Source organism: Bemisia tabaci, chromosome 1 (genome assembly GCF_918797505.1).
Source record: "Bemisia tabaci chromosome 1, PGI_BMITA_v3".
In the NCBI taxonomy this organism is placed as follows: Eukaryota; Metazoa; Arthropoda; class Insecta; order Hemiptera; family Aleyrodidae; genus Bemisia; species Bemisia tabaci.
The window spans coordinates 39,156,691-39,400,483 of record NC_092793.1 but is presented as its reverse complement, the minus strand read 5'-3'; the positions used below and the strand labels follow the sequence as shown (position 1 = coordinate 39,400,483).

The 243,793-nt window shown below is 38.9% G+C and overlaps 2 protein-coding genes and 1 long non-coding RNA gene across 17 annotated transcripts; 1 reads left to right on the top strand and 2 right to left on the bottom strand.

The window, feature by feature from the left end:
• Positions 1–285: 285 nt before the first annotated feature.
• Positions 286–220,300, top strand: sky (GTPase-activating protein skywalker). Of its 14 annotated transcripts, none has more exons than XM_019055402.2 (13): positions 286–488; positions 1,223–1,302; positions 41,211–41,822; positions 71,113–71,298; positions 85,476–85,600; positions 110,758–110,868; positions 114,503–114,676; positions 137,738–137,956; positions 138,753–138,815; positions 141,755–141,790; positions 176,911–177,069; positions 186,228–186,445; positions 199,683–220,300. In XM_019055402.2, the coding sequence occupies exons 3-13, from the start codon at positions 41,399–41,401 to the stop codon at positions 199,822–199,824; spliced, it is 1,857 nt and encodes a 618-aa protein (XP_018910947.1). In that variant the 5' UTR covers positions 286–488; positions 1,223–1,302; positions 41,211–41,398; the 3' UTR covers positions 199,825–220,300. The 14 variants fall into 14 exon arrangements, with proteins under 14 accessions (XP_018910947.1, XP_018910946.1, XP_018910943.1 ...); XM_019055401.2 differs by having other exon boundaries at positions 1,160–1,302; XM_019055398.2 differs by having other exon boundaries at positions 1,111–1,302.
• Positions 128,947–145,181, bottom strand: LOC109039762 (uncharacterized). 2 transcript variants are annotated; one of them, XM_019055410.2, is made up of 3 exons: positions 142,902–145,181; positions 137,093–137,258; positions 128,947–136,635 (listed from the first exon to the last, which is right to left on the bottom strand). In XM_019055410.2, exons 1-3 carry the CDS (start codon positions 143,060–143,062, stop codon positions 136,627–136,629), a joined length of 336 nt encoding a protein of 111 aa, XP_018910955.2. In that variant the 5' UTR covers positions 143,063–145,181; the 3' UTR covers positions 128,947–136,626. The 2 variants fall into 2 exon arrangements, with proteins under 2 accessions (XP_018910955.2, XP_072156926.1); XM_072300825.1 differs by lacking the exon at positions 128,947–136,635 and having other exon boundaries at positions 136,645–137,258.
• LOC140224671 (uncharacterized) lies at positions 181,339–182,462 on the bottom strand. The gene is made up of 2 exons (XR_011899921.1): positions 182,020–182,462; positions 181,339–181,790 (listed from the first exon to the last, which is right to left on the bottom strand). It is a non-coding gene; the product is annotated as an uncharacterized lncRNA (long non-coding RNA).
• Positions 220,301–243,793: the final 23,493 nt, after the last annotated feature.

The window sequence follows — 243,793 nt, the reverse complement described above, 5'->3', positions numbered from 1 at the left end:
GACGCTCGGTCCGGAAGACTCAATTTTCAATTGGTTTGCCAAAATTACGGTTCACGGAATTGTTTTTTCTTGTGCAGTTTTCTTTCCCACTTACGTAGCATTTCATAACCCTAGTTCCTAGCTCATTCTATGTTTCGTGCTTTCATGGTACCATCTACCATTCTCATGTCTCAAGCGTCCAGCCCATATACAAACCAGAGGCTTCAAAGAGACTCATCGATTGCCCCGACTTAAACCGCTGGCCAATGAGAGGGCCAGGAAAGGCATCGATGAGTCTCTTTGAAGCCTCTAGTTTGTATGTGGGCTGGACGCTTCACGGTTCTCTGAGCGCTTCTCTCGTGAATTTCAAGTTAACAGTGTATTTCATGCCGTGGACCGCGTATTGATTCGGAGGATATTGAGGATACCTACACGCATCAATTTCATTATTCAAATTTTACTTTCTTTTTTTGGAACCAGAAAACTTTTCTCTCTCGTTAGAGGCAAAGGTAGAATTCATAATTGGTTTATTAAAGCGTCTTTGTATTAAGGGAAGTACTTACGTACACCCAAGGAGACGATGCAGACGATTATCGTATATTTCCTCCCTCTTTCCCATCACCGTCATCCAATCCATCCAATCCCGTCACCCTGATCATCTACATCTAATACATCCATCCAATCCCGTCCCCTAGTCATCCCCAGTTTGCAACCTAAACCTACCTGGACGATCCGGCATTGAATTTGGTTTACTCCCATAAAATTTTTCGGGCAGTACTCGATCCATGCCAAGATTCTATCTCTTAAAAACAGCTCCAAAGTTTTAAATTTTCGTTGCTAAATTTTTCATTAGCCGTGGAATGAATTTTTATCATGATGAGCTATGTGAACAGATAACAGATAACCTAGATTTTCTATTTTCAAATATATTATAGTAAGTCATTACTAATCCATCTATGGCTTGTGTGTGCATTTCATGTTTGAATTTTCCCCTCCATTCACTCAAATTCTGCTCTACTACAGTTGTAATGATTCCAAGCTTTAGTCCGCTATGAGTATTACCTACCTACTCTGCCTAGTATTGGTTGTTTTTCTTGTTTCATAGTCAGTTTAATATTACTCTATTCTAAGGTTTCCTACGATATTCTCTCTGAATTCTCTCATTATTTACTGCGCGAAGTCAAGCGTACTATTGGATTGAGTATATTCTCTGGGCATTGATCAGTGTTATGTCTGTGGTCAGTGTGGAAACGCAATGGAACTATACATTCGTGGCCTCCAATTCCTGTCTGTGTTCCTCTCAGAATAATGCAAGTTTACCAGGTCAGTTTCTCTTATTTTTTGTTCTTTGTCAGCATTTCCCATACCTATTATTGAGTCGGCCTCCTATGGTGTAGTGGTTGTAGCGCTTGCTTTATGATCGGGAGGTCCCGGGTTCGATTCCCGGCCAGGGGCCCCGAGTTTGATGGTCTCAAACAATGGTTGCCTGGGACTGGTTCAGTAGGGACGGAGAAGGGATGGGACTTATAGCGTAGGAATAGCCCTTGAGGGCTATTTGAACAGAAAAAAAAAAAAAAAAAAAAAAAAAAAAAAAAAAAAAAAAATAGAAATTGTCCGTAATCCTAGCAGCCTGTGCTGTGAGGTTTGAAGGAAACTTAACTATTTCAACTCAAAATCTATTCATAAAGGTCAGTCATTTCCAACCATAAAATGAGAAGCTCCTGTGCATGGTTTCAGGTTTACTGCTGCCATAGAATAAATAGACTACGTCAATGTTGGCATTAGTCTCTTTATTCTATGCTGCATTGCTGCTGCAAAAGATCAAAAGTGCAAATAAAATGCTTTTCTTATGTGGATTGAACCATACAAAAGATCCTTCTGGGAGTGTGTGCCCTGTTCGATTTCATATTTTTTTATTGACCTAAACATTTCTATGGATGCTGATCGAAACGTATCATTGCTCCAACTTTTTCACCATTTTTGTACAACCAGCTGTGGAAGTTTCAATAATTACTTGAATAAATGGAGGTAAAGCTGCAATTTAACAAGGAAAACTCCTGCCTGTGATTGGTTAGGAAGAGAGTGGGAGGGAGAAGAGAGGAACTGATTTGGACGGTGAAATGAAAAGGCTTGCAGAATCAGAGATCTGACTACCTCTCAGCATTGTAGTGCTACCTATACATGCTGAGGTTTTCCTGTGTTTTCCTTATTTTCAGGCGGTGCTAAAAGATAGACAGATCTTTTCAACTCATAGTTGCCTTGCTGCCTTCATTGACATGACAATTGAAATTGAAAATGCGGGTTGAGCTAAAATGATGCCTTGGTGGAAGTTGGCGAAATGATGAATTTTGGTGAGCATTCACAGACAAGTTTAAAGGGGGCGGCAACCCTCAATTGGAAAATGAGATAGTACTAAAAATTGAAGTGGGAAGGTATAAGAAGCAAAATGGCTCCGTCCCAAATAAAAAATTCGCAAATTCGGCAGAGATATGAAAGATTGTAAGTCCGACTGGTGACATCATGCGCTCTTGGTGCGACTGCAGTTCACACTCACACAACTCCAAGTCTGGCACATTTGCTGTCTGGCGCCGCGAAATCAGCTTAATAGTCACACCTAAGCAAAGAAAAAAGGTGGCCAGGAACGAGGGAGATCAGGGCGAACTAATAACTTGTCGCAACCACTCGTCAGCCACTTTACACCGGAGACAGAATGCAGAGTGCAGACTGGGAAACGCAAGACGGAGCTCATGACGCTCAGCTCTTTTTTCGTGAAAGCAGCTCAATGAATACAGATATTTGCAGACAGATTTTGGCAATGTCCATCGCACACTTTTCTTTGTTGATTTAGCTGAACTTGGCTTTAAGGTTGCTGTCCCCTTTAACAAAAATTTAAAAGCGAATAGGGTACACACTTCCATATGGAGTGCGCTGGGTCCTTTCTCACTTTTGACAATTTGAAACTTCCCAAATGTCAGGAAAAAATTTTTTGGGCACCAGGGTTTAGGCTTCGATTATAATACTACCCCATTTTTAATATCTTCAAATGGTTTGTGAAGTTGACCATGTGTGCCATTTGGTGGCTTGTTTACAGTCGACCAGACCCTAGATTATGACAGAGTTGCCACATACTGGAGCACGATTGAAGTTACTCATTGAGGCTGTATTGTCCAGTACTGCAGAGATTCGTGACCCACCAAATGTTTGGGCTAAGTTCGAAAAAATCACATAAAAATTACTAGAAAATTTTGGAAAAGTGGACTGTACACATTTGGAAGGAAAACAACCAGGTCATGCGGGGCCGGCTGCAGAATGAATCAGGGTTCACTAATTTGAAATGAAAAAAGGCAGAAAAGAAACACAGAGATTTAAAATTTGAAATAAAAAGAGTTTTTAGATTGAACATTTTAATAACAGATTTCTTACACTTTAGAAGAATGATGAGAATGAGATGCAGAGCGACAGCTAGAAGAGCCTTAAGGGAAAAAGAGACTTGAACACTCTACTGGGTACTGGGTAACAGCAACAATACTTATATTACTTTTAAAAACAGAAAAAGGGTGTCATGGACTAGGGAGGAATGCAAAGTATATAAGATAGACAGCAGCAAGAGGCAAGGAAAAAACAAACAATGAAAAAAAGATAAAGTAGGGATTAAGCAGGGGGTAAGTACAGCGAGGGAGGAGATCAAAAGAATGTCAGTAAAAAAATTCGAAGGGAAAGGGAATAGGAGAAAGAACATAGGAGCAGCTCAGAGGGAGGAAAAAAGGGAAGCTGGTATAGATAAGGTGAACACTGTGCCAGGTGAGGTTAGAATCAAGTGTGTAAATGTGGCGGGATTGTACGAGAAGCTGGACGAAATTAAGAAAATAATAGAAGGTAAAAAGATAGATGTATTAGGCGTGGTAGAGACGCACATCACAGATAGGACTTAGGATAGGGAGTTAATAATGGAAGGTTATACTATGTACAGATGTGATTTCTCGCAGTTCACATACAGGGGGACTGATCTTGTATGTAAATAATAATATAGAAGTACTGAACGAGCAGGTGGTAAGAAATAGAGAATGGTGGGCAATCAATATTAAAGTCAAAATAGGAGGTGAAAATTTGAACATTGGGGAAATATATAAGTCGCCAGCATGGAGTGAGAAGAGGTTCATAGGAAAGTTTTAAAGGTGGGTAGGGAAGGAGATAGAAGCAGGGGGGAGAGGTATAACAATGGGGGACTTCAGGGTCATTCCATTGTAACGGGTGTGACAACAATTTAACTTTAAACAAGAATTTGAACTCTTTCTTGGGGTTTAATTAAAAAATTATCTGCAGTAGTAGAAAGAACTTTTTTTATAGATCATTTCAGTTTATCAGAAATTGTTTTTTACTTTGTTCCATTCCTCAAAAAAAATTAAAAGGCTGCGTAACGGGTGTGACCGATTTTGGAAGTGAGTTTTTCCTCAGTGAGTGTAAAGTGGAAACTCAGCGAATTTTATGAATGTAAAAATCTGATTAAATTATATGATGAAGCCAAGGGTTTTTGCTTCAACTGCCGATGATCCGTTTTCAATTATCTTTTTTTCTTTCCTTAAAAATGGGAAAGTTTGCGTAACGGGTGTGACAGATTGTGTCTCTGAGGTCCATCATTTCTGAGAGAGTTTAAAAGTTAAAAAACTTACTTTTTTTCTCATACTCTTATTGTAGGCAATCCTAAGCAGTAAATCAATCAGCAATTTGACGCATTTTAATGTAGAACATGCCAAAACTACATTTTTCTTCAAGGTGGCCCAGACCTACCGTTTGCGATACGGGTGTGACAGATTGTGTCTCTGAGGTTCATCATTTCTGAGAGAGTTTTAAAGTTAAAAAACTTACTTTTCTTCTCATACTCTTATTGTAGGCAATCCTAAGCAGTAAATCAATCAGCAATTTGACGCATTTTAATGTAGAACATGCCAAAACTACTTTTTTCTATAAGGTGGCCCAGACCTACCGTCCCAGGGCTTTTCTTCAGGTAACCCAGGTCGCACGAAGTCCAGGACCGCGGAATTGAACCCCAAAGGAATCGCGACCCTAAGGAACCAGAACTTCCCGGTCCCAGACTCCCTCCGGCTTCCCGTGGGGGGCAAAAGGGGGTCTGTACTTCAAAAGTCAAGGTTCAAGTCAACATTTTGAAGTTATTTAATTCGAATCAGGGAGCGCAGAAATTTCCAACCTAAATCAACACCAAGAAATCCAAAATCGGCCCATCCGTGCCCAAAATACTGACCCCCGAAGGTGGGGAACAGAGCCCATTTTCAAAAAATGCAAGTTCGCGAAATTGACGGGCAACAGACCCCAAAGATTCCGAAATTGAGGGTCCTGTTGTCCAGATAGTCTTCTCTGACGTCGCTCAGGAGGACTCTGAATTTGTAAATTTAATCAGTGGAGCCCCCCCCCCCCCCCACTGATTAAAGTTACAAATTCCTCCGACTCCCCCTGAGCCTCATCAGAGAAGATTTTTGGTACAATGGGACCCCTCAAATTCGGATTCCTTGGGGTCCAATACCCAAGAAATCCTCCTTTTTTCCGAGTTTCCACGTCCATTTCGCAAACTTTCATTTTTTGAAAGGGTGCCCCGTCCCCCACCCCGAGGGGGTCAGTATTCTGGACACGGATGGGCCGACCTTGGACTTCTTGGTGTCAATGTAAGTTAAAAAGCTCCGCACTTTCTGATTTTAATTAAATAATTACACAATTCTGACACAAACCTTGACTCTTGAAGTATGGACGGCCCCTATACCTCCCAAGGGGAGTCGGGGGACTCTGGGACCAAAAAATTCAGATTCCTTAGAGGCGATTCACCATTCCTCCCCGCGGTCCTGGACCTCGCATGACCCAAATTAACCAACAAAAACCCTGGTACAGTAGGTCTGGGCCTATAGTAAAGTATATATAGTAAATATTTCAATCAAATCGGAGAGAGTTCAACGAGTTCTATTTGAAGCCCTTTTGAGATAAGGTGTATTCACTTTAAATACTGAAATATGGCAAAAATGTTGGCTATCTCCCTCTTCTTAGATGTTATTACATAACCTCTAATTGTGCATATGAGTGTATTTCTTGTAATAACCATAGAAAAAATGGTGAGAAGTGAGGCAACATCTGCATAATTGAAGCCTCTTCTCATTGGTCACACCCGTAACGTGTCACACCCGTTACGCATTTTTGCCCATCAATCGTTGAAATAAAAATTTGGAAAAAATACTCCGAAGCTGTACTTGACTTGAATACATATGGAAAAAATTTGCATCTCAAAATGACATGAATTAAAAAAGTTACATTAAAAAACCCATGTTTTGCGTAACGGGTGTGACAGTCAGTACACTAAGTTTTAAAAGTTACATATAATATCCAGTAATTACTTTTAAAAATTGAAACTTTGCAGGAGCACATTGAATCAGTTTTTTGACAACTGCAAACGCAACCTGAAACTTGCTTTTAGCGGGAACACCAGAACACATTGCTACCAAACTGTCACTCTTTTTACAGTGGGATGAAGCTAAGCAACGGGGTTACAAAACACGTAAAAATTGCGAGAAAAAAAACAAAACGGAGGTAAACCCCATATATTTCCAAAAACTAGGAGTATTGAGGAGTCCAAAAATAAATATCGTTGTGTCATTTGGAGGGGGAAAAAAAAATACCCCCCGGACTACCTAGGCGTAGAATGACCCTTCAATAGAATGTGGGAAAACAGGAAAATTGGGACACAAAATTATTAAGACAGGTGGAAATGAATTTGGTTATGACCCAGAGGGTAAAGGAATTGGCCAGGCACCACAGCTCCATATGAGGGGTAATATTGAATTAAATGCTGGAAAGCTGGAAATTTTTTTAAAAGACGTATTATGAGGTCCTTAAATAAGGGTTAAATTTGCACCATTTCTGAGGTGGAGCTTCAGCCGCCATCTTGGATTTTTAGGCCTAAAATCGCTATTTTTTCGGTTTTTGGCGTATAAGTCAGTGAAAAAGTCATTTTTCCGTCAAAATACCTCAGTGCTATAATTAAGCTTATTAAATTTCCTTTTAAAAAGGTGGTATACGTTATTTCCATACGACCCACCGTTTTCGAGTTATAATTGTCGCAAAGTTGGGCTTTTAAACTCAAAATCGACCAAAACCCGACTTCCAAGTTTCCAGTGCGCTACAACTTAACAAAAACCGAGGAAAGAGAGGAAAACTCATTCCGAACCTAAAATCTGGGATTTCTCAAAAATTAATCCCAAAATCCAAGTCCGTGTGGGGGGGGGGGGGGGGGCGCACGGTGACCGAATCTGTGGGCCGCGCGCGCACTGTTTTTACACACCGTGTCGTATCGCGCTGTGTTATCAGCTACTAGGTGTCGAATGGCAATAATTTTTATTGGTTTGGAGACTCCCGGTCTGATCCAAAAATTAACTGTCATAAAACTGGTGAAGTTGGTATAGCGCAAATGAGAGCGCTAGAGGGCACTTATGGTGAAATCAAATTTATAAGGAGCAACCGTGTGCTATGTACCTATTTCTGCAACAAACTGCAGCGTTAAATTAAATAATAAAGTAATACCCATTAATCCTGCGTTTCTTTTTCAAAGGATATTTCTTTCCTTAAAAAATCATAGACAAGAAATTGGAGGATTATTTTCAATTCGAATTGATTCCTTATCCATTAGCTCTTTTTGACGAATCCGGAATGCGGAAAATGTCCAAATTAGTGATTTATGACTTTCTTTTCAACTTGTGAAACTGCAGTCAAATTGAAAGGTTCTGTCCGTGTGATTGATGGAGGATTTATGGTTCACAAAATTGTCTGGCATCGGCAAGGAATATTCTCCCAAATACTTGATAAACATGTTGAGTATGTACAGAAAAATTATTCCTCTAACACGTCAGTAGTGTTTGACGGATATCCGGAGGACAGCGCAGCCAGCAAAGAGCACCAAAACAGCGGAACGCTGTCGGAGATCAAAATTATTATTATCTCCAGAAATTATTATTGGAGAGAACATGTCAGTGACTGTCACACTAAGTAAATTCCTCGCGAACGAGAAAAATAAAAGTCGACTGATAGCTTTACTAAGAGAGAGGTTTGAGAGTGCAGGTATTAAAACTAAACAAGCAAAAGAGGATTCTGACGTGCTCATTGTAAATACAGCCATCGAGTACTCTGAAAATTCTCCATCAGTCATAATTGTAAGTGAAGACTCTGATCTCTTACTCATCCTTACAGCTTTGAACAATTCTAAGAAAACCATTTATTTTCTGAAGCCAGGTAAAGGTAAAGTTCCAAATAAAACTTACTCGCTGAACCAGAACCTAACTTTAGCAGATAATGTTTCATTTACACGCATTCACCGGTTGTGATACCACATCTGTGATTTTTAGGCAAGGAAAACATAAGCTCTTCAAATTGTTACAAAAAGATGAGAGCTTAAAAGTAGCGGCTCAAATTTTCAAAGAACCAAATGCTTCATCAGAGGCAGTAGCTGGTACAGGGGAAAAATTGTTTCTTTCCCTCTACGGTGATCAAGGTGATGTATCATCGAATCAATTTAGGTGCCAATGCTTCACACAAGCGATAAGCAAAAATGCACCGAATTTAGCTTCCTTGCCCCCTTCTTCAGATTTAGCATGTTTGCATTCATTTAGAGTCTATTTACAAATGCAGATGTGTTATATGGCCACGAAATATCTCCATTACAGTGAGGGGTGGAGACATTGTAAAACTGGATTATTCCCGATTCCGATACAGAAAGATCCGGCGCCTCAAGAGCTTTTAAAATTAATTTCATGCAAATGTGTGAAGGGCTGTCAAAATTCTTGTTCCTGCCGAAAAACAGGCTTACACTGCTCTTTACTTTGCAAAAACTGCGAAGGTAGATCATGCTCAAACGTAGCCGATATCATCGAAGATGAGGATAGCATGGATGAGGAAGAAAAGTAAGGATCTCATGTGTAGATTGCAAGGCAAAGATGAACCTCCGCCAGGTGTTAAACATGATTTTTTTTGTATTTCAGTGAATTTTTAAATAAATGTTCAACTGTCAATTGGAGAAACATACTGTTCTTTTTTTCTTTGTAAGTGACTCCTTTTTTCTGCTAAATGGGTACGTCGCTTTATTTCTATGACTTTAACAGCTGAAACTACGAACACTATTGCAGCAACTAACAGAAAGGAACCAGGTGATCTAAGGAAACTTAAGTTGCAGGTTGAGTTCTGTGACGCTTCACCGAAGAAAAGCAAAGAATCATTTTGCAATTTCATTTCAATCACCAAAAAAGCTAACGAACTGTGCGCTTGAGCAGCGGCGCGCTACGGCACTGGGACATCTTGCCCCCCCCCCCCCCCCCCCACGGACTTGGATTTTGGGATTAATTTTTGAGAAATCCCAGATTTTAGGTTCGGAATGAGTTTTCCTCTCTTTCCTCCGTTTTTGTTAAGTTATAGCGCACTGGAAACTTGGAAGTCGGGTTTTGGTCGATTTTGAGTTTAAAAGCCCAACTTTGCGACAATTATAACTCGAAAACGGTGGATCGTATGGAAATAACGTATACCACCTTTTTAAAAGGAAATTTAATAAGCTTAATTATAGCACTGAGGTATTTTGACGGAAAAATGACTTTTTCACTGACTTATACGCCAAAAACCGAAAAAATAGCGATTTTAGGCCTAAAAATCCAAGATGGCGGCTGAAGCTCCACTTCAGGAATGGTGCAAAACTAACCCTTGTTTAAGGACCTCATAATACGTCTTTTCAAAAAATTCCCAGCTTTCCAGCATTTAATTCAATATTCATTCCCTTGGTGCCTGGCCATCATTGATTTGGCATTTGAATGGGGGAAAGAAAGAATTGTGGAAAAATGTTGAGTTGAGCATACACCATAAATAAGGGATCATAGTTGGGTAAATGTTACGATTAAAGGTAAAGTAAAAGAGGTAAATAGAATAAGATACCAAATTATAATAAGAAGAATGGAGGACAAAAGGATAGAGAAAATAAAAGATATGAAAGATGAAGGTGAAACCTTGGATGAACTTAATAAAAAATTTAAGAATAAACTGAGGGAAATGGGGGCGGTGGAAAATAAAACTGTGGTAAAAAGAAGGGTTACATGGTGGAATGCAGAACTAGGGATGCTTAGGAAAGTGAGGGATGAAAAGTATAGAGAATATGTGAGCAAAAGAAGAGATGAGGACTGGGTGGAGTACAAGGGAGCTAGAAACAAAGAGGTGTGTGAAAAAACGGCCAAAAATGCCTCAAGGCATTTTCGAATTTTGATCACTTGGGGTGATACAGTAGCTTTCAAGACACCCAAAACCGGTCGCCGTTTTGCTTAGAAGCGCCGGGTTGCGACGTCGCCATTTTTTAAAGTGGAAACCTTTAAAAATTCATATCTCCGCCGCATCTCAACCGATTTCAATGAACTTTTTTTTAAAATGTTCCTCTTAAATAGAGCTTTCTAGTGATGTATAGTTTCTTGGGGTTTACTTGGCTTTAAGTGGCACTTACGCGGTTTTAGCAGTTTTGATAGACACAAAAATTTAGTTTTTATTTTGCCACGATCGTGGAATCGACGGAATCTAAACAAAAACCAGTCTAAATGGAAGTTCAGATTCTCACCTTTCTAACGATCACAAGATCATCCCGGGGAAACGTTTAGTTCCCAAGATATGACCGCTCAAAGTTGGTCACATGCGCTTTTGCGCAATGTGAATGCGTGTTATCACTAAGTCATTCGCGAACTAGGGGTCCCTTACGTTCAATTTACGTTGAAATAATTACACAGAGCAGTAAGGTGTACAACACGAGCCGTATTTTCACCTTCGGCTACCGATGTGCGACGTTGCCATTTTTTGAAGTGAAAACTCTTAAAGATGCATAATTCCGCTGCATTTTAACCGATTTCAATGAACTTTTTTTTAAAATGTTCCTCTTAAATAGAGCTATCTAATGGCATTTAAGTTTCTGGATTTTATTTACCTTAGGGAGGCACTTAGGTCGTTTATATGGTTCTTTGCAGAGATTTTTCATACAAAAAATAGTGTTTTGTTTTGTCCCCAAATTTTGTCCCCATCTAGTTTCAGATGTATATCTTTTGTTGCATTAAGCTGAATTTTTAATATGTTTTTATCTCCTTCTATTTTCCTTCTCTTTCATCAAAGGTAAAACTTTACCCTCGTCAGAACTGATTTAATAGTTTACTTCAGGCATTCAAGACCTTTTACGTTTAAAATATTTTTTTTTTCTATATATATTTTTAAAAAAAATTATACGTCGAATATTTTTTTTATAACGGCTCATTACAAATTTTCAAACGACTGGAATTATTTTGAGATTTTGAAATGGCAAAAATATCGCATACACTAATATGTTTTAGTGCGGAAATAGCATAAAATTACTCAGATTGGAGGCAAAATTTTACAAAATTTTCGGGGTGGCCCCCCGAACCCCCCTCCTGCTGGGAAGGGGGGCGGGCGTTCCCCCCAGACCCCCCTTAGATAGTTTACTAAAAGGGGGCCCGCAGACTGATCCGACCCCGGGGTCCACCAATGGATGTGGGGGGCCTGGTTTCTCCCCCCCCCCCTGTTTTCTTGCCGCCCATTAATTCATTAAAGATTTTCCAGGTTTTTTTCCCATCCCTTCTGCTTTCTCTTGATATTTTACAAATTCTTTCTTGAACCTTCCCGCTTCCCTTACAAAGAGGTGTGTGAAAAAACGGCCAAAAATGCCTCAAGGCATTTTCGAATTTTGATCACTTGGGGTGATACAGTAGCTTTCAAGACACCCAAAACCGGTCGCCGTTTTGCTTAGAAGCGCCGGGTTGCGACGTCGCCATTTTTTAAAGTGGAAACCTTTAAAAATTCATATCTCCGCCGCATCTCAACCGATTTCAATGAACTTTTTTTTAAAATGTTCCTCTTAAATAGAGCTTTCTAGTGATGTATAGTTTCTTGGGGTTTACTTGGCTTTAAGTGGCACTTACGCGGTTTTAGCAGTTTTTGATAGACACAAAAATTTAGTTTTTATTTTGCCACGATCGTGGAATCGACGGAATCTAAACAAAAACCAGTCTAAATGGAAGTTCAGATTCTCACCTTTCTAACGATCACAAGATCATTCCGGGGAAACGTTTAGTTCCCAAGATATGACCGCTCAAAGTTGGTCACATGCGCTTTTGCGCAATGTGAATGCGTGTTATCACTAAGTCATTCGCGAACTAGGGGTCCCTTACGTTCAATTTACGTTGAAATAATTACACAGAGCAGTAAGGTGTACAACACGAGCCGTATTTTCACCTTCGGCTACCGATGTGCGACGTTGCCATTTTTTGAAGTGAAAACTCTTAAAGATGCATAATTCCGCTGCATTTTAACCGATTTCAATGAACTTTTTTTTAAAATGTTCCTCTTAAATAGAGCTATCTAATGGCATTTAGGTTTCTGGATTTTATTTACCTTAGGGAGGCACTTAGGTCGTTTATATGGTTCTTTGCAGAGATTTTTCAAACAAAACACTATTTTTTGTATGAAAAATCTCTGCAAAGAACCATATAAACGACCTAAGTGCCTCCTTAAGGTAAATAAAATCCAGAAACTTAAATGCCATTAGATAGCTCTATTTAAGAGGAACAATTTAAAAAAAAGTTCATTGAAATCGGTTAAAATGCAGCGGAATTATGCATCTTTAAGAGTTTTCACTTCAAAAAATGGCAACGTCGCACATCGGTAGCCGAAGGTGAAAATACGGCTCGTGTTGTACACCTTACTGCTCTGTGTAATTATTTCAACGTAAATTGAACGTAAGGGACCCCTAGTTCGCGAATGACTTAGTGATAACACGCATTCACATTGCGCAAAAGCGCATGTGACCAACTTTGAGCGGTCATATCTTGGGAACTAAACGTTTCCCCGGAATGATCTTGTGATCGTTAGAAAGGTGAGAATCTGAACTTCCATTTAGACTGGTTTTTGTTTAGATTCCGTCGATTCCACGATCGTGGCAAAATAAAAACTAAATTTTTGTGTCTATCAAAAACTGCTAAAACCGCGTAAGTGCCACTTAAAGCCAAGTAAACCCCAAGAAACTATACATCACTAGAAAGCTCTATTTAAGAGGAACATTTTAAAAAAAGTTCATTGAAATCGGTTGAGATGCGGCGGAGATATGAATTTTTAAAGGTTTCCACTTTAAAAAATGGCGACGTCGCAACCCGGCGCTTCTAAGCAAAACGGCGACCGGTTTTGGGTGTCTTGAAAGCTACTGTATCACCCCAAGTGATCAAAATTCGAAAATGCCTTGAGGCATTTTTGGCCGTTTTTTCACACACCTCTTTGTAAGGGAAGCGGGAAGGTTCAAGAAAGAATTTGTAAAATATCAAGAGAAAGCAGAAGGGATGGGAAAAAAACCTGGAAAATCTTTAATGAATTAATGGGCGGCAAGAAAACAGAGGGGGGGGAGAAACCAGGCCCCCCACATCCATTGGTGGACCCCGGGGTCGGATCAGTCTGCGGGCCCCCTTTTAGTAAACTATCTAAGGGGGGTCTGGGGGAACGCCCGCCCCCCTTCCCAGCAGGAGGGGGGTTCGGGGGGCCACCCCCGAAAATTTTGTAAAATTTTGCCTCCAATCTGAGTAATTTTATGCTATTTCCGCACTAAAACATATTAGTGTATGCGATATTTTTGCCATTTCAAAATCTCAAAATAATTCCAGTCGTTTGAAAATTTGTAATGAGCCGTTATAAAAAAAATATTCGACGTATAATTTTTTTTAAAAATATATATAGAAAAAAAAATATTTTAAACGTAAAAGGTCTTGAATGCCTGAAGTAAACTATTAAATCAGTTCTGACGAGGGTAAAGTTTTACCTTTGATGAAAGAGAAGGAAAATAGAAGGAGATAAAAACATATTAAAAATTCAGCTTAATGCAACAAAAGATATACATCTGAAACTAGATGGGGACAAAATTTTGGCAAGGGTAGGCTATCCCAGGGGCCGATGCAAGCCTGTCTGGGCCTGGAGCAAAATTTCAATCAACAAAATTATTTTACTTTTGCCGACAGATTGATAATATAAATGGAAACTTGGCCCTAGGCCCTGGGGCTGGAGTTCCGGCAACCCCCCCACCCCCCGATGTGGGGGGGCCTGGAGAAACAATATGATAAAGGTAGGTGAAAAGAAATTTATGGGAATTGAGGGAGCGAATGAGATCAATAAATTTTTGGTAGAAAGTATAAATGAGATAAACAAAACAATTAAATGTAACAAAGAATTGGTGATGTATGGGGTGGAAAGGAAAAGGGAGACCTACAAAGAGTCAACAGAATTTGGGAAAGTAACAGTAAAAATGGTTGAAGAAACAATTGGAAAATCAAAAAACAGTCTCGGGGATTTTCCAGTTTGCTCCCCTATAGTAAAAAGACACAAGGAGAACATGGCGACGATAATAATGGAGATAGTAAATAGGTCGTTGAAGGGAGGGAATATTCCAGAGGTGTTAAAGAAAGTGATAGTAACGCCCATACCCAAAGTAGAAAATACTAGGAAAGTTGAGGAAATGCTTTCTATAAACTCGTTGCCAGTTGTAGAAAACATCATAGAAGGAATGGTGATTAAGGAAATAGTGGAACATATTGAAAATAACAATATCTTAATCGAGGAACAAAAAGGCTTTGGGAAGGGGAGGGGGGCAGAGGAAGTGAAACAAATGTTATTCAAGGAGTGGAGGGAGGGTGAAAACAAAGACAAAATCATAGTGGGTGTTTTCTGGATTTTAAGAGAGCATTTGAAACAGTGGATAGGGGAATACTGCTAAAAAAGCTGGAATTATATGGGGTTAAGGGTGAAGCTCTGCAGCCTGATTGTTGAAATTTTTTGTCCGTCCGGATGACATAGATGACATAGGTTAAAAGGCGGAGCGTGATTGGTCAGCTATGTCTTATCGCTGCTTTGTCGTGCCTTTGTCAGGTGGAATGGACGACACACTGTCAGAAACTTAAGAGGTGCCTTTAGCTTGTCGTGAGTTCCACCCGACATAGGCACGACAAAGCAGCATAAGACATAGCCGACCAATCACGCCTTTTAACTTATGTCATCTATGTCGTCCCGGCAAACACAAAATTTCAACAATCAGGCTGCTGGAATGGTTTAAGGGGTACCAACTGGATAGGAAACAGGTGGTCAGCTGGGGTGAGAAATTATTGGACGAAATCTGTGTCGAGTTAGGGGTGCCGCAAGGTAGTAGATTGGGGCCGGTGCTTTTTAGGTAAATTTCGAAGAAATATCCACCTATTGCAGACGGTACGCCCTCGTAATTTTCGGGAATTTTCGCTCAAAGAGCATCGATCCTGAAGCCCTGAGTTGAAAATGGAGGATGGGGATATATATATGTACGTATACCGACATGATCTTTATATGTCCTTTTTTATGTATGTATATTTATATATAAGAGGAAGAGGCTAGAAATGGTAGCCCGAAACATATACGACAAAAACACAAAAAGTCAGTGGGAAACAAGGCTAAAATCAATAACACAATCTGCAGGACGTTTCGGCTGGTCACCCGAGCCTTTATCAACCGCTAAAACATAAAATAAAACATTAAACCAACGCTTAAAAAACCACTACATCAAAACGCGTGTGATCAGCCCATACGGAAATTAGGACTGATAAGATGTAAACAAGAACAAGAAGCATAGTTGACTAAGAACAGCCAACCCTCCCAAAAAAAACAATGTTGACCAGGAATAGTCAACTCTCCGTAGTGCTGCATTCTGCCACCGATAGCAGCACCTACGTCCCGACTTGGAAAAACGAGTGATAGAGAAAACCGAGTTTGCTTACATCTGATCAAGCATTACACACCTTTCCCTCGTGTTTTTTTCAATCATTTCTTTAACCAAACGTGGAAAATCTCTTTTTTCATGGCATAAGATTTTAACTTCGTCGAAATTGAATTCATGACCCGTCTCCTGCTGGTGTTTATGCAGGGCAGTTACCTCTTTGCGGTCATATGTATGACCCCATAGATAAATTATTCTAAGTCTGGCCAATGTACGCCAAGTCACAGTCATTACAAGGCATATGATAAACTACTCCGGCTGCATCCAACTGAGGAGTTTTAGCTTTAAGCTTAGACAACAAGCACTGCAACGTGCTATACTTTTTATGAACCACCTGATAACCATAATTTTTGAGTAACCCTGAAAGATTCTCTGAAAGATAAGGCACATAAGGAATGCTCACAACTTTTTCAATCTTGAAGGTGTTGTTGAGGTCAGGCCCCGAGGTCTTACCTATATTGCTTAAAACTCTTTTAAAGATGTTGTTGACAAGATGTTGATGGGTAGCAATTTTCCATGAGTAATTTTTCCCCAACTCTGATCATTTCAAAGCGAAACTTCCTGTGCGACATACAAATTATGCGGCGCGCTAAGTTAAGGGCCACATTTTTTTTAAAGGAAAGTGGGCTGGACAGATAGAAAATTAACATAGCGACCCGAGGCCGTGGGGTTTTGGTACCATTTACACATCACCTTATTGTTTACATAATACAAGGTTATGTCTAAGAAATTTATCATGTTACTAGGGGGCTACGCCCCCTGGCCGCTACGCGGCCCAACCCCCTGAAGGCGCTTCGCGCCATCAATGGGCCGCGAAGCGGCCCCATTTTTCCCCTGAAAAATTACGATATGATGTGTACTTTACTTTTAGAATGAATTAATTTTTGGTTTTGATGAATAAAGAAAAAAAATTTTTTTTGAAGTCAAATGGACGCGTTTTGGAATGACTGCTTGATGAAATATTGCAGTAAAACAACGAACAATGATAATCAGGTAATAATTAGAGAGGCAGAGTCGGGGATCGAACCCACACTTTAACCCAGGGGAACGCATCCGACGTCCTAGACGACTCGGCCACCGCACGCATGGAGATAATAGGCGTGAATCTTGTGTAGATTAGTGTAGAGCTGATGCGCAGGCTACCCAGCTACTGCGCAACCTCCTCGACCACTGCGCATCCTCCCGCGCATAGCGGTAGCAGTCCCGGAGCATTCTGTAAATTCACTCAATTTTATAACGTGATTTTAAAAAAAAAATGGGTCCTATTTCCAAAATTTGATTAGAGCGGGCTCATCTAGGGCCTATTACTTGTCGAATACGCAAGAATCATAGAAATCGGCTCGGTAGAACGCTCAAACGAACTATGACAAAAAGTAAAAATTTACATTGTTTAAATGGGAGAATTCGCAACTTTACCACGTAATATAAAAGAACCTGGGCCATATTTTGAAAATCTGAAAAGAGTTGGCTTATCTAGAGACAATAGCCCGTCGATAGCCGTAAAAATCATAAAAATCGGCCCGGTAGAACGCTGGAACTAATCGTTACCAGTTACGCAAAAGTAGGAGGTCTTGGAGCTTATATATATGATTATTTTCTTCCTCCAGAGTAAACTGGATGGAGGGCTTAATGCTGTTAAATAATTCGAGTACAAAATTAATTTCCTCTTCCCGGACACACATTAATAGTCCGGGGGCATACGTGATCCCGTGTGCAGATTTGTGAAGGCATATTGTGTGATACGTCAATCTCTTCGTTTTGATGTCTAGAAAAAGAAAATCGATGATGGCCATCTCAAATTTCATACAAACCCCCCCCAAAATCAAGATGGCGGCCAAAATGGCGGTTTTGGGGTAAAAAAATTTAAAGTTTGCAAATACGTCGTGTCGGGTATCGATTCGTATGTATTTTTGATCGTAGAGTCCGAATTTTCAGTCAAAAGTTAGCTCAAAGGTCATTTTCAGGCCAAAATCCAAGATGGCGTCCAAAAATACCTCTTACGGGTGATAATTTGCCTATTCGGGTCTACATGCATTGTGAGGTATCAATTATTAGGTTTTCAGGGTCGTAGAGTCCGAAAATGAGGTCCATTTTCGACTGCGGCCCTCAAGAAGCCCTAAAATCAAAGATGGCGCCCAAAATGACCACCGGTCTTACGGATGAAACTCCCATTTAACGCAGCTGTAACAAAAAATACGTTCAAAATTATGTTTCTTGGGTCAAGAAGTTCGAATAGGAGATCAGATGTTTACTCCTACAAAAAATTAAGCCTCCGAATCGAAAATGGCTGCCGACATTGTTGCCAGTTAGAGGCGCAGACCGGTAAATGACTGATATTAAGGGATTTGCCAAAGGAGGGGTTTCGTTAAGGGTCGTTGTTGGGCCCATACCCTGAAATTCTTCAATTCTACGATTGTTTGCTCATTTAAAGTCTAAATTTTGCGGGATGGATCATGATTTGGTCATTTTTGGTCTATTTAGGGGTCTAATACTGGCCAAAACAAGAGACCACAGGCCGATTTTGGCAAAAAATGCCGGGTTTTTTGGCTTTCGACGCGCAGTTTCATAACGATCCCATCATTGGAAGAGCAAACTTTCCTTCAAGTACGTTCACTAAGGATGTAGGATAGTCACTTTTGCCAATTCTCGTTGACTGCAAACCTTGCGCTCACAGTCAAAACGATATTCTTAGAATTTTCTTGTTTTACATCATTATTTAAAATGGCATAAAAAGGGCGACTCATCTTAAACCAGAAATAGATTACTTGGCCGAAAATGTACGCAGCTGCTCAAAACCTTCCTCCAAAAAGTTTATGGATTGAAGCCTCCCCCCCCCCCCCCCCCAAAAAAAAAAGAAAAACCTGTATTGCCACATTTTATTGCTTAACATCACAGAAAACCGCGTAATTATTTCAGTATTTGGATTCTGTTCTTCGTCGAGCACATTCAGCAAAGTTCAAAACCCTCGATTTTTCATACGTTGCGATCACATGATTAGTGATTATATAAATGCAATTGTCCAACATTATTTTGTTTATTACATGTATGTATCGATAGAGACTCCCATCGTGGCGCGGCATTCCCACATATCATCGATATAAATCGAGAAAAATGCAACATTGAACGAAAATGAGACTTCTACTATCATCGCGCAGAGAATGTTGAGCTTATGCAAAACTAAAAATTCATTGCAAGAAAAAGTGTAATATTGGTTAAAAGGCAAAACGACATAGAACATGGTCATATCCGGGAGGTATTACGTGTGCAAAGTGGGCGATAGAGTCGTCGACTGCTGAGCTCATATTGCATCTCTCATTTGGTGCCTCACTCTGCCGTGATAGCGAAGAGAGCAGTAAGTGCAAAAATGAAGTTTTGAGAAAACAGGCTCAGAAGCTTCTTACCGGAAAATTTTATTGAAGGAAGCCTCCGTTCGTTTTCATACTGCCACTAAAAATGTCCGAAAGACTCCTAGAAATCGGTTGGATGATTAAAAATCGACTGATATTATTTCAATTTCATAAGAGAGGCATTTTTCATTTTCATGCTAGGTTATTGTTAAGCAATACAGCGGTAAGTGCTATCTTCTGCAGGCTTTCATGGTTGCGTTTTGGATACACAACAAACTCATTTTCAAGTTAGAAATTGTCAGAAGAGGGCGGCGCTTTACTTGAAAGCACTGTTTTCAATGGCTCTCTGGAGAAACAGTGTCACTTACTGCTGTCTTGCCTAAAACTACGTCATTTTTTGCGCACTTACGGCTTTTTCATATGTCTCGTTTTGATATAATTAAGATGAATTTCGCTGTTTTAGCAATTTCAGTGATTTCATATAAAAGAATTTGGACGAAATTTGAAGGAAACTCGATTTCGAAAATTTGACACTTACTGCTCTCGTCACTATCACGGCAGCACTCATTGCAGACATAAGTCTGAGCCAGAAAAACCAAGCGTTTGCTAGATTAGGTAATATGCGTCATTTCTCCAAAATTATGAAATGGCAGCTCCAAACAAGAGATCTGATGCAGGAGACAGGGAACCTGACGAAGAGGCAACTGATGAGGAAGCGGTGAGGAGGCTGGGCAGGAGTGAGGGAAACCAATGGTTTCAAATTATTTTTAGGAAGCAGAATTCTGATCAATCGCAGGCAATGAGAATGGTGGGGGCAGGGATTGTCAGGGTGGTGAAAAATCAGCATTAAGAACTCGTGATTCTGACACATGGTTTACTTTTTTTCGGATCTCAGATCACGGTCAATGACTCAAACTTGCATCTTCGTTCGCAAATATCGTGTACAGAATTCGTAAGATAATGGGTCACCTACAAGCCCAAAATTTTAAAACAATTATTACTAACACAGAATATAATCTACTGGCATCTCTGAATACTGTAATTCGAGTCCTACATCTTTATTTCAAAATGCGCATATTCTGAGAAAGTGGCTGAAATCCTTGGCCAACTCGGAATTTTCGGGAATGCCGCGCCACGATGGGAGTCTCTATAGATACTTACATGTAATAAACAAAATAATGTTGGACAATTGCATTTATATAATCACTAATCATGTGATCGCAACGTATGAAAAATCGAGGGTTTTGAACTTTGCTGAATGTGCTCGACGAAGAACAGAATCCAAATACTGAAATAATTACGCGGTTTTCTGTGATGTTAAGCAATAAAATGTGGCAATACAGGTTTTTCTTTTTTTTTTGGGGGGGGGGGGGAGGCTTCAATCCATAAACTTTTTGGAGGAAGGTTTTGAGCAGCTGCGTACATTTTCGGCCAAGTAATCTATTTCTGGTTTATTAAGATGAGTCGCCCTTTTTATGCCATTTTAAATAATGATGTAAAACAAGAAAATTCTAAGAATATCGTTTTGACTGTGAGCGCAAGGTTTGCAGTCAACGAGAATTGGCAAAAGTGACTATCCTACATCCTTAGTGAACGTACTTGAAGGAAAGTTTGCTCTTCCAATGATGGGATCGTTATGAAACTGCGCGTCGAAAGCCAAAAAACCCGGCATTTTTTGCCAAAATCGGCCTGTGGTCTCTTGTTTTGGCCAGTATTAGACCCCTAAATAGACCAAAAATGACCAAATCATGATCCATCCCGCAAAATTTAGACTTTAAATGAGCAAACAATCGTAGAATTGAAGAATTTCAGGGTATGGGCCCAACAACGACCCTTATCGAAACCCCTCCTTTGGCAAATCCTTAATATCAGTCATTTATCGGTCTGCGCCTCTAACTGGCAACAATGTCGGCAGCCATTTTCGATTCGGAGGCTTAATTTTTTGTAGGAGTAAACATCTGATCTCCTATTCGAACTTCTTGACCCAAGAAACATAATTTTGAACGTATTTTTTGTTACAGCTGCGTTAAATGGGAGTTTCATCCGTAAGACCGGTGGTCATTTTGGGCGCCATCTTTGATTTTAGGGCTTCTTGAGGGCCGCAGTCGAAAATGGACCTCATTTTCGGACTCTACGACCCTGAAAACCTAATAATTGATACCTCACAATGCATGTAGACCCGAATAGGCAAATTATCACCCGTAAGAGGTATTTTTGGACGCCATCTTGGATTTTGGCCTGAAAATGACCTTTGAGCTAACTTTTGACTGAAAATTCGGACTCTACGATCAAAAATACATACGAATCGATACCCGACACGACGTATTTGCAAACTTTAAATTTTTTTACCCCAAAACCGCCATTTTGGCCGCCATCTTGATTTTGGGGGGGTTTGTATGAAATTTGAGATGGCCATCATCGATTTTCTTTTTCTAGACATCAAAACGAAGAGATTGACGTATCACACAATATGCCTTCACAAACCTGCACACGGGACATATGTTTTGTTACGTATGCCCCCGGACTATAATATATCATCCACAAACCTTTTATAGAAATGAATTAGGTATGTTGTTCTTTCAAGCGCACAATCTTGGTATCCTAACTTTGGTACATCGTGGCCTCCAAAACATCTTATATTCACCTACCCTCTAAAATCACCCCTTATCCAGAAAATCTCAAGTCCAAGGGAGGATGATTTTTAGAACCCGTTCGATCTTAGTCGGTGATACCTCAAAAAACTTGTCTCGTCGTGGTCTTGGGGTGGGGGTTTAGGGAAAAAGTGCAAAGAACAAAACCTTCTTAGTTTTTGGCGTAGATTCCAAATCCAAAGTCAAAACATACCCTTCCGATTTGAAAATCGCGAGAAACGGGGGCGCCCCCCCAACCCCCCCCCCCCCCAGGGACCATTTTGGGGGGGGGGCTGAAAATATTTTCATTCGATTCTTTGGGGTCGATTTACCCAATGCAACTTTTTGTCCCGAAGCTCAATTTTCCGCAGTTTTCGAGACAAAAAGATAGTGGACGGGTGGTCTGGATCAACCTGTATCTCGGCGGAGAATATCATAAGACTCCCATTTTAGCTCATAAATTTTCCTTTTTTCTTGGAATTATCGTTCAAAAATTTTGATTGATGGTGGCCTACGAAAAAACGTGACACACTTGGAGCGATTGTTATTGTTCGATAGGCGGGCGCGGAGTGGAAATGACCGTTGGATATCTCCGTCATAACCTCAAATATATGAGATCTTACAAGAGCTTTTATAATGAATGATTTAGCGTTGAAATTTTCATTGTAAATTCAATTGATGAATGGCTAAGTTCCATGCATGGACACAGATTTTCAGTCAGTTGTTTCCAAAGGAGGGGTGTCGATAAAGGCCTTTTTTGACCCCCTCCTAGAACCTGGAAATTTATACGGCTTTTTCAAGTTGACTCAATGTAGTTTACGGAAATAATCATGATTTAGCCCCTAGACCACAGGATACGTGTTAAACGGTTGCCTAAACATAAGTCTGCAGGCGTATTTTAGCAAAAATTCGTGTTTTTCTATCACTCCGAGGCTTTTCTGACACCGAGCGCACCGTCTAACTAAAACGAGCTTTTGATATGTTATTAAGGTGGTTTTAAGACACATTTTAACCATGACTCGGTTTTAGTTAGATGATGCGCTCATAGTTAAAAAAAAACTTTTTACAAAAATCGACTTTTAAGAGACATCCGCAAAAATCTTAGGGAAACACGTCTCTCGAACTGTATGGACGCTACGTATATTATCGAGGGCAGTTATCAAGCCTTCTTAGACTCTTACAAGGAGATTTCATTCAATAGTGTCCAAAAAAAATTGAATTTTCCGTACGGTCAGCTGTGAAGATAACGGATTTTGGAGTAGTGGAGGCATATTTTCACTAGACGCATAACAACAACTTAAATCTGGAAATTTATGCGGGTTTTCCAAGTTACTCAATGTAGTTCACGGAAATAATCATGATTTAGCCCCTAGGCCACTGGATACGTGTTAAACGGTTTCCTAAACATAGGTCTGCGGGCGTATTTTAGCGAAAATTCGTGTTTTTCTATCACTCCGAGGCTTTTCTGACACCGAGCGCATCGTCTAACTAAAACGAGCTTTTGATATGTTATTAAGGTGGTTTTAAGACACATCTGAACCAGGGTTCGGTTTTAGTTAGATGATGCGCTCATAGTTAAAAAAAAACTTTTTCAAAAATCGACTAGGGACTAAGTCATGATTATTTCCGTGAACTACATTGAGTAACTTGGAAAACTCGCATAAATTTCCAGATTCTAGGAGGGGGCCAAAAAAGGCCCTTATCGATACCCCTCCTTTGATATAAGTCCGTATTCAGCATCAGTTCAGGTGTGTTATTAAATACACCTGTATAATGTATCGAATACGATCCATTCCTATCTTGTAGTTGCGTTTTAGTAACAATGTATTTACAAATAAATAACTTAAAAAAAAAAAAAAAAACCGCCCGTCCGAAGCAGAGGCGCTCCAGATTTTCACGTTTCCAAGAGGGTCGCCCGGCAACGGATGCACGAGTCGGAATTAACAAAAATCGTACGTATCAGCTTTAAAAAAAATCAAGCTGTCGTCAGCTGTAAATCAGCTGTTTTCCAGTGCGCGACGCCGAACTCATTCCATCTCACTCGCACTCTCTCTCTCTCTCACACCCGTTGTCCGTACGGAAAAAGCGGTGGCTTCCGGCCGAGATATCCCGCGAACCCGCAGGCGGATCGCGAGATCCTCCCTTATTCGGCTGCTGGGGTTCGAGAGGGATTCCCGCGCGGAATTCTAGGGTCATATTACCTACCGTTCCCGAGATCCGCGGATACATGAGTTAGTGAGTGAGTGAGTGAGTGAGTCAATCAATGTGAAGTCTCCTTTATTAGTATAGATTAGTATATATAATAGCTAGCTTTAAAGACCTACTACGAAAAGACAGGAAATATGCAAAAACATAGACTACTCAAAGAGACGCCTGAAGAATCTTGTCCGAGAATACAGGTTGCATTTTCAATGTGTACACTGTACAGTGAAATTTAAACACTACGCCCAGCCGAAAGGTATTGATGCAACCCACTGAAAACGAAAGTTCAGCTCAAACTGTGGGAGAGAGTGTACAATAAATAGAGCACGTCTTTGAGGTTAGGCCCGTTTCTGAAAACCACATGTAGCAACGTAGCAAGAAAAGTAATCCTCTCCATTTTATCAAGTGGTACCGATTGCAGTGCAGTACCGGTGTCGATTGCAGGAAAGAGCTTGGTGCAAATAGGGCTTTTTTCGACAACCCCCCCCCCCCCTCCCTGGAATTCCTTCAAACTTTGTCCATTGATTACTCATACTTGAGTGCTTCTTATCCCAAATTTTCAGACACCCCCCCCCCCCAATTCCGGGGGGGGGTGCTACCGGGGGGGGGGGGGTGTGGCGAGGAAAAGTGAGAGCTCGTACGATCCTGATCGTCAGAAAGCAAGCCTTCCGGAAAGGATCGGGCTTCATCAGATCAAGCCACAAAGAGCCTCGCCAAAAAGTGGTGTTTTTTAGCCCCTTTTTTTATATCCGAGTTGGTCAACGGGACAAGGCTCAAATGAAAGCCTATGGTAAGGCAAACTTCCATGCAAAGTTTCAACTTGAAGTGACCCCTCGTTTAGGCTGTACAGCGTTGCCAATTTTCCAGTTTCATGTGCTAAAATCAAGGATATTGGACTATTAGTCCGGTGCGAAGTAGACTAGTACACCCGAGTTGGTCAACGGGACAGCGCTCAAACGAAAGCTTATGGTAAGGCAAACTTCCAGGAAAAGTTTCAACTTGAAGTGAATCCTCGTTTAGGCTGCACAGCGTTGCCAATTTTTCATTTTTATGCGCTATACTCACGAAATACTGAATCATCATGGTTCAACAGACTAGTATACCCGAGTTGGTCAACGAGACAATGCTCAAACGAAAGCTTATGGTAAGGCAAACTTCCAGGAAAAGTTTCAACTTGAAGTGAATCCTCGTTTAGGCTGCACAGCGTTGCCAATTTTTCATTTTTATGTCCTAAAATCAAAGAATTCGGGACTAATAGTCCAGTGCATCATAATTAAACAGACTATAGTGCATCGGTCTACGAGCTGAATAATACTACTATCGAGTCGTAATGTTAAGCCCATACTCGTCAAAGTTATAGCCCATGAAGGTATACCCGAGTTGGTCAACGAGACAATGCTCAAACGAAAGCTTATGGTAAGGCAAACTTCCAGGAAAAGTTTCAACTTGAAGTGAAACCTCGTTTAGGCTGTACAGCGTTGCCAATTTTCCATTTTTATGTGCTAAAATCAAGGAATTCGGGACTAATAGTCCAGTGCATCATAATTAAACAGACTATAGTGCATCGGTCAACGAGCTGAATAATACTACTATCGAGTCGTAATGTTAAGCCCATACTCGTCAAAGTTATATCCCATGAAGGTACGTTTTCCGCCAAAAATCTCGAAAAAACCCTAATTTTTTGTTAAAAAAATTAATAATAGGTTGGCAACACTGCTTCGAAAAGTCCACGATGGCCTTTAGTTGCGCTTCTATTCGATCTCAGGGTAGTATTCAGCTCGTAGACCGATGTACTAGTCTGTTTAATTATGATGCACTGGACTATTAGTCCCGAATTCCTTGATTTTAGCACATAAAAATGGAAAATTGGCAACGCTGTACAGCCTAAACGAGGTTTCACTTCAAGTTGAAACTTTTCCTGGAAGTTTGCCTTACCATAAGCTTTCGTTTGAGCATTGTCTCGTTGACCAACTCGGGTATACTAGTCTGTTGAACCATGATGATTCAGTATTTCGTGAGTATAGCGCATAAAAATGAAAAATTGGCAACGCTGTGCAGCCTAAACGAGGATTCACTTCAAGTTGAAACTTTTCCTGGAAGTTTGCCTTACCATAAGCTTTCGTTTGAGCGCTGTCCCGTTGACCAACTCGGGTTTACTAGTCTACTTCGCACCGGACTAATAGTTTAATATCCTTGATTATAGCACATGAAACTGGAAAATTGGCAACGCTGTACAGCCTGAACGAGGGGTCACTTCAAGTTGAAACTTTGCATGGAAGTTTGCCTTACCATAAGCTTTCGTTTGAGCCTTGTCCCGTTGACCAACTCGGGTATAAAAAAAAGGGGCTAAAGAGCCTCGCCAAAAAGTGGTGTTTATTCGCCCCTTTTTTTTATACCCGAGTTGGTCAACCGGACAGTGCTCAAATGAAAGCCTATGGTAAGGCAAACTTCCATGCAAAGTTTCAACTTGAAGTGAAACCTCGTTTAGGCTGTACAGCGTTGCCAATTTTCCATTTTTATGCGCTAAACTCACGAAATACTGAATCGTCATGCTTCAACAGACTATTATACTCGAGTTGGTCAACGAGACAAGGCTCAAACGGAAGCTTATGGTAAGGCATATTTCTGGGAAAAGTTTCAACTTGAAGTGAAAACTCGTTTAGGCTGTACAGCGTTGCCAATTTTCCATTTTTATGCGCTAAACTCACGAAATACTGAATCGTCATGCTTCAACAGACTATTATACCCGAGTTGGTCAACGAGACAAGGCTCAAACGGAAGCTTATGGTAAGGCATATTTCTGGGAAAAGTTTCAACTTGAAGTGAAAACTCGTTTAGGCTGTACAGCGTCGCCAATTTTCCATTTTTATGCGCTAAACTCACGAAATACTGAATCGTCATGGTTCAATAGACTAGTATACCCGAGTTGGTCAACGAGACAAGGCTCAAACGAAAGCTTATGGTAAGGCAAACTTCCAGGAAAAGTTTCAACTTGAAGTGAAACCTCGTTTAGGCTGTACAGCGTTGCCAATTTTCCAGTTTCATGTGCTAAAATCAAGGATATTGGACTATTAGTCCGGTGCATAAGTAAACTAGTACACCCAAGTTGGTCAACGGGACAGGGCTCAAACGAAAGCTTATGGTAAGGCAAACTTCCAGGAAAAGTTTCAACTTGAAGTGAAACCTCGTTTAGGCTGTACAGCGTTGCCAATTTTCCATTTCTATGCGCTAAACTCACGAAATACTGAATCGTCATGCTTCAACAGACTATTATACCCGAGTTGGTCAACGAGACAAGGCTCAAACGGAAGCTTATGGTAAGGCATATTTCTGGGAAAAGTTTCAACTTGAAGTGAAAACTCGTTTAGGCTGTACAGCGTCGCCAATTTTCCATTTTTATGCGCTAAACTCACGAAATACTGAATCGTCATGGTTCAATAGACTAGTATACCCGAGTTGGTCAACGAGACAAGGCTCAAACGAAAGCTTATGGTAAGGCAAACTTCTGGGAAAAGTTTCAACTTGAAGTGAAACCTCGTTTAGGCTGTACAGCGTTGCCAATTTTCCATTTTAATGTGCCAAACTGAAGAAATTCGGGACTAATAGTCCAATGCATCATAATTAAACAGACTAGTACATCGGTCTACGAGCTGAATACTACCCTGAGATCGAATAGAAGCGCAACTAAAGGCCATCGTAAACTTTTCGAAGCAGTGTTGCCAATTTATTATTAATTTTTTTAACATAAAATTAGGGTTTTTCCGAGATTTTTGGGGGAAAACGTACCTTCATGGGCTATAACTTTGATGAGTATGGGCTAAACATTACGACTCGATAGTAAATGAACGCTACAGACGGAGAAAATTGAATTCCGAACGCAATGATTCAGTATTTCGTGAGTTTAGCGCATAAGAATGGAAAATTGGCGACGCTGTACAGCCTAAACGAGTTTTCACTTCAAGTTGAAACTTTTCCCAGAAGTTTGCCTTACCATAAGCTTTCGTTTGAGCCTTGTCTCGTTGACCAACTCGGGTATACTAGTCTGTTGAACCATGATGATTGAGTATTTCGTGAGTTTAGCGCATAAAAATGGAAAATTGGCAACGCTGTACAGCCTAAACGAGGTTTCACTTCAAGTTGAAACTTTTCCTAGAAGTTTGCCTTACCATAAGCTTTCGTTTGAGCCTTGTCTCGTTGACCAACTCGGGTATACTAGTCTGTTGAACCATGATGATTCAGTATTTCGTGAGTTTAGCGCATAAAAATGGAAAATTGGCGACGCTGTACAGCCTAAACGAGTTTTCACTTCAAGTTGAAACTTTTCCCAGAAGTTTGCCTTACCATAAGCTTCCGTTTGAGCCTTGTCTCGTTGACCAACTCGGGTATAATAGTCTGTTGAACCATGACGATTCAATATTTCGTGAGTTTAGCGCATAAAAATGGAAAATTGGCGACGCTGTACAGCCTAAACGAGTTTTCACTTCAAGTTGAAAATTTTCCTGGAAGTTTGCCTTACCATAAGCTTTCGTTTGAGCCTTGTCTCGTTGACCAACTCGGGTATAATAGTCTGTTGAACCATGATGATTCAGTATTTCGTGAGTTCAGCGCATAAAAATGGAAAATTGGCAACGCTGTACAGCCTAAACGAGTTTTCACTTCAAGTTGAAAATTTTCCCAGAAGTTTGCCTTACCATAAGCTTTAGTTTGAGCCTTGTCTCGTTGACCAACTCGGGTATAGTAGTCTGTTGAAGCATGACGATTCAGTATTTCGTGAGTTTAGCGCATAAAAATGGAAAATTGGCAACGCTGTACAGCCTAAACGAGGTTTCACTTCAAGTTGAAACTTTTCCTGGAAGTTTGCCTTACCATAAGCTTTCGTTTGAGCCCTGTCCCGTTGACCAACTTGGGTGTACTAGTTTACTTATGCACCGGACTAATAGTCCAATATCCTTGATTTTAGCACATGAAACTGGAAAATTGGCAACGCTGTACAGCCTAAACGAGGTTTCACTTCAAGTTGAAACTTTGCATGGAAGTTTGCCTTACCATAGGCTTTCATTTGAGCACTGTCCGGTTGACCAACTCGGGTATAAAAAGAGGGGGCAAAACTTGGCGAGGCTCCTTGGCGAGGCTCCTTGGCGAGGCTCTTTCGGGTGCCAGATGCTCGTCGGGACGCCTGGGTTCGGGCGCCAACACACTCGAAGTGCGTGATCAAAAATAAAATTTTCCTGAGGTGAGGACAGGTTTTGCAGGAAGGAATAATGAGAGCAAATTTTAAACGTACTAGAGTCAATTTTTATTGACGAGAAAAGAAAACCATTTGAACACAATTACAAACTTAAAGATTCTCAAAACAAAAAAATAAACTAAATACGAGATCAAAATTAGGATGATTGAAGACGAATGAGTTGATCGGATTGACTTTTTTAAAAAAATACTTTGAAAGGAACGGTAAAATGGACATAAATAATTTCGAACTTTCGAATAAAATTCTCTTCGATTATTTATTTGATCTGAAATCTCCCAAACAACCGGTACGACTCACCACGTGCACTCAATCTTGAATGGTAGATTTACGGTACAAAATAAATATTTTTAAAATAAATTCCAATAACAACCAAAATCCCAGGTGCTACTCAACACGTGCACACTTGGAAATTGATCAATTATGAGGTATTTATTTTCCATGATTTAATTAAATTAAATTTAGTCCGTTTCCGAATATAAATAAAATTCGTTTAAATACATTTCAAGAAGAGGATACCTAAGAACAAATCCCATGCTCATGCATTTATCTACCATAGGAGCTACCCAATAATGGATGCGTCACACAAGCAAATAAATACCATGAGAAATCAAACTTTCTCTTGCAAGCGTGCTACTCATCACGTGCACAGCTATGCAAACGAAAGGATCCGAAAATCGGACAGGTGGTGCGAGGTACCGGTCGGGACCCCATCAAATTCATTTCATCTACCTTCCGTACGCATCGACCAACTTCATTCGACTCCAATAAGTTAAATATACAATCAAATAAATTCATTCTTACATCAAATGATTTGCCTAAATTAGCTTCGCGACTTTCTTGAGTAAATTTGCTGAAAACGATTAACTAATAAAGCAAAAATAATAAAAAAACCGACTTTTTTCCAGGAGTCTGAACGACCGAGACACCGTGCACACGCTAAACAGCTGGGTAGTCGGGTCCGGGTCGCTCCGCGAGAGCGCTCGAGTGGCGCGCGGCGGCCGACCGGTGTACTACGGTATTCCGCTACTTCACCGTCCCTACAGAGTGCGCTACTGTCGCAATCACTTGCTACCGTTGTAGCCATCGAAATTTTTACATATGATTAAATACTTATTCGAAACTTAAGTGACGGGAAATATTACCGTCACAGGGGGGAGGGTGCAAGTCAAAACCTGTGAACCACGATATCTCTCGAACGAAGAAAGAAATCGAGGTCTGGTTTGGACGAAAAATCGTTGAAAATGGCATAATTTAAGACCCGAAGGCCAAACTCTTAAAATCACATTTTCAACTTAACTTGTGTGCTTTTTTTCACTTTTTGAGCAGAGAAAATTTCTTTTAAACAAAAGATACACAAAGTACTCAATCTTGTATTTGAAACAAAACCAGTTCTTTAAGTTGTTCGTCTTTTTCCGCATCTAACGAGTGGTCCATTAAGCCGGGAACCAAAGGAATCGAGAGCTATGGACGATTTAAGTTTCTGCTCTACGCGCGCCGACCGATTTTCGCGTGCCAAACTATGATGCTAAAACCGGATTTGTGTGCAAATAAATCAGATTAAATGCTCAAACCGTGCAAACAATATTTTTAGGGAGTCTTAAGGGTCGCTGAGTTCAGAAATTATAGACACTTCCAAAAAATTCTTTTTTTCCGTAGCGCAACTTTAAAAGCCCACTGAGCGGCCCGTCGCACAGTGCGTTGAATGGTGACAAAAATCCCCCCTGAACATGAAAGCCGAAATTTTCCAAAAATTATGTGGTGAACGTTAAGTGGTATATCTGGCAACACTATTGTCAGCGATAGTATCGATTTTTATCGATACCTAGTGCCCGCACAGGTGGTCGTTTTCAGCCAGTTCTGAGCTCCTGATTAGAAGCCGATTGCAGATGACAACAATAAGGAGCATCCTGATCAAGAGGCTTCAGTGCCATTCTATCCTTCCTGGCAGCTTCATTCATACTGGTAAGCACTATTTATTTTTGGTTTTTCCAATTTTTAAATCCTTTTTTTTTTTTGTGGCGCATATTGCATTTTGTAATACTGCTCATTTTTAACCCTTTTTGCCACTTTCATGGAGTGCCAAAAAATAAAAACCATCAAACACCGAACTTTTGTGCACGTGGATTTATTCAGTGGTATGTGTACTTTCAGTTAATCAACGGTTCATCTGCCCGATGTTGCCCGTTCGGACGGAAATCACGATTTTCTGGGAAAATTTGGCCATTTTTAAGGTGTTTTTGGGCTTTCATTCGACTTTGATTCAGGGTTCACAAATTCACCTCCAATTTTCAAGACATTGTGCACAGACACAAATAGATAATACGAAAAATGATGAAAAGAAATGGTAACATTCATTTTTAAGTATCACATGATGCTAGCTCGCTCTGAAAAATAGTACATTTCTTTAGTATTTGCATCCACGTATATGTACGTATATATATGAACTTATTCCGATTACTTCAACCTATTTTCCAAAAGATATTGATATGATTACATTTAATGGCATGTAAAATAGGGAAAATTTTTAACTGAAATAGCTCAGTGTTGCCAAATTCCATGAAAACATCCATTTTTGCAAGGCTCAAGAACCAAACGAGAGGCAAAAAACCCCGAATAGTGGTAAAATTCTCTCAAATAATCATGATTTCTGTCCAAACGGCAGGCTACGGGCAGCTGAACTTTTAATTTTTTGAAAGTGCACATACCACTGAATAAGTCCACATTGAAATATTTTGAATATATCTTTTGGAAATATATCTTTTGGAATATAGGTTGAAGTAATCGGAATAAGTTCATATATATATACGTGCATATACGTGGATGCAAATACTTAAGAAATGTACTAATTTTTAGAGCGAGCTGGCATCATGTGATACTTAAAAATGAATTTTACCATTTCTTTACACCATTTTTAGTATTGTCTATTTGTGTCTGTGCACAATGTCTTGAAAATTGGAGGTGAATTTGTGAACCCTGAATCAAAGTCAAATGAAAGCCCAAAAGCACCTGAAAAATGGCCAAATTTTCCCAAAAAATCGTGATTTCCGTCCGAATGGGCAACATCGGGCAGATGAACCGTTGATTTTCTGAAAGTACACATACCACTGAATAAATCCACGTGCACAAAAGTTCGGTGTTTGACGGTGCTTTCTTTTGGCACTCATTGAAAGTGGAAAAAAGGGTTAAAAATGAGCAGTATTTCAAAATGCAATATGCGCCACAAAAAAAAAAGGATTTAAAAATTGGAAAAACCAAAAATAAATAGTGCTTACCAGTAGGAATGAAGCTGCCAGGAAGTAAAACGTAGAAGTAATGAGAAATAAAATTAGAAAAATTAAATTAGCTTTCATTTAAAAAAAAAAAATTATATTTTATGTTCTTTAAGGTTTAAAACCCCGTTATGGAAAATAACGAAACATGGCAACACAGCAACGTTGAACTATTTTCTCTCTCGGTAAATTGATGTGTTTTGAAAATAAGTACTTGTTAAATTTTTTTCGGTGCAAACTTCAGCTTGATATCCTATTTTTTTCGGGGAGTTATCCAGCTGAAAGGGTTATATCCGATTTCCCCCCAAAACGGGGCCCAAAACCCCCCTCAAAAGTTTCTCCTCAAAAACTTCTGTTTGACGCAAGATAGTGCGTACCAAGAAGAGCAACTCTTCAAATTTTTATGGAATTTCAACAATTTTTAACGGAGATATCGATTTTTGACACTCGTCCCCTTGTAATCAACGCACTGTGGGTCGGTCGGCGCTCGGTGGGCCTTAAAGAAATGCTCCGAGGCTCGCAGTTCGGCCGCCGCGCGGCGCCGGCCGAACTGCGATATATTCTACACAATCAAATGGCAACCGGCGCCGCGCGACGGCTCCAAGCCAGTTTGGAGGAAAACACGGCTGTATCCTTGTTATTCTCTGGTCCAATTTTCTCTGCGACTTAAAATCAGGAAGAGCCTATACATTTTTTTTCTGTTACCTTACGCTCAAATGACTACGCATTCACTTCCTTTCCTCCGAATGAATGGACCACTAGACAAGGTACAATTTATAATGTCGCAAAATTTTACAGAGCTAATAAATTTTAGATAAAATGCAGTATGCAAGCTTATTAAGAACTGCAGATTCTCACAGTGTTGCAACATTTCACAATTACTGCGAATTTTTACGACGTTGCAAAATTTTACAGCCTTGGAAAATTTAAGCAATAATGCCATAATTTCGGCGATGTTGCAAGTATTCAGAAAAACTGTAAATTTTCACGTAGTAAGTACCTAACCAGGAATGACTGATGTTTTCCAGACGTAAGTTTTCTGAAGCACTCAAGGTTAACTTGTAAAAATCATAAGGAAATCATACAAACATGACAAAATGCAAATAATTGCAACACAAATTCATATGGATCTTTTAAGTCTAAAAGAATTGGGTTTGAAACCTGCTAACGTTAAAATAACATTTAAGATTTCACACTCAGTCCCTTCTCAAAAAAAAAAAAAAAAATCTAATACTTAGTCAGTTGACACATGCCAAATTATTAGTGCCAAATTTCATTCAAGTCGCTTCTTCAGCGCGCCCGGGCGCTCTGCGACACCTAATCGCCACTCTTGTCTATCGACCCAGTGGTCATCTGGTAAATTGCATCTTGTAATTTCATCTTGAATGCCACCTTTCCATGATTTTGCTGGAAGTCCCCTGTGTCTCCTCCCAGGAGGAACCCAATCTAATATCTTCTTAGGCAATCTATCATCGGCCATTCGTTGAACATGACCATATCAGACAAGCCGTTTGGTCATAATTTCATGAACGATGTTCTGCTCGGCGTTCATGATCTCACGCACTCTTTCGTTCCTTACACCTTACGTGATCCATCCTCGAGATTCCGGATGATCTCCGCCAGAAATCCATTTCAGTTGCCTTAAGAATCTTTTTGGTACGATCTTTCATGGGCCACACTTCATTGCTGTAGGTCAGAATGCTTTTGATCATGGTGTTACAAATCAATCTCTTTTTTTTCTTTGGGGATACTTTGATCCCAAAGAATCCTGTTTAACATAGCGATAGTTTTCCTTCCCTGCAGGTTCCGATCTTTTATGGCTTGGTTCATCTTTCCATCCTGGGATGCTCGAACTCCTAGATATTTGTAATGTTCGCAGCTTTTAATAATAAATACATTGTCCATCTTCTAGCTCTATGTCTTGCTGATCCCCTCCAATCGTCAACTTTTCTGTTTTCTTGACACTGACCTCTAGGCCCCACCTTCGACATTCCAGTACTAAATTTCCGAGTCATATATTCTGCGTCATCCGCACCCTGCGCGATCACCACCCGGTCATCAGCAAAACATAGAGTATACAGGGTGTTTCAGACCGCCCGTACCAGCCCTTTTTCTCGGTTGTTTTAGGTCGTACGAAGTCGGGGACCGCGAGGTTGAATAGAGAATCGACCTCAAGGAATCCGAATTTCTTGGTCTCGAAACCCCCCCCCCACTCCCCCTTGGGGGGGGGTAAAGGGGGGGTCACGATGGTAAAAGTCACGGCTCCCGACCGAACTGCGGATAAGTCGCATCAGAATTGAAAAGCTCGGACAATTTCACGTGAAATTGACCCCTAAAAATCCAAAATCGGCCCATCTAAGGCCCAAAAAAGATCCCCCAAAGAAGGGGACAGCACCCCCCTCCATAATTTCTCTCTGGTCTCAAAATTGACGTAGATTCTCCAGAAAAAGAAGGGTTCAGGTAATCGACCCCGAGAAATCCAAATTTCATGGTCCCGAAGCTCCTCTAGGCTCCCTTGGGGGGTAAACGGGGGGCCCAATTGTAAAAATCGGGGCTCCTTTCCGAATCGCAAATTGATTGTATCCAAATTGAGGAGCAGAACACATTTACATCTTAAGTGACCCCCAAGAGTTCTAATTGACCCCCCTGAACGGTAGAAAGTAACCCCCTGAGGAGGGGGGCTTCGCCTCCTCCAAAAATTTCGCAAGATTCCTCTTTGGTCGCAAAATTGACGTCGATTCTCCAGAAAAAGACGGTTTCCCAGGTAATCGACCCCGAGGACTCTGAATTTCATGGTCCCTGAGCTCCTTGGGGTCGCAAGGCGACAAGTGGTATTTAATTCTGGAACTATCTCACTTTATTTCTGTGTTTTAGTAAAAGGAATGTGATTTGCGAAGCAACGCAAAGTTAGTAGTCAAGGGCGCGTAAAGCGCTCCCGGAGCGGTTAGCATTACCAATACTTCCTCTTTTGTTTCTATTCTCTGATTTTAACTCTCTTGCAAAATCAAATAGAAGTAATCTTCGAATGAATAATTTATTGCTAAGCGATTACTCGTCGGGACGGTATAGTTGAAGATATCGTTATTTGTGGGTACTGCACTGATGAATAAAATCTTATTCTTTCGGACCGTACCGATGAATTTAACGTCATTCGTCGGCACCGTGCCACTTAATGAAATCTTAGCTTTCAGCAGCCTGATTTTTTAAACTTTATCTGGCTTTGTCAGCAAGATAAGACAAGACCAAGCCCCATCTGTGCCGTGTAATGTATCGATTTTCGATGTCTTTGCGTGCTGTTATAAATTTCAACAATCAAGCCGCCGACCTCCCAAATTTTCATCTCTGGTAAAAGTTCGTTTTAGCGTTCTGCTGAGCTAATTTTCATACTTGTTGTGACTATCGATAGGTTATGGACTCTAGGTACGTCCGCCCTATTCAGATTTTGGATATATGACCCACGTTTCTTATACAGGTTGCCCCTAAAGTCCGTAACCCCACTCCCCCCCCCCCCGGTAATTTTTGAACGATTGAAGATAGAAAAACGGAACTTTGGGAATGTTTCTATCTCAAAGGGGACCATCTTCTAACTTTGGGAATGTTTCTATCTTAAAGGGGACCATCTTTTAGAGGGGTCAAAATTTTTGCCCCTTCCTCGGGGGGGGGGGGGGAACTTTTTTTTTCAAAAGGTAACCCCTATCTTTTGATAAAGCATTGAAAAGAACATTAAAAACTAAGAATTTTGGCGCAAACCGCAGATCAATATCTTAATTATTAACCGAGTTCCGATAGGTCAAAGCTCAAATTTGACCTATTTTAAAAAAATCAGCACTCCGGCTCAAATTATCGTAAGGAAAAAAATGAAACGGGCAAATTCTCCGAATTGTAAGCACTTTTATGTAAAAATCACAGAAATCACTTCAAACTAATTTTAAGGGGGATTTCGGACCCCCGAAAACGTCAGTCTTAATGTCTTACGATTTTCCCGCGATTTGAGCCAATTTCCCTTGACTTTGCCTCAACTTTATCGTGATAAGTTCAAAATTAGTTCTACATTGCGTTTTCAAGTCCCCGAATTTCGGGCAAAGTTAAAAAAAAAGACGAAATTTAAACGGTTGAATTGAGTCACCTCAAGTTTAGTTTTTTTGAACTTTGTCCAAAATTTGGGGGCTTGAAAAGGCAATGTAGAACTAATTTTGAACTTACCACGATAATGTTGAGGCAAAGTCAAGGGAAATTGGCTCAAATCGCGGGAAAATCGTAAGACATTTAAACTGACGTTTTTGGGGGTCCGAAATCCCCCTTAAAATTAGTTTGAAGTGATTTCTGTGATTTTTACATAAAAGTGCTTACAATTCGGAGAATTTGCCCGTTTCATTTTTTTCCTTACGATAATTTGAGCCGGAGTGCTGATTTTTTGAAAATAGGTCAAATTTGAGCTTTGACCTATCGGAACTCGATCAATAATTAAGATATTGATCTGCGGTTTGCGCCAAAATTCTTAGTTTTTAATGTTCTTTTCAATGCTTTATCAAAAGATAGGGGTTACCTTTGGAAAAAAAAAGTTCCCCCCCCCCCCCCCCCGAGGGAGGGGCAAAAATGTTGACCCCTTCTAAAAGATGGTCCCCTTCAAGATAGAAACATTCCCAAAGTTTCGCTTTTCTATCTTTACCCGTTCTAATGTTAACAGGGGGAGGGGGGGGGGGGTACGGACTTTTGGGACACCCTGTATTAGGGTAAATCAGAGAACCAAGCAAAGTAAGGGGTAATAAGCATATTAAGGAATTCCCACCAAGCCGGCGTAGAAAATTGAACTAAACAAGATGTGTGTAATTTTGGTCTCTTAATAAAAGAACAACTTAATTTGGGGAAAAGGCTGCAAATAAAGAAAAAGGAATAAACAAAACCCGGAACGTTTCAAAATAATTACAATTTCATTATCAACCGGAAAATAAATTAAAAACAAAAACAAAAACGAGCCGTCGCTACGCTATTATTGCGAGACCGAGACTGATTACCAGGTAAACAGACTCGGCACAGTGCAGCAAAATCAAAGCACACAAGACAAAGATTACAAAAAAGGATGGAAATTTAATCACCAGCTCCCTCTGGGAGGAAAAACTGGTGATAAGAGGCACAGAGACCATCAACATCAGCGCGGTAATTACAAAGTTTGTTCCTGCGCTTTAAGATATTCATCATTTCGAGGAGAAGACGCGGAAAATAACGCTTTTCGGAGGCTAAAATTTTAGCCCCCCGAAGTCAAAGCGATGCACCTCTGCATCTTGGTGGTGCTGCAAGGCAGTCCTCTCTCCTTTCCCATATCGATGTTGAGAAAGCCTCTTTTTTAGTACCTGGGATGTCTGTCCTACGTACCCGACTTCACAATCCTGACACTGTACGTAGTAAACGACGCCAGCCACCAAGTCATTAGTTCTTTTTGATTTCAAATTGGACATTAAAAAACCGAGATCGTTATATTTGGTATGCACAACAGAAAATCCATACTTTTTTAAAACATTTGCTAAGCTTTCCAACAAAAGGGGCACATATGGCAAAGAAATCAGTTTGCTACATTTTATTTAACCCTTTTTACGTCCATAATTTTGGTGTTTTCCACTTCCTTTGCGAATTGTGCGTCTTACCGTCCATCAGTTTCTCTCAGAAACTATAAAGATAGGGAAGAGATTGTTGCTCGAAAATTGTTACCCTAGAACTCTTGTTGATCGGGAATTCTCAAAAGTGTTGAGGGAAAAAGGAAGTGGAAAACACCAAAATTATGGACGTAAAAAGGGTCAAATAAAATTTGACAAACTGATTTCTTTGCCATATGTGCCCCTTTTGTCGGAAAGCTTAGCAAATGTTTTAAAAAAGTATGGATTTTCTGTTGTGCATACCAAATATAACGATCTTGGTTTTTTAATGTCCAATTTGAAATCAAAAAGAACTAATGACTTGGTGGCTGGCGTCGTTTACTACGTACAGTGTCAGGATTGTGAAGTCGGGTACGTAGGACAGACATCCCAGGTACTAAAAAAGAGGCTTTCTCAACATCGATATGGGAAAGGAGAGAGGACTGCCTTGCAGCACCACCAAGATGCAGAGGTGCATCGCTTTGACTTCGGGGGGCTAAAATTTTAGCCTCCGAAAAGCGTTATTTTCCGCGTCTTCTCCTCGAAATGATGAATATCTTAAAGCGCAGGAACAAACTTTGTAATTACCGCGCTGATGTTGATGGTCTCTGTGCCTCTTATCACCAGTTTTTCCTCCCAGAGGGAGCTGGTGATTAAATTTCCATCCTTTTTTGTAATCTTTGTCTTGTGTGCTTTGATTTTGCTGCACTGTGCCGAGTCTGTTTACCTGGTAATCAGTCTCGGTCTCGCAATAATAGCGTAGCGACGCACTATGGTCCGAATAGCCGGTTTAAGCGGCAATAAATCGAAAAAGTGAAGTTTGGAAAAAGTTAGATTTTAAGAAGTAGATCGATAGTACATACTGTAGAGAAGACTCCTATAAAATTTCACTTCGATTAAAGAACTAATAAAGATGTGACAAGATTGGGAAGTGCGGCGCGCGGAGCACTTTATGAGTGCGATTCCAGTTACCGAGCGGCAGTGCTGTGTTTAAGGGCTTGTTTTCGTCGTTTCACCGTACCTGAAAGTGTTTGGGCACTTGATTCACAAAATATAAGATAAGTTTAAGATGTTTCATGCTGAAACTGTTATTTTTCATCATATCTAATGTTCTAGATTAACCCTTAGACATAGTCACTTTTTTCAATAAAATCGCAAAAGTAGGACCCAAAAAATATCCTTTGCACCTCTGAGCACCTCGTAATTTTACTCGGAAGTTATTGTCATGACTCTAGACTACCTTTTAGTCTGAGTGGCAGATCAATCACACACAATCGCCTCAAGTTATTTCTTATGAAAAATGACGTTTTCGCGTTTCTTATCACTTGCTACAATTAGCTATCATATGCCATTGACGATGACTTTTATCGTGTTCCATTGTCATATTCTAGCAAATCGAATGCATTAGAGCTTAAATCTGCCCAGGCAGAATAATACGAGTTGATGGGGTTGATGGGGACCAATTGACACTTGTGCTCAAGAACAGCAAAGAATCGCCTCGGGAGGCTACTTTGAGGCCCCGTAAAAGTTTTTTTTTTGACGTTTTAAGTGTTTCAAACATATAATCTATCAGTGTAGATATATGTCAGCATAAGTTTAGCTTGGCAGACGAAAACAAGTCTAAACGGTTGATCGGTGGGACTTGAAAGTAAGGCTCCCGAGCAATGAAATTGTCTTAGAAAGCTACTTTGAGGTCCCGTAAACGTTTTTTTTTTTACGTTTACCCATGTTTCAAACAAATAATCTATCAAAATGGATCTATTTAAGCTTAAGTTTAGCTTGGCAGACGAAAACAAGTTCAAACGGCTGATCGGAGGGACTTGAAAGTAGGCCTCTGGAGCCATGAAACGTAGAAGTATTATCCTGAGCTGTCTTTTTCAAGTTCCCTTGATAGTAGTGTTTGACGAGGCTCTACTTTTAGCTTCTTATAGTCCATCCAATGTAAAATTAATTTTTAAACTTGTAAAAAAAAAAAAATTATATCAAGAATCGAACCCGGGACATCAAGAAGATCAGTGAGACGCGATGTCCACTGCTCCACCGCGCCAGAGTGATCTATGTGCCTCAAGTTAAGGTTTCTGAACAAAATATTACCACAGTTATATAAAGTATAAAAATGTTAAAAATGGATTTTTCCTGAAGAATATTAGCATTTTTGCACTCAGCGACCCTAAAAATCCCTGAAAACTCATGTTGCGAGGTTTAACCATACATATCTGATTTAATGCCGCTTAAACCGGCTATTCGGACCAAAGTGCGACGGCTCGTTTTTGTTTTTGTTTTTAATTTATTTTCCGGTTGATAATGAAATTGTAATTATTTTGAAACGTTCCGGGTTTTGTTTATTCCTTTTTCTTAATTTGCAGCCTTTCCCCCAAATTAAGTTGTTCTTTTATCATGTGTATTTTGGCTGATTTAGTTGTTTCTCATTTTGGTCTCTTACTATGTACCCCTTTGTAGTTCGATTTCAGAACGGTCAGCCGGGATTGAAGTAGGGCAAGGTAAGTGAAACGAAGGTATGCTTCTTTGCAGCGGACAACCCAAAAATTTGAAATTGGCTTTTTCCTTCGCGCTAATTTGTTTGTCTTCGAGGTCTTCATCTTCGATGATGTCAGTTGTGATGAGCAGAGCTCGGTGCTCGATTATGGGCGGCACAGCACGGTAGGTAATTTCTACCTGTGTCAAACTAACTCTAACTCTCGTATTCCGAATCTTCTGCTCCGCGATGAAGCTAACTTGCTTGTCTACATTAAACAAGACAACACGAATCTGCAACAAATCTATGATGATCACACCTACATTGATTCCTCATTCGACGATTAGAAACGCGTTGAATACAGCTACCTAATCGTAGACGAAGATTTCAATAAGAGCAACGGCAGGTGTCAAAAAGGTTTTGGCACTCTCGTACAAGATGGATCGAACACCCCACACCCTTACCATCTCAAAATTTCATACCTTTATGTGTTGTGTGAGAGTACCTCGATTCTTATTAATAATAACGAGAGGATTGCCAAATCTCGACTTAATTTCATTGTTTGTTGTGTTGCAGAGTTGATTGTCTGGCAGGCTTAAAGGAAGTTGGCGAGATGGAGCTCATGTTTGAGGACGAAACGTAAGCGGAAGTGGGACGAGTTAGACTCGGACAGCACGGACGCAAAAGGACCCACTGTAACAGAACCAGGAGTCTTGGTCGATGAGGATTCGATTCAGAAAAATGGTGGTGAGCTCCCTCAATTCATGTCGGAGGAAAAGGCCTTTCCCATCCGCGTGAACATCACAAACAGCTTAAGCAGTATGAACAACAACTCAGCCAATGCCAATAACGCCAACGACGCTGCCGGTGACTGGGATCGAGAGCGGGAATTGGAAAAAGAGCCGGATCCATTCCCTCCCCATGTGGACGCCAGCACGATTCCGGTCCTGGCCGAGAGCCCTGAGAAAACGAAGAAGCTCCCATTGAAGAGCTATAGTGAAATCTGCGCCCTCCTCCAGGCTGGCCGCAAGCAAGAGGTCAAGAAGCTTCTGAGGGACAACTACTGGCCCACCAACTCCCCTATCAGATCACAGCTGTGGCCCAGTCTTTGCCTCTCCCACTCCACCGACAAGTCCATGCAAGAGGGATTTTACTGGGACCTCGTCAATCAGCTCTTCGGAACTACTGGTAAGTCACTTTCTCCCAGAAAATAACATTGGTAGGAAGCTTATCTGCAGCAATGAGACGCCAAGTTATTATTCCACTCGACATTCTACCGGGGGTGCAAAGTCTTCAAACTGTTGGCAGGCAGGCTTTTATTCCCAGAAACGCCTACTTACCCTTCCTCTTGAAATCATAGATGGAATATAGGTTTATCTATTCTCTCCATATTCTGTGCAACTGTTGGTAGACCGCCACCTGCGATGATACGTCACTTAATTTAAACAATGTAGACACCTCTCTGTAAGTTTCGTATTGCTCGTACTATCCTATTCTGTCTCATTCATTTTCCGTATTCATCATTAGGATGCAAATAAATGAATAGTCCTTCTTGTTGCCTGAGCCCATACCGTCACTTCTGAATGACTTATTCAACAAAAATACGAGAATCTGCGAACCTCTTTTGTCCTCTTTTTTAGTGTATACTGTTGCATTCTACAGTTGCATTCTAGGTTGGTAGGTACGTTTATGTATGTATGTATGTATGTATGTATGTATGTATGTATGTATGTATGTATGTATGTATGTATGTATGTATGGTTGGTTGGTAAATACATTTATTTGGTGCTATGTATGTATGTATGTGTGTATGTATGTATGTTTGTATGTATGTATAGTTGATTGGTAGATACGTTTATTTGGTGCCTTTAACATTTGAGCCATTAACACTTTAGAGGAGAGATCAAAATAGTGTAGTACAGAATTTAAAAATTTAAAAAGTAGGGGTCACATAAGGGTAGTACCCAAAGAGGTTGTCCCATTTTCCATAGGAAATGGCCGCAAGAGCTTTTCCATCCATACTTTCAGGAATCATAACGTATAATCGGAGAAGCCTAAATCCGGTGTCATTTCTCGTCTAGCCCCCCCAGGGGGAGGGGGGGAAAGGGGTCAAAGGTCAAACGATCCGACCGCCATAACTTTTGAACGAATCGTCTGATCAACTTGATCTTGGGCTCAAATGAAAGCTCTTAACGAGACCTTTCATTTGATGTATAGTAGTGTCTATTTTTGGTAATTTTTCAACGTAAAAAAAATCATTTTTTGATTTTTCAACAAAAAAAAAATTCAGTTCTTCGGGGTTTTCTCTAATTCGGAACGCATGAATCATTACAAAAACCAATTGAAATGAAAGTCCTTGATTCAAGCTTTAAAACGAGCTATCGTTGAACTTGGGGAAATGAATGGTTCAAAAGATATGACCGTTCAAAGTTGGCGTGGCGCGCTATTTTCGAAGCGCGCGGAGTGTATACTCGCGTGCCACCCCTCCCTACCTTTCTTCCTGTGGCCCGCTTCAGTTGATAACAGATACATAAAGGTTCTAAGCTCCTTCCACCTAAAGAATGACCAGTCATTAACATTAAATTACTTTTATTTCTAACGAAAAAAGGGAAATAAAAATAAATTAAATGCTAATAAACGATAAGACGCTGGCATACATTATTTTTTCGCCCCCCCCCCCCCCTAAATGATTTAATATTTAATAGCCAAATCAAGCCTCTCATCATTACGGTATCCGATTATTCCTGTGCAGGTAAAACTTGATGAGAGGGAAATAGATCGGAGAGAGGTGAGGGAGAGATATTCAGTAGTAAATGCGCGTTCAAGTGCTGGTCGGCTAGTTGCGTACCACACCCTATGAATATTATCTACAGCTTTTGAGTGTATTTTGTGGTAACAGAAGCTTGATTTGGCTATTAAATATTAAATCATTTAGGGGGGGGGGGGGCGAAAAAATAATGTATGCCAGCGTCTTATCGTTTGTTAGCATTTAATTTATTTTTATTTCCATTTTTTCGTTAGAAATAAAAGTAATTTAACATTAATGACTGGTCATTCTTTAGGTGGAAGGAGCTTTGAACCTTTCTGTGTCTGTTATCAACTGAAGCGGGCCCCAGGGGGAAAGGTAGGGAGGGGTGGCACGCGAGTATACACTCCGCGCGCTTCGAAAATAGCGCGCCACGCCAACTTTGAACGGTCATATCTTTTGAACCATTCATTTCCCCAAGTTCAACGATAGCTCGTTTTAAAGCTTGAATCAAGGACTTTCATTTCAATTGGTTTTTGTAATGATTCATGCGTTCCGAATTAGAGAAAACCCCAAAGAACTGAATTTTTTTTCTTGAAAAATCAAAAAATGATTTTTTTTACGTTGAAAAATTACCAAAAGTAGACATTACTATACATCAAATGAAAGGTCTTGTTAAGAGCTTTCATTTGAGCTCAAGATCAAGTTGATCCGACGATTCGTTCAAAAGTTATGGCGGTCGGAGCGTTTGACCTTTGACCCCTTTCCCCCCCTCCTTCTGGGGGGCTAGACAAGATATGACACCGGATTTAGGCTTCCCCGATGATACGTTATGATTCCTGAAAGTATGGATGGAAAAGCTCTTGCGGCCATTACCTATGGAAAATGGGACAACCTCATTAAAAGTTAGGACAAGGAAAGAATACATTAAATTTGGAGATTAATTTGTTTGAAAAAGAGAGGGATTTCATGAAAAAACTTTGAAAGGATGGTATGGAGATCAGAAAGTGAAGGGAACATTTTGGATCTTAATTGTTGATATGTAGGGCAAGTTATTAAAACATGTTTAACTGAGAGGGGGACATTACAAGGGATGCAGGTTGGGGATTGGACTTTCTTGATTATGTATTGGTGGGTGAAAAACGTGTGCCCAATGCACAGCCTGGTTAATTTTACTTGATCTGCTCGTGGTAGACCAGAAAGTTGAGGGAATATGGACATTGGAGGATTTTTAAGTTGGCAATACACTGTCCACTCTTGTTGCCAATTTGCGAAGATTTCTCTTTTGATGTACTTGTTGAGGTCCTCGGCTGTGACAGTAAGGGGGAGGAAGGGGCCAGCACATGAAGCGGCTTCTTTCGCCAGTGTATCAGCTTCCGTGTTCCCAGCAACGCCTCATGTCCCAGGCACCAGCAGAAGGTAATTGAGAAATTTAGGGAGAGAGGATGATGTAAGGAATTTTGGATTTGGATAATGAGTGGATTGGAACCACGGACAGTTTGGAGGGCAGACAGAACACTCAGTGAGTCAGAGCATATAATGGCTTTTTTACCTTCTGTCTCTTGAAGAAAATTTAATGCTTGGAGTACAGCAAAGGCTTCGGCAGTAAAAATGCAGGCAATAGGAGACTGCTTGAAGGATCTGGACTCATTTTGTGTGATAAAAGCACAATCTGTTTGGCTGTTCTCAAGCTTGGAGCCGTCAGTGTAGATTTGTTCATAATCTTGATAATTTTCCAATGTCGAGATAAAGTTACTCCGTAATTCGGCATGGGATGTGTCGCACTTGGGTGAAGAGCAGGAGTTGAGGTGAATTTCGATTTCAGGAGGGGTCCAAGGAGGAAAATTGAGATTCGTAGCTTGAACAATGTCAAAAAAATTGAACTTAGATAAGAAGGTATCGTAGAATGGGATTTCAGCCCTCGCCCCAAAGCAATCTTCATTAGCAGGATTACTCAGATGGCTCACTAGTTAAGTGACGTAGCCTGACAGTAATTAAAATCTTCTGCGTTTAAGTGAGGGTTCTTGTGCTTCAACTTCAATACTAATGACAAGACTTGTCCGATAAGCACCAGTAGCTAGTCTGATGCAAGAGTTATGAATACTGTCTAACTTTTTAAGTAAAAAGCGATTTGCAGAGCCATAGAGAATAGAACCATAATCAAGTTTTAATCGTATAAACGATCTGTAAATTTGAAGCAACGTTGGTTTATCAGCTCCCCACGAAGTGTGAGCGACATATTTTATAATATTCATTCTTTGTTTGCATTTGGATTCTAGTGCCATTATATGTTCTTTCCTTGTTAATTTTCTGTCAATAATTAAACCAAGAAAGTGAATCAATTCGACGAATTCAAGTTTTTTCCCTCCCATACGCAGAGCAATACGAGGGACTCTGTGTTTCTTTGAAAAGATGATACACTTACTTTTGGATGGGGAGAAGGTGAATCCTGATTTCTCCGACCAATCTTTTAGATTTTGAATAACCTTTTAGAGGAGCAGTTTGGCATACTTGACATTTTTAGTTGTGAAATAGATGCAAAAGTCGTCCACAAATAGAGATTTGTGTACATTCTGCGGTAGGCATAGAGTTGTATCATTGATAGCTATGAGAAAAAGCAGCACACTCAAGACACTGCCTTGAGGGATCCCATTTTCTTGAGAGGTAGGTTTTAAGAGAACAGAATTGACTTTGACTTGAAATTTCCGATCATGCAGGAGTATGAAAAAAGGTAAATTACCACAAAGGCCCCTTTTATGTAAAGTTTTAAAAACTTTATGCTTCCATGTAGTGTCGTATGCTTTTTGAATGTCAAAAATGAGGGCGACAGTGTATGCTTTTTTGGAAAAGCCTTTCAGAATTTGTGACTGTAATCAAACCAGGTCATCCAAAGTTGAGGGCTTTTTTCGAGCACCGCTTTGAATATTAGAGAAGAGAGAATGTTTTTCAATAAACCAAGTGAGACGTTTAGCAACAAGTTGCTCGTAGATTTTACACAGAGTAGAAGTCAGTGAGATCGGTCGAAGTTTTGAAGCATCCAATCTGTTAGTACTATCTTTTGGTATAGGAATAACTGTAGCCATGTGCCATTCTTCTGGGAAATATTGAGACGTCCAATATGGGTTGTACATATCCAGAAGGAAGTGTATCATATTATAAAGAAGATTTTTAATCATCAAATTGTGTACTTGATCTGGACCCGGAGCGGATTTTTTAAGTTTTGCAGTAACTTGTTTTAGTTCTTTAAAGGTGAAAACTTTATTATATAGTTCATAATTAGTTTGAGAGGTGAAACCCAGAACGGAAGTTTCTTCTCGAGACTTAGAATCTAAGAAGCGTTTTGAGTCATTTTCATTGCTTGAATTTTTTTGGAATTCAAGGCAATAATATCAGCAATATCTTTGGGATCCGACAAAATTTTCCGATCATGTATGATGTTCGGAAAATCTAAAGATTGATGATTTCCTGCAATTTTACGAATGATTTTCCACACCTCTGAGACAGGAGTGTTGGATGTGAGTTAAGATACGAAAAACCATGATTTACGTTTAGCTTCTCTGATTGTTCTTTTGGCAATTGCTCGATTTTTTTTTAAGTTAATCCAATTTCAATCAGTAGGATCACGTTTAAATAATCTGAAAAGCTTATTTCTTTGAAAAATTACAAGTTGACAATCATTGTTCCACCAAGGAACTAAGATTCTTTTATTTTTTCCTGCTTTGAAATGGGAGTAGAAAGCATTGCAGCATGAAAAATTACCTCTGTGAATTTCAAAAGTTTTTCATCTGGATTCTCAGGGAGTTCAGTCACAGAACTGCATATTGAACGAAATTTAGACCAGTCAGCTTGATCTAATTTCCATTTCGTAAAAGGGCCACGTGGAGCTGATTGCTTAGGATTTAAGAAGGTAGTGATAATTGGAAAGTGATCACTTGAACACAAATCTCCATGGACAAACCATTGTAATTTGGGCAAAAGATCAAGGGAGCATTTCGTCAGATCAATGCTACTAAATGTTTTGGAGGAGTAAGAAAAGAAGGTAGGAATTTGAGAATTTAAGAGCGCCAGTTGACTATTGAAAATAAAATTTTCACAAGCTTTATCATTAGTGTATAATTTATTTCCTCCCCATATGGGGTTATGAGCATTAAAATCCCCACAAATCATGAATGGAGATGGAAGCTGTGTTCTAATTGAGACGAGTTCGTCTTCAGTTATCTTTTGACAGTTTATGTTGCAAATAGAAATATTCATGTTACTTATGGTTAACTGAATAGCAACTACCCGGTGATTGGACTGGACTGGAATTGGTCGTAGAGAGTGGGAATTTTTGGCAAAAAGAGCAACACCGCCACAAGTTGATAGGCCTTCTGTATAGTCCTTCTTGAATAACACATAATTTTTGATTGGTGGTTTATGGGAGGGCTTAAATTTGGTTTCCTGAAGTGCAATGACAGATGGATGGATTCGATTTATAAGGAGGTTTAATTCAGCAGTTTAGGCATAATACCCATCCGCATTCCATTGCAAAAGGGCCATAATGTTTAATTTTCACGGGGGAGGAGAGGCACAGCTGAAGGAAAAATCAGAAAGCATCTCATCATCAGCAACCTCTAGCTGGCTTTCTTCGGGAGAATCTAAGTTCATCTCAATAGCCTCAATGAGGCGCGAGATCCTTCCCTTTGAATTTCGATTCAATTTCTCAGATTTTATTGTAATCAATACATCATGAAGTTTTTCGAAATCATCGGTGTATACTGAAACAATCTCTAAAGGATCTCTAGAATTTTTAGTTAGCTAGCCAGCTACGTCCCCTTATTGTCTTGTAATCAGGGTCATCACAGTTTCAGCAAAACTTTTCTTCAAATTTGATGAAGTAAATTTGACCTCTGAGTTATCTTGCAGTACATTTTTAATGGCAGTGTAGAGAAGTTTATTTTCTTTGTCCAGAAGTTTTTGTTTATTTGAGGAGGGTGGTTTGAAAGGGTAGGTGATCGAGTTCTTTGACATTGTTTCATCTTGAGGTTTAAAATTTGGGGGAGAGGAAGAATTTTCCTCAGTATTTTGCAAAGGGCTGTGCACCGAGGAAGTAGTATTTGTCTCTGGAATCATCTATGAGGGTTTTATATTTGTATTAATGGTGTCCCTAAGTTCAGTATCTAAATTCTCAGTCTCAACATCCATGCGTTTCCCTGCTGATGTCTCTTCCTGCACTAGCTGTTCAGGAGCCATTTGGTGCTTTTGGAGTCGATCAGCAAGAGATCCGACGTATGAAGGACTTCCATTTTCAGTTGAATGTGATAATTTTTTCGCATATTAAGCAGTTTTGTGACTGGTTTGGTAATTGCAATGAAATCATGATGCACTCATTACAGATGCATCGCACTGATTCTGCTAATCAATGCAATATCATCGGGTTGCAGTGATTGTCAACGCGTTGCACCGGTCACACGTGAATTTTTGTAATTATTAATGATTCAATTTTTAATGGTTTCTTGTGAGTCTGAATTTTTCGAGTTTTCCACGTATTTCGCTGTCCTTTTCATTAATAATGACCGAAGATGATCCACATGCCTGTTTGCGATCGAAATTATTATTTTCTAATTTATCTGTATTATTTATTTTTGTTCAGAAACTCGTTAAAGTCTCGAAAATTCCGCTTTAAAAGCAAAAACCTATGACCACCGGTCCATTTCCGGAAAAAAGGCACACAACGGAATATTTTAAAAAATTCGTTCCACACTACTGAAAGAAGTGTAAGTTTTACCAATGGTCGTTATTCACTCTAGGCTCTAGGGTGTATAAACGTTGATCCGAGTGCCCCAGTTCCGATGTATGTCATCATTAGTGCTCAGAAAGTAAGAATGAAAACTTCAAACGCGTTTTTTCGGTATATGCCCTCTTTCCGGAAAGCTCCTCAATTATGATAGCATGTTTCTTGGAATTATATTCACCTGTAATCGCTGTCATTGAGTTCTGTACGCTCTTACACGCAGTATAATGGGTAGTAGATGGAGCAGTAAGAGAGGGGGGCATGGTCTTATCAGTAACCACGGACTGCATAGTAGGAGTAATAGGCTGCAAGCTGATTATTTTCCGCGTCGATATTGAAATCGTTACGTTGACGCCGTCGTTAGCGGCAAAAGTATAATCGAGCGATTATTTTACTCCGCGCCGATCATTAAACCGTGGCGGGATATTTGAGTCCGTCAATAAGTTAAAGGTTGCTCTACGGCAACCTCTAAGCTAACGATTCGCGGCAAGCTAACCTAACCTAAAAACATACCTGCGTGACGTCAAGAAAAGAGATGTGTTGTTTTCAACTTACGCCGCCGCGCAGCTGGAGCGCTGCTTGTATCATAAACGCTCTCTGATTGGTTGATTATTATCTCTCACGTCGGCAACGTTGGGATCCAGATCGCTAACTTAACGACGGTAAGTTATCTAACGATGAGTAACGATCAGCGGAATTCGATGTAAATAATCACTCGGCTCAAGGACGTCGTTAGAATTCAGTCGTTATCCGTGAGTCGCTAACTTATCGACTCGGATATCGACGTGGAAAATAATCAGCCTGCTGGATTGGGTGATGTCATCCTGGGGCATCATGGAGGCGGCCGTAGGATGAGGATCAGTGGGGAGTGAGGGAGGAGGGTGTCAGCTGTTTGCTAATTTTTGAAGAGGATGATTCGTCTGAAGAGCAGTCCATTTTCGAAGAGCGCTTCTATTTTCTGCCTCGTTTCATCGTGAATAGGAGGGAGAGGAGAGTAGACAAGACTGGAGGCGTAACCTTTGGTTTTTCCGCCCCTCATATCCATGGAAACACAGCACAATCTCACTCGCGATTATAGTTTTGTGATCACATAGAAATTAGTTTTAAGGAAAGCAATGGCAATTTCGCATAAGTCGCCCGTTAGGCATTATCTGACTATAAAATTTTCGAAAATTTGAAAATTTTGGAAAAATATCACGTTGAAGTCGGAATTGTTCGAAGAGCTGATTTTTCATGAATATATCTGCTTTTGAAAAAAAATTGATTAAAATCGATCGCACAGCAACCGAGATACAGCGCATTGAAGGGTCGCATCGGCCGTCCAGGGCGCCGAAACGGGTCCCGCGGCGCGGAGCGCTCACCACTTACATTGCTCTCACAAGTTTATTTTTTATCGCACGAAAATTGTTTTGGCATCAAATTAAAGGTCAGACAATTTTACGGCTCCGTCAGCGGAGGTAAAATATCCATTTTCTCTGCTGTCAAAAAGTTATTTTACCTTGAAATTGCCAAAAATTTGAAAATTTTTAGTTTTTCCTAGAGTACCTGTATAGTTAGAGTATATGTATACGGATGTGAAACTCCGAAAATCCATCAGGCCTTCACCGATGCCTCCGCGAATAAAGTTGGGGCCCAGAAATGCAGCCAACCTACAAATTTCAATAATCCAGAGCGATTTACTAGTACAATTATTACGAACCATCGTTCATAAAACACGTATTTGACTTAGTTTTTGCATAAATTTACTCATTTTTGCGGAAGAACGCTCATTTATGTACACTCATAGCCATCTTGGTTAGAGTTGGAATCTGCAGACCGGCAGTGAAATTTTGTGCGTTAGAAGTTGGTTAGAAGGGTGGCTGCACTTTTTGGCCCTAATAAGCCCTCCATGAAGCGATCTGTCCATACTCTCGCTATATATGTACTCTAGTTTTTCTCATTTTAGAAAAAAATTTCAGTCCAACAAATTGACAAGGAATAAAATTGTTCTCCTGGAAATTACTTTTCATTTAAAAAAAAAGTTGATCAAAATCTGACGAATAGCAACCGAAGGACAGCGCTTTGAAAAGAACCAAAATGGCGGACTTTAACGGCCGCCATCTTGCTCCAGTCGCGGGTCTCAGAGTGTTGCCCCTTCCAGAATTACTCCTGAGGGTACCAACAATGAGCCCTGAAAGCAGCATATTCCAATCAAAAAGTGCAGGGTTTTTTGGCGTACTAACGGACTGTAACTCCCGCTGCCGAGCGAGATCCGGCGACACCGCCCGCTCGAGTCGTATGCAGTCACATGAGCATCTATATTATACAGCTACAAGCAAAATCTCGGAAGCACTATTTCTGACGAACTGCCGGACCGATAAGGATGATCTTTACATGTATGTCATCTGTAGTACATGTAGATGTGCAAAAAATTATGAAACCCCGAACTTTTAATGTTGTAGAGCTTTTAAAGCTCATGTCACTTAAGTCCAATGTTAATAGCGTGAGAGATATGTCGTTTCCGCTAGAAACGTCAAGGTGTGGGATTCTACCTGAGTGACTCGAATAAACAATAGAACAATGGAAAAGCTCGTGAAGGGCTCCTCATTCGAAGAGTTGAGGAACGGTGCATCGCTCAGGGTTCAAGGTTCAAGGTCCAAGGTATAAGGTTTAACTCAATTTTTCCTGCATTCTTCCGGCTTCGATTTGTGGCATTGGTCAATTTACTTGATTGCTGAATTTCTATTAATATTTACAGCAGATAAACAGCAGATACAAAGTGAGAAGGCAGGCGCTGCGTCGCGTCGGGACGGACCAAATATTATTAACTCATTACGGGCGAAATCCGTTTTTTTTTTTTTTTTTTTTTTTTTTTTTTTTTTTTTTTTTAATTAAGTATTTAAAAATAACATAATAAATGGAAATTTCTCCAGTAAGAATACTGTGAAATTATGTACATCCAGCTATTCCTCATCATTTACAAATCAGGAGTGTTACGTCAAAAATTTTGAAATCGATGCAGCTCGAACACAAAATGGTGTATTAAAATGGAAGAACATTTTTGCCGATACATATGCGTATAAGGCCCGCGAAGCGGGCCTGAGGGCGCGAGGCGCCCTCCCGGGGGTTGGACCGCGTAGCGGTCAGGGGCAGGGCCCCCTAGTAAATTAATATAGCAACATTAATCAGGCCTCTTGTCTCCAAAATCCGTGTGACCTACTGAAATATTGGGTCGGCCCCGGTATCCTCGGAGGGCGCTTGCACCGCCCAACGCGGGACGAAAGGAAGAACCTCCGATCACAACGAGGCCCCGGTCGGTCCATAGGGAAGGGAGTCAGGATGATTTTTCCGAAAACAGAAACACCCCCCCCCCCCCCCCGACGGCGGGTCCCCAAACCCGCCCTTATCGGACATCTATTATCCAGGGCCGACCCGCCGACGGAGCCGGGAGCTTAGAGGACGAACGAGAAGGTACGAAGTCCGCCTGGCAGGGGAGGGGTCGAACAAACGGCATTTCGGAGCGCAGCGCCTCTCCGCGGAGGCCGAGGTCGGAAATTCCCGGAACTTAAGTTCCGGCCGCCCGGAAGAGTCCGGGTGCCGAATCCCGTGCCGAAAAGACGACGGAAGCGGGAGCGGCGGCGGTTTTTCCGAAAAAACAGTTAAGGGCTGTAGCAACCTCCCGAAGGGTCGGACCGGAAAGTCCCGCGGAGAGACGGGAAAGCCGGCCGCCAGGATCCAGCCGACCAATTTTCAAGAGCGTTGGACACGGGAGGACCGAGGAACGGGGCCGGGAGTCTCAAGGTCAGGCAATCGGTCCAATCCTTTTATTATATAGAGAACTTGAACACGATTCGCCTTTAAATTCAAGGGCCTAATGCTCGAAAGTTTCCTAAAATCGTCGGTCTAAGTTGCCTCACACTGAAAAACGCTTTCTCTGGATGATACTCAACTTCAAAAATTCAAAAAGTCGGAAAATAAAAATCATCCTCGTGTGAAATGCGCCAATGTCGGTAGGTTGAACTTTCGATTATCCTCTATAATCCAGCCTCTTTGAAGGTAGAAGATGCGCACATCGCATAGTGCATAGCGATCTCTGCGGTTGTTGATCCTTACTCTGACGCGAAGGCAGCATTGAGCGTGAAGTTGACGAGGCGATAAAACGATGAAGCGCTCCAGTTCAAGGATGAGAAGTTAATATGCGATCCACACACCACCACTTCCTTATTAGCACGCTTCCCGCGGTCTCCTATTCCCTGGGCACTGAGTCCTCTGGCTCGCGGTGTAATCCCTTTGCTCCAGCAAACCCCCGCTTTGTCCTAATTCCTGTCATCTATTCGGCTCTTGTCTTGAGAGCGGGGTAGGTTCATCGTGTACTAGAGATGGGAAATAAATTTCATAGAGTTATAGAGCCGTATGCAGAAACGAGATGCGTCGCCTCCCCGAACTTCGTCTCTTGATCACTCATTTTTGAGCGTTTCTTATTTCAAGTTTTCAGATCTCCACAAAAACTGGATGTCGAAAATTGAATACTTAGGAATAAAATCTTGAAATCATATTTTTAAGTTGACATACGTGCGTTTGTTTTAATCTAAGAATTCACGAAAATCTCAATTTATTTCCGAACCGAAACCAGTTTTGAAAATCGTTCGTCCTTTTTCCGCATTCAACGAGTGTGGTCCAAGGGCGCAAAAACTTCTCGAACACGCAACCACTTGGTCGCGATCGGTCGCGCGTGAAAATGTGAAGGCCCCAAAAATGATCTTTTTAAATGGGAAAGCTTTGCACAATTGCAAAATCTCGATAGCCGCAAGGAAGTCATCTTTTTGTAATTTTTGAGAAAAAAGGTGTTTTAAAATGGTAAGCGTGTAGCAGACAGGAACCAAGCCACATTAGGTATTGTCAAAATTAGCTGGGCGCTTTATTTTTTACAAGAGAACGTTTGAGAGGATTCCTCTGAAAAATTTAGGAAAATTTGCTCCTCACTGAGTAGAAAACTCAATGAAATTTTCATAAAAATCCGCACAGCCGTTTTCATGTAAAAAATTAAATTGCCAAATTCAGTTTGGCAATGGCTGATGTGGCATGGTTCCTTTCTGCTTAATGCGGTCCAACTGTATCTACACCGACAGATTATGGGGTAAAAGTACGGTTGAACATCAAGAAATAAATCTTACGGCCGATCGGCAGGACTCGTATGTAGCGCTCCGGAGCTGTAAAATGTTCAGTAATCCACAAATGGCGGCCTCTTTGAAGTCCCGTAAATATTTTTCTAAATGTTTCACCGTGGGGGGTCATAAGGGGTTCTACCCCTTACTCTATTAGTAAAGATATGTATGCGCTCAAATCTAGCTTGGCAAAGAAATACGCACACCTGCGACCGATTGGAAGGACTCGAATGGAGCGTTCCGGAGCTCCCTCATGCTAAATAATCGTCCCGGGAGGCCACATTAAAGTCCTGTAAAAATCTATACTGTAAGGTCCGAGACCTCCTACATTTGCATATCTGGTAACGCTTAGTTTCAGCGTTACCTCTTACTCTATCAGTAAAGATACGTATGCGCTCAAATCTAGCTTGGCAAAGAAATACGCACACCTGCGACCGATTGGAAGGACTCGAATGGAGCGTTCCGGAGCTCCTTCATGCTAAATAATCGTCCCGGGAGGCCACATTAAAGTCCTGTAAAAATCTATTCTGTAAGGTCCGAGACCTCCTACATTTGCATATCTGGTAACGCTTAGTTTCAGCGTTCTACCGGGCCGATTTTCTTGATTTTTGCGGCTATCGACAGGCAATTGTCCCTAGATGAGCCCGCTCTTTTCAGATTTTGAAAATATAACCCTGGGTTTCTTAGGTAAATTACGTGATGGAGTGGCGAATTCTCCCATTTAAACAATCTAAAGAGGCAAAAGGCCAAAAAGTGACCCCGCGGGGATTGTACGAAACTATGTGGGATGATTGTATAGGTCATTTTGGGCCTACATCGGGCTGTTTTTAGGCGAAAACCGCAGGGAAACAGCGTTTCCATTTTTTAAAGTCGTAACCTTCAAACATCCATAACTTTCGCAAAAATGCAGTCACAGAGCTTGTATTTATACCAAAAAACGTAGACAATTTTGCTTTATCGACTCATGCAGAAGAAAATTTTATTTGAGTCCACTGTTGCCACGTTTTGGCCATTTTTTAAATTTTCATAATAAATAAAAATCCCCGTTATCGCCTAAAAGCGTGTTTGCAGTTGGTGGGGATTGAATAAAAACCTGTCGGAATTATTGTTCGTTCGATTCCGCATCCATCGATATGTTGCACTTTTCTGAGAGGCTTAGGGAATCCGAGTTACAGCGATTTAAAAATTCGGCAACACGCCCGACGCCCGATTTTGACACTCGTTGAAGTACGTTTCGCGACTCCGTGTTGAAGCAAAACGCCTAGACAAAACAAAAATCGAAGAGCCAGTTCATGTTATGCGCTTTTTTGAAACTTTTACGTCATTTTTAGAAATTCAAGTAGCGGCGGTGTTGCCGGTTTTCAATGAAAACCACCGCTGCGATCACAATTGAAAGTAGTACTCATTTAATCAAATCTAGCTACATTGCTTACCCTAAACTGACCAAACATAAAATCTCCCATTTCAGCATGAACATATTTTTTTAACTCATATGTACATACCGTCTTTCTTTTAACACGTGCCTTCAACCCCCACCTGGACACCAATGTCTTTTAAGAATACGTAGGATTATTTGGATAATAATGAGTAAATGACTACGGTATGGTCTACAAGTGGACATATGTATGCTAAAAGGAACTATGTTACATACAAACCCTATGCAAAGAGTTCCTTTTAGCAAATATACGTCCAAGTATCAGTTTATTAATAAGATTTTAACAAAATGTAATCATGACACTGTATAGTAAAATAAACTCCATGCCCCTTGTTGTAAATGCCTCCCCTTAATATCCTGCCCTCGTTCTAATTCATTGGAAAATGGTTTTAAGTGTATCTAATCTTATACAGGGTTATCCAAAAGTCACCTACCACCCCTGTAACTTTTTTCCTAACTGAGATAGAAGTTTGAAACTTTGGGAATGTTCCTCGGTTTATGATAGCAACTTTTCGGTCCCCCCAAAATTTTGGGGGGCGCCCCCCCTAAGGGGGGCGGGGGCTAACTTTTTTTTTCAAATGGCAACCCCCCTCTTGTGATACCTCATTCGAAAGATAATAATAAAAGAAAATTTTTGGCGCAAACCGCAGGTCAAAATGTTGATTTTTGACAAAATGGCGGCCGGTCAAAGTTCAAAATGGCGGAAATTTGGCATCTCCGTTTTTTATCGGCGGATTGGTCTGAAACTCTGAATCCTAGGGTTTATCCGGACGAGAAAAACGATTATGGCATTAGTTTTCCAGAAATGTCAGTCCTTTTCAAAATGGCGGCGGTTAAAATGGCGGCTTAAGGGGAGACGGACTTCCTATGCTAGCCCATGTTAATTTATCCAACTTCAACTTTCTTTTTCTCAGAGTCTACTGGGTCTTTTTTCATCCGGTTTGTTTTGTTAGATTTCTTACACCTTCAGGATGAATTTAACACGGGGGTTTCCCAAAATTTTGAAATTGAAAATTCGACTTTTTATGAATTTTTTCAATTTCGTAATATTTTTTTTCAAAAATATTGACTTTAAAGTGTCCTCTTTTGAAAAATCAATTTATCAAGAAAAGCCTTTGTTAAAGTGTGCAGAAGAGTACAAGGAATCAAACAAAAAAGAAAACGTGAAAAAAAACCCATTAGATCCTAAGGAAAAGAAAAATATGCGTAAAAAATTGTGATTATCGGGAATCAAGGGTTAAAGATTCAGTAAGACTTTTGGGGTAGGTATAGTAAGGCTGGGACAACGCATGACCTCGACGCATTCAAATATTCTTTCTGCCTCAACTAATGGTCAGAAAGATTTCATCATTGTCTCATCTTAATCCTGAGAGTATGCAAAAAATAGTTACACAAAAAACTGATAATCATAAATTTTTCGATTTTTCAAAGTCCGACTCCCCTTAGAGCGGGAAGTAGATATTCAGGCTGCTTATCGTCGGATTTGTATGAGACTTGGTATCCGGGGGTATTTTGGCACGAGAAGAACGAATCTTTCATTGGATTTTTGAAATTTTTAAAAACTTTAAAATGGCAGCAAAAATGCGAATGGCGATGGTCGATGCGGATTTTCCGTTATTTTTCCGCCGCCATTTCGAAAATATTCAGTGTCTCAAAAATGTAATGAAAGATTAATTTTTTCCGAGCCAAAAACCACCCGAGTATTGACTTTTGTGCAAATCCATTGGTAAACAGCCGTAATATGGATTTTGCGTCAATACCCCCGGATGCCAAGTCTCATACAAATCCGACGATAAGCAGCCTGAATCTCCACTTCCCGCTCTAAGATGCCATTTTAACCTCCGCCACTTTGAAAAGGACTGACATTTCTGTAAAACTAATGCCAGAATCGTTTTTTTCGTCCCGAAAAACCCTAGGATTCTGAGTTTCAGAACAATCCGCCGATGAAAAACGGAGATGCCAAATTTCCGCCATTTTGAACTTTGACCGTCCGCTATTTTGTCAAAAATCAACATTTTGACCTGCGGTTTGCGCCAAAAATTTTCTTTTTTTATTATCTTTCGAATGAGATATCACAAAAGGGGGGTTGCCATTTGAAAAAAAGTTAGCCCCCGCCCCCCAAAATTTTGGGGTGACCGAAAAGTTGCTACCTTAAACCGAGGAACATTCCCAAAGTTTCAAACTTCTATCTCAATTAGGAAAAAAGTTACAGGGGTGGTAGGTGACTTTTGGATAACCCTGTTTATAAAGCAAATGTCGGTTTTGACGGTTTTTACGAAATGGGGGTCAAACCGTCCGTCCGAGCTTCCCTAAAATTTTTATACCAGTCCTCCCCGGTTCGGTGAGTGACACTGGCTATTGCAATTTGCTCCCTGTCGTAATTTCGGGAATTTATGGTCAAAAAATGGTAAAATTGGGGAGAGGAACGGGCCCACGGTTGCTAAGCATGCGTTGCCAGGCACCTTTGTTTGCGATGTACATCGCCATACATGCGATAATCGATCCTAACTCACTATACAGGGTGGCCCAGACCTACCGTACCAGGCCTTTTTTTCGGTTAATTTGGGTCATACGAAGTCCAGGATCGCGGGGATGAATAGAGAATCGACCCCGAGGAATCCGAATTTCATGGTCCCAGACCCCCCTGGCGGCCCTTGGGGGGTAAAAGGGGGGTCCGTACTTCAAAAGTCAGAGTTAATGTCAAAACTTTGAAATTATTTCATCGGAATCAGAGCGTACGGAAAATTCTAGCTTAAATCGACACCAAGAAATCCAAAATCGGCCCACCCGTGTCCAAAATACCGACCCCTGAAGGCGGGGGACAGAGCCCCCTTTCAAAAAAATTCAAGTTCGTTTAATTGACGTGGAGACTCGGAAAAAATGTGTATTCATGGGTAATAGACCCCAAGGAATCCGAATTTGAGGGTCCCGTTGTCCACAGAGACATTTCTGATGGGGCACAGGGGGACTCTGAACTTTTAAATTTAACCGGTGTGGAGGTTACCCCTGTGCCCCATCAGAAAAGTCTCTGTGGACAACGGGACCCTCAAATTCGGATTCCTTGGGGTCGATTACCCGTGAAAACACATTTTTTCCGAATCGCCACGTCAATTTGACGAACTTGAATTTTTTTGAAAGGGGGCTCTGTCCCCCGTCTTTAGGGGTCGGTATTTTGGACACGGATGTACCGATTTTGGATTTCTTGGTGTCGATTTAAGTTAAAAATTTTCGTACGTTCTGATTCCGATGAAATAATTTCAAAATTTTGACATACACTCTGATTTTTGAAGTACGGACCCCCCTTTTATTCCCCAAGGGGCGCCAGGGGGGCTCTGGGACCATGAAATTCGGATTCCTTGGGGTCAATTCCCTATTCATCCCCGCGATCCTGGACTTCGTGCGACCAAAATTAACCGAAAAAAAGGCCGGGTACGGTAGGTCTGGGCCACCCTGTATATCGATATATAGATATCGATTTGCCTTATGTATTTGTTGTGTTTGATGTGTTTGTCGTGTTTGATTGTGTTTCGTATGTTCGATGTGCTTTTTGTGTTTGTTGTGTGTCACATCAAACACACCAAACGCATCACAAAACACAATCAAACACTGCAAACACACCAAACACATCAAACTCATCAAACACATCCTGAAACACAATCAAACACATCAAAGGGCAAGAGCTGATCCATATTGATGAATATCGATACATATATACACGATATATACTATAGGTTTTACTATAGGTTAAGTCCAGATATAAGAACAGGATCAATTTGACCCCCTCACAAAATTATTCAAATGAGACTCACAGACATCCCCCTACTAAATACCCTAATCTTATTACATATATACCTCGACACATATATCTTCATCGATAAATCAAAAGCAATTACATGCTGAAAGTTATATTCATTTGAAAGATGCAGTATCTGGAAACGAAGATCGAACAAATATTGGTCAAATGTTGATTTTTCCCTCAAGTTTTACCGGCTGTCCAAGGTATATGAACGAGAGAAAACAAGACGGAATCTCATACGTTAGAAAGTACTGAAGATGCGATCATTTTATAACAATGACAACAAATCCTAATTGGCAAGAAATTCATGAAAACATAAATAAAAGTCAAAGTCCCCAAGATAGACCAGATATAATTTCAAGAGTATTCCGTTTGAAATTAAAAACACTAAAGCAATTATTGACAAAAGACCATATTTTTGGAGAAGTTCGCTGTTTCATGTACTCAATAGAATATCAAAAGAGAGGCTTACCAAATGCGCACATTTTTATTTGGTCATTTGGTTTAAAGAATGTATTCAACCTAATGCCATAGATAACATAATTTCAGCAGAAATTCCCAGTGCTTCTGATGACCTTTTACTTCACGAAATCATAAAGTCTCATGATACATGGACATGGGCCTTGCGGTTTTTTTTTTTAACAAAAACTCTCCCTGCATGAAGGATAACAAATGCATTGAGAAATTTCCAAATAAATCCGTAATGGAAACTCAATCGAATGACGAAGGTTACCCAATGTACAAAAGAAGAGATCCAGAACATGGTGGGAATACCTATAACAGTTATCAAAAAAAATGGTCAAAATATTGAAGTAAACAATCAGTGGGTAGTTCCGTACTCACCATTATTGTCCGAAGCATTTAAAACACATATTAATGTGGAGTATTGTCACAGTGTCAAATCAATAAAACATATAAATAAATATGTACGTAAGGGCACTGATCAAGCAAAAACAGGAATAAAAAAAGAAAATAATGAAATAGACAACTATGTAAATGGAAGATATATATGCAGTGCTGGAGCAACATGGAGAACTTTCGGATTTCCCAATCATGAACATCCTGCTGTAATGCACTTAGACATTCATCTCGAAAATGGTCAAAGAATTTATTTCACTCCTGATAACGCCAAAGAAAAAATTGAACACCCAATGAACACTACATTACTTGCCTTTTTCGAACTTTGTCAAAGTGATGATTTCGCAAAGACTCTATTTTACCATGAAGTAAGTTCATATTATACTTTTAACAAGAAAAACGGAAAATTCAACAGGCGGAAAATTGGAGAAACAGTCAAAAACCATCCAAACGTAAAAAAAAATGAAACTATCGGACGTATATATACCATTCGTCCAAAAAATTAATAATGCTATTTTCTCAGAATGTTACTCCACCATGTTAAAGGACCAACTTCGTACAAATATTTATAAACAGTGAATCGAATCGAGTATGAGACATTTCAAGATGCATGTGAAGCTCATGAACTATTAGAAAATGATAAAATCTGGGAACAAACATTAGAAGAAGCTTCCTCTAGCGACATCCCACGGAAATTAAGGAGTCTCTTCGTAGTAATTTTAATATTTCGCATTGCTAACAAACCTATAGAATTGTGGGAAAAGTTAAAAATTGACCTTTCAGAAGATTTTTTAAAAAAAGCAAAGGAAATAGATGAATCTGTCTCATTCGAAAACTCACCCCAACTCTATGACGATTGTTTATCAGAATTACAAAAGTTAATTGAAAATGCAGGAGGCCAGTTATTGAAGGACTATAGATTACCAACTCCTTTAAAATCAAGTAAATTGCAAAATAACGAATATTTAAAGGAAACGACATATAACCGTGAGAAGATGCTGGAGTATTTAAAAAGTATTGAATACAAACTAACAGACAAACAAAGGAATATTTATGACGAAATTTTTAAAAATGTAAAAGAGGAAAAAAAGAAAATGTATTTTTTGGATTCAGCAGGAGGGACGGGGAAAACTTTCGTTATAAAAAATGTTTTCGCAAAATTGAGGAGTGAAAGTTATATTGTATTAGCTGTGGCATCGTCAGGAATTGCAGCTACTTTAATGCCCGGAGAAAGAACTGCTCATTCAACTTTCAAAATTCCATTAGATGTAAATGAAATAGAAAATCCAGTTTGTTCTATAACCAAAAAAAGTAACATGTACGAAGTCCTGAAAGAAACATCATTGATAGTATGGGATGAATGTACCATGATTAACAAATAATGCATAGAAGCTCTTAATCAATCACTGATGGACATTTTTCAAAATAAAGAGTTAATGGGTAACAAAACAATACTTTTTTCAGGTGACTTTCACCAAACTTTGCCAATTATAGTTGTAGGAACAAAAGCAGATGAAATTAATGCTTCCTTGAAAAATTCAATCCTATGGAATGATATGGTAAAATTTAAGTTAACGAAAAATATGAGAGTACATATAAATCAAGCGAATGAAAGTGACTCTAATTTCTCCGAAATATTGTTAAAAATAGGAAATGATGAGATATATAACAACAAAAAAGGTTTAATTGAAATTAACCTATCTATTGGCACCACTCTGGAATCCAAAGAACTCATAGCCAAAATTTACCCGGATGTTAAAAAGCTTGAATATATTGAAAATAGTTGGTTATGCGACAGAGCAATCCTCACTCCGAAAAATGAGTAAGCAACAGAAATTAACTCCAAAATAATTAATCCTATAAAATCAGAAGAAAAAAAATATTTTACAATTAATGCAGGTCTGAACGTTGATGACAAATTAAATTACCCAACAGAATTCTTGAATAGTTTGGATGGACCAGGATTACCCCAACATGAATTAAAATTAAAAGTTGGTGCTCCAATAATTTTACTAAGAAACCTAAACCCACCTACATTGTGTAATGGTACAAGACTTCACATAAAAAGAATGTACAATAACTAAATAGAAGCAGAAATTTTTAACAGGAAATGGTTCAGGTGAAACAGTATATTTGCCAAGAATAGTGCTCACACCTACCAATTATCCTTTCCAATTTAAAAGAATACAATTTCCAATTAAATTATGCTATGCAATGACAATGAATAAAGCGCAAGGACAAACATTCAAGATAGCTGGTATTGATCTCTCGTGTAAATGTTTTTCGCATGGTCAATTATATGTTGCATGCTCCCGTGTAAGTTCCCCAAAAAACTTATTTATTGTTTGCCCTAATGAGGAGACTGAAAACATAGTATACAAAGAAGTAATAATTTGAATACATATTTTCCATCCCTCCATTAGAGCAAATAAAAAACCCTCTTTATACCCTTCATGTATATGAAATAACATCGGACAAGTTTTCATCATCTTAGAGTGTTTTGAATGATATTTGGAAAAACAAAGAAGGGTGGGTTCTCTAAATAAAATTTCCAACTTAGGCATATACAGGGTGTCCGGAAGTTAACGTACTTAACTTTCAGGATCGCTTTTTAGGCTCAAAATAAGACTTTTTTTCCCTATACACATATGCCCGAAAACGCTTCATACGTGAGCTATGCGCTTCCAAAGTTGCCATTTTTTTTCGTTCAAATTAATATAGCTCCTCGTCATTTTTTCATAGGTGGCTGAAACTTTGTTTAGGGGGGTATTTTTTAGCGCTCTGTTCATGTTTTGTGTTTTCAAGGACGTACGTCTTCGAAAAATGCGTTCCTGAATTTGAAAGTTCCGATAACTTTTTTGGTAGATGATATTTCGAAAAACGGATTGCGGCACGTGAAAGAGCGTAAAAAATCAAGGGGTCGGGGTACTGCACAAAATTTTCCAGAAACGCGTCATTTCGACGCAAAAGAACTTTGAAAAATTTTAAGATTTTCGAAGCTCCTTGCTGTGTAGGCAATTTTTACTGCAAGGATTGAAAAATTGCCTACAGAGGAAGGTGCTTCAAAAATCTCGAAGCAATTGAGACGGCTCTTGACCTTTCCCTCACACTTTTTCTAGGCTTGGGACTGGCCCGAGCATCATCTTACGAAAATCGCGGTTAGGCGGAGATATTTTTGATATCAAATATCCACCGAAAAATCATGTTCATGAACATGAAATGAGAAATTCGGTGAATAAGTGCAGAGCAGATATCACGAATCTCTGCCTTGAGAGGAGCGGCGTTGAACAGCCCCGAGCATTCACAAGTAATTATTAAGCATGACTTGTTAAACTTATGCTAAGAAACTACCACACTTTGAAACCATGTTTTCGACAAGCCTCGGCAAAAAACTCGAGGAAAGCGACGACAACGTCTCTCTTGAAAAGATACAGCGCATGCGTTGCTGTGAACGGCTCCCATTATGAACAAAACCTGTGATTGAACTGTTTCATTCAATTTTACTGTTGATATTGTCCATTTGTTATGCAAAAAACAAAGCAAAAAAAAACAAAACAAAAAAAAGGAAAAAAAAATCCTTTTAAACCGCCCCGAGCATTCACAAGTAATTATTAAGCATGACTTGTTAAACTTATGCTACGAAACTACCACACTTTGAAACGATGTTTTCGATAAGCCTCCAAGTATGATTTTTCGGTGGATATTTGATATCAAAAATATCTCCGCCTAACCGCGATTTTCGTTAGATGATGCTCGGGCCAGTCCCAAGCCTGGAAAAAGTATGAGGGAAAGGTCAAGAGCCGTCTCAATAGCTTCGAGATTTTTGAAGCACCTTCCTCTGTAGGCAATTTTTCAATCCTTGCAGTAAAAATTGCCTACACAGCAAGGAGCTTCGAAAATCTTAAAATTTTTCAAAGTTCTTTTGCGTCGAAATGACGCGTTTCTGGAAAATTTTGTGCTGTACCCCGACCCCTTGATTTTTTACGCTCTTTCACGTGCCGCAATCCGTTTTTCGAAATATCATCTACCAAAAAAGTTATCGGAATTTTCAAATTCGGGAACGCTTGTGACGTCATTTTTCGAAGACGCACGTCCTTGAAAACACAAAAAATGAACAGAGCGCTAAAGAATACCCCTCTATACAACGTTTCAGCCACCCATGAAAAAATGACGAGGAGCTATATTAATTTGAACGAAAAAAAATGGCAACTTTAGAAGCGCATAGCTCACGTATGAAGCGTTTTCGGGCATATGTGTATAGGGAAAAAAAGTCTTATTTTGAGCCTAAAAAGCGATCCTGAAAGTTAAGTACGTTAACTTCCGGACACCCTGTATAGTAATAAACAGAATTGGCTAAATGATTTTGAAAATATGGCACATTAATTATCAATTTTGTTTTGGATCATTCTGTAATATCGAAAATAAAATTAATACTATGAATTATTATTGTTACTTTTTTCCCTTCATTGGCTTATACAGGGTGATCCAAAAGCCCCTTCCACCCCCTCTAACAAGATAGAAAATCAAAAGTTAGGGTCCTTTCAGTTGAAATATGGAAATGCCGTAAGAGCAAAAATTAATACGTCTCATATCAGCTGAGCTCTTTTTAGATTTTTCATAACCTCTGGTGCACCCTTATTAAAATGAATGTGCACTGCAAGTGAATTGTTCTCATTCCAAATATCCCTTTATCCCAACGGGTTATGGGCCCAGTGTATTTCTTATAATACTTACTAATACTTACTAGTGTAAAGTATTTCGCCCGTACTCTTAAAATGGACCTAAAATCCGTAAAATATTATAGAGGCCTTTGACGGGGAAAAACGCAGTGTCTGGAAGGTTAGAATTCAGAAATTCTGTTAATCAAGAAAATGTGATGGATGTGAATGTTTAGATGATTGAAAGGTAAATCATCGCCACATGAATTCCTGCAATAAGCGATTGAGAAAACAGTCGATGCTTGGCGATACAGAAAGTGAAAAGTTCAACTTGTGCTGGGATTGAAGAGCATTCTAGTAATATTAGTAACAGAAAATTAGATGAGCGACGTTTTTTTTTTTTGAGTTTGCTGATCCCGGATAGTGAATGCAAAAATATAAGACGGAGAATGACGACAACAACTGAGAAGACATAAATGGCTGGATAAACATCTGTCATGGAGTCTGGTCTCAAAACTATTTTGAAAGACGTTTGGTTCTGCTCTGAATTACCATAAAATTGGTTATCAATACCAAAAGTTAGAAAGCTGATAATGAAAGATATTCTCGTCAAAATAGAAGACAACATTTTTAAGGGAAGTATCGTTGTCTTTTGTGGTAAGCCTTTTCAGATTTATAACATTGATGAGAAATTACTTGTCATTATTCCGACAAGGAAAAGACTTGAGAGTGAGAGCCATACACAGAGTGAGATAACAAAATTTACAATCGAGTTGAAAGATCGTCGAATATGTGTGCACTTTAAAACGTATCCCACGAAATGATAATTTATGTGAGTTGCAAAAATAGTAAAATTTGCCTATCCTTGACGATTTAAAGTTGGAAATCATGACAAATTAGCACTTTAGCCTTTTAAAATGCACTTTAGTTTGCAAATTTTGCTGAATTTTTAGGAATTGGAGTTGAGAGAAGCAACGGGATTTTAACTTTGAAGTTTAATATAGCTGACTGTAGTGTCCACTTCCAAGTAAATTAGATTTTGTAGAACTTAATTCAGTTGAAGGGAACGACGCACCCTCTCAGAACCTCATTGGGTGTTTGATGTACATAATGATATGCACAAGACCAGATTGGTGCGCTGCAATAAGTATTTTATGCAGATGTACAAGCAAGAACAATAAGATCTTGTGGCAATACTTAAATAAGGGTGTTAAGATACCTAAAAGGCTCAAGGAATTTGAAATTGACCTGTACAAAGAAACTTATATTTATTGATATCTTGAGTGGTCTTTTCGTGACGACGTGTGACGTCCAAATCTGGTCGCGAAAATTACATTGCGAGAATCTCAGCATTTTTTTTTTGTTTGAATTGGGCATGTTTTCTTCTATACTGTGTTTCTGATAGAAATGAAATTTAAAACAAAACTGAACAGTTTGTGTCCAGGAAGGTATCACGCTTTGTTTGAGTCACCAAAAATCCACGAACCCAGCAGTAAAATGGCATCACTAAGCGAATGGTGAAAGCCATAATAGATAAAGCTTGTGTAATGTTCATTGCAGTAAAATTATATGAGGCATTCCACAAATGTATATAAAGTGTGGGATGTGGAGGAGAAAATGTTTGTCTCAGAGTATAGTAATTGTCGATGAGACAAAGAACCTAGACCTGTGTTGAAGTGCTCTGTGGAAGTAGAGAATGAGATGAAAAACTGATGCATCTGATTGTGAGTCAAAATCAGATCTCATGCAAGAAAAACTGATGTATCTGACTGTGAGTCAAAATCAGAACTTCATGAGAAACCACGAGCGCCAACTGAGATAAGTTAAAGCTCAGAGAATGGATGTCTAGCTCTCTAGTGAAGAAAACAGGGTGTTGTCGAGATCCATGTGGAGATGGATGAATATAGGATGGAATCTCTGTTCTTGTTTAGTTAACTCTGGAAAAGGAACCGAGTTAAGGAAATTAAAAGTCTTGTAAGGGACTCAAAAGCAAACGATTGGTGTATAGTCCACAAAACTTACTCAAACTCTCGACGTGACGCGTGCTTGAAACTGAAGAGAATGTGAAAGTAAAATGGAGGAAAACTCTATGATAATCTTGACTTCTGAGCACTTAAATTAAAAACTATCATAAGCACAGTAATGCCATCGACAAGACAAAGTTAAAATGGAAATACTGAAATAATTTTGAAGTGAGAGACGGATCACTAAGATTGCAATAGTATTGCGAGGAATTAAAAAAGCCACAAAAGATCAAAACACATTGATGATAAATATCATATTATAGGGAGCAGATTGTTAAAAGAGTAATTGATGCAAAATATGTTTCCTACAGGTAATCAACTGGATGATTTGTTAACAAAACCTGTGTCCGTTTGCAAATTCAAGAAACTGATTGTGAGACCGGGACTCAGACTTCAGCGATATCAAAATTTGAAGTTCAAGTCAAAATTCGTCGGGAAAATTCTATTTGTGATGTTTGTATTAGAATGAGGTCTGGTGAGGTTTTTCTGGGTTTCCCTCATCCGTTGCAACAAATGTTGGACCTGTATGTTGTTCCCAGTTAGTGTTGTCCATTCATAATGGAATTAATTTTTGAGGAGGCGAGTTGAAATATGGCAATGCCGTAAGTGCAAAAATTAATACGTCTCATATCAGCTGAGCTCTTTTTAGATTTTTCATAACCTCTGGTGCACCCTTATTAAAATGAATGTGCACTGCAAGTGAATTTTTCTCATTCCAAATATCCCTTTATCCCAACGCTCCCCCCCCCCCTCAAGGGGGTCCCTCTGAAAATTTTAGGGGGGCCAAAAAGTAGCTCCCTTTGACGTAGGAACTTCCCCCATGTTTCAAATCTTTTCCTCAATCAGGTAAAAAGTTAGAGGGGGTGGAAGGGACTTTTGGATCACCCTGTAATGAATTGTGGCATAGTAATATTAATCTCTACGTAAGAGGATTATATATTAGGAGGGGAGGGGCAAAAAAGAAACCAAAGGAGTTATATATTCAAGCCCAAGAACGAAGGACGCGATGAACAGGAGTGCATAATGACGTTGGGTAGCAGGGTTGCCACATTCCTAGTGACGCACTATGGTCTGGGGGCGCCGAATTGTGGCCAAAAATCCGATTTTTGAAAGTATGAAAATCTGGCAATCGAGCATATAATCCTTATCTACATCCTTTAGTAGGTGTGAAATGACCTATCAAATCTTATGTAATTGTTTTTACGATCAGATATATGGTGGCGAACTTCACATCCTCCGAGGTAAGTAAAGAAACGTGAGAATTTAAAGTGCACGTCATCGTGTATTGCCTTGTGTCGCTTTGTGATAAGTTGGCGTAGATCCCCGATCAAATATGGAAAAGAAAGGTGAAAGTAAGTACTTTGTGATGGTTTAATCGTTTTTAGTATTAAGATTGATTTTATGACCACCATGAGACTCCAAAGTTTTGTCCTGATTTAGGCAAAAAATTGCCTTCATCTTAAGTTTTAGTTATCACTAACACGAGCTAACACGTTCTTATCAGTGCAAGAATGTAGCTCATATGTTCCTCTAACAGGATATCATCGGTTTTTTTGCCGCTTTTTGCCGCTTTTCGCCTCTGAGGCCTTTTTTGGTCATTTTAGTGAAGGACTTATACGATTTTCTGCGCAATCTCATTTCATTGCAGAAGGAGATAAGAGAGATGAGACAAGGTCAACGTTTGATATAGGGTGATTCATAGGTATTTTTGGCTGCTGAATCCGAAAATGATATCATTTTTTTCCAGCACTTGCCAGATTTCCGGAAAATAAAGTTTTTTTGCAAAAAACTTCATTTTTAAGCAAAATAATATTTTCTCCGGAAAAACGACAAATGGTGGATAAAACTTAGGTATTTTTTTTTTATTCTTCAGCCTGTATACATAATACAAGTTTATTAACTCGGCCCGCTGTGGTGCGTAGTGGTTGGAGTGCTGGCTTTAAGATCAAGAGGTTCCGATTTCAATTCCTGGCTAGGCAACCCGAGAATGGTGATCCGCAAGGTTTTAGGGTCTGATCTGGGTCTGGGTCTGAAGGCCCCAGAGGCAAAAAGATGCAAAAAAACCTATGATATCCTGTTAGAGGAACATATGAGCTACATTCTTGCACTGATAAGAACGTGTTAGCTCGTGTTAGTGATAACTAAAACTTAAGGTGAAGGCAATTTTTTGCCTAAATCAGGACAAAACTTTGGAGTCTCATGGTGGTCATAAAATCAATCTTAATACTAAAAACGATTAAACCATCACAAAGTACTTACTTTCACCTTTCTTGTCCATATTTGATCGGGGATCTACGCCAACTTATCACAAAACGACACAAGGCACTACACGATAACGTGCACTTTAAATTCTCACGTTTCTTTACTTACCTCGGAGGATGTGAAGTTCGCCACCATATATCTGATCGTAAAAACAATTACATAAGATTTGATAGGTCATTTCACACCTACTAAAGGATGTAGATAAGGATTATATGCTCGATTGCCAGATTTTCATACTTTCAAAAATCGGATTTTTGGCCACGATTCATTAGGCCTAGAATCTTTATAATAATTCTAACCATGAAAATCAGCGCAGAATGGTTGACAGCCTCCAATGAGTATAAGAATGTTAAAGCTATTTAGGTCTAAGTAGTATTGAGTATATCTAGAAAATTTTGCTAGCAGGGTTTGATGATCAAAGAGTAAATTATTTTTAAAATATCACTAGAAATGAAAATTTTTAGGGACAATTTTTGGTTCGGGGAGGGGGCGCCCTAAAGGGCTAATGCCATATGTCTTGCTAACACGAATATCACCATATTGAATGTGCAATTTTTTTAACTCACGCTCCAGTCAGAATCAATAGACCGAAAAACATAGTACTGACTTGATTCAATTTCAATCATTTCTTCTCCTCTTATTTTTCTGGATTAAATACGTATTTTTGGGGCTTCTGCCCTGATAACCTCTTGATCATTGAAAAATAGATTTCATATTATATTGAGACAACCTTCAAGACATTAAACTGACATTCAATTTGGTATTCTAATCATATTTTGGCTTTTCTTCTAATTTTTTGGTTTCAAGAGCCTGCCGCCATCTTGGATTTAAGAATTTTGTAAAACTAAGGTCAAATTTGAATTCAGCGACCCAAAAAACATAAGTACACCAAATTTCATGATATTCTGATCATTTCCTGATTTATGGCCACAATTCGGCGCCCCCAGACCATAGTGTGACGGTTGGTTAACCAAGAGAGCAAAGGCTCAGCATTTGACTCATGATAATATTTTTCTCTCCAAAATTCCAAAAATAAGATTTTACGGTCTGTATGCATTTCTTAGCACACTGCGCATACTGAGTTCATCGCAGAAGTATTGAAAAAATTAATGTTTCATTCTGAATTTTCATATAATGAACTTTAACCTCATTAAGTTTCATGAAATTATGCAAGTGTGTTTGGTAGATCGGCCCTTTGCCAAATCGGGCCTGGCTGGAAGCTTATCGATTAGAAATTTTCAAAAAAAAATGAAGAACTCGAGTTTTGCTCAGACTTTTCAAGGATAAAATAGCAGGCCAAAAATATAAGTTTCACATGTTTGACTTGGGCCAGATTGTCTACTCACTTCTAGAATTGCAATTTTGAAACGGAAATCATAAATTGACGTAGAAATGGTCAAGTTATTGTCATATATGTTATTGTCTGCAGCCTTGCCTGTGAGCAAGAGTACAAGAGCGAGTGCTGAATCTTCCTCCTCACAGTGTGCCACATGCGCCAGCATAGACAAGCCTAATGTTAATGCCCTAATGTTCTTGATAAGGAAGACGCAGCGGTGCCAAGCATGCGCGTTCTGCTTTGCGTTTTGCTTTTACTTTCTTGGAATACCCTTGAGATAGAAACTTAAAAATGGGAAAAGTTTTCCTGTTACACTAACAGCAAAAAAAAAAAAAAAAAAAAAAAAAAAAAAAAAAAAAAAAAAAAAAAAAAAAAAAAAACCAGTGCTGATTGCTTTCTATTACTATTCTCATGCATTTCACATTTTTGACTTTGGTATGTTTCAGAGCTGCCTGATAAGCCTCCTTTGCCACCTTTTGTGGACTCAGCTCATAGGCTCTCGTACCACCTCACACGAAAAGGACGATCTGTCACGGATCGAGTAGTTTGCGTCTTAGGATATTCTTGCCCCGATATCACGTACAGTCCTGCCATTTATCCGATCACAGCTCTTCTCCTTCACTTCATGCCAGGTAACATTTTATCACCATTATCTTGGTAGTTGCTGAAGTAAACCAGAAATCCCGTGTATATCTCGGTGTGCAACACTGCAGACTTTCCATCATAATTGGATAACCAGTTAACCTAGTTCATGAAGAATTCTCCTGATTCCTCTTCTGTAATTGAAAAATATTCATGAAACGTTTCGAACAACACAGATGGCTAGTTTTCCTTCAATTAGTTAATCTAAAAGCGAAAATATTAAAAAATTGAAAAAAAAAGTAATTGCATTGCTTGGTGAATGAATAGGGGTAGTTTCAAAGGTATCCGCCCCAAGCCTGAAATGGCCTGTTTTGCACGCACCCCTTTTTACACTGTTCCTAGGATGGAAGGAACTGCTTTTGGGCGTATCTAAAATGTCGAGGGCGACGCTATCTTCAGCGACTTTTTTAGGTTTTTTTAAGTTCACATGTTTTGAAGTTCACAATAGTCACAATATATGACATGAGCGACTATGCATTGGCATAAACGTATTTTCTGAGGTGGATGACATTAACATCACCTTGATGTCAATGCACAGTCGCTCATGTCATATATGGTGACTATGGTGAACTTCAAAACATGTGAACTTAAAAAAACCTGAAAAAGTCATTATTTTCAATTATTTCTAAGAAACCAAAATCTGAAGAACGATCAATGCCGATGAAAGTAGAGGGGGGGGGGGGATAGAATCAGCAAAATTATAAATCACCTTGTAAACGTTATGATTCTAATTATTTTTTATGTATTTTTTAATATTTTTTTTTTTATGATTTCTTGAGAAAAAAGGGGGAAAAAAATGTTATTCACATCCTAGCTTTTACAAAGTGACTTACAATTTGTTGTGATGAAGCGATTAAAAAACAAAATAATCAATCGTAAAAATTAATTTTCGGATCAAGAATCGAACTCCGGACCCCTTGCGCCGTGAGCGAGCACGCTACCGCTTGGCCGGTGGACGTATTTGACGTTCGTATATCTCGGATCACATTAAAAGGTGCGCGCACAGTAGACTCAACTTGAGCGCGTCGCTGACACGCAAAAACGGCAACTTCAAAAATTCATAACTCGAAAACGGCTGGGCATTGGCACCTAAAAAAAAATACGGTTTCTTATATTAACCTATTCTACCTCTCTGCCAAATTTGAACCCGATCTGAGGGGGACAATCGGTAGCCTCCCCTTGTCAAACAACGGAGCATACCCTCAAACGAATTAGAATGTAAGTAGATAAAGCTAGAAATGAGAAAACTCCCTTCAATTTCACTTTTCATTGCCATTTTATAACCAAAAGAATAATATATCTAACACAAGAAACCCGTTCCCTCAGATTACTCAATTGGCTTTTAGAGCTATGTTTACATATTGAACCAACGGATACCGATACAGTCTCACCTCTTTGATGTATCAAATACGATCCACTTCTCAGCTTGTAGCTGCGTTTTCGTAAAAATCTAAGGGAGGATTCCACGATCCGCCCTCCGGTTCGCGGGATATCGCGGTCCGCGTGGGTCGATTTTTCCGTAAGGACAACGGGTGTGAGAGAGAGTGCGAGTGAGATGGAGCGAGTGCCACGTCTCGTGCTGGAAGACAGATGATTAATTTTACCTAAGATTTTTGCGAGTGCCGACTCGTGCATCCGTTGCCGGGCGACCCTATTAGACACGCAAAAATCTGGAGTGTCTCTGCTTCGGACGGGCGGAGCCTTTTTTTTTGGGGGGGGGGGGGGGTTAAATATATTGCCACGAAAACGCAGCTGCGATCTAAGGAATGGATCGTTTTCGATACATCAAATAGGTGAGATTGTATCAATATCGATTAGTTCAACATGTAGACATAGCCTCAAAAGTCCGACGCGTCCACGCGTGTCATCTATAAAAGGGCAGCCGCCGGGCGTAAGTTCATCATTCGATCATCGTTGCTCGATCAGTTAAGTTTTCTGCTTTTGCTCCTGATCAAGATCCTCTCTCTACGCTGTATAGACTCTCATTCCCCTCGATCCGGCTGAGTACCTCGGCTGGCGGGAATACATAGAGCCTCTCTTTTACCTTTTCTCTCTCTCTCCCCCTCCCCCCTCTCCCCCCTCTCTCCCCCCTCTCCCCCCTCTCCCCCCCTCTCCCCCCCTCTCCCCCCCCTCTCCCCCTCTCACCCTTTCTCCCCCTCTCCCCCTCTCCACCTCCCTCACCCGGCTGAGTATCTCGGCTGGAACCTCTCTCTTTCTCTTTAGACCCGACTGAGCTTCTCGGTTGGGAAGATTTTTCTCTCTCTTCTCTTTTTCTTCCCATCGCGGCTGAGTAACTCGGCTGGTAGCTCTTCTGAGTATCTCGGTGGGATTTTCTCTCTTCCTCTCTTTTCATCTCGGCTGAGATTTCTCTCTCCCTCTCTTTTCATCTCGGCTAAGCATCTCGGCTGAGATTTTCTCTCTCTTTCATCTCGGCTGAGGATTTCTCTCTTCCTCTCTTCTCATCTCAGCTGAGTTTCCCGGCTGAGAAGTCTCTTTTCTCCTTCAGACCCGACTGAGTTTCTTGGTTGGGAGGATTTCTCTCTCTCTCCCTTCCCTCTCATTGCGGCTGAGTATCTCGGCTGGTAGGCCTTCTGAGTATCTCAGTGGGACCTTCCTCCCTCTCCTCTTTTCCATCCTCTAAGGGCCATCGCTATGGGCGTTGGGATCATTCGCCATCGCTAATCGTCTCCACCAGCTCTCCTCTTTTGAGAGCGCTCTCGGGCAGACTCTGGCCCCTCCGCTCTCCTCACAGGGGCGCAACCAGTGAGTGAGCGTCTATCAATATAAAGTCTCTTTTATTAGTATAGATTTGATTTATGTAGATCCTGGTTTGTCTTGCAAGAAATTCAAATTATTTGTGACCAATTCTTTGTTTTCATTTTGTACAGACATACATACACCCAAACATATATTTCTGAAATTCATACCTTGTCTAGTAGGGTATCCCAAAAAAAGTTCGAATTTCGAAAAGTTACGATTCATGGTTATAAATGTGGTCCATTTGGTTAGAAAACTTTTTTAACCAAGTTCCAGATTTTTAGGTAAAGTTTAAGTGCTGCCGCATCGCACATTATCGTGAAATTTGCGATTCCGATGATTGAGGTTTTTGGCGATTTGATTATTTTTTTTAATTGACGAAGCAGTCACGCTAGGGCCCGAAACTTTGGGATAGTAGCCTCCTAACACACTAATTTTGATATAAATTAAAATTTTGAGCGTGCGAGACAGTGAAGTATGTTTTAAAAATTCGGAAACTTGGCCAAAAACGCTTCTCAGGCGCAGATGGGATACAAATCGGCGAGTTGATTAATTTTTTTAAGTTTGAAGGAATATTGCTATCGTCGTAAAAATTTAAGATAGTTGACTTCTAATAGACTACTTTTGATATAAATTACACATTTAAGCGTGGAGACCACGGAAGTATTTTTTAAAAATTCGGAAACTTGACCGAAAACGCTGTTTCAGCGCAAATATGCATTTCGGCGAAAATTGGTTCCTTTTTTAATTTTCGGAGAAATGTTGCTGGCGTTGTATGAACTGAAAGAAGTCGACTTCTAACAACATACACGGAAAAAAAAATTGCTGATTCAGCAATTCAATTGCTGATTCAGCAATTCAATTGCTAAAAACAGTGAGTGCAATGTATCAACGCAGATTTTACAACAAAAAAATGCTACTTTAACTACCCCCGTGGTTAAATTAGTTTACAATGTGGTTAAATTAGTTTACAATGTGGTTAAAGTAGCATTTTTTTGTTGTAAAATCTGCGTTGAAACATTGCACTCACTGTTTTCAGCAATTAAATTGTTGAATCAGCAATTTTTTTTTTCCGTGTAGTTTTGAGGAAAAATAACAGTTTTGGTCCAAGAGACAGATAGTTTAGATTTCGACATTATGGCTTGCAGTGTGTTACGCACTGACTCTCTTAAGGTGATATCACTTATTACCCCGTTATTTTCCTTCGGTTTTCGATCCTGGTAAACTTCATTAACTGTATCAAATATAGTGGTGAGGATTTTCGCGTTCGCTTCATCTTCACTTTTCCATTCCTCATCATGCTGTTTATAATTATTAAGTTCACTATCTGACTAAAAAAACACCATACTTAGATGAATCTGAGCCAATATAACGCTGACAAAATATGAACTACCTTGAGGTTTTTTTGGAATATTTCTAATGTCGTAAGAACTCAAGGTAATTGACTTCTAATAGACTACTTTTGATGTAAATGACACATTCTTCTAAGCGTGAAGACCGCGGAAGTATTTTTTAAAAATTCGAAAACTTGACCCAAAACGCTGTGTTGGCGCAAATTCTAGGTGGCGGTAGCCACCCCGGCCCAATCCTAAAAAACTCCCTCTAAAAAATGACGACCCAAAAAAAAAAAAAAAAAAAAAAAAAAAAAAAAAAAAAAAAAAAAAAAAAAAAAAAAGACGGGTGGCTGCTGCCTAACTAGTTTTACACGAAACAACGCGACCGGGCTTTTCTGCACGGTTTGCGGTCCATTAAGCTCTCCTACTAATTAAGTCGGAGAGTAAACCCCAAAAACCCTATAATATTTGGGTAGAGTATGCTCAGCTCTACTCGTAATGCCCACCCTTTTTAAGTTTAGTTAAATATTAAAAAAGTTATTAAGCTTTAACGACAAATTTTGGACCCCAAAACATGACGATGATGGATTGACCAATCGCTGAGCAGATGAGCAGATTCGGGGCAGATTCGAGGCCCGCGAAACGCCCGGCCGCGGAATGGCGGGCGTGATTTTGGCCAACAAATTACAGCTAAACCGTAGAAAAAAACCATATAAAAGTATACATATTTCAAATCTGTGGTATATAATGCCGGACCGTTTTTTTCAAAAATTGAAATTAACGACGTATAAGGGAGAACGATTGATAATTGAGTCGTTTTTGACGTTTTTGAAAGTCGAGCAGTAAGTAGACCTACAGCAATAATTGTAGCATAAAGCCATTTAAACTAGGTAAAATTTAAATCTGTAGACTTCAAGGATTGTACTTCCGCAAAGTTTTCAGACTTATATGGACGCCAAAATGAGAAAATTAATCAAAGAAGGAGCGGGTCCTTCAATTCTTCAAGCACATTTGAATTTGAAAATAACTTGTAGAACCGCGCGATGGATGGTGAGCGCCGACTCCAGAGGTTAAATTTCAGGTTATGCTACTGTTATTATGGCTTTAAATATTTAATTAATACGAAGAAGATAGATTAATTGAAATAATAAGATGAAGATAGATTAATTGATGCGTGTTTCCATTTTATCGTAGCCGAAGATAACTGGATCCATTTCTATATAATCCTTTTATGATTCCCGCACCCTTGATAAATTTAGTTGCCACAGTGAGTACTCGGATCAACCTGCCATTTCTTCCCAGCGGCCCTGATCTAGTGATCTTTTCAAGTAATTGTTCATGAATGATTGATGATATCCCACTATAGTGAGTCCGAGATACTATTTCTCGTTAATAAGATTCAGCAACTTTTCACCAGAAAATCATCCTTTCCCTCAATACGATGATGTGTGTCTGGGATCTCAATCGGTGGGAATGAATCTGCGTTTCCACTTTCTACTAAAATTTTGCTAGCAGCCAGGCAGCCTACCTCCTCCGGAGTTGATGTGTGTTTTCTCAGTGTATCATGTTATATCGGTGCATAAAGCCTCAATGTTTTCATAGACTTGTAATGCTCTATATTGGAAACGCGGTTTACGCATTCACCCATCAGTCGTGCGTATGTGTCTTCTTAAAGAAGCTACGCAGCACTCTGTTAATGAAATCAACTCAATGTCACAACATCCAAGATACTTGACTTCAAACATTACTGTTAATTTGATTATCAGCAAGTCTCCTTGATTCTGTGTCAGAAGTTGATTGAATCGTCTAATTTGCCTGTATTTGGATAAAATTCTTCAAATCAAGGTCTTTCATATTGACCTCTGCAGAAGGTATGTATCTATATGCTACTATTTCATTGGTTTGATAAAATTGAAATGCTATAACTAATGCAGGATATCCTTGATGATAACCTCTCTATACATCGGCTAAAATTTGCAGTACCTGGAGACGTAAACTTGCCGTCACTGCTTACCACATATAGGAGATAATACAGAGCAGCTGTTCGATATAATACATCAGTGCCGCCTGACCTCTAGATTATCTGAGTCCTCGCCTGACAAATTTACCCACTATGAGAGTGCGACAGAAAATTAGCTGGTTCATTTAGCACGGAAAATGGATACAGGAATTAATTCTCTGGCACACCCTGAAAGTGAGTTAAAACTCATTAGATGTGGACTTTGGGTAGCCAGAACTGGCAGAATAATGAAAGCTATCGATTGAGACTGAGGCGACTAAAAATATTAGTTATATAATATTTTGGGCTGCAACAGTATATCAACAGAGCATCTGTTTTGACAGAAAGTGGGCATTGAATGCCCGAGTTGAGAAATCTCTCATAAATACCTGCTTACTTTACCTGCCACTGTATTGATGTGAGAGTTACCTTAATCGGATGGTTGCAGAATCTCCCTGGCAATTCCCAGCATAGATATGATGGTGCTCCACATAATTAACTTACCGGCAGAAACATTCGCTCGATAGAATCGTATGAGAGGGATCACATAGCATAGGATATAAAATTAAGCCTTGAATTTAGGTGATGTTTATACTTTAACCTCTGGTTCTCGGTCTACGGTACGAAAGGGACGGACTAATACAGAAGAACCATACATGACAAGTGGCTCCTAAGTTGTCATTTATTTGAGTCCTTAGCTGAAAAGTTCATGCCTGAAGGTGTGACAGAAAATGGACTGTTTTTTCCATCCTTGAAAGTAAAACAAAGAATCAAAATTGTACTCTCCGTTTTACCCTTATAGTGCGTTGAAACTCAATTGCAGCCGACTCTGCATGACCAGAATTGGCAGATACAGACTCATAAAAATGAAATGTTATTGAAAGGAAAACCAAAAATTAAAGTGGTATTCTCTGTTGTACCCTGATAACGCACTGAAACTCAATCGCTGTTGACTCTGTATGACCAGCATTGGCAGATAAAGGCTCCTGAAAATGAAATGTTATAAAACTGTTTCATTACCGTTCAGAAGATTCATGCTATTGAGATCGAAATTTCAGTTGTGGTAACTGTAATTTTTGCTTGCGGAAGCATCAACTCTTACTGTTTATCTTTTCCAATGACGAGTTAACTGGTCACATTTCTCAAGATACAGAATGCCATAGCTTTAGAGACATCTCTCATAAAACTAAAAATATTGATAAATACTTACTTTGCTTACTGTCTTTATGAGACGGTATCACGCGTTTGCAATGTTATTTCTGATGATGAAATTGGAGCTCGGAGAAATTGCGATTCGAATGGTCAAAGGACCTGGCAGGCATAACTAGGTATAAGCAGCGTAAATGATACAGGTCCTGCACTGAGCTGCAGAATTTAGCTTGCATTCTATCATTAGTTCCAAGAATCCAAAAAAAAAATGTTGGATAATGTAAGACATAAAAGGTATCCCTTAACACAGGTGATGCCTCTAATGTAAATCCTGGTTTTGTGCCTACTGTACACAGGAGATGGAACATTACATAGAAGTCCTATATTAAGAGCAGCTCTGAAGTTGTTGATTATCAGGGTTCTTGCCTGACCCATTCACCCACTTTGAAGGTGTGACAGTAAATAGACTGGTTAATTTTATAATTGAAAATAAACCCATTATTAGTTAAACTGGCACTCTCCCTTTCACCCTGTTGCACGTTTAAAGTCAATGTGTCTTTGTGGACTCTAGTTGACCAGAATGGCCAAATGGAGAATCATAATGATGAAAGCTATAAAAGGATTTCATTGCAGCAGGCCGATTATTGAAAGTTTGAAGCAGTCTGATAAGAGATCGAAATGCGATATATTGCACGGTTAAGATAGGGCTGTCTTGCCTTGTCGTACTGACATAGTTTCAATAATCAGCATGCAGTTGAGAAAATTTATGTCATCACAACTAAAGTTTATTGTATACCATCTCCTTATGAACGGAAAGATTTAACGCAAGTACCAAGATGATTTCGTATGATGTCTGGATAGGAATGCACATAGTAAACAAGTAAGTAGCAACTTTTCGTTTCAGGCACATTGTGCCCAAGCATTGTGCCCTCAGTAATCAGAGAATCATAAAAGAAAACTCACTCACAACGAAAAAGGTACCTAGAGAGAGAAGGAATCATGGAAAATCAAGAATGGTCACATTTGGAAGTATTATTCCTCGGGGCAGCATAAAATTGAAAATGTTTCGTGCGTACAATGAGAAAACCATTCAAGAAGTTATATTGTTATTAATTTCAGAAATAATATGACATAGAAAAAGAGACAGGAGCCAGGAGAAATTGAAATTGCAATGCTATTTTGCTCAAACCCGATTCAAAATTTCCAAACGAAACTATAACATAATTATCATAAACCTCTCTAAGCACTATCTATGGCTTAGACTGCGCATTAGGAAATTTCGGCGAGACTGGAGTCCCTTCAGGCGGGACGATAGGCAACTCAGCAACACCCAGCAAGTCCGAGACCGAGACAATGGAAATGCCTGTCATGCCAGTGCCGTTGCCTGATACGGGTACTTTTCGTTCGTATATCCGGATGTATCCACTAAGCGGAAGGCGCGTCTTTACCCTGATTTACCCCGCTAGCTGTCTTACCTACCGCGCGACTTAGATTGCGTTATAAGTCAATGCGCTTTACTGTAGTTTCTATCGTTCGTAGCCAATGAGAATTAGGCATTACGTCAAGTGACCCAACTTTGTCACGATTTCAATACTGACCTGCGGTTTTTTTTTCTGTGACGTACAGGGTGTGCCAAAAATATGGATCCTTCCTTACTGATGTCTCGAGAACGATTACAGATTATTGACATGCGGTTTGAACGAAATTCCTTAAAAAAAGGTGGGCCGCTTTCGAGGGGGGGGGGGGGGGGTCGTTTCCTCTCTGCCTCGCGCCCGCGGGAACAACTTTTAAATTTAAAATGGGAACTCTCTTTGCCTGATACTTCGTAGAAGTCATACCAAAAATACGTGATATCCTTCCAAAAAAACAAAAATATGATTTTTGTACAAAATTTCGGCCCAATCCAAAAAATGTCACTAATTACCAAAAACAAAAAAATATGATGGCAGTACCGTTTGGATTCATCATATAAAAGGAAATGATATCAAAACGGCCCAATTTTCTCTTTCATGCCCATGCAATATACCAAACACCCCAACTTTTTTCACAAAAAAAAAATAAATAAATAAATAAATACCTATAAGGCATGATGACCTGAACACGTTTATTGGATCCATCGCTTTAAAGGAGTATGATATCAAATCGGCCCAACTTCTCTGAAATATGCCCATCTCGGATCAATAATTTTTTTGAGACCTTCCGACTCATCGCTGAGGAGACACTGATCATTACTTGACCCTTAGTATATGTCCTTGTTTAGATGTCAAAGAGTTCCTTATGAGAACTGTAATGAATTTTTTTTCTTTGAAGAGATAAAATCAAAAAATCGTCATAAAATTGAAAAAAAAATTCGAAGAAAAAAAAAGGAATGGGCCGGCCGGCACGTACAAAAAAAAGGGGGAAATGTAGATACATTGGTATGCCCCAACATTTTGGCATGGGTGACCGACCCGGTCTTGCCAACATCCATGAAGTTGCTAAGAAAGAAGCATTGTAAGTAGGAGGCACATAATATTCGCAATAATACGCCAAGGTTCAGTAGTTTGTAAGGCCTTCTATCAGAAACAAACAAAGAATATGGCATTGCTTGAAAGTTGTTAAGTTGTTCACCCATGTGTGAATATCTTTCAGTCTATCTTTCAATGACGATTTCAAGAAGGACTGATCCTCCTTTTGACGATGATACTTGTTAATGTATATGTGAAAGAGAGACGATAATCACCCTATATTATCTACCACTTGTATGTACGGCCGGCCGGCCCATTCCTTTTTTTTTCTTCGAATTTTTTTTTCAATTTTATGACGATTTTTTGATTTTATCTCTTCAAAGAAAAAAAATTCATTACAGTTCTCATAAGGAACTCTTTGACATCTAAACAAGGACATATACTAAGGGTCAAGTAATGATCAGTGTCTCCTCAGCGATGAGTCGGAAGGTCTCAAAAAAATTATTGATCCGAGATGGGCATATTTCAGAGAAGTTGGGCCGATTTGATATCATACTCCTTTAAAGCGATGGATCCAATAAACGTGTTCAGGTCATCATGCCTTATAGGTATTTATTTATTTATTTATTTTTTTTTTGTGAAAAAAGTTGGGGTGTTTGGTATATTGCATGGGCATGAAAGAGAAAATTGGGCCGTTTTGATATCATTTCCTTTTATATGATGAATCCAAACGGTACTGCCATCATATTTTTTGTTTTTGGTAATTAGTGACATTTTTTGGATTGGGCCGAAATTTTGTACAAAAATCATATTTTTGTTTTTATGTATTTCGGAAAAATTGATTACTTTTTTAATTTTCGGAGAAATATTGCTGGCGTTGTATGAACTGAAAGTAGTCGACTTCTGACAACATAGTTTTGACAAGAAATAATAGTTTTGGTCCTAGAGACAGATAGTTTACATTTCGACATTATAGCTTGCAGTGCGCGTTACGCAATAACTCTCTTCGGGTAATGTCCCTTAACAACGCGTAAATTTTTTTGTCTCTGGGACCAAGCTCTTACTTTTTCTCAAAACTATGTTGTTAGAAGTAGACTACTTCAGTTTATACAACGCCAGCAATATTTCTCCGAAAATGAAAAAAGGAACCAATTTTCACCGAAATGCATATTTGCGCCAAAACAGCGTTTTCGGTCAAGTTTCTGAATTTTTAAAAAATACTTCCGCGGTCTTTGCGCTTAAATGTGTAATTTATATCAAAAGTAGTCTATGCTAGAAGTCAACTACCTTAAATTTTTACGACGATAGCAATATTCTTTCAAACTTTAAAAAAAAATTGGGCCCCGGACAATTTATGCGCGGCGCAAGCGCCGCGTACCGGCGCCTCGCGCCGGCATGTGGGGGGCTTCGCCCCCATCATGGTGCGAGAATCGCACAACACTTTCTCGCTTTTGCCGGCGCTCCGCGCCTGCATAGACACTTTTACTGGAATATTTAGAAAAATACTGCCAATTTTACAAAATCATAAAGTTTGATTGGAATTTTGATCGCAGGATGATAGTTATGAAATTTTTATTCAATCCACTGAACTTTATTGTAAATGTCTTCGCGATATGTGATGAATTCATGTATTCGGACTCGACTTGTTGATTTTATGAGGCATCTTCAATTAAATATGTAATTGATTAACAAAGTCTCCTGTCAAAGACGGCAATCCGCAAAAATCTTAGCTTTTCTACGATTCATTAGGATCCATTAGATTCATTGACATCATACTTCAGATACGATTTTATATTATAATCTCTCCTTAAGCACGGTCAAAAGCCATCAAATATCTACTTTAATGGGTAGAATGACTATTCGATGTTTAAATAGTCTTAAAACTAAACGGTTTTCGCTTAGCATCTCCCAAATTTTAAATTTGGCGGCGAATCTACCTGCTGGAAGGTTCACCACACGCCCGCCAAGAGCGCCATCTCCTTACCGCGTATCCCCGTAATTCAAAGCGAAAACAATAGAGAGCGCCATCCCCTTGCTGCTGTCGACAAACGTCAACAAACCTCAGGTTAAGGTGATTCGATGGACGCCATATTTTGTGTCAGAATGGCATGCGATATATCGCATCAATTGGTTCCATATTTTCAGCTACTCGTCATTTTTCTCCTATTTTGAGATCGCAATTTTGTTGTCAGGAGTCTAAAGCACTCGCTTACCAATTTTAACAAAGAAATTCAACGTAATAAAGGCGTGGTTTTTTCAGAGAGAAAATATCGCATTCGAGTGCAGTTTCGATATCAGTATCGAATGTGATGTTTTCTCTCTGAAAAAACCACGCCTTTATTACGTTGAATTTCTTTGTTAAAATTGGTAAGTGAGTGCTTTAGACTTCTGACAACAGAAGTGCGATCTCAAAATAGGAGAAAAATGACGAGTAGCTGAAAATATGGAACCAATTGATGCGATATATCGCATGCCGTTCTGACACAAAATATGGCGTCCATTGAATCACCTTAATTATAACAATTATAACCTCCTTCCTTTAGTAACAAGCATTAAATCAGTCATATTTGTGCCGAATTATTATATTATATTTGTGCTTAGTACCTCGTAAAAAGGAACCGCAAAAGATGGAATCTGCCGGGATTCTAAATTCATTAACAACAAACATATTAGTTTTTAATAAAGATCTAAGTGTCAGTTCTTGGCGTTAGCTTGATGATTCATAGTACCTATGTAATGTGAGTACCTAATTAGTTGTCTAATTTTGCTTGGTGTATACCTACGGAGTAATTTTGGAAATAGTATATGATGCATTATATAATGCATTTGAATTCCTGGGTTTCACCTGACTCAAAGCGTTTGCTGCTATTATCTAGAAGCGTTCCGACTCATTTATCAGAGAATTGAGCGTTTCCTATCGGCCCTTCTGCAATTATGAGATTAGTCCAAGAATCCTTTAGGAACTTAAATTAATGACTCAGATGGTGCTTTTGAGCCAACTTTCAAAGAATTAAAGGCATTTTTTTCAAAATCTACAGTCCATGAGCTCTCCGTGTGACCGAAGTGCTCTCCTCACTATATGACACGTAACCCTTCAATTTTTAGTTCAGTCCAAAGACCTTATAGGAACTTACATTATTGAATCAGGTGGTGCTCTTATGCCAACTTTCGAAGAAATGAAAGGCATTTTTTTTTCAAATTTACATTCTTTGAAAACGAGTTGTTTGTGTGATGTCGCGGAGCAAAGTGCCCTACTTTTGGGCCTCGTAATCCCTTGAATTTTGAGTTTAGTCCAAAGATCTTTTAGGAACTTAAATTAATGACCCAGGTGATGTGCTTGTTGCCCACTTTTAAATAATTAAAGGCATTTTTCAAAATTTACAGTCCCTCAAAATGAGCTTTCCGTGTGATTATGCTGAAAATGGACCTTTAACCCAATTTGACCCTAGCCCCCCCAAATTTTAGCGTACCCCAAAATCGTTCGACGTGCATAATAAGACCATAGACATGGTGTCCTGTGCCAATTTTGAATGAAATCGAACAGATAGATTCTGAGATATCGCTGTAGACAGATTTGGGGGACGTCAGCCGGACGGACACACATTTTTTCAAGTATGGTTATTTTGACTCCTGGGACCTTAAAACGTCTAGAAATGATGAAATTTCAACTTTTTTTTTTTCCTTGGAGGATGACAATACTTCCTCTCTACCCTAGGGGAGCGAGAAAGTAAAAATTAGTCAACTCGCCGATTTGTATCCCATCTGCGCCTGAGAAGCGTTTTTGGCCAAGTTTCCGAATTTTTAAAACATACTTCACTGTCTCGCACGCCCAAAATTTTAATTTATATCGAAATTAGTGTGTTAGGAGGCTACTATATCTCAAATTATCGGGGCTTTAACGTGACTGCTTCGTCAATAATTAAAATCAAAAGTGTCTGTCAGTCAAAAGTGCTTTCTAACCAAATGGAACACTTTTATAACCATAAATCGTAACTTTTCGAGGGTCGAACTTTTTCTGGGACACCCTATTGTCTAGTGATCCATAACTTTTCCTCTTTTCAAATAAAATTCTGCGTTAAGAATAACGGAAGAATACACTTCATGAAGTTGTGCAAAGCAAGGTTGGATCTTTCTAGTTCGTGCATTTATCAAACATAGGTGATTGGTTTGGTATGGAGGTATGGATAGGATAACCGTTGGTGTTTGGAATGGTGGATCATATGATCTGTTGCCCAAACAGGTGTTTGATTGTATTTCTCCCAGAAGGGGGTGACGTGGACTTCCAGTAGGAGGTTAGCTGCAAAATAGACCAGCAGGAGTTGTTTGCGTTTTGAGCTATGGGAATAGCTCTTGATGTTGACCAAAGATTGCAGAGCCCCCTTAGTGCGTTGATTCAGCTGCTTGAATATGAAATATGTATAATGTATAAGTGTAATAAATTAAAACACCTTATCAGATGAGTATTTTTCTCTCGGTTTCAGAGGAAGAATGTTACAACAGTCTCACCAGTTTAGTAGCTTCCAAACATAAAGTATTTGTTACTCAAACGAAACTCCTCTACGAAGTAACATGGAAAACTGTAATGCATATCACCAGAAAACATGTGGTAAGTATCCATCAAGGTCACCCCTCGTCAACTCAATCAGATCTGGAGCCCGACCTCCTCCAATTTGGCCCTAAATTTGTTCACATCATTCTAAAAAACCGCTTTGAAGGGTTTTCTCTCCGACTCTCTGTCCGCAAAATATTGTCCGAAGATGGGGTGAATTTCAGTGATATTTGAAAAAGCTCGCTCTAGCGATTTTCATTTTCTCAGGTCCCTTCTTTGACTTTCCATGGCGGCAGTCTGTAATGATCCATCTAATTTAAAAAAAAATGTTTTGTTCTAGATCAATTTTTCATGTGAATTCGAATCATGCCTTCAGAATTGAGCAAATGGTTATTTAAATGGCTGTAATTTGGGATTTTTTGGAACTTGCTATTTTTGTTCAAACTGACTCAGCTGAATTTCTCTCAGATTTTCGAGATGTTATTTTTCAGTTCAACCTTCAGGTATGAACTTTTGAGTGTTGCACTTTTTGTAATAGGTATTGAGTGGCTAATCGTCGACAAATCAGGATTCTTTGTCAAATTTTTAGAAATGGAAGTAAAATTGTCGGTCTGCTGCAGTTTTTATGGCTAACAATGTTCGTATCGGTCATCAATGCATGAAATTGTGTTCAGCTTCCCAAATTTACATCGCACAGTGGTCAAAAATGGGGGAATTAGTGGACAAATTAAGATCCTCTGTCAAACTTTTTAAAAATGAAGTGAAACTGTTGTTCCCCAGTAGAGTTTAGATCCCGGAAAAATTCATGTTTTTGATTTTTTTAATTATTACTACATGTCAGACCGTATTGTTTATAGAACTTTGTTATGGAATAGACTTTGTAGCATCTCTCAATAAAATATGCAAACTTTCAGAAATTTTAAAAAAAAGAAGAAAAATGGAGAGAAAAAATTAAAAAAAGATTTAAATAGTCAAAAAAATAATTTAAATAATTTTTCCGGGATCTAAACTCTACTGAGGACCAACAGTTTCACTTCATTTTTAAAAAGTTTGACAGAGGATCTTAATTTGTCCACTAATTCCCCCATTTTTGACCACTGTGCGATGTAAATTTGGGAAGCTGAACACAATTTCATGCATTGATGACCGATACAAGCATTGTTAGCCATGAAAACTGCAGCAGACCGACAATTTTACTTCCATTTCTAAAAATTTGACAAAGAATCCTGATTTGTCGACGATTTCCCCCCATTTTGGACCACTGTGCGACCAAAATTTTTGAAACTGAACACAGTTAAATGCTTGGGGGCCCAATGAGAACATTTACAGCCGAAACCCATCAAAGGTGTAACTTTTTCGTCCATTTTTCCCGTCTTTTTGCTGTAGAAATGCTGTCCAGAATGATGGCGATTTGGCAACTTTGCCCCCTCATTTCTCAAAAACCGTGCGTATACTCAAGCTAAAATTTTTACCAGAGTTTTAGGGTATCATAAGGTATCGTTTGGGCTCGGTTTCAGAAAAATCCCTTCTGGCCCAAATTGTGCCAAAAAACGGTCGTTTTTGGCGTCGCTCTTTGTAAAGAAAGTTGATTTTTTATTTTTTAACCATAGTATCTAAAAAATGATCACTTTTTTTTGGAAGCTTTTTTTCTAGTTCATTCTCTATATGTATGAGATCGAATAATTAACCCTTGTGTACACTCATTGATTAGGTAAGGCCCATTTCGAGTTAGGTTCGCCCTTATCGCTGCTTTATCGTGCCTTTGTCTGATGGAATGGACGACATACCGTCAGAAGCTTAAGAGATGCCTTTAGCTTGTTGAGGGTTCCACCCGACAGAGGCATGACAAAACAGCAACAAGAAATAGCCGACCAATCACGTCCCGCTTTTTGACCCATGTCATCTGTGTCTACCTAACAAACACAAAATTTCGACAATCAGGCTACAGGTTCTGACAATCAATACCTATTAAAAGAATTTCTCACCGACTTTATTAAGTATGAGCCATTGCAAAAAAATATCTGTGCATGCAAAGAAATAGTGTGCCTTTCTCTTGGATCAATTTTGAATAATATCGCTTCACTATAAAATTTGTCAAAGCACATACTTTCCCACACAGTGCCCAAAGAGGGTTATTCATATAGGCGAAAAATGTACCCAGCCCGGAATGTACGAAACTTTGTAGGCTGATAGTACTAGTTGAGAGAGGCTTATCCCTAGCTCCGTTTTTGCAGGAACCCCAGGGAAACAGCGTTGCCATTTTTTAAAGTCGTAACCTTCAAACATCCATAACTTTCGCAAAAATGCAGTTACAGAGCTCGTATTTATACCAAAAAACGCAAAAAATTACGTTCTATCGACCTATGCAAAAGAAATGTTAATTTGACTCCACTGTTGCCACGTTTTGGTCATTTTTTTAATTTTCGTAATTATTTAAAATCACGTTACCGCCTAAAAAAGTGTTTGCGGTTGGTGGGGATTGAATAAAAACCTGTCGGAATTATTGTTCGTTTCGATTCCGCATCCATTGATATATTATTCTTTTCTGAGAGACTTAGGGAACACGAGTTATAGCGATTTGAAAATTCGGCAACACGCCCGACGCCCGATATTGACGCTCGTTTCGGTACGTTTCGCGACTCCGTGTTAAAGCAAAACGCCTAGACCAAGCAAAATTCGAAAAGTCAGCCCATGATTTGCACTTTTTTGAAACTTTTACACGATTTTTAAGAATTCAAGTAGCGGCAGTGTTGCCGGTTTTCAATGAAAACCACCGCTGCGATCACAATTTAAAGTAGTACTCATTTAATCACGTTCAGCTAACCTAAACTGACCATTTGCGACATGGTGTTCACAACATTGCCTAATTTCCGTCGGAATTCGCGTAGAGGCGGGGTTGCCAGTTTTCATGGAAACCGCCACCGCAATCACAAAAAAAAATGTATTACTTATTTAATCACGTTCAGCGTTATTCTGTAGTTGGAATTGTTTATTTATCGAATCGATGGTTTCTGCTATCTCTCTGCAACGGCGGTGGTGCCCGACAGTAACGAGATATCGAAATTTAAGCCCACAAATCACTCAATCGGTCCGATGAGTAGTTTTGGCAGGGGACCTAGATCCATTGCTCTTGATCTCTATACAATATCGATATCTCGTTACTGTCGGGCACCACCGCCGTTGCAGAGAGATAGCAGAAACCATCGATTCGATAAATAAACAATTCCAACTACAGAATAACGCTGAACGTGATTAAATAAGTAATACATTTTTTTTTGTGATTGCGGTGGCGGTTTCCATGAAAACTGGCAACCCCGCCTCTACGCGAATTCCGACGGAAATTAGGCAATGTTGTGAACACCATGTCGCAAATGGTCAGTTTAGGTTAGCTGAACGTGATTAAATGAGTACTACTTTAAATTGTGATCGCAGCGGTGGTTTTCATTGAAAACCGGCAACACTGCCGCTACTTGAATTCTTAAAAATCGTGTAAAAGTTTCAAAAAAGTGCAAATCATGGGCTGACTTTTCGAATTTTGCTTGGTCTAGGCGTTTTGCTTTAACACGGAGTCGCGAAACGTACCGAAACGAGCGTCAATATCGGGCGTCGGGCGTGTTGCCGAATTTTCAAATCGCTATAACTCGTGTTCCCTAAGTCTCTCAGAAAAGAATAATATATCAATGGATGCGGAATCGAACGAACAATAATTCCGACAGGTTTTTATTCAATCCCCACCAACCGCAAACACTTTTTTAGGCGGTAACGTGATTTTAAATAATTACGAAAATTAAAAAAATGACCAAAACGTGGCAACAGTGGAGTCAAATTAACATTTCTTTTGCATAGGTCGATAGAACGTAATTTTTTGCGTTTTTTGGTATAAATACGAGCTCTGTAACTGCATTTTTGCGAAAGTTATGGATGTTTGAAGGTTACGACTTTAAAAAATGGCAACGCTGTTTCCCTGGGGTTCCTGCAAAAACGGAGCTAGGGATAAGCCTCTCTCAACTAGTACTATCAGCCTACAAAGTTTCGTACATTCCGGGCTGGGTACATTTTTCACCTATATGAATAACCCTCTTTATTTTCAAAAATGCAATAGCCATGGAGTAAGTATTTGGTCGTAATACAGGCATTTTAAGGATACAATTTTGCAAAATTTACCTCTTAGTTTCCCAGAGTTTTTATGGTCCACAGACAGACATAAACCGAAATGGCAATCTCTTGATAGGAGCATTTAGTTAATGTATGGAAGTTGATATTAATGTGCAAGCTTTACATTTCTTCTTATAAATAATACCTAGTGATCTAATCACATTCAGCCTTGGACGATCAGCAGTGTAGAAATTAGGTAGGTAAAAACTGAACTCCGAACACCTGATATTTTACGAGTACTGTTTCACTGGAGTAATTACATGCTGGGAGCTGAGCTTAGAAAGCACTCGCTAGGTCAAGATGGAATACTTCAGTAACACAACATCACTACAAACTTTTGAAAAATTGTTTAGCAATAAGTAGCAATAAGTGGGTGCAAGCATAACCTTATGACTTGATGTAAACAAACACTCAATACATGAATAACACAGAGGTTCCCCGGTTCCCTCTGGCAAACTGGTCCTTATTTAAAACAGAGAACTGAGATAAAATATTCATTAACAGGGTGGAGATTATCCTCTGACATAAGCACCAAGAAAGAGGGACGGCGATTTAAACGAAGCTTTCCATTCCAATATAGGTGGGATGGGTATATCCTCTCACTCACTGGGGCTGATACGATAAGGCGAGGCTCCGAAGGAAAGTGTTCAGTGTAGATCATGAAGACATACTTCTGGCTGGATGAAAAGATAATTGTTGAAGTAATGATAATTGACATGTAAGTAAGAGGGTTTCAATCAATCTGCAAGGGATACCATAATTCTGTGGGCCGATTATTGAAAGCTTAAAGCAGCCCGATACGACATCGAATTGCGATATATTGCAAGGTTAAGATAGGACTATGTCTTATCGTATCGTATTGACATAATTTCAATGATCAGGCGGCTGGGCCACCCAAGGAGATGGGTGATACATTTTGTTTGGATTCTAGACAGAGAAGGAATGGATGCTCCTGTTTCACACAGGAATAGGTGCAGCAAAATGAAACTCATTTTAAGTTAATTGTCAAGTTAAGAAAATAGAATGAGTACATACCCTTCAGGAAAGATCCTCTTAGACATTCACTGGCAAAATGGTGTTTCTAACAACTACTGACACAAAATCAAAGAGACTCGGAGAAAACCAAAGAGCTAATGCTCATCGTCAAAGATCTCTGATTTAGTGACATTAACTTGACCTATGATTGAACTCTACTGAAAAGAAATAAAACTGTACCTCGCTTTCTCTGGAAGCTATAGTCACAAACCAGCAAACGCGTAGGATGAATTGCAGAATTGGACACCTAACCGCATTTCTCGCCACCAACTGATAAAGCGTTCTAATCATGCAGAAAACATGGCCTTCATGCCAATGACAATTATAACATGCACTTGAGAAAAACACAATCACTTCAGAGCGCATAGGCTGACAGCAAAATTTAAAGCGAATAAACTTTGGTCAGAGCACAGAGGACAGTAGCATGTCGTAGGAAGGGTTGAGGCTCACATCCAGTAACTTTTAGAAGTTAACTTATATCTAATACGGTCCACTGCTGAAAAACACTTCTCTTCAAGATATGAAGACCAGTATTCGTGACATGAGGAAAATAACAATGTAATTAAAACTGTGGCACTTTTCTCCGATCCACAGTTGCGCTTTCCGCTTGTCTACAAATGCACAAAATGGTATAGAAATTTTTGGGTGCTGTTTGTTATAAGAATGCAAACAGGGATGGAAATGCTTCTTCCGTTCGATTCTTTGGCACAATTTCGTAATTTCATCATCGTAAATTACATTTACCGCTTGGATCAGGCACAGCCAGTTAGACATAACCTAACCTCACTCATAAATTTGTTACTCATCGTTCAATATGAAGAAATCACTTGAACATTTTAAGAGAAACCAATGAAGTAATGTATTGGGCTCTAACAGAAAAAGAAATAGTAGTTAAGATCTAAAATGAATTGAACTTTTAAATTAAACATTCACATCACATCATTCACAACTTTACGATAGCTGGAGGTTAAAGGTTGGGTAACGATGAAGGAAATTTCGTTCCCAAAACTGGGACGGACCTGATCAGAATCAACCAATGGCATTGAACCACCACTGGTTTTTTTCTAAATTCAAAAATCATAGCTACAATTTTGAACCATGTAAGCCGATGCTGGATTATCCATGCAATAAAGTCCTATTTTATGCGGCAGTATGAAATCCTTATATCTTCAAGCAGTGCCCTTTATATAGGTTCCATTACAATCAGCGGCCAAGTAAGTGAGATATCTGTCGCCGAAGATTGTCATGATGAGCACGTTTCAGTCGGTTCAGCCGTATTTTCCGTAATTTCTCGTCTAGAACACTAGGGATATTAAAAAACGGTAAAAAACCCGGGACACGGTGTTATGATGATTCTTTAGGTACCCTTTTTTATGGGTCTAAGGTTTACCGTTATCGCGGAGTTTGTGTGACTTTCGCAGGACCCTGGATTCTTGAAATTCAAATTTCCCGCCAAAGTAAAACGTAAAATTTTCCTCGTTTTGGGTCATTAAGTGATTATAACTTTTTGAAAACTCAATGGATCTTAATGAAACTCTTCCACTTTGTAGTCCTAATTGAGATGCATCCGTAGACACCAAGATTGTAGGAATCCGTTTTGTCGTTTGGGCTGCAGTCGAATGGAAACCGAATCAATTTTCAGATTAAGGGAGTTACATGTGTCTAAGAGTGTCGCCACCACTTTGCAATCGAGACTTTAGTACGACGTCATTTTTCTCGACCAGGGGTGGCTACCGCCACTCTTGATCCATAGCGCTAAAATGGCATTCCACTGAAAATGCCCAGAGTAAACAATTTTACCTCTATCATCGACACAATGGACCACTAAACAAGGTACGAATTTCAGCATTCTGATACATGTTTCTTCACCAAAATTTTACGTAAAACACGATGTGCACAACGAAATTACCGAAATCAACTCCTTCCGAAGATATTTAATGATTCTTGGTGCGTGAATTGAAACCACCCGCTCATGAAAATTCAATGCTTTACGTGATTCACATCGCGGGCTAAACGTTATCATGAACGTCTCTGTAATAAAAAAATCTGTCAACCTCAATCTTGACGCTTTAGCTCAGCTATAGCAAATTACGTATAGTTTGAAAAACACATGGTGGGAAATTAACATTGCTCGATTGAGAAGCTTGCTAAAACCGTTGTAGTGCGCGATTTGACTCACGTAGAGCTTTTGAGTTTCTTGTGAGCGGGCAGTTCAAATTCTTTGTAACCAATGCGAAATAAAAATGTTAATATCTACGTTAGAAGTTGGTTTCAGTAATTTTCGTTGCGCGAATCATGTTCTACGTGAAATTCTGATCATGAAACATTAATCAGAATGCTTAAGTTTGTACCTTGTCTAGTGGTCCATTAGGGGTTTTCCTCCTCACCAGTAAGTTCCACAGCAGGCTTCTTTAACATATTTGCCAATGCTCTCAAATAATTGTCAGTGGTGTCGTCTTCTTTATAAATTTCATAGTTTTGAACCATGTTTTCCGCTCTTTGCTGACTTGTGATGTATTTGCGGCTAATCAGGTGCTTTATCTGATCATGACCACCTCTTATTTGTACGTGGAGTTGTTCAATATCGTGCTCTTGGGCTTTGAGGTGGTCAAACCAAACGTTCACAAGGTGTGCCTAAACAATGCTTTGAATTCTTTTGAATCATTCTTTTGAAATACTGTGGACATTTGCAGGTAAATGCCATTTTAATACTTTGGACATTACAACACCTAGATTTGGATTTTTGCAGTTACATGCCTTTTTAGCACTCTGGATATTAGATAACATGGGTATTTTTGCTCAGTGGACATTTTATGTAATGGACATAAAGAAAAGGCCATTACAACAGTGGGTATTATTTATTGGACATTTTAGACTGAACATTTTCACTGATTACCTTTTTGTTTAACCAATTAATAATTTATTTTGGTCTATTTTTATTTCTTAGGCCCTTAACCATCTGGTACCTATTACGAAAAGCATATGATTCGAAAGTTTATATCTGGAGGCTGTGTTTTGGATAATTCAGTTTGAACATTGAATGGTGAAAAAATAGCTACTTCAAAAAAAAATCCCAAATTACGGCCATTTAAATAACTTATAGCTCAAATTTGATAGCATCTTCAAAATTCACAAGAAAGATTGGTCAAGGTTGGTCGGGAAGATTTTCGGAAGAATTATAGATTGATACGGTGTTGCCATAAAAAGTCAAAGAGATGAAAGTTGAGAAATGAAAATCTCTAGAAATAAAATTCATCCCATCTTTGAGAGTTGATATTTCACGGACAGAGCGTCGTGTGAGAAAACCTTTCAAACTGGTCTCTTAGACTTACCCCCCAAAAAAGGAACAACGAGGAACATTTATGCGATCCTATGTTTAAAAACCTTGAAAAGACATAGTATTTTGAAATCCAAGAAAAATACTTACCCTGTTAAATGACTTTCACCATGCCTTATACTTAAATACGCTAAGTACATTATCATAACAATCAACCAATGTACTTTTTATAGCTTTTTTATCTATATTCTTCCATTCTTTCTCTAAAAGATGTTCTCAATAGTTTAACCTATTAACTCGATGATGTCTAATTCTTAGCTTTTTGTTCGTCCATGTACCACAGTCTTGGGTTTCACACCAAAGAATTACCGCTCCTTTTTAATCCATTAGTGGCTGTAGTCACAAATTCTTTTCAAGTTGTTTGTATTCAGAAAATTAACTTCTAAAAATGCTTAAAAGTTTGTGCCATTTTAACACTTCTTCCTAAACCTCTTTGATTTGCACAATTTTGTTGTGGTGTCTTCGGTGCTGTTCACCTTTGTTTGGAGCCCTGTCTATTTCGAACTGTTTGCCATTATCGCTGTGAAACCCTACAATTTGATAAACCATTTCTTGCTCAAATTTTTTCTTCTAAAACTGATTTTGGGGCTGATTTTTCTTTATAACAGCAACCAAAATAGGTTGTCTTTAATAAAAATCAATGCATAAGTAGGGTGAAAATGCCGACTTTGCCAGGTAAAAAATCCAACAGCGCTGCATGATGGTGCAGAAAAATACGAATGAAATTACAGTGTTGTATGGTGATTATTATTCAATATGGCAACGCTGTAAAAGTAAAAGTATTGCATGTTGCCCCTTCAATATGCGGGTTATGCAATAGTGTAATGTAGCCCCTTCAATCTGCGGGTTATGCAATGGTGTATTCTTAAAGATGGCGGTTACAACGTTGCCGGACGGTGCACTTGAATAAATGATTTAATTATGGGTGAAATTTTGCAACATCGCATTTTACAGTGTTGCCAGATGGTTCGAGAAATTAGTTAATTTTTCGATAGTACAATGTTGTCAGATTGTGCAAAAAATTCGGATTTTCGGACTTGTAAAAATTTTCGGTTTCGAAAGACCGTCTCCTACAGTATGGGTCTGATATCGGATACTGGAGAGTAGGGTCTGATTCGGGAACTTAAAAAATTTTCGGAAAATTACCCTCCTCCGATCCGCCGCGGATGGATGCAATTCTTTTCCATTATCGAAGATCGGAAAACTGTACGGACCGAATTTTAATACGACTTTTTGATTTAGAGATTTCGGACTTGTAAAATTTTCCCATCGATAGACCATATCTCACAGTATGGGACTGGTATCGGAGACTGGAGAGTAGGGTCTGATTCGGGAAATTAAAAAATTTTCTAAGTCCCGCGCTGGAATATATTTTTCGGATAATTACCCTCCTCCGACCCACCTCGGACCGATGCGATTATTTTACACTATCGAAGATCGGAAAACTGTACAGACCGAATTTTGATACGAGTTTTAGTTTTCGAGAAAATCCAACTTTTACCTAAGTCGCATGCGTATCTTATGTGCATATACGAGTTTTTATGCTCGCTTGAATACATGGGATTCTTGACTTTACTAATGACATGTCTGATGTATGTCTGATGGTAAAAACACATCTATGACACATACCTATCTTATGTGTATACGCGGTTTTATTCCTTACATTGTTTTCAGATTGTGCAAAATATTCGGATTTTCGGACTTGTAAAATTTTCGGGATCAATAGACCATATCCTCCAGTATGGGCCTGGTATCGGAGACTGGAGAGTAGGGTCTGATTCGGGAAATTAAAAAATTTTCGGAAAATTACCCTCCTCCGATCCGTAGCGGACCGATACGATTCTTTTACACTATCGAAGATCGGAAAACTGTACAGACCGAATTTTGATACGACTTTTAGTTTTCGAGAAAATCTAACTTTTACCTAAGTCGCATAGACCATATCCTCCAGGATGGGACTGGTATCAGTGACTGCAGAGTAGCGTCTGATCCGGGAATTTCAATTTTTAGTGGTGTGCGCTTGGAGATGTGGATCCGAACCTTGTGTTTTGGAATAAGCAACTGGGATTGTGTATTGCAATTTCAGTTTGATGAATCGAAAACTTGTAAAATTTTCGGGATCAATAGACCATAGCCTCCAGGATGGGGCTGGTATCGGTGACTGGAGAGGAGGGTCTGATTCGGGAAATTAAAAAATTTTCTAAGTCCCGCGCTGGAATATATTTTTCGGATAATTACCCTCCTCCGACCCACCTCGGACCGATGCGATTATTTTACACTATCGAAGATCGGAAAACTGTACAGACCGAATTTTGATACGAGTTTTAGTTTTCGAGAAAATCCAACTTTTACCTAAGTCGCATGCGTATCTTATGTGCATATACGAGTTTTTATGCTCGCTTGAATACATGGGATTCTTGACTTTACTAATGACATGTCTGATGTATGTCTGATGGTAAAAACACATCTATGACACATACCTATCTTATGTGTATACGCGGTTTTATTCCTTACATTGTTTTCAGATTGTGCAAAATATTCGGATTTTCGGACTTGTAAAATTTTCGGGATCAATAGACCATAGCCTCCAGGATGGGGCTGGTATCGGTGACTGGAGAGGAGGGTCTGATTCGGGATATTAAAAAATTTTCTAAGTCCTACGCTGGAAAATATTTTCGGAAAATTACCCTCCTCCAATCCACCCCAGCCCGATACGATTCTTTTACACTATCGCAGATCGGAAAACTGTTCAGACCGAATTTTGATACGACTTTTCGTTTTCGAGAAAATCCAACTTTGACCTAAGTCGCATGCGTATCCTATATGTATATACGAGTTTTATGCTTGTTTGAATAAATGGATTCTTGACCTTTACTATTAACCGGTTGTACGTCTGATGTTATAAACACGTCTATGACACATACCTATCTTATGTGTATACGCGGCCTTCTTCGTGGCCTTCGTAAATTGCGGTCCTCGCTCCGTCCAGAGTTCAAAATTCATCGTGAACTAGCTGTCTGTTCGTGGATCGCACAACAATGTGATGTCTGGTTTTAGTTTCTACAGATCAAGGGAATCAGAAAAACGTTAAATTTCATTGCGGATAGCCCGGGGTCATAGAAAATGCTCCTTTGAAGTGATGATTTTTTTTTTACATAGAAAAAAAACGAATTAAATTACAATGGTGTATGGCGGGTGTTGTACAATAAGGCAATGTTGTAAAAATTGTTCAACGAAATGGCAGGGTAATGTTACTCCTTCAATATGCGGGTTATACAATTCTAATAATACGAGGTATTGCATGTAGCCCCTTCAATCTGCGGGTTATGCAATGGTTTATTTTACCCTTCAACTTGTAGGTTATGCAACATAATTGCTACTGATTGAATTACCGGTGATACTTGACAATATGATATTGGTTTGTGTAACGAAAGTTGATGATTTCGATTATTTACCACAACTTTATATGAGAATATTGTTGGTTGATGATTTTGATGCTTTACCATAGATTTAAATAGAAAATCAATAAATAATCGATGGTTTTTGCTCGATATCTCGAAAACGGTGCGTCTTTGACGAATTTGGACGGCACCAAATGCACCGAAGGCGTATTTGCCATCCGCTACTAATCAATTATGAATGCATTGAGACCACAGGGAAGCCTTCATAACAATTGGACGTATTTCTATCAAACGGACCTTAGCGTTATAGGGTGAGGAAGGTACAGGGGCTTGGATTGGCGGCGGAATCCGGCGTCCGGCTTATTCCGTCCTGTACTCGCAATGCTTTTCCATAGCGTTTAGGTCCGTTTGACAGAACGCGCTATCCCGGATTCTAAATTCCTCAAAAGGAACTCAAATTAGCGCTTAGTTCCGTTTGATAGGAATACATCCAATTAGGAAGTCTAAAATCAATTAATCCACTATGGACAATTGATTTTCGCTCGATATTTGGTACTGTGCAAGTGAAATTTGTATTGGTTATGCGGTAGTGTTTGTAATAACAAAACATGAATGGTCTCTCCTACAACGCACTCTGACGCTCTGCGACACCCAAACACCGCATGGAATAGCGTGTTGAACAGGAGTGTTAATTATTTTTGCTTGATATCTCGAGAACGGTGCGTCCTAGACGATTTTTTGACGAGACCAATCCGTTACATTTCGATTATAAATTCAATGAGACCAATGGGAAGCCTCCAAAACAGTTAGGAAGCATAAAATCAATCAATCAATAATAATCTTATGGGATCCACCGTATTGCTTTCAGGGACGTGTTGTAACCCGCGATGGACCGTTCGATCTAACATTTAAGGTAGGGTAAAAGATCGATATTCGGGTCCAAATTACATCACACTCGATAATTTACCATCGTTTTAAATAGAGTACCTGTATATAGCGAGAGTATAGACAGATGTGAAACTCCGAAAATCCATCAGGCCTTCACCGATGCCTCCGCGAATGAAGTTATTGCCCAAAAATGCAGCCAACCTACGAATTTCAATCATCCAGAGCGTTTTACTAATACAATTGTTACGAATCATCGTTTATAAAGCATATATTTGACTTAGTTTTTGCATAAATTTACTCATTTTTTGCGGAAGAACGCTCGTTTATGTACATTCTTAGCCGTATTGGTTAGAATTGGAATCTACAGACTGGCAGTGAAATTTCGGGCGTTAGAAGTTGGTTAGAAGGGTGGCTGCACTTTTGGGCCCAAAACCCTCCATGAAGCGATCTGTCCATACTCTCGCTATAAAGGTACTCTAGTTTTAAATAGGAATACATCAGTATTCAATTATTTCGATTCATTACCATAGTTTTTAATAGGAGTACATCGATGGTCAATTATTTCGATTCTTCACCGTAACATTAAATGGAAAATCTAGTCAGTTGATGATTGCGAATATTTACCGTAATGGACCACCAGACGAGTTTCTCAGCCAAAATTTTACGTAAACCATGATGCGCACACCGAAAATTACCGAAATATGATTCTTGCTGTGTAAATTTAAACTACCCGCTCATGAAAGCTCAATGCTCCGCGTGATTCACATCACACGCTAAACGTTATCACGACAGTTTTTGCAATATAAAAATCTTGACACTTTGGATCATAGCTATAGCAAATTGTTTACAATTTGAACAACACATGATGGGAAATGAATACTGATTGCTCGATTGAGAAGCTTGCTGAAAGCGTTGTAGTGCTCGATTTGATTGTCGTAGAGCTTTGAGTTTCGAGCAGTTCAAATTCCTCGTAACCAATGTGAAATGAAAACGTTAATATCTTCGTTAGGAGTTGGTTTCAGTAATTAAGTTGCATGAATCGTGTTCTCTGTGAAGTTATGGTTAAGAAACACGTATCAGAATGTTTAAATTCGCACCTTGTCTAGTGGTCCATTTTAAATGGGAATGCATTTTGGTTATGTTTTAAGTGGTCCATTTTAAATGGAAACAATACTCGATGATTTCGATTACTTACCACAACTTCATATGAGAATGTTGATGGTCGATGATTTCGATACTTTACGTCAGATATAAAGGTAAAATATCAATAATCGATGGTTTTTGCTCGATATCTGGAAAACGATGCGTCCTACACGATTTTTGACGGCAACACACCCGCTACTTTTCAAATATGAATGCAATGAGACCACCGGAAGCCTCAAAAAATTTTATCAAGCCTAAAAGACGATGAATTTCATTGCAGGAACCCCCCAGTTACGAAGAACGGTATTGATTAGCTCCAGTAGGTACATTGCTTTACGGTCCCCGTCAAAATCAGAACTGAGAACTCAAGAGGGAACTGATGCATTTGATTGTGAGTCAAAATCAGAACTTCATACATCGAGGAGGAACGTCCGTTAAGGTGCCATTTTCAACGAAACATGCTGTCAATGTAAATAACGGTGAATTAAACGATTGTTTCCTGTACGCAAGGCAATACTTGAAAAGGGTGTTACGATACCTAAAAGGCTCAAGGAATTTGAAATTGACCTATACAAAGAAACTTATTTTTACTGATATCTTGAGTGGTCACTATGTGATTCTGATTGGGTAACAGATGAAAACGATAGAAAGAGCACGACAGGCTTCCTATTTCAATTATTTGAAAACTGTACCATTTGTAGGAATACCAAAAGCAAAACTCTATGACTGCCTCATCCACTGAATCAGAGTATATGGCGCTTTTTGAAGCTGTCAGGGAAGCTCTATGGTTGAAATCGTTTCTGAGTAGTATTAATATGACTGCAATAACTCCCATTTTAATTTATGAAGACAACACCGGTTGTATAAGTATTGCAAAGAATCCAAGTAGCCACAAAAGATCAAAACACATGCATGTAGAGTATCATTTTTCTAGAGAACAGGTAGAAAAAGGGCTAATAAATGTGAAATATGTTCCAACAGGTGATCAGCTAGCCGATTTACTGACCAAACCGTTGTCCACCACAAAATTCTAGAATTTAAGACCTGTTGGAACATATTTATTTACACAGCAAGAATCATATTTCGGTAATTTTCGGTGTGCGCATCATGGTTTACGTAAAATTTTGGCTGAGAAACTCGTCTGGTGGTCCATTACGGTAAATATTCGCAATCATCAACTGACTAGATTTTCCATTTAATGTTACGGTGAAGAATCGAAATAATTGACCATCGATGTACTCCTATTAAAAACTATGGTAATGAATCGAAATAATTGAATACTGATGTATTCCTATTTAAAACTAGAGTACCTTTATAGCGAGAGTATGGACAGATCGCTTCATGGAGGGTTTTGGGCCCAAAAGTGCAGCCACCCTTCTAACCAACTTCTAACGCCCGAAATTTCACTGCCAGTCTGTAGATTCCAATTCTAACCAATACGGCTAAGAATGTACATAAACGAGCGTTCTTCCGCAAAAAATGAGTAAATTTATGCAAAAACTAAGTCAAATATATGCTTTATAAACGATGATTCGTAACAATTGTATTAGTAAAACGCTCTGGATGATTGAAATTCGTAGGTTGGCTGCATTTTTGGGCAATAACTTCATTCGCGGAGGCATCGGTGAAGGCCTGATGGATTTTCGGAGTTTCACATCTGTCTATACTCTCGCTATATACAGGTACTCTATTTAAAACGATGGTAAATTATCGAGTGTGATGTAATTTGGACCCGAATATCGATCTTTTACCCTACCTTAAATGTTAGATCGAACGGTCCATCGCGGGTTACAACACGTCCCTGAAAGCAATACGGTGGATCCCATAAGATTATTATTGATTGATTGATTTTATGCTTCCTAACTGTTTTGGAGGCTTCCCATTGGTCTCATTGAATTTATAATCGAAATGTAACGGATTGGTCTCGTCAAAAAATCGTCTAGGACGCACCGTTCTCGAGATATCAAGCAAAAATAATTAACACTCCTGTTCAACACGCTATTCCATGCGGTGTTTGGGTGTCGCAGAGCGTCAGAGTGCGTTGTAGGAGAGACCATTCATGTTTTGTTATTACAAACACTACCGCATAACCAATACAAATTTCACTTGCACAGTACCAAATATCGAGCGAAAATCAATTGTCCATAGTGGATTAATTGATTTTAGACTTCCTAATTGGATGTATTCCTATCAAACGGAACTAAGCGCTAATTTGAGTTCCTTTTGAGGAATTTAGAATCCGGGATAGCGCGTTCTGTCAAACGGACCTAAACGCTATGGAAAAGCATTGCGAGTACAGGACGGAATAAGCCGGACGCCGGATTCCGCCGCCAATCCAAGCCCCTGTACCTTCCTCACCCTATAACGCTAAGGTCCGTTTGATAGAAATACGTCCAATTGTTATGAAGGCTTCCCTGTGGTCTCAATGCATTCATAATTGATTAGTAGCGGATGGCAAATACGCCTTCGGTGCATTTGGTGCCGTCCAAATTCGTCAAAGACGCACCGTTTTCGAGATATCGAGCAAAAACCATCGATTATTTATTGATTTTCTATTTAAATCTATGGTAAAGCATCAAAATCATCAACCAACAATATTCTCATATAAAGTTGTGGTAAATAATCGAAATCATCAACTTTCGTTACACAAACCAATATCATATTGTCAAGTATCACCGGTAATTCAATCAGTAGCAATTATGTTGCATAACCTACAAGTTGAAGGGTAAAATAAACCATTGCATAACCCGCAGATTGAAGGGGCTACATGCAATACCTCGTATTATTAGAATTGTATAACCCGCATATTGAAGGAGTAACATTACCCTGCCATTTCGTTGAACAATTTTTACAACATTGCCTTATTGTACAACACCCGCCATACACCATTGTAATTTAATTCGTTTTTTTTCTATGTAAAAAAAAAATCATCACTTCAAAGGAGCATTTTCTATGACCCCGGGCTATCCGCAATGAAATTTAACGTTTTTCTGATTCCCTTGATCTGTAGAAACTAAAACCAGACATCACATTGTTGTGCGATCCACGAACAGACAGCTAGTTCACGATGAATTTTGAACTCTGGACGGAGCGAGGACCGCAATTTACGAAGGCCACGAAGAAGGCCGCGTATACACATAAGATAGGTATGTGTCATAGACGTGTTTATAACATCAGACGTACAACCGGTTAATAGTAAAGGTCAAGAATCCATTTATTCAAACAAGCATAAAACTCGTATATACATATAGGATACGCATGCGACTTAGGTCAAAGTTGGATTTTCTCGAAAACGAAAAGTCGTATCAAAATTCGGTCTGAACAGTTTTCCGATCTGCGATAGTGTAAAAGAATCGTATCGGGCTGGGGTGGATTGGAGGAGGGTAATTTTCCGAAAATATTTTCCAGCGTAGGACTTAGAAAATTTTTTAATATCCCGAATCAGACCCTCCTCTCCAGTCACCGATACCAGCCCCATCCTGGAGGCTATGGTCTATTGATCCCGAAAATTTTACAAGTCCGAAAATCCGAATATTTTGCACAATCTGAAAACAATGTAAGGAATAAAACCGCGTATACACATAAGATAGGTATGTGTCATAGATGTGTTTTTACCATCAGACATACATCAGACATGTCATTAGTAAAGTCAAGAATCCCATGTATTCAAGCGAGCATAAAAACTCGTATATGCACATAAGATACGCATGCGACTTAGGTAAAAGTTGGATTTTCTCGAAAACTAAAACTCGTATCAAAATTCGGTCTGTACAGTTTTCCGATCTTCGATAGTGTAAAATAATCGCATCGGTCCGAGGTGGGTCGGAGGAGGGTAATTATCCGAAAAATATATTCCAGCGCGGGACTTAGAAAATTTTTTAATTTCCCGAATCAGACCCTCCTCTCCAGTCACCGATACCAGCCCCATCCTGGAGGCTATGGTCTATTGATCCCGAAAATTTTACAAGTTTTCGATTCATCAAACTGAAATTGCAATACACAATCCCAGTTGCTTATTCCAAAACACAAGGTTCGGATCCACATCTCCAAGCGCACACCACTAAAAATTGAAATTCCCGGATCAGACGCTACTCTGCAGTCACTGATACCAGTCCCATCCTGGAGGATATGGTCTATGCGACTTAGGTAAAAGTTAGATTTTCTCGAAAACTAAAAGTCGTATCAAAATTCGGTCTGTACAGTTTTCCGATCTTCGATAGTGTAAAAGAATCGTATCGGTCCGCTACGGATCGGAGGAGGGTAATTTTCCGAAAATTTTTTAATTTCCCGAATCAGACCCTACTCTCCAGTCTCCGATACCAGGCCCATACTGGAGGATATGGTCTATTGATCCCGAAAATTTTACAAGTCCGAAAATCCGAATATTTTGCACAATCTGAAAACAATGTAAGGAATAAAACCGCGTATACACATAAGATAGGTATGTGTCATAGATGTGTTTTTACCATCAGACATACATCAGACATGTCATTAGTAAAGTCAAGAATCCCATGTATTCAAGCGAGCATAAAAACTCGTATATGCACATAAGATACGCATGCGACTTAGGTAAAAGTTGGATTTTCTCGAAAACTAAAACTCGTATCAAAATTCGGTCTGTACAGTTTTCCGATCTTCGATAGTGTAAAATAATCGCATCGGTCCGAGGTGGGTCGGAGGAGGGTAATTATTAGGGTGGAGCGTTTTTGGGTTTTTTTTTTATTTTGAAAATGGACATAGCACAGTAGTTGTGAAATGGTCTAAAAACAACGCCTGAATTTTCCTGAATTTTTTCGTCAACGTTTAGGCCTCCCGGATTGACGTTGACGTCAAAATTAGCGGAAAATCCGGGGTTTTTGACGATAACTTGGCAACAATGGCAAATACGACAAAAATGCATAGAATCAGAGTTGTTGGAAATTAAATTTCCAACAAATCACTTTCTTATCGTTTTTTCTGTAAGTGCAACCGTTTTAGTGTAAAATTCGAAAACCCGTAATTTTCCGGAAATTTGACGCGAATTCTCGTTCAGTCCGGGAGAATACGGGAGAAATACGGGAGAAAGAGGGCTAACTCGAAACTAATTGCGTGATAGACTTTTCCTACAAGAATACCATCTTCGGGTTGGCCTGAATAACACAAAACATACAAATTATTTTCCACGGCTCCACCGCGGAACACCCTTTAAAATGCCTAAAATTCAAAAAGACGGCCGTGTTTAGATTATCAAGCATCAAGGTAATTTTAAATGTGCATCTCGTGTGGTATGAGGTGTCGATTCCTATGTACTTTTAGTCGTAAATTTCAAATATACTGTCAAAAAAAGCCCCTGGTCAAACGGGGCGCATCAAATCCAGGATGGCGACCAACTTTGAATGGCAGGAGGGTAACTTTTAAAGTTTGATTAGTGTATTACATTTTAAATTGAAAGTATGGTAACAATCTCTGGATAATATTGGTTTAGCATTTTGATTAGAGGTCCAAAATTAATTTGTCTTTTATAAGACCTTATCTATGATCCGATGAATGACACCTGGTTAGGAGGCGTTAAACTGACAATCCAGGCCGAATCCGCAGGTTACCAGAATGTTTTTGTGAATTTAGATAATTTTGGTCGTTAATTTTAAATTTACAGCAGAAAATGCCCCTTAATCGTGCAGGGCCTCCCGATTATGGGATAAGTATATGACTTCTAAACTTAAAGGACAGAACAGAAAATTTCAAAGTGTGATAGTAGAAAATCTTTGAAATAAATCTAACAGTTTTCTTAAATGTTCGCAATTAATATTACTCCTCAATGAGAGCTGAAATGGAGGATGGTGTCTATCTCCATATGAGGAACCAATAAAACGACATACATATACAAATTGACTACATTTTGCAATTTAGAATTATAAATCCTAACCCGGTTCTAAAACAACGTATGTGCCATTAGTATCCCTATGAACATAAGTGTTTTTCCAGACGAGGCAGAATTTATAGTTCCAAATCGCATAATACAGTCCAAATAAATGTACAATTCAAAGAAAAACTGATATTTACAACGGAATTACCTATTACTAAAAGAAGATAATGAAAAAATGAAAACATTGATGATTCATACCACCAGATGATGTTCCTCAGTATATTTTTTGAACAATGGTGTCGTCAACTTTTGATTTTAGAGATCGATTTTTTTTTTTTTTTTTTTTTTTTTTTTTATTTCGCCATGATTCTCACGTGACCTGATTTGCTTTATTCCTATTTCGAATAAAAAGAGTCTTGATTCTCGGGGGAATAACAGGATTTTAAACGCGGATATTACTTACACGGAAATCGGTACCTTATTTTCGAAGATGTATAATAAAAGCATATTTTAAAATAAGACGCAATGCTGAAAGGAACCATGTTGCACGCAAACACCGTTCAGATAATGTCTTTCAGCATAATACCTACACCTCCGGTAAACACTACTGCCCTTTACAGGCAGTCATCGTGGATTTGAGACGCCCTGTTTGACCATTCATTTTCCACTTAATTTTTTACTTCACATTTTACCAAAATTACACAGGGAATAATACTTCACTTCACTCATTGCGTCTTTATTTAACTTGCTTCAATCCTCCTACCCTTCAAACTTATCCGTCTTTTTTTAGTTTTGGGCAGCCCGATTAACCAGATGGTATTCATCACGTCATAATGGAAAACTACGACCAAAATTACGATGAAACAACCATAGCATACGAAAACGGTTTGCGATGTTGCAGAATTCTTGGAATTTTCAAATATTGCAAACGAGATACCTGGTTTGGGAATTTCGCCGTCGATATTCTTTGAGGTACTAATACCTCACTTGCCTTATCACGCGAATAAGGGGTACTAGGACAAACTATCAGGGGGGAATGTGAGGGAATATGGGACAAACATACCCTCCTGCCATTCAAAGTTGGTCGCCATCCTGGATTTGATGCGCCCCGTTTGACCAGGGGCTTTTTTTGACAGTATATTTGAAATTTACGACTAAAAGTACATAGGAATCGACACCTCATACCACACGAGATGCACATTTAAAATTACCTTGATGCTTGATAATCTAAACACGGCCGTCTTTTTGAATTTTAGGCATTTTAAAGGGTGTTCCGCGGTGGAGCCGTGGAAAATAATTTGTATGTTTTGTGTTATTCAGGCCAACCCGAAGATGGTATTCTTGTAGGAAAAGTCTATCACGCAATTAGTTTCGAGTTAGCCCTCTTTCTCCCGTATTTCTCCCGTATTTCTCCCGGACTGAACGAGAATTCGCGTCAAATTTCCGGAAAATTACGGGTTTTCGAATTTTACACTAAAACGGTTGCACTTACAGAAAAAACGATAAGAAAGTGATTTGTTGGAAATTTAATTTCCAACAACTCTGATTCTATGCATTTTTGTCGTATTTGCCATTGTTGCCAAGTTATCGTCAAAAACCCCGGATTTTCCGCTAATTTTGACGTCAACGTCAATCCGGGAGGCCTAAACGTTGACGAAAAAATTCAGGAAAATTCAGGCGTTGTTTTTAGACCATTTCACAACTACTGTGCTATGTCCATTTTCAAAATAAAAAAAAAACCCAAAAACGCTCCACCCTAGTAATTATCCGAAAAATATATTCCAGCGCGGGACTTAGAAAATTTTTTAATTTCCCGAATCAGACCCTACTCTCCAGTCTCCGATACCAGTCCCATACTGTGAGATATGGTCTATCGATGGGAAAATTTTACAAGTCCGAAATCTCTAAAACAAAAAGTCGTATTAAAATTCGGTCCGTACAGTTTTCCGATCTTCGATAATGGAAAAGAATTGCATCCATCCGCGGCGGATCGGAGGAGGGTAATTTTCCGAAAATTTTTTAAGTTCCCGAATCAGACCCTACTCTCCAGTATCCGATATCAGACCCATACTGTAGGAGACGGTCTTTCGAAACCGAAAATTTTTACAAGTCCGAAAATCCGAATTTTTTGCACAATCTGACAACATTGTACTATCGAAAAATTAACTAATTTCTCGAACCATCTGGCAACACTGTAAAATGCGATGTTGCAAAATTTCACCCATAATTAAATCATTTATTCAAGTGCACCGTCCGGCAACGTTGTAACCGCCATCTTTAAGAATACACCATTGCATAACCCGCAGATTGAAGGGGCTACATTACACTATTGCATAACCCGCATATTGAAGGGGCAACATGCAATACTTTTACTTTTACAGCGTTGCCGTATTGAATAATAATCACCATACAACACTGTAATTTAATGCGTATTTTTCTGCACCATCATGCAACGCTGTTGGATTTTTTACCTGGCAAAGTCGGCATTTTCACCCTACTTGCATATCCTTTTGTTTGAGTGATTTAGGAAATAGTTCGCTTAAATCAGATTTGACCCACTTGTTGGTTTTAATAGTTTTCCAAAAAGCAACAGCCATTAGGTATGCATGAATTTAGGAATTATTTCATTGATGTACTGAAGAGATGAAAGAGCTTGTCAGAAAAGAAGCCCCTTCTTGGGGCCACTTAGGCATTTTATCAAAATGTGCCTTATCAAAACCTCATAATGAGAAAATCCTTTGATGAAAGTTTTAGCATGTGCGCAAAGCTCGTTCTGGCATTACAGCACTGCAAAGTTTGAAAAGATGTTAATATTTTGTAGTTTCCTTATTTAAAAAGAAAAGAACAGCCTCAGTTGATTATGCTTTGTTCTCTCAGGTACAGCATCAGCAGTACATGTCTCTGTGCCTTAGGGGGTCCCACTTTGAGGGTCACCTCCGAATTTTGATGATGGTACCCTCTAAATCGTTGACCCGACTTATAAGAATAAGATTGCACTAAAGAAAAGAATTCTAAAAAAATTTTTAAGGGTTGCGCATGGCCAAAAACCAACCCAGGCTCTGAAAATTTCACAGTAAGAGCATATGTTAGGGTTCTTCAAAGAAAAAATTTTGTTCGTATCATCATGCGTTTCCATTTTTTGCTAAAAATCCTCAAAATCGGCTAAAAATCCTCAAAATCGGCTAAAAACGCAATGAATTTCAAGATTTTGTATTTTTGTCTTATGACGATTTTTTCAGCTGACAAAGTTAAATTAAACATGAAACGTACCATTAATTGCATTTTGATACTCACTTTGACCAAAATTCATACTTCACTTTATTTACCCCTCCCCCCTCCCTTATTTTAACCGTAAATTCAGCGTTATTCAAGTCGCGATAGGTGCATGGGTTTTTTTCTCGTCCAATAATTGCCCTTCAAGATGATTTGTAATTTACAAAAAAGATAGGTTACTTAGTATACTTCAGAACTTCAGAACTACTACTACCTAGCATACTTCAGAAAAACGAGTTTAGTCCTCCAAAAATAAGTAGCAAGGTTATAGTGTAAGGCAAAAGGTGGCAAAAATTAGTTAAGGGAATGCATTATTCCTTTCTTTTTATGTGCTTGGTAATGTTAGGTGGAAGTTTCATCAAAGAAGATCATCATGAGATTCATGTGATGCCATATCTTCATTTTTGTTGTTGTTTTGAAATCAACCATATGATAGGATGAAAATTTGTGTACCTAATTCAGCGTCATTTTTCACTAGGTTTATTGAGATAATTATCATTGCTCTCTTTAGTTACTAAAGCTTTAACTATTTTTCTTTTCATGCTATTAGAAATGAATTAATCAAAAACAGACAGAGGCCCCAACCTGTCACTAAGATAACTGTGATGTCTTGAAAAAGAGGCCAATGTAGCCTCTGATACTCTCTTATCAATACTACTGTGCAGAAGCAACTTTTTTGTAAATTACAAATCATCTTGAAGGGCAATTATTGGACGCTGAGATCTGTACCAGCAAAGATTAAACATCTTAAATTGAATTAGCAAACTTTTTGAAGGCCTTTCAAATCACTTTCTGTTGGATCAAATTGATGCCGAAAAATAGCCACAGTTTCGAAAACAGAGGGATGAACTGCCCTGTTGTTTATCGCTGGAGCGTCAGTTGTTAAGTATTCAAAGAGGAAGTAATCATGCATTTCCTCTACTGTTTAGGCACGTTGCCACTTTTTTTTGGAAGACTATCCTCGTTTTTCTGAAGTATATTCAGTCAGTTGTTCTTCTTTTCCTCCCGAGCTTTTGCTAAAGTATTTTAGAAGAAAGGAATGATGTTGTTTCTAATTGTTTGAGGCTTGGCTCCATTCCCATTTATTTCAGTAAAATTTTTTTTTTTTTTCAAAAATACAATTGATTTTTTTTTTTTCAAAAAAAAGTCCACATCATGCTCTCCCATTTTTCATAAGTAAGTACTACTTTAATGAAACATTGCGTCGACATTTAAAGCGTAAGAATATGAATACAAATGTGATCTTTAATGGAAAAAAGAGAAAAAAACCCATGCACCTATCGCGACTTGAATAACGCTGAATTTACGGTTAAAAATAAGGGAGGGGGGAGGGGTAAATAAAGTGAAGTATGAATTTTGGTCAAAGTGAGTATCAAAATGCAATTAATGGTACGTTTCATGTTTAATTTAACTTTGTCAGCTGAAAAAATCGTCATAAGACAAAAATACAAAATCTTGAAATTCATAGCGTTTTTAGCCGATTTTGAGGATTTTTAGCAAAAAATGGAAACGCATGATGATACGAACAAAATTTTTTCTTTAAAGAACCCTAACATATGCTCTTACTGTGAAATTTTCAGAGCCCTAGCTCAATTACAATGTTGTTTTAAAAAAATCGTCAAAATGGGCAAAATTCTGCATTTTGCCCTATTCGGGGGGGGGGGGGGGGGGGGTTGGTTTTTGGCCGTGCGCAATCCTTAAAAATTTTTTTAGAATTCTTTTCTTTAGTGCAATCTTATTCTTATAAGTGGGGTCAACGATTTAGAGGGTACCATCATCAAAATTCGGAGGTGACCCTCAAAGTGGGACACCCTAAAGTGTGCCTTAGAGAATAAAATAGGATCAACTGAAACTGTTTTTTTTTCATTTATTTATTTACTTAATTAAGGAACTTTAAAATATTAGCAATTTTCAATGATAAAAAATATTTTGCAACGTTGTATTGCCAAAAGGAGGTCTGAACTCAAGCTAAAACTTTCACTGGAAGACTTTCTCATCATGAGGTCTTGTTTAGTCCACAATTGAAGAAAATACCTGAATTCCCCCCAAAAACGGCACAAAATGGTCCCTTTTTGCAGACTCTCTGCAACATTTTTACGTCACATATGCTTAAATAAATTGCATTTTGTTCATCCAGAAATCCGCTGCTGTTCATCTCAGCAGACACTGTACAACCCCTTCCAGAGCAGAGCGTATCTATGCAGATTGGATATGGTGGATTTTACAAGGCCTTCCTTTCAATCACTTGGTAAATAATGTGAGGAATCAGATGGAAAAAGGGTGCGAGTGACAAAATCAGATTTAAAGAATACAAGTCCAAAGGTTTCAAAGTTTTTTTATTTTTTCCCCATCACTTATTTTAGAGGTTTAGTTTAACCATCAAGATGAATACTAACAAGCTTATCAGCAAGGTTCAGTTGCCATGTTGTGTTTTTCTGGGAGATTTGCTACCAAAGGCTCTCACCAATTGTACATAAGATCTACTCCAGCCCTTTTTCAATCAGACACAAATTTTATTCTCTTTCATTCAAAGATGATTATTTTTTGAAACTCTTTTAAAGTTATTGCATCAAAGAATCACATAAGGAGGTATTCAAGCTTAGAGCTCATTTTACAGTGGCTGTCCTAAAACAACTGTCCATTGACCTCGTTCTCGGGATCTAAAAGAGATATCGACATGTGGTTTGTGAGAGGCCCTAGATCAACTCATAAGCTTTGAAGCAAGACCAAGTTAAGCTCATTTAGTAGAGAATTGTAATTTTGTAGCTATTTTACAAGAGCGTGTTAATTTTACCTCTCCAGGATTTTACGGAGATTTCTGCAATTCCAAAATCTTTCAAATTCTGCAACTAAAACTTTATTTCACCTACATCATCATAAATACGTTTATGAAAGCATTAACCTTATTTCTTAGATGTTTCTTCTTCTGATAAATCAACTTTGTGGTCTTTTTTGAAGTACTGTCCCTTATTTCTGAAGCAACATTGAATCCTCATGTGCCATTTGCAAAGAAGAGTCTGCTGAAATTTTTCTTTTGGCAGTGTCGAGAAGAATTTGGTAATTTTGCAAAATCGATTTGCTCTACAGACTCAAACTTATACCTCCTAATATCGTTTTTAAAGTTGAAAAAAGCCAATAGTTACATGGGGCTAGGTCCAGCAAATGGGCGGCATGGGGGGGAGGGGGGCACAATATCCTTCTGTTCGATAAACTGTTGAGTCAACTTTGCCGCGTTATCATCAGGGAGCAACCACTTGTGCTTCTCATCCGGCCATTTTTTTGCAATGTGTTCTCATAATATTTTTAAAACTTGTTACAGTATTTACTTATTGATCTTTGACTGTAGTGTTTTGAGTCATGTGGGGTTGCCGTTAAAGCGCGGTGCACGCACCTACAGGACCAAAAATTCTGGAGGGATAGAATCAACACCCTCTTGTAAAATTGAAGTAAAACGTCAATTCTCAACCAAATGAGCTCAACTTGATCTTGTTTTAAAGCTAATGAGTTTATCCAGAGCCTCTCACAAACCGCATGTCAATATCTTTTAGCTCTTGAGAATGAGGTCGATGGATGGTTGCTCTGGGACCGCTTTTGTAATTAATGAGAGAGGAGGGTCCTATGTCTCACTTGCAAATTAATTTCTCGGATTGAAGCTCTTTTTATTTTAGGGAGTCAGCACATTAAAAATTAAATGCGTGTTCTGTTTTGAATGCCATCTGCGCCAATAGCTCGAACTGGTCTGAATTTCTAAGTGAACTTAGTGAAAATCTTCAAACGTTTACTCTTAGTAAGTCACCATCTTAAGGTCTTTTTCACAACGGTGAATCGTGAAAATTCAGGGCAATTTTTCTTTTATAGCCTTTGAAAGTTGGAGATAAAGGTCCAAACATTACAATCCCAAACCGTTGTTTTGTCTGCAGTGAAAACTGAAAGTAATGCCAAGCACTGGGACCGAACAATTTAAAGAACCTTTAGGAAAATTTCTCAGTTTTTTTTTTTTTTTTTTTCAATACAAGGAAATTATACGTATGAAGAGGTCTCTCCCTAGCCGTCACGTGGCGCAGCTACATATGGACGCCTCATGGCAACGTAATCTCAGTTTAGGTACTTGCATGGCCCGGTATAAATTTTGTTGAATTTGAACTGTGAGTTTACTGATGTGGAGAGAAAGAAGGTCCATAATGGCCCAAATAATCAGATTTTGCGCAATATTTGGAAAGTCAAGTAGGAAGGACAAAAATATTTTAAGATTGATGTTGCTCCACACTTAATACCTCATAAGAATCATATTCACATATTTTTTAAGACCCTCCCTTTTTAATGAAAAAATAAACTAAGTTTTCTTGAAATCGGGAGGGGAAATAGGTATAGAATTGCAAGTTACAGCGAAAATGTTAAGTAGACGCCAAAGAACATTGTGATCCAACCAAATCTTATGATACCTTGGTGTTGAATTAAGATTAATTTTTTTCTTGTTTGAGGCAATATACCTAAGTCATATTATGTCAAACTTGATGGTCCTTTTAACAACTAAGCGTCATTGACAGGATAAACTTTGTGAAACCTTATTTCCAACTTTTTTGTAGCCAAGAACATTTGCCTTCATTTCATAATGTTCTTGTTGTCATTTTTTTAAAATTCTGTGCAGGAGTTTTTTAAACCATAGAAAGACCTTGACACAAAAACGGCTTTTTTCGCCCTCCCCTTTCCGAAATCTCTTCAAACTTTATCTATTGATTACTCACACTTGAGCGCTTCTTTCCCTAAATTTTCCAACCCCCAAAAAATTTTGAGGGGGTGCTAGGGGGCTCAGAAGTCATAACCTGTGAACCTCAATATCTCTCGAACGAAGAAAAAAATCGAAGATCGGTTGGGACGAAAAATCGTCTAAAATTGCATACTTTGAGATTTTAAAGGTCAAAATCCTGAATCCACATTTTTAAGATAACATATGTGCTTTTTTTCAGTTTTTGAGTCGAGAAAATTTCTTTAAAACATAGGTTTACGAAGTACTCAATTTTTTATTTGAACCCAAACCAGTTTTTTTAAATTGTTCGTCTTTTTTCGCATCCAACGAGTGGTCCATTAAGCTGTGGAATCAAAGGGTTCGAGAGTTATGGATGATTGAAGTTTCCGCTCAATGCGCCAACCGATTTTTGCGCGCCTAAATATGGTCCCAAAGCCGAATTTGGGTGTTAGTAAATCAGATTAAATGTTCAAATCGTGCAAAAAACATATTTAGGGATTCTTGAGGGTCGCTGAGATAAAAAATTACAGATACTTCCGAAAATTCTTTTTTCCCCATAGTGCTACTTGAGAGGCCCACTGAGCGGCCGGTCGGTCGGCACTGAAGCAGAACTGAACTCGTTGGATGCGAAAAAAGACGAATAATTTAAAAAACTGGTTTTGGTTCAAATTACAAATTAAACTTTGTAAATTCTTTGTTTAAGAGAAATTCTTTGTTTTTGTGTCTCCACTCAAAAACTGAAAAAAGCACATATGTTAACTTGAAAATGTGATTTAGCGGTTTGGACCTTCAGGATCTTAAAGTATGCAATTTTAGCCGATTTTTTGTCCAAACTGGACTTCGATATCTTTCTTTGTTGGAGAGGTATTGAGGTCCAAGGTTTTGACTTCCCACCCCCTAGCGCACCCCCCCCCCCCCCACCAAATTTCTTGGGGGTGTAAAAATTTGGGAAAAGAAGCGCTCAAGTATGAGTAATCAATGGATAAAGATTGGACAAATTCCAGAGGGGGGGGGAGCCGTTTTTGCATCAAGCTCTTTGTAGTTTTCAATCATTCACTTTCCTTTTATTACTGTGCTGATCCTGATCCTCATCTTTTAGGTATTCAGTTTTACTTTTTTTTTTGTCTCTTTCCAGGTCAGAGTGATGGACTGCTATTTATATGAGGGTGTCAAAGTTTTCTATCGTGTAGCAATGGCTATTTTGAATTTATTCTACAAACATTCTTCCTCGCAGAACTCAGACTGGATGAAAGAAATTCAAGACCTAGGAGTAGATGCAGCTTTAACAAAATTTTGCAGGCAGCTTCCGGTAATTTTTAAAATTTGTTTACCATTACACTTGGTTTTTAGTGCTAGCTAAAAGCTAGCATGACCTTCATGAAGCGATCTGTCCATACTCTTGCTATACGTCAGCCTCAGGGGTGTAGTGGTCAAGACAGTTCGCTGCCAACACTGAGGTCCCGGGTTCAATCCCCGGAGGTGACTGATATTTGAGGACACTCAAATATCAGTCATCGTGACTGTGGATGACTATGCCACTCCAATACCCTGACCCTTCGAGGTAATAGGGTGCGGGAGGGATACAGTCACCCAGTAAGTAATCCGTCTGCACTGTTCGACTGGGTTGTGAAAAATCGATAATCACTCGTAGTGTGCGCGACTGCCAGCGCTACCTATCAGTGTAGATTGCAACAACACAGTCCAACTCGGTGGACGCATGGCTGTGCTCCGAAAGTCCGTGCTCTGCAGCGTCTGCGACAGTCTTTGGTAAGACCTTCCGTTGGTTATCAGACGGCCGCTGAGCCTTGCGGGAATATAGAGGATACACAATGTGTCAATAGTAGGAAGTTAAGTTAAGGAGCACAGTCCAACTTCGGGGTGCACAACGGCAGTTGCCAGTTGCCTTGGGCCCTTGAGGGCGTCAAAATACGTCAAATTTACACGTTTTTCCAAGAAAAAGTGGCTGTTCTGAAAAACTGAGAGGTGACAGGCAAAAATTTAGAGGCCACTTTTGAACTCAGCGGCTAAAAGTACATCGGAAGGGATGTATCTTGTACTCAAGTAAATTTTACGGTTACATCATGCAGGGGGTAGTAGTCCCAAAAATGGCAAAAAAGCACATTTTCCGGGAAAGTATCGACTTTTTCGGAAAATTGGAGGGTGATGGGAAACATTAGAGGTCATTTCCGAATTCAGCGCCTCAAAATAAATAAGGATCAACTTATCTCGTATTGAGGATACTTGTGTCATTTTGTTTGTTCCACTGTGATATCCTACAGTAATGCGATGAACTTTAAGAATGAAATGAAATTGCAGTCACAGGTTTAATTTTGGTCACGCAGGGATGATGATGGTATCAAATTAAACGACTTAGGGGTACTTTTCTGGATCCGTCCAATGAGGCAAAGCTTTGATTTCAGTTTCTTCAAACTTCTTAGAACAAAATGATCTGAACGGATCTAGTAGCAACCAAATTACACGGCAGAGAAGGGCGCCAACGACTCCATACGGATCATGCGCTGTGTGACGCGCACCGTCGCGTTTCACTTTAATTGCTCTCGTTGGTGTGTTTTTCATCGCATGGTTTTGGTATCAAATTAAACTTCAAGTAAGCCCACGTCTACTTTCAGTAACGAAACGCTCAAATTTATTCGCCCATTAGGCATTCTCTAACTACAAAATTTTTAAAAATTTGAAAATTTTCGTTTTTCTTGAAAATTTCAAAAAATTATCATGTTAAAGCCAAAATTGGTTAAGGAGCCAGTTTTCCATGAGTATAACCATGAGCTTAAATGTGAAAAGCACGATACTGAAGTTATTAAGATAGTTAAAACATTTTAAATGAATTAGTCTAGTTAAAAATTATTTAGTTTCAGATAAAACACTATCTTTTCAGTATGGAGATAAATAAAAATCTAATGATTCTAATAAATAAAAGCTTTATAAAATACAGGGTATCTCACGAAGAAGGAGCCACCTTCAAGATCTGCCGAACGTGTTGGAATTTCGAAAAACGGTAAAAGACGTGTTCGTTTTTATCGAGGGGAACACCTTTTGGCGTATTTGACATTTTCCCAAACCGCGGGAGGGGCGCAGGGCGGAGGATGCCCCACCCGTAAGTCGAACTCTCAAATGGCACCCCTACTTTTTTATGTCAGAAATCTATTCTACGCCAAAAAACAAGCCACCCTGTCCTAAACGAATGTAAATCGGACAATTTTTCTGTGATTAGCAGAGGTTGAAACATTTTTTTCATGCTCTTTTCAAAAATTCCCCACGCCCAATGGAATTGCCGTATCAAACCAAACTCTCCGCCAAAAAAATTTTTAAACATTGCACTTTCGATAAAAAAAAATAATAAATCTGCTGTACTCGAAATCTGGAGTACGCGGAGCCCTTCTCTGCAATATTAAAATTTGTTTTACCTCACATTCCGAGGGGCGCTCATCGGGAGGGAGTAGTAAGTCTTAGACAAGAATTATTATTCTTTTTTCTGAAGCATAAGAAACCGTGTCCATGAAGAAACAGCTAAATAGAAAAACAAATGGATTAGCTTTTTTGGGGCGGGTTTCAATGATTTGAGCCGTACCTTGATACTTCTGAGGAAGCTATTTTGCCGCGGTGCATTGTTTCTCTACTTAGCTGTTTCTTCATGGACACGGTTTCTTTTGCTTCAGAAAAAAGAATAATAATTCTTGTCTAAAACTTGCTACTCCCTCCCGATGAGCGCCCCTCGGAAATGTTAGGTAAAACGAATTTTAATGTCGCAGAAAAGTGATCTGCGTGCTCCAGATTTCGAGTACAGCAGATTTTTTTTTTTTATCGAAAGTGCAATGTTTAAAAATTTTTTTGGCGGAGAGTTTGGTTTGATACGGCAATTCCATTGGGCGTGGGGAATTTTTGAAAAGAGCATGAAAAAAATGTTTCAACCTCTGTCAATCACAGAAAAATTGCCCAATTTACATTCGGTTTCGACAGGGTGGCTTGTTTTTTGGTGTAGAATTGATTTCTGAAATAAAAAAGTAGGGGTGCCATTTGAAAAGTTCGACTTACGGGTGGGGCACCCCCCGCCCCGCGCCCCTCCCGCGGTTTGGGAAAATTTCAAATATGCCAAAAGGTGTCCCCCTCAATATAAACGAACACGTCTTTTACCGTTTTTCGAAATTCCAACGCGTTCGGTAGATATTGAAGGCGGCTCCTTTTTCGTGAGACACCCTGTATAGCTTCTAACCATATAAAAGTAAATGGTTAACTAAAGTTTTGGACTAAATAAAATAAAATTTGGTGGCTTACAGTATATCAAGACGGGATGACCATTATATCAGAAACCGGTGTGCATTTAATCTGGTAACCCTTAATTAATTAACTGTAGATTTTTTACCTGCTAAACTGCCTGATGAGTTGAAAAAGATTTTCACTTTGAAACAGATTATGATGGCCTGGTTGATGCTTTCATAAGTTGAGTTGCCATGTCAATTCAGCCGTAGCTTTCAGCCGAAAATTTCTTCCTCAATGTAACGTTTGATGATTCATCGTCGAGATAGCTTTGAACTGATTGATGATAAATGACACCAGGAGTGTCATTAATTGATAAATCAGAGATCTAAGTAAGATGTGAAGCTGGAAGAGCAGGAATTGTACCAGACAAATGTAAACGTCTGTTCTACAAGCATAAACTGAGACTTATCTGAGAAATTTTGCGACACCGCACGGAGGTTTTCACTCAGTACTAAAGCTTAAAATTATTTATTAATGGGGGAATTTCTTCGGTAAATTAGCATGCTTATAGGTACATCCTTACGTGAGAGAAAAACAATGGTAGGTACCTGAGCGTAAGTATGTATGCCCTCGAGTGTTCATGTAGGAAGAACCGAAACAAACCAACACTCTTAACAAACATTAAACAAAGAAACAAGACTGGATGAAGGTACTGTAATACCTAATGTACTTCAAAACTGCTAATAGAAGAACCAAAAGACATCTCACTTATCTTAAATGTATAAACATTTGGTATCGTTCAGAGAAGCCTTGAACAAAATGGACTTATATCTGTATCATTTGAGGGGTCAAAAGGCTGCAGTGCTAGATAAATGGGAGCTTCACAATTTTGAATGAATGGGCCTGTTGCAAACTTTTGCCAGAGCAAAAATAAGAGTTGTTTCCTGTAGATAATGCCTCAAAAACCACGATGAGCATCGGCAAAGTCTGAAATACACTCATAACCTCACAATTTGCGTAAGAAATTTGCAGTTTTTTGAGCTTCCCGCTTCAAAAACGATACTACGGCACAGGTGAACATTTTGTTAGAGGAGTCGCTCCATCGTCGGCAATATTCATCATGACCGACGCTTGCGCAGTTCCGCGCGTAATTCGAGGAGAGTTCAAGATCAATCAAGGCGGGCGAGGAAAATATGAACGTAAACACGCCGATTGTTATCTGGTCTAGTCCTGTTTAGGTGTTATCTCGTCCCATCACACATGTTTTGGTGGATTGGCGTCGACCATGATGATTATTGCCGACGATGGAACGACTCCTCCATCAAAATGTTCACCTGTGCCGTAGTATCGTTTTTGAAGCGGGAAGCTCAAAAAACCGCAAATTTCTTACGCAGATCGTGAAGTTATGAGTGCATTTCAGACTTTGCCAATGCGCTCATCGTGGTTTTTGAGGCATTATCTACAGGAAACAACTCTTATTTTTGCTCTAGCAAAAGTTTGCAACAGGCCCATTTAGGACCACATAATTTTAGTAAAGCGACTTTAAATCACTTGATTTGAACTGGAAATGAAGAGAGAACAATGAGAAAAAAGAATGTCATGATTTGAAGTTTTAAGAAGGGATTTTCAGAATTCACATCACAATGAGGCAATGGACTCTAGCTTAAGGTTGTAAAATACAATGATAATGGTCATCATAAACGTCGTTGAAGTCGAAAATGGATTGAAATTACTGAAATCAAACGATTTCATATTGCTCGGATCGTTCTTGTTGTCTATTAAATAGGAACTAACCTAACATTCGCGGTTTGTTATTGTTTTGCTCGTTGAGAAGAGAGATTATACACTGTACTCCTTCATGCATATGTGTTAGTGAATTCGGGTTTTACGATTTTTGGGACGTAATCAAAGCTACAGCCTAAACGGTATAAGTAAACCCCTTTTTTTATCTAATTTTTAGAATTCTCATATCTTCAGGATGATACCTCAAAATAATCATCACTTCATTCCAGAATAATGTAAGTGAGAAATTTAATGATAAGGATTGGCAGGCCGGGTCGCCCATTGCACCTAAAACGAAGTTTAGAGACGATTTCTCACTTGTGATGGCTTGAATCTCAGTGAAACTCTCAAGCGCACTAGACGGGAACATGACGATTCTTTTGATGTAACATTGTATAGGGCTCTGATGTCTCGTTTTCTTCATAGCTTTGACAGAACGTGAAAATGGTCAAAGTGGATCCTTTTTGCTGTTTTTGGCACATATGCGTAATTATCTCATTTAATTAATCATTGACCTTTCTGAAACTCTTCAGTTCCTTAGAGGGGACAGAGACAATTCGGTCGCTCCGTAGCTTTTAGAAGTTTACTGAACCGCAACTATAAACCCAAATAAGCCAAGTATGTGTAATTATGGTGTCGGTGCCATGGCCGGGCTGTGCTGTGTTGCCAATTGTTGGAGGATAGGTGACTTGCCTGGATTTGGCTACCGCCACTCATAATAATGATAATTCATCGTAAGCTACACACTGCTTACATTGATTATAAGAAGGCTTTCGATTCCGTGCCGCATTCATGGATTCTTGAGGTCCTAGAAGTCTATAGGGTCTCGCGGGTGTTCACTGGATTCCTCAAGAAAGCTATGAAACAGTGAGAAACTCTGCTCGTTTTAAAATTGAATGGCCCAGGTGCCGTAGTAACAGACCCGATTAGGATTAAGAGAGATATTTATCAGGGTGACTCGCCGAGTCTGCTGCTCTTTTGTGCTGCTATGAATCCGCTATCGACGATGCTGAACAAACTTGAGGGCCCGGGGTGTGCCGTTTGTGGTTCGACTCGTACAAGCTGACCCACCTGTTGTATATGGATGATGTTAAGTTGTATGCGTCGTCCACGGAGGGTCTGGCCGAGATGCTGCGGATCACAGAGGTATTCTCTAGGGATATCCACATAGAGTTCAGAATGGACAAGTGCAGGATTGCGATGGTTGGTTCGGCTGCGGCTTCGGGGGACGGGGAGCGGTTCGTATGCAAGTCTGGGGATTTAATCGTAGGAATGGAAGAAGACGAAACGTATAATTATCTCGGGTTTTCGAAATTGCGCGAGATGGAGCATTAACAAATTACAGAGCGCCTAACTAAACAGTTCGTAAGCAGGGTAACTAAATTATTCAAAACAAAATTATCGGGAAAAAATATGATCAAAGCATTCAATACTTATGCTAAACCGATTCTTTCCTCTTCGTTACGGGTGATCAAATGGATAAGGGAAGAACTCGGCAAGTTGAGAACCTCTGTGTCGAAGCTGCTTAATAAGTATTGTATGCATCGTCCTAAATCCGCTGTAGAAAGGATTAGTTTACCGCGGCAATTAGGTGGCTGGGGTCTGATAGATATCACCCATCTGCACGATTCCCAGGTCGGTAAATTGAGGTAATTCTTCGCGAATAGGTTGGGTGCATCTTGGCTCCACGCGTCCGTGATAAGGCTGACGAAAGCCACACCCTGCTCAACCCTCTGAGCACTGAGAAACATAGGGCCGTTAGGGTGAGACTTATTTTTTTAAATCGACAAAACCAAATGTTGTACGGTCTTAAATGGTTCTATGTGATAAAAAAACGCGGTAGCCAAGAAGATTTTGAGGAAAAAAATGTTTAACCCGGCGCAGCGCGCGCTCAGAGCCTAAACATTGAGATTTTTCCGGTTTTTTTTGGCAGTTTCACTGTATATTTTTGATATTTTTGCCAGCAACACGAATTTGACACTATATGTCCAAAAATTGATACAAACCTAGCACATACCTCGCAGATTGAGGAAAGTTTTTTGTTTTTCTCCTAGGTCACTCTCACCACGCTTGGTAATGCCCAAACTCTCTGCTCGGCAGCGCTAAAAATCGGAATTTCGCCGTTTTTTAACGTATAATGAACTTTTTGAGCAACCTGTAATGGTAGTAAAAATCCGAAAATTTGTGGAAAGCAAGCCCCTACCATCAGTATGGAAGGACAAATGTCAGGAAACTCCTAGGTCTTTTATTTTCTGCCAAGCTATGCCCACAGTGGTGGAAAACCCGCCAAAAATAGCTCATTTTTGACCTTTTTTTTTCGCGTTTGAAAATTTATTGGATACCCTGTAATGACAATGAAGGTCCAAAAATTTGTGACAAGTAAGTTCATACCGACTGTATGACATTAAAAATTTTACTTGGTTCCTACATCTTTTATTCTTCGTCCTTCGATACCCGAAATGGCAGCGAAAACGTCAAAAATACCTCAAATTGGCCGGTTTTGGAGAATTTTTTTGAACACCTTGTAGTGGCAGCGGAGGTCCGAAAATTTGTGCAAAGTAAATTCATACCCTCCGTAAGGAATAAAAAAATCTACTTGGTTCCTATGTCTTACATTCCTCGTTGTGCAGTGCCTGCAATCACTTCGAAAACGTCAAAAATACCATTCTTCGGCCGTTTCTTCAATGGCGAAATTTATTAGACACCCTGTAATGACACTGGAAGTTCGAAAAGGAGGAGTAACGTTTTGGGCCTTTTCCGGCCCCACCTGGATTTTGCTAAATGTTTCATATTTTCAAAGTACTAGTCTTAGGTAGACTCTGTGCCAAATATTAGACCGAACGGAGCCCATGCAAGGGCGCAGCAGCGCCTCAAACCCAAAATCCTGGAATCGAAAAACAATTATTTTCGTCGACTTTTTCGACTGTTATCACTCTTCCAGCACATGATTCTTATGTATTTTTTTGCGTACTTTTCGTTTCTGGCCTTTTTAAAGGCCTCCGATAAATTTTAAGGGGCCTTATGGCCCATTGTTGCCATTTTTGGCCCATTTTTAGGGGTTTTTTCCATTTAACACATTCAAAACTCAATTTAATCCAAAAACTGTGTACATTTTTGAAAAGTACGTAAAGAAATGAATAAAAAATGTTCAGTAAAATTTTTTCCTATGTTGCCAAATTTCCGAGAAAATTCGTCCCAAAGTGTCAAAAACGGCAAAAAATCGATAAATCGCCGCGTCTAAGGTTCAAGAAAGTGGAGTACATTTTTCATACTGTACCAGATAACAGCTCTTATCCATCCATACAACAAACTAAAATATCATGGTTGTACCTGGATTCCCACAATGTGAAAATTGACCGAGATGTCGATTTTAGCGGCCTTTTTATACTTGAAGGCAGCTCTTTTGAATGTATTTCGACCTTAGTCACCCTCTATGGGTGTGTACTATATGTATTTTTCTACGTACTTTTCATATCTGGCCATAAAAATGGCTTCCTGTGAATTTTAAAAGGCCTAACGGTCCATTGTTGCCAATTTTCACCAATTTTTAGGGGTTTTTTCAAGTTTACGTGTGTGAAACTTAATTTAATCTAGAGACCGTGTACAATTTCAGAGAGAACGTAAAAAAATACATAGGAATGTGATTTGTACCTTTTCCCTACGTTGCCAAATTTGCGAGAAAAATCGTCCTGAAGCGTCAAAAATGCCAAAAATTGGATTAATCATCACGTCGGAGGTTCCAGGAAGTGAATTTCAAGTTTTTTTTCACTACAATTAACGTATCGAAAATGGAAAATTGCAATGCATCTCAAGGAACATGTAATGGCGTAGATGAACGTGACAAAACGGGCCCTCAAGGTGCTTTTACTTTATCCTTCACTCCAGTTCACCTCTTTATTCCTGTAACCTCGAGATAATCCTTGGTTCTCTAGATGCTTGCTACAGGCCAAATATACCGAAGAACAGAAAATGCGTGGAGAAAGTGTCTCACGATCCACATGAATGTCATAATTCACTTCCTGGAACCTCCGACGTGATGATTAATCCAATTTTTGGCATTTTTGACGCTTCAGGACGATTTTTCTCGCAAATTTGGCAACGTAGGGAAAAGGTACAAATCACATTCCTATGTATTTTTTTACGTTCTCTCTGAAATTGTACACGGTCTCTAGATTAAATTAAGTTTCACACACGTAAACTTGAAAAAAACCCCTAAAAATTGGTGAAAATTGGCAACAATGGACCGTTAGGCCTTTTAAAATTCACAGGAAGCCATTTTTATGGCCAGATATGAAAAGTACGTAGAAAAATACATATAGTACACACCCATAGAGGGTGACTAAGGTCGAAATACATTCAAAAGAGCTGCCTTCAAGTATAAAAAGGCCGCTAAAATCGACATCTCGGTCAATTTTCACATTGTGGGAATCCAGGTACAACCATGATATTTTAGTTTGTTGTATGGATGGATAAGAGCTGTTATCTGGTACAGTATGAAAAATGTACTCCACTTTCTTGAACCTTAGACGCGGCGATTTATCGATTTTTTGCCGTTTTTGACACTTTGGGACGAATTTTCTCGGAAATTTGGCAACATAGGAAAAAATTTTACTGAACATTTTTTATTCATTTCTTTACGTACTTTTCAAAAATGTACACAGTTTTTGGATTAAATTGAGTTTTGAATGTGTTAAATGGAAAAAACCCCTAAAAATGGGCCAAAAATGGCAACAATGGGCCATAAGGCCCCTTAAAATTTATCGGAGGCCTTTAAAAAGGCCAGAAACGAAAAGTACGCAAAAAAATACATAAGAATCATGTGCTGGAAGAGTGATAACAGTCGAAAAAGTCGACGAAAATAATTGTTTTTCGATTCCAGGATTTTGGGTTTGAGGCGCTGCTGCGCCCTTGCATGGGCTCCGTTCGGTCTAATATTTGGCACAGAGTCTACCTAAGACTAGTACTTTGAAAATATGAAACATTTAGCAAAATCCAGGTGGGGCCGGAAAAGGCCCAAAACGTTACTCCTCCTTTGTGAAAAGCAAGTCTGTACCACCAGTATGGAAGGGCAAATTTCAAAAGATCCATAAATGTTTGATTGTTTGTCGCACGGTGTCTTCAGATACACAAAAAGCGTGAAAAATACTTCCACTTTGACCGGTCTTTCGCTATCAAAATTCAGTAGACACCCTGTAATGACAGTGGAGGTCCAAAACTTTGCTGAAAGTAAGTTCATTCCATCTTAATGTACTTCGCTCCTATATTATGCATTCTTCCTTGTGCGGCGCCCGCAATCGCATCAGAATCGTCAAACATACCTGTATTCGGCCAATTTTTTTTCTGAATTATTTTTGCAGACATTCTGTGCTGACAGTGGAGGTCCGAAACTATGTAAGAAGCTAATGTTGAAAGAAAGAAACTGATAAATTTAGGTATTTTTGAAGTTTTCGCCTCACTCTAGGACGTCTGGCGACAACAATAAAAAATGTAAGGGTCTTTGGAAAATCGCCGTTCCGTTCTGAAGTACAACCTATGTTTGCTTGGCACTCGAAAGAGTCGCTGGTGTCATAACAGGGTGCATAAAAAATTTCACACACGAAAAATTGGCCGAATTCAAATATATTTGACGTTTCCGATGCGATTGCGGGCGCCGCACAACAAAGAATGCATAACTTAGGAACGAAGTAGAATTTTTTATTACATGAAGGTGGAATGAGCTTACTTTTAGCAAAGTTTTCGACCTCCTTTGTCATTACAGGGTGTCTATTAAATTTTGATAGCGAAAGACCGGTCAAAGTGGAGATTCAATCTATATGAATCCATCGAAAAATAAAATCGGAACCGATCGACACCGGATTAATAATATTCGATCAATTCGAAGGTTTGTCGATCGAATTGGCGCGGCGTCGACAGGATCACGTCGATCGGTTCACGTTTTAGCTTTTCGATCAATTTGGTGATCGAATCAACACTGGTTTTCTAATAATAATTTGTCAATCAATTCACTTTTTCATTTTTGGATTGATTCCTGTTGATCGCATCCATACCTTAGTAAATTAGTAAATTATTGAATCAATATTGATGGTGAAAATACGAGACCACGTAACTCGGTTTGCGATGTTTCCGACCTCCTGCCATACTTTATTTTTTAAATGGAAAATTACTCAACTTCAATTTTTGAAAACTTCTGTGATTTTTCTTCCCTGTCCAAAGAAATCTCTGGGAAAACTTAAAAGAATAATATTGATTTGTTCTACTTCACAAAATAAAATATAAGCGCTTTTCCGCACAAAGAACATTTGTGGTAATTTTTTGGATTATCGTTGCGGCACAAAATCATTTTTGCACTAATAATTTTCTGTAGTATGTGGCAACGTCGAGAAAAATATGAGGCAAATTTAAGAGAAATGAGTGAACAAAGATTGAAAAAATTATTGATGTTGCCAGATGTTTGAGATCTGTTTTGTGCGAAAATGATTTTGTGCGGCAACGATAATCGGAAAAATTACCACAAATGTACTTAGTGCGGAAAAGTTATTCTGCCAAATAAGGGCGTATTTCGGAATTTTTTCTCGGAACTTTCGAAGACTCGGAATTTTTCTCGGAAATTCCGGAAATCGGAATGAATTCTGGAAACCCCAGAATTTTAGGTAAAATAAAATGGGAGCACTGATTCAAATACTTGATGAGAAGAAATGAGGCAACATGCGGACCGGAATGCTTTTACAGGGTTCTTGTAGAGGACGGCAGTGCATGCTTCCTGGTTCCTGGCGCAGGGTGGATCGAGTCAATGGGAGAGGTCGGTCATGGAGCGTTGCGCTCCCAATGTTACGAGGATAACGAATATTCCTGGTCATTTGATCGATTATGTACCATCAATCTCATGTAATTTTTCGCGTAGAATTCATTTTTGATGTTATTTTTGGTGAACAACGTACCTGAAGACCCGTATTTGTGCATTTTGTCGGGAAAACTATACAGGTGCAAAGTTTAGGCGTCTGTGTTTTACTTCGTAGGACGGAGTTTTTAATTTTTCATGATAGAAGAGGATAAAAATATAAAATTATGAAAACTTACTAATAAGTGTCACAAATACGCAAAAAAAACTCTCCAGTTATGAGCTGCTGCATCAGATAAATCATTCCTTTCACTGCAAAGTTAATTTCGAAACTTTGTCATAAGATATCATTCTTATGCATAAAGATCGGTGAGAAAACAAATGAAATACATTTATGAATTCTTTGAAAATATTCAAGATCACTTTTACTTTAATTTCATATTTACATTCAAAGGACGGAACAGGGACTTAGAGTAGAAAAAACACTAGATGGCTAGAAAAAAAAGAAAAGAAAAATAATTTTAACATGCATGTAACAGTCATCTGTCATCTGCTTCTCCTTATTCTTCTTCTTCATATTCAGTTCCCCATCACTCTCATCCTTGTCTTCCGCTCTCAAACCGCATCAAACTTAAAAAACAAGCAACGCAAAAAACCGCAAAAATTCCACAATTTCCCGGACTTGTAACGTTAAAACGTACTCGCAGTGTAATTAGTTTCGCACTAACTGCACTTTGTTTACATCGAAATAGGTGAAAAATTAAAAAATATGTACGTATTTGAAAGAAGCATCAGTTATCAGAGTTCACCAGTGACCGGTCGCGCACGATCGTGGAGGCCAACAGATAAAATGGCATCATAGTCAGGGGCCAGGCAAGTAAAGGGGGGGGGGGGTAAAAGTTTCCTCAAGCTATCTACGCATACGTCCCAAAAAAGCTTTCTATAAGGGATATGAAGGGATGTCCGAGTGAAAATATGCCCGATTTTTTTTTTTTAGTTCTCCTATAGATATGTAGTTTAGGAAATAATGAAAATACGAAAAACGGGCCAAAGAGCACGTCTTGATGGTGAAACTTGTTTTTCAGTTTCCGATGAACAGGAATCATACCTACCTGGGTCATTTACCAGTTACGAGAGTTCACTGGTCGCTTGGTTTTCGAGATAAAGCTCGCGCGCAATCTCGGAATGCAACAGAAAAAGTGACGTCACGGCCAAAGTGGCGCAAAGTGGCACCCAAATTTTGCGGGATCGTATTCTCAGGACTCCTACGAACATGCCTATACGAATTTTTCTGGCGGATGGTGGCGGATGGGTAGTTAAAAGTTTACCTAAACTTTTTTTTTTCGCTTTTTGAAATGAGCACATTAGCGCAAACATAATCATTGAAAAAATGGGCCAAATACAAAAAATTACTAGTGCAATGTGTTCTCCAGACTCTGAAGAACAAGAATATGTCAATGAAATTAGCATTAATTTAAACAGAAGAAAGTTAAATGGAATAGAAAGACTCGGACGATTTGTCGCTAAAATAAAAAGTTACGCAAAGCCCCTCTTTGATGCCTTCTGTCACAAAAATGAACATGTTTTGTTCCAAATCAATGTCAGATCCTTAAAATATAACTCTTGAGGAACACTTTTGACCCTTAAAAAATGCGATTCGCCCGAATCGCCCATGACTGACCTGTTTCATTGACTCGATCCACCGTGCGGCGGCCGAATCCCTGAGGACACGCTTCTGCTCCAATTTGTCATTCGCGAGTCTCTCGAAGGGTCCGCGGTCCTAGTTGGCGCCTCCTTATCTCTCGTTGGTCCCATTTCCAGGTATCTCATGTTTCCGCCCGGAGAAGAAACCCCTCCCGCTCTCACGGGTTGTTTATCAAAATAATTTAGAGCCAAAGAACTACGAATAGATAGGGTGGCAGCGAGATAGATGCCACCACTCGACAAAAAGGAAATCGATATTTTCATGGTCAAAATCGGGAAAAGCGTATCTTGATTGCCATGTTTCAAATGGATAACATCATGTCAACCAGTCATATCTACATTGGTAGTTTTGTATTACACTGAGAAAAAGCTATGGCTTTTGATCCAATTAGTGGTTCATATGGAACACCATTAATAGTTGTATATGAACTAATGATTTTAAGTTTGTGAACCATACTTTGGTAACTCGCACCATAGTATGGTATATATGCCATAACGAAGGTATATACTTGAACCGAATTGGAGACATTACTTGTTGATAGCAATAATAATTTTGATAAACTCAACTTCATGGATATTTTTATCGATAGAATATTTAACTTCTAGATTAACATGAATTAATTTGATAATAATTATCATATTTTCTAAAAGAGCACTGATTCCATTTTCATCATGATTAACAGAGGCTATAGCAGCACCTACCCTATATGTACCTTGTACTATATTATACAGGGTTATCCAAAAGTCACTGACTACCCCTGTAACTTTTTTCCAAATTGAGATAGAAATTTGAAGCTTTGGAATGTTCCTCGGTCTAAGGTAGCAACTTTTTGGTCCCCCCAAAATTTTGGGGGGCTGCCCCCCTTAAGGGGGGCGGGGGCTAACTTTCTTTTTTTCAAATGGCAACCCCCCCCTTTGTGATACCTCATTCGAAAGATAATAAAAAAAAAAAAAAATTTTGGCGCAAACCGCAGGTCAAAATGTTCATTTTTGACAAAATGGCGGCCGGTCAAAGTTCAAAATGTCGGAAATTTGGCATCTCCGTTGTTTATTGACGGATTGGTGTGAAACTCGGAATTCCAGGGTTTTTTGAGATGAGGAAAACGATTCTGGCATTGGTTTTCCAGAAAAGTCAGTCCTTTTCAAAATGGCGGCGGTCAAAATGGCGGCCTAGAGCGGGAAGTGGATATTTAGGCTGCATATCGTTGGATTTGCAGGAATCTTGGTTTCTGGGGGTGTTTCGGCACGAGAAGAACGAATCTTTCATTGGATATCTGAAATTTTGACAAATTCCAAAATGGCGGCGGAAAAATGGCGGGAAATCAGTTTTACGGCTGTTTGCCGATGGATTTGCATGAAATTCGATATCCTGGCGGTTTTTGGCTGGATTAAAAGGAATCTTTCGTTAGATTCTTGAAATATCAAATAATTTCATGCTAATCCATCGGTAAAGAGCCGTAAAACTGATTTCCCGCAATTTTTCCGCCGCCATTTTGGAACTTGTCAAAGTTTCAGATATCCAATGAAAGATTCGTTCTTCTCGTGCCGAAATACCCCCAGAAACCAAGTTTCATGCAAATCCAACGATATGCAGCCTAAATATCCACTTCCCGCTCTAGGCCGCCATTTTGATCGCCACCATTTTGAAAAGGACTGACTTTTCTGGAAAACCAATGCCAGAATCGTTTTTCTCATCTCAAAAAACCCTAGGATTCCGAGTTTCACACCAATCCGTCGATAAACAACGGAGATGCCAAATTTCCGCCATTTTAAACTTTGACCGGCCGCCATTTTGTCAAAAATGAACATTTTGACCTGCGGTTTGCGCCAAAAATTTTCTTTTTTTATTATCTTTCGAATGAGGTATCACAAAGGGGGGTTGCCATTTGAAAAAAAGAAAGTTAGCCCCCGCCCCCCAAAATTTTGGGGGGACCAAAAAGTTGCTGTCTTAGACCGAGGAACATTCCCAAAGTTGCAAACTTCTATCTCAATTTGGAAAAAAGTTACAGGGGTGGTCAGTGACTTTTGGATAACCCTGTATGTTGCCTTCACTACTATTAGTGGTGTTCCATATGCACTACTAATTGGTCTATAAGCCATACATTTTTCTCCATGAAGACAAAAATCGAGACAGACAATAGAGGAGCAGCCAAAAAGAAGGGAACAGTGAACATCGAGAAACAAAGGAAAAACTGCAGAAACAAGGCCAAAAATTAACAAAAACAAATGCATTACGTTTCGAAGCTGTACAATGTCATTTTCAACACTCAAAAGAAAAAAAGAATTATGACTTAAGTTTAAAAAAACGTTAAAAGACAATTGCATGGTGATATGATATGATTCAATCAAATTCTTAATCATATCATATCACCAAGTAATTGTCTTTTAACTTTTTTTTTATTTTAGTTTTAATTATTTTTTTCCAGCAGCTGAAAATGACATAGTTGGGCGTCGAAACCTTATGCATTTGTTCTAGTCAATTTTTAGCCTCGTCTCCGCAATTTTTCCCTTTTTTCTCATGGTTCACTGTAAAGACACATATACAGTTTGTCGCCCTCCTGACAAATGGTCGTAACTACACTTCGCAATGGACCGTGTCCTTCCTAAAGCTCAGTGCTTTCCTGGGCTCATCGTACAGCGTAATTACGCTCTTTTGGCAGCCGAGTGACGAGTGGTTTGGAATCCTCACATTATGTGAGAGATTTAAGTTCACAACACTTGAAGAAAGGGAAGAATGCAGGAGAAAGTGAAAAATAAGAAGAAAAAAAAATAGGAGGGACAAAGAATAATAGTTAAAAGAATTTTTAGGAGAATGAAAGAAAAATAAGACAAAGGAGAATTGTGAATAGGGAAATAGAAAGGAAAAAGTGAAAATGAAGGGCAAAGATAAATCGAAGAGAGCCTTCTTTTCCTCCAGTTCTCTTTTTCTTAATCCTTTTTTTTGCATCTCTTCTCTCCCGATCGTCCTATGATTATCCTCCATATCGATATCAAAACTGCAAAAATGCATATCTCAACTTCAGTTTTTAAAAACCTCTGCTTTTATTTTTTCTCCTAAAAGAAGACTGAACCAACATCATGGTTTGACATGTTCTCATAATATTTTTCACACATAGAAGATTAATCACCGAAGTTTTCGAGAAATGACGTTTAGTGGTTTTTCATGTAAGAAAATGAAGTTTGATTGATAGGAAGTTTGCAACGCCGCATTCATGCATTTCTGCATTTTAACCACCTATATATTCTACTGCTACTACTTTCGCTTTTTATTCTTGTTACAATTTCCCTCTTCTCCTCGTGCACCCTTTTTTCTTTCTCTTCCCCTCTCTTTCTCTTTTTCCTCCTCTTCTCCTTCTTTTGTCTTCCTTTTTATCTTTTTCTTCTTTTTAAGTTTCGTTAAGATTCGTTTAAGTTTAAGTTTCTTCTTAAGCTATGGAATATCTTCTTTTCTTATTTTTCCATTGATGCGTTGCAATCGAGATACAAGGTTTGTGGCATTTGCTGTTATTTGCGAAAGCGTTATTACTCACAGTATCAGAATAGTGTGGTGACGCTAATATATAATTCTATTCACAGAATCTACTGTTATTTAGGGGAAATACAATTTCGCTACGTTCTGGATCCATCTAGATTTTTGTTGGAGAGTTGCATTGCTGTAATAAGACTTCATATTCTTCTCGACGCATAAAGTGAGCGAGTACTTAATTCAGAAAATTAGATGTCAGTCTCATCAAATTTTCAACATGAAAATGAAAAGGAAAATGTTTCCTTGATTAGGACATTGGAAGCTTTCGCTGGCATTACTGTTGCTACTCTGACGATTGAAAAAATAATTATACTTCTGAGAAGACGCGAAAAGATCTGTAGATAATGCTAATTATTCTGCTCCAAAAAGAAGAGCAACAATAAAGAGGTGGAAGAAAGAATACTGACTCGGCATAATTGACTTCTCCCCAACTTTAAAGAGATACCAAATCTTCGAAAAAATTCCGTATTTTTTCACTTCAGACACTAGTTTCAAACTGTATTTTCATGAATGTTTGCCAACGGATCTTTGCACATAAAACGGTGGCATTGAAAAGCAGTTTCCTGAATTTCGAGTGACCTGAGTTTTCCTGTGTTCATGGGGTACACATATAGATAGTCATTACAAACCGTAATGAACAAAAATAAAAATAAAAAAAGAAATGTGGATCAGCAGTCAACACATTTCAATCATTTCTCTCCAAATCTGTTCAACTTCCATCAGATTACGGGAAGATGACGACCCTTTTTCCATTTTTATTTGCGAAGCTTCGTATAGAAAATGGTTCAAAAAAAATGGTCATAATGCGGGAGGATGGTTTTGTGACCAATGACGGTGACGTCATCAACAGCTTGACAATAGAATATGCTTATAAATACCTAGGAATGTGGCAGAATTCTTCCATCCAGAAGGTGAGAGTTTAAGAGCACCTGGTTAACACCTTCGTTGATTGGCTGAGTTCGATATTTAAGACGTCTTTAAACTCGACACATATGACCAAGGCAATCAACACCTTGGCCATTCCTGCGTAAGCCTACTCGTTTGGCATTGGCCCGTCGTCTGACACGGAGCTTAAAGGGCTTAATAAAAAAGTCAGAACTTTGCTGAACGAGTGGAATAAGCATCACCCAAGAGCCACGAAGGAGAGAATACACATCCCCCGCAAGCAGGGAGGAAGAGGCATCCTTGATGTGAAGACGGTCTGCCACAATCAAGTCCATAGCCTGCGAAATTACTTCCTCAGTAGAAACGACAGCTCTTTGCGCGCTGCAGTAAATGCCTTAGACAAAACCTACTCGCCTTTGCGCCTCGCTTGTCACGGTCTGAATGAAGAACAACCCACAGACCCAGTTGCTGACCAATTAGAAGCCTGGACCTCCAAGCCGCTGCACGGATGCTTTTATAATTCAGTTGCGCAGGATCATGTTGATGAAGGAATGTCTTTCTTGTGGCAATCAAAAGGGCAGCTGTATCCAGAAACGGAAGGATTTGTCCTCGCAATACAAGACCAAGTGATCAGTACCAGGAATTACAAGAGGTATACACTGAAAGAGAAGATCGAGAGGGATAAGTGTAGGAAGTGTCAGCACTGCATCAGAGATAATAGATCACATTACATCTAGTTGCGCATTGCTTGCAGGGAAGGAGTATACCGAGCGGCATAACAACATGGCTAAAATTATACATCTAGCGCTGGCCAAGGATCGAGAACTATGTGATATTGCGGAACCTTACAACAAATATCGCCCTGCCACAGTCCTGGAAAATCAATGCTTCCGGCTCTATTGGGACAACCCGATCTTAACCGATAAAACCATAATGGCTGACAGGCCGGGCATAGTGCTTGTTGATAAACTAGATCGTACCGCTTACATCATCGATATTAGCATCCCTTGACGGAAGTAATAATGCAATTAATTCTCGCCAATCGCGCACCTATGTGCTGCAATGCAAACGCAGCGTTTTAGAGCCGCATCCAACGGACATCAGTGCGCAGTTAGTCAGTTGAGTCTAGCATGCCAAGCCATCTCCGATAAAGATGTATTTCCCGAATAAATTTCATAATCATGATCAACTTTAACTCGGTATTTATTAAACAAACCACGACATCCCTAATAATCATAACTTGCAGCTGAAGTATGAAGAAAAGATGGCAAAATACATGCCCTTAGCTGCGGAACTGAAGCGATTGCGGAACCTGAACATTGTTTGCATCAAGCCCCTTATAATGTCAGTAACGGGGATAGTTCCAAAAGTTTAAGTTACACATATTCGAGACCCTGGAATAGAGAGTTGCCTGCTTCATTCAATGCAATAGTCCGTCGTCATAAGCACGTCAAGTATTTTCAGGTCGTTTCTTACTATCGATTAATTTTTTTATTTTACTTTAAACTTTTTTCGTAAATTTTACTTTAAAACAAAATTTACTTTTCACTCAAGCAAGATAGTGTGTATTTCTGTCTTTGGCATCTGGTCTGCCAGTGACACTTATACTGGAAGTGTTACCTCTTCCAAGAAAAAAAAAAAATGTGGTACACTTATAATTATTATTTTTTCACACTGGGGAGCAGGATAAGCCCCCTAAGCAAGGTTTTATTTCAGCATCCCTCCATTTTCCCGGAATAGTCTAATTTTCCCTTGAGAACAGCCGTATATTTGAGCCCTTTCTTTACCCTCAGGACTATTTTAAGTCTCTCCAACCTTCTCCGCGTTATTGGCGAGAAATCGCGGTGAAACGGTCATTTGCGCGGGAAGTTTTTTTTTTCTTTGAAAGCGGGGAGAAAACCGAGTTCTGGCAACAATTCGACAGTCGTAATCAACTGACAGGGGGATCGAGAGGGTCACCCGCACCCAGGAGATTGAGGCTAGCTCAATGCTCAGCAGCGCGCGAATAAGTTCAGACCCCGACCCGAAACCTCTCCCCCCTCCCCCCGTCATAAGGACTAGTGATTCTCCCGACGAGACATCCCGACCAGATGAGGCAGGCCCTCACCGTTCCTCTCGCGGGTATCAAAAGCGTCGGTGAACATACCACCCAAAAAACCCATGCTGTCAGGAAATTGAGCATCAAGGCTACCATTACTGGCGTGTGGTGCGCCCTGGACGGATCCATGCCGAGCAAACGCCTCCACCTGGCGACAAACCGTCCCAGACGCACCATTACTGACAGATGTTGGCATACCTGTCAGGATCTCAAGAGTGACTGGCCAACGTAACGAGGCGTTATTCAGCCAGCTCGGGTGCGTGGATTCGTCAAACCGCGGGAAGTTTAGATATTTTGATACTTTAAGGCTCCCCATTTTGGGGTTACCGCGGTCCATGGCCACAGTCACTCACATCTTTTCACACCTCTTCCGAAACGCACGAGCTTTCAGATTGGTTATTGGGAGTTATGTTCAAAAATCAAACCTTTTCGAGAAAAAATGGGGAAATTCGCGGAAAAGTCGGCAGTTTGAGCAATTCTGAAGGGGTTAGGGGGTTTTCCCTCCACCACGATAGAATTCGGGTAAACAAAACAATTCATTTAACTAGTCAAGAGCTTCAAGAAAATCTTCATCTTCAGAATTCGTACGCAGGGGAGGGTTACTCCTTGCTTGCCCATGGCTTATGAGGAGTACGCAGCGGACTTCCCTCTCCCCCTCTAATATTATCTATGTATGAGCATTTCATTCACACCGCTTTTTTCACTACAACTTTTTTGACAGAAAATGTTTTGATATCTGTCGCCGTTTTCGAGATATTTTGAAAAACCCCGATTTTGGCAGCCATTTTCCTAGATGGTGGTCCAAAAGGGGGTATTCAGGGGCAGCGCGGGTAGCTGTCAGTGGTCTCTGAATCAGGAGGGCCTGGCGGTCATTTCAAGACTAAAATCACGTTGGTAGCCGGAAACCGCATATCATCGTGCATTTTTTGGCTAAGCGAACGCACTATAAAGATGACTTAAATACCTTGAAAATGACATGACCTTCATCCACTTCTGGCTATTTTGGGATGTTTCTGACTTTTTGTATTTTAGAGTATTTTTGGCTACTATACAAGGGCCTTTTTTGAGTTTTTTAGTCCGTCAGGGTCAGTCCATTTAAGATTTCATTTTCAGAATCAGACTTTCACAGCAGTTGGAAGTCAGTAAGTGACTTGTATATGATATTTTTTGGGACCTTTGAACCCCTCAGAATAATTATTGGACAGTGGCATAGCTCTTTTTGGCACCATTTTTTTTATTTCTTGTGATTTTTAAGAGTTTTTGAAAAAACTCATCATTACCGTAACCTATTTATTTTGTTAGTCCAGCACACGCAAAAGAAGTGGAAACTGATCTTTTTTATTTTTTTTGTTTACTTTAAAGTCTGATAGTTCAAAATAAATACAAATATTTGGATAAGTTATGATTAAAACTTTTATTTAAACAAATTTCGATGTCAAATTCGGAATTTTTTGTTTTTTTGGGGTTCTAAATTGCCCTACATTTGAGAGAAAAGGATGAGATTGCATGTAAAGACTTTTCTATAAAGAGCTAAACTTATATTTTGTAATTTCCCCCTAAATTGTAAATTTACAGCTTTTTTTCCAATTTTTTTTCAAGAAAAATAAGCCGGTTACGGTAATGATAAATAGTAGCGGTAATGACTGTAAGTATACGGTAATGATTTATTGTTATGCATGACGGCCTTATGGGGTAGGATCTCAAGGCTGAAGGAAAAAAGCACTGATTTCTAAAGACACATTGTATTAAAGCAGTACAAAAATTCGAAAAAATGACCAAACCAAATCATTTGAAGTAAATAAATCGTCAAAGAAATGGTAGACATCAACCAATTTCACATTAAATGTGTATCTCTAATGAGATCACTAAACAAAATAATTATAATAGAGGAAAAATAGGACTTTATTTAACCACCTATATGCAAAAGAGAAAATTTCTTTGAGAAGAAATGTAGGTAACGTGAACAAAAATATCTCTAGTGAGATCTTCAAACAAAATAATCATAATTATTAGTCAAGAGAAAATAGAACTTTTAACTAGCAAAACTAGCAATAAATAGTATAAGACTATCTCGGATCGTATTGATGTACTTTCTGGGCAGGACGCGACGGTATTGCTGGTGGTATCTGATGGGCCATTTTCTTGACTTTCAGTTTTTTTTGTAAGTTCTGAAACCATTTCTCGTATGGGGTTGACATTTTTCTTCAATTAAAACGTCTGTGGACAAGGAAAAGACAGTGATATATTTCAAGGTAATCTCAAGCAACTGAAATTATTCCTAAAAAACTAAAAAAGGCCGCTATAGATTCATTAAAAAAGATAGTTGGTCATAACCGAAACTCTTGCATCATTACCGTACACCCTAGACGGTCTGGGTGGAAGTTACGGTAATGATAGTTACGGTTACGGTAATGATGGTTACGGTAATGAGAAACATTCAAATTTCGCGCCAAAGGGAGACATGGGCTTGTTGTAGGAAGGTGAGATTTAATATTTGAGGTTGGTTTAATGCCATGCGTTCATAAATGAAGTAGGTTTGATGATATCTTCAATCCTTGGTGGATTTTTATATGGTAACGATAATGGCAGCTGAGAGTTGGACAAAACTCAATTCATCACTGTAAATTGAACGAATGTTACTTTATGATGGAGTAAAAAATAGAGAGCTACTCACCATGGGTCCTACTTCCAACACAAACATCAACGAATGTAAGTTCGAGCTGGTGCTGTCGCCTAGCAGCCGAAGTTTGCTCCAGAACAAGGGGTTACGGTAATGACACCAAATCCAGTAACAAGCACAAGATGCCAATTTTTTCGAAAACTTAGAGGAAAATGTAGCTCTAAAAAGAAAGAATTATCAATTCAAAGTATGCTGAAGCCATATTTGATTTCAGAAGCCCGTGACTTTGTATATATTTGCTTGAATTCAGCGATAAAGTTGAGACTTTCGACCGGTAACAGGCTACGGTAATGACAAATTCAGCATTTCAGATCAAATTTGAGCTATAAAAAAAGAAAATTCCTGCAATTTAAGCACGGATTCGGATTCAGCGAAAAATTTTCATGAGGAATGATGTACAAAACACCATGCCACTGGTTTGGTTTTGTGAAAAAAGTAGCGGTAACAGCAAAATAAAATCTTAAATGGACTGACCCATCAGGGTGTCATTGCAGAAATCGTTGATGGCATTTACAGGCAGCCTTTGATGTGGTCATCGGGACACCAAATTTTACTTGATTTTGCTTTTTCTCTGTCATCTTTGAGTCTTTCTCAAAGAACTTACTAACGGAAAATTACTATTTTATTTTCATTGCGCAGGTGAGTCCTCGGAAGGTCTTGAGAGCTGCCTTTGGGATTCGAGCATTGAGTTCTGCGTACATTCAAAGGGTATTTGTAAAAACCGAAATGACACTAAAGAGCCGAGCAGTCATCACAGGTTCAAGGCAGCTATTACGGTCAAGATCCAGTGAAAATCTCCCCACAAGTCAGTCTCAAGTAAACATTCAAATGCTGTCACACACATTAACGATCAAGGAGGTAATTTATAATTGGACGTGTTCATTTAATGTTTAATTTCTAACTTTTGTCCCCTTTTGCATTCGTTTCAAATTTAATACTTTCACTAATGTTTCTGCTGAAGATGAAGGTTGTTCCAGCACTTCTTTTAGCCTTAGAAGTTGAGCTAAGAAAATCTCGGAGTGTCAGGCGGTTTGGAAGACTGAAGGGTTGGGGAATATAGAGCAACCGAGAAATATCAGGGAAAGGCAGGGAATTCAATGAGCCAATTAAGGTAGTTTGTGAGCGGTGTCTAGGAAAAGTCAGTGCAATTTTGCGGGGAAAAATCAAAGTAGAAGTTTTGTTCAAAAGTTAGAGGAAGTAAAAAAATTCGAAAATGTTGGTGTCAAGGAAAAGCAAAAAAAGTAAGGGAAAGTCAGGGAAACAGTCAATGAAGGAATAATGGAAACCCAGAATCCTTAAAAATGTGAGATTTTTCTGATGTATCTTTATAATTGATACAAAGTCAAAGTGAATAATAAATAACAGAATACTGCCATTCAAAGTAGTGCTTATGGCATAATCTTCCAAGATAAATAAGAGTTAATGGGGAAGTAAAATGGAAGTGGATCTTCCAGAGCACTAACTTGCACCCATTAGGGCAGTATGATTTTGCGCAATATATTTTTTTCTGCTCAGTCGCTTCCTTGATTATTCTGTTCCACCAGCAAGAGCCCATGATGAACAGAGCGCACCTAAAAAGCCAGTCGTAATTTATTTTGCTTCATGTATTTATGTTGGGTGATAAATGTTGGTGATGGTTTAAATTTTCTTATAGGGGCCATCGCCAAGAAGTCTTAAGATGCGGCTACAAACGTGTCCTGGTACTTTAAGTCCTTTGGTATGTTGGAGATTTAGTCAAATTGTGCCGTTTTTCATTGATCGTGACTCTTTTAACAGCTTTAACTCGATCTTCATTCATTTGCTTTTCAACTAAGTCTCCTAAAAAATACCTTGGCGTTAGCCAGTACCCACGGCTAAATTTTGGCTCATCGATGACTCCATTTTACATTTAATAGTTTTGAATGACAGCTTTAAACCGAAGTTGCACAAGACATAATCCTCTTAAATACCATACAGAATTGGTGTTTCCTTTTACTGCTGCTCATCCTAGCTAGTCTGTTTTTCTTTGCTCTGTTAGCCCTAGTCCTCAAAAGTTTTTTTTACGAACCTTCCAAGTTGGATTTTCGGCCTGTATTTGAAGAACACAGCTGTCTGCTAATTTTAAGATTATTCCTGTGAATAATGAGTGAGAAGATAGAACTTGCAATTGGGCCTCCTAGACCTGTGACAAGAGGACTGGGGTTAAATTTTTCTTTAAATACTCTCCATGTCAAGAGTTTACAAAATGGACAAATTTTTGTCCACAAATTCTTAATCCTTTTTCTTCATTTATTGTTGCTTATTAAGATTTCGCTTTTTGTACAAAATTGAAGATTGAATTGTGGACTTGACACCTAACTTATGAAGCAGAAAGGGAGGAAGGAAGAAAAAAGATGGGAAGAAAGAGGAAGTCGCTAAAGTGCTAAACACTGTAACTATGAATAACTTAAAACTAATTATCTACATTTCCAGCTAATTTTGTTTTTGAAATTGAGATATTCTCATATCAGAGTAGAAAAAGGGCAATAGAGCTTTGAAAAGGCCGGAATATCAGTTCACTTTCTCAGAGTCTCAAGTGGCAAGCTTATGAGGCTTTCTTCTCTTAAGACGTCTGGTCTCCCTCAGCCAATCTAGCAGCCTTACAGCTTCTGTATTGGGATGAGAGCCCAGTATCCCATCATTGAAAAAGTAATTTTGGAGCAAAAAAAATAATACACCCTCTGAAATGATTTTGTTAATAAGACCCTTGTTATGAGCTGCAAACTGGTACCAATGCACAACTTCTGCACACTTATTATTTTACCGTTACGGTTATTATTTTTGAAAATAGTGGATCTTTGGACCCTCGAGAGAGGATTTTCCATCTTACAAACCCTCTGCAACATCTAAATGTTGCAATCATTATCACTCTTTTACGATAATGGTAGTATGGTGAAAACTTGAGATGTTGTAGGTGTTGATATTGTTGTTTATGATGCTGTTTTTTATTCTTAATTTCTTTTTCTTCGGCTTCAATAGTTTTTGAGAGGAACAAACGCTAATTTTACCCAAAAATCCTTTCTAATTTCATTCAGAGAAAGTCATCCTTTTTCTTGTCGAAGATCCTCAGTCCTCTTGTGCCAACTTGTCAATATTGTCCTCTTTCAATCATAAAAACTTTAATGGCAATCGGGATTTCTAAACAAAAAACATTTCTGATATCAGAGGGTCTCACCCAATCCGAAAATTTCGCCAAACCTTAGTCGATTGTGCGAGTTTATTTCAATATGTCCTTGTTTTATGGAGTTTGTCATAAGTCGTCACCCAGCAGTCACCCTGTTTTTTGGGATTAATCTAGCATGATTCAACTTTTCGATAGAGGCCACACACCAGTGACACACAACTTTGATAATATTTTGCTCTGATCATATTTTGCTGGGATATTCTTAATTTTTGAGGAAATCAATACTCATTTTCTTTCGTCAATTTCTGTTTAAAGACAACCACTACATAATCTGTGCCTAGGTTGCAGAATTCAAAAATTGGGTTTTTTTTTGTATAACCTAAAAGGCAGCTTGGCGATTCTTCACACAAAATGCTCTTGATTGTTTTATTTATGAAGTCTCCAAAATAAGACTGTACCTCAGGCATTTGATTCGAATGAGCTAAATTTAAAGGTTCTTTAACCCTTACGGCTGTCCCAAAAGTATAAACAAGGGGTCATAACTTTACAAGTTAGGGTTCCAATGGGTCTATTGCTTGCAAAAGATACAGCCAAGTGCAAAAACTTTCTTCTGGTCAAATGGCTCGAAGATCACATCGGGTACTTAAAAGAAGTCTAAGATCCCCATATCAGCGCGCAGTTTATATAGGTTATGGCACGCTTTTTCAAATTAATCGCGTGTGCGGTCAGTTTTTCTCAGTAGCTGCCGGCCGGCAGTCAAGTTTGCTGGTAGAGAGACTAAAAAGAACCTAACTTAAATGAACAATTTTGTAAACTGTTAAAGACTGTCCCTACGTAAGATTTCAATTGATTCAAAGCTTTTGTTTTTGTGAAACAAAGAAAACGGAGGAAAACGATTAAATTTAAGTCCTAGAAAAAGTTAGCGAAATTGTTTGTTTCTTCAGGTTATACTCTCCTACTCCTCCGTCTGTTCAAACCTGGTCGGAAGCAACTGAGAAAAATTGTCCGTAGACGCAAGAACCTTGGAAAAGCTTGTTACAAGCTGCACAGACTCTGTGCTAAGGAGCGGATTTCAGACTTCTGAATGTGTTCGTCGCGATTTACAGGCAATTTTACGTAAAGTCTATTTTCTTGGATTTGTCTCTTGTGTTCGACAGACCGATTCTGCTGAATTTCTCCTTTTAGAATTTGTGAGTCCTCGGCCTTATATTTTGACTCTAGTTACAAACTCAAGAGCTTCTCAGAGTTGTTGCTTAGTTATTCAATGCCTCTGAAGATTAATTGCAACGGCAATGTTAAAGAAAAATGTTGCAACTGCTATATTCCAGAAAATTAAAATGGTGTATTTAATCATGTTCTTTGAATTATTATTTTCACATGAAATAATCAATAGAGTAAGGTTGGTCAGTTGCAATGTTGGCAATACACAGGATATCGAATGTCTCTGCAGGGATTATAATTTTTGAGTTGGTGATGCCCTCATTGAAAGCGCTTTTCTTTTTCTCTTTTTCAAGTGTGGGAGGAAAAGAGGAGTGAAATTGGACAAGAACGTAAGATCGTTTTTATGATTTTCTCAGTTTGGTGTTTTGTAAAATTGATCCGTTCATATTTTAACCAAAACATGTAGATTTTGCAGGCATGTAAGTTTTTTGCTATGTTATGTGCGCAAGAACTCAATAACTCACCTATCCTTCAAGACCTTTGATTTTATGCAAGGAATTTTTCTTAGGAGCTTTGTTTTTCATTACATTACTTGAGAGAGTCTCAGAAAATGTCTACATCACTCAGTTTTGAAAAATAGAGAGAAAAAAACAATAAAAAGCGAGCAAGCTTTCAACACTTTGTAGACACCTCAGAACGACTTTTCAACTATTGCAATTGTAGGCAGGCTTAACTTAACTCTTGTAAATATCCCATGCTTTCATAAAATACTAGTCATTTCCACGCCAGGATTTTTGTCGACTCATTTGGGGGGTCATGTCATTCAAGGGCGTGTCACCCCTTTACAATTTTTCATTGGAAATTCATCCAGCAATGAATTTACATACTTTTCCTGACTTAAACAGATCTCATCGTTGCTTCGGGAGAACTGAATTGATAAGGAACAGCCCATTGGACCGGGGTCTTCCATTTTTACAATGTTTTGCAACTCAACTAAAAAACTTTTTACTGCTTTATGAAGACCTGCTAACAAGAAATCATCAACATAAACTCCTGTAATGAGGTTATTTCGTACAAAAATTCAAGGGTCACTGATGCAGTGCTGAAAACCTGGACTCTCGAGTTTCTCTTTCAAGAAAGTATACCAGTTTTTACCTGCTTTTTTAGGGCAGTTAACACTTTTCTTCAATAGGCAGACAAATGCCTCTCAGTCAATGCCAGAATCTTCGGATCGTTCTAAATAAATCCCTTCTTCTAAATTACTATGAAGACATGCACTTACAACATCAACATGATGCAATTCTCAGTGGTTAAGAGCAGCAATACAGGTTATTGCCCTAATCGACTTCTTTTCTACGACAGGGTTAGAAACATCAAAATAATCCAAACACCACACTTTTGCCCAAAACCCTCAGCAACCAATCTCGCTTTGTACTTCATAACTCCGTCACATGCATCGGTTTTTGTGTCAGACACCCACTTAAAACCTAAAATTCTTACTTGCGGAGGTCCTTGACAACAGTCCAAACACTCTGTTCCTCGATGTTCTGTAGCTCCTCCTCGATTGCCTCTTGCCAGTACTTTGAGTCAGGGCCACCGAGAACTTCGGAGTGATTGAGGGGCTTGATCGTTCCTCTAGGGCGCTGGAAGAACAGGAACATGGCTGCTTGGCAACGCGTATACGATCAGATCGTCGTGATCTTCTGCAACGTGCTCTCCTATGGCGACAGGTGCTTCTATCACTGGAGGCTCTGGAGGGATGGCTACTTCTTGGTTTTCACCCATTGGTGGTGGTGGTGGTGGGGGAGTGTAAAGTGCGGATTCGCCGTTTGCAGTCTCTATATCGTTCTCTTTCTCCTCTCTACTAGAAGGTTGGCTTTTTCGGTGGAATCCCTTGGCGCTCGTTTATACAGGAAGACTCCTTCTTCAAAGTTGACATCACGGCTGACAACAAACTTCTTCTGCGTCAAATCCAAAATGCGGTAGGCTTTCCTTTCTTCCAGATAACCCAACATGACTGCTTCCCGGGTGCTGAAATTCTGTTTGTCACCTCAAAAAGTATCACCTCAACTATCATTCTGTTGGGGGGTGCAAGCAACACAATTTTTTGAGAGAATACCGTTCCTCTCAAAATGAAGCTTGAACTGAGCACTCTCATACACACCTTCTTGGTCTGACTGGAACTCCTTGATTTTCACACCTTGCATAGCATCGACCTTCTGCTGGTACTTAAGACATTCAACAAACATGTTGCTCTTCTTCTTTATTGAGACATCAGTGACATAGTCAGAGAAATTGTCAGTGAACGTTACAAAATACTTAGATCCACTCATTGATTGACAAGCCATTGGCCCAACAACCTCAGAATAGACCCTCTGGAGAACACTGTCGACCTTGTTATCTTCATTCTTGGGAAAAGGGTTGCGGTGAAACTTTCCTTGGATGTATGTTGAGTAGAGATATCGCTACTTCTGCCTTGGATGAGGGTTTCAAGGGCTGAATCTTTGAGATGGCTTCTTTGTAGAGGTGCCCTAAACAGTTATGCCACCTATTCGAAGTGACGCGGTAAGCTTGGTTTCCTGTGAAACTCTCACATTCTGTCTCGATGTCCACAAACGAGTGGCCATGCCTGGTGGTTACTTAGTGAAGCGCGTCAGTGCGGCGAGTTGTAAAAAATACTGCCTCTCCATCAAGAACCTTGCTAATGCCTTGCTTTTTAAAAATAGACATCTATTTTTCGTCTAATTTTCCTTCTGAAATCAAGTCGTCTTGGAGTTCTGGATTGTATAGAACGTCGCTAAAGCTTATATCATAGCCGCCACTCTCACTGAACAAGTGTAGAAGTACAGTTCCCTTCCTTGGAAAGCTAACGGGATTCCATTGCCCACGGTTATCTTGCTCTGGAATGGCTCGTAGGAGGTGAACAGGTCCCTTCGAAGGGTCATGTGATCGGATGCAGCAGAATCCAGTAGCCAGACACCACCATCACCAGATTGTTGAGTTCTCAGGGTACAAAGAGCCTTATACCCTTGCGGCACAATAGACGCTGAACTTTTTTTTTCTTGAGATGACTTTGACTTTTGACTTTTGACTTTGATTGACTTTTTTTTTTTTTCTCTTTTTTTTTCTCTTTTTTTTTCTTATTTTGTGGACAGTTTCGGAATATGTGACCAGGTTTGGCACACGGAAAACAGACGTACTTCTTTGAATGGGATTCCTCTTCTTTGGAATTTTTGGCTCTGGACTTCTTAAATGGGTGGTTGCGTCTAACGTTTAATGCCTTTAGCCCGGTTGGTGTATCAGTCTCTTCACTTTTCATCCACTTCTCTTCTAAAAGTAATCGAGTGGGCAAATTTTATCGATAGACTTTCCTCATCAGAGCTATAGACACTCCTAACAAACTCGGGGTGCTTGCTTCGCGGGAGGCTTATGAGGTAAAAAGCAACGACCGCTCGGTCAGTAAATTCGAGGCCATCCTTCTTCTTTATCCTCTAGTAGTTCTGAATAGTACTCATGTACGTCATAATTGATTCACGTATTTCTTTTCAGTTTTAACCATATCTTTCAAGAACGGTGTTCTCAGATAGATATCATAGGCAGCGCAATCTCTCTTAGAGCGCTTCCCACATGGACTTGGTATTGTCTTTACCGATAATGTCATCAAGAAAAATATCACTGACATGTTCTACAAGGTGTGGTCATAAAGTTCCCGTAATATTCCCGCTATTTCTTAAAAAATGATTGTATCAAGTTGATCTTAGTCGTTTCGGAAAGCTAAAGACGTCATGGGAAAAAATATAATAGTAATATTATATATTTTTTTTTGGGGGGGGGGTTTTGTGGGGGTGGGGGGGGGGGGGGGGGGGGGGGGGGGGGGGGGGGGGGGGGGGGGGGGGGGGGGGGGGGGGGGTGGGGTGTGGGGGGGGGGTGGTGGGGGTGGGGGGTGTGGTGGGGGGTGGGGGGGGGGTGTGGGGGTGTGGGTGGGGTTGGTGTTGGTGGGGGGGGTGGGGTTGGGTTTTGGGGTGGGTGTGGGTTTGTGGGGGGGGTGGGTTTGTGTTGGGGTGGTGGGTTTGGGGTATGTAATAAGGGAGTAGGAGGGGGGGGGTATGTGTTAAGATGGGGGGGTGTAAAGGCAGGGGGAAGAGTAATGGAAGATTTTGGGTGTGTGAGGGGATGGGAGATTGGGTGTGGGGGGGGATTATTGGAGGGGTTTTGGTAGGAATATGAAGAAGGGTGGATAGTTGAAGGAGAAGGGGTGGGATGATGGGGGAATTTACAAACGCTCGCATGAAAGGCCGGCGTTTGAACACAAAGGGATCCAACGCGAATTGCAGAAGTTGTTTAATTTGTTGACCGAAACCGACTTTCAAGAGGCGTTTCACAAGTGGAGAAAACGTTGGGATCACTCCGTAGACTCTGAAGGACAGTATTTGGGAGGAGACAAATTCGACAGTTAACTCAGTCAGGTAGAAGAATTATTTTAAAACGTAAAGAGTCTCGCCAAAAAGGGGTGTTTTTTAGCCCCTTTTTGGATACCCGAGTTGATCAACCGGACAAGGCTCAAATAGAAGCTTCCAGTAAGGCAAACTTCCATGCAAAGTTTCAACGTGAAGTGACCCCTCGTACAGGCTGTACAGCGTTGCCAATTTTCCATTTTCATGTCCTAATATCGAGGAATTCTGCATCATCATGGTTCATCAGACTAGAACACCCGAGTTGGTCAACGAGACAAGGCTTAAATGAAAGCTTACGGTAAGCCAAACTTCCATGAAAAGTTTCAGCTTGAAGTGACCCCTCGTTTAGGCAGTACAGCGTTGCCAATTTTCCATTTTCATGTGCTATAATCGAGACATTATTGATCATCATGGTTCAACAGACTAGTACATCCGAGTTGGTCAACGGGACAAGGCTCAAATGAAAGCTTATGGCAAGGTTAACTTCCAGGCAAAGTTTCAACTTGAAGTGACACCTCGGTTAGGCTTACAGGTAAGTAATGAACAGAGTGACAAATAGTCTGTACTATTAGGAACGTAAGTGGGAAAAATTTGCCTTACCTACAGAACAGCCCTGAAAATTTCTGGGAAATAAAAGGTGCTATTGTTAACATACCTGTTGATCATCAAAACAGAAAATTCTCGCCCACCGGAAGTACCGGAAACCACTGGTATTTGACTAATTAAAAAGATATGTGCGCTGTTGTCGAATAGTGAGCCCTTTACGCGATCAAATGGGGTTAGTGTAAAAGGTATCCCTGGGTAAGGGCACCAAAATGCCTCTCCTCACGGATTTTGAATTTAATGGTCTAAACCCTTTCAGGAGGTCCTAAAAACATGGTTTTGGGCAATTTTACCCTCCTGACCCCCAACCACCCCCCCTCCAGCCCCGAAAAACCCATTTTTCGGGGAATTTTGGGGTATTTTCACGTTTTATTTCATATCTCCCGCAATTTTCGAAAAAAATGCACCAAAATTTCACCAATTACACATCAGACCAGCCAGATTCTTGGGTAAAAAAATCAAATTTATCGTACCTTATTTAGACCCCTAAAAAAATTCGTAAAAATCGTCAATTTCCAATTTTTTTCAGATTTTAGCGGTTTTAAAAAAAATGAGGACACATACATTTTTTGTTTTTGCCTTGAAATGTAGGTAATATACCCAGTTGTTACCAAAAAAATTTCAAGCCTTCACGCGTGGTGCGTCCCACCGAAAAAATGGCTCTTTTGGCAACGGTTTACTCGCACGCTATCAAGATTGTAACACTAAAATCTCTAATTTTTGGTTTCAATGTTTCAAGAAGCATGCCCCAGTATCGTCAGAAAAGGTTTCAAGTCGATCGAGTCCTTGCGCCCCACGTAAAGTAATGGTTTTTGGCGCCAAAATGGTCAACATCGCTACCTCAGAAGAGGTTACTCGCGTAGGGTGGCCCTTATTTTTGAATTTACGGAGTTTAAAGTGCGGAACCCTGCAAATGGTTTCATTTGATGAGAAAATAACGGGGAAAAAATAAAAATGGAGAAAAAAAATGTTTTAAAACGCGCCTCAAAAAGCCTAAAGTTCCGAGCGTGGCGTGCGAAGACGCGTTTTTTCGTCATTTCGCGAATTTTTTTCCTCCCTTTGAAATGTTCCTACGGCTTTGAAATTTCTAGAGGTTATACACGGTTTAGAGTAATTTACGAAAAAAATAATGAAAGTTACATCGCTTACCTTAAAATGCTCTTTTATCCCCATCAAAGAAGCCACGTCGAGCGATTTTGCCGATTTTCCCCTTAAATCGTTCATTTGCATGTTAGCCCCGAATTACCTTGAAATCGACTTGTTTTACAGCAGCTGAACAGAATTGATTATTTTTGGTTTAAATGACTCGGCAGACACTCTACTTCTAGAATCTGAAGAATTTTTGCTTTTGACTCTTCAAAAAATTTCGTTCAGGCTAACCGTGCCGAGAGAATGTTATGAACAATTATAGACGAAATCGCATGATGTGGCCAGTTTGAATAGGAAAAGGGAGCATTTTAAACGTAGCGAGATAAATTTTGTTATTTTTCTAGTAATTGACTATAAAGTATGTGACATTTCAGAAAATTTCAAAACCATAGCAACAATTTAAAGGTGGAAAAAAGACACGCCGTGCGGGGAGATTGTAAGGGAAAATCGGCAAAATCGCTCGACGTGGCCTCTTTGATGGGGATAAAAGAGCATTTTAAGCTAAGCGATGTAAATTTCATTATTTTCCTCGTAAATTACTCTAAACCGTGTATTAACCAAAAATTAGATATTTTAGTGTTACTATCTTGATAGCGTGCTAGTTAACCGTTGCCAAAAGTGCCATTTTTTCGGTGGGACGCACCACGCGTGAAGGCTTGAAATTTTTTTGGTAACAACTGGGTATATTACCTACATTTCAAGGCAAAAACAAAAAATGTATGTGTCCTCATTTTTTTTAAAACCGCTAAAATCTGAAAAAAATTGGAAATTGACGATTTTTACGAATTTTTTTAGGGGTCTAAATAAGGTACGATAAATTTGATTTTTTTACCCAAGAATCTGGCTGGTCTGATGTGTAATTGGTGAAATTTTGGTGCATTTTTTTCGAAAATTGCGGGAGATATGAAATAAAACGTGAAAATACCCCAAAATTCCCCGAAAAATGGGTTTTTCGGGGCTGGAGGGGGGGTGGTTGGGGGTCAGGAGGGTAAAATTGCCCAAAACCATGTTTTTAGGACCTCCTGAAAGGGTTTAGACCATTAAATTCAAAATCCGTGAGGAGAGGCATTTTGGTGCCCTTACCCAGGGATACCTTTTACACTAACCCCATTTGATCGCGTAAAGGGCTCACTATTCGACAACAGCGCACATATCTTTTTAATTAGTCAAATACCAGTGGTTTCCGGTACTTCCGGTGGGCGAGAATTTTCTGTTTTGATGATCAACAGGTATGTTAACAATAGCACCTTTTATTTCCCAGAAATTTTCAGGGCTGTTCTGTAGGTAAGGCAAATTTTTCCCACTTACGTTCCTAATAGTACAGACTATTTGTCACTCTGTTCATTACTTACCTGTAAGCCTAACCGAGGTGTCACTTCAAGTTGAAACTTTGCCTGGAAGTTAACCTTGCCATAAGCTTTCATTTGAGCCTTGTCCCGTTGACCAACTCGGATGTACTAGTCTGTTGAACCATGATGATCAATAATGTCTCGATTATAGCACATGATACCCTTTAATTGGAAAAGTTGAAGAAAAATTTGATAAAAGAAAATTGCCTCAAATGTGGGAAGTGCTCCAAGTGTTTTTCTATTATGTGAACTGTTTGCATACGAATGTCAATGGCAGTGCGTGAAAAATCTCCTACCTGGTAATTCCAATATGGAATGAATAATGTAGAATCCCTGTGATACATAGTGTCCATGTTTTTAAAATAATTCTACACTATTATGAGTTTTATGAGGTATTGCCGACTAAGAACGGATGAGTTCGAAAAATCATCCCCCTTTGGACTTGAGATTTTCTGGATTAGGGGTGGTTTTAGAGTAAAGGTGAATATATTTTGTTTTGAAGGCCACGACGAGACGAGTTTTTTGAGGTATCACCGACTAAGATCGGACGAGTTCGAAAAATCATCCCCCAGTAACCTTGACGTTACTGAACTAAGGGATGGGCCGATTTTCACTAAAAATGAAACTTGATGTAGACCTAGTAGCAGTGAAGAACCATGCTTCGATTCGTTTTGATCGTATCGATAGTTCCGGAAAAAACTGTCGCAAAGGCTTGTTAGATCCCAGTTATTTATATAGGGTGATCCAAAAGTCCCTTCCACCCCCTCTAACTTTTTACCTAATTGAGATAAAGATTTGAAACTTGGGGGATATTCCTAGGTCAAAGGGAGTTACTTTTTGGCCCCCCTAAAATTTTCAGGGGGCCCCCCTTTTGGGGGCAACGGCCCCAACTTTTAAATTTCAAATGGGAAGACCCCCTTCGGATAGCTCGTTCGAAAGAGCATAAGAAAAAAAAAACTTTTCGCGCAAACCTGAAGTCAATATCTCAAACCGTTTCAAAATGGCGGCCGGTTAAAGTTCACAATGGCCGAAAATTTACACCGGTTATTTGTCGATGGATTTGCGCGAAAATCGATATGTAGAGGTACTTTCACACGAGAAAAACGAATTTGACGTTAGATTTTCAAAAAATCCAAAATTTCCAAAACGGCCGCCGGTTAAAGTTCAAAATGACCAAAAATTGATTTTTTTAGAAATCTAAGTTCAAATTTGTTTATCTTCTGCCAAAATACTCTCAAATTCCAAGTTTTAGGCAAATCCATCAGGAAAAAACCGAGGTGAAAATTTTCGGCCATTTTAAACATCAACCGGCGGCCATTTTGGAAATTTTGGATTTTTTGAAAATCTAACGTCAAATTCTTTTTTCTCGTGTGAAAATACCCCTACATACCGATTTTCGCGCAAATCCATCGACAAATAACCGGTGTGAATTTTCGGCCATTTTGAACTTTAACCGGCCGCCATTTTGAAACGGTTTGAGATATTGACTTCGGGTTTGCGCGAAGAGTTTTCTTTTTTTTAATGCTCTTTCGAAGGAGCTATCACAAAGGGGGTCTTCCCATTTGAAATTTGAAAGTTGGGGGCCGTTGCCCCTCAAGGAAGGCCCCCTGAAAATTTTAGGGGGGCCAAAAAGTAGCTCCCTTGGACCTTTGAATATCCCCCAAGTTTCAAATCTTTACCTCAATTAGGTTAAAAGTTAGAGGGGGTGGAAGGGACTTTTGGATCACCCTGTATATATATTCCTTTTTTATGATCTTCATTTTTCAACTCAGGGCTTCAGGATCGACGCTCTTTGAGCAAAAATTCCCGAAAATTACGAGGTCGTACCGTCTGCAATAGGTAGACACTTCTTCAAAATCTACCTAAAAGCTTGCGCCCAGGAGAGTTTCCAGACAGGAAAAATTCAAGCTCGCTTATGAGTCTCGCCAAACGGTAGAAAGTAAGTTCTTTCATTTCACATGAAATCACTGAAGGTTGCTTGTATCAATAGGACTCTGTTCACCCTCCAAGTGCATTTGACGTGGCATCAATTAGAAAGTTTTATTCGAGAGGCTCAATCTGGCTCCGCCCACTTATCTATATGATTGCCTGACCCTCCCACGGGGATAAATGTCCCATTAGCCGGCCATTCTCATAACTTTCCCAGTAGCCGAGTGGTCAAGGGCTTCGCCTACGGCGCCTGAAAGCGGGGTTCAAAAATTCGACTTAACCCATATTTTTTTCGATCAGCTGATATTGCACCTTTTATTGTAGCAAGTAATTGCGGGTGGGGAGGGGGGGGGGGGGTTGGGGGCACGTGGGATTGCAGTACCTTAAAATGTAAGTGGGTAAACCAGATATGTAACACACGGATTCTACATTATTCATTCCATTTTGGAATTATCAGGTCAGAGGTTTTCTATGCACTGCCATTGAAATTCATGTGCAAACAGTTCATATGATAGAAAAATACTTGGAGCACTCTCCGAATTTGAGGCATTTTTCTCTTATTAAATTTTTCTTCAACTTTTCCAATTAAAGGTACACTAACAGCATTTGATCGCAGAAAGGGCTCACTATTCGACAACATCGCACATATCTTTTTAATTAGTCAAAACCAGTGGTTTCTGGCACTTCTAGTGGGTGAGAATTTTCTGTTTTGATGATCAACAGGTATGATGACAATAGCAGCTTTTATTTCTCAGAGATTTTCAGGGCTGTTGTGTTGTTAAGGCAAAGAGCTTGATGCAAAAACGGCTTTTTTCGCGCCACCCCCCCCCCCCCTCCTGAAATTTCTTCAAACTTTGTCTATTGATTACTCATACTTTCCAGTGCTTCTTTTCCAAATTTTCAGAACCCCAAACAATTTTGGTGGGGGGGGGGGGGGCTAGGGGGAACTAAAGGCAAAATCTGCAAACCTCGATATCTCTCAAACGAAGAAAGATATTGAGGTCCGGTTTGGACAGAAAATCGTTCAAAACGGCATATTTTATGATTCTTAAGGTCAAAATCCCCAAATCACATTTTTAAGTTAACATATGTGCTTTTTTCCAGTTTTTGGGTCTAGAACATTTCTTTTAAACAAAGAACTTACAAAGTTATCAATTTTTATTTGAACCAAAACCAGTTCTTTAAATTGTTTGTCTTTTTCCGCATCTGACGAGCGGTCCATTAAAGTGGTGAACCAAACAGTTCCGGAGTTATGAGAGTTTGATGTTTCCGTTCAACGCGTGCCGACCTATTTTCGCGCGCTCAAAAGCCAGATTTGACTGTTATTAAATCAGTTTGAATGTTCAAATCGTGCAAAATGCATTTTTAGGGACTCTCGAGGGTCGATGAGCTCAGAAATCGCAGATATTTCCAAAAAATTAACTTTTTAAAATTTTCAGCTCCATAGCGCTATGTTAGAGGCCCACCGAGCACCGACCGGTCGCTCAGTGGGCCTGGGCCTGTGTGGGGCTGAAAATTTAAAAAAGTTAATTTTAACTCCGGAACTGTTTGGTTCTTTAGTTTAATAGACCGCTCGTTGGATGCGAAAAAGACGAACAATTTAAAGAACTGGTTTTGGTTCAAATAAAAAATTTAGATCTTTCTAAGTTCTTTCTTTAAAAGAAATTTTCTAGACCCAAAAATTGGATAAAAGCACATATGTTAACTTAAAAATGTGATTTGGGGATTTTGACCTTTAGAATCATAAAGTATGCCGTTTTGAACGATTTTTCAGCCAAACCGGACCTCGATATCTTTCTTCGTTCGAGAGATATCGAGGTTTGCAGATTTTTCCTTCGGTCTCCCCCTAGTGCCCCCTCACCATTTGTTGGGGTCCTGAAAATTTGGGAAAAGAAGCGTTCAAGTATGAGTAATCAATAGACAAAGTCTGAAGAAATTTCAGAGGGGGGGGGGCCGCAAAAAAAGCCGTTTTTGCATCAAGCTCTTTTCCCTACCTACGCTCCTAATCGTACAAGCTATTTGTCACTCCTGTTCATCACTTCCTTGTATGGCTCATATTTCCTCATCTTTGTTAAGAAAGTATAATGCATTTTATTATGGATAGAAAATGTGCATGCTTTTCCACCGGATATCCCTTCCCACCCCGCCGTCCGTTCCTCTATGCCGGTGCAATGCTGCGATGCGCAATCCTGCGTGCGCGCTCAGCGGCCCGCGGCCGGCCGGCCGCGGCGCGCCCCGCCGGCCCGTAGCCTCACGTCGTCATTGGGCTGTTTATGACCTCATGCTTCAAGGTACGCCAAAATCGACGAAATTTTCGCCCAGTGATCCGTAACATGCAATTTTCCCTCAGAATTGATACGTTGGCTGCCAAGATTTTTGAATTTTGGATTTAGGCGCTTTAGGCCCTTTAAGGCACGGGTTAATATTTTTTTAAATGGTTTTCCTCCTAGGTGGCTCATGTAAAGACTACATAGAAACTTTTTAGGGGTTGAGCAACTTGATTTTCGTAGAACTTAAAAAGTAAGGTACACCCTACAGAACTGTCTACTTGCAAGTAAAATCGGTGAGATTCTTGGGATTGAGGTTATGCCAATGCGAATAGGCCTTCAGTTCTTGGTCAAATTGAGGTTCCAAAATTCACGGGGAGTAAGTCAAGTTGAAATTGCATAGACACACTTCTTCGTGCACAATTCCCACTACGAAATATTCCTCGGATCACTTCTTCATTCGGATCCGGACACCGTTTTTCACACACGCTACACACGCGGTCGGCGTAGGCCACGGCACGCCGCGCCGTACCCGGGAAAATTACCACTCAGAGACGTGTTAGTCTCAGAATCTATTAGAATTGGAGACCTGGATGAAATGAAAAGTCGCATTTAATAGTGGAGATGAGTCTCTCCGTCCCTGAGATAGCTTTACTCATGAACTTTACATATCACGATGAACTTAGACTGACGCACATAGCACGGTCAAAACAGGAGTCGTGGGGGGGGGGAGGGGAAGGAAAGAACAAAAAATCCCCCAAAACTGATAAATTCTCTTTATGTACTTCAACAAAGAATACTATGAATATTTTATTTAGATAAAAAATAAAAATGACTAACTGATAAAACTATGATTTTTCTCACTGAAACTTAGGTTAGAGGCTATCAGCTGATACAATTTGCTTTAACACAATGTTTTATCCATTGATACCACATTGGTGATTAAGATTCTATCTGACACTGAGCGGGCGCATCATGCTGACATTCTTCATATACTCCAACATTAATTTAAATGTCCTTGCTCTTGCAATGCAGAATTTTTTAAGTATTTTTTGTGTATTTATTTTGGTTTTTTGTTATGTGTGTCATGGTCTATCATTCTCGCTGCAAGCTCATTCCTATGCGAGTGAGAAACTGATTTCCTTCAAGTAATTTTGGTTCATGAAGATTTTCTCTCGGAATTGAATCTCTAATCTAGATAATTGAAGTGACTAGGTACAAAGACTTCAACATTTTTTGTTATTTTTATCCTAGTTCAGACATTACAGGATAAATGTGAAAAAACCATATATTTAAGGTTTTATTTGCCTAGTCATTCATAAAGGTCCCTACCGAATAAGGCGGAGAGTGGGGGGGGGGGGGCGGTTAGGGTGTACCTTATTTTTGAGTTTTGCGAAAATCAAGTTGGTCAACCCCTAAAAAGTTTCTATGTAGTCTCTAAATTGACCCCCTAAAAGGAAAAAAATTTAAAAAAATTTTAACCCGTGCCTCAAAGGGCCTAAAGGGCCTAAACCCAAAATTCAACAATTTTGGAAAGCGACATATCAATTCTGAAGGAAAATTGCAAGTTACGGCCCTTTGGTCGGAAATTTCGTCCGTTTTGGCGTATCTTGAAGCGTAAGGTCACAAACGGCCCAATAACGACGTGAGGCTATGGACCCGCGGGGCGCGCCGCGGCCGGCCGGCCGCTGAGCGCGCGCGCAGGGCAGGGTTGCGCATCGCCGCATTACACCGGCGTAGAGGAACGAACGGTGGGGTGGGAGGGGGATATCCGGTGGAAAAGCATCCACATTTTCAATAGATAATGAAAATGCATTATACTTTTTCAATATAGATGAGGAAATATATGAGCCATACAAGGAAGTGATGAAAAGAGTGACAAATACATAAGTAGTTTGTACGATTAGGAGCGTAAGTGGGGAAAATTTCCCGTAACTACAGAACAGCCCTGAAAATCTCCGGGAAATAAAAACTGCTATTGTCAACATACTTGTTGATCATCAAAACAGAAAATTGTCACCCACCGAAGGTACCGGAAACCACTGGTATTTGACTACCTAATTAAAAATATATGTGCGATGTTGTCGAATAGTAAGCCCTTTACGCGATCAAATGCGACTAGTGTAACTTTAATTGGAAAAGTTGAAGAAAAATTTGATGAAAGAAAATTGCCCTAAATTCGGGAAGTGCTCTAGTGTTTTTCTACTATGTGAAGTGTTTGCACATGAATGTCAATAGCAGTGCGTGGAAAGACTCTGATCCGGTAATTCCAATATGGAATGAAAAATGTAGTATCCCTAATAGTGTCCATGTTTACCCTCCTTTTCATTAGTGCATTTGACGTGACATCAGTGAGAGAGTTTTATTCGAGTGGTTCAATCTAGCTTACCCACTTACATTTTCTGGTACTGCAATCCCACCACCATCACCCCCCCCCCCCCCACAATTACTTGCTGTAATAAAAAATGTAATATTAGCTAATCGAAAAAATATGGTCTTTACAGAGATCTGAACCCCGCTCACCGATTCCGTAGGCGAAGCCCTTGACCACTCGGCTACTGGAGAAGATTTGAGAATAGATGGCTAATGTGTCATTTATCCTGGCGAGGCCAGGCAATCAACATCAGCTGTAAGTTGGCGAAGCCAGGTTGAACCTCTTCAATAAAACTTTCTAATTGATGCCGCGTCAAATGCACCAATGAAAAGGAGGGTGAACAGAGTCTCATTGATACATCCAACCACCAATGATTCCACATGAAATGAAAAAACTTACTTTCTTCCGTTTGGCGGGATTCATAAGCGAGCTTCTGGGCGCAAGCTTTTTTCTCGTCTCTCCTTCCCTCTGCTGGAAGAGTAGCATCCTTCACTGTATGGATATTATGCATTCTCGTCCAGGTTTTCGCTGAAGAATTAAAAATGCTTTATCCTCTTCATTTGCCATGATATCTAGAGCATTGCATAAAGCAGTGTCGAATAAAATGTCGATTTTTGCCGTAAAATCAGTCTCCAAATTCTCTTGAACCAGCGATCGACGGCCAGCATTTTTTGATACGCGCCTAAACTCCTCTTAAAAATGTAAAAATTTTTAAAAACATGGACACTATGTATCACAGGGATTCTACATTTTTCATTCCATATTGGAATTACCGGATCAGAGTCTTTCCACGCACTGCTATTGACATTCATGTGCAAACACTTCACATAGTAGAAAAACACTAGAGCACTTCCCGAATTTAGGGCAATTTTCTTTCATCAAATTTTTCTTCAACTTTTCCAATTAAGGTTACACTAGTCGCATTTGATCGCGTAAAGGGCTTACTATTCGACAACATCGCACATATATTTTTAATTAGGTAGTCAAATACCAGTGGTTTCCGGTACCTTCGGTGGGTGACAATTTTCTGTTTTGATGATCAACAAGTATGTTGACAATAGCAGTTTTTATTTCCCGGAGATTTTCAGGGCTGTTCTGTAGTTACGGGAAATTTTCCCCACTTACGCTCCTAATCGTACAAACTACTTATGTATTTGTCACTCTTTTCATCACTTCCTTGTATGGCTCATATATTTCCTCATCTATATTGAAAAAGTATAATGCATTTTCATTATCTATTGAAAATGTGGATGCTTTTCCACCGGATATCCCCCTCCCACCCCACCGTTCGTTCCTCTACGCCGGTGTAATGCGGCGATGCGCAACCCTGCCCTGCGCGCGCGCTCAGCGGCCGGCCGGCCGCGGCGCGCCCCGCGGGTCCATAGCCTCACGTCGTTATTGGGCCGTTTGTGACCTTACGCTTCAAGATACGCCAAAACGGACGAAATTTCCGACCAAAGGGCCGTAACTTGCAATTTTCCTTCAGAATTGATATGTCGCTTTCCAAAATTGTTGAATTTTGGGTTTAGGCCCTTTAGGCCCTTTGAGGCACGGGTTAAAATTTTTTTAAATTTTTTTCCTTTTAGGGGGTCAATTTAGAGACTACATAGAAACTTTTTAGGGGTTGACCAACTTGATTTTCGCAAAACTCAAAAATAAGGTACACCCTAGGGCGGTACTAGATTTTCTAAGAGATGATTTCTGGGCACACTGAGGACCTTAATGGACGACTTGGATCTGTAAATCCTCAGAAGTAATTTTTTTTGTTTCCTATATTTCATATTTGATCTATAATTCCGTGTCAATTGTTCTTTGTGCTATTTTTGGTCGTGTCAGGACTTTCCTTCCATTTTACCCTAGGCTCTCATTTTTTAAAGAGGTAATGTTTGATGCTTATTTTTCATGTACATTTGTCTAATGAAAGTACATCGCTTTCTCTTGTCAAAAAATCGATAACATGTGTCATTATTTTCTGTTTGTAGATATTAAGAACGTTTAATGAACCGTTCTGATTTTCTTCTCTATTAGTCTACAAATAATACTTTTAATACCAAAAAATTTTGCTGTCAGGTTTACATTTTATAATCGAGTGTTATGTAACTTTTATGCGATGTTACTTACCTGAAGATTTGTTCACGTATGAACCGAATTTTTTTGATGTTTTGTCTCTGATGCTTACTTTATGCCTATGTATGTGCTTTTCAAGAGGTGAAGAATTTGTCATGTTCTAAGGAGACAAACATAACTGCATTCCAAGGTTGCAAAATAGACTTATACAATTTCTGCAAGGATACAACCGCGCACATTCAGTCTAAAATTTTCCTAATTTCTATGTGCAATCAGAAGACTTGTGATAGGACTTTGTCAGTGATCTCTTCTGTTAAAAGTGTCCCTTGTAAAAATACAATTCATAAGTGAAAACGTGACTTTGAAGTTTAGTTCCACCTCCTCACCTTGGAAACTACTAAATTTTTAAACCTGTAAAATTTATCATTTGGGTGAGATCTTGTCTGGTTTTAAATTGGCTCTAAAATCTACAACTCTCATTTTCATTTTTTTCATCTATTAACAGAAACCTTCAGCAAAGAGTGTTTTAACAGTAATTAAAACTTCTGATTCAAAAGTTTAATTTAATTTTACAAAAACGAGAGTATTTTTTTGGATCAAGAAATTCTACCATTTCCTCTAAAATCAACAATTTAAACTAACCTTGAAGATGTACCATTGAAAGTACTATTTCAGCTTTTGAAGGACATAGTCCAAAGCATCCTTCTATGAAAAAATCCCAATTTTCAACGTCCTTTTTTCGTTAATCTTTATCATATTTAACGTGATCTAATATTGATTAGATACCTTCACCAGGTACACCAGATAGTGTCATTCAGCAGTTGATAAATGATACATTCCCTAGCTAAAGTGCATATTTTTAACTAAAGTAAGCAATCAAATCATGTAGAATCCAATTTTTGTGTATTGTGGGATAAAAGGGTTGTGTTTTGTTGCTATTGCTGCTGGCAGGGTGAGCGATCGCCAAGTCCTCGTACTTCATCAATGGGCAGCTACCCTGTCAATAATGTTGCGTCCCTCATTGTTGATCAACAGGATGTAAGTTCCTCCCTTGTTTTTCTACCACTGTAGATTGGTTGTCCTCACACCCCCGTAATAGTCAGTGTTTTATTTGTCTTATTCTAAATGTTCATGATGAAACTTTTTGTAATAATATTTACTGAGGGCATGCAGAAATTATGATTTGACGGCTCTTTTCAGACATGTGATTAAGACTGTAAATACTGGACCCTTTCGATCAAACAAAAATGAGGATGAGTTAAAAAGAGGTATGAGAGAAAGTAAGTAACATCTCAGTCTTTCTTCGAAACCACTAACACAAGGAAAAGTTCAAGTGTATTCCATTTTGTGCACTGTCAGTTTTCATTTACGTTCTATGTGTATTTTCAATTTAGAGCAGAAGCGAGGGCTCCAGGTGAAAATGTTTGCGCTACTGTCAATTTCACTTCTGAGTCTCAGTAAGCAAAAATGGAACATAAATTGAATATGGATTCAGACAAGTCAAGCAGGTACTTGGCCAAACCACTTACTGATATTCTTTTCCTTGAAAATTTACTCTTCAATTCCATTATGAATGATCTTGAAGTTGTCGCAAACATTATTCAAGTCATAGTACTAGAGAACTCAGCTGGCTAATCTAAAACCAAGTCATGATAAAATTTTCAATGTCAGTCACCAAGAACTTAAAAGCATTCCATAACATAAGTTAGATGGATAGAGATAAATGATTCAGTGTGCTAGTTGTGTCAGTATCCTAGTTGTGTGATGATCGTATTTGGTTTTCTTTTTAAGTTTGTATTTTGTGTTTGTTGCGTTGGGTGTGTAAGTTATGTTTGATCTGTTAGTTGTGCGTAATGCGCAAAATGTATTTGGTGTGCTTGGTGTGTTTGTTGTGCCAGCTGTGTTATTAGGTCTGTCGTATTTGTTGTGATGGCTGTGTTTTATGTGCTGGCGGGTTTGTTGGATTTAATGTTTTTAGTGTGTGTGTGTGTTGGGGTTGTTACATTCATAGCGTTGGATTATGCTCATCGAGGTTAACTTGTCGGATGGATTTGAGCTGCTTGTGTTTACCATTTAACGGTTAAAATATTCTAAGCCTGTTATCTGCAATATCTTTTTTTTTACTGTCAAAAATCTATAAATAGACAATGTTCCTAGAAAAACCCCCAAGGCAAAATCGTGTTTTTTATATCCTTTCCTTCAATCTTTTTTTTCTTTTTTTTTCTTTTTTTTCTTTGTAGTTTTTAATTTATTAACTACTATGCCCTTTCTTATTCATATCAAGTTAAGAAAAGATAGTGCAAAATAAGAACCTTTAACAGTTCTGTGGAATTCCAAAGATGGCCACTTTAACTGCCATAGAAATAAAGTACTTGTGACAACTGAAGGAAGGGTACTAAAGATAATGACATTGATGAGCCCGACTAATTTAATAGGTGAATCAGTTACATTTATAATTAGTCCCTTTGTCAAAACTATTGGTTCAATAATCATTAAACCCAAGTATGGTTTTTTATTTTGATCTTGTAACAGGGCTTTTCTCTGTCTTTCCGGCAGTTTTTTTTTTTTTTTAAATTGATCAGTATTGTATTAAATATTCATGCTCTGATCTTAGTCAATTCCAAAATCTTCAGTATCAACATCTGTAAATGCCGCTTTCATAATTATTCAAAAATCCTTACAACCAAGTCAAAGAAATGCCTATTACACCTAGTTTTTAGTGTCAATTGGACGTATTTTGCTAAAAGGAACTATGTGCAAGTGAGAAGGGTGTGCTTTTGGAAGCTGGATAAGAAACAATGTGAAAGTGGGTATAGTTCCTTTTTAGGAAATGGAAAAGCGGGATTTGGCATTAAATCAAAAGGACCAGAGCGCTTACTCGTGAGCCGTGGGCATGTGACAAGAGCCTTGTGAACAGGGCTCATGAGTAAAGGAGTCCTGCGCCGAAACTCCTCGTGTTGCCGGGTCTCGTTTGTTGCTGCTGACATCACTGGCGCTTTATATTTCCCATTCATTCTTATGGCCCTCAACTAACGAGCACACCCCATCTTTCCACTTGCACATATTTCCATTTACCATAAATACGTCCAAATTATCAGTAGATATTTCATCTTTTGCATGTCTCCAGGAGAATTTTATTTGGAAGTAAAATCTTCCCTCAGCTTCTTGAAAGTTTTATTAAAAAAATGCATCTTATTGCTTATTTATTTATTTATTTTTTCAAGTCTTTAAGCTGATCATTACTTTCATGTTCATTTTATTATTTTTAATTCATTTTGTGTCTTTTGTCTGCGCTCTCATTCTCAGCAATTTTATTCACCAATATTTCTGCATTTTCTGCATGTATTCTTTGCTGATGTATCTCAACACCCAGCCATTATGTACTCGGATGCAAGTCAGTATATTTCTTTAAATTAATTTCTCATTGTTTGCGTGAAGATGTGTGAGAGTGGGGTGAGGAAAAAGGAAATGTTTCTAAACTTTGTCATACTTAAAAGAGAAACTTTAACCTGATTCTGTAACTTATTTGAACCAGATAAGCGATCAATATATCCCAATCTAGTCAGGTGTATCACCTCGAAAGTTGGATAATTTGAATAGCCACTCACAGGGTTATCATTTATCAACAAGATTACAGTTGTCTCCTACAGTTTACAGGCTGAACACCAAACAACATTAGTAACGCTCCAATCCGATGGCACCACTTACAATTTGTTGCAGAATCAGGCTTCTTGATTTCCCTCTAACATTTACATCATTGCTGCTCCAATAAAGATTCTTTGATAATTATTCATCCTTGAAAGAACATTTAATTTTCAACAATATTGTTCATTCGCCTGTGTCACACTATCAATATACTCCATCAAAATGTCGAGGTCAGGTGTTGTGATTGGCTTATTCGATGACTTGGAAAAATCACAGCACTTGACCTCGACATTTTGATGGAGTATTTTGATAGTGTGACACAGGTTCTTGAATCATAATAATAAGCCCCTTATACCTACAATATATTTATTCTCAAGGGAAATGATCATTCAGTGTGTGATTTCGCCGTTTTGCAATACCGTGTTTTGTGCTGTATGAACTGTTTTATGAAATATTCCCCTCCATTTTGATATATGTCTTTAGAGATTCATTTTATTTCTTTAAAATGTAGTCGGCATGCATAGCATACAAAATTTTTTTATAATTCACTGTGGAGATTACTTAACAAAGTGAAAAGAGATGACAGTAAATCGTTCATTGTTTGTGATCATATAGCGATAGTAATTTGCAATGTTGAAGATTTTACCTTTGGAACCATGTAATTGTTCTCCTGTCAGGATTAATAGTCTTTGAAAAAGCTACCATAGAAATTATACCCTCTTACAGTCCCGGTAAAAGGTGGCAGGAAGGGGATTTCAAATTAATAAAATTTCCTCCAAATTGGATTTGGACCACTCTCTAGCGCGATGTTTTCTTGTGTCATATTTGCCTTTCCAAAATTTCAGGGCTTAGGTAATCATCTGACCGCAAAGTGGCGCTACCCAGTAAAAGTAGATTTCTGTCTGTTTCAAAAAGGATAATATGTTGAGGTGTGGTTTTTTACAAATCGTGTTGTGTTGGAAGAGGACAGTAGTGTGAGGTCGTGTAGTGTTTGTGTCGTGTTGTGTGATTGTTAGCAGACCCAATTTCTTCGTGTGTGCCGAACTCTTCTCAGCTGGGTTTCTCGTCAGTACAATTAGAAAATTTGTGCAATGAATCTGAAGATTGCCGATACGCAGTAAAAAACTGAGTAGGTACACTTAGAACCGACTGCCAGCGACGTACTTTTGCTCATACATATCATAAAGTTCAAAATAAAAATTGTCGGTAGTTGTGGATAAAAATCGCTATAAAGATTACTGAGGTGTTTATTGAGGGCCGTCTTCGAAATATTTGCATAAAAGACTTGACGGGCATAAATTCCATAAATAAGAGGTAATCGCCTTTAAACAACATATGAAGGATAAGGATCATGAATTTGATCTCAGGACTTCCAAGGCATTGATGAAAGAAAAAAATGAAACGGCGAGTTTATAAATTTGGTGGGACTGTGAATTTTTTAAAATTGTAATGATATTTTCTCAAACTGAATAGGCACATTCCAAAGCACATTTTGTTGGTCTCGATAATTTTCATTAATAGTGGCTCCGTCGTTCTGTTAGTGCTTGCCTATTTTTGTTATGTTTATGTTTAGTAGGTATATCCCTGTCTTTCTGTCGCTTGGATGGTCCTTGTCTATGAGCCGAACAGGTTTTCATGTGTTTTTCCCTGTTCAGTTATGATGAACTATACCCTGAGGATAGATACAGATTTTTTTTGAAGACTTTGGCTGTTTATAGTAAAAAAATATTCAGTCATCATTATGCGTAAATTGGAGTCCAGTTTATCTGTATACAGGGTGTAACAAAAGTCCGTCCCACCCCTGCTAACTTTTGAACGAATTAAGCTAGGGAAATGAAACTTTGGGAATGTTCCTATCTCAAAGGGGACTATCTTCTGGGGGAGTCAATATTATGGTCCCCCCCTCAGGGAGGGACGGGGGCCCCCCAACTTTTTCAAACAGCAACCCCTATCTTGTGATACCTCATTCGAAAGAACATAAAAAACTAAGAATTTTGGCGCAAATCGCAGATCAATATCTTAATTTTTGACCGAGTTAAGATAGGTCAAACGTCAAATTTCACCTATTTTCAAAAACTCATAACTCCGGTCCAAATTTTCGTAAAGAAAAAAATAAAACGGAAAAATTTAACAAATTTTGTTCGCTTAAAAGTTAAAATTGCAGAAATCGCTTCGAACTAATTTTAAGGGGGGGTTCGGACCCCAAAACACGTCAATTCGAAGGTCATTAAATTTTCCCGCGAAATAAGCCGATTTCCCCGAGATTTGCCTCCACATTATCTCAGTAAGGTCAAAATCAGTTCAACATTACGTTGGCAAGTCCCCAAATTTCAGGAAAAGTTAAATAAAACGAAATTTAAACGGTCAAATTTAATCACCTTGAATTTCGTTTTTTTTAAACTTTTCCCGAAATTTGGGGACTTGCCAACGTAATGTTGAACTGATTTTAACTTTACTGAGATAATATGGTGGCAAATCTCTGGGAAATTGACTAATTTCGCGGGAAAATTGAATGACTTTTGAATTGACGTGTTTTGGGGTCCGAACCCCCCCCCCCTTAAAATTAGTTCGAATATTATTTTTTTTTTTTTTTTTTTTTTTTTTTTAATTATTCACCTACTTATACAGCAATTGGAATATTTACAATATGATTATAACTAAACTTAAGGCTAAGACTTAATACTAGTGCTATTAAAATGTTATGTCCCCTAGATAGGGGTAGGAGGAAAAGTATAATACAGTGGGACACTATATATACACAGTAATTATAATAAGATAAATATGGAATAGAAATATTATAAAGACCGAATGTCTTTTTATTATTTACCATAAGCTTAAGCTTACCTATACCTGATATAAGGCACTAGATGTCAGGGCTTACTGTTAGTTCAAAGTGATTTCTGCAATTTTTACTTAAAAGCGAACAAAACTTGGTAAATTCTTCCGTTTTATTTTTTTCTTTACGATAATTTGAACCGGAGTTATGAGTTTTTGAAAATAGGTGAAATTTGACGTTTGACCTATCTTAACTCGGTCAAAAATTAAGATATTGATCTGCGATTTGCGCCAAAATTCTTAGTTTCTTATGTTCTTTCGAATGAGGTATCACAAGATAGGGGTTGCTGTTTGAAAAAGTTGGGGGGCCCCCGTCCCTCCCTGAGGGGGGGACCATAATTTTGACTCCCCCAGAAGATAGTCCCCTTTGAGATAGGAACATTCCCAAAGTTTCATTTCTCTAGCTTAATTCGTTCAAAAGTTAGCAGGGGTGGGACGGACTTTTGTTACACCCTGTATACAGATAAACTGGACTCCAATTTACGCAAAATGATGACTGAATATTTTTTTACTATAAACAGCCAAAGTCTTCAAAAAAAATCTGTATCTATCCTCAGGGTATAGTTCATCATAACTGAACAGGGAAAAACACATGAAAACCTGTTCGGCTCATAGACAAGGACCATCCAAGCGCCAGAAAGACAGGGATATACCTTCTAAACATAAACATAACAAAAATAGGCAAGCACTAACAGAACGATGGAAGCCACTATTAATGAAAATTATCGAGACCAACAAAATGTGCTTTGGAATGTGCCTATTCAGTTTGAGAAAATATCATTACGATTTTAAAAAATTCACGGTCCCACCACAATTAATTTATTGTTAACAAATAAAGTAGCTTTACTGCTGACATTTGCCAGCTCAGTTCCTAGTAAAACTCTTATTTATTTGGTGAAGATGAAAGAAAATATTTTTTCTTCTCTCATTTCGATGAGGAAATACATCGAATACATTTAAATTGTGACACTGGATGCTACTAATACTGCCGTAATATTGGAAAGGTATGTAACTCAATCAAGGGAAAGAGGATCTCATTAGGGTGCTCTCCTACAAGTTGAGGTCAAAATTTGTCACGCTTCGACCCCTCAAGATTCTTTGATCATTCGGAAATCAAGAAACTAAATTTAGTTTAAACAGCACCTTTTAAGAGAGAAATGTGACAGATTATTTACAGTATCTCACATGTTCACAATGCTCCACATCTTCATCTTCACGAGAGCAGGCGAAGATTCGAAGCCTACGCTACTTAGATTCGGTATGGACCAGTCAACATCATGCGAAAGCAAAAATTTGATGGCTTTTGTCCCCATTGTATCCCCGAAATTAAAAGCCCTAACCCAAATGAACAGGCATGACAGGACGTGCGCGGTCTCTACTTGTCTCTGCTTTCTTTGGGATGGAAATAAAAATGGAGGTCAACCTAATATTCACCGTGCTGCTCTTAAAAAACCAGCAAATGGCATTTGTAGTTTCCATTTTGGTACACGAAGTTTGATAAGACCGTGGGCAGTATAAAATTTGTCTTTTTTGTCTGAAAAACCCCCGGACACTGAGTTTCAGATAAAATTATCGAAAAAAAGCTATAATGCAATTTTCCGCCACTTTAAGCCGCCATTTTGAAGAGGCTTTGATGAATTTGAAAAACAAGACCAGATTTGTTTTTTCCATCTCCAAATATACCTGGATACCAATTTTGATGCAAATCAATTGGAAAACGTCCCAGATGCCAGTTTTTCGCCTTTTTGAAAAACATCAACAAAAAGATGGCAATTCCCCGCCATTTTCGGCCGCCATCTTGAGAGAAAATAAAAATGGCGATTTGTGGATTGTGCGAAAAAATTTATTTTTGTATCCTCTTTCTAACAAGGTATTACAAGGGGGAGGGAGGTTCTTGCCATTTGAAAAAAAAGTTAGGGTCCACCCCCCCTAATTTTGGGTGTGCCAAAAAGCACTCTATGACCGAGGAATATTTCCCAAGTTTCGTCTCAATAGTTCAATTAGAGGAAATTTTAGAAGGGGGGGGGGGGGTACGGACTTTTGAGACACCCTGTATGTATACAGACACAGGAAGTCTATCAGCCAAGGACGTCTTGTGAATATCTTTTCCCATTTTAGGAGTGTATCCACTTCTAAATTCCGTTTAGCCTGCCAGTCTTCTTTAAATCTTTATTCTGTTTTCTTGTCATATTTTTTGCCATTGCATGCTTATTTTCCTCATAATGTGGTGAAAACTTACGAAAAGTAAGTCATCACGCAAATTTTGCCGGAACTTAGTCATGTAGCAACCTATTAGATGAGTTTAACCAATGGTTGCCCTTAAATTGATTTGGATTTTCTCAGATGCATTGTGCAGGGGAAAATTATTGGCCATTTGTCTTGTTGCATTTATATTCTATTTCTTTTTAAAGTAAGACTGATGATTGTTTAGAACTAAATAATTATCGCCATTGACTTCTCATGAGAATGAACTCCAATCCGTTCTGTTTTTTTTTCTCCTTTTTTTTTCAATTATCGAGAATTAACAAGGCATTTCCTAACTCATGGCAGAACCAAAACAGCGGACAGACGCATATTCATATTGCTGTACCTGTGCCCTCTGTGAATGAATTCTAATTTTTTCCTCCCAAAAATATTTTCAAGGGAAGCGCACTGGAGATGTAAAATTGTTGAATTTTTCAGGATATAAATTCATAGTTTTGAGAGAACGATCTTTACAGTATTGCTGCTAAGTTTTCAGACAAGAATTGCTCCAAAGGCCTCCTCCGTGTAGGCAGCTTTTCTTAGATCGTTATTGGGCATTTGACGGAAATTATTCAGGAAGTAAGGTCTCCCTTCAGAAAAAAACCAATCCTACTTGTTGGATTTAGCATACTCTAGCTTAATTTCCGCGCCTATTTTTTAAAAGTAGACGATGAGAACACAATTTTCATCAAATGTCCGCGCTGCCGTTATCGCTCTCACCGCCCTAACTAAGTACCTCAAAACTGCTTTGAAAAAGTGTAGAAAACCTCTGAATATTTTGATGGTGGTGAAAGTTTATTGCAAGGGAGAATTCAATACAGTTTACTTTTTCTGTATCAATTTATTTACCAGGGATGAACTCCCATAAGAAGATGTAAAACTTTATGATAAATAATAGGTTCAATTACCAACCTACGGAGTTCTTTGATGAAAGGATTTGCAAGCTCATGCCAAGGTCTCTAAAGTGTTTGTCCTCAACGGCGACTATGCTATCAAGCAAATTTAAAAGGGTTTGAGCTGTATTATTATCTCTTGAGCTTATAATATTTGAGCTATTATTTGACCGGCCAGGTTGACCTTGTGGTCAACACGTTTGACTCTAGGACCCGGTTTTGAATCCCAGTAATGGCGACAAATTTTCATGGAACTAACAAGTATATGCGCAAAAACAGATTTCACTCGGTCCTAATCCTTGTAGATTTGAAAGCGTAGAGCATGAATGTGTAGTCCCGGTAGTTTAACTTGGCTCTGCGCAGTTTGAAGAGCGGTATTACATTAAAGTTTTTCAAGCATGCTAAAACTCGGAAGGTTTTCACACTTTTTCACTCAGATCCGGCATGGAGAGTGATGACGGTGGGGCGGCAAACTTGCTTTCCTGAGCAATCCAGTAGAGCACCTCGGTTACAGCTTCCCGTTGTCTGATTTTTAAAAACCAAGGTTTATGTCAAGGCTAAAAGTAAACTGAATCCAACAACACACTTTATCAGTTTTTCCCAGCATCAGCAGTTCGCAAGGAAATATATAGGAGACCTTTCTCTCTAGATGACTTTTGAATTGACTTTTAACTAAAAGTGATGACCTGCGGTGATATAATTCTAAATCCCAGTTTATTCTATGTGCATTTTTTAAAAAATGCATTTTACCTCAGGGCCTCTCAAAATTGTTTACACTAGTTACTCATGTTGGTTACAGTGGACTTTTAAAGACGTAATCAATTTTTGGGAGTCTTCATTAATATGTCTATGCTATCTATCGAACTTATAAATGATCTTATTAATGATTGTTTTTCATGACCTTAATATACCAGTAGTAAACAGCCATTTAGTTATGTTTGAAGCCTCATGGTTATAGTGTATCAAGACCATCTGTTGGCCATGTGTACCTTTGAAACGGCTCAAAGATGTTTGAAACAAGTCTTCCCAACCCCATTTTGATTCCAATGAATTCAATAGAAGTTTATTCAGCTCTTCAAAATTTCATCTAGAAGGGTATTTGGAGGTGACATTCTCCATTTGAGGTGGTCATCTTCTTATAATTGATGATTCTGATATCACAAGTTCAGTTGTCGCTCTTTCAAGTTCTTTAATGATTGTTGAGAAAATTTTTCTTTCCTGAAGAAGACTGCAAAGTATCCAATCCAAAAAACTGAACCATAATATCTCATGTGTGGGAGGAGCAGAGGCATGTACAGGCGACTTGGAACGTTAGCATTAAAATCTACCTAAGTGAGATGCATCCGATGGATACTTTCATTAACTTTCAGATAATTTTTCAGGGCAATGAAGGCGACATGCATCCTGAAAGTTTGACCGAGGTGCGCCTTTAAATTTTCCTTCTGTGCAAGTGGAGGAGGGGGGAAAAACGTTAATTTTCAGGAAGTGAAGGTTGCAATCTGAAGGAATGCCTTCAGAAACGAACTCCTCGGTTGTTTCAAACTGATATCAGTACGAAACTTTTGCTCATTGCAGTATTTTTATAAAAAAAACCGCTGTGTCGGGGTTATTCACTGTTTCAGAAATTCACAATTACATAGCTGATATAGGTTATTCTGATCAAGTAACCCTCTTCTCCCTTCCTTTATATCGGCACAATTCCCTTGATCTCCACTTTCTCTTATATACTTTTAGAAAAAAGGCATTGTTCGGCCTGCAGTCCAAGTGGTAGAGCTTGAATTGTCCAAGTTCTAAAAAGAAAGGCTTTCGGTTGTAGACGTTTATCATGCGAAACGGGAATTCGTCTATTGGGACAATCCAAAACGAACTCGTCCAACGTCTTGTTCTGAAATGTTTGAGAATGTCCAATTTCCAACTACAATAGGTTCCTCCTGGAGAAAGTTCGTTGCAAGAAAAACCAAGCCTTCTTCTAGTCTTTAGGTCCAAACGTGAGTCACAACAGTTGGATCGACAGAACGGTTTTCGTTTAACTGTATAAATAAAGAAAGATTCAAGAAACTCGTTAAAATATCGGCCTAGCTATGCGCATCAGATTTCTGGGTGCAGAACGACGGTAGCGCGCCTACTCTTTTGCTTGAGGAGGCACTCGGATGATGTAAACAGATTTTTCGTGGGAATATACGAAGCGTGGTTCTTAACAGCTCCTGTGTTTGGTGCCTTTAAAGTCCCATACAAAGGTAATGTGCGCATTTTAGTCCTTAGACGAGAGTTTCCTGAAACTCTCCCATCCGGACTGTGGGCCAAACGATGCCTTTTTTTTTAACAGTATCAAGGAGAAAGTGGAGATCAAGGTAATTAAGCCGATATAAATGAAGGGGAAAGAGGGCTACTTGAATCAAAATAACCGACATCAGCTGTGTAATTGTACATTTCTGAGACGCCAAAACGACAGCAACCTCTCGGTCTATTTACGAACCAAATGCTACATGGTAACTGCGTTCTGCTCATCTCAATTTCACACAGTTTTATTGTATTTTAAATTATGATGCGTTCGCATGTGCAAATCAAAACAGATCTGAGGATGGACTAACATTTTTTTTTGGAGTTTTTTTTTGGCTTCTATTCCTTTATATTGTTAAGATAGGAATCTACAGCCATCTATAGACAGAGGGGGTTATATCAATGGTACAAGGGGTTTAAAGAATAAGAGTGTATAATAAGATTTTTTTAAGGTTTTTAGAGAGTTGGGTGGGTATATAGTAAGGTAAGAGTCCCCTACACCAGCTTCACGCTAAGAGGCTCAACATAGCGACTAGTAAGAAAATAATTGACTGAGCCATGGAGAACATACCAAGTGAACAATCAGGACAAGTTGTTTGGTAGGGATTAGTCGGGACTAACATTTAAGAATCCAAAATGGCCATCACAATCTAAAAATAGAAGAATGTTTGATCTGAATACCAAGGTTATATTCCACTGAATCGGATCAGATAGTTTAAAACTTAGTGTTTTCAAAAGTGAAATATGCACTGCAATTTCAAGGTCGAAATTTCCTACATCGAAGTCATTTAAAAAATCAAAAGTTTAAGAGGTCATATTTTCCAGACATCTTTTTCCACGTTTAAGTCCAAAGAGAACCTTTGAAAGTTTTATTCCTAGGCCTCACCTGGCAACATTTCTGCATTATGCTCTTTTTGAAACAACCTGTTTAACTGAGTATCATGAGTGAATCTTGCAGTACCTATTTTTCATATATTAGAGAAAATTTCCAGACTTTTTTGACCTGTAGCAAACTTGATAATGAGAACCTTTGGTAAATGAGAGGAAATTTAATGGCTATCGGATGAACCAAACGGATGGTGCAAGCCCGCAACCATGTATCTCGGTTTGCAACGTTGTAGATTTCCTGTTAGACTTTATTTTTGAAATGGAAAACTACTCAACAGCAATTCTTAATAAAAGCTGCCTTGATTTTTCTTTTCTGTTCGTAGAAAAAACCGTGAAAACTTCAAGGAATTATGTCAATTTTTTCCTTTGTAAAGAAAATAAAGTTGGAGCAGGGATTTTTATTCTAGGCAAATGAGATACCCGGTTGCAAACCGATTTCACAGCCGATATGTGAAGTATTATATTATACAGTTTCTCTTAGAAAAAGTTGAAGCTTTGCGCTGATCGGTTCAACATTTCTCATCATGGGGCTGTACAAGACGATGCTCTCTTTTGAACTTATCTTCAGATCCTTTACAGTACTTAGTTTTGACAATGAATTTCGTTAAGATGGCAACATATGAAGTAACATGCGTTCATAGCTGAATGCCTTGATCAGCAATGATGACTGAATTTTTGGGGTCCAACCATGGGGAATCTCCACTCCAAAAATTCGGTTTGCATAATACCTATTTGTAAAACGGCATGTATCATTTTTCCCCCTTCGAAATTTATCTGAAGACCCTAAAAAGTACCTAACTGTAAACATGTACTTAGCTAGTTCAATAATGTAAATAGCCTAGTTGCTGATTGTCGTATTTAATCAACTAACTTACTACAGTTGAGGAAATATTACAATTCACCTAATACGAAAACAAAATATGAAAATTACCCCATAAGAGCTGATAAGAACCACGCTTCATACATTCCTGCGGATAAGTCTGTTTACATCATCCGAGTTCCCTAGCTCCTTAAGCAATACAGTAGGCGCGCCACCCGGCCACCGTCGTACTGCACCTGGAAAGAGGGTTATTCATATAGGCGAAAAATGTACCCAGACCGGAATGTACGAAACTTTGTGGGCTGATAGTACTAGTTGAGAAAGGCTTATCCCTAGCTCCGTTTTTGCAGGAACCCCAGGGAAACAGCGTTGCCATTTTTTAAAGTCGTAACCTTCAAACATCCATAACTTTCGCAGAAATGCAGTTACAGAGCTCGTATTTATACCAAAAGATGCAAAAAATTACGTTCTATCGACATATGCCAAAGAAATTTTAATTTGACTCCATTGTTGCCACGTTATGGCCATTTTTGTAATTTTCGTAATTATTTAAAATCACGTTACCGCCTAAAAAAGTGTTTGCGGTTGATGGGGATTGAATAAAAACCTGTCGGAATTATTGTTCGTTCGATTCCGCATCCATCGATATATTATACTTTTCTGAGAGACTTAGGGAACACGAGTTATAGCGATTTAAAAATTCGGCAACACGCCCGATACCCCGATATTGACGCTCGTTTCGGTACGTTTCGCAACTCCGTGTTAAAGCAAAACGCCTAGACCAAACAAAATTCGAAAAGTCAGTTCATGTTTTGCGCTTTTTTGAAACTTTCACGTAATTTTAGGAATTCAAGTAGCGGCGGTGTTGCCGGTTTTCAATGAAAACCACCGCTGCGATCACAATTTAAAGTAGTACTCATTTAATCTTATCCAGCTACATTTGTTAACCTAAACTGACCATTTGCGACATGGTGTTGACAACATTGCCTAATTTCCGTCGGAATTCGCGTTAAGGCGGAGTTGCCAGTTTTCATGGAAACCGCCACCGCAATCACAAAAAAAAATGTATTACTTATTTAGTCACGTTCAACCTTATTCTGTAGTTGGAATTGTTTATTTATCGAATCGATGGGTTCCTCTATCTCCCTGCAACGGCAGTGGTGACCGACAGTAACGAGATATCGATATTGTATAGAGATCAAGAGCAATGGATCTAGGCCCCTCACCAAAACTACTCATCGGACCGCTTGAGTGATTCGGTAGCTTTAAATTTCGATATCTCGTTACTGTCGGTCACCACTGCCGTTGCAGGGAGATAGAGGAAACCATCGATTCAATAAATAAACAATTCTAACTACAGAATAAGGCTGAACGTGACTAAATAAGTAATACTTTTTTTGTGATTGCGGTGGCGGTTTCCATGAAAACTGGCAACTCCGCCTCAACGCGAATTCCGACGGAAATTAGGCAATGTTGTCAACACCATGTCGCAAATGGTCAGTTTAGGTTAACAAATGTAGCTGGATAAGATTAAATGAGTACTACTTTAAATTGTGATCGCAGCGGTGGTTTTCATTGAAAACCGGCAACACCGCCGCTACTTGAATTCCTAAAATTACGTGAAAGTTTCAAAAAAGCGCAAAACATGAACTGACTTTTCGAATTTTGTTTGGTCTAGGCGTTTTGCTTTAACACGGAGTTGCGAAACGTACCGAAACGAGCGTCAATATCGGGGTATCGGGCGTGTTGCCGAATTTTTAAATCGCTATAACTCGTGTTCCCTAAGTCTCTCAGAAAAGTATAATATATCGATGGATGCGGAATCGAACGAACAATAATTCCGACAGGTTTTTATTCAATCCCCATCAACCGCAAACACTTTTTTAGGCGGTAACGTGATTTTAAATAATTACGAAAATTACAAAAATGGCCATAACGTGGCAACAATGGAGTCAAATTAAAATTTCTTTGGCATATGTCGATAGAACGTAATTTTTTGCATCTTTTGGTATAAATACGAGCTCTGTAACTGCATTTCTGCGAAAGTTATGGATGTTTGAAGGTTACGACTTTAAAAAATGGCAACGCTGTTTCCCTGGGGTTCCTGCAAAAACGGAGCTAGGGATAAGCCTTTCTCAACTAGTACTATCAGCCCACAAAGTTTCGCACATTCCGGGCTGGGTACATTTTTCACCTATATGAATAACCCTCTTTTATGCACATACCTCCCGTGTCCGGCCAAGGGCGTGGGCGTGGGTGACTTGAGTTAGGCCAAGACCTATCCATATAGGTCCGTCATTGTGCAGATTTCCCCGCTCAGGGTTGCCCCTGTCCCTTGGATTGTGATGTCAACATTACTGGCCCGAAAACCAGAAATGTCGGACTCAACGCTTTTCTTATTGGAGAATATCAATTTTGATTGAACAGTCATTTAAATTTATTACTCTTAAATCCTTTGAAACTTTCTGATTGTGAGTGTCAATAGGAACGTTTAGACATCATCGTTCAGGGTTTCAATCTGCCGAATTCGTGTTTTTTATTCATTTTTAAAGTTGCTCTGTATCAGCCATTTTTACACGTGAATCTATACCACTAATTGGCTCGTACAGCGCTGACCTCAAAGATCATTTAAAAATATCTTTTGTTCAGTCATTTTTACTGACAGTTTCGGTATTCTTTAGTTCGTTTTTAAATTCGCTTAAGATGCTGTATTTTATGATTTTTGTTTCGTTTCTTAGTTGACGCGTGGCACACACTAGCAAGTTTTTTATTGTGACTCAAAGAAGAGCTAAATGCTTGAGATAGCTACTGTCGTCAAATGAGAACCAATTCCAAGGTCGGGTCAACAAGGAAAAGGAAAAGCACTTAAGTGTATGAGTATGAACCCCAAAAAAAATGCAACAGCCGTTCATCCGGTAGGGTATGTTATAGTGTCCGAATCGGAATCCACGCAAAAACCTTGATAGAATGCCTATTTTGCATGACCCGTTTTCTTACGAGTCAAACAGAATTCTTTCTTATTTCAATCCAATGAGAAACCTAAATTTCAAGGAAATTAGAATTTGGGGGCATTCATTTTAGTATTTGTGAATCCTGTGTAGTTTTTTTCGCGTATAAGCATTTTAAAAAAAAGAAGGACAAAAAAGCCGTATGTGTTTTCAAGATGCGCACAGGTTTTTGAAGTCAAATTAATTGCAGTCCACAACATGAGATCGTAAAAAGCGATTTCTCAACTTTCACCTAAGGCCGAACAGGGAAATGAAGTTGGTTGAAGCCAAAAATTCCTGGAACAAGAAATGTTTCATTTTTCGTCGCCGAATTCGAATCTGAAGCCAACATAGGTACATTCTTTCCTTTAGTAAATTTGAGGGACAGGGGTTGTTTCATTGTTTCTCGCATGTTCCCAAAAGGTTATTTTGGGGAGCTGAAAACAATTTTGTTCAATTCTTTGGAATTGAATAGACCCAAAAAAGCCCGTAGTCCTGAAGTCCAATTTTGAGCCACTTTTGACAGGCAGATAATAGAAAAGTCGGCTATATCACCTTGCAATTGGAAGAAGTTTTCTAGAAGGAAGCTCCCTTCGAATGTAAAAGAAAAACACAAATTTGCTCTTCGAAAAAATATTTATGAAGCAAAGGATGATCGGTCCCTCCTAAACAGAGCGAGACAGCCTTAAAGTACATTCATGCCTTCTGAATTGCATCTTGGTTCTGCCAAAGTTTTAGATAGGACCCTGCTAACTTCTTAGGGGGGTATATGCCATGATCGATTTTCAATGTTCCCATTGCTCTCGGCAGTCTCGTCATCAGTATCCGATGATAACTCACGAGTGTAGGTGTGTTGTGCCTTGCTACAATGAACATTCACCACGTTTCAAAAGCTCCAATATTTTTTACGAGAATACCAGTCAAAATATCCCTTTGTAAAATTTCTAAAAGTATTTTTGAATGAGCAAAACAATTTTTAACGCACGTTGGCAAAAAACTCCAACATACAGCAATAAAATGTTTACAAAAAGTTCAAGATAAGCTCCCTATCAATAGTTTCAAATTAACGAATAAAGCTTGAGCAGAGAGTTGCAACATTGCAAGCAAAGACACCCATTTTTTTACTTTCAGCCATGATGTTCAAAAAAAGATTGGTCGATCAGGTTTCTCTTTAGATATATAGCAACGTATAAATAAATTGTTCAGATGCCAAAAAGCCATAAAATAGTTATTCCGTTTTGTTTTTATAGATTCATTTCCTGGAAAAAAGGTGTCATGTTTCTTTTACCTATTTGTGTGGTATTATTTGCACCTGGCACGAGGTAGGATTGCCATGCGTTGATATCGTGCTAAAAAAATTTTTCTTTCATGAATCCAATAAGTCACGATGGCCCGCAATTTTCCATTGGTTTCTCCACCGCGATCCACGTTTCGGCACATAGACATGAAAAATCATCGAAAACCTCGGCGGACGAGGCGGAATCTCCGAGGGATTCCGCTCCGATCTGTTCTCGACAGATCGGAGCGCCGTGACGCCGCGGACTCTGCGGCGTCGCTCCGCTCCTTAGTTGCCGCTCCCATTGAAACGCGTGTAACTAAACTTGTCTATGGATACTGATCAAAAGTCATGATTGCGCAAACTTTCTACAAGCTACCGTTTTCGCACAATCCACCCTGAAGTTTCAATAATTCATCGAAGGAAAGGAGGCAGCGCGGCAATTAAAAGTCAAAGAGATCCCTCATCTCAGTAATTGAGTACGGTTGGTGGTGTGTGAATAAGGAAATCAGGAAAACCGGAGCGACAGTCTTACCTCGGATTCCGCACGCCTTTTCGCCAGACCATCCAAATCAGTTGCCCTCTCTCCTCCACTCTCCCCTTTATCTCTCACCGGCTGAGTTTTTCCTTGTTTTATCGGGAATGTTCTCGAGTTTTGAAAGAAAGAGGGACTTTGTTAACTCTTCATCGCCACACTGCCTCTCTTTATTCAAGGAATCATGAAAACTTCTGGATGGATTGTGCAAAAACGGTAGCTCGTAGAAAGTTGGTGCAAAGATGACTTTTGATCAGTATCTATAGATGAGTTTGATGCATTAAAGAAATTTAAAAGCGATCATGGCATACATTCCCGTAAGAGGTTTGCGGGATCCTTTCTTATTGACTAGATATGCCAGCAATCTCATCTAGTTTGAACTGAAAATATAACTGACCCATGTGATGAAATGACTCGGGTCGCCATAAGCCACCACATTTGAAGCCCATGTTTATTTTGAGCATGCTTTGCTGTTCAATTTTTAGCATCTTATTAATACTCGTACATATTTTGACTGTGTTAATGCTTTTAATGACAGAAGTCCACAGATTGCAGAGATTTTCAATTTTCTCTGTATTTGTATCATACCCTCAGAAGATTTTATGTCTATGTACTACGGTTATAATATACCTACTATAACTTTTATGTCCAGTGCTGAAAATTTGAAGACAAGTTTTCATCGGTAGAGATAAATTGTACCTTGTTTCTTTCAGTAACATCATTTCTTTCTGAATATTTTTTTTCCTTCCTATGAGTGGTATTATTTATTATTATTTTTTTTTTTAAGTGTATTTTCATTTATTCATACGTCTTTATCGAAGCAGTAAATTCATCTAGTGTCTCAAAGCAGGTAGGGTGCAATACATCCGATTGTCATCTTCTTAGATTATCTGTTTTATGTTTTATGCCACCAGCTATTTACTCTCTGGTCTTGGCTGCCTGTGCGAATCACCATGTATCAACCAATCCTTCTTTACACAACAGAGGAACATGGCTGCAGTCTCACCACGTTCTATGTCAGGGTTGAGCAGCATGAACCCACTCTTCTTCTTATAAAAACTTGTAATAATGAAGTAAGTAGCTAACATTACATTTTTCATATTTCACTCAATCAACTGCTCCTACCTCATTCTTGACAGTGATGACGTAAAACATCATTATTTTAATTTTTCAAGTTTTAAGTAGTACATTTTAGGCTCCAGTTTATTATTTTATGCCTCTTAAATGCACAGGTTGCTCTTGTGGCGCAATGTGGTGGTAATTTACACCTCACTAATTACTCTACTATACTGTATAGCCCCAAAGCCCCTTATCCCTCTACAGCTCCCTCTTTATTCACTCTCTCTTTTCCCTATCTTTCTGCATAACGTAACTTTCTGACCCTTCAACTGGTGCAATGGAGCCTCTGAGGTGTCATGGTAGCCTAGTCTTGGGTCTATCGTCAATAATGGCGAATAATGCACTTGCATCTCACACTGCGGTCAGCAGAAAAAAAAAAAAGTCTTTCCAGTTTGCTCACTTGTTATGCAAGACAGTCGCTTTTGCCAGCTATAGTATATATCAAATCTCGTGCTTATTGGTGACAAAACATATTCGAATTAATGAATTTCACCAGCACTAAAACTGACTTTCAAAGTATGAATCATTGCCTTCAGAATTTAATTTTTTGGTAGGATGTGTATACAGGTATTGATCGTTTCCTTCTAAATACTTTGCTTGATTTAAAGCCCCCCCCCCCCCTACCCCAAATCAAGCTTTGCCATATTTTATTGTCTTCGTTCAAAAAAAAATCAAGTTTCTTTGTATTAAAGGGACTTTTCACATTGAGTTAGTCCCAGAAAAATGTGAAAATTATTATTTTTTATTACTCATGGACCTGTTACTGACAATTATATTCGTTACTTCTTTAATAAAACTTCCTACTGCAGCATTGCTACAGTATCACAAGAAAAAGTTGAAAGAAATCCTAATTTCTCTTGATGTGCGTTATCTTTTTCAAACCTTGTACATCAAATAAATATGGAAGACTAACGTTGCAGTGTTCAAAAATTCAAGTGTATCATATTTCAAGATCTTTTCTACCTATTTAAACTTATTGTTGTTAATTAATCTTGCTTCTGGAGCTACTTAACTTCACAACTATCAAGCGGCTCTTCCTCATAATCCTTTTTTTTCAACACATTAAGAACAAGTTAACCAGTCTGATGCGTGTAAGAGATACAGCCAAGTGATAAGACCTACCTCAAGTAAAATATCACCAAATTCAAGTTAGGAACATCAAAATAGTCTGAAAATGACTATTTATTAATCTGAAAGTATGAAATTTGTAGTATGAAATGAGTATGAAATCTGTGTAGTTTATAGGTTGCTCCCCTAGTAGCACAAAGGCGTATTTACACAAAACTGATTGCGGTGAATGCATGAGTCGTAAGACGGGATGTTGGAGTTTTTTAGCCAATGTGCGTAAAAAGTTCAGCTTAAAGCTGACATATCATTAGAGAGAGAAAAAGCTCACACACAAGCACAATTTTCCCTCAAAGAGATGTGCTGTTTGGAGCAACACTAGTTACGTCCATTCGGGAAGGCAACTGCAGACGCGTTTCGGCCTTGTTGGGCCAATCCTCAGTGCAGTGCAGCCTCCTGAATATCCTGCTACCAAGCTCGAGAGGTCGTGAAAACTAGCCCGAGACTTAGGCAAGCGGACGCGGCGGCAAGTAAACTTGTGCCATCTGGTGAGCGATTATCCAAACAGCTCCGCATATGCCTGGCAAGGCGGTTTTACACAAAACCGATTGCGGTGAACGCACGGGTTGTAAGACGGGATGTTGGAGTTTTTTAGCCAACTTTTTTTTTTCTTTCTTTCTTTATTGATTATATAGAGAACTACAAGGTATTAACTCTATTTATTATAACTAAGAACTAGGAACTACTTTACAATAATGGGTATTTAGCCAACTAGTGTTGCTCCAAACAGCATATCTCTTTGAGGAAAAATTATCAAAAAGTCAAAAAGTCAGAAAAAAATTCAGTGACGACAGTTTTGAACGTAAAAATCGTACTTTCAAAACGTAAAACATTTGTCGCGTTGAATTTATTTCTGGCCTTTTTTTTAACGTACAATATCTATGATTTTTTACTTATTTAATTTTTTTTCATGAATTTTTTTCCTGATTTTCCATACGTAAAGAAATTTTTACGTAAAGATTTCAGTTCAATCCCCCAATTTTTTTTTGTGTCTTTGATCACAAATTTTTTTCGTTAAGTTCTCAGACTCTGATATTTTACGAGTTCTCTAATGTACATCTTTCGTACTCGTAAAATTTATCAATTTTAATTTGTTTTTTAACGAATTATATTACAAGATGTGCTACTAGGGTCTTTCAAATTTCTCATGTCTGTTGGCAGTTTGTCAAAGTAGCTGATAATCTGGTTTTTCTGGAGGTACGTAAGAAAATCCAACCTAAATAAAATAACAATCCTGCCAACTGTCATGAACTTTCTTTATCTATGATCTCTATTGAATTAGAGTTTTTGTTTTTGGAACACAAAGAAATGAGGAAACAAATGCTTGAAATTGTACTCAAGAAAAAGCTTGTAAGGTTAGGTTTTCTTGCGGTTTATTTGAGCAAACCTGGTTGCTGGCTACTTAGAAACGCTGTCAGCGGACAAAGGAAATTTAAAAAAGAATGTCCCGAACCTCGAAGATTGCATGCTGAATAGTAGATTGCAGACTTATCAGATGAGCCCACCGTGATTTTTGTGTGTTTTTACCAATGGCAAGTCTACCTAATCACTTGGCTGTATCTCTTACATACAGAGTGATCCAGACCACCCGTCCACTATCTTTTTCTCGAAAACGGCGGAGAATTGAGCTTCGGGACCAAAACTTTCATAGGGTAAATCGACCCCAAAGAATCGAATGAAAATATTTTCAGCCTCCCAAAATGGCCCCTTGGGGGGGTTTTGGGGGGGAGCCCTCCCGTTTCTCGCAATTTTCAAATAGAAAGGGTATGTTTTGACTTCAGATTTGGATTCTACGCGAAAAGTTACGCAGAATTAATATGGCGCATGGCCTGTTTGCTCAAATTTTTTTTTACCCCTTATTTTGTCCAAAAATACACGGCTTCTTATGGGGAAATGGGGTTCTTCAGTAATTTGGAGCAAACAGGCCATGCGCTATATCAATTCTGCGTAACTTTTCGCGTAGAATCCAAATCTGAAGTCAAAACATACCCTTGCCTTTCGACATTTTCGACTCATGGCCCTCCAAAGCCCCAAAATTTTTGGGGGGTCGTGGCCCCCAAAATTTTGGAGCAACAGGGGTCATGTGGCACATCAATAAAAAGGTATTGACCTCTCCTTTTAGGAGATTTTTAGATTTTGAAAGGACGACGGACCGGTCTTATGGGAAAAGTGGGCCCGGTTAAATCGGCTGGCGTTTTGATATGTTGTAGGTCTTAACCTACTGATCAAAAGTGTCAATGGGCATTTCTCCCTATCTCGAAGTTTTACCCCCCATTTTGGGGGTCAAAGTTGCCAATTCGGCGTATAATTGGCAGTTTTGACACCCGGGTTTATTGGTCGCCCATGAGATTCTTTGATGGTTTCTTGAGTCTTGTGTATCCTCTGAATAGGCTAGAGACCATCCGAACTCAAAAACTGACAATTTCGCCTCATGGGTAAGGGGGGGGGGGGTGTTCACGCCACCGATTTCAGAGTCGGCGAGCCGCATTAAACCGATTCTTTCGCCATGTTTTGGAGAATTTTTTATGCAAATGATTGCGACTGCATCTTAAAAGGTCGACTAAGATGCAGCTCAGAATATACCCCCGGGCGGGAGGGGGGGGGGGGGTGCGACCGAACTCGAGCAGCGTAACTGGCTCTCGCGAGTTGCATCAAACCGATGATTTTGTCATGTTTTGGAGTTTTTTTTTCCATCCCAATGAAACAGACTGCATTTCGGAAGGTCGACTGAGATGGAGCACGGAATATGCTGTATGAGAAAGGAGGTTTCTCAATCCGCACCCTCCCTCGCAATAGGATCTCTCAGCATAGGTCAGTGTGGCACTGACACTAGTATAGTGGCATTTTTTACCACCACCATCACTCATACATAATTCCGAGGGTCGTTTTAGCTGACACGCATTTCCGACTGAGCCCAATATTTCTATAAGCGAAAGCTAATGGTGCAGATGATTCGTACGGCTGAGACGTATATAACGTCGGTTGATTTCAGAAATATATCATCTAGGTGATTTTTGAAATGAAATCGCACATTATTATCGAGCATTAAACAGTTTTGTAGAATGTCAAGAAAGGCAAGGAAGAAAGCAAAGCATTCGCAAAAAGGCAATATATGCAATGCAATCAGTTCTGAAGGTATTTGACGAGTTCTGGGTTTTTCATTCTTTCTACTGGAGCTCCATAAGTAATGGATCAAATCCTGGAAGCTCTCAGTGCAGAAAGTGAGGCGAGCTCGCTGAGATTTTTTTACGTAATCAGAAAATCTAAGAAAAAAACAAGGTCATGTACTTCTTCTTTTTAATTTTTTTTCTTTTCAAAAGCAAATAACCCCTCCCCTCGTCGAAATTCTGAAATGCATCAGGATATGCTGAAAATTGAATGATGCGTTAAACGGTATGAAGTTTTAATCGTCCTAGCCACATTCAAAAGTGTCACTCTACTAGTGTCAGTGCCACACTGACCTATGCTGAGAGATCCTATTGCGAGGGAGGGTGCGGATTGAGAAGCCTCCTTTCTCATACAGCATATTCCGTGCTCCATCTCAGTCGACCTTCCGAAATGCAGTCTGTTTCATTGGGATAAAAAAAAAAAAAAAAACTCCAAAACATGACAAAATCATCGGTCAACCTATCAACTCATCAACCGATCAACAATCAAACTCGGGCAACTTTCGCTGCCCGAGTTCGGTCGGCTTTTCGGCCCAGTTTTCGCCTCCCCCCCCCCTCGGGGGGGGGGGGAGGTATATTTTGAGCTTCATCTCGTGCTCCATCTCAGTCGACCTTCCGAAATGCAGTCTGTTTCATTGGGATGGAAAAAAAACTCCAAAACATGACAAAATCATCGGTTTGATGCAACTCGCGAGAGCCCAGTTTTCGCCTCCCCCCCCCCCCCCCCCTGGGGGGGAAGGTATATTTTGAGCTGCATCTTAGTACACCTTTCAAGAAGCAGCCTGAGTCACTTGCAAAAAAGTTCTCCAAAACATAATAGAAGGATCGGTTTGATCCGACCCGCGCAAGCCAGTTACGCTGCTCGAGTTCGGTCGCACCCCCCCCCCCCCCTCCCGCCCGGGGGTATATTCTGAGCTGCATCTTAGTCGACCTTTTAAGATGCAGTCGCAATCATTTGCATAAAAAATTCTCCAAAACATGGCGAAAGAATCGGTTTAATGCGGCTCGCCGACTCTGAAATCGGTGGCGTGAACACCCCCCCCCCCCCCCTTACCCATGAGGCGAAATTGTCAGTTTTTGAGTTCGGATGGTCTCTAGCCTATTCAGAGGATACACAAGACTCAAGAAACCATCAAAGAATCTCATGGGCGACCAATAAACCCGGGTGTCAAAACTGCCAATTATACGCCGAATTGGCAACTTTGACCCCCAAAATGGGGGGTAAAACTTCGAGATAGGGAGAAATGCCCATTGACACTTTTGATCAGTAGGTTAAGACCTACAACATATCAAAACGCCAGCCGATTTAACCGGGCCCACTTTTCCCATAAGACCGGTCCGTCGTCCTTTGGATGATTTGGCCACTTACAGCGTCGAATTGAAAATTGCCCCAAAAATGCCCCATAACTCCAAAAAATGGGGGTTTAGGGAAAAAGTGCAAAGAACAAAATGTTCTTATTTTTTACCGTAGATTCCGAATCAAAAGTCAAAACATACCCTTTCTATTTGAAAATTGCGAGAAACGGGGGGGGCTCCCCCCCCCCAAAAACTCCCCAAGGGGCCATTTTGGGGGGCTGAAAATATTTTCATTCGATTCTTTGGGGTCGATTTACCCATGAAAGTTTTGGTCCCGAAGCTCAATTCTCCGCCGTTTTCGAGAAAAAGATAGTGGACGGGTGGTCTGGATCACCCTGTACAACAGTCCCATTATATGCTCCCATTTTCAACCCTGGTGCAATGGCACTCTGATTAAGAAATCGACACCAAAGACATTCTGGTTGAAACAGGGCCATTCTAAAGTTTCCGTGCGGACTACTTGCACCGCAGCAGCCTGCGCTAGTAGTGATTAGAACCTCCATATGTCTGCTGATTTGCCCAAAATACCTGCATGTGTTGCTTTCCTCATGATGACTCTTAAAGTTTTTACTCCGATTTGATTAATAGCATTTTGAATGTGTGTACTGAAGAATGCAAGGAATATATCGGGATAATGTACCAATTAGGGCACTTCCTTTGAAGTTTCCAAACATCTCAATTTGAAAAAAAGCTTATTCATTGAGGGTTATTTTTGTTTTCCCATCTAGTATTCTTCTCTTTTCAGTCATTATCTCACCTCTTCGACCAGTGTCTTTTCTCCAGGGAGCAAAGTTCCTAATGCTAAATAATATCAAAACCATTCGGAAAAATTTGTTTTGTTTTTGAACACATTTCTATTCCAGTTTGTGGTATTTGAAAAAAACAATACAAATTTGAGCAAATCAGCATTAAATTATTTTCATATATTCTGAAGTATGGAAAATGCTCTTTTGTTGTATCATATGTGCTTCTTTGACTGTCATAGCGTCCCCCGCCCCTCCACAATTTTTTCAGAGGCTTGAACGGTGTAGAAATGAATCACACATGATCATTCAATTCGTTGTAGAATCACATATGATTATTCAATTTAAAATTTTGATGAACAATCAAGGTCAGGAATTTTCATCTTTCCATATTCAATGTTTGCTCTGAAATTGTGATACCCCTCTCCATGCTATCGAAATCAGTATTTCAGCAATGACTAATTTTTTTTTTTTTTTTTTTTTTTTTTTTTTTTTTTTTTTTTGGGAGTTTTGTGGCTTCTATTCCTTTGTTCAAATTTTTTAGGAATCTACAGCCATCTATAGACAAATGGGGTTATTTCGAGCTGAGTAGGATTTGAAAGAGTAGGATTGTAATATTGGACATTTTTAGGATTTTTAGGGAGTTTGGTGGGGAGATCGTAAAAGTGAGAGACCCCTTCACCAGCTTCACGCCAAGAGGCTCGACATAGTGACTCATAAGAAGATGATTGACTGAGCCATGGAAAACGTACCAAGTGAACAATCAGGACGAATTGTTTGGTAGGGCATGGAAGGGTTGTATGGACAATTGTATCGGGCAAGTGGAAATTTTAGTAGTTTTGAATTAGGGCCTTAAAAGGTATATGTTATTGGTAATTAGGTTATTTATGATTTTATATTTTCTTTGGGAGGGTTTATGCATTATTGAAGTTATATTGTAGGGGGGGGGGGGGGGAGAATATTTTAGCTTTCTTAAGTCTTGAATCATTTTATCTCTGTCTTTTAGTTTTTCACATTGAAAGAGAATATGGTTTAGGTCGCCTAGCAGGCCACATTCACATTTATCAGAATCTTCGAGGTTTAAAATTGAGAGTTGAGGATTACAACATTTACATTGAATTAATAATGAAGAATTCCTATTTTGGCAAATATCTCCTCATGTATGTGCATAGGCGGTTCTACGTGGGTGCCAGTGGGTGCAGGGCACCCCCAAGCAAAAATTAAGTACGGTTATCGGAACCGTGAAATTACTGCTTTTATAGACTCTATATATTCGCTCACACTGAGTAAAAATCCCAGCGATCAATTGAAAATGTTTTCAACAGAATTAATATTGATAGCCGTGTTTTACAAAGATTCTACTGTTTTTTTAATGGTAAGATTGTAGTTTTGATGGAAAGTTTTGCTACAAATTTTCTACATTGAATTTATAGGTATTTAAGTAGAGAGGAAGGAGGAAAAAAGAGAAAGGAGGGTAGGGAAGGGATAAAACTTGAGGGCCGAAACTTGGGCCTCCCCTGAGCGACCGTCCCCTTCGGAACCGGTCTCCGACATTTTCCACCTCTGGGCACCCCCAAGCATGAAGGTCTAGAACCGCCTATGTGTATGTGGAATGTGGATTTTGAAATTGGGCATGAACCAATGTTCATGCCCAATGTCTTTCCCGTTGAATTTTGCTCTCTGTCTATGTAAGGTATTAAAATTTCAAAATTCCCAATCAGAAGCAGTTTCATGCTAAAATCCTTTGGAAAGTCAGAACAAAATCAAGAAAGGACCACATACAGAATACCTAGAACTTGCATGGTCTAAGCCATGAGAGGTGCTCAGCGAACGGTGGGCCGTTGGAAAGGGCAAGCCGGCCAGGTCCGCGGGTTGCTGTGCGAGATGAGTGCCAGGTGACGGACGTGTGCAGATTGAGCATAGGTGATAAGCTCGCGGCTCATACATATAGCCGCGACCTTTGCGAGCTGTACCCAATGATTGGTACTGATTGGCGGAACGGATGGCTTGCCGCCACAGCTGAATTTCGATATTATTTCATGTGATGATGTTCCTTACAACCTCCTGAATTGGATAAATTATTAAAATCGAACTTTCTATGTGGCAATGTCATGAAAATTGGGGCTGAAAAGTGAGTTTTCCGGGCATTTTTTCACGAATTTTTTTGTGAAAGTGTGAGTCTGACACTGTGTGTATAGACGCACGCTAAGCATTGTCATCATTCAAAGAAATTAGATGATTTTGGTCTGTCTTATCTGTCCTGCCAATGAGGAAACGAAAGCTTTCCTTAATCATTAGTCAGATCTTGCAAAATTCTTCTGGATAATGCGAAAACGCTGAAAAATTCAGATTTACTTTCCGTGAGCTTGGCACATAGAAAGTTTGATTTTAAAAGCTCATTGTGCCTAGGGTGTCATACGGCACATCGTATCTAATATTATCGAAATTTAGCTGGTGCCGAATTTGTTAGAATTCGATGAGTAGTTCTTTCATATTTAAAAACCTTGGAAAGTCAGAAAAATGTTGAAGTACTTTTATTACAATCTAAGGAGACTGGCTCTCCGGTTTCCAGATTTTACACAAGAACTTTACAAAAAACAAGGTAATGATTTCAGCTGCAGAAGAAGATTTGTTTTGTTACCTAAGAACCACAATGGGCAGGGATGTGGACACAAATTATTTTCCTAGTGGCTACCATGAGTCAAATTTGATACTTTTCAGGTTTTTGGTGCATACTGTTCTTCAAGATGGTTGGAAAGGAATCAAAAAGATGAACGAGGTAACAGAATCACCTATTTTGGCACTGGGGAAACATTCTTATTTAGTTTGTACCCAGAACGTGCAAAGTATCCTTGGGTAGGAATGGAAGGGGATAGTGTGAATCATTCAAACGAATTATTCATGGCAGCTGATCAGAAGATGATAACAGTTGGTGGAGGGTACGTATAATTTTACTATCCCGATCAAACTCTCACTTATACCATTGAATAGAAACAAAGTCAACAAACAGGTCCTGCAAACTTTCTTTTTTTCTTTCTAATTTTGCCCCAAACAGTCTAAAATCCTTTTTTAAAAGAGACCCATTAGGGTTTTCCAGTAAAACCGCATGCTTGGAAAGTCATGCTCCTTCAGCGTTTTTCATGTCTTACTGTTGCAAATGGTGATCTTTGAATTTCAGGCTCTGAGGTAAAGCCTAGATGTACTATGAACCTAAGTAAAGATGGGGAGGAGCAGGCCGTGCTCCTGATTCGCGTTTGCAATCAAAATGTGACCACAAAGAGCTAGGTTTTACAATGATAAAAAAAAATTTAAAGAAAAGGGGGAATAAAAAATGTGATTATTCAATGGTACGGTAAACCATGTTTAAGATAATTATGTATTGAGCAAATTATCACTGCCAGAAGTGTACAAAATAATAAAAAATTATTTGGTGTGTGTAAAGAACATTTAGGTATCTTTTGGATTACACAAACTGCTTTATGGTAATTTTTAACGACCGTTGGCCAAAAAATTCCAACATACTATCTCTTGGTTTGGTTTATCTCTTCCTAATCTTCCATCAAGTCATGGCACCAACCAATCCAACAACTTGGTTAACAAGGTCACCAATCATGGTCCCTTTTTATTGGCCGCTTGTGTATGGTGAAGACTGGGATCTTTTGCTGCTTGTCCTGAGTCTAGGTTGGGACTGTAGTCGTCAATATATGATTTTCTCCTTGCTTGAAAGAAGAAGAAAAACAAAAAAGGAAGAAACATAATCCCAAACCTGGTGTCAAACAGAGCAGAGGTGCTTGTCAATTACTATACTCATGTTTTGGCCATTAAATGTTCAATTTTTATAAAATATCATTAATAGTTAAAAAATAACAAAATGCTTCCATAGTATAAATTGAGAATTTCAAAAATCGAGAGTCTAAAATAAAGTTTTAATTGCAAGTTTAAGCCATCAGTGAAAACAACCTCTCTCTAGAATCATTAAAGATTCCACTGGAAACTGCAAGTGCTAACCTTCCAGTGGATTTCCTGTCAGCTGTATCTATTAATTACTAATACTTTAATTCTTCTTTGCCTAAATTTTAAGACTCTCCCACAAAGAGCCCCTCATAAAAGGCGCTTATTTTCGCCACTTTTTAGGCAGTGGGTTCGACCATTGGACTTAGGTTTAAATGGAAGCTTATGTTGACACAAAACTCAGGAAAAAAGAGCTTGATGCAAAAACGACGTTTTTCGCCCCCAATTTGACGAATTTCTTTAAACTTTGTCAATTTGATTCATTTTTGAAACCTACCTTGAAAACCTATTGGCATCTATTTTATGGGGGTATGAAGCTATCTATCGTCATTTTCCCACTATAAAGCCCATTTTAGCCGCCATATTGGATTCCCCCCCCTTAGGCTGATGACAGTCTCAATGTAAAATTCGAGTTCTACGACCAAAATTACCCATGAAAAGACACCCTATTCGGGGTGATTCAAAATATTTCGACCCCCCGGCGGCCATTTTGGGGGGAACCCTAAGCCCTCTCGACGGGTCTAGAACAATTTCTGACCTCATATTCGTTATTCTCTTCCCAGAAAACCCATTAGCGGATACGCCATACAGTATATAGAGCCATCTACGGCCATTTTCTCACGGGGAGGCCCATTTTGGCCGCCATCTTGGAATTGCGGTTCCTGCGTCGGAGGATTTTATAAATGTGAAATTCGGATCCTGCGACTAAAATCACGTATGAAATGACACCTTGGTCGGCTTTTCAAGAAAATTTAAAATTTGTTGACCCCCCCCCCCCCTAGGGTGTCCCATTTTGGACCTTAAAAAAAATTTGCGAAATCCAACAGAGATACTTGCCAAAAAGTTGTCTCGTGGTTAGAAAAAAATCACAAAAAAATCTCAGGGTCGTAGCTAAAGGTTAAGTGGTCCCGCAAGGCACTTACGTGGTTTTACCGAATTCTCATATTGACGATTTTGCAGATTTTTTTTCGGTAAATGCAATCGAGCTAGAAAGTCGCAAATGCGGATAATGAGACTTCTGAAACTATATTTTAAGAGAAAAATAACAGTTTGGACCCACGAAGATAAAAAATTGGCCACCGGCCAATTTATGCGCGGCGCTTCGCGCCGCGTACCGGCGCTACGCGCCGGCATTTGGGGGGCTTCGCCCCCCTATCCGCTTAGCGGATTGGTGCGGGGACCGCACGGGACTTTCTCGCTCGAGCCGGCGCTTCGCGCCGGCATAGACACTTTTACTGGAATATTTAGAAAAATACTGCCAATTTTACAAAATCATAAAGTTTGATTGGAATTTTGATCACAGGATAATAGTTATGAAATTTTTATTCAAACCACTGAACTTTATTGTAAATGTCTTCGCGATATGTGATGAATTCATATATTCAGACTCGACTTTTTGATTTTATGAGGCATCTTCAATTAAATATGTAATTGATTAACAAAGTCTCCTGTCAAAGATGGCGATCCGTAAAAATCTTAGCTTTTCTACGATTCATTAGGATCCATTAGATTCATTGACATCATACTTCAGATACGATTTTATATTATAATCTCTCCTTAAGCACGGTCAAAAGCCATCAAATATCTACTTGAATGGGTAGAATGACCATTCGATGTTCAAATAGTCTTAAAACTAAACGGTTTTCGCTTAGCATCTCCCAAATTTTAAATTTGGCGGGCGAATCTACCTGCTGGAAGGTTCACCACACGCCCGCCAGGAGCGCCATCTCCTTACCGCGTATCCCTGTAATTCAACGCGAAAACAATAGAGAGCGCTGAGAGCGCCATCTCCTTGCTGCTGTTGACAAACGTCCTCGGGTTCTAACAATTTATAACCTCCTTTATTAAGTAACAAGCATTAAATCAGTCATATTTGTGCCGTATTATTATATTATATTTGTGCTTAGTACCTCGTAAAAAGGAACCGCGAAAGATGGAATCTGCCGGGATTCTAAATTCATTAACAACAAACATATTAGTATTTAATAAAGATGTAAGTGTCAGTTCTTGCGTCAGCTTGATAACTCATAGTAACTATATATTGTAAGTACGTACCTAATTAGTTGTCTAATTTTGCTTGGTGTATACCTACGGAGTAATTTTGGAAATAGTATATGATGCATTATATAATGCATTTGAATTCCTAGGTTTCACCTGACTCAAAGCGTTTGCTGCTATTATCTAGAAGCGTTCCGACTCACTTATCAGAGAATTGAGCGTTTCCTATCGGCCCCTCTGCAATTATGAGATTAGTCCAAGAATCCTTTAGGAACTTAAATTAATGACTCAGATGGTGCTTTTGAGCCAACTTTCAAAGAATTAAAGGCATTTTTTCAAAATCTACAGTCCATGAGCTCTCCGTGTGACCGAAGTGCTCTCCTCGCTATATGACGCGTAACCCTTCAATTTTTAGTTTAGTCCAAAGACCTCATAGGAACTTACATTATTGAACCAGGTGGTGCTCTTATGCCAACTTTTGAAGAAATGAAAGGCATTTTTTTCAAATTTACAGTCTTTGAAAATGAGTTGTTTGTGTGATGTCGCGGAGCAAAGTGCCCTACTTTTGGGCCTCGTAATCCCTTGAATTTTGAGTTTAGTCCAAAGATCTTTTAGGAACTTAAATTAATGACCCAGGTGATGTGCTTGATGCCCACTTTTAAAGAATTAAAGGCATTTTTCAAAATTTACGGTCCCTCAAAATGAGCTTTCCGTGTGATTTTGCTGAAAATGGACCTTTAACCCAATTTGACCCTAGCCCCCCCAAATTTTAGCGTACCCCAAAATCGTTGGACGTGCATAAGGAGACCATAAATATGGTGTTCTGTGAGAATTTTGAATGAAATCGAACAGATAGATTCTGAGATATCGCTGTACACAGATTTGGGGGACGCCACACGGACGGACACACATTTTTTCAAGTATGGTTATTTTGACTCCTGGGACCTTAAAACGTCTAGAAATGATGAAATTTCAACTTTTTTTTTTTTTTTTTTTCTTGGAGGATGACAATACTTCCTCTCTACCCTAGGGGAGCGAGAAAGTAAAAATCCCTCGTTCTTAGCTCTCAAAATGCAAAAATCAGCGATTTTAGCATTTTGTAGGCAAAACGCTTCTCGACCGTCGCTCGACTTAAATGTCGCGGCATTTGACGCGCTGTTTCACAATGATCCCTTCGGAGGAGCAAAAAGTCCTTCAAGTATGTTCATTAGATGTGTAAGTCGGTCACTTTGGCCCATTTTCGTGGATATTAAGCTTTGCGCTCATTTTTTAATTTTTTTTTTTTTTTTTTTTTTTTCTCCTGTTTTTCATCATTTTTTAAAATGGTTTAAAAAGGGCGACTCATCTTACACCAGAATTGAACGCCTTTGGCAAACAATGTACGTAGGTGGTCAAATCCTTCCTCTAAAAAAGTTTTTGGATTCAAAGTTTCCCAAAAAAGCCGACGTTGCCATATTTTATCGCCTGAAAACACAAAAAACCGAGTACCTATTTTAGTAATCGGTGAGGCTGTTCCTCACCAAGCTCATTCAGCAAAGCTCAGCAAACCTTGAATTTTTATACGTAATGATCACATTACTAGTGATTATGTACATGTATTTATCTACAGAGCCTCCCTCTGCGGCGCGACGTTGCCACAAATCATCGGTAAAAGTTGATCAAGATTCGCGTTTCCCTAGATTCGAGCCATTTTTTCGGACATTGCACATGGAATACATATGTAAAACTTTAATTGCAGTATTCAGAGATGGAAGAGGATCATACCTTGTGCGGATGTTCATTATTTTAAGATCCTGCGCTTATTGACAAACCATTTCTTACGAATTCTATATTGTTAAAAATCAATGATTTACTCTGAGTGAATAGCCGGCGTGAAAAAAAATCCAGCGCGAATTTCGCGCCGTACTCTGAGTGAATAGATCAGAGCGTAAATTTCACCAATGACAGACGAATTAATTGAGGTACCTCAAGTAGCGTGAATTCAGGGCCTCCTGGTATGAGCGCCGAATGGGATTATGAACTTGACACCATCGAAAATCTGATTCTGCGCATCAAGACGAGAAGATTTTTGTGTGGAACGCAATTTTTCCACAATTGTAGACAAATTCACATATGCAACCATACTGTAACACTATATAACTCTAAACCGGGAATAGTTTGAGCTTTCCCGCTTGGCGTCACTCTTGTCAGCGAAATTGGTCAGCGCTCAGCAAGGCCCCTAAGGTTGCTGACCAAGTTTGCTGACTAGATGGCGGTTTTTGTTTACTAACAAGTTTGCTAAGCCAGGCTAAGCAGGTAACTAAAAATTTCGAACTGACGTCATTCCGCAGACTTCAGTCATTAAGTTTAACAATGCATCTGTAGAGCCTAATTTGTGACATCACACAACGGCTATACTCTCCCGCCATTCTTAGTTTTAGATTTTCCCGCCAAAAATGTTTGAACTTCAAAGAGCTTTTTGGGCGTGTTTGGGGGAGGGAGGGGGGTTTAAAAATGCACTATGCTCAAAATGATGCATATTACTTGACAATGAATTAAGAAAACAATAGGTGCAATATACCCTATAGTTCGAATTACTGGATTTTCCTGAAAAGTTGGTCAATTTCTTGCAAAATGTCATGCTGTTATCGCGTAATTGGTAACTCGACCGATTATATCTCGTAAGGTGCGTTTTTAAACTCTCTAGTCTGCTCTCCGGAGGATCGTCGACATATGCATTGTTTAACTCTCCGGAGTTACCCGGAGATGTAAACAACCGTTGTTGGACCTCAGAGGCATACCCAGAGACCTGCTACGTCACGCTACGTCAGTCTCCGTACAGCTCTCCAACTCTCGGATCTATCGAGGTCGAAGACTACGGGAGAGTGACGTAGCAGTGAGGGTAGTCTTCACTTCGCGTCTTTTTCTGGTATTTTTTCAGGCAATAGCTATGTTTATGGGAGGCTCTAAACCTAACTTCAATTGAAACCTGAGTTTGAAACCAAGGTTCAAATTACAGCATAAACGATGCGGAACTAACGAAAAGTAGGTTTCCGAAATTTGTGTTTGAAGCTTTACTTTACTCTAAAGACTAGGTTTTCGCATTATGCATAAAGGAAGTGGAGGTTGAAATTTGACTTGAAATGCGGTTTCCAGGTGAGACACGATACATTGTTGACCTGTCAATCTCCTCTTATTTTGATTATACTTTGAAGGAGGAATTCCCATAAGAATTCCTGATTCTTTTTTTTTTCACTACAATAATGGCAGACGTACAATCTTTATGACACCATGGAATAAAGGTGCGGTGCTTTACTGGATTACGCTCCTACACTTTCAATACCTACCTATTGTAAGATCATTAGAAGCTCAATCAACAACATGATGAATATCTGCGCCTGCCATAATTATTTTTTACATTATTTTATCACTAAAATTACCTATGGCAACTTTTCTGAACTCAGAATATATGCTCAAGCATGATTTGGAGGGTTGTTGAGATTATTTATTCAATTTTTAAAGAAGAACATAAAATGATAAAACATCCACTGTCATTTTTCCAACTATTCCTCAGAATGTCAGTAAAGGCTTTTCTAGTAAAGATGAAGCCTCCGCTTATATATTGTGGAACAAACACGGGATAAAAGAGTAATAATATATTTTTGATTTAATTCATAGTGGAAAAATGTAGCATCGCTTGTGAAAAAGGGGCTAACATGAAATTGAAGTTCAATCGAAAATATGATAAGCATAAACAGCGCCAAAATCGGAAAGTTTGATTTCCCGTGAAAGTCGGGTTACAGCGCCCGCCGCATAAACCCAACGGAGGAAACTCGCATTACAAACTAGGGTTTCGTGAAACCTCAGTTTGGAGCCTCGCATAAACATAGCTAATATTATGATCAGATTTCGGGCCTGCTATTCCTTTATCGTTATGCAAGTTTTAAAAATTGAGAAAAATGGAAGATTTCGTCAACTTTATGTATTTGACATCAAATGTAAACAAGTCTGACAGACAACGACGACAACGCGAATAGGTGACGTCAAGTCTCCGGGTAATCCTCTTAGCTCTCCGCTGACGACTCTCCGGAAAGCAGACTAGAGAGTCTAACTACGCAGCTCTCAGAGGATTACCCGATGATTGACGTCAGCTCTCCGCGTTGTTGTCGTTTGCCGGATTTGTTTACATTTTATATGGAATACATTAAGTCGACGAAATCTTCCATATTTCTCAATTTTTAAAACTATTAGAACAATAAATGAACAACAGGCCCAAAGTCTGATCATGTTGCCTGAGGTAAAGACCAAAAGACGGGTGCCACACACGGGAGACATGAGGCGACCGAAAGTGCGGCTCTGGTGCACGCGCAGTTCGCATGTTTAGAGCTTCTTTGGGGTCAGGTTAGCTATGACAAAATGACGGATTGTTTACATTCAATTTTAAAGCAGTAAATTTTCCAATTTTTTCCTTTGAAACTCTGCAAAAATGTGCTCCAATAACTTATTATTCTCTAAATCAGTAATTCACCTCTTCAATGAAACGTCTGTGGTATAGTTTTGATGGTTCCACCTCTTGCGGTGAGGAAAAAATCGCCGAATTTCTGAGCCTGCTCCTTGGTTGGTGCATCTTCCTTAATTGATAAAGGACCTTATTCAAAATCGGCCATTTTCAACCTCGGTCAAATCTTTGTAATATTTTCAGGGTTGATATAGGACCACTTCCCGAGTCCAAAATACTGACGATTTTTGAATTTGGATAATTAGTGGGGGAGAGGAAGAGGGTTAAAGTTTAAACTTTAAACTGGCATATCTCGTGAACGGTTTGTCGTAGAGAAATGATCTTGGTCTCAAAATTTAGAGAAAATTATCAGATTTCAGCTGGTATTCACGAAATTGGTCCATTTAGGAATTTTCATCCATTGTTTCCACTTTGCTATAGCTCGAAATTTCAATTTTTTACGTTCTAAGCCACAGCGTTGAAGGGAACGCACGAAAAATTACAAAACTATTTTTTCTCTCTACGACATCTCTATACAACAAACCGTTCACAAGTTATGCCAATTTAAAGTTATAACTTTAACCCTCTCCCCCTCCCCCCTAATTATCCAAATTCTAAAATAGTCAGTAATTTGGACTCGGGAAGTGGTTCTCTATCAACCCTGAAAATATTACAAAGATTTGGCCGAGGTTGGAAATGGTCGATTTTGAATAAGGTCCTTTAGTTATCAAAATGTTCTTTGACTGTGAGTGAAGTGTAATTTTGTCTTGACAACATTAGTACCGTGTTAATTAAAATTTCAATCTTTTAACCTCCATATTTTGCTGTAAGGTAGGGATCCCTTAGCTATCGCTGCTATATTGCTGTTGAGAACCTTATCACAACTGTTGATATGTTTGATTGAGAAGTTATGTACGTATAAAACGGTTGTTTTAGCGAGTCAATTTTTTTTGTAAGTGAACAATAATTGAATGTCCAGAATTCTAAACATCTGACTGTATCTCAAGTACGTGGAGGAAATATTTGTCAGGTCAGAGTTTGTGAATAATCCTCGGCAGCAGTTAATACATTTCCCTTAAGTAACAACTTCGCTCAATGAAGTTTGGTAAGTACCACTCAAATACACCATATTAGTGTACTTATAACAGTCCAAAATCAGTGTGAGCAATGTTTGGAGGGTAAAATGTTCAAGCTCTCCTCTGAAGATTGTGAGCAAGGGTGCAAATTGTGCGGAGGCTGAGAGATACTTGTTTTTTTTTTTTAGATTTTTCATATTTTCAATTCTTGTGGAATACTGTGACTTCGGCACACATTCTAAAAGTAACAATTAATTCAATAAAATTTTTACCAGCGCGTTGTGTTGACCTTCTTGCCAAAACCTAGCGCGTTGCAGAAAATTTCAGAGGCATAGAACAATTTGCACCTCTGTTGGTGAGAATTTCTTATGGACTTGGCATCCAGATATTTGTCAGACTTTTGCCAAAATTATCTCTTCCGTCACCATAATAGCAACAATATTAACATAAACATTCTTGATGAGAGGTGGCATAGTATTCCAGAGAATCCAGAGAATTTTGTATTAAATATTAATAATGCTCCACTGAAAGAATAAAAAATAGACTATTTTAAACTAAATCTGTATATCAATTGCTCTTGCTGACAACAACTTGCTACATCAACTTAAACTAAAGTTCAGAAAAATAGATAAGTTAACTATAGTACCTACTATCATTTCCATGCAAACGGTCAACCTTGCATTAATTGAAGAATGATAAATACAGTTCTAACAATGCCGTAGAAATTCTACTATTTTAGTTGTGATGTAAAAAAAGTAGTTTCGTCGTTTGAATTTTTAGGGGACAACTAAGTATAAGTTCACAATGGAACTTTCATCTACTTGGTGGTAATGAAGGTGCCCAAGGCATACATTAATTGAGGAAGGATAAATATAGCTTTAACCATGCCCTCGAATTCCTACCATTTGGAGTCAGGAAACAAAAAAAGGAGCTTTATTGCTTGTATGTCTATTGGCCAACTAAGTTCACAGTCGAACTTTCATCTACTTGGTGGTGATGAAGGTAAACGAAGGACCTCAATAGAGTGTTAGGTAAAAATTAGCCATAATTCGATCCTTTGAGATTCTTTCATCATTCATTAAATTTAAGTAAAATAATTGTAGAATAAAACTTCTTAAAAATAATACACTGATTTTTTAACACTTTTCTTATGTAAATCTTTCTTTAAAAATTGTATGCGAGGAGAAAGCATTGTAGAACTCGCGGAATCTGATTTCATCATAATAAGGACAGGATAGCACAGCTTCCTCTTACTGTTCGAATCTTCCGCATAATTTCAATTCAAACATGCAAACTGCATGCGTACCAGAGCCTCACTTTTGGTCGCCTCATGTCTCCCGTGCGTGGCACCCGAAAAAGACGCGTCGTTAAGAGAAATAAGGCTAACCTTACTTCTACGTTACTCTCCGGTAGTCTCCGACCTCGAGAGATCGGAGAGGTGGAGAACTGTTCGGAGACTTACGTAGCGTGACGTAGCAGGTCCCCGGGTAATTCTTCTGAAGTCCGACAACGATTGTTTACGTCTCCGGGTAACTCCGGAGAGCTCTCTGGAGACTTTAACGACGCACCTGTTGGCGCTGCGCCGCGATCGTTTACATTACGCGCCAATAACGATCTCGGCACGTGTTTGCGTCCAGCCGATGATATCAGCTGATTAGTGTATTCATAATAATAATAATAATAATAATAATAATAATAATAATAATATATTTATTAATGCAACAGCCTCGTGAAATTCATACAAATTTATGAGCTTAACACTCGTCAAATAATATAATGGAACAAAATTTAACATCAAATAAATGTAACAAAAATTTTAACAAACAAATAAAAACAGTAAATGAAGAACTAAGACTTAAGACTTAGGGGACTACATTCAGGCAATTTAGGGATTGGGGAGATTTGCGTCGAGATATTCTTTTAACTCGTAAAAAGGGTTTTCTATGAAGTAATTTTTTATGTTATTTAGGAATAGATTTGAATTTTCTGATTTAATGAAAAGTTCTTTTAATGGCTTGGGAAGCTTGTTAAAATATCTGATACCTCTGCTTTCTAAGCTATCCCAGTCTACTTTTTCCCCCCGTTTTTTTTCAATTTTTGCTAGGATATTTCTGGTTTGTATTTGATTATTAGTAATTAATTTTTCTTTGATGATGTAGCCTAATTTAATTGATTCCTTTATTGTTGAATATATATATACCTAGAGAAGACAGTCATCACATTGAACTCTGGGAATAGTTTTCTACAAGAGTCAAATTTTTTTTTGTTTGCAATAATTCTTAATATTTTTTTTTGAGTTAAAAGAATATCTCTGGCACCTGTTGTATAGCCCCATAATTGTATGCCATAGCTAATTATGGAATCCACGTTAGAATGGTAGTACAACATGAGGGACTCCCTATCTATTTTCCTATTAAGTTTCCTAATAGCAAATGCCCTACTTGCAATTTTTTTCTCAATATGTTTTGCGTGAGAATGCCAATTTAGTTGTTGGTCGATGAAGAAGCCCAAATATTTCACTGTTTGATCTGTCTGAATTTCCTTATCACCGATTTTGACCGATTGAAAATCTAATATATTTTTAGTGAAGTTTAATATAAAGGTTTTAGCAAAATTTAATTTTAGATTATTATCCTCTACCCATTTGTTGACTCTATCGATGACCCATTTAATTTTATTTTCTATATCTACCCCTTTAACTACCACATTGATGTCATCAGCGTAGATTACTGTTTGAAGGTCAATTCCATTGTCCTCTAGAAATCTGGCAGGTCATTTATGTATATAAGAAATAAAAGTGGACCGAGCAATGAGCCTTGGGCTACGCCAGCGGTACTAGGTGTGAAATTGGAATGATATTTTCGGCGATTTTTCGATACTTCGGTTGTTTGAAATCTACCGGAGAGGAAACTCCGAACCAACTTACAGGCTTTAGTGGAAAAGCCATATTTTTTTAACTTTTCAATTAAGATATCGTGATCAACTAAGTCAAAGGCTTTCGACAGATCAAACTGTATGCTTACGATTGACTCTTAAGAACAAGCATTTTTTAGTTGCCTTATTTGGTTTAGGAAGGTCATGACCGCTAAGCCTGTATTTTTTCCTTTTCGGAATCCAAACTGCGATGAAGTAAACAGATTGTTTTTTTCAAAATAATCATAGATTTGATTGTATAGAACTTTTTCGAGAATCTTTGACAAAAAAGGAAGTATCGCAATGGGACGATAATTTTTCAGATCTTTTTTGGAGCCTTTTTTATGTAGCGGGAGAATTTTGGTTAATTTTAATGATTCCGGGAAATTCTCTGTGGAAATTGTTTCGTTTACTCCTTGAACTATTGGATCCAGCAGAAGTTCCAAATTATCTAACAGTAATTTGTTGGGAAATTCATCCAAACCAACTGCCGCTTTTTTGTTCAGTTGTTTGATAATATTTTGAACTTTGTACTTTGTGACGGATTTAAAATCAAAGGAATTTTTGTTTTTATTTTTATCTCTCATTAAATTACGAGCTAGGGCTGGACTTCCTGTTTTGGGAAATTTTGCCCTGATGTTCACAAAGCTGTCATTAAATTTGTTCGCAATTTCTACTGGATCATCAATTAGCTTCCCATCCATCAGGAGGTCACTTACATTTTCGTAAACGACTTGACATTCTAAATCGTTTTTGATGACCTTCCATACCTCTGTATTTTTTTACTGGCAATGGCTGACTTTATGCGCTCAACATTTTTTGAGTATCTACAATTACTTATGAGTTTTTTTATCTTTTTATTTGCTCTGTTTACTAATTTTTTATATTTTCTCAAATTGTGGAACTTGAAGAGTTCCCAGTTCTTGTTTTTTTCTTTGATTAATTCCCCTAGTTCAATTTTTTTTGGAGATGGTAGCTCAAAATTATCTGTTTTCATTTTTTTCACTTTCAGCGGGAAAATACTGTTGTAGTTTTCTACAATAGATTCATGCAGTTCTTGTAAAGTTAATTTTTTTTTCGATTTTATGTAGTCACCTATGGCATTTTTAAATATAGTGTTATTTCTTGCAGAGAAATATCTTTTCATTATGGGTTCTGTCTCATTACCTTTTAGCTTTGTTTGTGAAGCAATACAACAATGGTCGCTTAGAGTGGAGTCAAAGACATTTATATTCCCTATATCAAAATTTGAAAGACAGTTGTCAAGGAGGGTTTTGGAGTTTTTTCCTATCCTACAAAGTACTATTCCTATTCTACAAAGTACGGCGAATGAAGAAGAAAAGGAGAGAGAGAAGAAAAGAAATCCGACTTAATTTTGAAGATTTTCCGCAAATTACGCCGTGTAAACGCTGGAAAGAAATATCCAACCTTGTTTGAAGCTATCCCCGCGATGCTCACCGAATTGACGCAAATTTCGTTTCTTTAAAAATCGAACCTCAAAGTTCGCGGTATTGCCATAAAACAACAGATTCTCCGATTTACCTGATTTCCAGACGGTTCCCCACGAATCCGGTAAATCGAACTTTTACTGTATATACACGTGATAAAATCAGCTCACTGATGTCTTTCATTGTTCCCTATATCTACCTGACAGTTTTTTTCAATAATTTCCAGTTGCTATCTCTGATTTTGATCCTACAGGGATGGACAAGCAATATGGATGGACGAAAACATTAGGTTTGGCAAAACAGATCACTGTTCAACATTCAACAACCCACCTTTGTGTCCGAGCAGAGATTTTGAAATCCGAGTTCTGGAAGTTTATGGTTTCGGCGGTGCTTAAATATGTACATATATGAACGAATATATATATATATGTATTTATGAAGGTGGTATAATAGTAGTGAGTTCACACTATTTTGTGAGAAAAAAATAAGGCCAAAAAGTTTCAAATATGTTAAATACCAATATAGCGATCTATATATATATATTTATGTGTGTGTTTAATTATAAATATTACAACCGTGAACTCTTTAGCGTGTGTATATATATGTGTATGTATGTGTATATATGTCTATATATACATATATATATATGAGAAGTTATGGTAGCCCGAAATACGATACTAAAAACAGTGAGAAACAGGGCTGAAATTTATGAAAATATTTGCAGGACGTCTCGGTTGGTGACCCAAGCCATTATCGACGGCTAAAATAAATACAAAATTAAAAATAAGGCTGAAGAAAACACAACTAAAATAAAAACCGTGCGATCAGCCCCAACGAAAATTAGGACTGATGAGATGTAAACAAACTCCCCAACCCTCATCAAGAAACAATGTTGACCAGGGCCAGTCAACTCCCCGTAGTGCCACATCCTGTCACGATAGCAGCACTTATGTCCCAACTTGGAAAAACGAGTGGTAGTGGAAACTAAGTTTGCCTACATCAGATCGAGCAGTACATACTTTTCCCTCATGTTTTAAAATTTCCATCCTTTCTTTTAGCATACGCAGAAAATCCCTTTTTTCATAACATAAGATTTTAACTTCATCGAAATTAAATTCATGGCCCGTCTCCTGTGGATGTTTGTGTAGGGCACTGACTTCTTTGCAGTCATATTCATGACCGTCAAGCTGCCTCGATAAATTATTTTTAGTCTGGCCTCTGGACGCCAAATCACAGTTATTACAAGGAATATGATCAACTACTCCAGGTAAATCTAACTCAGTGGTTTCAGCTTTAAGCTGAGACAAAAGGCACTGCAAAGTGTTATACCTTTTATGTACCACCTGATGGCCATAGTCTCTGAGTAACCCTGAAAGATTGTTATGGTAACTATGGTTATTAGGTGGTTCATAAAATGTACAACACAGGTATAACACAGGTGCTATACCTTTTATGAGCCACCTGATGACTATAATCTCTCAGTAACCCTGAAAGATGGTTATGGTAACTATGGTTATCAGGTGGTTCATGAAAGGTACAACTCAGGTATAACACAGGTGCTATACCTTTTATGAACCACCTGATGATCATAGTCTCTCAGTAACCCTGAAAGATGGTTATGGTAACTATGGTTATCAGGTGGTTCATAAAAGGTATAACACTTTGCAGTGCCTTTTGTCTAACCTTAAAGCTGAAACTACTAAGGTAGATACAAGCGGCTTGACGGTCATGAATATGACTGCAATGCAGTACCTTTTGTCTAACCTCAAAGCTGAAACTACTAAGGTAGATGCAAGCGGCTTGACGGTCATGAATATGACTGCAAAGAAGTCAGTGCCCTACACAAACATCCACAGGAGACGGGCCATGAATTTAATTTCGATGAAGTTAAAATCTTATGTTATGAAAAAAGGGATTTTCTGCGTATGCTAAAAGAAAGGATGGAAATTTTAAAACATGAGGGAAAAGTATGTACTGCTCGATCTGATGTAGGCAAACTTAGTTTCCACTACCACTCGTTTTTCCAAGTTGGGACATAAGTGCTGCTATCGTGACAGGATGTGGCACTACGGGGAGTTGACTGGCCCTGGTCAACATTGTTTCTTGATGAGGGTTGGGGAGTTTGTTTACATCTCATCAGTCCAGAGAGTATAGAAGGTTAGAGGCCCGACTCAATGCTAGGTAATTGAAACAGAAGCGCTCGCAGCGCGCTCGCTGGCAACGTACGCAACTACTATTTTCTATTGTTTTCCAGTGACTAGCGGCTGGTATGTTGCTGCCGGACCACCTCCACGTAGGCAATTTTTTATACACCGTCCGTCCACAACTCTCGCTTGGCCAATCAGCGCAGTGGTATGGGATTCCGCTCGCCGCGCACTCTCGCGCCAACGTACGCAACTGCTTGCTCACGGCTCCAACTTCTGTTTCAATTCTTCCCTATCCAGTCGGGCCTCTAACCTTCTATACTCTCTGCATCAGTCCTAATTTTCGTTGGGGCTGATCGCACGGTTTTTATTTTAGTTGTGTTTTCTTCAGCCTTATTTTTAATTTTGTATTTATTTTAGCCGTCGATGATGGCTTGGGTCACCAACCGAAACGTCCTGCAAATATTTTCATAAATTTTCGCCTTGTTACCCACTGTTTTTACTATACAGGGAGTTAGGAAAGTCCCCTCTCCCCCCTTCTCTATCTAACTTTTTACCTAATTGAGGTAGAGATTTGAAATTTGGAGGACGTTTCAATGTCAAAGGGAGCTACTTTTTGACTCCCCTAAAATTTTCAGGGGGTCCCCCTCGGAGGGGAAGAGGAGGGGGTAACGGACTCCAACTTTTTATTTACAAATGGGAAGACCCCTCTCGTGATTTTTGATAAATCGTTCGAAAGAGCATAAAAAAAGAAAACTGTTCGCGCAAACCCGAAGTCAATATCAAACCGTTTCAAAATGGCGGCCGGTTAAAGTTGGAGATGGCCGAAAATTGGCACCGCTTGTTTGTCAATGGATTTGCCTGAAACTCGGCATCAGGGGGTATTTCAACACGAAAAAAGCAAGATTGACGTTAGATTTTCAAAAAAACCAAAATTGTCAGAATGGCGGCTGGTTGAAGTTTAAAATAGACGAAAATTGGCATCTCGGTTATTTGCGTATGGATTTGCCTGAAACTTGGAGCCCAGGGGTATTTTGGCATGAGATTAACAAATTTGAAATTAGATCTCTAAAAAAAAAAAAAAAATTGTCTATTTTGAACTTCAATCAGCCACCATTTAGACAATTTTGGTTCCCTCGAAAATCTACCGTCAAATTCATTTTCCTCGTGTTGAAATACGTTACGAGTATCCGGCAAATCCATCGACAAAAAACTTAGGTGTCAATTTTCGGCCATCTTGAACTTTAACCGGCCGCCCTTTTGAAACGGTTTGAGATATTGACTTCGGGTCAGTGCAATAAGTTTTCTTTTTTATACTCTTACGAGCGATTTATCACAAGAAGGGTCATTCGAATTGAAAATAATAAGTAGGGGTCCGTTGTCCCCCAAAGGGGGCCCCCCTGAACATTTTAGGGAGGTCAATAAGTAGCTCCTTTTGACCTAGAAACTTCTTCCAAGTTTCAAATCTCTACCTCAATCAGGTAAGAAGTTAGATGGGGGGAGGAGACTTTTTTAACACCCTGTACATATATAACATGGTAGAGAATGTGTGTGTACGAGGGTGTAAGGATGTGTGAGGGTGTGTTGTGTGTGCGCGCGCGAGGGTGTGCGCGCGCGAGGGTGTGCGCGCGCGAGGGTGTGTGTGTGTGAGGGTGTGTGTGTGAGGGTGGGGGTGAGGGTGTGTGTGTGTGTGTGGGTGTGTGTGTGTGTGTGTGTGTGTGTGTGTGTGTGTGTGTGTGTGTGTGATATGTTACTTGAGCTGTAGCCAATTATTTTCAAATGAAGAAATGATGAAATCAGATCATTTGCAAGATTTTATTCATCGTACAGAGATGGAAGTACACATACCAGATGTTTCGACTGTCACAGCAGTCACCATCAGAGGTTACACAGGAAACTACAAAATCATTCAAAAAGCTTACAAAGAAAATCATTGGGTCGTAGACTACACCAAGGCACTGTGTGTCTTTTTTTTCTTAATTTAAAGGCACCAAAACTCTTTTGGGATGAATAGCTCACAAAAATGATCAAGCTATGGAATTTTTTTCTCTTGCTAAAATTTTTGCATTTTTTTAATCAAACAAGTGACCTGTGTCCTCCATTTGTGTTTTTAAGGAGGTTTTTCATTTTTGTCGCAAGTGTGTGACTTGATCCGTTCTTTCAAATATCTCTTTGTCTGACTTACATATGAGCCATCAGGATTTTCACAATTTAGCTCATAAACAAAATTTGACACATCATCAGCAGGTACAGTATTTTAAAGTTTAGTGGACTTTTCTTTATTATTAAAACGATTTTCAAACACAGTTTCCATACTTGCTACATTTAAACGACTGTTCAATTCTTCTGAAAATTTCAACATATGGAGCATATTAACCCTTAGATGACTAACTGTTTATACCTATACGAAGGGCTAACCTGGGTCTGCGAGGCCCGTATTGAGAATACATGGTTATTCGACAGCTGCGATGCTTTTTTCTCTCTTTTTTGTAGAATTTTATGATTTTCATACTTCGTCCTCTATAATTAAGGTCCTAAATTCTATTTCCGCTCATAAGCTGCCCCCCTCCCCCTCTAAATCTCCCCCTCCTCTCCCCAGTCCCTTCAGATCTAGGAGCCTCTCGTTATAAACACATTTTTATTACTTTTTTGAGATTTTGAGTAAGTTACATTGAAGAAACATTAATACCCCTATAAGCATACTTGAATTTGAGAGGAAGGGGGCAACCTTAACCCCCTTACCCCTTCTACCTCCTTCCGGTAGCTAAAAAATTAGTACTTTCTGATGTGTTTCTTTCAAAGTTTTGCACATAGAAAGTTATTTTTTAATTTCGTGAAAAGAAAAGAAAAGTTTAATATGTGTTGTTGTACTAATACTACTACTAATAAGTCGCTCTTATAGCGCTTCTGTTCGCTCTGCGACACCCAACTGCCACTGACAGCGATCTTGCCAGAGCTCCTCCGACAGAACGCATCTCCTCATTTCCAGCCTTATTCCCTCAATCCATGATTTGACAGGGCGTCCTTTACGTTGGTGTTCATAGGCGTTATGTATTGTTGTTATATGTGGAATACTTTTAAAGTATTTCAAATTATTCGACAAGTTAGAGCAAATTTTGGATATTACTTACAGTGAATTATGAGGTAAACGCAGGACAAAATTTCTTGTGAAGTTTCTAACGGTTTTCCTGAGGTTTTGCTGTATTTGTTGTAGTTGAGAAGTGGCCATGGAGGTAATATACTGTCCAGGAACTGTGGAAGCACTATGCATTATTTCCTCATAACTAAAAGGTAACGTCTTTACATATCCTTCACAAGAAATTTTGTCCTGCGTTTACCTCATAATTCACTGTAAGTAATATCCAAAATTTGCTCTAACTTGTCGAATAATTTGAAATACTTTAAAAGCATTCCACAAATAACAACAATACATACATAACGCCTATGAACGCCAACGTAGAGGACGCCCTGTCAAATCATGGATTGAGGGAATAAGGCTGGAAATGAGGAGATGCGTTCTGTCGGAGGAGCTCTGGAAACATCGCCGTCAGTGGCAGTTGGGTGTCGCAGAGCGCACAGAAGCGCTGTAAGAGCGACTTATTAGTAGTAGTATTAGTACAACAACACATATTAAACTTTTCTTTTCTTTTCACGAAATTGAAAAATAACTTTCTAAGTGCAAATAACTTTTTCTAAGTTCTAGCTACCGGAAGGAGGTAGAAGGGGTAAGGGGTCTAAGGTTGCCCCCTTCCTCTCAAAGTCAAGTATGCTTATAGGGGTATTAATGTTTCTTCAATGTAACTTACTCAAAATCTCAAAAAAGATATAAAAATGTGTATAACGAGAGGCTCCTAAATCTGAAGGGACTTGGGGAGAGGAGGGGGAGGGGGCCAGTTTATGAGCGGAAATAGAATTTAGGACCTTAATTATAGAGGACGAAGTATGAAAATCATAAAATTCTACAAAAAAGAGAGAAAAAAGCATCGCAGCTATCGAATAACCATGTATTCTCAATACGTGCCTTGCAGGCCTGGGTTAGTCATTCTAGGGGTGGACATAAAAAAAGTTGCTGTGTCTAAAAAAAAAAAAAAATTTGAAATTTTTTTTCGGAAAATATGTTTTTAAGGGTTTTTGTAGAGCTATTTGTGAAGGACAGACTTCTCGGATAATTACGACTGCCGCGGCGTGAAAAATAAGTCGCCGCCGGGCCTCATAGACCCGGTTCGTCATCTTGCTTTTGTCAAAATTCCCCACAAGTTTTTTTGGATAGAGCTGTACATGTCTAAATTTTTTACTCAATTTTCCCACTATTCTTTTTAAGTGACCCTCTCATGGTTTCAATGGCTCATATGTGGGTCAGACAAAGAGATTTTTGAAAGAACGGATTGCATATGTGTTTTTAACGCAGTTTTTTCATTCTTGTGAAGTGAGCCTCTTTATACTTTCTTTCAAAAATCTCTTTGCCTGATCCACATAAGAGTCATTGAAGCCACGAAACGGTTACTTAGAGAAACTAGTGGGGAAATTTAGTAAAAAATTCAGACATGTACAACTCCATCCGAAAAAACTTGTGGGGAATTTAGACACAAGCAAGATAGTTAAAATACTCCATATGCTGAAATTGTTAGAAGAATGGAACAGTAGTTTAAGTGTAGGAGGTATGGAAGCTGTGTTTGAAAATCGTTTTATCAATAAAAAAATGTCCACTTAACTTTAAAGTACTGTAACTGCTGATTTTTTCCACTTTTTTTTCAAACTGCGTGAATTATCTCTGAAATGATGACGTTTGATGTTAAATAGTAAAGTTATGTTCGATTGTTTGGATCCAGTTCGATACAATTGATACCGACCGTGACGTGGCACTAATAGCATCCATGACCCGCTCCTTATTGATTTTCCTAATGACAAATAGATAACGGCACCTATTGCATGTCATCTTGGTTGTTTTATTTTGAATTGCACTTGAGGTTATAATCAGTTTGCGAATCTATGTGTTGTAGAAGATATGTTCATATTTTTTTAAAAAGTTTTTATTACCTCTATTTTTTTCAAAATGTAGTTTTTGTCGTTTGGTTTCAACTTTCTTGTATGCTTTTTGAATGATTTTGTAGTTTCCTGTGTAGCCACTTATGATGACTGCTGTGACATTCGAAACATTTGGTATGTGTACGAGGTCTGTCCGGAAAGTATCCGACCTTGTTGATTATCTCGCCATCAACAGTTGATAAGAGGTTGGGGCTTGGGATTATCTTTGCAGGGACTCTCCTGAGTGCAGGTGCACAGCCGGATTATCACATGTTGAATCAGCCATTGGTAATTTGCTGATTAGTGCGTGCTATTCTGCTGTGTTCGTCGCATTTCGTTTTTCCTAAAAAAGAGGAAGTTAAGGAGAGTGGGGTGGGAAGAGTTTGTGAAGGAGATCATCACAGGGGACGTGTCTTGAGTCTACAGGCACGACCCTGAGACAAAAAAAGCAATCGTTAGTTTGGATCGCACCTGGGAGACCTCGTCTGTAGAAAGCTCGAAAGAGTCGCAGCAAAGTGAAGACCATGTTGACTGTCTTCTTTGAAAGGTTCATGAAAGGTTGGAAAGGTCTGTTCTTTCATGAAGGTGTCGTCCTCGTCCATCATGAATACGTTTCCCAAGGCCCCTTAAGTTACATAAAGTTGCTCGGTAGCTCTCTTTATTGAAAGAAGAGAATTGGGGAGCGTATTCAGGATGGACGACACCTTCATGATCAAAGAAGACAGTCAACATGGTCTTCACTTTGCTGCGACTCTTTCGAGCTTTCTACGGACGAGGTCTCCCAGGTGCGATCCAAACTAACGATTGCTTTTTTTGTCTCAGGGTCGTGCCCGTAGACTCAAGACACGTCCCCTGTGATGATCTCCTTCACAAACTCTTCCCACCCCACTCTCCTTAACTTCCTCTTTTTTAGGAAAAACAAAATGCGACGAACACAGCAGAGTAGCACGCACTAATCAGCAAATTACCAATGGCTGATTCAACGTGTGATAATCCGGCTGTGCACCTGCACTCAGGAGAGTCCCTGCAAAGATAATCCCAAGCCCCAACCTCATATCAACTGTTGATGGCGAGATAATCAACAAGGTTGGATACTTTCCCGACAGACCTCGTATTTGTATCTCTGTACAATGAATGAAATCTTGCAAATGATCTGATTTTATCATTTCTTAATTTGTAAATAATTGGCTACAGCTCAAGTTACATGTCTTACATATTTACAGCCAAACATACATATGAGTTACATATATACATACGTAACACTAAAAACAAAACCAAATTAGGGGGAAAAAAGGCTAAAGTTAACAAACTATTCGGGACGTTTTACCTGGTTTCCCAGATCATTATCCTCCGAAAAACAATAATTTTAAAAAGTTTTGGTCTGTGCTTTCTTTTAGCTTTATTTTTGTAAATTTTTGGTTTTTCGGTCGACAATGAAGTGGGAAACCAGGTCGAAACGTCCCAAGTTCTGCATGTAATTTTAAACTTGTTTCCCACTACTTTTGTTTTGTTAATAAGTCGTGTATATCGGGCTATCGTAGCGTTTCAAAGTTATATATATTGCCAAAATTTATTGAGGGCTTAGGAGTGAATTTTGATCTCATAAAAGCAATGCTTCATTAGCGGCCATTTTGTGTTATCCGCAACTGGTGGCGCAAGATTTGTCCTATAGTTTCATAGTCTACTAACTTATTAGCAAATAATTGCCAATAATTTTTTTCCCATTCTCTAATTTCTTCTTATTTTTAAATGATGATGTAAAGTAAATTTGAAACATGCACCTGTCAACTCATCTCTCTCGAATTCCAAGAATTCCCGTGTAAAACTACAACATTTTTTTTTTTTTTTATTAAAAAACCCTTATGAAAAAACATCATTTGATATGTTTGCCAAACTTTTTGCATATTTTTTCTGTTCTCTCCGAATTATTTGCTTCTGTAATCCAGCATATCAATAGTTTTTACCATGTTAGATGTTTAGATGTAAAACCATATTTCCTTATTTTCTTATGCAACTCCTAACCATTCAATGATTCACCTCGGTTGTTAACATTGATTTCTTAGAAATTATTTTTAGAATCTTCATAAATCTTTCAAAGTGTCTGAATTTTTTATCTCCTTATATCCTTAGCTTTTCATTAATTATGTTGCAATGGGAGGAGAAAGGTTTGAAACTGCATCATAGTTGTATCATAAGCAAGTAAATGACTTAAATACAGTGTTAAATACTAATTAAATTGAGAGGAATTGGATTGTAGATTGATCTAGGAATCATGTAACATGACGTGTTGATGTTGAATAATCAGGATGTATTTGATTTGTTTGAATTTTTCACTCTATTAAAGGGTAGGAAAGGTAAAATGTGCAATCAAATATGGTGAATTAGATTGAGGTCATGCTTTTGATTTGGTCAGAATCATCAGTTATATTAATTGATGTCACCAATTAATCAGTCTAATTTTGGGGGAGAAAAAGTTTTTCGACCAAAATTTGTAAAAAAAAAACATTGAACATTGGGAAAAAGGGTTCTGCTCAGCATTATGAGAAGGTCAAAGGAGGTCTTGCATTGAGTTGCAGGTGCATTACGGTTGGAGAGGGTGAAAAAAATAGAAAAAAGTGTGTTTTCTAATCTTTAATAGCTCTTCGAAGTTTATGCTTTTGCCTCTTTCAATTATGTAGGAAATAGCTTTTTGAACTAACTTAGGACATTTCTTTTATGGATTTCACATTTTTGCTGTAAAGAATTGAGAATAATGTTATATCCTTAGCAAGCCTTTTGACCACCGAAACAAACTGATAGCTGCACAAATATGTGACAAACTATTTGATTCCTAATAGCCTTGTATACAAAGATATGCTCAGCTGATATCACAAAAGAAGTTATCCTTGCATAAAGAATTATTTCAATTCATTGGAATGAATATTTTATTATTTGTGAGAGGAGAGCAATTTTCAAATGAAACAGAAGCAAAAATTGAAGAAAGCTCCTCTCTCCTCATAGAAATCAGCCTCAATGTTCTGAAATCGTTGCTGTGAAAAATTATGCTTGATTAACATAGACAGAAAAAAGGGGGAAAAACCGAAGAAGCTAAATTTTTCTTAATGATAAGTTTGGAACCTACAGGTGGGAACATTCCGTTTTTTTCAGATGAGGTGAAAAAAGGTGTTACATGTGTCTGCTCTAATTGAATGTAACTCAATACAAATCCCCAGTTTGTTGTTTCTCGAAAGCTCACTCTGTATGGCTCAGAAATGTTGTAATTTTTGTGTTTTTCCTTTTTGCTTGGGGATTTATATATTTTGATTGGAAATATGTGATGCCTCTGCCATCTCTTCTTCCTCGAGTATCAATTTTGTTACTCAATTACATAGTGTCCCATAACGATCAGGACTGGCACTTTAATAAAAAAACGAGGCATTGCTTGAGCTAATCTGGATCTCATTTGAGAGAAGACGTGAACAACACTTGTTGAAAACTGAGTTCAAGTTATTTATAGAAAATTGGTCAAGTTGTGGTAGTTTGAAAGTGGCGTAAATGGCAACCATGTACAGTTTTTTTAACATTTCATGCTCACAGGAATGTGCTAATAAAAATTTTCCTGTACTCTTTTGCCGACGAACACTGTTTGGCATCGCTATTTGGTCTTCTTACAACTCCAGACGTAAACGTAGTAACGTCGCAAAGATTCTGGGATTATTCGTCCATATGCTCATCACCCTCGGTATGATTGGCCCAGACCTTTTCACTCACAACTCTTGACCCACAGCAACTAGACCCCCATACACTTTTTTATACATGACTTTTTGCAATGAGGGAGTTTTCACCGACATGTAAAACTCGTGAAGTTTGAAGCTTTTTCTTTTACTCCTTTAATAAAAATGATTCTAATAGTAGGGTACGTAATCCTAGTTATTAAAGAGTTATAGGTATTAATTTTTATTTATAAGATTTATTCAAATTTACAAATTTTACTTATTTATATTTTATTTCAATTTTTAGGTTTCCACTGCCTGTGGAAGTCTTAGTCAAGGCGCTGCTGTAGCAATTCCTATAAAAATTGGGTTGCATTCACTCGTGGGATGTATGGTTTTTGTTCCAGTTAAAGACATTCAGCAGGCATTAGATTTCTTATACTGGGTGATCCGAAAGTCCCTTCCACCCCCTCTAACTTTTTATCTAATCAAGGTAAAGATTTAAAACTTAGGGGATGATCCTAAGTTAAAGGGAGCTACTTTTTGGCCCCCCTAAAATTTTCAGGGGTCCCCTTGGGGGGCAACGAACCTTTTTTTTTCAAATGGGAAGACCCCCTTTGTGATAGCTCCTTCGAAAGAGCATTAAAAAAAAGAAAACTCTTCGCGCAAACCCGAAGTCAATATCTCAAACCGTTTCAAAATGGCGGCCAGTTAAAGTTCAAAATGGTCGAAATCTGGCACATCGGTTTTTCGGCGATGGATTCGCTTGAGACTCGGTAAAGGGGGGTATTTTGACAGAAGAAAAACGAGTTTGACGTCAGATTTTTTTTTAAAAAAAAAAACTAACATTTCAAATTGACCGTCGATTTAAGTTCAAAATGGCAGAAAGTTGTTTTTTTTCAGAAATCTAAGTTCAAAGGAGGAGTAACGTTTCGGGCCTTTTCCGGCCCCACCTGGATTTTGCTAAATGTTTCATATTTTCAAAGTACTAGTCTTAGGTAGACTCTGTGCCAAATATTAGACCGAACGGAGCCCATGCAAGGGCGCAGCAGCGCCTCAAACCCAAAATCCTGGAATCGAAAAACAATTATTTTCATCGACTTTTTCGACTGTTATCACTCTTCCAGCACATGATTCTTATGTATTTTTTTGCGTACTTTTCGTTTCTGGCCTTTTTAAAGGCCTCCGATAAATTTAAAGGGGCCTTATGGCCCATTGTTGCCATTTTTGGCCCATTTTTAGGGGTTTTTTCCATTTAACACATTCAAAACTCAATTTAATCCAAAAACTGTGTACATTTTTGAAAAATACGTAAAAAAATGAATAAAAAATGTTCAGTAAAATTTTTTCCTATGTTGCCAAATTTCCAAGAAAATTGGTCCCAAAGTGTCAAAAACGGCAAAAAATCGATAAATCGCCGCGTCTAAGGTTCAAGAAAGTGGAGTACATTTTTCATACTGTACCAGATAACAGCTCTTATCCATCCATACAACATATTAAAATATCATAGTTGTACCTGGATTCTCACGATGTGAAAATTGACCGAGATGTCGATTTTAGCGGCCTTTTTATACTTGAAGGCAGCTCTTTTGAATGTTTCTCGACCTTAGTCACCCTCTATGGGTGTGTACTATATGTATTTTTCTACGTACTTTTCATATCTGGCCATAAAAATGGCTTCCTGTGAATTTTAGAAGGCCTAACGGTCCATTGTTGCCAATTTTCACCAATTTTTAGGGGTTTTTTCAAGTTTACGTGTGTGAAACTTAATTTAATCTAGAAACCGTGTACAATTTCGGAAAGAACGTAAAAAAATACATAAAAATGTGATGTGTACCTTTTCCCTACGATGCCAAATTTTCGAGAAAAATCGTCCTGAAGCGCCAAAAATGCCAAAAATTGGATTAATCATCACGTCGTAGGTTCCAGGAAGTGAATTTCAAGTTTTCTTTCACTACAAATAACTTATCGGAAATGGAAAATTGCAATGCATCTCGAGGAACATGTAATGGCGCACATGAACGTGACAAAACGAGCCCTCAAGGTGCTTCTAGTTTATCCTTCACTCCAAGTCACCTCTTTATTCCTGTAACCTCGAGATAATCCTTGGTTCTCAAGATGCTTGCTGCGGGCCAAATATATCGAACAACAGAAAATGCGTGGAGAAAGTGTCCCATGAATGTCATAATTCACTTCCTGGAACCTCCGACGTGATGATTAATCCAATTTTTGGCATTTTTGGCGCTTCAGGACGATTTTTCTCGAAAATTTGGCAACGTAGGGAAAAGGTACACATCACATTTTTATGTATTTTTTTACGTTCTTTCCGAAATTGTACACGGTTTCTAGATTAAATTAAGTTTCACACACGTAAACTTGAAAAAACCCCTAAAAATTGGTGAAAATTGGCAACAATAGACCGTTAGGCCTTCTAAAATTCACAGGAAGCCATTTTTATGGCCAGATATGAAAAGTACGTAGAAAAATACATATAGTACACACCCATAGAGGGTGACTAAGGTCGAGAAACATTCAAAAGAGCTGCCTTCAAGTATAAAAAGGCCGCTAAAATCGACATCTCGGTCAATTTTCACATCGTGAGAATCCAGGTACAACCATGATATTTTAATATGTTGTATGGATGGATAAGAGCTGTTATCTGGTACAGTATGAAAAATGTACTCCACTTTCTTGAACCTTAGACGCGGCGATTTATCGATTTTTTGCCGTTTTTGACACTTTGGGACCAATTTTCTTGGAAATTTGGCAACATAGGAAAAAATTTTACTGAACATTTTTTATTCATTTTTTTACGTATTTTTCAAAAATGTACACAGTTTTTGGATTAAATTGAGTTTTGAATGTGTTAAATGGAAAAAACCCCTAAAAATGGGCCAAAAATGGCAACAATGGGCCATAAGGCCCCTTTAAATTTATCGGAGGCCTTTAAAAAGGCCAGAAACGAAAAGTACGCAAAAAAATACATAAGAATCATGTGCTGGAAGAGTGATAACAGTCGAAAAAGTCGACGAAAATAATTGTTTTTCGATTCCAGGATTTTGGGTTTGAGGCGCTGCTGCGCCCTTGCATGGGCTCCGTTCGGTCTAATATTTGGCACAGAGTCTACCTAAAACTAGTACTTTGAAAATATGAAACATTTAGCAAAATCCAGGTGGGGCCGGAAAAGGCCCAAAACGTTACTCCTCCTTTATTAATCTCATGCCAAAATATCCTTAAGTTCCAAGTTTCAGGCAAATGCATCAGCAAAAAACCGAGATCGCAATTTTCGGTCATTTTAAATTTTAACCGGCAGCCATTTTTTATATTTAGATTTTTTTTTAAAATCTGACGTCAAATTCATTTTTCTCGTGTCAAAATACCGCTAGTAACCGATTTTCGCGCGAATTCTTCGACAAATAACCGGTGTCAATTTTCGGCCATCTTGAACTTTAACGTGGCCATTCTGAAACAGTTTGAGATATTGACTTCCGGTTTGCGCGTAAAGTTTTTGTTTCTTTTGCTTTTTTGAACGAGATATCACGAAGGGGGTCTTCCCATTTGAAAAAAAAAATGTTGGGGTCTGCTGCCCTTAGGGGGGGGGGGGCTGAAAATTTTAGCGCAGCCAAGAAGTCCCCCCCCTAGTCCCTTTGACCTAGGAACATCCCCCTAGTTTCAAATCTTTACCTCAATCAGGTAAAAAGTTAGAGGGAAGGGACTTTTGGATCACCCTGTATAAAAACATTCCAGAATAACTCTTTGAAATCTGTGATTACTTTAAAAGGAATTATGTTTGCTGAGTCAAAGCATGAAGTCGCTGATGAGCTGTTCCACCTTTATATCCACTTGGGCTTTGGAATCAACCAAATTTTTCCACTTCCTTTGAGAGCTTATCTCTGAACAAAGTGATGTGGAGAGTATGTTTGTAGACCTGGATTTGGGAAAAACTTTGTCCTCTTCAAGAAGAGAAGTACCTAAGAATAACAATGAGCATTTGAAGAATATATGTAAGGCAATCTTACTAAAAAGACAATGGACAGGATGACAAGGTAGAAGGACAAGGGATGTTGAAATTCTTGATAGCAGGCAGATTTTGCCCTTCAAGCCATGTAAGTGTAATATCAATTAAGGGGCTTGGAGGACAAGGCGCATAAGTGCAGTTTTTACTATTCCGGGAATATCTCCAAGCCCCTCAATTTCAATCACATTTTTTTGGTGAAATTTTTATTAAAATTTGCAGAGTCAAATTGATTCGTTGAAAACGCTTATAGGTGAAAAATCATATTGGTCAAAAAAGTTGTGGATAAATATCTGTGTGTTAAAAAATCTTTGGTAAAAACGTGTGGGTGCTTAATCCGTTAGGTGAAAAGACTGTGGCCAGAGTAGTCTTGGCACCATTTGGCAAAAATCTTTGATTGAATTGGTTACATAGGAATGCTCAGTGAATATTGTGCATGGTGTGTTTTTTTTTTGTGAACGAGTGTCCTATGCAGCTTCTCATTGTTTCGCAGGACGCTTTTGTAAACTTTTTCTGAAAATGTCTCTGTTCCTTCATTAATTCTTTGTCTTTACCTATTTTAAAAAGAATTTTGCGAAAGTGGCATGAGAAATAATGTAAAGCTGCTCAAGACTTCAATGCATGAAATAACCTCATGCAGAAAACTCACTTGATGATCCCTCGGAACCAATTCATTTACAGATTTTTGCATCCTTACTATGGTTACGTCTTGAGTAGTAAGACAACCATTCAGTGCCTTATAGTCAAGGTTGATGTTGCCAATCATTGCAGAAGAGCTTAGGGAAACTTTTATCAACCCATTTTGGTGGCATTAAATAGTTAAAAAAATTGTAAGCGTTCGCCATTTATGTCTTGTTCAAACTACCAATACTCGGCTAGTATTTGTTCAACTGGGATGATCTTGGTCTCATTCGTCTGCTTGTAACATACTCTTTTGAAAAAGACCTAGATCAATTCAATAAATTGCTTTTTTTTTTATTCTTCTTTTTAAAAGCGCCAGTTGCCATCATTTTGGGAAACCCTTCGAAGTATGATTGAATTAAAAAAAGCATAGCATGGAAAGTTATTATTCAGCACCTTGTTTGATGACTTCTCTTGGTTTGTTATTATTTAACTGTACAGTGCAGTTCGTGCTGTTGATGCTATTTACAATTTGTTATCATGAGGGAAATCATTAAATGCTTTTAACTGCTGATCATAATGATCGGTTTGCACAACGACATTCCTTTCCCAACCTGTTCTAACATGTTTGTTAAAACTCATCTTATCCTATTTTCTTCCCCTTCTTTTGACACGGAAAATTTGCACATTTTTTCTTGATTTACTAGTGGGACCATTGTGAACAAGAGTTAGAGCCAAAAGAAGAGTTGTCTCTTCAATAATATTCACTGGCATATTGGGAGAGTCTTAAATTCACTCCTTGTTTCCCATTGTATGAAAGAAATTTGTGTATTATTGAACTTTCTGCTTTAACCTATCAAAGCAACTATACTGTGGCCAAGATCTAATTTCTCATTCATTCTCCTACAAATACTTATGTAAGGATCTACATGATCAATTCCTATAACGTTGAATTGAGCAATATATGTCTGTTTATGGTTTCTTATGTGTTACTTTGGGCTGCAGGTAGCCGCTGTTGCGTAGGTGACATCTAGTTAAAGCCTTAATATATTCTGTGGATAGCTATCAACTTTGAGGGACCCATCTGATGAAGTCATAGCTTTGTTGTTGCATTTTGTGTTTCCAACTTGCAAGAATCGCCTTTGGTCTAGTTGCCGTGCGCGTCAGTCCTTTCAACACATTTAACCCATTCTTGTCTCTGGAGGTTGCATTATTATTTTAAGTTCTTGAGGAATTTTTTAGGCAAGGACATTTCATAGAGCATCTTAACATTTTGACCTTTGTTTGCGCTGAAGCACCAACAATATTAATGACAGTATCAAAAGGATATTCTGAAGATCCATGTAGTTGAATCTTTTCTTATTTTCTATCTCCTCAATTTTCTCTTTCTTCCTCCCGTATAATATCTTCCTATTTATTTGTCATCGTGCATGTTTACTCTATTTCGAGAGAATCTTAGACTGAATTCAATAATATCTCTCTCCAATTTTTCAATGATATATGCTCTTTCTATTTGATCAAAAGAACTGCAGTAAAAACGGATGTGAAATGAAGGTCACCTATGTAAGGTTATTGTACCCTTTTTGCACGAAAAATTCAGATTTTGCTCTTTAAATTTACAATTCTTCCCTGTCCACACAGCTTTTTTAGCTTGAATTCTTAGTATCTATTTTTCAAGATGAATTTTGTCTTCTATTGTAGTGGATCAAAGTATGATGCTGTCGTTTTGATAGTTATTCACAAATTTTGAATATTTTCCAAACAAAACACAAAAGCTGAAACCCTTTGATCAATTCAGTGTAACTGCCATATTTTTCGGATCAAATCGTTGGATTTATGACAGTTTCCACAAACTAAAATTCTTACAATGTGTCACCAGGACTTTCCTTCAAACACAAAAACATGGAATCAAAGGTTTATAATATTCCATACTAACTAATCTACTCTCCTTATTAATTGATATAATGCCACTAGCAGTAACTCAGCCTGTGGATTTGTTTCTCTCGAAATCCAGCCCAAAGTCATTAGTCATTTCTCCGACAGCATTTTTCATCTCCTCAACAGTCAGAAAATAGTTGTTTTCAGGAAAGACTTCAGAGGAGGAAGACCACTAAAATTGGAGAGAAAAAAAATCTGAACCATAGGGTAGATGTTCATAAACTTCTCGGCTTAAGAAGTTAGACATGTCTTGGATATCAAATGACAGCCCTCATGTCCAAAAAACCTGTGCTACTTTTCAAAAACTCATGTCGTAGTTGTTACTTGGCGTTGTCACCTCCTCATTATGGAAATTTCTTTAACATCAAACCTTTTTGTTTCGATTTTGGTGTTCTTCCTCCTGGAAGAGCAACGATTTTCAGACCGACAAGGAAGTGGAAAATGCTGTTCGAGAAATGACCGCCATGGGAATTATGGTGGAGCAAATCGATTAGCCAAGTAATCACTGGGAGTGAGGTATGAGTACACAAGGAGGGCTTTGTGATCAAAGTTTGCTGTATGAAAAACCTTTGTTTTTTTAAGAATAAGCTAAAATCCCGGGGAACATCGCAAGAACCTCTCTTTCCCTAGTCGGATAGAAATATTTAGAACATATCATTCACGAATGGATGGAGCTCATCAAATTTTAGTCTGGCAAAAATTGCAGCCACACCAAAACTGATGGGAGGATTTTAGTTGTTTTTTCATTTGAAAAACTCAAGATTGGTTAAATATCATCAAAAGTTTATGGGCAAATTTCAGCTTTTTTTTTCATTTGAGAAATTCCAGATTTAGTAAATGCCATCAAATCTACAGCGTACAGAAACTTACTTTTTGAGCAACTTGGGTATTTGCTGTGTAAGAAGGAAGGTATAAACCTCTGTATTCCTGCCCCCTTGATTTTAAAAGAGGGAGCCAGGTGAAAGCATAATATTGTGACCTGAGAAATAATTCAGAGTGAGTGCAATTCTGGAGATCTCACCATAAAGTTCAAAAACCTCATTTTTGTCGTTTTGAGAGAGAAAAAGGTGCAAAGGTAGATTATAGTGGCCAATTTACTGCTATTCTGCAGCATACCACTTGATAAAGAAACAGGTGAGCGCACATTCTAGCCTCTAGAGTGTCCTCCCTCGCTACCTCTTTTTGGTGAAATCATTTAATGGTTACTTAGGCGATGATATGTTGCAGTTATTGTACTGACAGTCTCTGTAGCTCTTTATTTTAGTTCATCAGGTTATCTGTGTCTTTTGGATTACAAAGGTATATTTATATTGTATGGACTGTCTTCCTTGTTGAGTGATGAATAGTAACAATGGATTATTTAAAATTCCGATCTTTATTATTGCAATTTTTGTTTCATAACTTATTACTTATTGTTATGTTTTATTTTCTATGTGTAATGAATTTATCGTGAGCTTTATAGCAAGTGTTAATTTCACCTGAGTCTTAGTTTGTAAGTACTGTTCATAACTGTTACTGGCCGCCATTTCCAGTGTAAATATGTAAATGTTTTTTTAGCTTTCAGGAAGTTCATGTAAAACTAGTCGCAAAATATTCCTGATTGTGAAAGTTGATTTTTCTGAACTTCCAGGGCATTTATGAATGTTTTGTGTTCGTATAAAGGTTCAAAAATATCTACAGAATTGTTATAATCACATGCCTAGTCTCATTAGAATCTTACTCTCGGACCTCAGAAGAAAATTTTTAATTTACTCACCTTTTCTTCCTTTTATATAATTTTTATTGCAGTATTAATCGGCATTCAACAAACAATCTAAGGTGGAGACATCTTTGTAATTGAACAGAAATTAGCCATGTATCGACATATTTACATTTACTTAGTGCCTCAAAATCAACCTCCTCGTTTTAATATCCCTCAGAAAACTAGAGTTTTTTGTATTGAATCAGGTGGTCGATTTTCCTGCCATCATGATTTCTTAATCAAATATAAACTGAGACAAGAAAACTGTGACAAATGAGACAAAAAGGTAAGATTTTTTTGCAATGCTAATAGTTGCTTGGGTAGTTTTTTTTTTTTTTTTTTTTTTTTTTTTTTTTTTTTTTTTTTTTTTTTTTTTTTAATTTAGGGTAGATATGCCACAGATAGACCACTGCGTGTCCATAAAATAACTAAAGAACAATAATAGTATGTACAAACGCCAAGAAAGTAACTAAAGTAGTTTACTTTTGGAACAATATGTAGTGAAATGTACATCTATCAGAGGTAGAAATTATGTACAAGGGGATGAAATTGCTCATGTTCATACTCAGTGTATTACTTTTTAATATTTTCCTCTTTAGAATTTCGCTTCATCATCATCTAGGCCACAAAACCTCATGATTTTAAGGGACAGGAAGTCAAAAATTTTTTAGACTGGTGCTTAATTCTTTTAAAAATTTTCCTGCTTTTCAAGCAAGGAGCCCAAGGAATCATCAAATCATTTGCTCTCTCCCTACCCACTTCTCTCAGATTATGAATCGGAATGCTATGGACAAGTATTGGAATGCATAGGAATCTTTCGTATCAAAACTAATGTAATTCAGATACAGGATAAACTTTTTAGAGAGCGTATTTGCTCCTATCTTATAATTCAACATTTTACAGTTCAGTCCGCGTGTGAAAAAAATACAATTCAGGTAATGTTGCTGATTGAATGGTCCATTCTTAAAAGGACGGAAGTGCCAGAAATAAGAATTCGAGAAAAACAGTAGTAGTTCTAAGAGCTCAGAAAAATTTTGTGTAAGCAGGAGGCAGTGGTCTTGTCAGACAATGTCCCGTATTTTGAATGGGAAGAAATGAGGATAACGAATAAGTATCTTTGCCAAAGTAGCATTTTTCAACGGAAAAATCGCGATTTGTTGCGATTTTGTCGACGATAAAATCGCTAAGATCATCAACATCTGAGCGATTATCCTCGATCTCGTTGCAATAAAATCGTGATTTTATCGCCGGGCAATTTATCGCAACAAAAATCGCGATATATGGCGATTAAATCGCGATTTAATTGAACAAAAAATTGCGATGCATAGCGATTTAATCGCCATGAAGCGCAATTTTTTATTCGATAATATTGCGATAAATTGCCACCAATATAATCGCAATAATCAACGGAAAAAATCGCTGTTTATCGCGATCACTGCTACTTGGGAGTCCCTTACACAAAGAATGCTCGAATTTAAACCTTTTTTCCGTGTTCAAAATAAAATTTGCCGTATCTTAAGTAATAATGAGCACAGATACTTTTATTTAAATTATTTCTACCAAAACCATGATGACATGCTGACGAATACTGTTTTTCTATGTATAATTTTACGGTTAATTGAATTACAAATTTACACAGATTTTGACGAAAATTGCTGAGACCGCAAAATCGGTAGAATAAATTTTTCACAAGTTTCTTTTTTCTCATAATTTTAGCTTTAATTTGCTCTTCATCAGTTTCTACTGATAGCTGGTGGGATAAAAAATGTATTACATCATTCTACTGCTTAACTTAATTGCTGTGCATGAATTCTTTCCTGGAGCCCCTGATTTTTTGTGTTCAAGCCCAAGACATAAAGACGGAGTGCTCGTATCTAGAGTACCTTTATAGACAGAGTATGGCCATTCGTATCTTTTTACTACAGGAAAACTGTTCCGCTTTTTGATTGGTCAGCGAGTTTTTAGGCTTCATGATGCTCTTAGGGCCGTAAATAAACAAACAAGATGGCGACTCAACGTAACATCGATAAGAAGCTAAATTTGACAAAAATTTCAATTATACGGCAGTAACAATTTAAACTAGCATATCTACGAATAACACACGAAAAAAAACACGAAAACATTGTTAAATCGCCTTTTACCTTTATCACAGGAGGATGTAAGATGTGCATAACCTCAATCTTGCTTGCTGATAACAGCCATCTTCTTTGTTTATTTACGGCCCTAAGAGCATCGTGTCAGCCTATTCGCTCGCGACCAATGAAAAACCGGAACAGAAATGACCATACTCTGTCTATAAAGGTACTCTACTCGTATCTAAAAGCACGGGGAAAAAGTGAAGCCTGGTTTGGCGCTGGGTGCTTGTGTGAGTGTGTAAATGAGCGCGGGAATCCATGGCGGCAAACGGAAATTTGATTTGAACTTGTCCTCTTGATTTTTCCACATTTCTTCTTCGAAACGTAATTTAAATTCCTAAAACGAATATATTAAGAAAGTTGGGACTGCGTCTTACCATAATACATTTACTTTTGCTCGGTAACAGGCAGTGATCTCAGATAAAGTTAGTTTTTCTTCTGCTCATGGTGGTTCTGCCGGTTCAAACAGGCCGTTACAGTGGTAGATGACAGTTACTCCCAAATGAAATTAATCGGTTGACGACGGACCAAAACTAACCTAAAGTTATACAAATATGAGTGTGTAAAAGTGAATTTGGGCAAAAATTAACCTAGAATACTTTGTTTCCGCAATTTTATTTTGTTCCCGCCCTACATTTGAATTTCAAACTTGTCCCGATTTCGCCGCCAATCCTATAGCCAGTAGTAGAGGTGATTGAAAAGAAGCTTCATTTTTCGCTTTTAGCGCTCCGTCTTTATGTCTTTGGTTCAAGCAAGCTCATTCAACATTTCAAACCAGGTAAATAAATTGGAGAAAAAATTGCGGGAAAGAACACCTTTGAAAGAAAGGGTATCCCTGAGTAAGGGCACCAAAATGCCCCTCCTCACGGATTTTGAATTTAATGGTCTAAACTCTTTAGGAGGTCCTAAAATCATCGTGTTGGGCAATTCTTACCTCCCTACCCCAGCCACCTCCTCCCTCCAGCCCTCGAAAAACCCACTTTTCGGGGAATTTTGGGGTATTTTCACGTTTGATTTCATATCTCCGACGTTTTTAGATGAAAATGCACCAAAATTTCACCAAACATCAGTCCAATCAGATTCTTGGGTAAAAAATCAAATTCATCGAACCATACTTAAATCGACCCCTTACTACTTAAATTAGGCCTTGTCTCCACGGGACGTTTTCATGGGATTTTTCCCAAGTTCGAATCGCAGGAATGAAACTTCTGGAATTTTTCCCACTTACCTACCGTCTCCACGGGACGGGGCTCTTTGCAGTCCTGCGACTAGTTTGCGCGGAAAGATAAATTAGTTAAAGTCGTGTATTTGACCGGAATTAAAATAATAATTGCACTCAATTGACAATTAGACACATTTTTTTACTAAACAAACATGAAAAATGTAGTAATGAATAAAATATCGCACAGTTCGTTTTCACTTCTTCTTCTTCTCTCAGTGGGTCCTAGGGGTACAAGTACCATACTTGGAACTGGGAAAAATATTGATTAACTCAATATTTTTCTCAACTTCGTAAGTGGGATTTTTCCCTGGGACAAATCTCGCGAAACGGCTCGTGGAGACAAGGCCTTATAGGCAAATTTTTGTTCAAATAGCGATTTTCCCGGAGTCCCGTCAAGGATCCGCTCGTTAGGACGCGTGCGCGAATTTCGGTATTCGGACGTTTAAATCGGGATCTAAGCGGATATTTTGTAACAACGCAGCGTTTATTTATTAATTTTTGAGGATATTTGGCAACGCCTCGTTTCATTCACAATATCCCCGTAAATTTGGCAACGCCGCGTGAGGGCCCAGAGTCACGTCGAGAATCCTCCTCGTGGGAGGTGGGCGCAAAGACATAAAAAGACGGAGTGCTCGTATCTAAAAAGCACGAGGGAAAAGTGAAGCCTGGTTTGGCGCTGGGTGTTTGTGTGAGTGTGTAAATGAGCGCGGGAATCCATGGCGGCAAACGGAAATTTGATTTGAACTTGTCCTCTTGATTTTTCCACATTTCTTCTTCGAAACGTAATTTAAATTCCTAAAACGAATATATTAAGAAAGTTGGGACTGCGTCCTATCATAATACATTTACTTTTGCTCGGTAACAGGCAGTAATCTCAGATAAAGTTAGTTTTTCTTCTGCTCATGGTGGTTCTGCCGGTTCAAACAGGCCGCTACAGTGGTAGATGACAGTTACTCCCAAATGAAATTAATCGGCCGACGACGGACCAAAACTAACCTAAAGTTATAAAAATATGAGTGTGTAAGTGAATTTGGGCAAAAATCAACCTAAAATACTTTGTTTCCGCAATTTTATTTAGTTCCCGCCCTACATTTGAATTTCAAACTTGTCCCGATTTCGCCGCCAATCCTATAGCCAATAGTAGAGGTGATTGAAAAGAAGCTTCATTTTTTGCTTTTAGCGCTCCGTCTTTATGTCTTTGGGTGGGCGCGAATTTCGGTAATCGGGGGTTTATTTCGGAAGTATAGGGAACGTTCGGCAACAACGCAGCGTTTAATTGGCGATTTTAACGGAAATTTGGCAACGCGGCGTTGGTGAGTTTCACTGTTTGTTTCTGACAGAAGGCCTCACTTTTTTGAGACACTTCTGCCGCTATCAGACGCTGAATTTAGCACCTGAATGTGGAAGTCAACAGTCATCGCCCAAAGGCTGAAATTTAGCAAATTCGAGTTATTTTCATCCAGATGTGTATTAAATCTACTCGAATAGTTCAGACAAATTCAAAATTGGTCCGATGGTTGCTGAGAATCGTTGCTGAATTTTGCGCGTCACGCGCAAAATTCAGGCATCGGGCCGATGACTTCCACATTCAAGCCACATTCAGCGTGTGATTGCGGTGTACCTTCCTTCAACCAACGAACTACACCTCTAGAATGGCCGACCAGTGTTAGAGACCCGGAACGTTTTGAAGTTGATATAGGTTAGGTTTACTTGGGCTCACACAGCAGGCTGCCATCTAAACCCATGTCAGACGCTGCCCATATTTTGCGGAATATTGTTGAATAAAGTGATAGCAATGAAAAGATTGCATAATAATCGCACCTCCAAAGGTTTTCTTAACTCAAAAAATAGGAACTTTGAAAGCAAACCTCAAAAAAAAGGAAAGTTTACATAGGTTGAAATTTTCACATGTAATCTAGAGTACCTGTATAGGGAGAGTAGCGACAGATCGGTTCATGGAGGGCTTGGGGCCCAAAAGTGCAGCCACCCTTCTGAGCAACTTCTAACACACAAAATTTCACTGCCAGCTACAGATTTCAATTCTAACCAAGATGGCTAAGAATGTACATAAATGAGCGTTCTTTCGCAAAAATAAATAAATTTATGCAAAAAGTAAACCAAATACATGCTTCCTAAACGACGGTTCGTAACAATTGTATTTGTAAATCGCTCTGGACATTCGAAATTCATAGGTTGGCTGCCCTTTTGGGCCCTAACTTTATTCGCGGAGGCATCGGTGAAGGCCTGATGGACTTTCGGAGTTTCAGATCTGTCGCTACTCTCCCTATACAGGTACTCTAATGTAATCCTTATGGGCAAGACCAGAGACAAGAGACCCTCCACTGGCCTCCTAGCGACAGGTGGAAGCTTTTACTTTCGGGGTTTCAACAATTCCTTATGGACAATTTATTAGGGAGCAACAGTCATCACCCTAGTTTCGGCTGTTGACTTACCTACATGGTCGATGATGAGCTTCGGATGACGTCATGAGCCAAACAACTTTCCCAAACGTCGGCCATTTTCGGCTTGTTTGCAAAACGAAACTGCCAACACGTTGTTGAACATCAACCATGTAGGTAAGTCAACAGTAGAATGCTGAAGTCCCGAAAGTAAAAGCTTCCACCATGGCCAAGATACTAGTGGAGCGTCTCTTGTCTCTGGGCAAGACGCAGCAGAAATGGAGATTGAGGTTAGCTATACTTGGGCTCCCACCCCCCTCCTGCCTTCAAAAACCGGCCCATGCGCGTTACGCAGGTTTGCTATGGCCTTGTCTCGACGGCGCAACTGTTGAGGGAATCAGGTGCAAGGTGCATCAACTGTTACGAGTTTGTTGCACCAACCGAAATTCCCTGTCTCGACGCGCACGCATGTGTTCCTGGAACTTTTAGGCGGGAATATTTGAACAAGATTAATTTTTCTAGGTTAAACGATGTCAATTGAGATAATTGAACTGATAATTATGAACCATAGAGTACAATAGAGTCGCAAAGTACTCCGAGCGCCGATGAAGCCAATCCATGAACAGGCGTTTCCGAGCCGCGTGTGCTCCGAAAAGTGTGAACCATTTGTGAACCCAACGGCATTTTGTAACACGGCGGCTTATGGAGAGATCAAGAACCGCTTTTGTTTTTTAGGTATTCTATAATTCAATCAGCATTAATTTTTGCAAATTTTGCTATTTAAAGGTAGTCAAAGCCATAATGAATCCATTGATGTATATTACTTCTGGATAATATTCATATTGGGATTTAATTTCTGACTTATACCAAGTGTGAACCAACCGGCATTTCTCATCACGGCGGCTTACGGGAAAAGCAACGACTGCCTGTGTTTTTTTCGACATTTTTTAATTCCATCGATATTAATTTGTGCAAATTTTGCTATAATTAGATAGTCAAAGCCATAATGAATCCATTGATGTATATTACTCCTGGATAATATTCATACAGGGATTTAATTTCTGACTTATACCAAGTGTGAACCAACCGAATTTTTTAACACGGTGGCTTATGGAGAAATCAAGGACTGCTTGTATTTTTTCGACTTTTTTTAATTCCATCGGTATTAATTTGTACAAATTTTGCTTTAAATAGATATCCAAAGCCATAATGAATCCATTAATGTATGTTACTCCTGGATAATATTCATATATGGACTCAATTTCAGACTTATTACCGGCCTACTTGGCTGGGTTCAATGTGTGTGGACCTAGCTGACGAACGGAGCCGAGTCGGGAGTGGGGAGGTGGGGAGCGCTGAGCGCGAGTCTCTGCGTATGCGTCGTCGCTAGTCGCCGCACACTAGTCTCCGGAGAACTGGACAAAACAGCCTCGAAAAGTGACTTCAACGGCGATTTAGTACTTTGCGACTCTATTGTACTCTATGTTATGAACGGGAGGTGAATATTTTGCATTTTATGTCGACCAGGTATAAAACAAAAAACAATAACATTACTCAGATATGGATAAAAAGAAAATATATTCGATAAAATTTTATTTTCCTGCTGTAGTGATATGCTACAAACGAAAATATAAAATTGATACTGAAATGTGTACAAATATTTCTAAATAATAACCGCTCCGAAATAAAACACCCGAAATACACTCCCGCTTCACGTGTAACCAGCGTTTATCAATTCAAAACATCGAAGGTAAGGCCTTGTCTCGACGGCGCAACTGTTGAGGGAATCAGGTGCAACTGTAGCGAGTTTGTTGCACCCATTGACGTATAATACAATCTAGACCGCGCATTACGAAATTCAAGCGAGACGATAGGCAACCCAGCAACACACAGCAAGTGTACCGGCGAGACAATGGTGGAATTCCTGGAAATGCCAGTCTTGCCAGTGCCGTTGCCTGATACGGGTACACTTAGCTCGTATATCCGGCGGTATCAACTAGGCTGAAGGCGCGTCTTTACCCCCCTAGCTGTCTTACCTTCCCCGCCTAAAGTCGGGCCCAATGCGCGGTCTAGATTGTATTATACGTCAATGGTTGCACCAACCGAAATTCCCTGTCTCGACGCGCACGCATGTGTTCCTGGAACTTTTAGGCGGGAATATTTGAACAATATTAATTTTTCTAGGTTAAACGATGTCAATTGAGATAATTGAACTGATAATTATGAACGGGAGGTGAATATTTTGCATTATGTCGACCAGGTATAAAACAAAAAACAATAACATTACTCAGATATGGATAAAAAGAAAATATATTCGATAAAATTTTATTTTCCTGCTGTAGTGATATGCTACCAAAGACATAAAGACGGAGCACTAAAAGCAAAAAATGAAGCTTCTAGAGCTTCTTTTCAATCACCTCTACTATTGGCTAGAGGATTGGCGGCGAAATCGGGACAAGTTTGAATTCAAATGTAGGGCGGGAACTAATAAATAAAATTGCGGAAACAAAGTATTTTAGGTTGATTTTTGCCCAAATTCATACACACTCGTATTTTACACACTCATATTTTTTTAACTTTAGGTTAGTTTCAGTCCGTCGTCGACCGATTAATTTCATTTGGGAGTAACGTTGATCTAGAACTGTAACGGCCTGTTTGAACCTGCAGAACCACCATAAGCAGAAGAAAAACTAACTTTATGTGAGATTACTGCCTGTTACCGAGCAAAAGTAGGTGTATTATATTAGGACGCAGACCGAACTTTCTTAGTATATTCGTTTTAGGAATTTAAAATACGTTTCAAAGAAGAAATGTGCAAAAATCAAGAGGACAAGTTCAAATCAAATTTCCGTTTGCCGCCATGGATTCCCGCGCTCATTTACACACTCACACAAGCGCGCAGCGCCGAACCTAGCTTCACTTTTTCCCCGTGCTTTTAGATACGAGCGCTCCGTCTTTATGTCTTTGTATGCTACAAACGAAAATATAAAATTGATACTGAAATGTGTACAAATATTTTTAAATAATAACCGCTCCGAAATAAAACACCCGAAATACACTCCCGCTTCACGTGTAACCAGCGTTTATCAATTCAAAACATCGAAGGTAAACAACTGTTGAGGTTCCAGATTTCTGACCTTGAAAGTTTCACTTATAAGTGAAACATTTTTGAGACACTTCCCTTCCTTCAACAGTTGCGCCAATGTCCCTCAACAGTTGCGCCGTCGAGACAAGGCTTTATGAGGTTCCAGATTTCTGACCTTGAAAGTTTCACTTATAAGTGAAACATTTTTGAGACACTTCCTTCCTTCAACAGTTGCGCCAATGTCCCTCAACAGTTGCGCCGTCGAGACAAGGCCTTATGAGGTTCCAGATTTCTGACCTTGAAAGTTTCACTTATAAGTGAAACATTTTTGAGACACTTCCTTCCTTCAACAGTTGCGCCAATTTCCCTCAACAGTTGCGCCGTCGAGACAAGGCCTATCTCGCGGCCATTCTAGAGGTGTAGTTCGTTGCCTTCAACAGTTGCGCCGTCGAGACACAAGGTAGATTTACACAGGTATGGACAGAACTAATCCAAGGCGGATAAAGAGTGGTGGTCGCATTTCGATTTTGGCTGCCATCTTGAAGATGTGTGACGTGCAGAGGGTACGGGCTTTTACCGCGCGATTTGAAATGTACCCGAAGTATACCCGATGCGATGCCGCGGCGCGAGGCTCATACAATTTCCAAACGGAATTATGAGTTTTCCTTCCTGATGAAACGCTTTCAGATCGTAGTCTGAGTTAAAATTTTTACGGAGAATTTGCAAGGAAGTTACAATCATTCTAATGATTAATATTACTGGCTGAAATTTGTGTTTAAAGAAATTTACCCGATGGGCTCGTTCCTTCACGCACATGTGCAACTTTCTGACGAAACTGGACCTATCATTTTGGACTCAGTATATTTCGGATTTTTGAGAGCTGTAATGCGGTAGTTTTTCCTTAGAAATTTGGAAATAACGTCCAATCATTCTTCTTTTTGATGCTTCCAGGAGAAATTTGTACTTTCGGAAATTTGGGAGACAAGTGTGAAAATTGGAAAAACGGAGAGGGGGTCAAGGATTTCTGAAAAACAAAGGGAGGACTCCCCCCAGATGAGGGGGTTCGGGGGATCCCCCGAAAAATTATATTGATAATCAGGTACCCATGGAGAAAATAAGAAATATTAAAAAAAAAAAAAAAAAAAAAAAAAAAAAACCTCTCACGGTTTTTAAACTATTTACTGATAAAGATAGCAGAATAAAATACACCGCAGTAATTTCACTTTAAATTCGGGCTATCAACGCCAGAAATACTTACAATGATAAGTGACTATACAATACCTTGTAGCGTTAGAGTGCAGCGTAAACCTCACACCCCCTAACCAGGGACGAGTTCTATAGGACGCCGTTCTGTTGTGAGCGGGTGATTGCAGCGCATTCTCGCGAAGGATCCTAGTCAACTCAGAGGATCCTTCCCCCCGAACCTCGGCTCATCCATCGCCCGCTCCAAAAGTGAGGTTAAGCCGGAGATTGAAAAATAACACATAAGGCGGCTGAATTCTTGAAAAATAAGTAGATTTTTGGTGTTTTTCGACCCCTTTCGACAAGGAAGGGCCTTCCGCACGTAATTATATGACGAAAAATTCGATTTTTCGCAGTTATACGCGATCCTACGGATTTTAATGAAGTCCAACAACTGATAACAGCAGTGAGTTGCGAGGGTCCTACGCGAGATAGCAGCACTAGTACCTGCTCACGAATTTTTACATCGGCTCTTACGGGAGTCCAGGGTCCTGTAGAACTGGTCCCTGGTATCCCTGGTATAGACGGATATGAAACCCCGAAAATCCATCAGGCCTTCATCGATGCCTCCGCGAATAAAGTTGTCAAATTAAATGATGTTTTTAATTATTAATAATGGAACTATCGTGATCTTTTTATCCAAAGGATTGACGCCAAATCACGGATCGGTTGGGAACAATTAAATCTATGAATCGCTGCGTTGCAGCTAGTGTCTTTTGTCCCACCAATAACAAAAAATTATGTTGGTACCTGCACTTGGTATAAAGATTGACAACTGACTTGACCTATTTAATTTATTATCTTATGTGTTCTTAATGCAGTAAATAAGTCTGGAGATCTAAGTATTGGCATGAGTTCATTAGAAAAAAAGGCTCATCTGAATGTGAGAGGCCAAAGCGGTACTTACGGTCACCATACCTGGGTTCGTAGGCTCACCCTCGTACCTACTGAGACGGCAATCTCCATCTCTTGATCGGAGGATATGCCGCACCTAGTTGGTAAGAGTGGAGAGGCATTTATGATTACATTGATACCATGGGGTCTAATTGTATTTAGCCTTGATTAACACGATCACACTTATTCCAATGGAACTAGGCAGGAACACGTACCTACGAATCTTACTACTGTAGTCCTCGTAACAGATAAGCAATTTATTCTGTTACGCTTTTGAACAGAGGAAGAATGGACGCACCCATTTCACACAGTAATCGATGCGAGAAAATGAAGCCTTCATTGTATTTTTATCATCAACTTATGAAATTATGAGAATAAAACGGGTACATACCTTTCATTAAAGACCTTGTTATACATTGTTGGGCAAAATGAAGTTTCTAACAACTCCTGACGCAAAATCAAAGAGACTCAGAAGAAACCAATTTGAGCAAATGCTCACAGTCAAAGACCTTTGATTATGTGACATTAAGTTGACCTATGATTGAACTGTTCCGAAAAGGGATGGAATTGTGCCTCACATACTCAGGTTCGCAAGCCACGCGTAACAAGAACGGTAGAAGAGATAGGAGGATTCCAAGATAAATCATGAAGGAAACATGTTCTTAATGTAAATAACATACACTTCAGAGAAGCATAATCACTCCAGTGCACATAGGTTGATGGCAAGATATAGAGCGAATAAATTTTGGTCGAAGTTCAGTGACAGTCGCATGTGAAGGCCGAGGCTCATATTCCAGTAATTTTTAGACTTTAGTAGTGAGAATACATTCTGTGATGTAAATGCTGCTTCCTTTGGAGAGTTTGGCACAATTTCGGTGTAATTTCGTTAACGTAATTTACCTGAATTACATCTATCGCTTAGGTCAGGTACTGACATAAACATGACGACATAACCTCACTTAAAAATTTGTCACATTTTCGTTCAATAAAATAAAGATACCACTTGAACATTTTAAGAGAAACTAAGGTAATAGTATATCGGGCTCCAGTAGAACACGTGAGACGTAATAATATGAGTATGTAAATATAGTAGTTAGCATCTACAAAGAATTAAACTCTTATCCAAATTAGGTAAATCTATTCACAACTAGTTAAAGAGGTTGGTAACGACCGAGCAGAAATCACTTGAGATTTTTAAGAAACCAATGATGTAGTGTATCGGGATAAAAGTGGGCGTAATAATATAAGTGTGTAATATTAGTTAGGATCTAAAATGAATTGAACTTTTAAATTAAATCTGTTCATTATTCACAAATAAATACAGTAGATGGAGGTTGATAACGACGACAGGAATTTCGTTCCCGAAACTCGGACGAACCTGAACAGAATGAACCAATGGCGTTGAACCATTATATTACTGGTTTTTTTCTAAATTCAAAAATCCTATATATTAAAATGCAAAGTTCCAAATATTGGGGCATTAACTTTGAGAGAACCACCGGACCGATTTGCGTGATCTTTTTTTTAAATGAAAGCCCCTGAGCTGTAGATTTGCAGGCTGTGATCGTTTTTTCGATTATCTCAAATTTTCTCCCATAATTTTCTCAAATTTTCTTCGATGCATTAAAACGGAGGTCCGAATCTTTGGACGTTAACTTTGAGAGAACCACCGGACCGATTTGCATGATTTTTGTTTTAAATGAAAGCCTATGATCTGTAAATTTGCAGGCTGTGATCGTTTTTTCGATTTTCTCAAATTGTCTTACTTTTATCGACGAGTGAAGTTTAGCCGGGCTCAAATTTTCTCCCATTTATTCAGACTAAAGTCCGCATGTTGGGACATTAACTTTGAGAGAACCACCGGACCGATTTGCATGGGGTTTTTTCTAAATGAAAGCTTCTGATCTGTAGATTTGCAGGCTGTAATTGTTTTTTCGATTTTCTCAAATTTTCTTACTTTTATCGACGAGTAAAGTTCAGCTGTTTCGAGCGGTCATCTGGCCGCTACCTGCTTGCCCGTCCCTAGATACCCCCTCTAGGGTCTCAGCCACCCCTCCCACCACGTTCTTTCGGCTATCTCCGTTTTCTTTCGTATAGCTTTCCTCCCACCAACCTCAAAGAAGGTTTGGGTCGCATTGTCGTTCGTCACTCACCACCCACATTCCGTCGCAATCTCTCGGCTACTCCGCTTCACCACTTCTTGATAGGCATCCTGGCGGTTTGACTGACCCTGACTTATTAACTGCAGCGTTGCGCACACGTATTGCTAACAACATGTATTGTTATGGACATTTCATTCTTATTTGTTTTTTTCTCTTTACAACTTTGTTTCAAATTTGCTTGATACTTCGTTTCTTCCTCTCTCTTTATTTTGTTGGTCGGTCGACTACGTTGATCGGCTTTTTGCTATTGAAAACACATTAAGACTTCATGGAATTTCAATATCATCATTATTGATCTTCCGGAATTGCTTCCAATCAACCTGAATCTTCAAGGGTCGAAGCCTGACTCTCCTCCCCCTAAAACTATGATTCCATGATTTCTGCCGTTAACCCAGAGCAACATCAAATTATTTCTGAAATAATTAATCTCATCCAAAATCCATCTTACACGTGTAATGCGATTTTCATTGATGGTCCAGGAGGATCGGGAAAAACTTTCGTTTAAGAATGTCTTACTGCGTATTGTACAGAGGAAAACTTAGACGTCATCTTTGTTGCTTGGACAGGTATCGCCGCATCGTTGCTACCTAACGGTCGGCCGGTTCATAGCAAATTCAAAATTTCTTCGGTTCTGAATGAGAATTCTGTGTCGAGTCTGACGGTTAGCTCAAGAGAGGCTGAGACTATTCGAAAAACAACGATCATTTTTTGGGGTGAAGCTCCCATGGTTATCACGCATGCTCTGGCATGCATCGACCGACTTCTTAGAGAATGGGTAATGATATCCCTTTTCGAGGAAAAATTGTCGTCTAGGGTGGTGATTTTAGACAGGTTTTACCCGTTGTTCCGCATGCTTCTCGCCAAACATTGGTGCAAAATGCAATCAAATTCTCACCACTTTGACCTCTTTTCAAAATCAGAAAACTTACTCAAAATATGAGAACTTTGCAAGACGAAGCGGAGTTTGCAAAATTTTAACTCGAAATAGGTGATGGTGTTTACCTTTCTGCTAAAAAAGGCCATGCCGGAATTCATTGATTTACCGACAAGCAGTATTACTGAAAGGAATTGATATTATTACTGAAATTTATGGAAAATATAGCTTCCTCATGTTCGAACGTAGATTTCACAAACTGCGCAATTCTGGCCCCTAAAAATAAGCATTGCAATGAAATTAACGACAAGGTTGTTGAAGTTCTTTCAGGTGTCTCTAAAACGTACTTCAGTGTTAACAGGCTCATTGTAGAGGAAGAGGGAGAGGCTCTCAATTTTCCCCTCGAATTCTTGGACAGTCTTAATCTTAGTGGCTTACCACCGCATAAACTCACACTTTTGGAGGGGGTTTTTGTCATGCTTTTAAGAATTCTCAACGTTTCCAAAGGTTTATCGAATGGTGCCCGATTGATCGTCTGGAAACGTTATGAAAATTGTCTTGATTTGCAGGTCATTTCCGGCGAGAAGGCCGGTGAAAGAATTTCACTGCCAAGAATTGATTTGTCACCTGCAGACTCCTCTCTCCCTTTCTCTTTTAAGAGGCGACAAGTTCCAATTCGCATTGCGTTCTGCATGACCATCATCAAAGCTAAGGGTCAAACACTGAAGCGAGTCAGCATTTATTTACCCCAAACAGTTTTTGGCCATGGTCAACTATATGTTGCACTCTCACGAGCTACATCGTACAAAAATTTTGAAGTCCAAATTCTTCCCAAAGGCAACCGTACGAAAAACATCGTGCACAAAGAGGTGCTTCGATTCTTTTATAAATCCCAAAAGCCTCATAGTCATTAGAAAATTATCAAAAAATAAAAATAAAAAATAATTAAAAAATAACACAAAAAAAGGAAAACTAATAATGCGAGCTTTTTATAACATTTTTCGGTAGAATGGCAGTCTCCACCCTGTAACGCAGAGAGGCAGTTAAATTCCTTGATCTTTTGCCGCAGAATCATCATCATTATTAAATAGATTCAACTAATCGCTCCCATTCCAAATAAGCTACCGCACCACTATTGCTAGCTGTGGAGGGCGCCCGTAGGGCGCCCGGAGCAGCTAGTTATAGCTAAAATTTTGAAGGATGTAAGCGGATGCTGGATTATTCGTGAGATAAAGCGCTTTTTTATGTGGCAAAATGAAATCCTCACATCTTCACGGAGTGCCCTTTATATAGGCTCCATTACAATCTGCGGCCGGGTAAGCGAGAAATCTGTTGTTAAAGATGGTCATGACGGGCAGTTTAGTCGTATTTTCCGTAATTTCTCTTTTGGTTCACTAGGAATGTTACAAAACTGTAAAAACCCATGGACACGGTAACATGACGATTCTTTAGGTACCCACTTTTATGGGTCTAAGGTTTACCGTTATCGCGGAGTTTGAGTGACTTTCTCAGGACCCTGGATTCTTGAAATTCAAATTTCCCGGCAAAGTAAAAAATAAAATTTTCCTTGTTTTGGGTCATTAAGTGCTTATAACTTTTTGAAAACTCAATGGATCTTATTGAAACTCTTCCACTTTGTAGTCCTAATTGAGATGCGTCCGTAGACACCAAGATCGTAGGAATCCGAGCCGTCGTTTGGGCTGCAGTCGAGTTCCAACCGAATCAATTTTCAAGTTAAGGGAGTTGCCTGTGACTAAGAGTGTCGGCCACCCGTTTGTTATCGGGACTTTAGTAGGACGTCATTTTCCTCGACCGGGGTGGCTACCGCCACTCTTGATTCGCCCGTATAGCCCCACATACACGGTAAAAGTGGACCTTAAGGTGGATCTTCAGAAAAATGTTCGGCGTTCTGCCACCACGTCGCGCTAGCGGTCAAAGTGGGACTGCGACAGACTGCTCCGCAGCTGTCTTTGTCAGTCGGCAGTTCGTCACTCATGTCACTCACAATCAGCGCGGCTTGAACGGAACGGTCGCACGCATTTCTCCTCCCCTTCTCCTCGTCGGCCGCAAGGCCGCCCCGTGCAAGGGCCCGGTCGGCTGGCTACTCGGTCGGGTCGGTTGCGAATCAGAATTTACTTCTGCTTCAAATTCGTGCGGCCGCGAGATATTTCGTCATAGTCTCCGCGCGCCCTTCTTCACATATTTTATAGTAATCGGTTTTATGCTCGCTAACTTACCGCCATGTTCGTTTCTAGGAGGTTTCTCACTGCCCGTGATGCCTAGGAAAAACGAATGCGAAGAGAAGCAGAGATCATGATGAAATAATAAGTTATAATCCAGTGTAGGTAATGATAGATGAGGCACGACACGCAGCAATTAGGAAAAAGAAGAGAAGAGGATGGGAGACTATGGGCGGAACTAATTTAGGGGGGAGGGGGGTTAGCGGCGCCCCCCCCCCCCCCCCAATCCAAGAATCTACTCAGTCCCTCCCGAAAAATATGAGATTTTTCTAAATAAGTCTGCGGGATATTTTTCACCTCCCTTTGTAATTTTAATTCGATTTCTATACTTGTTGGTAGAACAGCAAAAAATTGTTCCTGAGACGACCCAAGTTCTCGACATTTTCCTGCGGGAGGCCCTGACCCCCTCTTTGGAACAGGGGAAAACCCAACATACCCCTTGAAGGAATGATTTTTATATTGTCACATAGACCTCCCTTGACGAGGTGTCCTTCTGACCCTCCAAAAGTAGTTCCGCCCATGTGGGAAATAACGGGGGGGGGGGGGGGGGGCACGGTACGCTTGTTCCAAGAAAAAACTTTTCCAATAGGATAGGTAGAGCAATCTTTTGCAACTACCTATTGGAAAGTTTTTTCTTGGATCAATGTGCCTTTTCCTGTAGATAGTCACACGGATTTATTTAAATTTTATAAACAAGGATAGGACGTAGAAGGATGGTCAGTTTGCCTCCTCGCCCTCCCTCAAAAAAGAAATTCCTGGTTCCATCCATGCTCGCATTGCTCGCTGCTTTCTAAAAGCCAGCAGAAAAAGCAAGAGAGGCATTCCAGTTCATGCTTTAGAAGTTGTTGGTGGTAACAGCATGAGGATACGTATCTGTCGCAGGACTTGTCGCATTTGACTAAATCAGGCATTTTGTTAAATGCCTAGGCAAATAGTCAAATAATCTTATTTCGATTGAAATTCCGATTATTTTGCTAATTTTACACAAAATAATTATTCTCTCAAGTAGATAAGGAGATTTTGTAAAAATTAGTATCAAACAATTGTAAATAAATTAAATCTAGTCCTTTAAACGAGCTCTCATCTCGGGATTTTCAGCATGTCACATAATACAGACTTTTTAAAATTCTGAAAGTTAAAATATATGAGGAGCATTCGGAGCGCAAAATACAAGATAAGTTGGTAGTTTTGATGCATTATTACTTTCAATTTTCAAATTAATTAAAACTAGATGATTCCTCGTCAAAAACTCACGAGTCTTGGTAAAACATCAAAATTTGACTATCTGCTTGGGCATTTGATGAAATACCTGATTTGACTATTTGCCTGCGACATATCCATATTGATGGCTAAAGTAAAAAAATCCGTTCCTCAGATTGAGATGTTGCAAATTCCTGCTCATGTTTCAAGTATCTTTCTTTAAAAATTAATACAAATTAACACCTCTTAATGAAGTTTTAGTAAATTTTATTCACTCAGTCAAAATATTCGAAGAGGATTTCAAGGAAATACATTGATTATATTTTTTTTCCAAAGCCATAAAACATGCATGATCGCAAATTTAGTAACAAGCCAATAAAGTTACACATTTTTGATCTGTAGTCACTGATATAATACATGCACCATGATGAAGCTCATAAGAGAAGTAGATAAGACCTATTGCAAAGTTCCTTTCAAATGACGCCTTGAACAGTTTTTGGAATTTAGGAAAAAGAGGGAAAAAATCAAGGCCCACTAGACGAGAAATTAGTTCACTTGTCCTGTTACTGATGCTGAGACCTCTAAATTTTTTATGACGGGTGTAGGACTGGATACTAGCACAAGAATTCTTTCCCTTTTATTTGGAGGGACAGGAGTTCAGCTGCTGAAAGCCAAAATTATGCAGAACCTGGCAAGGGAGGAATGATTTTCTCCAAAATTTTGATATGAACTTAGACAAGTGAGTATAAATTAGGTACTTCAGTAGAGAGGCTTGGAAGAAAAGTGGGATAAGTGCAGTTCTTGAAAAAATTGAGATATTAATGATTTCACATACAACTAGTCTTAAAATATATCATACGAAAAATTCACTACTAAGTAAAATCAAATTTTTTATCATCTTTGTTTGAACGAGCAAAGTTTGAACTTTCTTTCCTCAATAGAGCTCTGCGTGATTTTGAAACTTTAAACATACATTTCTTGAAATAACAAAAACTACTCTTTTTCCACTTGCCCTCTAAGTCTTTGAGCTAAAGTGTCAAAGTCCATAAGAGATGGGTTGCCATTACCATGGCACAGGCTATTTTAAGGGAGGGGGGAAAAAAACAAACTCTCTCAAATTGAGAAACGATCATTCTTTTATTTCTGAGTCTAAGAACTTACAAATAGCTAGTATTACTTTCACCAAACTCGGAGCCTCTTTTCTCTGACATCTGTGCTTGCATTGCAAAATCAGCTCGAGTGAAGAGTAAATTAGGAAGACCAAACCACGTAAAAAAAATAAGTTAAACTTTGAAACGATTATAGGTACATACAACTCAATTAAAGTAGAGGAAAATAATTTTATTTATATTATTAAATATAAACTTAGCACTACTATTACTGATATAATTCTATACCTTAGAAGGAAAAGGATACCTACTTCCAGTTTTAAGGGATGGAGATGGATACAAAATGCAGTCTTGCTGGCTGATGAGTAAAAAACAATTTTATTACGGCTCAAAAAAAGGGACTTTTAGAAGTGGATTCGTTTCATTTCAATGATTTATTCACTAATTTATTTTTATTGATCGACAATCTCTTGGTTTATTTCTATAAGCAGGGTAAATAATATCCAAATGAAGAAGGCTCCTTTTGGCGCAGAGGAGTACCTTTCCAGACTTTCTTTCAAATATAACCTATGGACAAAAAGACAAAACGACTTGATACAAAATCTGCTAAAGAATACAGGTACCAACATACACAGTCAAAAAACACGTAACTCCAACTGCTTTGCACTGATACAGTTAAAAGTCTCCGTCAACGGTTTATTATATGAAAGAAAACCAGGAAACAATTTTCTTTGAAATTTAACACAAATTTCCTCCTCCTAGGTTCCCAGAAAAATTCACAAAAAATTGCAAGAAGATACTGTAGTTCGTTTTCTTAAAAAATGAATAGGTAAAAAAAAATGAAGAATTGGAGATTTTTACATCTTGCAATCGAGGTGCATATTTTTCAATAAAGGGGTCAAAACGTAGAGTGACTTAGAACACCCGCAACAGGCTCTTACCTAGTATCGGATGAAGTCCTGGACTGTAGGAATGAGAGGGGAATCGACTACAACAATTCCAGAATATTGTCATTTGGAAACCTAAAAATTAGAGCTTTCAAGAAAATTTTGAAATTATTCTATCGAAATCAGGAACTATGGAAAATGGTGATCAAAATTGCCACCGAAAAGTCCAACCCCTACCTTGCATGAAGGACGAACCTCTGAAGTTGGGGGACAGAGCTGCTTTCTTCAAAATGTTAGGTCGCTTAGTTGTTGTAGAGGTTTGAGAAAAGAGATGCTTTCCTCGGTAATGGACCGGAATAAAATTTTTTAGATCCTATGTACCCCTACCGTGGCTTTGCTGATGGGGTTTAGGGGGGAGGGATATCTCAATCTTTTTGAATTTACAAGTTAAGGACTCCCTTGTACCAGACTGCAAAGCCCCGGGGAGCCAGAGGACTGTCAAATTCGGATTACTCGGGGTTGTTTACATGGAAAACATATTTTTCAATATTGAAATTATTGATAATTTCAATACTTTTGATAATATTGATACTTTCAATAACAATGCGGCGATTCAATAATTTCAAAATTTAGACAAAGACCTCGACTTTTGAAATGAGGACCTCCTTTGTGTCTCCCAAGAGGAGCCAAGGGGGCTTCTGGACCATGAAATTCGGATTCCTTGGGATCGATTCCCTTCTCATATCTACTGTCCCCGATTCCCTCCTACCTAAGTAAAATAACTGAAAAAAAGAATAGTGCAGGTGGTCTGGTCTGGGTCGCTCGGTACACTCAACAGAAATAATAGTTTAAAATATGAAGATGGATAAGTGTCAAGTGATTTTTCGTTTGTGATGGCCTCTAAGTCACCCGGCCAGCTTTTATGCTGCGAACACAATAATATCGCAGAGTCCTGTCCTAACTGTGATATTAGTATTGCATCTTGGCCAACCAAAAGACTTTCCTTTACTTGTGTGCACAATAAATGTTACGTTGTGTGCAAAAGCTGTGCTAATTTACCAGTTTTTAGTAGCAATGTTGCTATAAACCTTCCAACTCCAGTGACCAAGCTGAAACTTTTTCTACCTCCGTGAATATGGATTTATCCACCTCCGAAGAAATTTATCTCCCACTAACGAAGATAAAAAAAAAATATGACGATTCAAAGGTAGGTCAGTATCATTTCTTCTGTTTTAACAGAAAAAATTTAGTCACTATTTAAGTGCAATGAAAAATAATGTAGACGTAATTTATAATTGAATTCATCGATGTTTAATGTGATTCTTAGGCAGAATATGAGTCTCTTGTGATGTTTTAGACGCTCTCCTCCAATGACATCGGGGTCATGCTAATTCAGCAAACACCTTGTCGGTAGGTAGATTGAAGGGATTTTTTTCCTGGCTTAGGTTAACTCCCAAATATCCTACTAGAAACCTGAAAGAAATCTGTAGTTCGCCTGTTCTGAGCTTCTGAGGAGCTTACTGAGAACCCTCTAATTTGATGTGCAATGCTAAACATAACTAAGTGAAAAAAATTAAATCAAAAGAATTAAAGAAACTATGTGGCATGCAAGTTCTGTGCACATGGTGCATCTTAATTTAATTCGGTTTCTTGTCAGATTCCTAGTACGATTTTTACGATCAGTATGGAGGAGCAAATTTCACTTGACTCTGGTGTCTTTCATTGTCCGTCATGTAATGACTGCCAATATAGAAAATCTGTTGAAAGTAGGTATGTATCTGAATTTTGGCTGGTTTTTTTCATTTTGTAAAGCTTTTAGGCACAGTGTAATGACAGCAAAGTTACCTATGCAAACTTAATTGGTTAAGTTCATACCATCTGTACGGAGGAGAAGTTTCACTTGGCTCTTAGGTGTTTCTTTCGTCTATGTACAATAAACAGTGTTTAAAAATCGCATTAAAAATTCCACGTGAAAATGTGCAATTTTCTTGCTCTCAGGAATTTTTCAAATAATCTTACAAGTGATAGCATGGAAGGATGAAGTAGTCAGGAACTGCAAGCCAGTTGAAAATTCGAGGTAGGAAAAATGCTACAGGGCTCTTAAGATTTCCACTCTACATTTGACTAGGTAGCCGGAAAAACTTTGGATTTAGATGCCAGAATTGCAGTAGCGTACCTTCTCTTTTTCCATTACTGATTGATTTTTTATCAACATGCTGCAGCAAGGAAAGCACAATAATATTGCAGCAGTATTTTCCTATGATAAATGATTGGATTCTAAGTATACGACTTATTTCCATCGATTTTTTTCTTGGTTGAAAGTAAGAGACAGTGATTAATCTAAAGAAGTGGACATTAGAAGTCCTACGATTTACTGGAGTCAGTATTGCTGATTTTACAAGTCTATTCATAAGTAATCAAAATAATTTGGTTCAGAGAAACCATGAGGATAGATTTTTACCCGTGCAAACAGCAAATATGGCCCCTCTCATCAATTATTGGAGGCTGGAGGGGTGAAAGAGAAGCACAGTGAGTACAGAGATAATCTCCTAGAGTAGATTTTTACAAATCTCTTAACGTATTATTAACCAATTGTCCACCCTTTGCTCATTCTTACAAACATCTCTGATGACTCAGGATATAAGAAATAAATTAACATTGCTGCAGATAGTATTGTGTAATTCAATTAAATCAGAGCAAACTTTCTAGGAGATACCAAGAATAACAAACTTTAATACTTGTTTTTTACTCATTAATACGTCTGTAAGAGGGAATTTCAGGATCAGTTTAGATCTCAATTTTGATGTTATTACTTTTTCTAGAGATCACCAGAAATCTCAAGATCAATAAACATGACTTAAAAATTCAACCTAAGCGTGTTGAAGAGTACATTTTTTTTAAATGTTGCCAATGCACTTGGCAATGAGTATGTTCAAATGATCTTTTGCAGTCAAAAAAATCCTGACTCGCACAAGAAATTCCATGACATAAGTTGATCAGTTCGAATCACTGCTTTGAACTATTGAGGTCTCACTAAGTCCCCGCAATGACCTCGAATAAGTTTAGTTCTAATAAAAGTTGCTTTTCTTTTAATCCAGAAAATGCTCATCATTTCCTTCGGTCATTTCTCTAATTTTACTTATTAATTTCTCCTCCATATAGATGGAAAAAGAGAGGTCTTATCAGGCCCACTGGAGTCTCGAGATGGCATCACCATTCACCATGATTTTTGTATAAAGGATTCTAAGTATTATGGAACTTACAGGCATTTAGTTAGAGCTTGTCGCACGAATCCAATGATACACTTTTGTTTCGCAATGATGGAGACTTTGAGAAGGTGCATATGACTGCTTTACAAAAGAAGCGGCAAAATCATCTATCATCACACTGTCAGATTTAGAGAGAAGGTACTGCAAGCCGTAGCCTTTCGTTTTAGAGGTGTTCAGGAGCATTCCATCTACAAAAAAAAAAGAGGAAAAATGCTTATTTAGTGCTAGAATCTTGCCACATGAAAGACCTTTTGCTTGCACACATTGAGCCAGATCTTCAAGACATCATTGGTGGGAATAGATGGCATAAGCATATTTAAGAAATGGGCCAAGATTTGGATGCTGCAAATAATCAAATTAGAAGCAAAGGCTGCAATAGAGGTGTTGCATGTGTAAGGGATTTGCGATTTGAAGATTGATTCTTATGTAAAAGTTCACGAGAAACACAATGATGCCACTGGTTTTCTCTGAAGTCAACTCCCAAGCTCAAAAAAAGCTCTCAAGTTGAGGCCAAAATGGAGGGGATATATCACGTTATCTTGAGAGCCCGCCTCTACATCAAGACAAACTCTCCATGCAAAGATACGGAGCAAATACATTATTGACAGGGCTGCCACCTTATTTGGGGACTCTTAAACTGAAATCACGGCAACCCTGTCAATGTATTTGCTCCCTATCTTTGCATGGAGAGTTTGTCTTGATGTAGAGGTGGACTCTCAGGACAGCGTGGGATATTCCCTCCATTTTGGCCTCACCTTCAGATCTTTGTTTGAGCTTGGGAGTTGATTTCAGAGAAAACGAGTGGCCCCATCAAGTTTTTTGCGAACTTTCACATAAGAATCAACAGTCAAATCGCAAATTCCTCACACATGCAACATCTCCATTGTCACTCAGCTCTTTCTTTCCTGACAAACAGAATTCATTTGTTCTTTCTAATACCTGGTAGAGGACAGCTTAAAAGTGGCTGGGGTAGGAAAAGCGTACCACTCCTACATCAAGAATCTAGCTCAGGTGCTCTATCTTTAAAACACAGGGTAAATGTTTCTTTAACCTTCGATTGTCGTAAAACTTTTTGAATATAATAAAAGTGTTTGAGCGTATGAAAAATAATGAAACAATGAAGTTAGTGTAGAATTTATATTGAAGGGCTTGAGGCATGTATTATCGAACGTCTAGGACCAAATTGAGATTTTGCTCCTCAAAATTTTTCAAATTTATGTTTAAACCACAAAAGTCAAAGCGACTATGCCATTGTTTTGACTATGAGGATTTCCTTCGGTAATGAGAGGACTTGTCACTGAAACTTGAACACTTGAATCCCCTCACCTACAGTTCCATAATTACTGTTACTTTAACGAAATTGTGCACTTTTCTTGAAATGGAGATTAAGTAGTTAGACAGATTACTTAATTACTGTGACCTTAAATTCCAACAACGACAAATTTATACAAGCCCACCATTATTCCTAATCATTGTCGGCCTCCTGTGGTGTAGTGGTTGTAGCACTGGCCCTATGACCAAGAGGTCCCGGGTTCGATTCCCGGCCAGGTGATCTGAGTTGGATGGTCTCAGGCAATGGTCACCTGGGGTTGGGGTAATAAACGTGGGATTAGCCGATAGGCTGTTTGAAATTGGTAAAAAAAAAAAAAAAAAAAAAAAAAAAAATTCGTCAGAGACAATAAGTGCAGTGCCAGAGAGTCTGCAGCCTGCCTATCGTATTTCTTCATAACTTTCTCCAGCAATGTAACGTCCATAGTTGCATGATTCTCACGGAGGGGACAATACAGGATACTTTTCGAACAAATTTCATTACTAGCAGTTGTGAAGTTAACAGACAGATACACATACAGATATACATGAGAGGCACTGTCACAGTGCTTTCTGACACTCACTAACGTCTACCTGCCACGGTACCTTGTCCTCCCACAGCTCTGCGGGGGAGAGCTGACATGAATTTTTTTTCTCTCAAAAATTCAAAGTCGAAGGAAAATATTTTGATCACAAAATTAGTACTTTGACTTACTCCTAAGCATTGAGCCTTGTGGAAGAGAAAATTTCAAACTACCTTCTCTTGGTGCAAACTTGAGGCAAGTTGGTGTGTTTCTGTTAAATTCTACCCATTTCATCAATCACTTAGATACACTATATCCATGGAGAAAAAAAGAGGCGGTCGCATTTCAGGTATCTTGAATTTTTATGATGATGTAGGTTGATACGGACAATTGTTATCACTGATTCTCTTGGATTATCTTAAAATGTGGTTGACGGAAAAAAGTCATTTTAAGTCTCTGATTAAGTGCTTGAAATTATATTTTGAGTTGATCTAAGCAAAACAGTACGGTTATTATGGTCTGCGAATCAAATTTCGAATTTTGCTGTAATTTCGAGCCATATTGTGCCGACCTTCATTACAGGGTAAATAATCCTCAAGATGCGACCACCTCCGTATTTGCTCTATGCACTATAGCCA

Coding starts and splice junctions, on each gene's coding strand:
- LOC109039762 (XM_072300825.1), bottom strand. CDS start 143,062: ATGTTCCTGTTCTTCCAGCGCCCTAGAGGAACGATCAAGCCCCTCAAT. Junction 137,259..142,901: donor GTTGTCAAGGACCTCCGCAA/GTAAGAATTTTA, acceptor CTTTCTTTTTAG/AGCTACATTTTCCTCTAAGT.
- sky (XM_019055403.2), top strand. CDS start 41,399: ATGTCGGAGGAAAAGGCCTTTCCCATCCGCGTGAACATCACAAACAGC. Junction 85,601..110,757: donor ATATCACCAGAAAACATGTG/GTAAGTATCCAT, acceptor TTGTTCATCCAG/AAATCCGCTGCTGTTCATCT. Junction 186,446..199,682: donor ATGATAACAGTTGGTGGAGG/GTACGTATAATT, acceptor TTGATCCTACAG/GGATGGACAAGCAATATGGA.